General features: G+C 42.7%; 1 long non-coding RNA gene across 1 annotated transcript; it reads right to left on the bottom strand.

Annotated features, from left to right (window-relative positions):
* Window positions 1-179,066: 179,066 nt before the first annotated feature.
* LOC118386456 (uncharacterized) lies at window positions 179,067-182,531 on the bottom strand. The gene is made up of 3 exons (XR_004826212.1): window positions 182,393-182,531; window positions 182,044-182,258; window positions 179,067-179,330 (listed from the first exon to the last, which is right to left on the bottom strand). It is a non-coding gene; the product is annotated as an uncharacterized LOC118386456 (long non-coding RNA).
* Window positions 182,532-288,358: the final 105,827 nt, after the last annotated feature.

The raw sequence follows: 288,358 nt of genomic DNA, 5'->3' as shown, positions 1-288,358 counted from the left end.
ACTCTCTCCTCTTCCATCCTATCATCTCTTCCCTCTGCTCATACCTTCTCCAACCTATCTCCTGATTCTGCCTCCTCAACCCTCCTCTCCTCCCTTTCTGCATCCTTTGACTCTCTATGTCCCCTATCCTCCAGGCCGGCTCGGTCCTCCCCTCCCGCCCCGTGGCTCGACGACTCATTGCGAGCTCACAGAACAGGGCTCCGGGCAGCTGAGCGGAAATGGAGGAAAACTCGCCTCCCTGCGGACCTGGCATCCTTTCACTCCCTCCTCTCTACATTTTCCTCCTCTGTCTCTGCTGCTAAAGCCATTTTCTACCACTCTAAATTCCAAGCATCTGCCTCTAACCCTAGGAAGCTCTTTGCCACCTTCTCCTCCCTCCTGAATCCTTCTCCCCCCCCCTCCTCCTCTCTGCAGATGACTTCGTCAACCATTTTGAAAAGAAGGTCGACGACATCCGATCCTCGTTTGCTAAGTCAAACGGCACTGCTGGTTCTGCTCACACTGCCCTGTGCTCTGACCTCTTTCTCCCCTCTCTCTCCAGATGAAATCTCGCGTCTTGTGACGGCCGGCCGCCCAACAACCTGCCCGCTTGACCCTATCCCCTCCTCTCTTCTCCAGACCATTTCCGGAAACCTTCTCCCTTACCTCACCTCGCTCATCAACTCATCCCTGACCGCTGGCCACGTCCCTTCCGTCCTCAAGAGAGCGAGAGTTGCACCCCTTATGAATAAACCTACACTCAATCCCTCCGATGTCAACAACTACAGACCAGTATCCCTTCTTTCTTTTCTCTCCAAAACTCTTGAACGTTCCGTCCTTGGCCAGCTCTCCCGCTATCTCTCTCTGAATGACCTTCTTGATCCAAATCAGTCAGGTTTCAAGACTAGTCATTCAACTGAGACTGCTCTTCTCTGTATCACGGAGGCGCTCCGCACCGCTAAAGCTAACTCTCTCTCCTCTGCTCTCATCCTTCTAGACCTATCGGCTGCCTTCGATACTGTGAACCATCAGATCCTCCTCTCCACCCTCTCCGAGTTGGGCATCTCCGGCGCGGCCCACGCTTGGATTGCGTCCTACCTGACAGGTCGCTCCTACCAGGTGGCGTGGCGAGAATCTGTCTCCTCACCACGCGCTCTCACCACTGGTGTCCCCCAGGGCTCTGTTCTAGGCCCTCTCCTATTCTGGCTATACACCAAGTCACTTGGCTCTGTCATAACCTCACATGGTCTCTCCTATCATTGCTATGCAGACGACACACAATTAATCTTCTCCTTTCCCCCTTCTGATGACCAGGTGGCGAATCGCATCTCTGCATGTCTGGCAGACATATCAGTGTGGATGACGGATCACCACCTCAAGCTGAACCTCGGCAAGACGGAGCTGCTCTTCCTCCCGGGGAAGGACTGCCTGTTCCATGATCTCGCCATCACGGTTGACAACTCCATTGTGTCCTCCTCCCAGAGCGCTAAGAACCTTGGCGTGATCCTGGACAACACCCTGTCGTTCTCAACTAACATCAAGGCGGTGGCCCGTTCCTGTAGGTTCATGCTCTACAACATCCGCAGAGTACGACCCTGCCTCACACAGGAAGCGGCGCAGGTCCTAATCCAGGCACTTGTCATCTCCCGTCTGGATTACTGCAACTCGCTGTTGGCTGGGCTCCCTGCCTGTGCCATTAAACCCCTACAACTCATCCAGAACGCCGCAGCCCGTCTGGTGTTCAACCTTCCCAAGTTCTCTCACGTCACCCCGCTCCTCCGCTCTCTCCACTGGCTTCCAGTTGAAGCTCACATCCGCTACAAGACCATGGTGCTTGCCTACGGAGCTGTGAGGGGAACGGCACCTCAGTACCTCCAGGCTCTGATCAGGCCCTACACCCAAACAAGGGCACTGCCTTCATCCACCTCTGGCCTGCTCGCCTCCCTACCACTGAGGAAGTACAGTTCCCGCTCAGCCCAGTCAAAACTGTTCGCTGCTCTGGCCCCCCAATGGTGGAACAAACTCCCTCACGATGCCAGGACAGCGGAGTCAATCACCACCTTCCGGAGACACCTGAAACCCCACCTCTTTAAGGAATACCTAGGATAGGATAAGTAATCCTTCTCACCCCCCTTTAAGATTTAGATGCACTATTGTAAAGTGACTATTCTACTGGATGTCATAAGGTGAATGCATCAATTTGTAAGTCGCTCTGGATAAGAGCGTCTGCTAAATGACTTAAATGTAAATGTAAATGCAAAAGGTTTTTACCAGGCGCGAGCCCTCCAAGCGTGAGTCCCGTGCGAAAAATAACACATAACAAGCTTAAGAAGTGTACAGTATACTGAAGAAAAGTTTGACCCACTTTTTTGTCATGTTAACCATCCATCCTAATAAAAACAATCCATATGTCTGTCTTTTATCTTTATAAACTTTTCATAGACTATTCCATTATATACAATGAGCAACACTGCAGCTGTTAATTGCAGTGATCATTATTCATCACATATGATATGCAGTGGGGCAAAAAAGTATTTAGTCAGCCACCAATTGTGAAGACTTACAGAAAACGTTTGAACAAAGTATTGAGATAAACTTTTGTTTCTGACCAAATTCTTTTCCACCATAATTTGCAAATAAATTCATTAAAAATCCCACAATGTGATTTTCTGGACTTTTTTTCTCATTTTGTCTGTCATAGTTGAAGTGTACCTATGATGAAAATTACAGGCCTCTCATCTTTTTATTCTGAGGCACAGAATCAGAAGAATAATCATCAGAGATGCCATGATTAATATATTCCCCACCATCCAAGTGATTTTCGTTCATATTTTTTAGCAACGCTGACGCAGAATCTGCATATGCTTTCACTGTGTACTCCAAGTAGTCCAGAGTAGACTCATAAGACTGCTTGAATTTGGTGGACTGATATACAAAGAGTATAACAAACATCAGGACCGCCTTCCCATTACTGAGTTGCACCCCAAATTGTCGGAGCATGTACTCTACAAGGTGTCAAAAGCATTCCACAGGGATGCCATGTTGACGCCAATGCTTCAAGTTGGATGCCTTTTGGGTGGTGGACCATTCTTGACACAAATCGGTGCGCCTGGCACCTCGTTCAAAGGCACTTACATTTTTTGTCTTGCCCATTCACCCTTTGAACGGCACACAATCCAAGTCTCAATTGTATCGAGGATTAAAAATCCTTCTTGAGCCTGTCTCCTCCCCTTTATCTATACTGATTTAAGTGGATTTGACAAGTGACATCAATAAGGGATCACAGCTTTCACCTGGATTCACCTGATGAGTATTTGTCATGGAAAGAGCAGGTGTCCTCAGTGTACAGTGCCTTCAGAAAGTATTCACACCCCTGGATTTTTTTCTACATTTTGTTGTGTTACAGCCTGAAATGGAAATATATTAAATTGAGATTTTTTGTCACTGTCCTACACACAATACCTGATAATGTCATTGGGGAATTACATTTTTTTTTATGTTTACAAATTAATAAAAGTGAAAAGCTGAAATGTCTTGAGTCAATAAGTATTCAAGTGTGTTATGGCAAACCTAAATAAGTTCAGGAGTAAAAATATGTTGAACAAGTCACGTAATAAGTTGCATGGACAAATGTTTTTATGACCACCTCATCTATGTACAGTACCCCACACATACAACTGTCTGTAAGGTCCCTCAGTTGAGCAGTGAATTTCAAACACAGATTCAACCACAAAGACCAGGGAGGTTTTCCAATAAAATGTAAATGTCATGTATCACAATCGATTGGGCTTCCCTAATGGAGTATTTTTGCTGTGATGGAACATACATTTTTTCCATAGATTTGCATTATTCCACAAAGTTCTATCTAGCACTGCAGTGAGTGGGGGCCTGCATAACCTGGTGATTTTGCTCTCGCACTAGCTCAACGTCGTTCTCCCCGAGTGAGAGGGAGGTGAGCAATTTGACAGATAGTTCAACAATGAGTCAGAGGGGTTTATGAACTCAATTTAGAAATGTGCTTTTATTTTACATTTTCAGCACAATCTGGGAAAACAGAACTGACAAACTTCATTAAGTGATGCATGGCCTTTCACGTTGGCAAATGTCAGTATACCGATGTTGCTAGCGTTGATGTGAAAGATTTAAGTTAAAACGCTTTCACAGCAATGGATAGTAAGTGGGAAGACAACTCAGTTAAATGTAGTCTGTTTGAAGTAATGTTGTCCAATGAAACTCAAATTGTATCCATCGGATTGAATCCCAGCCTATTTGGCCCTATTTGGCCCTGTTTGGCCCTATTTGGCCCAGTTTGGCCCTATAGACTGCAGACCCAAGCAGCCTGTTCTGCTGTCATGGTTACCCACGGGTCAAAGTAATTAACAAGAGGTTGTACTCGTACATAGGATTGACCTGTTGTCCAGTCACTCCAATAATGTCCCATGTACCTCTTGCCTGGATTTTAGATCAAAGTCTTTTATAATATAATTATTTTTAATGCAAGCAGACAAAATCATTCTGTAATTTTGAGATATGACTCGTCATTATACATCAACCTACTTTTAGGGGGGGGGATCAGTGAAGTAGGAAGACTCAGATGTGCTCATTTTGACAAGAGCTCAGGGACCCCAAAAAGAGTCAAGCATCAACTTTACTTTCCCTTTCTGCACCTTAACTGGGCAGTAAAATGGAGGAATTACAACTAGAATTGGCTTCCCACTGGGCAAAAACTGGTTGAATCAATGTTGCTTCCGCGTCGTTTCAACAAAAAATTAAATGTGATGACGTTGAATCAATGTGGAAAACTGATTGGATTTTTTAAAAGTAATCAACGTGGGAATTTGGTATTTTCTAACCTAAATCCAATGACATGGTGACATTTTTTGATGATTTCACATGAGTTGACAGCTCAACCAAATGTCTGTGCCCAGTGGGTAAAAGGGTTCAGCCATTGTCTGTAGACAGGAACTTTTGTGTACGTGTGTTCCCTGTCTCCACAAAGGTTGTCTCGGGAGACTAGACTACAACAAAATATTCTCTTCCAAGAATGGCTTGTTCTGGAGAACCCTAGAATGGCTTGAGTTTACCACAAAGGTATTCAAAACGTAATGAAAGATCTTGGAAGGGTAGCACGAAGGAAGTGAGAGTGTTGGGGAAAACACACACTTTCATCAAATCAATTCTCCCTGACTGCGAGAACTGGTTGACATTTGAACGGTGAGCCAATTCTAAGTAAGTGAATAGAACCCCGCATTAGGCCTAGACTGCTTGAGTGCCCGGGGATTTGTCAGAATCGGTCATACACAGGATAATGGTACCAGAGGAGATGGCTGCCGTTTACGGTCCCCTAACCAATTATGCCGTTGTGTGTGTTTTTTTGCGTTATTTGTAACTTATTTTGTACATAATGTTTCTGCCACCATCTCTTATGACCGAAATGAGCTTCTAGATATCAGGACAGCGATTACTCACCTCGTACGGGAAGAAGATTTTTGCTTTAATGAGTCGGACGCGAAGGATTTACATCAGACACCCGAAGAGGCCCTCATCACCGTCATTTGCAGGAGAAAGAGACAGAGATATTTGGAACGTATGTTGGGGTTCCTTGTAAGGATCTGACGGGGAGTGGGTAATCTGCCTTTACCATCGGTCCTATTTACCAACGTACAATCATTGTCTAATAAAATAGACGAACTACGATCACGTATACAGTGGTTCGCATGAAAAGTGTGCCCAAAGTAAACTGCCTGTTACGCAGAAGCTAGGATATGCATATAATTTGTGTATTTGGATAGAAAACACTCTGAAAGTTTCCATCACTGTTACAATAATTTCTTTGAGTATAATAGAACTGATATTGCAGGCGAAAACCTGAGAAAAATCCAACCAGGAAGTGGGAATTCTGAGGTTTGTAGTTTTCAAGTGAATTCCTATCCAATATGCAGTGCCTGTGGGGTCAGATTGCACTTCCTAAGGCTTCCAGTAGATGTCAACCATCTTTAGAAGTAGTTTCAGGCTTCTATTGTGAAAGGGGAGAGAATAAGACCACTCAGAGTAAGTGGCTCAGCTGAAAGCCATGAGTTGTTTATCGCACGTGGCTGGTTAGCTTTCTTTTCGATTGTCAACGCTGTTGTCCGGTTGAAATAATATTGAATATGTATGATAAAAAGATCCTAAGGATTGTTTATAGACATCGTTTGACATGTTTCTACGAACTTTAATGGAAATATCTTGACTTTTCGTCTGGATGTCGTGCCCGCGCTTTGTGCATATGGATTACTGAACTAAACGCACAAACAAAAAGGAGGTTTTTGGACATAAAGATTAACTTTATCGAACAAAACAAACATTTATTGTGTAACATTGAGTCCTGCGAGTTCCACCAGATGAAGATCATCAAAGGTAAGTGATTAATTTTAACGCTATTTCTGACTTTTGTGACACCTCTCCTTGGCTGGAAAATGTCTGTGTGGTTTTTGTGACTAGGCACTGTCCTAAAATAATTGCATGGTATGCTTTTGCCGCAAAGCCTTTTTGAAAACTGACACAGCAGCTGGATTAACAAGTAGTTTATCTTTAAAATGGTGTATAATACTTGTATGTTTGAGGAATTTTAATTATGAGATTTCTGTTGTTTGAATTTTGTGACCTGCAATTTCACTGGCTGTAGGCCAGGTGTTCCGCTAGCGGAAATCCCTTCCCAGAAAGGTTAAAAGTTGAGTCATAATGCGGCACACCTTGCGCGCTTCCGTAGCATTCTGTGGCAGGTCATTTAATTCTCTACAATTGTTCTGTTACTGCAAGTTATTACTAGTTTGACCACCAGAGGGCATCTTTGAGAAGCAAATGATAGTCTTCCATATTGCAGACCGGTGTTCAATCCTCAATGGGGAGGAAGGAGCAGGCTGTCCTTGTAAATAAGAATTAGTTCTTAACTTCTTGACGCACCCATCCTGTTAGCTGGATCATTTTCATCAACACCCGCTGAATTGCAGAGCTCCAAATTAAATTACTAAAAATATTTAATTTCCATGAAATCACAAGTGCAATATAGCAAAACACAGCTTAGCTTGTTGTTAATATCCTGTCTAGGACACACGTTCCGCTAACGGAACCCCCGCCAACATTCAGCTGAAAAGGTGGCGTGGGAAATTCAAAAGTATTTGTTTGAAATATTTAACTTTCACACATAAACAAGTCCAATACAGCAAATCAAAGATAAACATCTTGTTAATCTACCAATCATGTCCAATTTTTTTAAATGTTTTACATCGAAAACACAACATTAATTATGTTAGATCACCACCAAATCCAAAAAAACTTGCCAAAACTATTTTTAACAAGAAATGTGTGGAGTGGTTGAAAAACCAGTTTTAATGATTCCAACCTAAGTGTATGTAAACTTCCAACTTCAACTGTATATGATGAGCACCCATATAGTGCTACTGCGAATAATACCAGACAGAGACAAGTTGGCCTAGGGGAACAATTAAGGCGAGCAGCCCCCTCGTTGAAACATATCAACGAACTCCTTGTTCGTTGATACGTTTCAATATTGTCAGAGCAACCTTGTTGATACAATGTTTCAATATTCGCAGAATTGCAAAAATGAGCTGGCTGCACACATTATGAGGAACATCTCTGAATGCAGCGCAATCAGAGACATTTTGACATCCTGATATACACAAGTTTGACAAGGCGAACCTTGAGCAATTAGGGTTAAGTACCGTGCTCAAGGATACATCGACAGATTCTTCACTTTGTCGGCTCAGTGATTCGAACTAGCAACCTTTCAGTTACTGCCCATCACTAACTGCTAGGCTTCCGGCCGCAAATCAGCACAAAAAATAATCAGAATGGAAAAAGCTACATTGAAATCCCCTAGAATGTACTGTATGTTTTGCCACCCGAGTGCCATGCACTAATTATAAAGCACATTTTTACATTTTATTATTCAAAAACATTAAATACAGTCAATTATCTTATTGCGATAGGATATTTTGGCTATATCGCCCAGGCTTTTTTAAATCCCCTTCCCCCCCAATTTTGTGATATCCAATTGGTAGTTACGATCTTGTCTCATCGCTTCAACTCCCCAATTGGCTCTGAAGAGGCGAAGGTCGAGTCATGCGTCTTCCGAAACATGACCAAGCAAGCTTCTTAATACCTGCTCGCTTAACCCATCAAACGCACCAATGTGTCAGAGGAAACATCATGCAACTGATGACTGAAATCAGCTTGAAGGCGCCCGGCCCGCCACAAGGAGTTGATAGAGCACGATGAGTCAAGGAAAGCCACACAGCCAAACCCTCCCTTAAACCCAGATGTTGCTGAGCCATTTGTGTGCTGCCCTATGGGACTCCCGGTCACAGATCAAACCTCAGGCTGTAGTGATACCTCAGCAGCTCCCCATATCGCCCAGTCTTAAAATAAATAAGGGACAATGATTCAGATTTCCAATAATAATACAATTTAACAGCCGAAGCAGGTTTCCGCAAGCATGTTGCAATCTCTACATCTCTTCCTTCCTGTGGACCGAATGGTCTCATAGCCATTACCTGTAGGAACCAAAGCATCTATCACCAGGAGAGAAGTGTTTGTAATTCATCCCCCTGGCTGTGACCCCAAGTGTGTGTGTGTGTGTATGTGTGCAAGCATCCGTGTGTGTGCCCAAGTCTGTGTGTGTGTTGTACATTAATTCTTGCACAAATGGCCATCACGTCTGACTATGCACTACATTGAAACCTTTTGCAGCATGAATAAAACATATTAGTTACTCTCACTTCACCAAACCAGCCCCTGCAACAAATCTGTGTTGGCTGTGAAGCAATGTTTTTAGCCCCAAATGCGTGGTCTTTCATGGTTTAGTATTAACACACTGTCTGCTACACTATGGGATGCAACCTTATCTTGTAAGGACTACCTCAAGTTGTACACGGTCAATATGGCTATGATGTACATTATGAGTTAGCTGAACATGCCAACATTAAATAAGGCATTACATTATTTAACAACAACTATGTTGTTTTATAATAGCCCAATCCAACACACAAGTACACAATTTGCCTTTGGAAAATCATTAAATACGGGAATAGAAATAATTATGGTTAAAAAAGGACAAACAGTGCGTGTGTGTTTGTGCATAAGATGTGTATGTATATGTAGGGGGGTGGGGGATACGAACTTGGATTAAGTCCAGGCCCAAAATGTTCTGTCTGTAGCTCATCATTGGCCGTTGGCCTTAATGGATGAGGCACATTCCAACCCTAAGTGCTTTGACATCTTGCTTCCATAAATAAACACTAACAGGGCTGCTCGATTAGGCTAAACAAGGCTCTGTGTGTCCCTCACAAGCCAGGAAGTGCCCCCCTAATGGTACACTAATGCCTTTATTGGATTACTGGTAGCTTCTCCTATTCCAATGCATGAAAACGATGGGAAGTTGTATCAGTAGGATTTGATGGAATGGGCCATCTGCACCACCGGAGTATACACATTTATATCGCCCAGGCCCCAAGATTACTGCAATTAAGATTATTTTGAGATGACGATAATACTCATCTCTGATGGTAAATGCTTTTCGCCAATTGAATCGAGGATGGAGGATGGCTGTGAGCAGGGGGCCAGATGGATACAGAAGATGGGAGGGCATGACAGCACTCTACTGATAGATAACATGATAGACTATGATATAAAAGTGGTGAGCATATGCCTGTGAAAGTGCGAATGACATGGCACTGTGTGTGTGTTTCATGAAAAACATTACGTTTTCTGGATTACAATCATTGAGCCTTAAATAGTTGTACATTTTGGGGCTGGCATCTTGGTACTGTTAAAAAGCCAGCTCCTTGGGAGAAGAGCGCTCTCACAGGGTTGTTTGGAACTAAAAGAGATGCTCTGAAACTTTGGCGGCTACTAAGTATTTTTTAAACCTCATGCTTTGGGCTGGATGTGTCAGTGTTTTCTCCATCTCCAGAATTACTGCCTCAATTAGCGACGGAATCCCTAGTTTGAAAGCGACAGTTTTTTGGGAAGATGTGCTGCACCATTTTCTATACATTTTCCCCCCCGTGGGCCATCCCCCTAGCAATTCGTGTTCAAGCCAATGAGCTTCTCTCTCTCGTTCCCTTGCTATTTGAGTGAGTGAGTGAGTGAGTGAGTGAGTGAGTGAGTGCCTAGACTGACTTGCCTAGTTAAATAAAGATTACATTTCTGTCCTACCAACAGCAGCGAAGCACTTAAGGTAACTGACTAACGTTGGCTAGCTTGCTAGCTACTTCGAGACACAAAAGAGAGAACAGCTCCCTGACAGAACTAGTTTGGGCTTCTAGGTCATCAGGCTGCTGATTATCCTGCACACCTGTTACCATCATCAAGCGCACCAGCGCCTCATGACACTCACCTGGACTCCATCACCTACTTGATTACCTTCCCTATATCTGCCACTCCCCTTGGTTCTTTCCTCAGGTGTAATTTACTCTGTTTCATGTTGGTACTTTGTTTGTGTTTCGTGTTTATTTGGTCTATTTATTAAAACACTAACAAATCAAATCCAATTTTATTTATATAGCCCTTCGTACATCAGCTGATATCTCAAAGTGCTGTACAGAAACCCAGCCTAAAACCCCAAACAGCAAGCAATGCAGGTGTAGAAGCACCTCCCTGTACTAACTCCCTGTACTTGCTTCCCGACTCGCAGTGCACTCGTTACACTGTTTTTATGTTATCCAGAGCATTGGTGACTGCAACAATTTACGCTTTTTTGCCAGTGTTTACTGGCACGGGTTATATTCAACGGGTGTTGAATATAACTAAAAAAATGGCTACCAAAACTCAAACCAGCCACACAAATCATTCAAGTCAATAGAACACCTATCATCACACACATTGTATTGAATTGATAAATTAATCAGTTATTCAGACGAGAGTGCTCTGAAATCGAAGTAGATAGCCCGAGCAAATTTACTAGCTACTCTACCGGTCAACAGATTTAGAACACCTTATTCAAGGGTTTTTCTTAATTTCTTTTACTATTTACTACATTGTAGAATAAGAGTGAAGACATCAAAACTATGAAATACATGTAGTAGCCAAAAAAGTGTTAACCTCTCTAGGGTAGGGGGCAAAATTTTGAATTTTGGATGAAAAGCATGCCCAAATTAAATGGCCTGCTACTCGGGCCCAGAAGATATGATATGCATATAACTGGTATATTTGGATAGAAAATACTCTAAAGTTTCCAAAACGGTTAAAATAGTGTCTGAGAATAACAGAACTGATTTAGCAGGCGAAAACCTGAGAAAAATCCATTCAGGAAGTAGTTTTCTTTCTGTTTTGTAGTTTTCTATTCAATGCCATTACAGTATCCATTGACTTAGGACTCCATTTGCAGTTCCTATGCCTTCCACTAGATGTCAACAGTCTTTAGAAATCGTTTCAGGCTTGTATTCTTATAAATGAGGGAGTAAGACCAGTCTGAACGAGTGGACCCTAACGTGACGCAGAGTTTTTTCAGGTGCATGTGCATTTCTTGTTTACCTTTTATATTGACAACGTTATTGTCCAGTTGAAATATTATAGATCATTTAGACTAAAAAACAACCTGAGGATTGAATATAAACATCGTTTGACATGTTTCTATGAACTTTATGGATACAATTTGTATTTTTTGTCTGTTTTGACTGAGTTTGAGCCTGTGTATTACTGAAGAAAACGCATTAACAAAAGAGGTTTTTGGATATAAAGAGACTTCATCGAACAAAAGGAACATTTATTGAGTAATTGAATGTCTTCTGATTGCCACCATATGAAGATCATCAAAGGTAAGGGATTCATTTTATCTCCATTTCAAAAAATCCTTTTCAGCAAAAGCACAATATTCAATCATCTGAGAACAGCGTTCAGCCACAAAAGCAAGCCATACAGTTACCCGCCAAGTTGTGGAGTCAACAAAAGTCATAAATAGCATAATAAATCTTCACCTACTCTTAAGAGAATTATGTTCTCAATGTCCATAAACTGAACTTCAATGAACTACTCAGTCTGCAACCCAGAATTTGTAAGATACTGGTTGAAATGAAAACAGACAGAGGCCCAGCCTACAATAGTCAAATGTTTATTCACAAGAATGTTCTAGTCCGTTGTACAAAATTCTCTATTTTATACTGGCTCCTTACGCACATACCTTCACACACAAACAGCAGGTATCCTACGCACATACTGTATCACTACCCAGCCGACAGAGATTATTGAGACTGTGAGAAGCACTCCTGTCCTCCTCCAAGATTAGGGAGACCGTGAGAAGTACTCCCTGCCCTCTCGCAAATCTCTCAGAGGCCCCTAGCCAGGTCGGCACCGAAATTCGCTCAGACAGTCTGTGTTTAAGATACTATAAAGACATATTGTACAGATATATTGTTTTTCCGTAATTCTGACTAAAACTAGAGACATCATTAATAATAATTGTATGATTCTAATCAATTTCATACAATTACATGGTTTCAGGGTGGACTATTCTAATCATTAATTTAAACATATAAATTCCATTATCACATAACTTGATTGATCTTCGTCGTAATGCACTCCCAGGACTCCCACTTCCACAAGAAATGTTTGTTTTCTTCGATTATGTCCATATTTATGTCCAAATACCTTTTCTTCAAGCGTTTAGTTCACTATTCCAAAAGGCACAATGCGCGAGCGCAAAATCCAGACAAAGTCAAAAGAGTTCCATTACAGTTTGTAGAAACATGTCAAACGATGTTAACAATCAATCCTTAGGTTCTTTTTATAATAAATCTTCAATAATATTCCAACAGGACAATAGTGTATTCATCCTTCTTGTGACCGTGCAGTAAACAACTGATTGGCCACAGCCTTGTCCAGTTGTTGAAACAGCTCTTATTCGACCCCCTTCCACAATAGAAGCCTCAAAAAACTTTTCTAAAGACTGTTGACATCTGCTGGAAGCCTTGGGAAGTGCAATCTGCCCCCATAGACACAGCCTATTGGATAGGCAATCACTTAAATGAAACTACAAACCTCAGATTTCCCACTTCCTGGTTGGATTTGTCTCAGGATTTCACCTGCCATATGAGTTCTGTTATACTCACAGACATCATTCAAACAGTTTTAGAACCTTCAGATTGTCTTCTGTCCAATACTACTAATAACATGCATATATTAGCATCTGGGACAGAGTAGCAGGCAGTTCACTCTGGGCACCTTATTCATCCAAGCGACTCAATACTGCCCCCCTGTCACCAAAATAAATAAATAAAATACCTTGTATGTCTACTGATTTGCTTTCCACAACAAGTCATAATGGATTTAACAATGGTGGAAACGCCATCTAGCTCTAGCCAATGATTACACCAATCTATTGTTTTTAAATCCATGCCTTGAAGAGTACAAGTGCACGCTTTGGGCTAAGGGTGGAGAATCAGGACGCAGCCATCAAGTCTGTCTAACTCAATTGTATGAAAAGAATACTCTTGTCCTTCACTTTGGACAACTGGTCTAGGACACAGCCTTCATTTCATTGCGCTTGTGCACTCCAACATAAGCCTATCATCATCATCGTCATCATCACCATGCATCTTTACTTGTCCCTAGAGGTGGTAATCCAACCTGCAGACTACCGAAGCAATTACTGTGCAAACGATGCAGCTGGTGCAACAAATAAAGTACTTAAAGAAAATGTTTTTCCCATTAGCCAGTCACTTTGTTCTGCATAAGGACCTTGGGTGTGCGTCACCTCATCCGAAGGGAGTGTGTGTGTGAGAGATCGAGAGTGAGAGTGTGTGTGTGTAGGGGAAAGGCCATTAGTGACCCAGTCTAAGCCTTAGCAGTTCCTTAAAGTGGGGTCTGGAGTAACTCTTCGCCAGTTTTTAAGGGCTAGCCAGGGTGATGACTGAATTAAACATAATGTGTGTATAACTGTGTCTATGTGCACTTTTGTGCACCTGTTTTGTTATTGATATTTCCGTATGTGAGTGGGAGTGCACAGGTCCCCATGTGTTTGAGTGTCTCTCGACTTGCATTTCTAATGTGGTCAGTACTGGTAATGGATCCGTCGAGTGCACCATCAGGGAGGTCTCTCACACCCCAAGTTGGCTAGTTGCAGTAATGAGAACGCTGACAGGGGCAGTTGCCCTCCATTTTACCATCACCTAAATCCAGTAACCCCCCCAACCACTCCATTTTAAGACTACTGTTTTAATCAGGAGGATTATATATCATCTCCCGCTGCTGACTTCTCTTTCTCCTTTTGCACTAGTCGCTGCCTCTGAACTCTCCAGAGAGTGTTTTAGAGCCACTTGACCAGATGCTCATGTATTTTTCCTACTTTTTCTTCGGCTCTAATAGCAGGGGAGATGTCACTTTGCTCTATCCTGTTGGTAACTTATAGAGGCAATTACCTCACAGCTAGGCTACGGTGCAGTAGGTGCCCTAAGTACTGCCTTGCTTGGCATGCATTATTACTGTAGTAACTCTCATGAAAAGCTATTAAAAAGGTAAATTATAGGGGCAAGAAGTGCCACCATGCTCAGACCGTTGTGTTGTTTGAGGTCAGCATGTACTGTCACAATGAATAAAACGTTTTGACCTCATGGAAACGGTTCAGACGCGACTGTCAATTTTGGCTCGTAATGGAGCAAGAGTGCAGTCAAATGAACATAAAATGTGCAGCCTCAATAAGCAGCCATTGTCCCTTAATAACCTTTTACTGCAGTGGGCTAAATCAGGGTCAAACAGAGTGTTTCTTGGTTGTCTTAAACAAGTCTACTTTGAAACAAAGGTTTACACCTCACACACATGGTTATGAGCTTAGCTTATAGAAAGATGTCAGATATAGAGTTGAAATGTATTACATTTTTAGTTTGCATCCCAATATTGCACTTTATATACATCACAGAAGACTGCATTTTTTTTAACGTATCACCGAATATCTGCTGTTTTTTTTTTCAATAATTGTTTATTAATTATGAAATTATGAACAATTATGAACAATATTAATAGCATTCTACCTCTGTCATTTGACTGCTGGGAAGGTGCATGGACATTTGAGGCATTGTCTAGATAAATGTCTTATCTACTGTGTTTAAAATCTCCATGTTATTTGTGAAAGATGAGGTTGGAGGGTGAGGAGGATGAGAGGGCTACTGTAGAGAATTGAGACATTTTGTGACTTAATTTGTGACTTAAGAAAATAAGAAATTATATTACCAAATTAATTCATCTCCATCGTCCATTGAAGTTGATGGGTCATTTATAACAAAACCTTTTGATATAGCCAATCATTTCAATGACTATTTAACTGGTAAAGTAGACAATCTGAGGAGTGGAATGTCAATATTGAACAGTGAACCATCATATGTATGTACTGAAGATTTAATAATGAAAGAGAAGGACTGATGTTTTGAATTTGGTCAAGTTTGTGTGGAAGAGGTAGAAAAACTATTGTTATGCATCAATAATGATGAGCCACCAGTTATAGACAACCTAGATGGGAAATTATTGAGAATGGTAGCAAAGTATATTGCCACCCCTATTTGCATAAAGGAGGGTGTGTCCACAAGTGTGGAAGGAAGTTCAAGTAATTCCACCACTTAAAAATAGTAAAGCTCTAACAGCCGCCCAATCAGTTTGTGGCATGTTCTTACAACATTATTTTTCAAAGAACAAGTTAACTACTGACTTTCAACATGCATACAGGGAAGGAAACTCAACTTACTGCACTGACTCAGATGACTGATGATTGTCTAAATGAAATGCATAATATGAGGATAGGTGGAGCTGTATTGTAATATTTCATTGCAGACTTTGATGTTATTGACTATAATTTGTTATTGAAAAAAATGTGCTTGTTATGGCTTTACATCACCTGCCATTACATGGTTGGAGAATTACTTATTCATCAGAATTCAGAGACTATTCTTCAATGGACGCTTCTCTAACATCAGATATGTACAGTGTGGTATCCCTTATGGCAGTTGCCTTGGGCCGTTACTCTTCTCTATTTTCGCAAAGGATTTGACAGTTGTCTTACTAGAATAACAAAATACTATGTAAAACGATTAGCTCCTGGGAGCAACATGATGGACAGATATCTTGGTATAAAAATATGTTCTGTGACAAAAACATCAACTATACTAGTTGATCAGGGTCTGATGTTGTCCCATATTGATTCCTGTTCGGTAATATGGTCAGTGGCAGGAAACAAAGTCATAGCAAAGCTGCAGCTGGCTCAAAACAAAGCAACACACCTTGTCCTTAACTGCAGATATAGAACCAACATCAACAACATGCATGATAGTCTTTCATTGTTGAGGGTGGAGGACAAAATTGACTACTTGTCTTTTAGTCTCTTTAAGAAACATTTGTGTGTTGAAAATGCCTACTGTATTAACCAGTTGTATAAGTATGTGGACATCCAAAATCTCATTCCAAAATCATGGGGCATTAAAATGGAGTTGGACCACGCTTTGCTGCTATAACAGTCTCCACTCTTCTGGGAAGGTTTTCGGACTAGGTATTGGAACATTGCTGCAGGGACTTGATACCATTCAGCCACAAGAGCATTAGTGAGGTCAGGCACTGATGTTGAGTGATTAGGCCTGGCTTGCAGTCAGTGTTCCAATTCACCTCAAAGGTATTTGATGGGTTAGAGGTCAGGACTTTGTTCAGGCCAGTCAAGTTCTTCCTCACCGATCTCGACAAACCATTCCTGTATGGACCTCACCTTGTGCATGGGGGGCCTTCTTATGCTGAAACAGGAAAGGACTCACCAAACTGTTGCCACAAAGTTGGAAGCACAGAATCGTGTAAAATGGCACTGTATGCTGTAGAGTTAAGATTTCCCTTCACTGGAACTAAGGGGCCTAGCCCGAACCATGAAAAACAGTTGGCACTATGCATTGGGGCAGGTCGTGTTCTCCTGGCATCCGCCAAACCCAGATTCGTCTGTGGGACTGCCAGATGGTGAAGAGTGACTATTCCCTCTAAAGAACGCATTTCCACTGCTCCAGAGTGGCTTTACACCACTTCAGCCGACACTTGGCATTGCACATGGTGATCTTAGGCTTGTGTGCGGCTGGTCGGCCATGGAAACCCATTTCATGAAGCTCCCGACGAACAGTTTGTGTGCTGATGTTGTTTCCAGAGGCAGTTAGGAAGTCGGTAGTGAGTGTTGCAACTGAGGACAGATACTTTATGTGCCACATGCTTTAGCACTCGGCGGTCCCGTTCTGTGAACTTGTGTGACCTAACACTTTGCGGGTGAACCATTGTTACTAGTATACGTTTTCACTTCCCAATAACAGCACTTAGTCAACCAGGGCAGCTCAAGCAGGGCAGAAATTTGACGAACTGATTTGTTGGAAAGGTGACATCGTATGATGGCTGCCACTTTGAAAGTCACTTCAGTAAGGCCATTCTACTGCTAATGTTTGTGCATGGCTGTGTAATCAATTTTATACACGTCAGCAACGTCTGTGGCTGAAATAGCCGAATCCAGCAACGTACACTATGTAACCAAAAGTATGTGACACACCCTATTTGTTTCTTCACGGTATCCAAACCAAAAACAGAATTAATACGTCACTCAGTTATGCATAGAGCCATGTCATCGTGGAATTTACAAGCAAGTTTCGGTTTAAAAAAGTGATTAAAAAAAACGTATTGTATCACAGCGCATCTCTTTCTGAAGATCAAATTTAACTCTAGTGTATAAAATAATATAAACAGTGACATTCAAAAGTTTAGACACCTACTCATTCCAGGATTTTTCTTTATTTTTTACTATTTTCTATAGAATAATAGTGAAGACAACAAAACAATGAAATAACCCATATGGAATCATGTAGTAACCAAAAAACTGTTAAACAAATCAAAATATATTTTTGATTTTAGATTCTTCAATGTAGCCACCCTTTGCCTTGATGACAGCTTTGCACACTCTTGGCATTCTCTCAACCAGCTTCTCCTGGAATGCGTTTGCAACAGTCTTGAAGGAGTTCCCACATATGCTGATAACTAGTTGGCTGCTTTTCCTTCATTCTGCCGTCCAACTCATCCCAAACCATCTCAATTGGGTTGAGGTTGTGTGATTTGTGGAGGCCAGGTCTTCTGATGCAGCACTACATCATTCTCTATATCTTGGTCAAATAGCCCATACAAAACCTGGATTTGGGCTGCAATTTCTGAGGCTTGTAACTCTCATGAACTTATCTCTGAGTCTTCCTTTGCTGTGGTGGTCTTCATGAGAGCCAGTTTTATCACAGCGCTTGATGGGTTTTGCGACTGCCCTTGAAGAAACTTTAAAGGTTCTTGAAATTTTCCAGATTGACTGAACTTCATATCTTACTACTTAAAGTAATGATGGACTGTCATCTCTCTTTGCTTATTTGAGCTGTGACGTTACAGCCTTATTAAAAATGTATTAATAAAAAGAATCTACACACAATAGCCCATAACGACAAAGCAAAGTAAGGTTTAGACATTTTTGCTCATTTATTAAAAATGTCAAAAACTTTGAGACTCGGAATTGAGCTCAGGTGCATCCTGTTTCTATTGATAGTTCTTGAAATGTTTACACAACTTGATTGGAATCCACGTGTGGTAAGTTCAATTGATTAGAATTTATTTGGAATGGCACACACCTAGTGACATAAGGTCTCAATTGACTGTGCCTATCAAAGGTGAATCCAAGCCATGAGGTCAAAGAAAACGTCCTTAGAGCAGTATTGTGTCGGGGCACAGATCTGAGTACCAAAACATTACTGCAGCATTGAAGGTCCCCAAGAATACAGTGGCCTCCATCATTCTTAAATGGAAGAAGATTGGAACCACCAAGACTCTTCCTAGAGCTGGCCGTCCGGCCAACCTGAGAAATCGGTGGAGAAGTGCCTTGGTCAGGGAGGCGATCAAGAAACCGATGGTCACTCTGACAGAGCTTTAGAGTTCCTCTGTGGAGATGGGAGAACCTTCCAGAATGACAATCATCTCTGCAGCACTTCACCAATCAGGCCTTTATGGTTGAGTAGCCAGACGGAAGCCACTCCTCAGTAAAAGGCATATGACAGCCCACTTGGAGTTTGCCAAAAGGCAACTAAAGCCTCTCAGACCATGATAAACAAGATTATCTGGTCTGATGAAACCAAGATTGAACTCTTTGAACTGAATGCCAAGCATCACGTCTGGACGAAACTTGGCAGCATCCCTAAGGTAAAGCATGGTGGGGGCAGCAACATGCTGTGGGGAAGTTTTTCAGCGGCAGGGACTGGGTGGCTAGTCATGGATGAGCAATAATTGATGAAAACCTTCTCCAGAGCACTCCGGACCTCAGACTGTGGTGAAGGTGCACCTTCCAACAGGACAACAACCCTAAGCACACAACACAGGAGTGGATTCGGGACAAGTCTCTGAATGTTCTTGAGCGGCCCAGCCAGAGCCTGGACTTGAACCCGATAAAACATCTCTGGAGAGACCTGAAAATAGCTGTGCATCCAATCTGACAGAGCTTGAAAGGATCTGCAGAGAAGCATTTGAGAAACTCCCCAAATACTGCTGTGCCAAGCTTGTCGTGTCATACACAAGAAGACTCAAGACTGTTATCACTGCCCAAGGTGCTTCAACAAAATACTGAGTAAAGGGTCTGAATACTTATGTAAATTAGCAAAAAAATACAGTTTTTGCTTTGTCATTATGGGGTATTGTGTGTAGTTCTGAATACTTTCAGAAGTTAATGTATATATGAATAATGTTTAAATAGTATCTTTGTCTCTTGGGGTCTTTCCAATATACACATAAGAACACCTGCTCTTTCCATGACATCGACTGACAAGGTAAATCCAGGGAAACCTATGATCCTTTATGGATATCACTTGTTAAATCCACTTACATCAGTGTAATGTAGAAGAAGGGGAGGAGACAGGTGAAAGAAGGATTTTTAAGCCTTGAGACAATTGAGACATTAATTTTCAGCCATTTAGAGGGTGAATGCAAGACAAAAATGTAAGTGGCTTTGAACGGAATAGGGTAGTAGGTGCCAGGCGTACCGGTTTGTGTCAAGAACTGCAAACGTCCAGGGTTTGTCATGCTCAACAGTCTCCCGTGTGTATCAAGAATGGTCCACCACCCAAAGGACATCCAGCCAACTTGACACAACTGTGGGAAGCATTGGAGTTAACACGGGCTAGCATTCCTTTGGAACACTTTCGACACCTTGTAGAGTCCATTCCCCGACGAATTGAGAACGTTTTGAGGGCAAAATTGGGGAGGGGGGCTGGGGAAACTCAATATTAGGAAAGTGTTGGTAATATTTGGTATACTCAGTGTATAACAGTGTATTTGTAATATCGTATGTTGTTCTGTACTTTGTCATACATTTGTACATGTTATGTAGACCCCAGGAATAGTAGCTGCTGCATGTGCAGTAGCGAATGAGGATCCTAATAAACTAAAATAAACCCTAAGATCTTCATGGGACTTCTGTTTAGAGTTGTCCTAAATACTGTAGCTTACAGCAGACTGATGGATGTAGAGCTGGCAAAAAATGGACACAAGGTGACTTTGAGGCTATTTTCTCAGTCTTATTGGACGATTCTCATAACTGGTGCATCAAATGAACCGATGAGATGAGACCTTGGAGAGGACCCCATAAGTGGCTAAAATTAGAGATTAGAATGCCAGTCAGTAAATATTCATTCTATCAGAAGATAACCTTCCCCACAGTGAAAAAGTGATGTACTCTATACATACCCAAGATCAGTCTTTTCTAGGGCATTGATGTGACATTGACATTATAATACTTGTACTTGGATTCATAACTACATTTGGGTTGCTGTTTCTCTAGGGCTACACTGGCTAGGCATGTATGATAGATGAGTATCTCTAGCCAAGGAAGTGCCTTTTTAAATATGAATGGACCCTGAGAGAAGGTACTGCTAATCTCAGATAATCCTAAAATATAAAATGTCTAAATATAGTCTAAAATAATTATCTGTTGCCAAACAGTAGTGTGAGAGCAGTGCATGACAAATCTATAGGGTGGAAAATCCAACTGATGGCATGATTTTTAATGCATGACGGTAAATCTACAATTCTGATAACTCTGCTTGGACTGTCAGGTATTTTTTCAACCCTGTAGTACTCCTTATTTCGGTGAGGCAAGTATTGCCCAGAATTTAAGGTCACTTGCCTAACCCCGGTTCTCTGATATTATTAGTAAGATATATCACATGTGGGGGTTCGCTAAGTACCGCCTACTCTCAGATGTTCCCATCAAAATGTCTGTTGAAGACAGAGTGGCGAATGAGATGAGACCCTCACTTCCATGAAAGGAGCCACTTTCCCACCCTCTGGTTGTTCTCAAGCACATTTCTCTTCCTTACGCTCTTGCAAGCAGGGACATATCCAAAAAGCTCTGTCTCAATGCAGATTTGACGTTTATCCACATTTGGCCTTCCAGGCCCCTCCGAAGGCCATCACCCTATAAATCAATAAAATGGTCCACATTATCCGGCAGGGTACAGTTGAAAAGAGAAAAACCCACTCTTCTGAGGGTGGTGGCCCAATGTGCGAAGAGCATGACACCTATGCTCGAGTTCTCCTATTAGCCAAGTGGATGTGAACCGCACACGCTGGACAATGACTGCTCTCAGGGAAGGGGAAAGGGGATATCAAAGGCAAAAAAAACATAGGCTCCAGGGTGTGACAATGGGAAAACAATTGACCTTCCTCTAACACCACGTCATCAGACAGTGAGGAGAGGGAGTCGAGGCTATCCACGACCTCGCCCCAACTGGGCTCGATTGCGGGGAGCTGAGCCTCAGCTGTCGCTGTTGGCTTGGAGGCAATAGTGGCTAGCCAGTTAGAAGCCCTGTGGCTGGTGGTTAGCAAAATAGTAGCTTGTGTAAACAGTGCATCAGGAGCCTTGCACCTAACAGCTAGAACTATTGATTACTGTGTAACGCTATAGCCACGAGGCTAGTGGGGCTAGCTAGTTAGGAGCCTTGCGGCTAACATCTAGCAATATTGAGCTCCGTATATCAAACCAAATCAAATCAAATCAAATTTATTTATATAGCCCTTCGTACATCAGCTTATATCTCAAAGTGCTGTACAGAAACCCAGCCTAAAACCCCAAACAGCAAACAATGCAGGTGTAAAAGCACGGTGGCTAGGAAAAACTCCCTAGAAAGGCCAAAACCTAGGAAGAAACCTAGAGAGGAACCGGGCTATGTGGGGTGGCCAGTCCTCTTCTGGCTGTGCCGGGTAGAGATTATAACAGAACATGACCAAGATGTTCAAATGTTCATAAATGACCAGCATGGTCGAATAATAATAAGGCAGAACAGTTGAAACTGGAGCAGCAGCACAGTCAGGTGGACTGGGGACAGCAAGGAGCCATCATGTCAGGTAGTCCTGGGGCACGGTCCTAGGGCTCAGGTCCTCCGAGAGAGAGAAAGAAAGAGAGAATTAGAGAGAGCATATGTGGGGTGGCCAGTCCTCTTCTGGCTGTGCCGGGTGGAGATTATATATTATATATTATATATCACTATAGCCGTGAGGCTAGTGGCATGCTAGCTAGTTAGCTGCTACCTCTTGGTGTGCCGTGGCTTGCTCAATGCTGGCTGAAGGAAACCGAGTGACCGAGTTTACCTTCAGAAATAAATTATTGCGCGACGGTGCAATGAAGGCAGAGTGGGTCGGTCTAGCTAACACAACAGGTGAATTTAGGTTATCTAGACTAGAGAAGGGAGCTAGAAAAGCTACCGTGTTGCCGGTACCAAGCTAGCCAAGTTAGCCTTGCATAATGGGCTGACAGTCTCATGGAAATTCTACTCGAAAACAAAAAACCTAAAGGTCAGTACTCTACCTCTCAACAGGCTCTGAAGACCTACGCAATATCCTTCATGGTTTGCTTGTGAGCAGGCAACAAGTAGCCAGTCAATATGAGGAGAGCTAGAGTAGTGACACTTCTGGTGAGGAAGAGAAGCAAGAATTAACAGAGGGTGTAAGAGTGGCTCCTTTTAAGGAAGTGAGGGTCTCACCTTAAATGTTGACTGGCATTCATCAGGCTGCCCACTCAAGAGAAAGCTTCAAACTGTAACTAGTGCCTGCAACCTGGTTCAGGTTCTCGAATCAACCTACCAGGGTAGTTACAAACAGTAAAGGAATGAAATCGTCAACATGAAATGGTCATATATTCACTAATGCTGCAGAAATTTGTTTGAAAGCAGTATCCAAATCCATTGGATGTAGTGATCACAAAATAGCATCCATGTCTAGGAAAACCAAAATTCCAAAGACTGGGCCTAATACTGTGTATAAGAGGTCATACAATACAGTGGCTTGCGAAAGTATTCACCTCCTTGGCATTTTTCCTATTTTGCTGCCTTACAACCTGGAATTAAAATAATGTTTTGGGGATTTGTATAATTTGAATTACACAAAATGCCTACCACTTTGAAGATGCAAAATATTTGTTCTTGTGTAACAAACAAGAAGACAAAAAAAACAGAACTTGAGTGTGCATAACTATTCACCCCCCTTGGGGTTTTTCCCTATAAGCTTGGCACATCTAGCCACTGGGGTTGTTGCCCATTCTTTAAGGCAAAACTGCTTCAGCTCCTTCAAGTTGGATGGGTTCTGCTGGTGTTCAGCAATCTTTTACTCATACCAGTCTTTTGACTCAGGGGCTGAGTCACTGGCTTACTTACTGGGGCTCTCTCATACCGTCCCTGGGAGGGGTGCGTCACCTGAGTGGGTTGATTCACTGATGTGGTCATCCTGTCTGGGTTGGCGCCCCCCTTGGGTTGTGCCGTGGCGGAGATCTTTGTGGGCTATACTCAGCCTTGTCTCAGGACGGTAAGTTGGTGGTTGAAGATATCCCTCTAGTGGTGTGAGGGCTGTGCTTTGGCAAAGTGGGTGGAGTTATATCCTTCCTGTTTAGCCCTGTCCCGGGGTGTCCTCAGATGGGGCCACAGTGTCTCCTGACCCCTCCTGTCTCAGCCTCCAGTATTTATGCTGCAGTAGTTTGTGTCAGGGGGCTAGGGTCAGTTTGTTATATCTGGAGTACTTCTCCTGTCCTATTCGGTGTCCTGTGTGAATTTGTGTGCTTTCTCTAATTCTCTCTTTCTCTCTTTCTTTCTCTCTCTCGGGGGACCTGAGCCCTAGGACCATGCCTCAGGACTACCTGACATGATGACTCCTTGCTGTCCCCAGTCCACCTGGCCGTGCTGCTGCTCCAGGTCATTTATGAACATTTGAACATCTTGGCCATGTTCTGTTATAATCTCCACCCGGCACAGCCAGAAGAGGACTGGCCACCCCACATAGCCTGGTTCCTCTCTAGGTTTCTTCCTAGGTTTTGGCCTTTCTAGGGAGTTTATCCTAGCCACCGTGCTTCTACACCTGCATTGCTTGCTGTTTGGGGTTTTAGGCTGGGTTTCTGTGCAGCACTTTGAGATATCAGCTGATGTACGAAGGGCTATAATAAATACATTTGATTTGATTTGATACCACAGATTCTCAATTGGATTGAGGTCTGGGCTTTTACTAGGCCATTCCAAGACATTTAAATGTTTCCCCTTATTAAACAACTCAAGTGTTGCTTTAGCAGTATGTTTAGGGTCATTGTCCTGCTGGAAGGTGAACCTCCGTCCCAGTCTCACATCTCTGGAAGACTGAAACAGGTTTCTCTCAAGAACTTCCCTATATTTAGAGCCATCCATCACTTCTTCAATTCTGACCAGTTTCCCAGTCTCTTCCAATGAAAAACAGCATGATTCTGCCACCACCATGCTTCACTGTGGGGATGTTGTTCTCAGGGTGATGAGAGGTGTTGGGTTTGCGCCAGACGTAGCATGTTCCTTGATGGCCAAAAAGCTCAATTTTAGTTTCATCTGACCAGATTACCTTCTTCAATATATTTTGGGTGTATTCAACATGCCTTTTGGCAAACACCAAACATGTTTGCTTATTTTTTTCCTTAATTAAGCAATGGCTTTTTTTCTGGCCACTCTTCCATTTAGCCCAACTCTGTGAAGTTTACAACTTAAAGTGGTCCTATGGACAGATACTCCATTTTCTGCTGTGGAGCTCCTTCAGGGTTAATTTTGGTCTCTTTATTAACTCTCTGATTAATCCCCTCCTTGCCTAGTCAGTACGTTTTGGTGGGTGGTCCTCTCTTGGCAGGTTTGTTGTGCCATAGTCTTTCAATTGTGTAATAATGGATTTAATGGTGGTCCGTGGGATGTTCAACGTTTCTGATAATTTTTTATAACCCAAACCTGATCTGTACTTCTCCACCGCTTTGTCCCTGACCTGTTTGGAGAGCTCCGATTCATGGTGCCGCTTGCTTGGTGGTGCCCCTTGTTCAGTGGTGTTGCAGACTCTGGGGCCTTTCAGAACAGGTGTATATATTGAGATCATGTGACAGATCATGTGACACTTATAGCGCACAGGTGGAATTTATTTAACTAATTATGTTACTTCTGAAGGTAATTGGTTGCACTAGGTCTTATTTATGGCCTGTATGTGACTAAACTGAATAAAAAATATAAAAAATATACACTATGAAACTAAGATAAATTACACAAAGAATGATAATAAAAAGCTTTGAACCACCTTAAATGAAAATTAGAGCAAAAAGGCAAACTCCGTTCCATCATTCATTGAATCAGATGGCTCATTCTTCACAAAACCCACTGATATTGCTAACTACGTTAGAGATAGGGGGCAGTATTTCCACTTTGGATGAATTGCGTGCCCATAGTGAACTGCATCAAAATCTGTTCTAAATTGCTAATATATGCATATTATTATTAATATTGGATAGAAAACACTCTGGAGTTTCTAAAACCGTTTGAATTATGTCTGTGAGTATAACAGATCTCACGGGGCAGGCAATCTTCCAAACAAGTTTTGAAATCCTGAAAGTTGGGGCAACTTTGACGTCATCGCCCCCTCCCTACCCAACAAGTTATGGATCTGGAAAGCTGTCTAGGCCTCTTACTTTTTTCAATCAAACTAACGACATGCCACTGGCTTTCATGCGGATGACTCAACATTATACACGTCAGCTACCACAGCGACTGAAATGACAGCAACACTTAACAAAGAGCTGCAGTTAGTTTTAGAATGGGTGGCAAGGAATAAGTTGGTCTTAAATAATTCTAAAACTAAAAGCATTGTATTTGGGACAAATAATTCACTGAACCCTAAACTTGAACTAAATCCTGTATTGAATAATGTGGAAATTCAGCAAGTGTAGGAGACTAAACTGCTTGGAATAACCCTGGATTGTAAACTGTCATGGTCAAAACATATTGAAACAACAGTAGCTAGGATGGGGTGAAGTCTGTCAATACTAAAGCGCTGCTCATCATTCTTAACTGCACTATCAACAAGGCAGGTCCTACAGGCCCTAGTTTTGTCGCACCTGGACGGACTACTGTTCAGTCTTGGACTACTGTTCAGTGGTCAGGTGCTACAAAGAGACCTTAGGAAAATTGCAATTTGCTTAGAAAAGGGCAGCATGGCTGGCCCTTAGATCTATACAGACAGCTAACATTAATAATATACATGTCAATCTCTCCTGGCTCAAAGAGGAGGAGTGATTGAGTTCATCACTGCTTGTATTTGTGAGGTATTGACATGTTGAATATACCCAGCTATCTGTTTGAAATACTGGCACACAACTCAGACACCCATGCATACCCCATAAGACAAGCCACCAGAGGTCTCGTCACAGTCCCCAAGTCCAGAACAGACTAATATAAGAATACTAACATAAAGTAAACGGCTCAGTAGGATAGAATAAAGATTTTTAGCATAAGTATAATAAAGGAAGACAACATGTATAGTCCAATATTGGGGAAGGGGGGGAAGTGTTTAAAATGTGCAGTATTTAGCACAAATAAAAAGAGTCTAGTAGGAGCAATTGTGATGTGTATGTAGCATGAATGTATATTTATCTATATAGGTGTGAGTGTGAGTGAATGCATGTGTGCTAAAGTGCGGAGAATCGGAGCAGGTGGTCAGTCCAGTTAAAGTGTTCTGCAATCTGATGGTTTAATCCATTTCGCCTCATTATCCCAGTGTATGAACTTTCCCCTTTAGTACACGTGTGATTAATGTCATCTACTAATGCCCAAAATTTCAACTTCTATTTGCTTTCATCCAAACACTCAGAAATAAAGAAAAGAGAGGGAATGAGCAGAGGGAGAGATGGAGAATAATGCCATTTCAGGATAGGGCCTTATTTAATTTACTGCAGGTCGATGGAGGTTCTCCAATTGCCTTTCTCAGATTAATAAGTAACCCACACGCGCTGTCCATCACTGTCCATCTCCCATTAGGCCTCTGAAATAGGGGTCCAAATTGCCTGGCAGGGTTGACTCTGATGGAAAAACGCACTCTCGCTCTCATTCTCTCCCACTCTCGCCATCCATTTCTTCCCCGTAACTTTTTCATATATGTACTACAGTCAGTGACGGACGTGTAGTACCTCTGTGTTGCATTTTCAAGCATATTTATTTACAAGAAGCCTGTCATGTCACAGTTTCGTCAACAATTACCCTACACTGCAGGGTGCCTTCAGAACCCTTGAGGTAACTATAAATGATCCAAATATGGAGTAAAAAAAGCTGTGCATGCTTGCAAGTATATACGTGTGTATGTATGAGGGGAGTAGGTATCAATTAAAACCGACAGCAAGCAAGCATAGGTTTTAATGGAAGCTTGTCGAGCCGATGGCAAAATCAGCCAGCTCTGTGGTCATGAATAATACCCTCCTTTGTTGAATGTCATTAGTCAGTGAGTGCATCATTGAGCATTTATTTTTTTCGCTGTAGCACTCAAACAATCACATTACCAAACATGCTAGGCCTTTCTAGGCTTCCACCCCCGGCGATTCAAAGTCATTAACCAATAAGGCAACAATGTGAGAGGTCTCAGGGACACATGTAATTACTTACAGTAGCTGTCTCTAATTACTAGGCGTCCTTCCCTTCACAAGCGAACAGCTGCTTTTCCTTGAAAAGAGAAAATACATTTCTCTGTTATCTGAGCCTAAGCTCAGAGTTAACTTTTTTGGGACCAAAAATAGGTTCCCATGGCTAATTCTTAAAATCAATTTGAGATTTGTAAACCATGAGACTCCGGCTGCGTTCACATCTCTTTGTTTTGTAAGACTCTCATATTGGCCGTTGGGGATGGTGTGTGTTCTACCAGAGTCTGATACGGTAGCTGAGGGGATTTAATCAACAGAAGAAAAGTAATTTCCACTCTTTGCCCCTGAAGAGAATCAACTAAATTATTCCAAGAATGTGCTTTCACAATATAGCACAAGATGCATACATAAAGTAGGTCCCACAAACATTGGAATGCAGATTGGAGAGCAGCAAATATGTTTGAACAATGTTCTCATTGAACAATAGATGGGTTATCTGACAATGTCACAAAAATGGACACACTTCTATTGGACAGAGGGCAGTGTGGTGTTATGATTCTAAATGGTCAGATAACTAGCAATAATGACAAGAAGTTGCCATGTGAGGAATTTTAGGTGGCTAGTTTAAGCTCGTTGTATCTTGTTATTGATACCATGTCTTGTTTTGAGGTGTTTTGACTGTCACGTCTATGCCAATATGGCTCAAATTAGATAGCTAATTAATAACTGTAACAATGTATTTGAGAGACAACAAGTGCTCATTGTGCAAATGTATTTATGTTTTCAAAAAATATTTGGAGAGGAAATAAAGTTCACTTGTTGTCAAAACGCTGAGCCATCTGTATTCCACTTGTCACGCTCTGACCATAGAGAGCCTTTTTATTCTCTATTTTGGTTATGTCAGGGTGTGACTAGGGTAGGTAATCTAGGTTGTTTTTTTCTATGTTGGCCTGTTGTGGTTCCCAATCAGAGGCAGCTGTTTAGCGTTGTCTCTGATTGGGGATTATATTTAGGCAGATATTTCCCCACTGGTTGTTTGTTTGATCTTGTTTTATGTGTAGATGCCTGTGAGCACTCCATAGCTTCATTTCGTTTTTTAATTTTTATTGTTTTGTGCGTTTCACGAAATAAAAGACGTGGAACCCATATCACGCTGAGCCTTGGTCCGAATGTAATTTCGACGATCGTGACAGCACCATAGTTGTGCACACGTCGGTTTTATGCTAAACAACCAACCAGTCTACGAAATGGAAATTATGGTTTTGTAAAGGACCAAAATGAAACACGGTGGTCCATTATTGAATATGGATGAGATTTTAACCACACTGAAAACTGTACAATATTGTATGTGTGAATGATTATTTTGATTAAGGGCCTTACTACCTGTGTGACAGTCCTTAAAACAATTTGTTGTGATTTATAAATGCACTCAGGAAAGTTCATCCACACCGGCTACAAATCATTGACATTTTAAGAACTTTTGCATAGCTTTTACAAGACAAGCTGAAATATCGACCTTTTGTCAATTGTTCTATGTAAAACCAGTTTTCATCGGTACCTACAGTGCCTTAGGAAAGCATTCAGACCCCTTGACCTTTTCCATATCTTGGTACGTTACAGCATTACTCAAATGTATTTTCTTTTTAAAAATCACCATCAATCTACACACTATCATATAAAGACAAAGCAAAAACAGGTTTTTAGAAATGTTTGCTAATAAAAATATAAAAACTGAAATATCATATTTACATAAGTATTCAGACCCTTTACTCAGTACTTTGTTGAAGCACTTTTGGCAGAGATTACAGCATCAAGTCTTCTTGGGTATGACGCTACAAGATTGGCACACCTGTATTTGGGGAGTTTATCCCATTCTTCTCTGCAGATCCTCTCAAGCTCTGCCAGTTTGGATGTGGAGCATTGCTGCACAGCTATAGCAGGTCTCTCCAGAGACGTTCGATTGGGTTTGTGTCCGGGCTCTGGCTGGGCCACCCAAGGACATTCAGAGACTTGTCCCGAAGCGACTCCTGTGTTGTCTTGGCTGTGTTCTTAGGGTTGTTGTCCTGTTGGAAGGTGAACCTTCAACCCAGTCTGAAGTCCTGAGCACTATGGAGCAGGTTTTCATCAAGGATCTCTCTGTACTTTGCTCCGTTCATCTTTGCCTCAATCCTGACTAGTCTCCCAATCCCTACAGCTGAAAAACATCCCCACAGCATGATGCTGCCACCACCATGCTTCACCATAGGGATGGTGCCAGATTTCCTCCAGACATGACCCTGGCATTCTGTGGGCTGTCATGTGCCTTTTACTGAGGAGTGGCCACTCTAGCTTAAAGGCCTGATTGGTGGAGTGCTGCAGAGATGGTTGTCCTTCTGGAAGGTTCTCCCATCTCCACAGATGAATTCTAGAGCTCTGTCAGAGTGACCATCGGGTTCTTGGTCACCTCCCTGACCAAGGACCTTCTCCCCCGATTGCTCAGTTTGGCCGGGCGACCAGCTCTAGGAAGACTCTTGGTGGTTCCAAACTTCTTTCATATAAGAATGACAGAGGCCACTGTGTTCTTGGTGACCTTCAATGCTGCAGACATTTTGTGGTACCCTTTCCGAGATATGTGCCTCGGTACAATCCTGTCTCGAAGCTCTATGGACAATCCCTTCAACCTCATGGCTTGGTTTTTGCTCTGACATGCCCTGTCAACTGTGAGACCTTATATAGACAGTTGTGTGCCTTTCCAAATCAATTCCAATCAATTGAATTTACCACAGGTGGCTCTAATCAAGTTGTTGAAACATCTGAAGGATGATCAATGGGAACAGGATGCACCTGAGCTCAATCTAGAGTCTCATAGGATAGGGTCTGAATACTTATTCTGTTTTTTGTTTTTAATACATTTGCAGCAAAAATAAAAATACACTTTTTGCTTTGTCATTATAGGGTATTGTGTGTAGATTGCTGAGGAATTTTTTCATTTAATCCATTTTAGAATAAGGTTGTAACGTAATAAGGTTGTAGCTCCCAGTGATGAACCAGACTTGTGGAGGTCTACAACTTTTGGTTTTCCCATGATGTCAAGCAAAGAGGCATTGAGTTTGAAGGTAGGCCTTGAAATACATCCACAGGTACACCTCCAATTGACTCAAAATATCAATTAGCCTGTCAGAAGCCATGACATAATTTTCTTGAATTTTCCAAGCTGTTTAAAGGCACAGTCATCTTAGTGTATGTTAACTTCTGACCCACTGGAATTGTGATACAGTGAATTATAAGTGAAATAATCGGGCTAATAATCTGTCTGCAAACAATTGTTAAAAAATTACTTGTGTCATGCACAAAGTAGATGTCCTAATCGTTTTGTCAAAACTATAGTTTGTTAACAATACATTTGTGGAGTGGTTGAAAAACGAGTTTTAATGACTCCAACCTATGTGTATGTAAACTTCCGAATTCAACTTTATGTAATATAAATGCGTAGGGGGGTGCACAGTGTGCACTCAATGAAAATGTGTTATTTTTCATATTCTTCACAGAAAAGGCCAATGAATCTCAGGTTGAGAATGGGTCCCACTGACCTGAACACGAACCAAAGGTTAAACAACACCTATCAGCTGTGATCTAACAAATGTATTAATTTTATGATTCTCTCAGCAAGCATCAAATACATTTAACTAAACAGAGTTATGGACCAACGTGTTTCTCATATTAAAGGTAAATATTGTTCTTGATGTTTTCATTATATGCATGGTCACTTCACAGAGGCATGAGAGTTGTTTCTATTGGTCACCTGGAAGTTTCTCACTCGCAGCCATGATAAAATTCAACATGAGTAATAAACAAAGGATGATGTACTGTATGTGGTGTCCTTTTGCTAAGGATGCATATCTGTGTCTTTTGGAGATTTGCACCAGACAGTAGATTGTCATTGTGGTGCTTTCCAAATAAAGGCTACCCTGCACTCTTCAAAAAAAGGTGCTATCTCAAACCTAAATGGGTTCTTCAGCTGTCCCAATGAGAGAAACATTTGAAGAATACAGCATACCACACTGCATCCCACAAGTAGGGTTGGTCATGGTCGGTCCTTGGATGGGAGACCAGATGCTGCTGAAGGTGGTGTTGGAGGGGGCAGGTTGCCTACTGGTTAGAGAGTTGGGCCAGTAACCGAAAGGTTGCTAGATTGAATCCCCGAGCTAAAAATCTGTTGTTCTGCCCCTGAACAAGGCAGCTAACCTACTGTTTCTAGGCCGTCATTGTAAATAAGAATTTGTTCTTAACTGATTTGCCTAGTTATTAAATAAAGGTAAAAAAACTGTCAACTGGTGAACTGGTCAACTGAAACAGTTGTTTTCACAGAAACATTTTGCACAAACACAGTCCTTACAACGTTATATCCTAAATGTGACCAGTTTATTTTTGGATGCAATGTTTAGACATTCACAGAAGTAGCGACAGTGTAACACAATTATCCAAACCGGAAAATGTAGGCTACATTAGTCCTAGAGCTAATTATACTAAAGATTGACGTAACACAAGCGGTCATATTTAGCTAACTCTCGGCTGACAGAAACCATAGTATGAATTAGCTAATAGCAATACTATTTACAATTTATCACATCACGGGTGAGCTCACCATTGATCTAAATAATTGAGTATAACACTTTCTAAAAATCTAAAGTAATCTGACAATGGGTAGTTTGTGCGCGCAGGCATTTTTTTTCAGTCAACCAAAGATATATGAGAAGACAAGATCAGTTTGGTCTGTTTGCATTATGCTTATTGAAGTAGGTGTGTTGTCTTCCATCATTCACATCACATCATTCACTTCCGGGAAGTTTACTCGAAAGATGAGTGAACCCTCCCTTCAACTCATTTTGTTATAACATCTTTGGTCTGACAGACGTTTACCTGACACCCAGAATACATTGTATGTCAACAAACATGGCTCCACACATAGCTGGAATCTGCTTAGCTCATCATAATCAGTACAACCTTCAAAAAAGTATTTTACACACATCATATATGTCCATTACAATCTATGCAAGAATCGGAATGGATGATTTGTTACCAGTACTTGAAAACATGTGAACAAAACAGTAAATTAATAATTACCACATACATTTTGGATAGAGATTTCTTGATACAAGTGGTGCATTCTGGCAGTCAATCACATAACCTCTGACCCATTCAGGTTTGTTGTTTATGTATGCAGCTAGTGGGCTAAGCTGTAGCATTAGCAATGTCTTTCAAAAAGAGACAACTCACAAATGCGCAAATTCTGGAGATTTTTGTCAATTCTGACAATGAGTCTGAGTATGGAAGTCAGGAATCAGATTCTGACAGTGACAGTGAGGAGCTGCCCCCCCAACATTGATAACCATGCATCTGAGGACCCCTTGCCCACTGATGAAATCCCAGGTCCCTTTGAAGATGCTGGTGGTGATGGAGGCAGACCGACAGTGGATGAAGTACAGGAGGCCTGTGGTAGCTGGAAGGCCGCCAGCCATTTCATCCCTCCTGGCCCTGCTGTTTTCTTTGATGAGTCGTAGTCTGGAGTGCAAAGCCCCTTGCCATTTTCCTCAGAGGCAGAGTGCTTCAAGCTGTTTCTGACAGGGGAGACATAGTGGAGGAGACCAATTGCTCTGCTTTGGAGCTACAGGAGAAGAGCGAGCCAGGAGTGAGGGGGTACCTTGCTAAATGGGTGACAACCACAATTAGTGAAATGTACAACTTCCTGGTGACAGTCCACCTCATGGGAATAGTTAAGAAGACCTCCCTAAGAGAAAACTGGAGCGCAGATCCTATGTTTGCAACTCCCCTCTTTGCCACCCTCTTTTTCCAAGACCTCTTCCTAGTTCTGCTGCGATGCCTGCATTTCGTCAACAATGCTACTGCCAATTTAAATGACCCATTACACTAAATAAGAAATGTTCTTACCAGCCTGACATCAGCATTTGGTTGGGTCTTTGTGCCATACTAGGACCTATGTATTGATGAATCCCTGATGTTATGGAAGGGTAGGCTGACGTTTCATAAATATATTCCATTTAAAAGGCCCAGGTTTGGTGTCAAGTTCTTTGCTATGTGCAAGACGACAGATTTATTCAGGAAATAATAGTCTACACAGTGTCCACCACTGACATCCAATATTATGAGGGTCTTGGGGTGTCCGGGTACAGCAGTCCCACACTCTTCCAGCATCTGCTGTCCAACAGCACAGGGCATGTCTAACAGGAAGGGGATGGTCTAACAGGAAGGGGATGCCGGCATTTGGATGCAGGAAGATGCAGATGGGGAGGTGGAGTTCAAGGAGAATGGTTAACAGCTGACAGTAAAGTGGCATGACAAACAAGACTTCCATGTCCTCTCCACTGTCCATACAGCAACCATGTCGGCCACAGGGAAGGTGGACCAACTGACAGGAGAGAGAAAGATCAAACCAGACTGTGTGCTTGACTATAACCTCAAAATTGGGGCAGTGGATAAGGCGCACATACCAAGTGGTATAAGAATATATTTTTCCATCTGATCAACACTGCTGCTGTCAATGGTCACATAGTTCACCGCCAACTAACAGGTGAGACGATTACTGAACAAGGTCTTTTTTGTAATTGGATGTATAGTTCACATACAGTTCCATTATGCACATACCCACTTCCTCATCATCCTCTCTCCTCCCTCTCCCCATAGGTAAAGTAATAACCTGCCAAAAGTACAGAGAGAACCTCATGAGAGAATTGCTGGAGGAGCACCACACCCCTCGGCGTCCATCTACTGGTGGCCTTCCTGCTGTAGACAATCCCCTACGCCTCATTGCAGGGCATTTTCCCTGCAAAGTTCCTCAAACTGCTGCTCAAGGCATTCGCACATGGAAGCACTGCAAAGTCTGCCTGTCTGGCACCAGGAGAAGGAAGCAGAGGAGGTTGACAAGGTACATGTGTTTAGCTTGTGACACACCTCTGTATTTCACCATGCTTTTGGGAGTACCATATGCTCAAGCACTATTGAGCACATCTGCAACAATTACTGACTGACTGACTTGACAGGTGACCTGCCATGATGCTGTCTTTAGAGGTGGGGGTGGGAATGCAGTTGCAATATTGGTTGTCAGTCATTTCAAGTTTTTTTTCCTCTAGTAAAACATGTTTTTGCTATTGTTATTCAACCAACACCAATATTTCAATAATATAGACAACTATTACATATAGGTCTATGTGTTATTTGCTGTGTTTTTATCTAGTAAAACTGTTAATGAGTGTACATTCAAACAGTATCTTGCTAGCATGCAAAAGCTGGCCTCAATCTTCAGCAAGAAAGATGTCCAGTACCAGTTCTGATATTGGCAAACAATTGTACTGTTTGTGTGTGTGGTTTCTGAAAGTATAGAATAAAGAGGAATTATTACTAATAACAATAACATTTCTTGATATAGCAATATTACAAAGAAGTAACATAATAACACTGATTTAAAATAATAAATTTCATTGACAAAATCACAAATATGAGATATATAACAGCAAGAAACAGTAACTGTTGAGCTCCACATGAGGGGTAGGGCAGAACAGAGCAATGCTAAACAGGCCAAATGAAAACAAACAGACCATGGTCATAACACCAGGGCAGCTTCAAAAGACAACAAAAACGAATACTTCTCTGACGCAATTAGCATTGTTTTACAGAGATAACATAAGAATGTAGCTAGTTAGCTAGTTACACAATTGAGTATAACCCCATCAAGGTTATGACATTAGTACCTTGCTGTTATAAGGAATACACACAAATATACACTGCTCACAAAAATAAAGGGAACACTAAAATAACACATCCTAGATCTGAATTAAATATTTTTATTAAATACTTTTTTCTTTACATAGTTGAATGTGCTGACAACAAAATCACGCAAAAATGATCAATTATCAAAATTATCAATTTATCAACCCATGGAGGTCTGGATTTGGAGTCACACTTAAAATTAAAGTGGAAAACCACACTACAGGCTGATCCATCTTTGATGTAATGTTCTTAAAACAAGTCCAAATGAAGCTCAGTAGTGTGTGTGGCCTACATGTGCCTGTATGACCTCCCTACAGCGCCTGGGCATGCTCCTGATGAGGTGGAGGATGGTCTCCTGAGGGATCTCCTCCCAGACCTGGACTAAAGCATCCACCAACTCCTGGACAGTCTGTGGTGCAACGTGGCATTGGTGGGTGGAGCGAGACATGATGTCCCAGATGTGTTCAATTGGATTCAGGTCTGGGGAACGGGCGGGCCAGTCCATAGCATCAATGCCTTCCTCTTGCAGGAACTGCTGACACACTCCAGCCACATGAGGTTTAGCATAGTCTTGCATTAGGAGGAACCCAGGGCCAACCGCAACAGCATATGGTCTCATAAGGAGTCTGAGGATCTCATCTTGGTACCTAATGGCAGTCGGGCTACCTCTGGCGAGCACATGGAGGGCTCTGCAGCCCCCCAAAGAAATGGTACCCCACACCATGACTGACCCACCTCCAAACCGGTCATGCTGGAGGATGTTGCAGGCAGCAGAACGTTCTCCACGGCGTCTCCAGACTCTGTCACACGTCTGTCACATGTGCTCAGTGTGAACCTGCTTTCAACTGTGAAGAGCACAGGGCGCCAGTGGCGAATTTGCCAATCTTGGTGTTCTCTGGCAAATGCCAAACTTCCTGCACAGTGTTGGGCTGTAAGCACAACCCCCACCTGTGGACGTCGGGCCCTCATACCACCCTCATGGAGTCTGTTTCTGACCGTTTGAGCAGACACATGCACATTTGTGGCCTGCTGGAGGTCATTTTTCAGGGCTCTGGCAGTTTCCACCTGTTTTCTAATCCATTTGCACAACAGCATGTGACATTTATTGTCAATCAGTGTTGCGTCCTAAGTGGACAGTTTGATTGACTTGGAGTTACATTGTGTTGTTTAAGTGTTCCCTTTATTTTTTTGAGCAGTGTATTATGCTCAATAAATACAGTGTGCTACAGTAGTAATGACATTACACAATGTACAAATCAAATCAAATCGAATTTTATTTGTCACATACACATGGTTAGCAGATGCGAGTGTAGCGAAATGCTTGTGCTTCTAGTTCCGACAATGCAGTAATAACCAACAAGTAATCTAGCTAACAATTCCAAAACTACTACCTTATAGACACAGGTGTAAGGGGATAAAGAATATGTACATAAAGATATATGAATGAGTGATGGTACAGAGCGGCATAGGCAAGATGCAGTAGATGGTATCGAGTACAGTATATACATATGAGATGAGTATGTAAACAAAGTGGCATAGTTAAAGTGGCTAGTGATACATGTATTAAATAAAGATGCAGTAGATGATATAGAGTACAGTATATATGTATACATATGAGATGAATAATGGGTATACATATGAGATGAATAATGGGTATGTAAACATTTTATTAGGTAGCATTGTTTAAAGTGGCTAGTGATAATATTTTACATCATTTCCCATCAATTCCCGTTATTAAAGTGGCTGGAGTTGAGTCAGTGTGTTGGCAGCAGCCACTCAATGTTAGTGGTGGCTGTTTAACAGTCTCTCGGTCCCAGCTTTGATGCACCTGTACTGACCTCGCCTTCTGGATGATAGCGGGGTGAACCGGCAGTGGCTCGTTGTTGTCCTTGATGATCTTTATGACCTTCCTGTGACATCGGGTGGTGTAGGTGTCCTGGAGGGCAGGTAGTTTTCCCCCGGTGATGCGTTGTGCAGACCTCACTACCCTCTGGAGAGCCTTACGGTTGTGGGCGGAGCAGTTGCCGTACCAGGCGGTGATACAGCCCGACAGGATGCTCTCGATTGTGCATCTGTAGAAGTTTGTGAGTGCTTTTGGTGACAAGCCGAATTTCTTCAGCATCCTGAGGTTGAAGAGGCGCTGCTGCACCTTCTTCACGATGCTGTCTGTGTGGGTGGACCAATTCAGTTTGTCTGTGATGTGTACGCTGAGGAACTTAAAACTTACTACCCTCTCCACTACTGTTCCATCGATGTGGATAGGGGGGTGTTCCCTCTGCTGTTTCCTGAAGTCCACAATCATCTCCTTAGTTTTGTTGACGTTGAGTGTGAGGTTATTTTCCTGACACCACACTCCGAGGGCCCTCACCTCCTCCCTGTAGGCCGTCTCGTCGTTGTTGGTAATCAAGCCTACCACTGTTGTGTCGTCCGCAAACTTGATGATTGAGTTGGAGGCGTGCGTGGCCACGCAGTCGTGGGTGAACAGGGAGTACAGTAGAGGGCTCAGAACGCACCCTTGTAGGGCCCCAGTGTTGAGGATCAGTGGGGTGGAGATGTTGTTGCCTACCCTCACCACCTGGGGGCGGCCCGTCAGGAAGTCCAGTACCCAGTTGCACAGGGCGGGGTCGAGACCCAGGGTCTCGAGCTTGATGACGAGCTTGGAGGGCACTATGGTGTTGAATGCCGAGCTGTAGTCGTTGAACAGCATTCTCACATAGGTATTCCTCTTGTCCAGATGGGTTAGGGGAGTGTGCAGTGTGGTTGAGATTGCATCATCTGTGGTCCTATTTGGGCGGTAAGCAAATTTGAGTGGGTCTAGGGTGTCAGGTAGGGTGGAGGTGATATGGACCTTGACTAGTCTCTCAAAGCACTTCATGATGACGGAAGTGAGTGCTACGGGGCGGTAGTCGTTTAGCTCAGTTACCTTAGCTTTCTTGGAACAATGGTGGCCCTCTTGAAGCATGTGGGGACAACAGACTGGGATAGGGATTGATTGAATATGTCCGTAAACACACCAGCCAGCTGGTCTGCGCATGCTCTGAGGGCGCGGTTGGGGATGCCGTCTGGGCCTGCAGCCCTGCGAGGGTTGACACGTTTAAATGTTTTCCTCAAGTCGGCTGCAGTGAAGGAGAGTCTGCATGTTTTGGTTGCGGGCCGTGTCCGTGGCACTGTATTGTCCTCAAAACGGGCAAAAAAGTTATTTAGTCTGCCTGGGAGCAAGACATCCTGGTCCGTGACGGGGCTGGTTTTCTTTTTGTAATCCGTGATTGACTGTAGGCCCTGCCACATACCTCATGTGTCTGAGCCGTTGAATTGAGATTCAACTTTGTCTCTATACTGACGCTTAGCTTGTTTTATTGTTTCAGTCATGTTTCCGGTCACCTTGCCCTGATTAAAAGCAGTGGTGTGTGCTTTCAGTTTCACGAGAATGCTGCCATCAATCCACGGTTTCTGGTTTGGGAATGTTTTAATCGTTGCTATGGGAACGACATCTTCAACGCACGTTCTAATGAACTCGCACACCGAATCAGCGTATTCATCAATGTTGTTGTTTGATGCAATACGAAACATATCCCAGTCCACGTGATGGAAACAGTCTTGGAGTGTGGAATCATCTTGGTCGGACCAGCGTTGAACAGACCTCAGCACGGGAGCTTCTTGTTTTACTTTCTGTCTGTAGGCAGGGATCAACAGAAACTAATATAACATTACAAGGCACTTACTTTGATAGAAACACACACATGTCCAAAGTTAGTAGCACTTGGGCTCTCCTCCAAAGAGAGAAGTTTCACCATCTCAGTAAAGCCAAAAAATATTGTCCGCAAAAGTAAAATGGACTACATTTATGGGAATAAAAAAGGAGGCGGAACACACCTCAATTCAAACTGTTGTTAGAAAATCAATTGAAATTGACAAGTTGAAACAGCCTAGAAATAAAAGCAGGCTCTTGGTTTGAGGACAGAGTGGGTTAGCTGTCCTGCTGCGTAAGAATCACATTTTGGAACAGTGAGTGCATCATGTGCATAAAAAACTCATGCTGGGGCGGCCATTAGAGATATTTGGAACTCATGCGTGAAAAGGTTAAAGCTTGACTTTAGGCAAAAACATCTAAAATAACGGCTTTAAACTGTATAATTGATCAATGTAACATATCAGGTCATCTAATTCTTAAAAAAAATATTTGATGAATAAGATATTTGGCTACAGAAGTGCCATTTCTTACTGATCTCTACAACCTCCTTACAAAAACAAATTCTGTGAAATGACGTGCACATATACTGGAGGACTTACTGGCTAGCTACAAGTCGCTTGCTTAGCTAACCAACTAGCTACATCGGTCGCGGCGCACATGACCAGGATGACACATTGATGAACCACCAAAGTCACACCCCATTTCTGTTTGTAAATTGAGAAAGAGGAGTTGGACCATTTTTTTGTGGCCAAAGTTGAAGGCTAAAGCTAATTTCCTCCAATTCTACACATTTTGACATTGCTAATGACTTGTGCATATGCTACCTGGGGGGCATCCGACACACACTTCTTTTGATATATATTTTTTTTTTGGGGGGGTGAATCGACCTGTTCTGATTATTGCCCCTGTGGAAACTTCGCCTGTGCAATGTAGAACACTTTCTGCAGAGAGTTCTACCTGAAACCATAAAGGGTTCTCCTTTTGTGTAGGGATATCAAATGATAACTTAAATGATATACATCGATTTATTACAGAAATATTAATAATTCACATTGCTGATAATATGATGTAATTTGAGGGGAAAAAGACTAATTGCACAACGTTGATTTGGTTTTTTTATAACCCATGCATGCACAAGCCAAGAACAGCGAAGAGTCCATCAAGAGTATATTTTAAGATGACAGAGGCTCTATGTCAGCTTGAACTCACAGCGCATTTGTCAAGATCCATTGTGAAGGTCACAGATTTGGCTTAAAGATTGGAAAGTGAGTCTGTTTACTTCCAAACCCTGTTACACAAAGAAAATATCCATTAACAGCTTTGATTCAAAACAAGTATGGCCCCAATAATCCCAATAAGGTCATGTATCATGTTTACAGAGCATATTGTCAAAAGGTAGCCTTTACGACTCGTCGAGATATTCTACCATTGACACAAAGCCCTATCCATGTCACGTCCGGGCAATATCGAACAGTTAATAAAACACACCAGCTAAGCTCAAATGTCACTGTCCTAAGCAGAGGCTGTCGATACTTCCTTCCTGACCTTTCTCTGTGTTTACCATTGCAGGACATTGGGGGTGGGTAAAACTGAAGGCATACTGTGAAGTCACACCGTGCAGACTGGGAGGGGTGGGGGGCTTCAGGGCAGCAAGTCAATGTAAAGGCACAGCTCAGTTGTGAAAAGAGATGGTCAATAGTTCTGGCTAGGCAGGCTCTCTGTCACAGTCTGTGGTGGGTAAACCTGTTTGAAGATGGAAATTAAATTCACTCTCCAAGAGTAGACACACTTCAGTCTTCCCTCCGTTTATGTTTAGCAAAATCAAAGAATGATAGCCATTACAAAAATGTCTTTGTTGCGGAAAAGTTCCCTCAAGTTTGTGGCAAATTTGCACATTTCCAAACATTCAATAGTATGCCACAAAATTTTGCCAGCAGTTTTCCAAAGTTTGCCACTAGTGATTAATCTACGGTAAACCTTTAGAAACAATCATATTTACTGGAACTAGTGGCAAACAGGTCACAGAGTTTTCTTTCTGGATTTTATTTATTTATTTTTTATTTGTGGCAACAATATTTTTTTACCACTAGTGGCAAACAGTTTACCGGAAGCAGTTTCTTGTAAATACATGAGCTCCAAGACCAGTAACCATTGCCGACCTGTCAGGGGGAGAAGAAAAATCCATTGGAAAATGGAAACCAAGCTAACTACTGAAGTTCTCCAGTGAGTGTCTAACTTATGAAATAAATTCACGTAGAAATGTAAGTTGTAGATCAGTCCTTCTCATTGAAAGCATGTACAGTTGAAGTCGGATGTTTACATACACTTAGGTTGGAGTAATTAAAACTTGTTTTTCAACTACTCTACAAATTTCTTGTTAATTAACAAACTATAGTTTTGGCAAGTCAGTTAGGACATCTACTTTGTGCATGACAAGTAATTTTTCCAACAACTGTTTGCAGACAGATTATTTCACGTATGTGTGTCAGTTTACATACACTAAGTTGACTGTGTCTTTAAACAGCTTGGAAAAATCCAGAAAATGATGTCATGGCTTTAGAAGCTTCTGAAAGGCTAATTGACATTATTTGAGTCAATTGGAGTTGTGCATGTGGATGTTTTTCAAGGCCTACCTTCAAAGTCAGTGCCTCTTTAAATGACATCATGGTAAAATCCAAAGAAATCATCCAAGACCTCAGAAAGAAATTGTAGACCTCCACAAGTCTGGTTCATCATTGGGAGCAATTTTCAAATGCCTGAAGGTAACACGTTCATCTGTAGAAACAATAGTATGCAAGTATAAACACCATGGGACCACACAGCCATCATACCGCTCAGGAAAGAGACGTGTCTCCTAGAGAAGAATGTACTATGGTGCAAAAAGTGTGAATCAATCCCAGAACAACAGCAAAGGACCTTGTGAAGATGCTGGAGGAAACAGGTACAAAAGTATCTATATCCACAGTAAAACGAGTCGTTTATCGACATAACCTGAAAGGTAGCTCAGCAAGGAAGAAGCCACTGCTCCAAAACCACCATAAAAAAGCCAGACTACGGTTTGCAACTGCACATGGAGATCGTATATTTTGGAGAAATGTCCTCTGGTCTGGTGAAACAAAAATATAAATGTTTCGCCATAACGACCATCGTTATGTTTGGAGAAAAAAGGGGGGACTTGCAAGCCGAAGAACACCATCCCAACCATGAGGCATGTGGGTGGCAGCATCATGTTGTGGGGGTATTTTTCTGCAGGAAAATTTCTAGCAAATTTGCAACCATCAGTAGATTTTTTGCCACAAGTTTCCAAGCAAATTTGCCACACCACTTTGCCACAAAAGTAATATACATGTGAAATTTGAGCTTGCCACCAATTTGCGACAAATTGCCCAAAGATTTTCCAGAACTGTTTGCCAGAAGCCTGTTTTTTTCAGTTAGGAAGAACGACATTAGTGAACTCCCAAGTGGGTCCCTGAGTGGCGCAGTGGTCTAAGGCATTGCATCTCAGCGCAAAAGGTGTCAGTACAGTCCCTGGTTTGAATCCAGGCTCTCCACATCTGGCCATGATTGGCCCAGCGTCGTCTGGGAGAGGCCGTCATTTTAATTAAATAAGAATTTATTCTTAACTGACTTGCCTAGTTAAATAAAGGTTAAATAAAAAAATACTCTGCAATAGCGGGATATGAGCGGCTTGTAGATTTGGCTGCTTAACTGTGGTTACACCTCCCATACATAAACATTCTACACGTCAAGTCAGTGCGATAGTCGGTCACCTGTTTTTTTAAACCCTGGCATGAGTTGAAATTGTTTTTCTACATTTTTATTCTCAGTAGTCCAAATATTGCCTATTTTTCACCTGGCTTGTTTTTATGGTATGCCTGATACCAGTTTCCTGTCAACCGGCATCTAGATTTCTCGAGGGTAAACTTTTTTTAAATCCTAATTTCTCCAGGATAAAATCGCTTCAGTTTGACATTTACAAAGCAGTCTATTTTTTTGTTAAATGTCCCAGTATTAACTGTGCATTTAAAGTCTGTTATTTTCTATGCCTGTTATTCTTGAACATGCAGATATATCTGTCATAGATGACATTATTATGATGAGGAGCTTGCTTGCCCTTTTCCCAAACACTGATAAACCTCATGAATAGTGCTTACGTTTCTTTAACAGCCCTGTCTGAAGTGGATGTCTCCTTTTCATTCTGATTACATCCTCATTGAGACTCAAGGCTAATTCGTCATTATGAATTCATTATCAACTACAATACAAGGAACTTTCTTGAAACCATGTCTGTGTTCCAACCCTACTCCATATATAGTGCACTGGGTGCCCTATTCCCTATAACATGCATTAATTTTGACCAGAGCCCTATGGGACAGTTCAGGGAAAAGATAAAATAAAATAAAATGTAGTCAATTAGGGAACAAAGATTCAAACCTAATGAATATATTTGTCTCATACTGCCCCTTACACAGTGCCCACTGGATACAAACTTGTTCAATCAATAATGTTTCAACGTAATTTCTCATCATATTGTGACATGCACGTTGAAAATAAAGTAATCAATGTAAACTGTTGGTTGAGGGTAAAATTTCAACCACAGGATTATGTCATCATGGTAAACACATTTAAACAAAGACAAACCTTGTATAAAATATGTTGAATTTGTACCTTTTAAAACAACGTCATATCCACTATCAGACAAAAGCTATAGGCTGGACAGCAGCTCCTACTGGAGAATTGTTCTATCTTAAGCTACCCTTTGGTCTCCCAATCAGGGTTTTAAACAAACCTGCCCTGCTTAGCTATGATATTTGTCACTGTCTTACTAATGTCCTATCATTAGAACAACTGTTGAGAGATCTCCATTGTTGCTATCAAGTCGAAGTTATTCCAAAGGGTAAGTTTAACAGAGCATATGAAATGTGACCATATTATTACTCATACATCATCAATGATAATTTTAGGCCTATATAGCATTTGCAGTCATCAAAAGCTATATATAAGTTACATTGCTTGGCTGGGGACTTAGTCAACTAGATGATGAAGCCACCTGTGTCATCAGGGCAGTAACCCGGATCACTATCAGAGGCCTCATGATGGCGTGTCCTTTTCATAAGGGAGACTCGAGGGAGACTCTGACGACAACAACAGAGGAGGTGTCATAAGGGTACTAGTGTTGCATGACACACTTAAATGTTGAGGTCTTACCTGACAAGCTGTGAAAATAGCAAGTGAATAGTGAATAAAATGAACCATTCTCAGTTTTCTCCTATCATAGCCTTTAAGCTCTATAACTGTTTTAAAGTCACCATTGGCCTCATTGGGGAAATCCATGAGCGGTTTCTTTCCTCTCATGCAACTGAGTTAGGAAGGACGACTGTACCTTTGTAGTGACTGGGTGTATTGATACACCATCCAAAGTGTGATTAATGACTTCACCATGCTCAAAGGGATATTCAATGTTAAATGTGCAATATGCAGAAAACACTCCTCCATTTCCTGGATGCAAAAATAGTAATAGTTCACCTGATTTCAGTTTATGTCACAAAACAAACCGTGTTTATTGTATTTTCAGCTGTTTGATGCTGGTGAACAAAACCAAAAGTAAAAAACGGAAAAAAGATGTACATGTCATCCAACCAGACACAACTCAAGTTAAGGCTATCTTACAAAATAATGTAACATTCAACTTTAAAATTAGTAATTTTGAGGTTACTGTAACTATACATTAATCACTCCAGAGAATGCGTTTCCACTGCTCCAGAGTCCAATGGCGGCGAGCTTTACACCACTCCAGCCGACGTTTGGCATTGCGCATGGTGATCTTAGGCTTGGAAACCCATTTCATGAAACCCATTTCATGAATCAAATCACATTTTATTGGTCACATACACAAGGTTAGCAGATGTTATTGCGAGTGTAGCGAAAAGCTTGTGCTTCTAGTTCTGACAGTGCAGCAATATCTAACAATTCCACAACAAATACCTAATCCACACAAATCTAAGTAAAGGATGGAGTAAGAATATATAAAAATATGGATGAACAATGACAGAGTGGCATAGGCTAAGATGCAGTTGATAGTATAGAATACAGTATACACAGATGAGATGAGTAATGCAAGATACAGTTGAAGTCGGAAGTTGACATACACTTAGGCTGGAGTCATTAAAACTCATTTTTCAACCACTCCACACATTTCTTGTTAACAAACTATAGTTTTGGCAAGTCGGTCAGGACATCTACTTTGTGCATGACACAAGTCATTTTTCTAACAATTGTTTACAGACAGATTATTTCACTTATAATTCACTGTATCACAATTCCAGTGGGTCAGAAGTTTAAACAGCTTGGAAAATTCCAGAAAATGATGTCATGGCTTTAGAAGCTTCTGATTGACATCATTTGAGTCAATTGTAGACCTCCACGAGTCTGATTCATCCTTGGGAGCAATTTCCAAATGCCTGAAGGTACCACGTTCATCTGTACAAACAATAGTACGTAAGTATAAAGCTTGCATGCCGAAGAACACCATGGTGCACTTCACAAAATAGATGGCTTCATGAGGGAGGAAAATTATGTGGATATATTGAAGCAACATGTCAGGGAATTAAAGCTTGGTTGCAAATAGGTCTCCAAATGGACAATGACCCCAAGCATACTTCAAATGTTGTGGCAAAATGGCTTAAGGACAACAAAGTCAAGGTATTGGAGTGGCCATCACAAAGCCCTGACCTCAATCCTATAGACAATTTGTGGGCAGAACTGAAAAGGGTGTGTGCGAGCAAGGAGACCTACAAACCTGACCCAGTTACACCAGCTCTGTCAGGAGGAATGGGCCGAAATTCACCCAACTTATTGTGGGAAGCTTGTGGAAGGATCCCGGAAACATTTGACCCAAGTTAAACAATTTAAAGACAATGCTACCAAATAATAATTGAGTGCATGTAAACTTCTAACCCACTGGGAATGGGATGAAAGAAAAAAAGCTGAAATAAATCATTCTCTCTGCTATTATTCTGAAATGTCACATTCTTAAAAGAAATTGGTAATCCTAACTGACCTAAAACAGGTAATTTTTACTAGGATTAAATGTCAGGTATTGTGAAGAACTGACTTAAAATGTATTTGGCCAAGGTGTATATAAACTTCAGACTTCAACTGTATGTAAACAATATTAAAGTGGAATTATTAAAGTGACTAGTGTTCCATTTTTTAAATTGCCCAGTGATTTCAAATCTGTATGTAGGCAGCAGTTTCTCTGTGCGAGTAATGGCTGTGTAAATGTCTGATGGCCTTGAGATAGAAACTGATTTTCAGTCACTCTGTCCCAGCTTTGATGCACCTGTATTGACCTCGCCTTTTGGATGGTAGTGGGGTGAACATGCAGTGTCTCAGGTGATTGTTGTCCTTGATGATCTTTTTGGCCGTCCTTTGACATTGGGTGCTGTAGTTGTCTTGGAGAGCAGGTAGTTTGCCCCCAGTGATAAGTTGTGCAGACCACAATCCTCTGGAGAGCCCTGCTGTTGTGGATGGGGAGTTGCCATACCAGGCAGTGATACAACCCGACAGGATCCTCTCAATTGTGCATCTGTAAACGTTTGTGAGGGTTTTAGATGACAAGCCAAATTTATTCAGCCCCCTTAGGTTGAAGAGGCGCTGTTGTGCCTTCTTTACCACAATGTCTGTGTGGGTGGACCATTTCAGTTTGTCAGTGATGTGTACGCCGAGGAACTTAAAACTTTCCACCTTCTCCACTGTGGTCCCAACAATTTGGATAGGGGGGTGCTCCTTCTGCTGTTTCTTGGAGTCCACGATCATCTCCTTTATTTTTTTGACATTCAGTAAAAGGTTATTTTCCTGATACCACAATCAGAGAGCCCTCACCTCCTCCCTGTAGGCTGTCTCATTATTGTTGGTAATCAAACCTACTACTGTTGTGTCGTCTGCAAAATTGATGATTGCATGGCCACGCAGTCATGGGTGAACACAGGAGGGGGCTGAGCACGCACCCTTGTGGGGCCCCAGTGTTTAGGATCAGCGGAGATGTTGTTTCTTACCTTCACCACCTGGGGGCGGCCCGTCAGGAAGTCCAGGACCCAATTGCACAGGGCAGGGTTGAGACCCAGGGCCTCAAGCTAAACGATGATCTTGGAGGGTACTGTGGTGTTGAATGCTGAGCTATAGTCAATGAACAGCATTCTTACATAGGTTCCTCTTGTCCAGATGGGTTAGGGCAGTGTGCAGTGTGATCTGTGGACCTATTGGGGAGGTAAGAAAATGGAAGTGGGTCTAGGATGTGACAGGTAAGGTGGAGGTGAAATGTCCTTGACTAGTCTCTCAAAACACTTCATTATGGCAAAAGTGAGTGCTATGGGACGATAGTCAATTAGTTCAGTTACCTTTGCATTCTTTGGTACAGGAATAATGGTGGCTTTCTTGAAGCATGTGGGGACAGCAGACTGGGATAGGGAGAGTTTGAATATATCCGTAAACACACCAGGCAGCTGGTCTGGTATGCTCTGAGGACGCGGCTAGGGATCCCGTCTAGGCCGGCAGCCTTGCGAGGGTTTACATGTTTAAATGTCTTACTCACGTCGGCCAAGGAGAAGGAGAGCCTCCAGTCTTTGGTAGCGGGCTGGGTCGGTGGCACTGTATTATCCTCAAAGCGGGCAAAGAAGGTGTTTAGTTAGTCGGGAAGCAAGACTTTGGTGTTGGTGACGTGACTGGTTTTCCTTTTGTAGTCCATGGTTGTAGATTCTGCGACATACGTCTCGTGTCTGAGCCATTGAATTGTGAATCCACTATGTTTCTATACTGACATTTTGCTTGTTTGATTGCATTGCGGAGAGAATAACCACACTGTTTGTATTTGGCAATATTCCCAGTCACCTTTCTATGGTTAAATGCGGTGGTTTGCGCTTTCAGATTTGTGCGAATGCCGCCATCTATCCACGGTTTCTGGTTAGGGTAGATTTTAAAAGTCAGTGGGTACAACATCTCCTATACACTTCCTTATAAACTGACTCACCGAATCAGCGTATATTATTCTCCATATTATTCTCTTAGCCTATCCGGGAACATATACCAGTCCACGTGATCAAAACTATCTTGAAGTGTGGATTCCAATTGGTCAGACCAGCATTGAGTAGTCCCTAGCACGGGTACTTCCTGTTTGAGTTTCTGCCTATAGGAAGGGAGGAACAAAATGGAGTCGTAGTCAGATTTGCCGAAAGGAGTGCTGGGCAGGGCCTTGTATACATCACGGAAGTTGGAGTTACAGTGGACCAGTGTTTTTCCGGCATGAGTGCTACAGTCGATATGCTGATAGAACTTAGGTCACCTTGTTCTCAAATTTGCTTTGTTAAAATCCCTAGCTACAATAAATGCAGCAGTCATTTTACCGGCTTTAGGGGAGATATACACGGCTGTGACAATAACCGAAGACAATTGTCTTGGTAGATAATATGGTCGGCATTTGATTGTGAGGAATTCTAGATCAGGTGAACCAAAGGACTTGAGTTTCTGTATGTTGTTACAATTACACCATGAGTTGTTAATCATGAAACATACACTCCCCGCCCTTCTTCTTTTCAGAGATATGTTTATTTCTATCGATGTGATGCACTGAGAATCTAGGTTGATGTACCGACTCCGATAGCATATCCCGAGAGAGTCATGTCTCCGTGAAACAGGAGTACAGTGCCTTGTAAAAGTATTCATCCCTCCTGTCACATTCTGACCTTAGTTCCTTTATTATGTCTTTGTTTTAGGTTGGTTGGAGTGGGTAGTCTATGTTCTTTTTCTATGTGTTTGGCCTAGTATGGTTCTCAAATCAGAGGCAGGTGTGGTTCGTTGTATCTGATTGAGAATCATACTTAGGTAGCCTGTTTTCCCCATTTTGGTGGTGGGTGTTTATTTTCTGTTTAGTGTTTTCTGCACCTTGTATTTCAGTGTTCAGTAATAAAACATCATGAACAAATACCACGCTGCGCATTGGTCCGATAGTTCATCCTTGTTGTTAGATGACGAAGACAACCGTTACACCCCCCTTGGAGTTTTTCCTATTTTATTGCATTAGAAACTGTAATTTAAATGGATTTTAATTTGGATTTCATGTAATGGACATACACAAAATAGTCCAAATTGGTGAAGTGATATGAAAAAAATTATTGTTTAAATTATTTATTTATTTTTCAACGGAGAGGTGGTGCGTGCATATGTATTCACCCCCTTTCACCCCCTTTGAAGCCCCTAAATAAGATCTGGTGCAACCAATTACCTTCAGAAGTCACATAATTTATTAAATAAAGTCCACCTGTCACATGATCTGTTACATGATCTCAGTATATGTACACCTGTTCTGAAAGGCCACAGAATCTGCAATACCACTAAGCAAGGGGCACCACCAAGCAATAAGTACCAGGAAGACCAAGGAGCTCTCTAAACAGGTCACGGACAAAATTGTGGAGAAGTACAGGTCAGGGTTGGGATATAAAAATATATCAAAATCTTTGAACATCCCACCGAGCACCATTAAATCCATTATTAGACAACAAACCTGCCAAGAGAGGGCTGCCCCCAAAACTTGCGGACCAGGCAAGGAGGGCATTAATCAGAGGCAACAAAGAGTCCAAAGATAACTCTGAAGGAGCTGCAAAGCTCCACAGCGGAAATCGGAGTATCTGTCCATAGGACCACTTTAAGCCATACACTTCACAGAGCTGGGCTAAATGGACGAGTGGCCAGAAAAAAAACATGGCGTAGCAAAACAAAAGGCATGTGGGAGACTCCCCAAACATATGGAAGAAGGTACTCTGGTCAGATGAGGCTAATGTTGAGATTATTGGCCATCGAGGAAAACTCTGCCTGGCGCAAACCCAACACCTCTCATCACCAAGAGAACTCCATCGGCAGGGACTGGGAAACTGGTCAGAATTGAAGGAATGATGGATGGCGCAAAAATACAGGGAAATTATTGAGGGAAACCTGTTTCAGTCTTCCAGAGATTTGAGACTGGGACGTAGGTACACCTTCCAGCAGGACAATGACCCTAAGCATACTGCTAAAAAACCACTTGAGTGGTTTAAGGGGAAACATTTACATGTCTTAGAATGGCCTAGTCAAAGCCCAGAACTTAATCCAATTGAGAATCTGTGGTATGACTTAAAGATTGCTATACACCAGCAGAACCCATCCAACTTGAAGGAGCTGAAGCAGTTTTGCCTTGAAGAATGGACACAAATCCCAGTGGCTAGATGTGCCAAGAGACTTGCAGCTGCAAAAGGTGGCTCTAGGAAGTATTGACTTTGGGGGGGGTGAATAGCTATGCATGCTCAAGTTCAGTTTTTTGGTCTTATTTCTTGTTTGTTTCAATTGATGCAATAATCTGAGCTGAATCTCGAATGGCATTGATCACTCTTGCACTGTGCACTTTTATTGTAATCGCAACTGCAATCCAGGTCATTTGGTTATGCTATTAGATGAAGCACAGTGATAACACAATCTATTGTGTAAATAAATAAAGCATATCTGACATTGTATACACATTTGAACTTTGCTGTGCTTTTAAAAGCGCAGCGATAGACATTAGGGGGACAACCAAAAATCAGACATGGTTTTTCCATTGGAATTTGGTTGTGGTTTTATATGGTTGAAAGCAACACAGAGGCAGATGTTGTCTGCTTGTGTTGTGCTTTTCCCCCGAGTTGTAAAAGCAAGCAGTGCAAAAGCTAACTACTCAGTATATGACTGATGTAGCGGGCAAGGTACTTGTTGTTTGACTTAAAAGAAAAAAAATATGTATTCCCAGAGCTGAGCTTGTAGTGTAACTGACATGTAATGTTAGCTAATGTTCCATTCCCACTCGACTGAAGTTCAATCTGAAGTGAATGCTTCCACAGCCAGTTCAGCTCTAGCTTCTAGCTATCTGTTAGGTAGTTGTGTGTATGGGAATGTTTTGTAGTCTTTGTGTTGTCCCGTTTCTGAAGTACTGAAGTAAATTAACTTGGCTCCTTTTCACCAGTTGATGTACCATTAGAGATAGTCAAAAGTTAGTTAATTCAAATGTCATTTTTGCGCCAGTCAAGCAATGTAACGTTATTTATCTGTCAGTTTCCCTAGCTAATTCCATATTTTTCACACTGACATGGTATAAACAGCTCTACAGGCTTCACTGTCATGATGGACAGTCAGTACACAACACTATGCTCATCATATCTTAGCAAGAGCTTATGGTGACAGGTGTCACAGCATGGTCAGACAGCGAGGGAAGACCAGTCTACGGAGCTCAGGTGAATTTTTCAGTATATTATAACAATCAGTGAATTGTTACAAAATTCCACTGAGTTGATTAGTGTCTGAGATCTGGGAATAATGGTACTTTCAATTATTGAACCATTGATTCTATTCTTGGATAATATAATGTGTAAATGTACACCAAGGTAATTCTTTGTCATGCCTCATATGAGCAGGATCAGATGGTGAAAAGGGTCTCAGCAGGGTCAGGCAACCAGGGAAGACCAGTCTGAGTTGACCTTTTGCTGAATAGTTTATTTTCTCTGTGCAGCAAACACTGGACAAGCCAGAAGCTTCAAAGATTGAAACTATTTTAAGGCAGTCTGACAAACCACAAGTTGATTTCCAAACTCTATCAAGGGTTGATAGAGGCTTTTCCAGATGACACAAAACATGTAAAACTAAAATGTGAGGGAGACCTGGGAGACACTACTGATGATGATGAATGGATACAGATATGTTTGAATGTCCAGTCATGTTCATATAATCTCTTTTAAGACCATCCATAGAACATATTACATGCCAGTGAAACTGAATATCATGCACTCAGAAATGTAATTCCTCTGCTGGAGGTGTAAAACACTAAAGGGGACATGTTTCAATATGTTATGCCTTTGTGAAGGCCTGCTAAATTCTGGCAAAGAGTATGTTCTTTTATCTCAGAAATGTCTACAGATTCTCCCTTTTCCCTGTTTTTGTTTGCTTGGAAATGTTGATACTGGAAACTGTTACCAGAAGAAATATTGCACTGTACTACCAAAGGAGTCTGTATTAGGTCAGGAGAGATACCTATTATGGCAATCTTTAGCTGCTGAGCTGCTCAGTACTGGCCCTGGGGGTCTGCCGTACTGTTGGTTGTCACCCTGGCCTTGGCCTAACACACCTGAAACCAATAATGAATGTTTCACTAAGATCCTAAAGCTGAGTAGGGTGTGTTGAGTTGGGGCGCTGGGCAGGACAGGGCTTATCCAGCTATATTGTTTGCAAGTAAAATGAGCGCTACAGAACTATTAAGCCTATGGTATGATTTACAGTGCCCTCCGTAATTATTGGGACAGGCTCTATACTCCAAAGTTTTGGCTTTGAAATCAAACAATGACTGTGAAGTTAAAGTCCAGAATGTCAGCTTTCATTTGAGGGTATTGTCATTGTCATTTAGAAATGACTATTGTTGTACGTTGTCTCCCCATTTTAGGGGAGCAAAAGTATTGGGACAAAGTAGTAAAAAGATAAGTATTTGGTCCCACATTCAAAGCACGCAATGACTACATCAAGCTTGTGACTACAAATTTGTTGGATACATTTGCTGTTTGTTTTGGTTGTGTTTCAGATTATTTTGTGCCCTATATACGTCAATTGTAAATAATGCCTTGTGTCACTTTTATTGTAAATAAGATCATAAAATGCTTCTAAACACTTCTACATTAATGTGTATGCTACCATGATTATGGATAATCCTGAATGAATAATGAAAAATGATGAGTGAGAAAGTTATATACGCTCAAATATCATACCCCTAAAACATGCTAATCTCTCACCATTAATCTGCAGGCGAAATAAACACACACCTGTTTAGGCGAGGTGTTGGCTAGTGGAGTAGAACACTTGAAAAACAAAAGGAGAGCCTTAAACTCTAGGAGCTCAGATGCAATAATTGAATAACCTAATTATCCAACGTTTCGACAGATTACAATAACAGGGGAGGTTAGCATTTTTGGGGGGTTATGATATTTGTGCCTCTAACTTTCTCACTCATCATTATTCACAATTCATTCAGGATTATCCATAATCATGGTAGCATCCACATTCATGTAGAAGTGTTTAGAAACAAATATAAAGTGACTCCAAAATGGTCATATTAGATTGTGTAGAAATGCAGGAAATGTGCTTTAGATGGCCCAAAAATTCTGAGGGAGGACGACCCCCTGCCAGGTTGTGTCCCGCCAGGTTATGTCCCCCCCACTTCAAAAACCAAAGTTGCTCCCATGCCAGTGGATATTTTCTGGAATGTACACTACTTTTCAAAAGTTTGGGGTCACTTAGACACTCTAATGTACTTATTCTCTTGCTCAGTTGTGCACCAGGGCCTCCCACTCCTCTTTCTATTCTGGTTAGGGCCAGTTTGCGCTGTTCTGTAAAAGGGAGTACTACAAAGCGTTCTATGAGATCTTCAGTTAGCCTTTATTTCAGAAGAAAGTAATTGATTCTGGCCATTTTGATCCTGTAATCAAACCCACAAATGCTGATGCTCTAGATACTCAACTAGTCTAACGGAGGCCAGTTTTAATGCTTATTTTTAATCAACACAACAGTTTTCAGCTGTGCTAATGTAAGAGATGTAAATCGTACTCTCCTTGAATTATGTTTTGTCCAAATAAATCATATCAGCCAGTGGTCCCAGTTGATTATCATTTATTTCTGTTGCTGTTGTTAAATAGGAAACAGCACGTTAGTTGTGCAGGGCTTAACTGTATTGATGGCTGTCGATGGCAAAATCCCTTGCATCACATTTTCATACTGGGCGAACAAAATACAAAAATACAATACAAAATATACCTGTTGTTAAATAGGAAACAGCACCTTAGTTGTGCAGGGCTTAACGATATTGATGGCTGTCGATGGCAAAAGCTGAAGCATGAAGACAACTGTGTTAGCAGTGGGCTTATGTTTTTTAATGTATCTGTTATTTTACCAGGTAAGTGGACTGAGAACACGTTCTCATTTGCAGCAACGACCTGGGGAATAGTTACAGTGGAGAGGGATGAATGAGCCAATTGTAAACTGGAGATTATTAGGTGACCGTGATGTTTGAGGGCCAGATTAGGAATTTAGCCAGGACACCGAGGTTAACACCCCTACCTACTCTTACGATATGTGCCATGGGATCTTTAATGACCTCAGAGAATCAGGACACCATCCTACACGGGGCAGTGTCCCCGATCACTGCCCTGGGGCATTGCAATATTGTTTAGAACAGAGGAAAGAGTGCCTCCTACTGGCCCTCCATCACCACTTCTAGCAGCATCTGGTCTCCCATCCAGGAACAACCCTCCCACCCAGGAACAACCCTGCTTAGCTTCAGAAGCAAGCCAGCAGTGGTATGCAGGGTGGTATGCTGCTGGCCATGTAATATGACCATTACATCGGTGTATGCTAGCTAACACACAGCAATCAAATGCCAAAGCATATCCCAAAGGTACCATATACCCACACATGTATAAATCAGTAACGTACAGCAAACTTGTACACATTGTAAAATAGAAAACAGTATTCAGAACGTGACCTACGCCTTGCATCACATTTTCCTCCTGGGAAGACCTGACGTTCGCGATCTCTCCCTATCTGCAAGCGGGGCCAATCACAACACGCCTTATTGTCATCAGAGTTGAACCAACCATTAAGAATGCTTGAACATTAAATACACCTTTCTTTAGAGGCAAGTGGAAACATAACCAACCCTGTTACACTAACATAATTGCAATAGGGTTTTCTAATGATTAATTAGCCTTTTAAAATTACAAACTTGGATTAGCCTACACAACGTGCCATTGGAACACTGGAGTGATGGTTGCTGATAATGGGCCTCTGTATTGACATTAGGCCACTCTTGGCCATGATTACAGACACCTGTGTCTTTTGACACTACATAAACGAGTCATCCCGCAGTGTTTGTGACTATACCCAGATGAAGACAGCTTGGCTGTCGAAACGTTGGTAATTACATTTCTGCATCTGAGCTCCTAGAGTGTGCGGCTCTGTTTAATTTTCAAATGGGCCTCTGTATGCCTTGTAGATATTCCATAAAACATCTGCCGTTTCCAGCTACAATAGTAATTTACAACATTAACTATGTCTACACTGTATTTCTGATCAATTTGATGTTATTTCAAAAACAAGGACATTTCTATGTGACCCCAAACTTTTGAACGGTAGTGTATAACATTTAAGTGATAATGCCAGAGATGCCAGTGTTTGGAGGATATATTGGCAAGGTTGTTGTTAGGCCCGAGACAAAGTATTCAAATAATGATTAACATATTTTCATTAAACATGATTTTGATTCATTTATTCATACTATTCCACCCTTCCACAAGATATAGTAGCGACACAAATCTAGGCTTGCTAGAGACACGACCCAGTCGTTCAGTCTTTTTGTTCTGTACCAGTCGTTCGTTCCATTGCCATACTGGCTGGCAACATTCTTATCCCCTGCTTGCTAGCTAGCATACTATGGTTAACTTACAATATTGTCAAAAAGTGCAGCCAGAATAACAGCAAGTAGCTGCATTTGCATTTGTTTAAGGTGTTTTCTAGTGACGTAGAGATTTATTTGAGATTTATTTGGATGCATTCATGAGCCAATGAGGCATGATTTCGCCTGGCATAGAAAATGTGCTCACTCATAAGGAAACTGTTGTTCAGAGGAGCTAGTCAACAACATAGCTACAGTAACACAATCACTTCAAACTGAAGCTGGAAAGACTGCAAATTTGTTTCATTTTACCTCTTTTTAATATATATTTTTTTGTATATATCCATAAAAATGATGCCATCTGATTCATGATTTCGACTGGCTGAGAAACACTGCCTGCCTCTCTTGTCCCGACTTCCGACTTGTTCCTTACTATGGGACAGCAGGAGGTTGAATTTGAACATTTAAACAATGTTATAATATTTAAGTGCTTTTGAACAGGGTATGGTGGTAGATGCCAGGTGTCAAGTAAAAAGCTCACAGTGTGTAATAGGCCACAATCAATGATTGACTATGAGCTTTTTTACGGTTATAACATGTCATAAATATCCTCACAGCATGTAAGTGATCACGGGTGAATTGCTCGCACTCCTGCTCAAATGTAGCTTACCGGTTATCAGTGTTTCTTGGGTGGAACCTGATTGAAATTGACACTGTAAATGTATATATATGATCAATTGTTTTGTGCTTCCGACGGGGCTAGCTCGTGTTGGGTAAATTTAGCAACTGGGTGGAATGGCAAGGCTTAGCTGTTTATGTATTAGGATAGCAATCGCTGCATTACCCGCAAACCTGATAGCTAGTTATGAACACTCCTGTGTAGATGACTGCACTCGTGCGGATGTCTCTCGTCTCACCTTCCCTCAGCCTTGAATTAGCTAGTTAGCTTATTATGCTATCAGCTGGTTGAGATGGCTTATTCTTAGAGGTGTGAAGTTTTAGCTTGGTTGTACAGCTAAATGAATAAATTTAAAAACTTGCTTTTATACAAAGTATAAACAACTTTAACCTAACTTGCACGCTAGCTAGTTGGCTAACAAATGCTTATTTTATTAATTCAATGTTAGCTAAGCTAACAAGATAACAACCCTAAGCACACCGACAAGACAATGCAGGAGTGGCTCAGCCAGAGCCCAGACTTGAACCCGATCGAACATCTCTGGAGAGACCTGAAGATAGCTGTGCAGTTACGCTCCCCGTCCAACCTGACAGAGATTGAGAGGATCTGCAGAGAAGAATGGGAGAAACTCCCCTAATACAGGTGTGCCAAGATTGTAGCGTCATACCCAAGAAGACTCAAGGCTGTATTCAGTGCCGAAGGTCCTTCAACAAAGTACTGAGTAAAGAGTCTGAATACTTATGTAAATGCAGATTTCAGTTTAATTTAAATTTTATACATTTGCAAAAAAAGGTGTGTTTTTGATTTGTCATTGTGGGGTATTGTGTGTAGATTGAGAGGGGACTTTTTTTTAAATACATTTTAAAATAATGCTGTAACGTAACAAAATATGGAAAAGTCGAGGGGTCTGAATACTTTCCGAATGCACTATATATAAAGTACCAATCAAAAGTTTGGACACCTGCTCATTCAAGGGTTTTTCTTTATTTTCCACATTGTAGAATAATAGTGAAGACATCAAAACTATGAAATTACACCTATGGAATCATGTAGCAGTCTTGAAGGAGTTAACACATATTCTTGGCTGCTTTTCATTCACTCTGTGGTCTTACTCATCACAAACCATCTCAATTGGCTTGAGGTCTAGTGAATGTGGAAGCCAGGTCATCATTCAGCACTCCATCACTCTCGTTCTTTGTCAAATAGCCCTTACACAGCCTGGAGGTGTGTTGGCCATTTGTCCTTTTGAAAAACAAATGTATTTGGCTAAGGTGTATGTAAACTTCCGACTTCAACTGTAGATAGATAATGCAAAACATGCCAATTTGGAGGACATTGACTTGCAGTGGTTTTTGGACAGGTACGCTAAATTAAGTATATTTGGAAAGCCAGGCAAACAAAACAGAAGCATGTATTGCTGTCTCTCCTTGGCTGAAGACTGTTTATTTCAGGGTAAGGCAACAAATAAGTAATTTTCTTTAATCATAGGACAAAACTTTATCCAATGGCAAAGCTTTTTACTTCGAGTGGCCATACTGTAACACTTCATCCTCCACAATAAGTCAACATGACATTTGATTTTTGTCTCTGCTTCCTTAGAGGTTAATGGAACCATAAGCCTTATTAAACAGAAATATGATTAGTCTCGGCTAATCTTAAAACATGCAGAGAATAAATATTCTTCTCAGGTGAGTAGAGGAAGGAGGTTTGGTAGCAGTAGAGGGCATCCACAAGTCACATCATCCGACTGGAATGAATTAAAGAACTACCTAATTAAAGATCATATAAAGAAGCGGGTGGTGGGGTGGAGGAAGAGACAGGGCACATGTAGCTACAGTCTGCAGAGCAGGAGACACCTGACAGACTGTTTTGGTGGAATGAGCTCAAAGGGGATGAATCGTGACCGAGATGGGTGACACATAATTGCATCTGAGTCAGAGGCTATGAGGCTGTGACCTCACCCTGTCGTCACCTGATGTATACAGGTACAATTGACAGTAAAAAAAAAAGCAACATATGGCAGCAAACATTTCACAGGCCAGTGACTCTCCGATCTCTATCCAGCCTGTGATGTGATATGTTGTCCTATGTACAATGGCTTTCCGTGTTAATGCAGGTATTTTTTGATAGGGTCTTTATTAGGATGGTCTAAATGAAGGTGCACCTAGCTTTTTTAGGTGTGTTGAAGAATGTTAGATTTTCTATTTACAATTAGGATTACTATGTGATTTGTCCACAGTGCGAATTTCATTGAATCTGTGCCCTAGAAACATGCTGTCCAGGGACCAATTTGGCCCTGACATTTATAGATATTCCTTATGGTAAATTGTCTATTTCATAGAGCATTTGGACTGACCGGAATGCAAGTATGGACGTCGATGTAATGTTAATGTCATCTCAATATTAACCAAACAGTTCTTCGATTATTTTCTGAGTGGTTATTAAGGCTGCTTGAGCTGAACTTAAATTGGATTTGGAAATATTCTGACGGGGTAGCACTGTTTTACGGAGAGAGCAAACATAATTTCTGCAGGTATTATTTACATTCACTATGAATTTAAAAGCACTTTTCTCATTGCCTCTGATTAAATCATCTCCAAAAGACAGCTTTTACAAGTCCCGGCTGGATGTGCACAGATGAATACAGGCAGATACCAACAACCAAGCATGATACGCTGGGATTAAGGATTCAATTTTGAATCTGAAATACTTTTTGTCTAATTACCATCTCACATTCTCCTGATTATTCTCCTACCATACTTTTCAGATGGAAATGAGCGGAAATGAAAGTCAAAGTCCTGTATCTGTATTCCAGATGGTACAATTGATATTTAAACTACCATCCAAGACACCATCCATGACACATCCTTATCATAATTTTTTTAATTAAATATACATATTTAAACAGGTGCAAACAACTCAGGGTTCTGAGAAAATAGTATTGGTCTGGACAAAATTGTATTGGACTGAGGCCCCAGATGTGCATAAGTAAATATCAAGTGAGAAATAAACATAATACATTAGTTACAGCATGGTGAGGGGTGAAAGCCGTGTACTCCTTTTATGGAAAGACCCAGGCTCTTTCCTTGAGTAATATAAGTATATTGAAATTATTTTGGAACTGTGCACACTTTGCAGAGGTGTGTGGCCAAACCAGTTAGACCTCTCACTCAAACCCTTACAATATTTTTCTTATTTTGTATCTATTCCAAATGCAGCATGAATATTCATATTGTGTAAATTAATGTGTATTTTCAGATTTCATTATTGACAAATGCTGTGAAAAGTACATTAAATGCACATAAAATGCTCAGTGTAATGTTTGGATTCTGTCTAGTGAACTGTTGTCCTCAACTTGATATGATATTTTCTCCACAATCTCCAAAGTTTTCCCTTTACATTGCTACCATGCATATATGTGACTCGTTTCAGGAAACAAGGTGTATGTCGCACTACTTTAGATCAGTGCCATTTGAACGTGAACTTTTTGTTATTTGATCAAAATGCGTGGTTTGGACATGCCAAAAGATGACTCTTGATTTGTCTGCTATGCAGCACGCATATGTCTATACAGTGCCTTCGGAAAGCATTCAGACCCCTTGACTGTTTCCAAATTTTTGTACAGCCTTATTCTAAAATATTTCCTCAACAATCTACACACAAAACGACAAAATGTATATACGACCAAACGAAATAACTTATTTACATAATTATTCATAACCTTTGATTAGAGACTGGAAATTGAGCTCAGGTGTATTCTGTTAACATTGATAATCATTGAGATGTTTCTACAACTTGATTGGAGTCCACTGTGGTAAATTCAAAATTCCCACAATTAGGCCTCCTGAGTGGCACAGTGGTCTAAGGCGCTGCATCACAGTGCTAGCTGTGCCACTAGAGATTCTGAGGTCGAGTCCAGGCTCTGTTGCAGAACACACGACTGGGAGACCTATGGGGTGGCGCACAATTGGCCCAGAATCGTCCGGGTTAGGGGAGGGTTTGGTCTGCAGGGATGTCCTTGTCCCCTCGTGCACTATCGACTCAGGTGGCGGGCAGGGAGCAGTGCATGCTGACACAGTCCCCAGGTGTACCGACACTTTGTTGCGGCTGGCTTCTGGGTTAAGTGGGCATCGTGTCAAGAAGCAGTGCGGCTTGTTTGGGTTGTGTTTCAGAGGACGCACGGCTCTCGACTTTGCCTCTCCCGAGTCCACATAGGAGTTGCAGCAATGAGACAAGACTGTAACTACCAAACATATATGATCTGTGTAGTAATATTATTCATATCTCAGAGCCATTTGCATTGCTTGTTATAGCCTAATGTTATCTAGTTAACATTGAACCTGGTTGGTTAACTAACTGTCACGTTGTGACCTTAGTTATTTTATTATGTCTTTGTTTTAGTATGGTCAGGGCGTGAGTTGGGTGGGTCTAAGTTCCTTTTTCTATGTTTTGGGATTTCTATCTTTGGCCTGGTATGGTTCTCAATCAGAGGCAGCTGTTTATCGTTGTCCCTGATTGAGAACCATATTTAGGTAGCCTGGTTTCACTTTTGAGTTGTGGGTGATTATTTTCCGTGTTAGTTTGTTACCACACGGGACCGTTTTGTTTGTTTCACTTTGTTATTTTGTATTTGTGTAGTGTTCCGTTTGTCTTATTAAAATGGACACATACCACAAATGCAAATTCATTCCGACCTCTCTTACTCCTCATCAGAGGAACGTTACAGAATCACCCACCACCAAATGACCAAGCAGCGTGGTAACGGGCAGCAGCAGCAGGAGATCCTGGAGGGCAAGGGACCCTGGGCACAGGCTGGAGAATATCGCCGTCCCAAGGCTGAGCTGGAGGCAGCGAAAGCCGAGAGGTGGTGGTATGAGGAGGCAGCACGGCAGCGCGGTTGGAAGCCTGAGAGACAGCCCCAAAAATGTATTGGTTGGAGGCACACAGGGAGTGTGGCTAAGACCGGTACGAGACCTGAGCCAACTCCCCGTGCTTACCGTGGAGAGAGAGGCACCGTGTTATGCCGTGAGGCGCACTGTGTCCCTGGTGCGCAGGCATTGCCCGGTGCAATACATAGCAGCGCCTCGTATCGGCGGGGCAAGAGTGGGCATCGAGCCAGGTGCCATGAAGCCGGCTCAGCGCATCTAGTCTCCAGTGCATCTCCTCGGCCCGGGGTACATGACATCAGCCTTACGCATGGTGTCCACGGTTCGCCAGCACAGCCCAGTGCGGGCTATTCCACCTTGCCGCAATGGCCTGGCTACAGGGAGCATTCAACCAGGTAAGGTTGGGCAGGCTCGGTGCTCGAGAGCTCCAGTGCGTCTTCACGGTCCGGTCTATCCAGTGCCACCTCCTCGCACCAGCCCTCCAGTGGCAGCCCCCCGCATCAGGCTGTCTCTCCATCTCCTTCCTACAGGTGCTCCCTCCAGTCCAGTGCTGCCAGAGTCTCCAGTCTGTCCCGAGCTGCCAGAGTCTCCAGTCTGTCCCGAGCTTGCCAGAGTCGCCCGTCTGTCCTGAGCTGCCAGAGTCGCCCGTCTGTCCCGAGCTGCCAGAGTCGCCCGTCTGTCCCGAGCTGCCAGAGTCGCCCGTCTGTCCCGAGCTGCCAGAGTCGCCCGTCTGTCCCGAGCTGCCAGAGTCTCCAGTCTGTCCCGAGCTGCCAGAGTCTCCCGTCTGTCCCGAGCTGCCAGAGTCTCCCGTCTGTCCCGAGCTGCCAGAGACGCCCGTCTGTCCCGAGCTGCCAGAGTCGCCCGTCTGTCCCGAGCTGCCAGAGTCGCCCGTCTGTCCCGAGCTGCCAGAGTCGCCCGTCTGTCCCGAGCTGCCAGAGTCGCCCGTCTGTCCCGAGCTGCCAGAGCCCGTCCCGTCTGTCTGTCCTGAGCTGCCAGAGTCGCCCGTCTGTCCTGAGCTGCCAGAGTCACCCGTCTGTCCCGAGCTGCCAGAGACGCCCGTCTGTCCTGAGCTGCCAGAGTCGCCCGTCTGTCCTGAGCTGCCAGAGTCGCCCGTCTGTCCTGAGCTGCCAGAGTCGCCCGTCTGTCCTGAGCTGCCAGAGTCGCCCGTCTGTCCTGAGCTGCCGTCCCGTCTGTCCTGAGCTGCCAGAGTCGCCCGTCTGTCCTGAGCTGCCAGAGTCGCCCGTCTGTCCTGAGCTGCCAGAGTCGCCCGTCTGTCCTGAGCTGCCAGAGTCGCCCGTCTGTCCTGAGCTGCCAGAGTCGCCCGTCTGTCCTGAGCTGCCAGAGTCGCCCGTCTGTCCTGAGCTGCCAGAGTCGCCCGTCTGTCCTGAGCTGCCAGAGTCGCCCGTCTGTCCTGAGCTGCCAGAGTCGCCCGTCTGTCCTGAGCTGCCAGAGTCGCCCGTCTGTCCTGAGCTGCCAGAGTCGCCCGTCTGTCCTGAGCTGCCAGAGTCGCCCATCCAGTTAGGAGCTGCCAGAGCCACCCGCCTGTCAGGAGCTGCCAGAGCCGCCCATCCAGTCAGGAACTGCCAGAGCCGCCCGCTTGACAGGAGCTGCCAGAGCCGCCCGCTTGTCCTGAGCTGCCAGAACGGCCCGTCTGTACTAAGCTGCCAGAGTCGCCGTCTGTCCTGAGCTGCCAGAGCCGCCCATCCAGTCAGGAGCTGCCAAAGCCGCCTGCTTGTCAGGAGCTGCCAGAGCCGCCCATCCAGTCAGGAACTGCCAGAGCCGCCCGCTTGTCAGGAGCTGCCAGAGTCGCCCGTCTGTCCTGAGCTGCCAGAATGGCCCGTCTGTCCTGAGCTGCCAGAGTCGCCGTCTGTCCTGAGCTGCCAGAGCCGCCCATCCAGTCAGGAGCTGCCAAAGCCGCCTGCTTGTCAGGAGCTGCCAGAGCCGCCCGCTTGTCAGGAGCTGCCAGAGCCGCCCGCCTGTCAGGAGCTGCCAGAGCCGCCCATCCAGTCAGGAACTGCCAGAGCCGCCCGCTTGTCAGGAGCTGCCAGAGCCGCCCGCTTGTCCTGAGCTGCCAGAGTCGCCCGTCTGTCCTGAGCTGCCAGAGTCGCCCGTCTGTCCTGAGCTGCCAGAGTCGCCCGTCTGTCCTGAGCTGCCAGAGTCGCCCGTCTGTCCTGAGCTGCCAGAGTCGCCCGTCTGTCCTGAGCTGCCAGAGTCGCCCGTCTGTCCTGAGCTGCCAGAGTCGCCCGTCTGTCCTGAGCTGCCAGAGTCGCCCGTCTGTCCTGAGCTGCCAGAGTCGCCCGTCTGTCCTGAGCTGCCAGAGTCGCCCATCCAGTTAGGAGCTGCCAGAGCCACCCGCCTGTCAGGAGCTGCCAGAGCCGCCCATCCAGTCAGGAACTGCCAGAGCCGCCCGCTTGTCAGGAGCTGCCAGAGCCGCCCGCTTGTCCTGAGCTGCCAGAACGGCCCGTCTGTACTAAGCTGCCAGAGTCGCCGTCTGTCCTGAGCTGCCAGAGCCGCCCATCCAGTCAGGAGCTGCCAAAGCCGCCTGCTTGTCAGGAGCTGCCAGAGCCGCCCATCCAGTCAGGAACTGCCAGAGCCGCCCGCTTGTCAGGAGCTGCCAGAGCCGCCCGCTTGTCAGGAGCTGCTAGAGCCGCCGGTCAGACAGGAGCTGCCATAGCATCCAATCAGCCAGGAGCTGCCAGAGCCGACAGGAGCTACCAGAGCCGCCAGTCAGCCAGGAGCTGCCAGAGCCGCCAGTCAGCCAGGTGCTGCCAGAGCCGTCAGTCAGCCAGGAGCTGCTAGAATCTCCTGTCACGCTGGCACTGCCAGAATCGCCCTTCACTCCGGATCTGCCGGAATCTCCCTTCTGTCCAGTGCTGCCGTAATCTCCCGTCCATTCGGGACCCGTGGGTCCCCAGTCCGAGGTCGGTGGCGAGGGTCACCGCGTTAAAGAGACCACAGAGGCGGGTAAAGAGGCAGAGAGGGCTCCAGTAGGTACCAAAAGTATTCAAGGGGCATTTTCTCAAAAGTGAGGTTACAAGTTTATTAACCTCTTCGGGATAAGTGAGACGTCTGCGTCCCCCCTAGCCAACAGGAAATGGAAATGCGCAACGCCAAATCCTAATAGTACTCGCCAAAATTCAAACTTTCATTAAAACACACATGCAAGGTACTGAATTAAAGCTACACTCGTTGTGAATCTAGCCAACAAGTCAGATTTTTAAAATGCTTTTCAGCGAAAGCATGAGAAGCTATTATCTGATAGCATGCAACACCCCGAAATACCTGAAGGGGACGTAAACAAAATCATTAGCATAGCCGGCGCTACACAAGAGAAATAAATAAAATATAAAACATTCATTACCTTTGACGAGCTTCTTTGTTGGCACTCCTATATGTCCCATAAACATCACAATTGGGTCTTTTTCCCGATGAAATCCGTCCATGTATATCCAAAATGTCAATTTATGTAGCCCCTCTGATCCAGGAAAAAACTTCTTTACATAACGCAACGTCATTTTTTTAAATGAACAAAGTTGCCTATAAACTTTGACAAAACACTTCAAAATACATTTGTAATCCAACTTTACATTTACATTTACATTTAAGTCATTTAGCAGACGCTCTTATCCAGAGTGACTTACAAATTGGTGCATTCACCTTATGACATCCAGTGGAACAGCCACTTTACAATAGTGCATCTAAATCTTTTAAGGGGGGGGGGTGAGAAGGATTACTTTATCCTATCCTAGGTATTCCTTAAAGAGGTGGGGTTTCAGGTGTCTCCGGAAGGTGGTGATTGACTCCGCTGTCCTGGCGTCGTGAGGGAGTTTGTTCCACCATTGGGGAGCCAGAGCAGCGAACAGTTTTGACTGGGCTGAGCGGGAACTGTACTTCCTCAGTGGTAGGGAGGCGAGCAGGCCAGAGGTGGATGAACGCAGTGCCCTTGTTTGGGTGTAGGGCCTGATCAGAGCCTGGAGGTACTGAGGTGCCGTTCCCCTCACAGCTCCGTAGGCAAGCACCATGGTCTTGTAGCAGATGCGAGCTTCAACTGGAAGCCAGTGGAGAGAGCGGAGGAGCGGGGTGACGTGAGAGAACTTGGGAAGGTTGAACACCAGACGGGCTGCGGCGTTCTGGATGAGTTGTAGGGTTTAATGGCACAGGCAGGGAGCCCAGCCAACAGCGAGTTGCAGTAATCCAGACGGGAGATGACAAGTGCCTGGATTAGGACCTGCGCCGCTTCCTGTGTGAGGCAGGGTCGTACTCTGCGGATGTTGTAGAGCATGAACCTACAGGAACGGGCCACCGCCTTGATGTTAGTTGAGAACGACAGGGTGTTGTCCAGGATCACGCCAAGGTTCTTAGCGCTCTGGGAGGAGGACACAATGGAGTTGTCAACCGTGATGGCGAGATCATGGAGCGGGCAGTCCTTCCCCGGAAGGAAGAGCAGCTCCGTCTTGCCGAGGTTCAGCTTGAGGTGGTGATCCGTCATCCACACTGATATGTCTGCCAGACATGCAGAGATGCGATTCGCCACCTGGTCATCAGAAGGGGGAAAGGAGAAGATTAATTGTGTGTCGTCTGCATAGCAATGATAGGAGAGACCATGTGAGGTTATGACAGAGCCAAGTGACTTGGTGTATAGCGAGAATAGGAGAGGGCCTAGAACAGAGCCCTGGGGGACACCAGTGGTGAGAGCGCGTGGTGAGGAGACAGATTCTCGCCACGCCACCTGGTAGGAGCGACCTGTCAGGTAGGACGCAATCCAAGCGTGGGCCGCGCCGGGAGATGCCCAACTCGGATAGGGTGGAGAGGAGGATCTGATGGTTCACAGTATTGAAGGCAGCCGATAGGTCTAGAAGGATGAGAGCAGAGGAGAGAGTTAGCTTTAGCAGTGCGGAGCGCCTCCGTGATACAGAGAAGAGCAGTCTCAGTTGAATGACTAGTCTTGAAACCTGACTGATTTGGATCAAGAAGGTCATTCTGAGAGAGATAGCGGGAGAGCTGGCCAAGGACGGCACGTTCAAGAGTTTTGGAGAGAAAAGAAAGAAGGGATACTGGTCTGTAGTTGTTGACATCGGAGGGATCGAGTGTAGGTTTTTTCAGAAGGGGTGCAACTCTCGCTCTCTTGAAGACGGAAGGGACATAGCCAGCGGTCAGGGATGAGTTGATGAGCGAGGTGAGGTAAGGAGAAGGTCTCCGGAAATGGTCTGGAGAAGAGAGGAGGGGATAGGGTCGAGCGGGCAGGTTGTTGGGCGGCCGGCCGTCACAAGACGCAAGATTTCATCTGGAGAGAGAGGGGAGAAAGAGGTCAGAGCACAGGGTAGGGCAGTGTGAGCAGAACCAGCGGTGTCGTTTGACTTAGCAAACGAGGATCGGATGTCGTCGACCTTCTTTTCAAAATGGTTGACGAAGTCATCTGCAGAGAGGGAGGAGGGGGGAGGGGGAGGAGGATTCAGGAGGGAGGAGAAGGTGGCAAAGAGCTTCCTAGGGTTAGAGGCAGATGCTTGGAATTTAGAGTGGTAGAAAGTGGCTTTAGCAGCAGAGACAGAGGAGGAAAATGTAGAGAGGAGGGAGTGAAAGGATGCTAGTCTTTAGGTATTAGTAAACGTTAATAATCAATCAAATTGATCGCGGGGCGATGTGTATTCAATAGCTCCACGTCTTGAAATGAGGGTTGATAATTGTCTCTTCCAAAACTTCCTGTCGTGGACCGGATGAAATCAAGTGTCTCTTCTTCGTTTGACCAAGGAACAACGCCAAGGAAATTGCCAAGACTGGTGACATCATGTGGAAGCTGTAGGACTTGTAAACTGAGAGGTATATATTTTCGCAGGCCACAGATCTTCATTGTAAAGGGTTTATACACTGTTTCCCATGCTTGTTCAATGAACCATAAACAATTAATGAACATGCACCTGTGGAACACCTGTGGAACAACTTACAGACAGTAGGCAATTAAGGTCACAGTTATGAAAACTTAGGACACTAAAGAGTCCTTTCTACTGACTGAAAAATACTGAAAGAAAGATGCCCAGGGTCCCTGATCATCTGCGTGAATGTGCCTTTGGCATGCTGCAAGGAGGCATGAGGATTGCAGATGTGGCCAGGGCAGTAAATTGCCAGGGCAGTAAATTGCAATGTCCATACTGTGAGACGCCTAAGATAGTGCTACAAGGAGCCATGACGGACAGCTGATCGTCCTCGCAGTGGCAGTGTTACAACACCTGCACGGGATCGGTACATCCGAACATCACACCCGCGGGACAGGCACAAGATGGCAACAAGGAACGCACAATGCCTCCCTCAGTGCTCAGACTGTCCGCAATGGGCTGAGAGAGGCTGGACTGAGGGCTTGTAGGCCTGTTGTAGGCAGGTCCTCACCACACATCACCGGCAACAACGTTGCCTATGGGCACAAGCCCACCGTTGCTGGACCAGACAGGACTGGCAAAAAGTGCACTTCACTGACGAGTCACGGTTTTGTCTCACCAGGGGTAATGGTCGGATTCGGGGGTAATGGTCGGATTCGCGTTTATCGTCGAATGAATGAGCATTATGCCGAGACCTGTACTCTGGAGAGGGATCGATTTGGAGGTGGAGGGGCCGTCATTGTCTGTGGCGGTGTGTCACAGCATCATCGGACTGAGCTTGTTGTCATTTCAGGCAATCTCAACGCTGTGCGTTACAGGTAAAACATCCTCCTCCCTCATGTGGTACCCTTCCTGCAGGCTCATCCTGACATGACCCTCAAGCATGACAATGCCACCAGCCATACTGCTCGTTCTGTGGGCGATTTCCTGAATTCAGAAATGCCAATGTTCTGCCATGGCCAGCGAAGTGCCCGGATCTCAATCCCATTGAGCACTTTGGGGACATATTTGATTGGAGGCTGAGGGCTAGGACCATTCGCCCCAGAAATGTCCGGGAACTTGCAGGTGCTTTGGTGGGAGAGTGGGGTTACATCTCACAGCAAGAACTCGCAAATCTGGTACAGTCCATGAGGAGGATATGCACTGCAGTACTTAATGCAGCTGGTGGCCACACCAAATACTGACTGTTACTTTTGATTTTGACCCCCCTTTGTTCAGGGACACATTATTCCATTTCTGTTTGTCACATGTCTGTGGAACTTGCTCAGTTTATGTTCATACAAATATTTACACATGTTAATTAAGTTTGCTGAAAATGAACGCAGTTGACAGTGAGAGGACATTTCTTTTTTTGCTGAGTTCATAAGGGTCTATAGCTCTGACTATGAAGTTCAGAACTGTTATATTTATTCAGTCCCATCTCACAGCTGTTTATCAACAATGTAATGCTCATCTGAAGAAGAGGTAGTGGACCTAAGCACAGCGTGGTACCTGTGCCTAATGTTTATTCAAATCTGAACACTAGAACAAAATAACAAATAGCGACAACGAACAGTTCTGTCAGATGCAGAAACACAAAACAACTACCCACAAACCCAGGTGGGAAAAAGGCTACCTAAGTATGATTCTCAGAGACAACAATAGACAGCTGCCTCTGATTGAGAACCACACCCGGCCAAACACAAAGAAATAGAAAACATAGAAATAAAGAAACTATAATGCCCACCCTAGTCACACCCTGGCCTAACCAAAATAGAGAATAAAAGCTTCTCTATGGCCAGGGCGTGACAAACACAAGTGGCGGGGTGTCTGATTAATTTATTTTTGAGTCTCAGATTGCACCTGTAAAAGGTCATAAGACTTCATTGTTATTTGCCTCAGGTGTTAACATTAATGTATGACTATCAATGTTACTCAAGCACCACAATGCAATCATTTGAACTATTATTGCATGGAAAAAGCAGAGCTTGAAACGCAAACTACAATCAACTAAATACACTTCTTGTAATTATGATGAATTGTGATGGAGAAAAGTGCAACAAAAGTAAAACATGATCTAATGTGGAAAAGTATGCACTTAACCATAAGTCAATTAAGTAAATTTGCACCGAGTCTTGTTCTGCATTGAATATGGGTAATTTTTGATTTGTGAAAAGTCATAGTGAAAGGACCCATGTTTTGGAGACATTTAATAAGCACAATGTCTTTCTTTCATTCCAATAAAGAGTCTTAAAATCTCAGAGGAAGTGGAGAGTTGTCCTGGGATGAGTTTTCCGAAGCTGTTGTAGCTTTAAGTGTATCGTTATATCCTCTTACAGTCCATCGCTAGTAAGTCCAGTTATAGTATATAGTCATCATCATGCAAGTAAGGTTTTGAACTGAAGTTTGGACATAGCAACATATAAGATGATGATCTAACTTACAAAATGAAAGCACGAAAGTGGTAAACTGGGTTTATACGTCTCTATCTCAGACAGCAAGGATCAAGTCAAATAACCATCCTCTCAAGGAAGTTGAACGTCATTGATGAAAATGCCAATTTGGCATATAGCTCAAGACACAAATATATTAAAGGAAATGGCACTCAAAATAGAAATCCATTTTGGGATGGCTAAATCAACTTCAACCAGCATTAGCCAAACAATGTAATTGCATTTTTTTTATTGGTATTTACATTCAATGCTGACTAATTACCTACACACACGACTCCCCTGCATTTACCCATGGCAGTGATTTGTTTTCTTGGACAGTTTTATGTATTATGTTATTCCTACATTTACATTAATTCAAATTACAACAGGCATTGAATGGCAATTTGTTATTTGCTTAAAGGTCAGTTAATAGGTTTAGGCTGCCCCTGAAAGTTGGCATCCACCTAAATTTTAACACAATTGTATTTTATAATTGAATGCACAGTATAAAGGAAATACTGTATAAGCAATCATCTATATGATATACCAATAATCTATATGATGTGTGCACCGGTTCACTAGGCATTGGCTTGGAAGGGGTTTCCATATACCAGTATTTTTTTTTTCTTTTTTTTTCTTCTTCCAAATCTATGAAGGGAATTGAACAAGTGCAATACGTCTCGTCGTGAAGTATGCTAACCCTGCAACCCTCAAACTGTTCAAAGAGCTAGTCCCTTCTGTAGTTCATGGCCAATTACACCTAATTTCCCTTGAGTTTAGCAAATCGGATTATCCCCCGGACACAGGATGTGCCAGCTTCATTAGTGAAACATCACATGCTGTTGTTTAACATCACACATCACAGACAGCAAACATAACAGCCAACTTGTCTTAGCCATTAGTTGTCTACATGAGGGAAGTCACTTATTTAATCTGTCTTTGTTTGCCCGTAGAGGAAGTGTGATCATATGCTTCTCAATTCATATACTGTAAATCTTTTCAGATGGTGATAGACAGATTAGAAGTGGTAGCTCTGGGTAGGGTTCAGTGCACTGGTTTTCCATAATAACCGATTCACCAGTCAGTTATCAATAAAGCTGTTAATTAGTATAATTAGGTAATAGTCATTATCTGACATTGGCATCCATTGTTTTTTTTTTCTCCACATCCTTCAGAAGGGTTGCTGTTTTTTGGCAGTTTTTGAATCGATGGCTCGTCTACTTACGGCCATATACAGTGCCTTCAGAAAGTATTCATACCCCTTGACTTATTGCACATTTTGTTCTGTTACAGCCTGAATTCTAAATGGATTAAATTGTTTGTTTTTTCTCACCCATCTACACAAAATACCCCATAATGACAAAGTGAAAACATGTATTTCGACAATTTTGCTAATTTATTGAAAATGAAATGCAGACATATATAATTTACATTTTTATTCACACCCCTTTGCTATGACAATCCGAATTGAACTCAGGTGCATCCTTGACATGTCACTGAAACTTGATTGGAGTCCAGCTGTGGCCAATTAAATTGTTTTGACATGATTTTGAAGGAAACACACAGTTGACAGTGCATACCAGTGCACAAACTATACCATGAAGGAACTCTAGATATCCAATATAGAATTGTGATGAGGCATATGACTGTGGAAGTGTAACGGCCGTTGTTGGTGGAAGAAGGTGAGGACCAATGTGCGGCGTGGTAAGTGTCCATATTTTTAATAAAGAAATTGAACACTGAACAAAGTGAACGAAACCGAAACAGTTCTATCTGGTGCAGAATACAAACACTCAACAGAAAATAATCACCCACAACTCAAAGGTGAAACCAGGCTACCTAAGTATGGTTCTCAATCAGGGACAATGATTGATAGCTGCCTCTGATTGAGAACCATACCAGGCCAAACACAGAAATCCCAAATTATAGAAAAAAGAACAGACTGCCCACCCCAACTCACGCCCTGACCATACTAAAACTAAGACAAAACAAAGGAACTACGGTCAGAACGTGACAGGAAGGGTATAAAGTAATATCTATAGTGTTGAAAGTTTCCAAAAGCACAGGGGTGTCAATCATTGGAAAATTGAAAAAATATGGAATTTACCGAAACTCTTGGAGATGACAAGGTGAAAAGTCTGCCGCTGTGCCCTTGAGCAAAGCATTGAACCCTAATTGCTTCATGGGTGCTATACTATGGTGACCCTGGCAGGGACCCCAGTCCCTGCTGGTGTGTCAGGTGGAGTTGATATATCCTGGGCAATATACAGCATTCCTGACTGAGTTGATGATATCATATCATCAAATTTGATCATATTACTCTAGTGCTGGACTCTCACCACTGGCTTCCATTTCCATTAAACAGTTGTTTGTAACAGGACAAATATAAGAACCCCCAAACTGAGCAATTGGGAAAGAAGGACATTGGTCAGGGAGGTGACCAAGAACCCCCATGACCATTCTAACAGAACTACAGAGTTCTGTTAGCATGTGAAAGAAAGACTCTGAGATCATGAGGCAAAACATTATGTGGTCGACAGAAATTGAACTATTTGGCCTGAATGTAAAGTGATATGTCTGGGGAAAACCAGGCACAGCTCATCACCCGTCTAACACCATCCCTACCCTGAAGCATAGTGGTGGTAGCATCATGCTAAGGGGATGCTTTTCGGTGGCAGGGACTGGGAGACTGGTAAGGATAGAGGGAACAATGAATGGAGCCAAATACATGCACATCATTGATGAGAACCTGTTTCAGAGTGCAAATGACCTTAGACTGGGGGTGAAGATTTACATTCCAACAGGACAATGACCCCAAGCATATAGCCAAATAAATGCTGAAATGGCTTCAGAACAAGAATGTGAAAGTCCTTGAGTGGCCCAGCCAAAGCCCAGACTTGAAGATTGCTGTTCACCGCCACTCCCCATCTAACTTTACAGAGTTTGAGAAGAATGGGAGAAAATCCACAAATCCAGATGTGCAAAGCTGATACAGACCTACCCATGATGACTCAAAGCAGTAATTGCCGTCAAACGTGCTTCTACAAAGTATTGACTCGGGTGTGAGAGAGTTCTGTATTTCATTTTCAATAATTGTGCAAAAAAAATTCTAAACATGTTTTCACTTTGTCATTATGGGGTATTGTGTGTAGTGGGTGAGACAAAACATTGATTTAATCCAATTTGAATTCAGACTATAACACAACAAAATGTGGAATAAATGTGAGAATTTCTTTTGTGAACTCCTCTATGCCCTTCAAGCTTGAAAAGAGAAAGGTACATGTTAAGTCATGATCATGTAGTCAAGTACAGCTCATTCCACCGAGAGTTCCCTCACTCTACTTTAAACGGTGTTAATGCAAATCAAGCAGGAGGAGGACTAAGTGCAAATGCATGAGATGAATATCAAATCCGGCATTTTTTAACTCCTATGCTGATAACTGCCAGTGGCAATTTCAGTCTCTAATTTCAGTTATTCCATTCAACGTAATCCCTAGGCGATGGCCACAATGTTCCCAGCCATTAAAAGGCTAGACTCAGCATAAGGGATTTATGTGATTAAGGTAGCCTAATTGCTGTAATTTCGATAGATTTTATGATGGGGTGGTGCATTGTTTGATGATGCAACCTTTTTAGTCTAGGAAAACAACATAGAATTTGAAATTATAATACAATAGACAGTGTGGGCTAAAAGATGTGAGACGTGTGTTTATTGAGCACAATGTTTAATGTAACATTGCATAATCTTCCTTTAGTTGGAATAAACAAAAAGCCATGGGAGACAATTTATTGCATTTACTGCAAATAACGCAGGAGTTAACGCTAGCCGTGGTTACACCATGCATGAACATGTGATTGTCATCATCCGATCAAGATGATCTAGATTTGTTGCGTAAACACACTGTAAGAAAATGTGTCTCTTATCTGCCCTCTGCGTCCGCATTGTGACCAGATTCTCTGGTCCTTCCCTGTATGCAAATTATTTCAACCTGATCGGACCTCCCCTTATGACACAAAGCAATATAAATCGACAGAAAACAGCACACTTTTCTAGTCAATAGTTGTAGGGTGTCATCAATACAGTATACTTTTCTAATCCAACGATTTAAGTTAGAGAAGTGCTCCCGCTGTGGGAACATCAATCAGCGGAAATTTCAAGTGCGCCACGTATAGTTTTTTATAAAACTCAAACTTTCATTAAAATGCACATACAATGTACTGAATTAAAGCTACACTCGTTGTGAATCTATCCACCAAGTCAGATTTGTAAAATGCTTTTCGGCGAAAGCATGAGAAGCTATTATCTGATAGCATGTATCCCCCAAAATACTTCAACGTCACCTAACGACAGATTTTGCGATAGCCGGGGGCTACTCAAAACGCAGAAATAAAATATAAAACATTCATTACCTTTGACGAGCTTCTTTCTTGGCACTCCTAGATAGACATCATTTTGGGTATTTTTTCGATTAAATCGTTCCATATATAGCCTAGATATCGATCTATGAACACTGTGTGAACAACGGAAAAAAAATAGCGTTTTCTAACGTAACGTCATTTTTATTTAATTAAAAAAGTCGACGATAAACTTTCACAAAACACGTCGAAATACTTTTGTAATGCAACTTTAGGTTTAGTACACGTTAATAGGCGATAAAATTGATCACGAGGCGATGTCAATTCTATAGGTGTCCGTCTGGAAATGCTGTCCGAATAAATCTCAACCAAAATATCCGGTCGGAGACCGGAAGAAATGCGCTGCCTTGCGTCTGTTTGACCAAGAAATAAATACTAGGCAAATGACAAGACTCTAGACAACGTGTGGAAGCTGTAGGTATTGCAACCTCGACCTCATTTAATCCGGTTCACCTTTAACAATCCTTGGAAGTGGCGCATGGATATTTTTTTCCATTTTCAGTGATCAGATTTTCCTGCACTTTTCGATGAAATGCACGTTCTGTTATAGTCACAGCCGTGATTTAACCAGTTTTAGAAACGTCTGAGTGTTTTATATCCACACATACTAATCATATGCATATACTATATTCCTGGCATGAATAGCAGGGCGCTGAAATGTTGGGCGATTTTTAACAAAAAGCTGTGAATTTTCGCAGCTTCCCTAAGAGTTAAGACTGGGCATAATACTTTCCCGATAACCTCGACCTGTCCACAGCAGTACAAATACATATGCAGAGAATCTCTTATCCCTCACAAACAAGCTGAGTATCTGGATGTGTGTACAAAATACAAGTAATGCACAGTGCAAATACAAATAACACATAGACCCTAATTCTCCCGAGTGGCACAGCGGTCTAAGGCACTGTATCTCAGTGCAAGATGCTTCACTCCAGTCCCTGGTTCAAATCTGGCTGTATCACAGCTGGCCGTGATTAGGAGTCCCATAGGGCGGCGCACAATTGTCTGGGTTTGGCCGGGGTAGGCCCTTAAATAAGAATTGTTCTTAACTGACTTGCCTAGTTAAAAAAATAATAATAATACAAAATTAAAATGCACAGAGGAGAAACAGATTCAGGCTACAAAGTGCAACTCTGAATGGAGCAACACATTTATACAAACAGGTTTGTGGACAGGGTTGTTCTTTACGCATGGATGTGTACATACACTGTCTTTATATTATTGTAATCTTGTACTGAAAATAACCACCTCTATTTTAACGCCATGCTAGCTCCCACCTTAAATTATATTTAATCGCGTAAGCCTTTACTCATCAGTTTGGACATCTTCTGCACTTTATTGCTAGCGAATTTGTCTGGAAAATGCTCAAAGAATCACGAAATATAATAGAATGGAATAGAATAAAATCTAAAAGAATTGCATTGTATTCCAGGGGTCAGATTCTTATTTAGTAGGCCTATAGGCATAAACAGTTTTACCAAAGCAACAAAAATGTGACATGCTGGGAGAATGGCCATGTTTTGTTTCTTCCAAATCCTTGATCAATGATAATTCAGTAACAGAGTCTCTTTCACTCATCAAAGGGTTGATAGACTGATATGTACTAGCATGACAGAATTTAAACTTAACTACAAATGTATTGGGGATGCATGGGATGGACTATGATGGAGTCGCAGCAGAAGAGTGCAGTGCATGACAAGTGTATGGCAAGGTATAATGTGCCTAATTTTCCATCTGCACCTTTGGATCTAGCCAGAGTCGACTTTTATTATATTTCCATAGACAGGCCTATTATTTTCATATCAGATATAGCTACTTAATTAAATAATTCACATGGCAAAAATGTGTACAAAGCGCTCAGCAGCTCAATATCTCCATCATCCACAGTGCTGTCCAGAACGAACGGTGGGTGGGTGGTGGAATGGTCCCCCAATAGGTTGCTATCAATAAAATGTCACAATAAGGAGCAGAGCGTTTGATTTGCCTCCGCTAAAACCACTACTGCTTGCCATTTTCATAAAGGTGAACTATTTGGTTGTAATATCATCACCTTTTGAAAAGCATAGTCTGTACTACAAATGGTTGATTATTCTGTGCAAAACAGTTATACAGCAAGTAACTAAGTAGACTTCTCCAACCAACGTATGCCTACCTAGCAAATTTAGCTAACATTATCCCCTTTTCAACATTGTTTTTAAGTGTTTAATCATTATTGCTGCTGACAGAGAAGATAACATGCATTGATTGATGGACCACGTCAAATTTTCGGGGATCAGGGGAACTAGATGGGTTATATTTGCTTGTCATCTACAGTGGTGATGACACTAAGCCGACTGATAACTTTACCTGGACGAGGACTGGTATTTCCAAAAGCCTACTGTCTGATGAAACAAGCATCTGTTCCTGACTCTAGATAGTGGTCACACATCACGTTGTCTCCGTGCTGCTTTGCTGTTTGTTGCTACTTGGCTACCTGACAAACTCTTTGTTATTTTACTTTTATTAACCGTTTATCAAAACTTTGCATTTAACACGTTTAGTTTTTTCCTCACTTGACATTGTTCATTCAAAATGTTCACCCCAGGCACTTTATCTGGACATGGTTCTACAGGACCTCCACCAGCCAAAAAAAGCTAAGTAGTAACATTAACACTATGCCATCTAATTGCAGTCGCTGTACTCATAATATACTGGAGAACTATCGCCTTATGGTGAGTATATCCGAGTTACAAGCCCAGCTTCAGATGCAATTGTTAGGCAAGGGAAATTTAAGTGTAGGAAAGGATGAAACAGCATCCATGCCAGCAGTAAGTACAGATAGTAGTATACATCTCACACACTGCACAGTCCCTGCAGCCGGACAATTTTCTCAAGGCTTCGAGAAAGAAATGCTGTCAGCATGCTCAACCGGCATTGCTTATTCAGCCAACAGAACATTTCAACTGATTCTCCCCATTAAGCAGCGAGTCAGTCAGAGCCTTCTCAGGTCTCTCCTCCACCCATTACAGGGTCTGAGCCGCTGAAGACTCCTACCATAAACTCTGACAAATTGAAAACCCTAGTCATTGGCGACTCCATTCCCTGCAATATTAGACTTACTTATTAATCATCCAGCGATCATACTGTTTACTATCAGGCAGGGCTACCAACATAAAGGCTAATCTGAAGAGGGTGTTGGCTAAGGCTAAAACTGACGAGTGTAGAGAGTATAGGGATATTGTTTTCCAAGTCGGCAGAGTTTCACAACTCTACAGCAGAGTCTCTCAACTCAATCGCTGGTGGTTGAAAACTGTTTTCTGCTCCTCCCAAAACATAGAATTTGCAGATAATTGGCCATCTTTCTGGGATTCACCCACAAACAAGACCATGCCTGGCCTGCTGAGAAGTGACAGACTCCATCCTAGCTGGAGGGGTGTTCTCATCTTATCTATCAACATAGAGAGGGCTCTAACTCCTCCAGCTACACAATGAGATAGGGTGCAGGCTGTTAGCCAGCCTGACAGCTTAGTGGAGTGTACAACTAACACCGTCAGTGTAGTCAGCTCAGCTATCCCCATTGAGACCGTCTCTGTGCCTCAATCTAGGTTGGGCAAAACTAAACATGGTGTGTTCGCCTTAGCAATCTCACTGGGATAAAAAACTATTCCATTCCCGTCATTATTAAATGAGATTTTGATATCTCACATCTAAATATAGGGATACTTAATGTTAGATCCCTCACTTCCAAAGCAGTCATAGTCAATAAACGAATCATTGATCATAACCGTGATGTGATTGGCCTGACTGAAACATGGCTCAAGCCTGATGAATTTACTGTGTTAAATGAGGTCTCTCCTCCTGGTTCCACTAGTGACCATATCCCCCACGCATCCCGCAAAGGCGCAGGTGTTGATAACATTCACAACAGCAAATTTCAATAAAAAGACCTTAAAAGGACTGTGTTTTTGTCTTTTGAGCTTCTAGTCATGAAATGCAGCTGACTCAATCACTTTTCATAGCTACTGTTTACAGGCCTCCTGGGGCATATACAGAGTTCCTGACTGAGTTGATCATATCATCAAATTTGATCATATTACTCTAGTGCTAGCCTCTCTACACTGGCTTCCGGTTAAGGCTAGGGCTGATATCGAGGTTTTTACTGCTGTCATGACTGGCCTGTTCGAGTCAGGTTTACCGTGGACCACAATCCTACAGAGACATCTCTCACACCCACCAGTGGGGGAGAGATCGAGAGGTATGGAGGTGGGGGGTTTTATGACGCCTCCCGTCTATTGTAAATGTTAAGGCAGCAGACAAAATCCCTTTGTCCTCTCAGTATGGACGAATGAAATGTATGATGGGCCTATGGAGAACCTACCTCAGAACAGAAACATGCAATAAATGGACTTTGGGACAATATATTTCGTCAGCCAAAATAGTGGTAATGGCGATAGATGGAATATGAAAATGAATGTAATTTTTGTTATGTTATTAAAAGTTAAATGACGACGTTATAACGAAAACATTGTAACTTGAAGAGTAAGTTGTAACTCCAAAACACAACACGAGGTTGAAGAAGACAAAGGAGCCTTATAACAATCTATGCTACGGATGAGTAGCTGCAGGACCACCCGTTTACCACTCTACAAGGAATCGTGTGTCTACACAGCTTTCATTCCTACGATGGAGCCCTGACCGTACCCTGACCGTACCCAGAAGACACCCTTTCAGAAAAAGGGTGAGGAAACAGACTACTAAGAGAAAGGACACTTTCCATTGTGTGAACAATCAGAGAGTTACAACCGGTAACAGCAGAGGTGCCGCCATCAGAGGAGGAACTCTGTCCATGAGGAGATACCCCATCGGAGACCTTCAAAACGTAATTACATCATTATATTCTGACCCATAAGAGCAGCAGTTTGGGGCAAGGTTGGGGCTAAACTAAGTATAGTTTACAAATGTACCCAAGTGTGCTTTTCTCTCTTTCTCTTTTAAATCCCCATTTTGTGTAACACGTGTCATATTGTGTTGGCCCACTAGGGACCTGTTTCATTGTACTAAGTTCTAATCATTAGAAAGCAAATTACGGACTCCTCTTTGAATCTGGGTATTTTTCCAAAACTCAGTTGTCCTGAGTCTGCACAGAACTGCCAGGATCTAGGATCAATGGAGACACTCAAGTTTTTTTATCCTGTATCTCTTGACACATTCACGAACAATAGTCATGGCCTCTAAACCTTCCGGCTGCATACTGGACCCTATTCCTTCTAAACTACAGAAAGAGCTAATGTCACGGTCGTCCTCCTCTTCATCTGAAGAGGAGAGGCGAGAAGGATCGGAGGACCAAAATGCAGCGTGATATGTGTTCATGTTGAATGTTTAATTAAAGAAAGAACTGAACACTGAAACACTATACAAAAACAGTAAACAAAATAACAACCGTGAAGCTAATGCGAGCTGCGCTGAAACAAGCCATCAACATAGACAATCACCCACAAACAAACAGTGCAACCCAGGCTACCCAGGCTACCTAAGTATGATTCTCAATCAGAGACAACTAATGACACCTGCCTCTGATTGAGAACCATACTAGGCCGAAACATAGAAATACCCAAATCATAGAAAAACAAATATAGACTGCCCACCCAACTCACGCCCTGACCATACTAAATAAATACAAAACAAAGGAAATAAAGGTCCGAACGTGACAGCTAATCCCTGTGTGTCCCTCCTATGTTGAACATAATAAATGGCTCCCTATCCTTGAGTCACAGACGTGATCTTCCTGTCTGGTTTTGCGCCCCCTCTGGCTTGTGCGGTGGAGGAGATCTTTGTGGGCTATACTCAGCTTTGTCTCAGGGTAGTAAGTTTGTGGTCTGTTGGGGGTATTGTCAGACGGGGCCACAGTGTCCCCCGACCACCCCTGTCTCAGCTTCCAGTATCTATGCTGCAATAGTCTATGTGCCGGGGTCTAGGGTCAGTCTGTTATACCTGGTGTAATTCTCCTGTCTTATCTGGTGTCCTGTGTCAATTTAAGTCTGTTCCCTCTAATTCTCTCTCTATCCCTCCCCTCCCGGAGGACCTGAGCCCTAGGACCATGCCTGTTTCAACTGTTCTGCCTGCGGCTATGGTCACTCTCTCTCTCTCTCTCTCTCTCTCTCTCTCTCTCTCTCTCTCTCTCTCTCTCTCTCTCTCTCTCTCTCTCTCTCTCTCTCTCTCTCTCTCTCTCTCTCTCTCTCTCTCTCTCTCTCTCTCTCTCTCTCTCTCTCTCTCTCTCTCTCTCTCTCTCTCTCTCTCTCTCTCTCTCTCTCTGTCTCTCTGTCTCTCTGTCTCTCTGTCTCTCTGTCTGCTGTACTCTTATCTCCAGCCAGACGAGGACTGGCCACCCCTCAGAGCCTGGTTCCTCTATAGGTTTCTTCCTTGGTTCCAGCCTTTCAAGCAAGTTTTTGCCCCAAAACATCACTGCTCTAGAGGAGATCTGCATGGAGGAATTGGCCAAAATACCAGCAACAGTGTGTGAAAACCTTGTGAAGACTTACAGAAAACCCTCTCTCTCTCTCTCTCTCTCTCTCTCTCTCTCTCTCTCTCTGTCTCTCTGTCTCTCTCTGTCTCTCTCTCTCTCTCTCTGTCTCCAGCCAGAAGAGGACTGGCCACCCTCAGAGCCTGGTTCCTCTATAGGTTTCTTCTCGTTTGACCTGTGAAGACTTACAGAAAACGTTTGACCTCTGTCATTGCCAACAAAGGGTATATAACAAAGTATTGAGATAAACTTTTGTTATTGACCAAATCCTTATTTTCCACCATAATTTGCAAATAAATTCATTAAAAATCCTACAATGTGATTTTCTGGATTGTCATAGTTGAAGTGTACCTATGATGAAAATTACAGGCCTCTCTCATCTTTTTAAGTGGGAGAACTTGCACAATTGGTGGCTGATACTTTTTTGCCCCAATGTATCTGTTGATGTAAAACGGGCTTTTGATTACATTTGATTAAAATTACATGTTGTTTGCTTAGCTAGCTAGATAGACTACCCTCATGTATCTGAAAATACATTATGATGAAAAGCATGCAGTTACTTGCTGTATACCTCTGATTATAGAGCTAAATGTGGAATAATCGGACATGTGTAGTTCTGACTATGTTCTACAAGAGGTGAAACATATTCAAATCAAATATTTGTAACATTTATTTAATAATCCCTTGAAAACTGCATGTAGTTGTCAATGGTTTTAGTGTTCTCCTTGCCCCCCAGCAGCCAAATCAAACGCTGTGCACCGTATTATGACGTTTTATTGACCTATACCGCATCCAGCTCCAAATAAAATAGGCATTCTATTCCCACTCCTGCTATTGCAATCCTTGGCCTTTATGTACATTTTCAAATACTGTATTTGATTTTGCGTTGGAATTGGAAGTGGGAATGGGAAAACCCCTTTTCTCTCATTCCCTTTTCTCTCAGTTCCCTTTTCTCTCATTCGGGACAATCTCTCTTCATCAATATCTTTATTTCTATATGCGTTATCTAATTTTGATTGGACTGTGGCATCCGACCACAGCGCCAGTAGGCACTTGGTTTCTAATGAAGACCACAAACTTAATTCTGGAGGAATTAAAGAGGTGTCTTTGTCCATCTTTTAGAGAGCGGGACAACTGTAACGTTGGCCAAATGTATACGCTTTCGTTGTCAGGATCAATTTACACTTCAAGGATATCCATACAAGATGAGTCTTCGACTACGTCAGGAGGTGGTCATGAAGATCTAATCACAATCAGTTCACAATGCGTCTTTTGTCTACACCTGTCCTTCCTGTAACACAGATCTCAAACCGAAGGACCACGAGCTGATTTCTTGTGGCTCCACTGATATAATGCTGGAAACATCCCACATGCATAATCAGGTTTATTATTATGTCATTATACAGACCATATATATTTTAGGTAAATGCAGAACATCTAAACTGGCACAACAATCAGCAACTTTAACTACAAACAGAGAATACTGGGAAATATGTTAATTAATGAACCCCTGACACCACAGTTATAATGACTTGCAACAATGTTGGCGATACTTGAAATAGCCCCTCATGAGAACAATACAACTGACGTCGCCTCAAGGTAATTTGAGTTTGACACCCTTGTTATATAATTTAATAATTTCTAAGTTATGTAGGTTGCCCTGCATGTCCACAGGCAGGCAACAGATCAGACCAAGACCTTCAGATTCACCTATAGTGTTCATAAATTACCTGCGATCCTTAAAAAAACATTAACAAAACATCCAAAAAGGTTAATGAGGTGAAGACTAAGAGATTAAGAACTTGAGAAAACAAATAAACCACTTTTCAGCACACAGTGCCTTTACCAGGGTCAATTGAGACTCGTTTCAGGAAACTAGGCATATGTCGCGCATCACATCTTCACAGGAGAGGCATTTGAATGTATGTGTTTTTGGGTGGAATTAGAGTATGATTTCTAAGGAGATGGAGAAAACTCTGGCGTTTGATTGTACATATGCTGAGGGAGTCGAAAAGAGCACATACAGAAGGCTGATCTCAGTCTCCGGATCTTCAAACTAAGGGCAACCATGGCATCCGTGACAGAGAGGGAGAAGCATCCATCCGTGCATAAGAGTAAGATAGTCTCGCTAGCTTCATTTTTAGATATTATACGTTTCTAATTTGTCAGAAAGTTGTTTTCATTTCAAGTTAAAGCGTACTGTTAGCTAGCTAGCTAATATTAGGTGGCTGGCTCACCAGCTAACATTGTGTATCATCTGTGTAGTAATAATATTTGTATCTCCGAGACATTTGCGTTGCTAGTTATAGCTTAATACTGAACCTGGTTGGTAAGCTTCCTGCATATTCATTCGTGTAACGTTATGAGTTGGGATTACGGTTCATTGTTTAGCTAGCTAGCTACATGTAAAAACAAAAAACTCCACTATGCAAGTAACCATTTCACAACACCTTCTGTATCCTGTGCATGTGACAAATATACTTTTATTTTATTTCATATAGTATGTGTTTACCAGAGACAGTAATGTGAAGAACATGACATGCACCAATGTCAAATTAGGATATAATGTAAGGCCAAGGAGACAGTGTCTAAGTAAAACAATGATCTGCCCTGCTTTTATTTCATCACACTCACAACCGTAAGCTATTTTCTGCAATTGGCTTGCCATTAACGAAGACAAATGAGCTAAATATGGTCATTGTTTGAACTGGCTATCCAGCTAACTTAACATTAGCTAGCTAGCTAACAAGCTAGAAACTAACCAAAACATTGTTTAGAAAGTTGCTTTTAATTGCATGGTTTGCTAGATTGACATATACTAAATTCATTTTTAAAATGGTGGGTTTATTGGTGTTAAAATACACTAGTTATGCTATTTTGTCATGCAGCCTGTAGTTTTTGTGTTTATAATTTTTCATAAGGACAACGACAAGTTTGATGTCGGACAACAATAGGATGTTCATGATGTCACTGCGACAAGTGTCAATAGACGTAGTATAAACCAGCCTTTAGTCTTGAAATCTTTGGTAATTTGGTACATGGCCTCACATGTGAATCTGTAAAGAGATGGGTGGGGCTAAGGCTTAAGAAGGTGTGAATGATGCTGAATGGGTGTAGATAAAGAAGAGCTCTCCAGTAGGTTTACCAAAACATTCAAGGGCCATTTTCTCAAAAGTGAGGTTACTAGTTTATCAACTTTCAAAGCAGAATTACTTTCACATTGTTCCTCAAGTGTATTATATGATATACCATTTAGCTCTGAGTCTCTACTTTTATCCAATGTAAAAAAAAAAGACAATTTCAAATTTTGCTACATATGACCGATCAAGCCGGTCGGTCGTCATGACAATCTGTCGTCATGACAATCTGTGAAGTAGAGGGTCTTCTCTGAGGTACACAGTAATAGTCTTCTCTGAAGTGCAAGGTCATAGTCAGCTTCACACTCAAAGTTACAAAGAGTCAAAGATCATACCCCCAAGCCAATGGGCTGAACTCTCACCATTGCCAATAACAGGGGAGGTTAGCATGTGTTATGGGTGTGATCTTTGACACTCTGTAACTGCCTCATCATTATGCACAATTCATTCAGGATTGTACAATCATGGTAGTGTTTAGAAACATATTCTATTCGTATTGATACTAAACAAACATACAAATGCATCATGCAACAATTTAAAGTATTTACAATTCATATAAGGAAATCAATCAATTTACAAAAATCAATTAGGCCCTAATCTATAGATTTCACTTGACTGTGAATACAGATATGCATCTGAAGGTCACAGATACCTCAACAACAAAAAATGAGGGGTGTGGATAAGAAAACCAGTCAGTATCTGGTGTGACCACCATTTGACTCATGCAGGGCGACTCATCTCCTTCGCATAGAGTTGATCAAGCTGTTGATTGTGGCCTGTGGAATATTGTCCCTATCCGCTTCAATGGCTGTGCGAAGTTGCCTGATATTGGCGGGAATTGGAACACGCTGTCGTACGCGTTGATACAGAGCATCCCAAATAGGCTCAATTGGTGAGACATCTGGTGAGTACGCAGGCCAGCTTCCAGGAATTGTGTACAGATCATTGCGAACAGATAATTGCGACACGAAGCCGTGTATTTTCATGCTGAAACATGTAATGATGGCAGCGGATGAATGGCACGACAATGGGCCTCAGGATCGAGTCATGGTAGTGGATCTCTGTGCATTTAAATTGCCATTTGATAAAATGCAACTGTGTTCATTGTCCATAGCTTATGCCGGCCCATACCATAGCCCCACCGCCACAATGAGGCACTCTGTTCACAATGTTAACATCAGCAAACTGCTTGCCCATACGATGCCATATACAGTACATGGTGTTTAGGCAGGTTACCTTAGTATACTTGGGCACAGGGACTTTGGTGGTCTGCTTGAAACATGTTGGTATTACAGACTCAGGCAGAGAGAGGTTGAAAATGTCAATGAAGACACTTGCCAGTTGGTCAGCGCATGCTCGGAGTACACGTCCTGGTAATCCGTCTGGCCCAGCAGCCTTGTGAATATTGACCTTTTTAAAGCTCTTACTCACATCGGCTGCAGAGAGCGTGATCACACAGTCATCTGGAACAGCTGATGCTCTCAGTCATGTTTCAGTGTTACTTGCCTCGAAGAGAGCATCGAGTTATTTAGCTCGTCTGGTAGACTCGTGTCACTTGGCAGCTCTCGGTTATGATTGCCTTTGTAGTCTTTAATATTGCACACTCCCTCAAAACTTGAGACATTTATGGCATTGTGTTGTGTGGCAAAACTGCATATTTTAGAGTGGCCTTTTATTGTTCAAATCACAAGGTACACCTGTGTCATGATCATGCTGTTTAATCAGCTCCTTGATATGCCACACCTGTCAGGTGGATGGATTATCTTGGCAAAGGAGAAATGCTCACTAGCAGGGATGTAAATTAATTTGTGCTCAAAATTTGTGAGAAATACGGTTTTTGTGCTTATGGAAATTGTCAGGGATATTTTATTTCAGCTCATGAAACATGGGACCAACACTTTACATGTTGCGTTTATATTTTGTTCAGTGTACAATAAAATGGACTCCAAAATGACACAATACATTATTTACCATTCATTTTTATTGGGCACAAAATAATCGAAAAACAAAATCAAAATGAACGGCAAATGCATCCAACGAGTTCGTAGAGTCACAAGCTTGATGTTGTCTTTGTGTGCTATAAATATGGGACCAAATTTTGACTACTTTATTTCTATAAATCTTTTTGCATACAATATAGCTCAGTGTGTGAATAAATTATTTTACAATGTCTTTATTGCTCATCTATGTCAATGGTGTCAATAATTTCACACCCACTGGAAGTATCATTAACATGTTGATTTTCACCATCTGTAGTATAGTTAGTGGGGAAGCTGTCACGTTCTGACCTTTATTTCCTTTGTTTTGTATTTATTTAGTATGGTCAGGGCGTGAGTTGGGTGGGCAGTCTATGTTTGTTTTTCTAGGTTTTGGGTATTTCTATGTTTCGGCCTAGTATGGTTCTCAATCAGAGGCAAGTGTCATTAGTTGTCTCTCATTGAGAATCATACTTGGGTAGCCTGAGTTTCACTCTGTGTTTGTGGGTGATTGTTCATGTCTCTGTGTTTGCACCAGATAGGACTGTTTAGGTTTTCACACATTTATTGTTTTGTTAGTTATTTCATGTCTAGTTCCTTTATTAAAGAACATGACGCCACCACGCTGCATTTTGGTCCGCTTCTCCTTCACCACAGGAAAACCCTTACAGAAGCGCTTTCATCAGAGAAACCCTTTTTCATTGTTTCTGTTGGTGAATTTTAAGACCCCTTGAAGTATCAAACAAATATATAAAAAATGTTTTGATAAAAAAATGTATTTGGCCTTACTGCTATTAGCCTACACAAATGCATTGAATAACAGATTCACTACATGGAACAACAGAAAGTCCCCTCCAAAAAATCTAATGGAAGATTGTTTTGAAGTGTCTATCCTATATCTGAGAAATATAAGAAAGGTCATTCATTTAACAGTCTCCATACCTCCATAATTTGTTTTTACTGATACTGGTGGACCTTCAGATGAGTGTTGTGAGGCCTGTGGACATCCTAGAGCAAAACAACTGACATGTACAGTACATGTTCTTGGGAGGGAGGGTTCATATTAGTGTGTAGCCCAAACTGTTTGGACAGAACATACAGAAATTGGCAGATCGGCTGTACCGACTTCAGATAAATCCCAATACTATTGTGGGGGTTGTAGAGTAGATGCGCAAGTGTTACATAGGCTGGATTGAGACGCATCCAATGCAAAACAATAGATATCTCTATTTTAAACTGACTATTTTTATGAGGATTTTTTTATTATGCTAATTCGATTTCCGCAGGGACGCGTACATCGAACCCTAGGGTTAAAAGGCGATGTTGCTAGACACATAATACCATAATTGACAAAAGACAGAAACGATGACGAGATGATGTTACGGAGATGGCAAAAATCCTCAAGCTATCTGTTGTGCACAATAGTACCACACAGAAGTGTCCTGGAAGGTTGGAGGTCATAACATACACATGCTTTTTAATCAGCTGATGGTGGCCTAGGAGGCAACACAGACTGGCTCTGCATTTCAACACTCAGACTGGCTTCAGGTGACGGAGTTTGACTTCAGTCAAGATGGAAACAAGACCTGTCTGCCCTCCTGGTGTGGGTGTGTTTATGTGTGTGTGTGTGTGTGTGTGTGTGTGTAAGAGAGAGAGCATCTATACGTGTGTGTGGTTGGTGTGTGTTTACGTTCGTTTACATGTGCACTCAGCCACCCTTGAGTTTTATTTAGAGGAAAATTAATGAAGAACAGAATGAAGAAGAGTGATGGATGCATGAATGAATGACTCATTCCTATTTGATAGCAATGTTCTGTACAGTACACAACTCATAATAAATCCCATTTCACAATACTGTGAAATCTCTCCATAGTTACCATGCTCTCTTCCAGCTTCCTCTCCACGTAAATCGGGAGCGTCTGTTGTTATTCGTCTCGTTGGTCAACACCAGATGTGTTTCTCTGCTCTACCCTCAGGACATGGCTAAAGTGCAAACAGAGAGAGGCTGCTGCGGCAGCCATTTTCTCCCCCACGCACTCTTTCCGCTGGTAGCCATTAGTAATAGTTAGAACATTTTGATGTAAATCACCACCATCTGCTTTCTTTGGAAATTTGTCCTGACTGAATAACGCTGAGGGATGTTTTGTTATACCAGGTCAAGGGCTGTGAGTACTTCTGCCATGGTTTCCTGGACTTTTGAGAGGAAACTTTTATGCAGGTGTGATAGAGAGAACTTTGCCAAACCCATCCTCATAATTAAGAATAGGATATCCTGCTAGAATGTCGCTGGTGTGATTTCAGACAGATTTCCTCAGACAGTACGGTTATGTGCATTTGCAGTTGACTCATTCTCAGTTGCGTGTTATTTATTTAGTGCTTAAGGCATTGTGCCAGCAGCCATCTTTGTCAAATTTCAGTAACTCTAAAGAGCTCTTGCTGACACACAAACATGCACACACAACATATTGGTGTGAGAACTAATACACACACAAACTCATTCACTCACAAAGTTGCTGTTCATAAGAGCAAGCACTGACTAGAACTTTGACATTTAACACAGTATGAAATACAACCCAAACCAACATAGAGTTTCTTAATTTTGTGTTTAATGATGTCTTTAGGCTGCTTATTCTTTCATCAGAACTGCCAAAGCCATAAAGCTACAGCACAGTTATACATTCTCTAGCCTCATGAATAGCCCGCTGTTGGCATGACACAAGTTGCTATTGATGTCTCTCGTTAAATGAAGATGGATTATGTACTGATGTACTGTTGTTGATATATGAAGCTGTTTGAAGGTCATAATTGTCAAAGTTCATGAAAATGGCAAAAAACCTGTATCTAGTATGTGTTTGTGTTGTACATATCTGTTATTGACATCTGTATGAGTGTGGACTGGGCTTTGTATTTGGAGCCATGTACTGTATGTAGTGTACTTGGAGCCATATACTCTATGTAGTGTACTTGGAGCCATATATGGTGTGTAGTGTACTTGGAGCCATGTACTGTGTGTAGTGTACTTGGAGCCATTGTACCTATTGTGTATTTGTTTGTACTCTGTTTGCATTCTCTGTATGCGCATTGTCTGCTATTCTGTCTTTCTGCGTGTTTGAGCCTGTGTGCATGCGTTATCTGTCTAATTGTGTGCATCCCAGCCCACGCTTAAACCTACATTCTACAGTCTCATTTAAAGAACATGATGCAATTGGATCAAATTTGGAAAAGTAGCCACAGTAGCCCCCCATAAAAGACCCAACTATACCTCTAGCATGTGCATTTGGCACGCATTCTGCTGAGCTTGTGTAACCACATCAATTGAGGGGCAATTCAACCCCATGCTGCAGGACAATTTAATCCCTATTTTTCAGGGGTAGTAGAGAGCTTCCTCCTGCAAAATCTAATAAGCCATGAATTGCTCCCAAAGAGCTGCCCCTAGAGCGGTGGGCTTAGACACAAAACCGTAAAAGGATCAAAGACTAGGGCTGTTTTAAGGCTTTGTGTGGAATGAACGAGCACTGGACCTGAACTTCTGGCCGAAGTAGAAGGCCTCTGGCCATTTTGTGTTGGCGAACAACACTTCTACATGAAGCTTGATGTAAAAGCAGAGATTGTAAACAAGGCACTGGTCAAGAGGTCATAACAACGCTTTACCCTATTACAACTCCTCCTTTGTCAGAGCTGTTGTTCACTCTCTCCCTCCCATCTGCCCCTTCACTGTACCTACATCTGTATCAATCCATTAGTTTCCTCATTGGACTGTTCCCCATTATGCTACATGTGTCTCGAAGAAAAATCGCTGCCTGTTCGAATCGTTCAACGTGATCGTGGTTGGATGCTTTATTCCCTTTTTTTCTTGACCATACTTCTCATAGTCATCCTTAGTGAGCTGGCTGCTTTTCAACGGTTCGCCGGCTCTCTGTTTCCTCTCATGTGCCTCTGCCCGGACTTGTTTTGACCATTTCTGTATTGATTAGTGGCTCCCTCTTGGGTGTAAGCCTCCTTGTGTCTGATCTAATGGAAGGAAGATTTGTTCATAAATTATTTTTCACAGGCCCTGCTGTGGCTCTTTCTTCAAACGCTTCAGCACACCTGATGTCAAGTTTCCTCTGGTTTCTATCTTTATAGACTGGAAGCATCTGTTTGTTCTCAATCAGAATGGTTTGCGTTTGCTTTGACTGATTGAATTACGTTGTGTTGTTGGTCTGTGTAAGGCAAAGTGCATGCTATTATGTTTGGGGTAAAGATGTGTGTATAGAGACACAGTGCTTATGTTCCTTTCTAACTTAACATGTATTGGCGATCAGGCAAAATGGTTAAATTATTTTGTGAGTGTGTGTGTGTGTGTGCCTCTCACTTCAATGACAATGTCTCCCCACAGCATGACTGAAAATGGATAGATTACAGAAGAGAGGATCCTTTTAACCCCTTACACACGTGGGAATTGGCCTATATCGATAGGGCTAAATTGAAACGTTTCTTACAGAAGAAATATAGAAAGCATATGCATTGTCTGCTATTGGAGATTATTGGAAAAGGATTAGACTAAAGGTGAGGACACAATAGTTCACCTGACACAAGACTGAATCCAAACATTATACTGTTGATGTTATGTGTATTTTACATTTACTGTACTTTCGATGCATTTCTTAATAATGAAATCTGAAAATACTCTGAATACATTCAGTAACTGTACATCAAACATAGTGATCATAAACCTTGACACTGTATATTACATGGGTTTCATGATATTGAAATTTGAAGTGCACATTTGGAGTCAAGGGTGTTTGGCTTGCTTGTATGACACCAAAGCAGCAATTATTATAATCCTAAACATCTCATCGTTCAAAATACTTTGAGTCCTCGTAATTTAAAGCATTTCCCTCACTCAGACAACAAAACATTTGCAAAAGTTGCCCAATTACCAGGAGGGATGGGGGAAGCTTCTTGTCATGAGCGGTGCTCATGTTCAGAACTGATGTCATTCAAAACCCATAAAGAGACGTGAAGTGGAGACCCCAATTTAGGAGCTTATCAGTGTCCAAATGTACCAGTATACTGGTACATTTGGTATACTGGTACAAGTGTAATGGGTTAATAGCATTAAAAATGTAAAGCTTTGTGTGGGATGGGAGCTGTGATAGCTCACAACGCAGCACATAATAAGACAAATATATTCTTATTTTGCATTTAAAAATATGTGTTCCCCTCCCTGCCATTATGCCTCTAATGACTTTGTAACTGAATTGCAAGGTTATTTTGCAAAGATGCTCTCTCTGGGGAATATGGTAATTCCCCCAAAAACTTCAGATGAAAAATAAGTTATGAGTGTTATGGAGCCCGGGAGGATGGAGGGAGAATAACTTAAGTGGGGTTATTTAAAAGAATGCCAAGGTTACCGTCTGACAAATCAATACTTAACCTTGTGATGCATGGATCTCATTTTGAATTACTGTAAGTGATTCATTTAAATTTTATTGTTAGAGGCTGTCACTCGTTTGAAAGATGTTCTTTTGAAAAAACAACTGTGATTGTGTGTGTGTGATGGGGGGTGTGTGTGCATGAGTCAGGCTAACCAAACATGGAGCCACACAGTTCAGATTTCTTCACCTTTTGAAATACGTTGTTTTTATTCTTCTTACATTCCAAAAAAATTACATTTCATTTTTTTTTATTGAATATCAAAAACATACCATATACTTGCAGTGAAGCTGCTCAACAACTACACCACACCAGTCATCCAACAGACAACAATGCAAGAGAACAAAGGATATGAATTAATGACAACTAAAATCATAACAGCATCACCAACTGTATATGTTTGACTGCATGTGTCCGTGTATGTGTGCATTTCAATGAGAGTGTGTATACATGTACTGTATGTGTACAAACACCTGCACGGCATCAGCCTCGGGCAAACCGGCATTAGCTGTAAAAACACTGCCCCTCAGTGTCATTCAAACATACTTTTTATTATGTTTAATTTTGACTTTATTTTGTATGCTTTTATCTTTGCCATCATTCTATCCCCCGCCCAGCAACTCCACTCCGACTTGTCTCCAATTCCACATCCCAACACTCAGCTTCCCTCAGCCCATCCCACCAATCTCTTCTGGCAAACCTCTTTGGATTTCTACGCAACAAACACATACTACTGTTCAAAAGTTTGAGGTCACTTAGAAATGTCCTTGTTTTTGAAAGAAAATTCAAATTAATCTTCTGAAAATTCTGAATCTCGTCAGTCTATTATTGTTCTGAGAAATAAAGGCTATTCCATGAGAGAAATTGCCAAGAAACTGAAGATCTCGTACAACGCTTTGTACTACTCCCTTTTAGAGAACAGCGCAAACTGCCTCTAACCAGAATAGAAAGAGGAGTGGGAGACCTCGGTGCACAACTGAGCAAGAGGACAAGTACATTAGTTTCTAGTTCGAGAAACAGATGCCTCACAAGTCCTCATCTGGCAGCTTCATTAAAACACCAGTCTCAACGTCAACATTGAAGAGGTGACTCCGGGATGCTGGCCTTCTAGGCAGAGTTCCACTGGTCCAGTGTCTGTGTTCTTTTACCCTTTTTTTCTTGGCCAGTCTGAGACATGGCTTTTTCTTTGCAACTCTGCCTAGAAGGCCAGCATACCGGAGTCACCTCTTCACTGTTTATGTTGATGAAGCTGAGGACTTGTGAGGCGTCTGTTTACAACATTATAGTCATTTACAACATGAACAATGTCTACACCTTATTTCTGATCAATTTGATGCTATTTTAATGGCCAAAAACATTTCTAAGTGACCCCAAACTTTTGAAAGTCTGTCGTCTACGCCGTGATGTTTAAAGTAGAATTTATATTTTACATCTGGGGTTGCTATACATTATTACCTTTGCCCATTTTATAAGAGAATCACCAAAATTGAAAAAATCCAGGCATTTATGAATAAAAATCTAGTCTTACCTTTTCAAAATCCTTTAAAAATATCGGGCCTGGCTTCTTAGATGTTTCATGATGTTATATTATTTCTAGTCGTTTTAGTATATAATCTTCAATATATTGTCCATGTAAAACTCCTGTCTGATCAGGATACCTGGTAAAACCTTTTTAATTGTGCTATGCATTTTACTTGTATTTTTGCATCACAACATTGAAGTGTTTGGGGCCTCCAGTTCTTTTTTGATATACTGGATATTTGCCATCTGGGTCCTATTTTAATAATAGTGAAATCAGACCTTCCTGCTGAGTACCTGACAGATGACTATTTCTATATGAGTAGTTAAAACAATCTAACAATGGAGCTTTTAGTATATCAAAAAATGCTTGAGGCTTTTCCAGACTGAAAGGATTTAATTGCCTCAAAACGTTATTCCTCTGTAATTTGGCCTTTGCACTGATCTTTCTGTACATTTGTTTATTATTTGGAAAGGATTCCTTACCATAATCATTCAGTGGGTGAGGATGAGACAGAAAAGACAACATCTGCTTAAAATATTTAGCTTTAAAAAATTTCCTTTGGAGAATCATAGGTGACTCTGTCTTCAGTGACGAGTTTCTACAAATTATTATTATTATTTTTGGTCACGTTCATGTGTTGGAGATTCAGGAAGAATTGTGTGCATTTGTCTACTTATTTCATCCAGTTTGCTTTATTTTTTGTCATAGATTACATTAGATAATTATTGAATAAGTTTCTCAAGTTCTTTTTGTTTTTCCTCTAACATATTTTGTATCTTTGTAGTATTGTTTTTATTGCAATCCTGTACTATTAGTTTGTGTATTTCACTTGTTAGTCTTATTTCTTTAGCCAGAAACGGCTTTTTAATTTAATATTGAACTGAATGACCTCTGGAGGTACATTTAAAGGAATCCCAAACAATAAGGGGATTTGCTGAACCTGTATTATACTGGAAAAAATTCAGTTAGAAATGATTTTGTCTTAGTTAAAAATAAGTTGTCCTCCAGTAAAACCTTTATAAAATGTCCAATATCCCCGTCCACGTGGAAATTCTATAAGAGTAATGTAAAGGTCAATTGGATGACGATCCGATCGCATTCTGTCTCTGTCACACCCCGATCTGTTTCTGCTGTCCTTGTGATTGTCTCCACCCACTCCAGGTGTCGCTTATTTTCCCTGGTGTATTTATCCCTGTGTTTCCTGTCTCTCTGTGCCAATTCGTCTTGTATGTCTTTCAAGTCAACCAGTGTCTATTCTCTCTATTCTCTTTTTGTTAGTCCTCCAGGTTTTGACCCTTGCCTGTTTTCTGAACTCCGTACCCACCTGCCCTGACCTCGAGCCTGCCTCCCACTCTATTTCCTGGACTCTGAACTGGTTTTCACCTTTTGCCTGTCAATGACCATTCTCTTTCCTACCCCTTTCGGATTGATCAATAAATATCAAAGACTCAAACCATCTGCCTCCCGTGTCTGCATCTGGGTCTCGCCTTGTGCCCTTATAGTATGAACTGGCCATGACAGACCCAGCAGACTTGGACCAGCTCCGCCACGCTGTCTCCCTGCAGGGAGCCACCATTGGGAGGCATTAGGAGCTACAAGAGGACCTGTTGGAAAGGATTCATTCCCTGACGGAACGCCACGACCAAGGGTTTAAGGCTATTATGGAGCAAATCAGAGAGTTAACACACAGGCAGCCTGCCATCTTTGAGAACCCCCAACCACCCAGTAACTTTTTTCCTATTAGTGTTGACTTGGTACAGCCTACCCCGGCTCCCTGAGAACCCCGCTTACCTCCTCCGGAGCGATATTCTGGGGATCCTGGTACCTGCCGGGGTTTTCTTTCTCAGTGCTCTCTAATTTTTGAGCTACAGCCATCTTCATTTTCCTTCTGACCGATCGAAGACAGCGTGTATTATTACGCAATGTCGGGAAGGGCCCTCTCCTGGACTACAGCAGTTTGGGAGTAACAATTTGTGATTTGTCATCATATGGAGGATTTCATGGCAGAGATGAGGAAGGTGTTCAATTCTCCAGTATCCGGGGAGAGAGGCGGCCCGACAACTTCTTGAATTACGTCAACTCCTGTAGTGTGGCAGAATATACTGTTTATTTTTGCACGTTGGCCGCTGAGATTGCTTGGAATCCAGAGTCTCATTTCGATACCTTTCTTCACAGATTATCTGAGGTGGTAAAAGATGAGCTAGCTGCTCAGGAATTACCGCTGGATCTCAATTCCCTCATCGCCCTCACCATTAGAATTTATGGACGTCTAAGTGAACGCATGAGGCCACTAGAGGGTGCTTCGGGTTATTTTGACTACAGGAAAGTGATCTACGTACAGTAGCTGAACATATCATTACTACGATCTCAACTTTGTATCAAAGGAGTGCCTTTGTTTTGATGGCATGCACATGCACAGTTTGCCCCAACACAACCATTAGAACCGATGGCATATTTCTGCACTTGAGCTTAGCTAGCTATTGTCGTCATGACATCACCTACAGGCGTGATCAGGGATCTCTATTTGAGAAGCAGTTTCTACATATCTTCATACTAAACCATACTTTATTATATCCTCCAATGTCACAATCCTTTCTGCTGGGTCTTGTTCCCTGAATCCTACAACCAACAACACCAGTGCAGCTCAGCCACTGTTTATGGAGTTTTAAAACAGACCTCTGTTTATTTCTACTTCTCAACTATATTGGCGGAGATGGTCATACGACACTGCAGAGTGAAGTGGGCCAAGGTGTTTGTCAAAGTGAAAGGGTTGAGTTTGGAAAGTGAGAGAGTATAAATTGGGACAAGCTTGGGCACAAAGAGTAGTCTTCAGTCAACGGCCTCACTTATGGACCCACAGCTCACACCTGCCATCCCTTAGTGATGGGGCAGTCACACACACTGAACCACAGACACACACACACACTCTCTCCCTCACACACACAGTCTCCTACACACACACACAGACACTTTCTAAGCCCTAGCTGCCGGGCCCTCCCACGCTTTGTTGAACTCCCATGATTAAAGCGGTCAGCCTATGGGTGTCGTTGGTATCTGGGTCTCCTATCCCTCTTCACTCTCTGCTGCTAAAAAAGCTGTGTGCAGAGAATGGAGAAGGGAACAGCTCTACCATTTTTTCTCCCAGCACCTTTTCACCAGATAGTAGGTGTCAGTGTGGGTGTATGTCACCAAGTGATGGCGGGTGTGAGATATAGGGCACAAATGATGCCGGTCACTGAAGGCTACTCCGTTTGTGTGATGGAACAGAAGCTGTCAGATAAGGACAAGTTCAGATATCTTGGCAGCACGATGTCCAGAGCAGTTCCTATACAACAATGGTCGATTGCGAATGTCGATCGCGAATGACTGGTTGATCTTCAAGGCATTCCTAGTCGATCAGCAAACATTTTTATAGAAAAATGCACTCCTATTGCACTACTTGCACTCCTATTTTATTTGTCTACACACCAGTGGCCCTATGCAATGGGTCAATCCGAGCGAATTCGGAATTGTCTAATACATTTTTTTGTCCACATTTCATATCCCTCATCCAACAATTACAAGTAATCAACAGCAGACAACCCCATAGTAGAATAATGTACCTATTCAATTGGTCAGCTTGTAGCATTCTATGCGAGAAAATACTACTGTGAAAAAATATATATAAATCAAATTGTGAGTGGCACATTCTTAATGCAGTTGCAGAAAAACACCGTAGAAAGCCATGTAATGGCCAGTGTTCAAAGAGGAGGATTACAACTTTCTATTCCACCTACATTTATTTCTAAACTCCTAAAAATGAGTCAGCTGGACGTAGCATAGCGCTCGCCGATGGCATTGAATGCATGGTGGAGATTGGGGCTGAAGTTAACATGGGTCATGTGTACAGTAACAGCTAGGCCTACATTATATTCACAGAGGTTTATACATCCTTGGCTGAGTGCCAGTGGAACGTTTTAGGGGCACATCTATGTCATCAATATGTTGCAGAAACAAGATCATGTTTAGAGTTTGATCTAATGATTAGCGCAATGGGGTAAATGCAGATGGGCAACCCTTTGCTTTAGCCTATTTATTTATTACCACTATGCTACAACTATTGAGCTAAATGAAATAATGGTTATTGCTAAATAGCACACCTGTCTGATAATATGGACCAACATGTTATTGGGCTCATTTCTGGAGGAAGAAATTATACTTTAGATGGTGTCAGCATCATTTTATTTTCATACATTTGGAGTATAATGATAATTTGGAGTAAAAGGTTCCCACAACTGACCTTCACAGTCGTTCTAATGGGCCAGAACCTACCTGCCCTATTCCATAACACTACAACTCAGCTACCGTTTTCACCACTGCTAAATACAAAATCCAGAGTAAACACTGATCAACCATTGATGTTTTAGATCCTTAAGATGTTAACGCATGGACTAAATCACGTGCTATTTGTTTGTGAAGAAATGTGGTAAACAGCTGACAATTACAGCAGTTTATAATTAAGAGCCTGATTTATGTTCTCGTGCTGCTTTTGTCAGTATATTAGAACATTATATATAATATGCCATTTATATCTTTCACACCCATTATATACAGTGCCTTTGGAAAGTATGCAGACCCCTAGACTTTCTCCACATTTTGTTACATTACAGCCTTATTCTAAAATATATCAAATTGTTTTAAAAGACAAAGAAAAAACTGGTTCTTAAAAAACGTTAAAGCTCTGTCAGTGACCATCGGGTTCTTGTTCACCTCTATGACCAAGGTCCTTCTCCCCCGATTATGCAGTTTGGCCGGGCGGCCAGCTCTAGGAAGAGTCTTGGTGGTTCCTAATTTCTTCTTGATGGAGGCCACTGTGTTCTTGGGGATTTTCAATGGTACCCTTTTCTCAGATCTGTGCCTCGTCTCTGATCTCTACGGACAATTCCTTCCACCTCATGGCTTGGTTTTTGCTCTGACATGCACTGTCAACTGCGGGACCTTATATAGACAGGTGTGTGCCTTCCAAATCATGTCCAACCAATTGAATTTACCACAAGTGGAGTCCAATCAAGTTGTAGAAACATCACAAGGAAAATCAATGGAAACACAATCTCAATTTCGAGTCTCATAGCAAATGGTTTGAATACTTATGTAAAGAAAGTATTTCTGTATTATATTTGTAATAAATTTGCTAAATAAAATAAAACGGTTTTCGCTTTGTCATTGTGGGGTATTTGTGTAGATTGAGGAGGATTTTTATTAATTTAATCAATTTTAGAATAAGGCTGTAACGTAACAAAGTGTGGAAAAAGTCTAGGTGTCTAAATACTTTCTGAAGGCACTGACTATCTACCATGTACTATATATATTATATATACCCCCCCCCCCCACTTGCACGCCCCCAAAATAGGGACCCCCCCAGCTACCAAATCTCAATTCAACCACTGGTCCTATACACCAGTGGTCACCAACTTGTCAATCGCATTCATAGTTGATCGCCAAACATTTCTGTTGAAAAGCCAACGATAAAGCCTACTATTTATTTAAATGTGTCTTTCGCTGTAGGTGATAGGTGCACTTGTTTCATCTGCTATGCTCGCCGGGTGTTCCCATTTTGAAACGTTTCATTTGTCTGAGAAACAAACTCTGCCCCCTTTCGATACATTAACGTACAATGTGTAATGGTCAACATAAATGTATGATGCATGAACATGTGTGTGTTTATTTGTGTGTTTCCTTTTTATTCCTTTGTTACACTACACAATTGTCTATACTTGCTGAAACAGTGACCTCAGACAGTGGTTGGTGGAACTATCATGGGCTAACATATCTCAGAGCGGAGTATATATTTTCATGATGGATGAAACAGCAATCAGAGCTGATTTTTAGCAGTACCTTGGGGCATAAAATAGGTTTCCATATATTTATTAAAATGAACCACACCAAAATATCTTCTGACTATTCACAGCAATCATTCTACTTCCTCTCCTTGTGCAGGAGGAAGGAAACTATGAATGCATGATTTATCATTCCTGAGCATTGATTCTCTGCATGCATTGACATTCATGCATAAATGATCTGGGATGTGAAATCACAACCCGGCCGACAGGGAGGTTGCTGTTGTTCTGATGGCTTTAAAGGTTGACTTTGGAAAAAACACAACAATTATGGCTCTAAACTGTATAAGTGATCAACACATCATCGTACCAGGTCATTTAATGCTTAAAACATAAGTTAAAATAAATTATTTATAGAAGTGTCATTTTTACCGATTTCTACAGCTTCCTTACAAAAACAAATCCTGTGAAATGACGACAACACACACTGGAAGAGTTACTGGCTAGCTACAGGGGCAAGCTTAGCTAATGACACATGGATGAACCACCAAAAGGCACAATCCATTTCTGTTTGAAAATTGAGAAAGAGGCTAGACCGTTTTTTCGTGCTCAATGTCGATCTTTAAAATGGCACCCGTGTGGGCTGGAGGAAAAGAAGAAGGCAGGTCTGTAACAAACTGCAGCAGGATCCACCACCCGGCATCGACTGCTACACCACATTCATCCACTGTTATTGTGTTTTTATTGAGACATCCCTCCCCTCTCCTTATCTGCGTCTGTCTCTTCCTCTTTCTGTGTGTGTGTGTGTGTGTGTGTGTGTGTGTGTGTGTGTGTGTGTGTGTGTGTGTGTGTGTGTGTGTGTGTGTGTGTGTGTGTGTGTGTGTGTGTGTGTGTGTGTGTGTGTGTGTGTGTGTGTGTGTGTGTATGTGTGTATGTGAGTGATGCCCAAAGGGTGATAACATCCTACTGCCCCTATCCAGATAATCGCCTATTGATCCCCTCTTTGTGATCTGGGTTATAAATTCCCACAGTATGAACATAAGCTGTCACATCAGTGGGGGCTATCTCCATACCGCAGAGTTTAGACTCCGTAGAGTTCCATAGAAACCAGTTTTCACTTGCCTTACTATACACAGCCTGACTGTATATTCATAAACAAACAGTTTCAGTTTCATTTACCGATTAGTTCATAAAGGAAAGTGGCAGGCTACTTTTGTTATTGATCAGTGATTGAATCTTGCCCTTTGATTACATTCCAACGGCAGGATCTGTTCTCAACTTGGAGATCAGAAAAATATATTTTGATAAAGTGTCCCACCCAATTCTACCGCTTCCAATAATTCGTAATAAAGAAGTTGGAGACTTTTATTTGTATTCAGTAAATAAAGTAATAGTGGTTAGGGTCAAGTACGTTACTATCAGTCTTCCCTCGAGACCAAATTTTGTCCTCTCAATCTAAGAATGCTCTGACTGCTAGCGCCTTCGCCAATTTCCTACCAGAAACAAGCCACATAAATCCAGTTGAGAAACATACACACACTTGATTTATTGTTCCAGTTCACCAAACATATGCATCACAGAATTTCATTTTATAGACATGCTGACCCATGGAGGGAGATGACTGATTTATTCCAGGCAACTCTGACTACTTTTAATATAATTTCACGCTATAGCTCAAATATCCTCACTAATTTCATTTACATTACAGGTCTGCCTTTGCTTATTGGTTTTGTTTTGTAAGTAATACACAATGTGGTGCATGCATTAGAGCCATAATGCATTCAAGCAGTTTGACATTTGTGAGGTCATAAACATTGATTAACTTGGCAAAAATATGCATAGGAGAAAGGGTCGGAATGCAAATGATAATGCATGTTAAATCAAAATGCACGAATGGAATGTTGAGCGTTGAAAAGAAGTATGATCTTTCATTCTGTGACCACATAATAGCATAGGCCAATCAAACAGAGTTGTCTAGACTCACTGCATCCAGCAACATGGCTGATGGCAACATCATAATCCTTGACTTGCTGAATTGCATGGCTCCTATTCAAATACTTTGAAAGCGTAGTTCAATAGGTACCGCCTACTTTTAAAGTTCATGACAATGAGAAGTGATCTGTGGGTCTACAAGCCCCTTAGAGCTTGAATAAAAAATATTACATATCAAATCGCCATTAGTTCCAAAGGTAGCACTTTCAATCTAAACCTTTCAATGCATGGTTATATAAACACGTGTTTCCACAAACTATTGTTAATGCACCTTGCTAATGTAATCACTGCTGCCATCGCTATGCAAATTACCCATCTGTTTTGTGTGTCCCCGCGAGTCTCCATTGTGAATGAAGCTGATTGGCTCCATTGTCTGTCTTATCTTATGTGTTCATTGCAGATTGGAGTGGATTGTTCCTCTGCACAGAGTTGGGTATTCACACACTGGTATGAGTTGACAAGCAGTAAGCATCTTTGACAGATGCCATTTTGTTATTGTCAAAGTCTGAAAGCATGCGGCAGACATAAACTCCATGGTGGATTGTTGTTTTTCTATCAAAGCTGAAGAAAGAAATGTTTGCAGATCATTCTAATATCAGTTTACTACTGAAATGAATGAATACCTCATTTGAATAATAGATTGTGTTGATGGTGTTAATTGTGTTTGAACATCCTTTGGCTCCGTAGCCCCATAGATACCCCCTTGATGGCCAGAGGACAAAGTAGCTTTTACTAATCCTACGACATTGACTAAAATGTGTATGTCAGATAAAACATTTTTTTAAATCCTTCTGAGCATTACAATTTCACTGAAATTAAGATCTTCCTGGTTTTATATTCTTGGTACCACAAGCCTTTTCCAATTTGATATTGGAAAATTTGTGCTCCCTGTGGGCAATTCTGGTAATACAGTAAACCGCAGTATGGCACATGAATGGTATAAAGGTATGAAAATATGGATTTTGCCCAACTCTAGCAGCCACCAGATTTCCAGCAACATGTTGTGGCCACACCCACACACATATGCATGCATGCATGCATGCAAATACATTCACATACATATGATGACTGGTGCAATGTTGTGTGCAGGCCCAGACTGAACAGGTAAATGGAAGGTCAGTGTGATACTGAGTGCTGGCTCTATTGCTTCAGACCTCATAATGTTTATGGGATTTTCCAGGACCAGCTATCCATCAGTGTCAGCTCATTTATGTCTATTTCTCTGGAAAGCTGAGTCAGACCTACACACACACACACACACACACACACACACACACACACACACACACACACACACACACACACACACACACACACACACACACACACACACACACACACACACAGTCCCTTGCTTTGACCACAATCATGCATGAAACTGCCTGCCTCTTGAAGCAAGTGTTGGTCAGAAGCTTGAATCATAGGGAGAATTTGGCTACAGTGTGAGATGCTTTCTTCATTCAGCGGTGAGCACATCGGCATTCGATAGCCGCTTGATTCTGCATCCATCAGGCATCAGCAGAAAACTGCATCAGATACAGTGTGCAGTCAATGCTCGGCTGGAAACCCAGCCTGAATGTCAGACACCAGATAACCTGTGGGTTTTTTGTCTGAAAATGTCCTCCCTGTTCAGATTGGTGCTGTAGAAATGCTATGAATAGCCTGTTTCTGTGCTAGATACTAGGTAGTAGCACACATGCAGAGAGACAGACAGACAGGGAAGACTGCTTTGAATGGATCATATCGTCAAACCTCCTTTGTTAGTGTTTTTCAACCTACCTTTCACCCCGGAGCAGTGGGAGGTAACCAATGAGCAGCCAGCCATGTGCAGTACAGGCCCAGGTTGGACTGGAGGATGATGTGCTTTGATGAATTAAACATGCAGCACCCACTGGAAATGCAATCTTAGCTTAATCGCAGCACATTTATATTAATTAGAGCAAACAGCCCAGAGTATGGAGGCATTTTAGAGTGCTTTTAAACTCCCCCGTTACACGGACTTACATAACATTTTCCATCAAATATCCAGCACTTTTATGATGGACGATTTTCTCATTCCAACATGTGTATCCAGCATGAATCTGCTTCATCAGATTTTCAAATAGACACTGTCAATATGTAAAATATACAGGCATGTTGGAGGTCAAGTGTGGTATGTAAACACTTGTTTGTTAGCACTTAGCACTTAGGTTAATACTTCGAAGACTTGGAAGTCATTATATGATTGTAATGGATTGAAATGACATAACACTTGATAATGATAGATAATGACTTCCAATAGCACCAATATTGATAGTATACCTTTAGTTACAGTATTTAGATACTTAAATGTGACGGAAAAATTAACACAATAAATGTTTACCTCGACATGTACAAACCCTTTAAAAAGCTTTCAAAGATTGATGCATCTGGAAATACAACTTTACTGCCAAATAGTCTCACATTTCTATGTCTATTTTATGTCAGTTTAATTTTCCTATAAAACCTGATCTTACATCTTTGGTGAAAAGCTACCTGAGAACAAACCCTTTCTGCAAGCTGAATAAAACAGTTTGGATTCAAACTTGGCATATACAAAGCATTAGGCTTCTTCCACACTGGAATACAACCACACACTTGCTACCTTATTCTCTCTGCTGTCGAACCACACTCTGAGGCAAAATAAAATACACAATTCCATGGACCAGGACAATAGAGTTGCCCACCATCAATATGTTTGGGGAAATCTAGCTTTTGTTTGGGTCCACACCTGAGACACAACGCTTGAAGACACAGAGCTTATAACAGATGTTCTATAGTGGGGATGCACATCCGCAACACTCCCTTCCCTTTCTCTGTTGATGTGCTGTCCCTAGGCTTTCCTCAGCCTGTTCCAAATGCACAAACAATGTCCTTGTAACTTCTTTCTCCCCAAACTCTCTTCCACCATCTGTTTCTGTGTAGGTCATGCACCGAGCTGAATGGAAGGCTGCGGGGAATGGACTTTTGATGGGTCCGTGGTTCACTCAAAGGCACTAGGGTAGCGTTCAACAAGAGGTGGTGTTCCATGTCATGTAACAACAATCAAATAAAATCATAATGGCTTGACAGACCTGTCACTCGAGCCCGTTTATTGGGCAACAAGGCATATCCACTGGCATTAATTAATTCAGAGCAGATACAGTTGGAGGCTTGCTAGAGTAATTCAATGTCATTTTTTATATGGCACTGAGCCATGACTGTGATTGAAGAGCAATTTAAAGATAACATGGAGAATGTGTGACATAAGGTTTCAACCATTTTGCAGGGATACCATTTACTCACCAGTACAAAATCATTTTCTAAACAATAAAGACAGAACTAAACTGATCTGTATGTACTCTCTCACACATTTCCTAAAGCAGCCAGACCCATCTTTACCCACTTCTGCTTCCCCACTCAAATGTCTCAATTTCCCTCACTTTCACCCTTCCACCCACCCTCTTGCCACAGATCTCCCTTCCTCCTACCCTCTCCTGTTCCATCACTCTCCCCTTTTCTTGCTCAGTAGGGTGAAGCTGTCAGATGCCTGCTGGCTGTCTCTCTATGATTATGCTATCATATTGCCCTGCCGATGCAGTTATCTCCCACTCCGACCAGGGGATCCAGTTTCATATTGGCCATTAAAGTTTAATGAGACAGGAGTTTGGAGGCAGGCATGGGCTGCCATGGGCTGCCCACCCTGGGGGCATTCCAGCCGGGTGGCTATGGAGGCATGCTGGCATGGTGGCACACACATATGCACACACATACTATGTAGTACTACATAAAATGTGTATACATACAAGTGCAAGCACACGCTCATGTGGATGGATGCACACACAAAATGAAGGTGAAACATAAAGAAGTGATCAGTTGTCTGTACCTAGGTGCAGTTTCCGTCTGGTATTCACAGCTCGCACTCTCAATTAGGCCTCCAAGGCTACCTTCCATTTACCTCCACTACCACCATCAATTCCCACCCCACATTCATTACTAAGGGATCATAGACCCATCAGCCGGTAGCTATCTGGCTGCAAGCCAAACTGAAGTCATTAACAGTACATTGATGGAGGACAAATGCATGAAAAAAAGAGAGATGGGTTGCTATTCATATCTGTGGCATATGCATTGCACTTTTGATGTCTCATGTTCAAACGTATTGATTGTTTTTAAGCGCACATAAAGCTTTTAGTGGAGAACGGGTCGGTATTCAATCAAAACTCATAACAAGGAGTTTCTGGAGTGAGACACTGAAGTTGTGGCAAAATCACAAGACGTAAGGTTTTCATATCTATTCAACTTCACCGTAGAACAGCGATTCAAACAGAAATCGGGTTTTCTGTAAAAAAATTAAAAAAAATAAAATGCACATTGGGGGATAATGAGAAATGAAAGATGTTTTGAGACAGTGCCCAACCTTTGACACTTCAGAAAACTGCATAGTGTGATATTAAAATGCCTCTCCCTATGAACAGAAAGAATGCTGTTGTTGAACGTTGACTTACCCCATAAATTAAACCTGAGCCCCAGGCATTCTTTCCAGTGGGTCCTTCTAGTTAATTTACGGATCAAACCAGGTTACTGTAACTCTGCTTTCAGAACATCTTTAAGTAGGAATGACTAAACAGAAAGGAAAGAAAAAAAAACCTAGGACTCGATTCAATCAGATCAAGCTTTAATCTGCGTTGGCAGACATCTGCTTAGTGAGTGTTTTGGTGGTATTGGAGGTGTAACTGCGGTACGAGCTGACAAATAGATGAGTGGTTGTTCTTGTGTCACAAACCCCTCTTCGCCTTATTATGCCTACTGTGTTAGAAGTTCAAACAGCGGTAGAAAGGCTGTATGTATGTTTTCATGTTAATTTGGATGGGGGATTTATAGCCTATCAATCTAATCATGGTGTAGACAATAGAACATCACGCATTCAAAACTTCTAACTCAACTGCATAGGATTTGTCAGATATAAAATCGTGTGGTTTCGTTGCATCCAATGGCAGTGTCCGCTACAAGCTAACGAAAGGAGCAAGGTGCCGATTTGACAGCTCTAATGCAGTTACACCTCCACGAAAACAACCGCTAAGCAGGTGTCAGCTAGCGTAGGTCTGATCGAATCCATCCCCTAATGATGTTACATGTTCTAAGTACAATTGAAGTGAATTTGAAAAATGTCATCCCGCCACTAACTGAAGCATTTGCATAAGCAATTATGTTGCTACATTAACCGGAAAACACAATGAATGTTTTCAATGACTCATCTAAGCACATTGTTGCTAAACATTGTGTCGCATTACATTAGCGTAGGGTGGAGGAATTCACCCCTTTTAGTGAGTTACTGTGCTAATTTAGACGTGCAGGATGGTTCAATGTTTTTCTAATGACTACCAGTACACAAGCATGTATGATCTAACTTGTTCAGGTGAGGGAGCATACATGAGCATGTCTGTTCATTGTCATATGATACTGCGATATATCAAGGTCCAAAGCAAGAAACCCATTACTGGCGCAGTTGTGTTCCAGGCAGCCCCTGCCCGGAAACTCTTGGTTCTTTTGACATGTGTCTCCACACGTATGCCGTGCCAGGATTCGAGAGCTCCTCCAGCTAATGGCGTTGATGCTCGGCAGCCAAAAACCAATCCATCACACGGGCGACTGGGAAAAAAAACAACGGCGGCACAGTACTTCATAGTTTTAAAAGGCTATTCATCACAATAGCCTCCCATGTCAGATTTCCTTCTCATATTTCCAAGGGGGGAATCAAGCCCAAGCCAAACTCGTTTACGGCTCTGGTTGCAGCAAAATGGCACATCATGAAGTTGCTAGGAGAGGGGACAGTCGTAGACACACATGGATAGGCCTCGGTGACACACATGGATAGACACACATACGCACACACACTGGACGGGGCCCTATGTTTAAGGTATGGGTATTTGGGATGTGCAAGTGTTGTGCAAAGCAAGAGACCTGGTGGCATTCTTTTGATGGTGTATCGTTTTGCTCATATGGGTATGACGCATCCCAAATAGACTGTGGTGATCTATAGGAATCTATAATAATCTCTGTCATTTCTCAGCCCTATGCTGGACACAAGTATTTAAAAAAAAGGTGGTGTACAAGTATGTTACTATATCTAGTACCAGATAACATGTACCTAGGTAGTAACTAGTACTTACTACTGCTTTAGCTATCGAATACAAAATAAATATGCACAACATAATGAAGCACACCATAACTACATCTACTTACTCGTCTATTACAGGTTATATCACAGCATTGTTGAATACTCGTTTTTGATTGGTTAGAAGGGCATTCTAGAATGGACATTAAAACCTGATAACGGGACAGTTGGAAAAGATATTGGGACATCTACACATGCAAACTGTATTAGTTACAAAGTTTCAGAAAGCCAAACCAACAACCACACAAACTGAAATTGGATATATTGTAAACACAGGTCCAACGAAGAAAACAATTAGCTAGCTAGCTAGCAATGAGTTGTTTTAGCAGAAACATTTTTTGGGGAGCAACTGATGACCTCACGTGGTAAGTGATGAACAAGAATTTTGCTGGTCCCTACTATTGCAGTCATGACGCAAGTGGTGCTATGCTGTCAAATACATTTCTAGTTTTACAAGCTGTTTTCAGCAACTGATATTTTTGAATTCTATTTAGATCATTTCTAGCTTAGTGTTTGATATACAATGCAATCTCCTCGTATTGAACAGTGTCCAGTGTCCTGACGAGAAGGCAAACTTTTCTAGCTATGCCAGGCAAAATCGTCCATTATCAGCTCATTGTAATGGATGTATCCAACTGAATGTAAATAGAAAACAGCTACATTGCTGTTATTCTGACTGCAGATGTCGTGACTGTGTTAGCCGTAAGCAAGGGATAAGATCGTTGCCAGCGAGCATGGCAACGGAACATAAAGAATGAACGACAAGGTCTCGTTCATAAATATCAAACTGAATGCATGCTTATATAAATGAAAATATTAACAAAAATGTTTTATTTCTAGAATTAAATGTGTGCTTATAGTATTGTTTTCATTGGCAACTGTGGTATAAGCGGAATAAACAACTTAAACAAACGCAACTGAATAAACGTTATTCTGGCTGCAAGGGTTGTGAATGTGTAGCCATATCTATTTGGCTAGCTAGCAGCAAGCAAGGAATAGAAACATTGCCACTGAGCATGGCAACGGAACATAAAGAACAAATGTCTGGGTCGCGACCATGAATGTCGAACTAATCGAATGAACGACTGGTTCACGTTTCTAGCAACCAAAAGATGATTAAATATGAATTTGGTTATACATTCAAAAATGTCAACAACAAAAAAATATATTGATAAATGTGTGCTTTGATATTGATTTCTTTGGAAACTGTGGTAAAGGGGTGTAAATGCCTCCGTTCTGTACATTACCTTGGAAAAATGAACTCAGCTCCTCCTTCTCCCACTCCGTCGTCCATTATTTCCAAGGTAATGTACAGAACGTTGGCGTTTATCCCTTACGTAATTATATTGGTTAATGATTATTTCACTGGTATAAGGCCTCGGTCATCTTAAGTGTGGTCAAAGGTGAAAACTACACAATTTCTGTGATGTAGCTGAGCAGCGGTTATATCACAGTTCGTCTTGGCGAGTCTAATGGCATTTGCTGTGCATGCTGTGCATGCTACACATGACAGGGCAGCCACAGAGTCAGTGAACGGCCTCAGCTCTCATGTGTGCCTCTCCAGGCGATCAATGGTAAGTAGCTCACTAAGGGAGCAAGCAGCACGTCTGCTTGTTGGACGAATATGTAATTCGATTTCTACCAGGTGTGGATTTGAGCATTAATATCCCATTAATATCCCAAAAACTTGAATTGCACTACAGTGACCTCACTGTGTTGTTCTGTGGGCAGATCGTTACATTTGGATACATTTTTTTTAACTAACTACACTTTGGCTGGTTCCCAAATATATATTAAAAAATATATTTACAGTTGAAGTCGGAAGTTTACATTCACTTAGGTTGGAGTCATTAAAACTTGTTTTTCAAACACTCCACAAATTTCTTGTCAACAAACTATAGTTTTGGTAAGTCGATTAGGACATCTGCTTTGTGCATGACACAAGTACTTTTTCCAACAATTGTTTACAGACAGATCATTTCACTTATAATTCACTGTATCACAATTCCAGTGGGTCAGAAGTTTACATACACTAAGCTGACTGTGCCTGTAAACAGCTTGGAAAATTCCAGAAAATTATATCATAGGATAATTGACATCATTTGAGTCAATTGGAGGTGTACCTGTGGATGTATTTCAAGGCCTACCTTCAAACTCAGTGCCTCTTTGTTTGACATAATTGGAAAATCAAAATAAATCAGCCAAGACCTCAGAAAAAAACTATAGACCTCCAGAAGTCTATTTCATTCTTGGGAGCAATTTCCAAAAACCTGAAGGTACCACGTTCATCTGTACAAACAATAGTACGCAAGTATAAACACCATAGCACCACGCAGCCGCCATTCCGCTCAGGAAGGAGACTCTTTCTGTCTCCTAGAGATGAAGGAACTTTGGTGCAAAAAGTTAAAATCAGTCCAGGAACAAAAGCAAAGTACCTTGTGAAGATGCTGGAGGAAACAGAAATGATCTATATCCACAGTAAAACGAGTCCTACATTGACATAACCTGAAAGGCTGCTCAACAAGGAAGAAGCCACTGCTCCAAAACCGCCATTAAAAAAAAATACGATTTGCAACTGCACATCGGGACAAAGATCGTACTTTTTGGTGAAATGTCCTCTGGTTTGATGAAACAAAATAGAACTGTTTGGCCATAATGACCATCGTTATGTTTGGAGGAAAAAGGGGGAGGCTTGCAAGCCGAAGAATACCATCCCAACCGTGAAACACGGGGGTGGCATCATCATGTTGTGGGATGTTTTGCTGCAGGAGGGGCTGGTGCACTTCACAAAATAGATGGCATCACGAGGAAAGAAAATGATGTGGATATATTGAAGCAACATTTCAAGACATCAGTCAGGAAGTTAAAGCGTGTTCGCAAATGGGTCTTCCAAATGGACAATGACCCCCAAGCATACTTCCAAAGTTGTGGCAAAATGGTTTAAGCACATCAAAGTCAAGGTATTGGAATGGACATCACAAAGCCCTGACCTCAATCCCATAGAACATTTGTGGGCAGAACTGAAAAAGCGTGTGCGAGCAAGGAGGCCTACAAACCTGACTCAGTTATACCATCTCTGTCAGGAGGAATGGGCCAAAATTCACCCAACATACACTGTGGGAAGCTTGTGGAAGGCTACCCGAAATGTTTGCCCCAAGTTAAACAACTTAAAGGCAATGTTACCAAATACTAATTGAGTGTATGTAAACTTCTGACCCACTGGGAATGTGATGAAAGAAATACAAGCTGAAATAAATCATTGTCTCTACTATTATTCTGACATTTCACATTCTTAAAATAAAGTGGTGATCCTAACTAACCTAAAACAGGGAATTTTTACTAGGATTAAATGTCAGGAATTGTGAAAAACTGTGTTTAAATGTATTTGGCTAAGGTTTATGTCATCTTCCGACTTCAACTGTAAATATATATATATATATATATATATATATATTCCCTATGGGTCCTGTTCAAAAGTGGTGCAATATATAGGGAATGGGGTACCATTTGGGATGCATTCTTAATCCAGTTATGTCTACCCCCTCACCCAGCTGCTGTTGAAGGGGAAATGTGTGTGCGCTTTACTCATGCCTAAAGAAGACAATCTCCTTCCTTCTCTCTTCCCTCCTTCCTTCCATACTTCCTTTCCAAGCTCTATTTCTTTCCTTCGCCCTTTCGCTCTGCCAAAGTTATGTTCCATGTTCAGTTAAATGTGTATGTGTTAAGTTTCCAGATAAATAAGGTGTTGTCAGTGTTCTCAGGCTCACATACATTCCCCTTTAATACTCAGGTGTCAGGACAATGTGCAATGTGCCAGACCGATGCTGATTGAACGGAGGCGTGTGGAGCGTGAGTGAACCGAGCGTGCCCACTCGTCCCCCGTCGCCAGACCCTTGCACTTTTCACAGGGACGGCGAGGATCTAAGCGTTCTCCCCTCATGCCTCGCCAATTTCATCACGCAGCGGGGTCTTTCACAAGCCCTGTCCCCCTCTGCCGCTGCCATCAATATGCTGACCACCCCTATACAGCCCAGCCGCACAGGGGAACTCCACGGATAGCCATACTTGTTTCGTAGCCAGGGGATATCAGGGCTGTATATTGGAGGGGCAAGTGAGATATGAAATAGGGGTTTGGAGTGAATTGCACCCTCTCAATTTGAACATTGACTTGGAAGTGGATTTAGAGGACTGTGGTGTAGTGTCTTTGTACAAGAAATGCTGATAATTTTGGAATGACTGCTGAGCAAAATCAATGATTTTGGTAAGATTTATTTGACTGAAAATGAGAAGTGTGAAGGGAGGAAGTGAAGAAGCATTCAGATATGTGTATTTTCAACACAGCAACATAGCTACTGTATTAACCATTTCCTTTTATCAATACCCAATGGACCAGTTATTTTGTCTCAAAACAAAGAAATCTGAAAGAAAGCAATGGATCCAATCTGTCAATGTTTGCTGAGGTGACAAGATAGTAATGAGAGTATCTCACTCTGTGCAGAATGTAACTGAGTGACAAAAAGCCCTTCTTAAAGATGTACTCCAGTGATTTTCTTAACTTTTCCTGCTGAAAAGCAATATCTCATATCAAATAAATCAAAGTACACACAAAGATATTTTCAGAATGTTTTTTTTTTGTTTACTTTCTGTGCGTTCTCAAAATACCTCCCCCAGACCGAAGGTTCCACCGGCCTTAACCTCTCCTGTAGGTTAGGTTACCTGGACATGCTGGCAGCCTATCAATTCTTGGAAGCAGAGTTTTCTACCACAGCGGTTCTCATTCCTAACCCTGGGGACCCAAAGGGGTGCACATTTTTGTTTTTGCCTTAAGCACTACGCAGCTGATTGAAATCATCAAAGCCTTCATTGACAACCACAATAGCATTGCCTAGCAAATGGGCTTGCTATACACACAACGACCTGCTAAGTGTTTGTATGGCATGTTTAAAATGTATTTAACTAGGCAAGTCAAGAACAAATTCTTATGTACAATGACGGCCTACCCCAGCCAAACCCTCTCCTACACCGGAAGACGCTGAACCAATTGTGCGCTGCTCTATAGGACTCCCGATCATGGCTGGTTGTGACACAGCTTGGGATGGAACCCGGGTCTGTATTCAGTGCCTTAGACTGCTGCGCCACTCAGGATTCCTACTAGCTACAAGAGGTTTCGTCAAATATTATGCTAACTAACTCCATTTACCTGGGATATCATGATGCCTGATCACATGATGTGTAGTAGACCTGGACCTACTAGCAAGCCTATATGTTTATGGAGCTAAAAGCATTGTTTCAGGTCATCCCCACTCCCTTTGTACTTGGCTAATAAGTACAGTGAGGGAAACAAGTATTTGATACCCTGCTGATTCTGTATGTTCGCCCACTGACAAAGAAATGATCAGTCTATAATTTTAATGGTAGGTTTATTTGAACAGTGAGAGACAGAATAACAACAACAAAAATCCAGAAAAACACATGAAAAATTTTATAAATTCATTTGCATTTTAATGAGGGAAATAAGTATTTGACCCCTCTGCAAAACATGACTTACTACTTGGTGGCAAAACCCTTGTTGGCAATCACAGAGGTCAAACGTTTCTTGTAGTTGGCCACCAGGTTTGCACACATCTCAGGAGGGATTTTGACCCACTCCTCTTTGCAGATCTTCTCCAAGTCATTAAGGTTTCGAGGCTGACGTTTGGAAACTCGAACCTTCAGCTCCCTCCACAGATATTCTATGGGATTAAGGTCTGGAGAATGGCTAGGCCACTCCAGGACCTTAATGTGCTTCTTCTTGAGCCACTCCTTTGTTGCCTTGGCCGTGTGTTTTGGGTCATTGTCATGATGGAATACACATCCACAACCCATTTTCAATGCCCTGGTTGAGGGAAGGAGGTTCTCACACAAGATTTGACAGTACATGGCCCTGTCCATCGTCCCTTTGATGCAGAGAAGTTGTCCTGTCCCCTTAGCAGAAAAACACCCCCAAAGCATAATGTTTCCTCCTCCATCTTTGATGGTGAGGATGGTGTTCTTGGGGTCATAGGCAGCATTCCTCCTCCTCCAAACACGGCGAGTTGAGTTGATGCCAAAGAGCTCCATTTTGGTCTCATCTGACCACAACACTTTCACCCAGTTGTCCACTGAATCATTCAGATGTTCATTGGCAAACTTCATAATATGTACTTTCTTGAGCAGGGGGACCTTGCGGGCGCTGCAGGGGGACCTTGCGTGCACTGCAGGATTTCAGTCCTTCACAGCGTAGTTTGTTACCAATTGTTTTCTTGGTGACTATGGTCCCAGCTGCCTTGAGATCATTGACAAGATCCTCCAGTGTAGTTCTGGGCTAATTCCTCACCGTTCTCATGATCATTGCAACTCCACAAGGTGAGATCTTGTATGGAGCCCCAGGCCGAGGGAGATTGATAGTTATTTTGTGTTTCTTCCATTTGTGAATAATAGCACCAACTGTTGTCACCATCTCACCAAGCTGCTTGGCGATGGTCTTGTAGCCCATTCCAGCCTTGTGTAGGTCTACAATCTTGTCCCTGACATCTTTGGAGAGCTCTTTGGTCTTGGCCATGGTGGAGAGTTTGGAATCTGATTGATTGATTGCTTCTGTGGACAGGTGTCTTTTATACAGGTAACAAACTGAGATTAGGAGCACTCCCTTTAAGAGTGTGCTCCTAATCTCAGCACGTTACCTGTATAAAAGACACCTGGGAGCCAGAAATCTTTCTGATTGAGAGGGGGTCAAATACTTATTTCCCTCATTAAAATACAAATCAATTCATAACATTTTTGACATGCGTTTTTATGGATTTTTTTGTTGTTATCCGGTCTCTCACTGTTCAAATAAACCTACCATTAAAATTATAGACTCATCATTTCTTTGTCAATGGGCAAACGTACAAAATCAGCAGGGGATCAAATACTTTTTTCCTTCACTGTACATCATCTATAAAGACTATCTCCTGAAGTTATTCTGGTCCTGCCTTTGTATGCTCAAGCACCTGTAGCCTTGATAAAACCACCGTCGGCACCTTACTCATTGTGACTTTGAGCTGCCCTCATTGTGAACACAAAAAGCAATGGAGAAGTCAACCTTACATTATCAACACCAACCTCCCAGCTGTAAATCGGTATGTGTCAGCAGCCACAGAACTCATTGGGGGATACTTTGCCAAAATCAATAAAGTACGTCATTACTCGCTTAACAATACTCAGCATGGTGTTTATGGTCTACATTTCAGTGGTTTCTAATGGCCTGCCCTTTTCCAGTTCTTCTCAGCAATAATGGTGAAGACTATCTGCAAGTCAACGGACTACAACCATCTCAGCAAACTGCTTGAAATAGTTTCACTCTTTCTTTTTTTTGTTCAATATTTTATTTTTAACTCTACATTGTTGGAAAAAGACCCATTAGTATGCATTACACTGTTAGTCTACACCTGTTGTTTAAAAAGCATGTGACAAATATCAAAAGTACTGCCACAGCAGCATAACATTTGATTAACACTGGATAACACTTGATGCCGGAGTAGAAGGCAGACGTTTTACGTGCCCCCAACCGATTGAGTTTTTTTGTGTTTGTTTATCTGCGTTGTTTGTAACTCTTTTTGTACATAATGTTGCCGCTACCGTCTCTTATGACCGAAAATAACTTTGAGACATCAAGACTGCGATTACTCACAATGGACTCGCAGAATCCCTTTTCTTCTTTCACGACTCTTACAAGCCCGAGGTGGAGGATATTACGGCTCCCTCAGGAACAGGCCCTGACCCCAGTGATCTGCGTGAAGAGGAGGCGAAGAAAGAGAGGATTCTGAGGAGTAGGCGGCGATCTAATAAATCCTCACTCCCCTCAATTCTGCTCAAAAACATGCAATCTTTGGACAATAAAATGGACGAGTTATTGGGATGAATAAACTACCAACGGGACATTAAAAACTATAACATCTTATGCTTTACGGAGTCGTGTTTGAACGACAACAATATCAACATACAGCTGGCTGGTTATACAATGTACCGGCAGGATAGAACAGCGGCGTCTCGTAAGACAATGGGCAGGGGTCTATGTATTTTTGTAAACAACAACTGGTACAGGATATCTAAGGAAGTCTCGAGCCATTGCTCGCCTGAGGTAGAGTTTCTCATGATAAGTTGCAGACCACATTACCTACCGAGAGATTCCTCACCTATGTTCTTTGTAGCTGTTTACATACCACCACAGTCAGAGGCTGGCACCAAGATAGCATTGAATGAGATGTATTCCGCCATAAGCAAACAAGAAAACGCTCACCCAGAGGCGGCGCTCCTAGTAAAGGGGGACTTTAATGCAGGGAAACTTAAATCAGTTTGACCTAATTTCTATCAACATGGTAAATGTGCAACCAGAGGGAAAATAATTTTGGACCACCTATACTCCACACACAGAGATGCATACAAAGCTCTCCCTCCATTTGGCAAATATGACCATAATTCTATATTCTGGATTCCTGCTTACAAGCAAGAATTAAAGCAGGAAGCACCAGTGACCAGGCCAATAAAAAACTGGTCAAATGAAGCAGATGCTAAGCTACAGAACTGTTTGCTAGCACAGACTGGAATATGTTCCGGGATTCCTCCAATGGCATTGATGAGTACACCACATCTGCCATTGGCTTTATCAGTAAGTGCATCGATGACGTCTTTCCAACAGTGACCGTAGGTACATATCCCAACCAGAAACCATGGATTACAGGCAGCATCTGCACTGAGATAAAGGCTAGAGATGCCGCTTTCAAGGAGTGGGACGCTTATAAGAAATCCCGCTATGCCTTCTGACGAACCATCAAACAGGAAAAGCATCAATACAGGACTAAGATTGTCTTACTACACCGGCTCTGACAGGGCCTGCAAACCATTACAGACTGCAAAGGGAATCACAGCCGAAAGCTGCCCAGTGACACGAGCCTTCCGGACAAGCTAAACTACTTCTATGCTCGCTTCGAGGCAAATAACACTGAAACATGCATGAGAGCACCAGCTGTACCGGAAGACTGTGTGATCATGCTCTCCGCAACCGATGTGAGTAAAACCTTTAGACAGGTGAACATTCACAAGGCCGAATGGCCAGACGGATTACCACGATGTGTAATGCGAGCATGCGCTGACCAACTAGCACTGACCAAGTGTCTTCACTGACATTTTCAACTTCTCCCTGTCCGAGTCTCTAATAGCAACATGTTTTAAGCAGACTACCATAGTGCCTGTGCCCAAGAACACTAAGATAACCTGCCTAAATAACTACCGACCCGTAGCACTCACGTCTGTAGCCATGAAGTGCTTTATAAGGCTGGTCATGTTTCACATCAACACAATCATCCCAGAAACCCTAGACTCACTCCAATATGCAAACTGCCCCAACAGATTCACAGATGCTGCAGTCTCCACACTGCCCTTTCCCACCTGGACAAAAGGACACCTTTGTGTGAATGCTCGCACAGTATATGCCGGGGCCCCCTCGATGTCCAGAGGGGGAGGAGGAACCTCCTGCACCTCACTGCTGGAGCGGACCAACCACCACTGGCCTGAAGAGAGACACATGGAACGAGGTGTTAATACAATAATCAGGGGGCGTGGGACCTAGCGTCCCACCTGGCCAACATCCAGTGAGATTGTAGAGCGCCAAATTCAAATACAGAAATACTCATTATAAAAATTCTGAAAATAAAACATATTTTACATAGGCTTAAAGACTAACTTCTTGTGAATCCAACCACGGTGTCAGATTTATAAAATGCTTTACGGCGAAAGCATACCTACAGATTATTTGAGAACATAGCCCAGCAGACAAATCATTACAAACAGTAACCAGCCAAGTAGAAGAGTTACACAAGTCAGAAATAGAGATAAAATGAATCCCTTACCTTTGATGATCTTCATACGGTGGCACTCAGAAGACATTCATTTACTCAATAAATGTTCCTTTTGTTCGATAAAGTCTCTTTATGTCCAAAAAACATTTTGTTCGCGCGTTTTCTTCAGTAATCCACAGGCTCAAACGCAGTCAAAACAGGCAGACAAAAATCCTAATTGTATCCGTAATGTTCATAGAAACATATCAAACGATGTTTATATTCAATCCTCAGGTTGTTTTTAGCCTAAATGATCTATAATATTTCAACCGGACAATAACGTCGTCAATATAAAAGGTAAACAAGAAAGGCGCGCTCTCGGGATTGCGCATGAAAAAGCTCTGTGACACGGTAGGGTCCACTCATTCAGACTGGTCTTACTCCGTCATTTATAAGAATACTAGCCTGAAAAGATTTCTAAAGACTATTGGCATCTAGTGGAAGGCATAGGAACTGCAAGAGTCCTAAGTCGGTGGATACTGTAATGGCATTGAATAGAAAACTACAAAAAAAAAAAAAAACTACTTCCTGAATGGATTTTTCTCAGGTTTTCGCCTGCTAAATCAGTTCTGTTATACTCACAGACACTATTTTAACAGTTGTAGAAAATGTAGAGTGCTTTCTATCCAAATCTAGCAGTGATATGCATATCATATCTTCTGGGCCTGAGTAGCAGGCTGTTATTTGGGCATGCTTTTCATCCAAAATTCCGAATGCTGCCCCCTGCCATAGAGAAGATAACATACCTCGTTCAGTCTCCTCAGGACTTTAAATGGCCCCACAAATCACGGACCCGGACGGCAGGGCAGGCGAAGGGGCAGGTTTCGGGTCGAGAGCCAGACCAGAACTCCTGGTGCAAACACCGGGGCCTCACTGCGGTGGCGGTCGGCGCTCACTTTCTGTCGCCTGATGGCCCGTTGCAGGCGTACATGAGCAGCGTCCCAGGTCTCCTCCGAGCACCGAAACCATTCATCCACCGCAGATGCCTCGATCTGGCTCTGATGCAGGACTTAGAAAAGCGATCCATAACAACCAGAATCATGGTGTTTCCTTGTGACTGAGGAAGATCCGTCACAAAATCCACCGATAGGTCTGACCACGGCCGTTGTGGAATGGTTAGGGGTTGTAATTTCCCTCTGGGCAGGTGTCCAGGTGCCTTGCACTGGGAGAACACCGAGCAGGAGGAAACATACACCCTCACATCCTTAGCTAAAGTGGGCCACCAGTACTTCCCACTAAGACAGCGCACTGTTCGACCGATGCCAGGATGACCAGAGGAGGGTGACGTGTGAGCCCAACAGATCAATCGATCACGAACATCAGACGGAACGTACTTACGTCCAACTGGACGCTGGGTGGGAGTGGGCTCCGCACGTAACGCCCGCTCTATGTCCGCATCAACCTCCCATATACCACCGGTGCCACCAGGCAAGAAGCCGGAAGTATGGGAGTGGGATCTGTGGACCGCTCCTCTGTGTCATACATCCAGGACAGTGCGTCTGCCTTAGCGTTCTGGGAACCTGGTCTGTAGGAAAGAGTGAACACAAAACGGGTGAAAAACATGGCCCACCTTGCCTGGCGAGGATTCAATCTCCTAGCCACCCGGATGTACTCCAGATTTCAGTGGTCAGTCCAAATGAGAAAAGGTGTTTAGCCCCCTCAAGTCAATGCCTCCACCCTTTTAGAGCCCCGGCAACAGCCAACAGCTCCCAGTCCCCCACATCATAGTTTCACTCCGCCGGGCTGAGCTTCTTCGGAAAGTACGCACAAGGGCGGAGCTTTGGTGGCGTACCCGAGCGCTGAGACATGAATGAAAATGACATATGTTGCCCAAAAAATTATTGGTAAATGAATTAATATGGAAATGACTAAAAGTAACTCTTCTACATGTAACTGGAGATGTTTTGGTGCGTGATTCTGTCAAGTGTCAGTGTGCAGAGGTGAGGACGGAGTCAGGCGCAGGACACAGAACTGAGTAAAATAACGTACTTTACTCGCAAAATAAACAACCATAAATTCCACGCAGGGAAAACACACCATAACACAGAAGACTAACACTAAACAATAAACAATCACGCACAAAACATCATGGGAACCAGAGGGTTAAATAGGGAAAATAATTATAACGTAATGGGAACCAGGTGTGTACAAGGACAAGGAGAGGCACCAACTTCGGCGGAAGTCCTGACAATACTCAAACAGAAAATACTTAAATATGCATGTATTTGAACCCAGGTCTGGACATTACCACTTGATATGGACACACAATCAACTGTACATTTTTTGTGAACCCTATATGTGGTTTGCCTGAAGTTGATATGGATAATGAAATGGGTTCTGAGTTTTGGAGATCAGACAATGGCAGCTTCAAAAGCCCTTCAGATTGAAAGCCTCATTCATTTGGATAGGGACCATGAGTGATAGGGACTTTTCTCTGGACGCATTTTTCCATGGTCCCACCACTGTAGGGCCTAAATCACATGTGCTTCCCTGATTATGTTTATTAGCCTATAATGTCACCGGTACATTCATCTGCATTGAAATATTAGGCATCCATGACATGGGTTCATGGGTTTTATGCCATCACAATGGCAAAATGAGATTGGTTCATAATGGTAATGAAAGGCCTTCTATTGCAATCACACACACTGTGAAATGCATTCAATTTTTTTATAGAGTGCTACATCACTTTTACAATCAACAACACAGTAAGATATAAAAATAACACCTCTATTACCCACACTGTAAGCGCCATCATTATGTATGTTTGTATACCCTCTAGAGAGAGGTCTCTATTAAAACTGTGTCGAGGAAGTTCAACGTTACAGTATGATTGACATTTAAAGGCAATGTTCCAGCGTTAGCGGAGACATCATTCATAGTTTCACTCCGCCGGGCTGAGCTTCTTCGAATAGTACGCACAAGGGCGGAGCTTTGGTGGCGTACCCGAGCGCTGAGACATGAATGAAAATGATATATATATATGTATGTCGGCTCAATCGGAAATTTGCTTTTGCATTTATTTCGTGCAATCTAAAATGCTTCAGCGGTACAGATTGAATAGAGCCCTTAAAGGAGAGAAGGGACGAACTGGAGTGAACATAAACGTATAAATGTCAGTGCTGCCTTGAATTGTTTAAAAAGCCCAACAGTAAATTATCGGGATGTATTTCAACTGATTGCTGTGTCAAATAGGGCTTAATGTCACGTTCTGACCATAGTTTTGTTATTCTTTATTTTTTTTAGTAATGTCAGGGCGTGAGTTGGGGTGGGCAGTCTATGTTTGCTTTTCTATGTTTGGTTTCTGTGGTTTCTGTGTTCGGCCTAGTATGGTTCTCAATCAGAGGCAGGTGTCGATAGTTGTCTCTGATTGAGAATCATACTTAGGTAGCCTGGGTTTCACTTTTGGTTTGTGGGTGTTTGTTTCCGTGTGAGTGTTTGGGCCGCACGGTACTGTTTCGGTTTTGTAAATTCACGTCATCGTTTATTGTTTTGATTCAGTGTTCAGTGCTTTCTTTATTAAAATCATCATAAAAACTTACCACGCTGCGCTTTGGTCCGATCCTTACTCCTGCTCAGACGAAGAGGAGGAAATCCGTTACACTTAAACTTGAAAGTAAAAGGAAATGTAAATTGTTATGCTTAACCCATACTTGGGTTATTTCAGTATTCTTCATTTACTGAGGGAAATTAACAAATCCATTGCTCTACTAGTTCATATTTAGCATTTCCTTCTCTCTTGAGTGTGCCAGTAGGTTTGAAAGAAAAAAAAGCAATGATAGTGAAACTGTATGTAATTGGTCTTCAGAATTAAATGTAAGTTTGGGGCAACGTGTGTCCAGGGAAATCAATTTAGGGTGCTTCAAATGAAACTGATTTTGAAATTAACTGAAGTCCCAGTGGCTAAAGACAGTTAAAGTAAGTAAGCTCCCTGCGTAGGGCATGATCAAGTATAACTAGATGTAGGGTGTCTATCACGCCATCATGTTTTATTTGTGTCGGAGGCTTTTAATGATTGTCTCATTAGGAAAGATTATACCCCATGATTCGCTCCCACTGCTTTTTAAGAATTCATAACAAATGCTTTTTCTTACTGTCATTATTACACATTTAAGCTATACCGTGTCTTCCAAAGAGTTATAATTTCTATAGATTGTTACTGAACTACTGAGGGGAAGAGAAAGAAGTCAATTTGCATGTGAATAAAATACATACCCTTGTTATTGCCAGCAAGCGAAAATTAATTCTGTCCATATGTTAAGTGCATGGGGATTTTGCTGTCATACCATCGCTATAGAGATGCTATAGACAATAAGCAATACATTGTTGACTGAATGCTAATTTGATACACTGGCTCACCATGGATCATGGATCACCAAGACTTTATTGTGCAATAGGAGAGAGAGAGAGAGAGAGAGAGAGAGAGAGAGAGATGGCATATTTTGTGCAATAAAACAAATATACAGTTCCTTAAAGAAGGCAATCACCTCACATTAAAGACTACTCCTGTCAAATGAATCTGCTTGTCATGTGTAAATGTCAGCTACTCAGCTTCGTACCCCATGTTTGCTTTTTCTGCCATCAGCCTTTCCTCTTATTTTGTCTTCTTGTGCACTCCAATAAACAATTAATCCCAAACTTAGATTTGCTGTGCATCCAGAGAGCAAAGGTAAACAACCTTGAACCATGACTACAATATCAACTGTAAATCACTGTGTGTATCAAAACCCAGAGTCATAACATTTATTGTCCATTTGTCCACAGCATTTACTGTTTTTCTTAAAGTATTTTTACAGTCCACTTACTCTATAAAATATTTTAAGATTAGTTAGTATAGTTTGATAACCAGCATCTCATGAACTCACGTACTCAAATAAAATTACATATTATTTATTGTGAATCAAGGCAACTCCAATCACCAATATTTTACCTACTATTCCTGTTTATGAAATGCATTTACTGCAAATACTTCCGAATTGTTCATGCAATTCCACATGTGAATACATTGAAAGTCAGTGTCACACTTAATGTATGCCCACAATCATTAGGATTAACTTTGTGTATCTCTAGGTGGTTAATGTTAGAGCCTGTGTGTTCATTCAATAGGGCTGTGGCTGCATATAGAGCAACTATCTCTACCCATTGCCTAATCCCAAGGAATATGAAACACGTTGCCGTTGTCATGGTTACTCTGCGCCTCTTCTGGTGCCAATTTGTTCTACCTCAGAACAAACCGTTCCGACATTGAAGGAAAAGTGTTCATGTCGCTGTTCAAAAGAGTTCCCTGAAAATGAAGATATCATTGTCATATACATGGTTGAAATGGTTGTATGTCGGACAGTGGATGGTGAGTGGGAGAAAAGTACATTTCCCTTCCAATTTACCCCTGGTCAAAAATGCTATCCAACTCCACTTTTCCTGGAACCTCCGCAGTTTGTACAAACAGCATACTGCTGTGTTTGTATGTGCTATATATAGCCCTTACCTTATGTAACACTAGTGAGTGCTATAGACATTGTGTGGTGGTGTCACCTGCTCTGAGACCTGTAGTAATGTCACCCCAGCCTATCGCAGCCATAGTTTCAGTAGGCTAGTTAGCATACTTTGGGAGTGTTGTTTTGAATGTGATACCGATTCCCTGGTTGGCTGTACAGGGATGTCTCAGTTTAATTCACACTTACTCGCAGATGCAAAATACTAAAAACCCTCCACAGTATTAAGATGCAAATTAAGCATAAGAAGAACAGATCCAGCAGATCTCAAGCAATGTCAAGCTGACTAAAATAGCAATCTGCTAATCATGCTCAATAAATAGGGACCCCCTGCCAACTCATCTACATATAATCACTGGCCCTCCAGGAGATAACAAGCTTGCGCTATAAGCTATTTAGCATGGCTAGCCTGAAGAGAGGGAGGGGTCTAGTTTAGCTTAGCCTGGCACGACTGGGGATGACCTGAAATGACTGGCCTGGCAACGATTCAGCTATATAGCAAAATGCTACGTTCTCTCTCCCTCCCTGTGGACTTATTAACAGGAATCCATTTTAACATTTGGCGAAGAGCAAGTCAGATAGCGTTGCTCATTTGAGAGAGCCCTCGGCGTGATAGAAATCTGAGTATCAAGCGCTTATGTGATTGAAAGGCTGATAGCACCCTTGCTAATGCGTTGGAGTGACTCGGGTTACTCAAGAGGGAATATGTGTCTATTGGCAGGAGAATCAAGCAGACTCAAGCATGGCTTTGTCTTGTTTTTTATGTTTTGTATCATTCTTGAATTGCTGTGGCATTTACATCCCTCGCCTTTGCAAACATGAAAACACTTTAAAATGACATAGTTACGATAAAACATATTGCAAGTTATTTATACTGCAACAGCTTTATGTTTGTGAAATCTTTAAAGTACTTAGGGAAAGCAAATTGGTAGTGATTGTAGTGACATGTTTTGGGGATTTAGAGAAATCTATTATTTTGAACACTAGAAAGTAAACAAAACTATTTCATATACGGTATAGATTAGTAAAAACAAATAATGTTATTAAAATACCCACATTATACAAATATAATATGTTTCCCTAAGTGTTATGTCATTGGTGTTCCTGCCTTGAAAATCGGTTCTATATTAAATACAAGTATTAGCTAATCACACCCTTTTAATTTTAATTTTACCTTTATTTAACCAGGCAAGTCAGTTAAGAACATATTCTTATTTTCAATCACGGCCTGGGAACAGTGGGTTAACTGCCTGTTCAGGGGAAGAACGACAGATTTGTACCTTGTCAGCTCGGGGGTTTGAACTCGCAACCTTCCGTTGGACTAGTAACCTTCCGGTTGCTAGTCCAACGCTCTAACCACTAGGCTAGTCCAACGCTCTAACCACTAGGCTATCATAAATTTGAAGATTCCATTGATAATTTGGTGTGTCTAAATACAAAATTTCATTGGTGTTACTCAATTTAAATTAAAGGAATTTCAATTGTGAGGAATCATAATCATATCACTATTATATTTAAAGGTTTAATGACCTTAGATTTGAGCATCTGTGGCCTCCATTCAAGAAAGTTCTCAATTACCTAAAATGTTTCATTAATGTGTTAACGTTATTGGTGCTACTACTATGCTGGTGGCACAATGTTATCATAATGGTAAAATATTATTTTAAGTAATTATGCTGCCATATTAGTGGATTTAATAAAAATAAAATAATGCCATACCCAAATGCCACCGCCATTCAAGAATGACCCTTCTGGTAAGACTTTATTAGGACTTCAACCTATGTGATAAATCAATGATGGCTCTACAGCTTTATATTAATATGTCACATGAATTCTAGCTTGGTGGAGGAATGTTGACGAAAACTTGACAGGGTTGAGATTCCGTCACATGTCGAATCATTGCATATCAAGGCCAGAAAAGAGAAAAGGAGAGGACGATACTTAAGACTATTGAGATGGACCCCATCGGAGTAGTATCAGGAGTTGCTTGTTCCCCAACACGGGCAATACATTACAGTACTTATTTTTACACCCTAACACGTGTAGATTGTTTGGTGCTCTAGCGCCCCTCATGGATCACCAAATGGTACATTTCGCCATCTACTCGGAGCACCGTGTGACGGAGTACCCCGAATTCCGAGAAGTGCGTGTTTACATGCTGCTGCTGTGACAGCGCTTCATAAATCACCGTTATCTCCCGCCGATGGCACATGCCGCTTTTGTCCTTCACACAATGGGGGCCGCCTTCAGTCGGATGGGCTGCCAGGAGGCTGGCACTCCCCTCCACCACCCGCTCACCAACCACCCACCCACCCAATCTCAACCTCTGAAAGGCTGTCAGCAACACCCGCCAGACAAAACCAACCCTCCTACAACTCACCATCCAACCCCTTTCTCAACAACTCCAAACTTTTCCCCAAAATATGCCTCTCTCCGTAACTGTCACCGGGGGCTAGCTCACCTTCAATGCGACAGATGACCCTGCAGCACTTATGTAAAGTCCTCAGTTCCACTGTCTGAGTATATATGAATCAGTGTCTGGCAAAAAGCTGTTTATTTTAACAGCCCATGGGACCTCATTGTGTGCCCTCGTTTTGATAATGCCAAATTACATAATTATCATTACATTGCAAAGCTTAGAGGCCTTTGTTAGGATGTGTGAAAACGTGTGGGTTTAAATTGGTGGATTTGGAAAATCAAAGTATACACACACACACACAAGTGCACATACGTACACAGACACACGCATGCACGCACAGGCAAAGACAAACACACACACACACACACATTGACATGGCACCAACCAGGGCACTACAATAGCTCTCTATGATTTGACGCAGCTGGAAAATACATATTAGGATTATAAATGACACGCCAAACCAAACACAGCTATAATTACTGTATTTCATACACAATACAAATTGCAAATAACTTTACAGTACAACGCAGATGATAGAATTCTAGTGTGATGTATGTTGAAAGTGGAATTTCCATGGAAACATATATTTCATCAATGCCCCTCCATTAGTATATGTAATGTTGTCACTGTATTATCTGTATCTCACAGGCTGGGGGCCTATTAATACATACAGGTAACTGCCAAAACAATGGAAACACTTGAGTAAATGAGGGATACAAAGTATACTGAAAGTAGGTGTTTCCACAGTGTAGTTCCGGAATTAACTAAGCAATTAACATGCCATTATGCTTTGGGTCATGTATAAAACTGCTGGGCAGGCCATTATTTTGGCCATTATTTTGGATACCATGACAATGCCGCCATCCACAGGGCATTAGGGGTTGCCATGGCCATCTCAGTCATCAGATCTCAATCTCTTATGCACTCCACACTGCCCTCTCCCACCTGGACAAGAGAAACACCTATGTGAGAATGCTGTTCTTTGTCTATAGCTCAGCATTCAACACCATAGTGCCCTCCAAGCTCATCACTAAGCTCAGCACCCTGGGACTGAACACCTCCATCTGGACATCCTGATGGGCCACCCTCCAATTGTGAGGGTAGGCAACAATACACCACTACGCAGACCCTCAGGGGTGCATGCTTAGTCCCCTCCTGTACTCCACTCCCTGTTCACCCAAGACTGCATTACCGTGTACCACTCCAACACCAGCATTAAGTTTGCTGACGACACAACTCTGGTTGGACTGATCTCCAACGACGGTGAGACAGCCTGTAGGGAAGAGGTCAGTGACCTGGCAGTGTGGTGCCAAGGCAACAATCTCCCACTCAACGTCAGAAAATATAAAGGAGCTGATCGTGGACCACAGGAAGCAGAGGGCCGAGCACGCCCCCATCCAAATCAATGGGGCTGTAGTGGAGTGGGCCGGTGACCAAGTTCCTCTGATTCCACACCACTAAGGAATTATCACACAGTCGAGAAGAAAGCATGACAACACCTCTTGCCTCTCGGGGGGCTGAAAATATTTGTCATGGGCCCTCAAAAAGTTTTACAGCTGCACTACTGAGAGCATCTTGACTGGCTGCATCACCACTTGGTATGGCAACTGCTTGGCATCTGACCCACAAGGTGCTACAGAGAGTAGTATGTACAACAAAGTACATCACCAGGGCCAAGTTCCCTGCCATCCAGGACTTCTATATCAGGCTGTTTTTTTGTTTTGTTTTTACCTTTATTTAACTAGGCAAGTCAGTTAAGAACAAATTCTTATTTTCAATGAAGGCCTAGGAACAGTGGGTTAACTGCCTGTTGAGGGGCAGAACAACAGATCTGTACTTTGTCAGCTGGGGGGGTTGAACATGCAACCTTCCGGTTACTAGTCCAACGCTCTAACCACTAGGCTACCCCGCCTCCCCTTCCTCTATGTCAGAGGAAGACCTTAAAAACTGTCAGACATCAGCTACCCAAGTCATAGACTGTTCTTTATGCTACTGCAATGCACCAAGTCTGGAACCATCTACTTCCAATCCATAAAACTGCTAAATATACTAAATATAAATATAAACGCAACATGCAATAATTTCAGAGTTTACTGAGTTACAGTTCATATAAGTAAATCATTCAATTGAAATACTGTCAATTCATTAGGCCCTAATCTATGGATTTCACATGACTGGGCAGAGATGCAGCCATGGGTGGGCCTGGGAGGGCTGGTGTGGTTGCACGTGGTCTGTGGTTGTGAGGCCGGTTGGGCGTACTGCCAAATTCTCTAAAACAATGTTGGAGGCGGCTCATGGTAGAGAAATGAACATGACATTTTCTGGCATCAGCTCCAGTCGACATTCCTGCAGCTTGCCAATTGCACACTCCCTCAAAACTTGAGATATCTGTTGTGTGACAAAACTACACTTTTTAAAGTGGCCTTTTATTGTGCCCTGCACAAGGTGCATGTAAATGTAAATAAGTATAAACACATTTGTGCACAAACAATTAGAGAAATAAGCTTTTTGTGAGTATGGAACATTTCTGGGATCTTTTATTTCAGCTCATGAAAAATGGGACCAACACTTTACATGTTGCGTATATATTTTTGTTCAGTGTAGTTCATTAAATAGTTAAAGAATTGCTACCCAGACTATTTGCATTGACCCTTTTTGCACTAACTCTTTAGACTCAGCACATACGCTGCTGCTACTGTTGATTATATATCTCGTTGCCTAGTCACTTTATCCCTACATATATGTACATATCTACCTCAATTACCTCATACCTCTGCACATCGACTTGATACTGGTACCCCGTCTATATAGCCAAGTTACAGTTACCAATTGTGTATTTATTCCTTGTGTTATTATGTTGTCTTTTTTTTCTCTCTGCATTGTTGGGAAGGGCCCCATAAGTAAGCATTTCATTGTTAGTGTACACACGTTGTTTACAAAGCATCTGACAAATACAGTTTGATTTTATTCATTTGGACCCAATTGAACACTTATGGGAGATCCTTGAGCGGTGTCTGAGATGGCGTATTCCACCACCATCAACAAAACACCAAATTATGGAATTTGTTGTGGAATAATGATGTCTCATTCCTTCAATAGAGTTCCAGACACTTGTAGAATCTAGGTGCATTAAAGCTGTTCTGGATTGTGGAGGACCAGCACCCTATTAAGACACTTATTTGGTGTTTCCTTTATTTTGGCAGTTACCTGTGCATTCAGCTCACATGTCAAATTAAAACCATAACTCTCGAAGTGGTGTACAGTAACGCAGCTCCCCGTATTAAGCCGGGGCAGATTGACAGTTTTATTGCGGTGCAGAGGCGCGGCGAGCAAATATGTTTGCCTTTATCGGGTAGGAATGTGGGTAATTTGGAATGTAATAATGAGGAAGATTTCCTTTTGCCTGTGGAAGTCAATGGAGTGTATTTACAGCCTTGTGTGGTGTAATGAAAGGTGTAAAATGTACTTGCTGAGAATGTCTGGCTGGTGAGATTTATTGGTGATTTTCTCTGTGTCTTCAGGGTTGTGTGCATTTAATATGAGTATGATGACCATCCTTTTCTAACGAATAACATTTGTATATTTTCTACAATTAAGTACAGTTGCCTTTAAAAAAAAAACATCTCATTGCATTTCTGAGTACTGAACGCTAATCCGTTTCACATCTAATCAGACAAAGTGGTATGAACCGAATCATGGATTTAGTGAACTGTTACACCATTAGCTAGATGATTTGTTGAGTTGTTGAATCAAGTGTGCTAGCCCTGGACTGGAACAAAAAAGTGCATCCTTCAGGGGGACCTGAGGACAGGACATTTCATCTCATTTTACCAGTAACACAATGGACATATCACACAACAAACAATGTTTCCCCAATTACTGTTACATTACATTTACATTTAAGTCATTTAGCAGACGCTCTTATCCAGAGCGACTTACAAATTGGTGCATTCACCTTATGACATCCAGTGGAACAGCCACTTTACAATAGTGCATCTAAATCTTTTAAGGGGGGGTGAGAAGGATTACTTTATCCTATCCTAGGTATTCCTTAAAGAGGACTATTGGAGACTATTGCTGAGGAAGGTTGGAGAAATAGACAGGAGAGTGAGTCTGGAGGAGAGAAGAGGAGCGGAGAGGACTGTAGTTCCATAGAGTGATAGATGCAAGAGGGTGGGATATACTGTAAAGTGGAGAGACAGACCATGGGTGAGAGATGGAAAAACAGGGAGGGGAGAAAGAGGGGGAAAAAGTGAATGAGAAAGACATTAACTGAGCAACAGATAGGGAGAGAAGACGATAGGGGGGGTTGCTCATGAATTTATCTAGGCGTTGTGGCGTGACAAACTTTAATCTTGTTAAAAGAACATAAGGACAACATGAGGAGAAAACATAATATTTATAGATACTCGAATCGTGATTAAATATGAGTTATGGGGAAGGAGGGACGCTGGGACGCTTTGTTAACTGTGCGAAGCTAACAAAGGCAACACACACTGTTTGCTGTAGCTAGACAACACAGCAATGCTCTTCGGTTTCTAGCAACCATATAAGTGCTTTAACCCTTATATGCAATGTCCCCTATTTAGGGGACTTTAAGCAGTTCTGGACCGGTTCTGACCATTTTTTGTGTACAGTGCGCTCTGGGAAAAGCGCAACATCAATTGCATAGCGAGCAAAATGTGAAATGTTTTGGCCTATCCAGACAAATAATTGATTTCCTCTGGCTGTGAACCTCGCAGCTCCGCTTGCAATACTGCATATCAAATGTGGGAGCCTATCGATTGCAGCAAATGCAGTCTCATTTCGCCGAGATGTTCTCAGATGGATTTAGAGCTCAAAACATGAATAAATACAACATTCTTTTGTAGAATTGAAACAAGACTGCTTTCTCCTGGTCGCAGAGGGACGAAATCACTTTGTGATTAAAGCTGAAGTTGTAACAAGTCAGCAGGCATTGCTGAATGGTGTCTCTGCATCGCTCAGAAGACACTGGGCAGAAATGTTTCTGTTGTCAGTGATATGAAATTATGCTAATTTTGTACTGTCACTAAGTATGATCATAGTTATTGAACAGTTACACGAAAGGTAAATATTATTAAATATTATGAGTTGTTTATGATTGGATTGTTACTATATTTATAGTATATTTTATTATATTTAGAAAGTATTTCAACAATTTCATGCCCTGTTTCCCCACATTTGTTGAATAGGGGAAAAATATAAAAGATTATCATCATGTTTTTTCATCATATACTGTGTACTTAAGCTTGTGTCCTCAAAAGTGACTACACATCAGCAATGTATAACAACACTTTTTCTTACCAGAAAGGTGATATTGTAATCTTTTAGGCAGAATAAGAATTACTATAGTATACTATAATGTAATATGGCCCTCTCATAATAAATAACTATGAGCATGACTATTTAAACGGAAATCAAAATTTTGACATTACATTTTACAATTGCTAGAATGGTTCTCAATGACCACTCAGTATGAATTGAAGCTTAGTCACATAGTAATTGATTTGTCGTTTAATAATAATAATATTTGAGAGGGTTTCATTATTATTATTACATTTTCTATTTAACTAGGCAAGCCAGTTGAGAACAAATTCTTATTTACAATGACGGCCCACACCGGACAAACCCGGACGATGCTCGGCCAACTGTGCGCCGCTCTATAGGACTCCCAATCACAGCCAGTTGTGATACAGCCTGGATTCAAACCAGGCTGTCTGTGGTGACAGTGCAGTGCCTTAGACCGCTCCGCCACTCGGGATCCCAGAGTGGAACACGGACAGCCCTATATATCACTATGCTGAATGTTACTCATGAGGTGGGTAAATTAAAAAAGTCTTAATCAAACAAATGTTAAAATGGGAAATATCCCTCATTTGTGTTGGTCATTTGCAAATTTGGTCCCTGAACTGCCTTTACTAACCTAAAGTACAAATGAGCTACCATCCCCAATATTGCAAAGCAGTTCTCAATTAAGTCATTGGCTGTTGATTGGCCATTCAGTGACTTTGGTATGCAAACCCTCAGCCAATCCCATGACCAAGCTCTTTTTTCTATTAATCTGTCAGCTCATGAAACCAACATGAAACAAGAAGAAACATCACTTCACTGTAATGCAAAGGGGAGTAGAGAGGCAGGAGTCAAAGAGTTTCTTTTCACTTCAGATGGCAGATGTGTGTGTATCTGTTTCTGTATGTGTGCATGCATGTCTTGTTGTGTGTGCCACAGCGCCTGTGTGTGTGCATGTCTGTGTGTATGCAGCCATACACGTGCTTGGAAGGGCGTGTGTGTGTGAATTTGGCAGTGCATCAGCGTGGGCTTCAAACACATCCCAGCTTCATCGCTGAGCCCACGTTCCCCTCCGCCTTGGAACCTAGGAGGCAGCTCCAGTTGAGTAGATTAGGATTAGAGTGATTAGACAAGGCTGTCACGGGAGACACAATGCTAGGGTGTATGTGTGTGTATGTGTGTGTGTGTGTGTGTGTGTGTGTGTGTGTGTGTGTGTGTGTGTGTGTGTGTGTGTGTGTGTGTGTGTGTGTGTGTGTGTGTGTGTGTGTGTGTGTGTGTGTGTGTGTAACACATCCACAAAGCCACTGAGCAGTTACGTCACCATAAAGAAAAAAAATAGCAAAATCCACAAGGAATATGAATACTAAGTGATTTTGTAATCGTGTCACACGTAGACTAAATTGAGGCGTATCGATAGTGTGCTGATATAACTCTTTCATTAAATAGTATAAGCAGAATGGTAATTCCTGTCAGAACAGTGGATTATATACTGGTAACTGACTAAATAAACTGACAGGCATGACTGTTAAATGCTCCCATTTTGGGAGGAAGTTGCTTACTATCCTTAGAGCAATTGCTAACTAGCGTTAGTGCAATGACTGGAAATCTATGGTCACAGCTATCTGTATCGCTAACTTCCTTAATACTGGATACAGAGATATAAAATGGTATCCCTGAGTTAATCTGACTCCGGGGAAGTAGATACATGCCAAAATCCCAAAGTATCCCTTTACTTCTGTGGGAATCAAACTAGCAATGTTTAAGGGAATGAACATCCTTAAAAAGCTTTGGGCTCACTTTGATTAGCTTCATCTGGTTGCAGTCACAATAGTCCCTGGTCACAACATGCAGTGGCTGGTCACAACATGCAGACGAATACATCCTAATAGTACTGGTAAAGTTTGTTGAAACATGTCAAACGATGTTTAAAATTTATCCTCAGGTTGTCTATTGTCTAAATAATCGATAATATTTCAACCGGACAATAGCGTATTCAATAGAAAGGAAAAAGAAGAAGGCTGCGCAATTGGTCACTCGCGGAAAGGAGCTCTGCTTCATTCTGCATGCCACTTACAAAATGGTCTCAGTCTTCCTAATTTTTCAGAAAACAAGCCTGAAACAATGTCTAAAGATTTTTGACATCTAGTGGAAGCCATAGGAACTGCAATCTGGGTCCTAACCGTTTAGATACTCTTCAGGCATTCAATTGAAAACTACACACATCAAAAATATCCCACTGCCTGGATGGATTTTCTTCAGGTTTTCGCCTGCCATATCAGTTATGTTATCCTCACAGACATTATGTTAACAGTTTTGGAAACTTCAGAGTGTGTTCTATCCAAATCTACCAAATACATGCATATCCTAGCTTCTGGGCCTGAGTAACAGGCAGTTTACTTTTGGCACGCTTCTCATTCAGATGTCGAAATACTAACCCCAAGCCATAACAGGTTTTAAGGAGAGTTGGGTTGAAACATTAGATTGCTTAGAGAAAAGTTATTTTGACCATGAGCAAAAGCTATAGGTTTTTGAAAAAGTTGTGATCCATTTAATAAACACAAGAGACCAGCAAATGGATAAAACGGTGTAGTGGCAGTAGCAAGAACAGCAACATCTAGTGGGCAAAACATGGTACTTTCACACTAATTAATTATAGAAGTGACTTAAATGGCTAATTTCTCTGAGCGGGAAAAAAACTGATCGACAGGGAATACATTACATAGGATTAAGAAGCAATACTCCAAGCATCAGCTCCATACTACTTGTCAGACATAGAGAACTGATATTGGTTGCTGGGGTGGGATTGGTGTGGGGTTTGGGGAGTCTGTGGGTGGCTATTGATCATTTTATTGGATTCCTCATATCTTGCTCATTGTTAGGAAGAATTATGGTCCAAATCAGATGTTTGGTATTATATTTATTGAAAATTATATGAATCCTATAAATTAAAATGGCCAATTTGTGTGTAATCAATTAGCTTAATTTCTCAGAGATCAAATTATATTTGATCAAAATGATGTTTTCAGGAATGATAATCTTATCTGTTTCAATCAACATAAACGATTTCAGAACAATTTGAGATGGTGAGTGTCGAAATACTGTTTCTTGTGCTTTTTCAGGTGAAATGACTATCTCCTTCCACTGTCTGGAAGTAACTTTCTCAGACAGCGTTGCCCTTGCCCCATACTGCAGCAGTCTCTCCTCTGACAGTTGACCCCGTGGCATGGCGGTTCTGGATGACTGGCTGCAGCGCCGCAGATGTGTCCCCTCCTCGTCCTTTTCTGTCCCCCACCCCGTGACGCGACCCCTCTCTGTCTACCTGATGTCCCCCCATGGGGTGCCACCACCACCTCTCCTCCTTTCTCCTTTCTCCTCCTCTGTCCTCTCCTCCCCACATGGCTTAACTCTCCTTTTTATTTTTCTATCCATCCCCTCCTTTTTGCTGGCATGTCGTATAGTAGGTTGCTTTTTACTGTTCCTCTCATCTCATTTATTTTCATTTTCCTCCCACTCAGTGCTCCCTCCATCTTTCTTCCCATTCCATCTCATCTTTTCTTCTCCTAGCTTCTGTCATCTATGTCTGTCCTGTTTCTGCCTTCTTCATTCCCTCTGTTCTTTCCTTTTCTTCATAACTTCCTCTGGTAATGCTTTTTTTGCCCCTATTACTATGTAACTACACAGTAATAACTGTAGTAGCTACATAGGTGTGACTATGTAATAACGCCTTACATGGTAATTAGGTTGAAGCACTATCAATTATTCCTGAATTTCAACAAGGAATGTTTAATTAGATATCCACTTGCTGAAGGTTATTCCAGATGTGTAATTACTGATGTAATTCCACATTTTCTTGTTCCACTATGTAACTAATGTTTTGTAATTACACGTTTGAAAATCACCTGTGTATTACCATGTTAATAACGCAAACCCAAATTATCTTGTTACATGTAGCTACAAAGTGCCACTGCCATTGAATACAACCTTACTACCATTAAATGCTTAATAATGACAAATAACACTGTGGTAAATATAATTCACGTAAGGGAAGAAAGGTAGTGTTATGTCACACAATCTGTGAATACTCCAAGCTTGAATCATGGACAAATCATGAACTAGGGTGATAAACATGTTTTGATTCAACATGTATTATATTGAAGGCTACTTGTTCTGTGTTTATTTATGTGTGTAAAATTGCCTCGGGTGAGTGGGCAGGCTACAGGCAGTGGTGTAGGCCCAGTGGAGGGTTTACCCCTCATTTACCAACTTTTTTTTCTCAGCAAAATGCATTGTATAGCAAGTGTTATATATTTTGTTTTTACTGATACCGGCAATCAGTGTTTACCCACCTATTTGTTTAGCACTACATCACTGGCTACTAGTAAGCCTATTTGAAGTTCATGGTAATACACATTGTAGCCAATGTACCCTCTAAGCTGCACAGGTGCGCGCAGTAGCACTGAGACTGCCGCCCACAGAGAGAAGCAGGACATTTAACTTTTCTAGAGCAGTGCTCACCAACTGGTCAATCCAATTGGTCGATTTCCAAGGCATTCCTAGTCGATTTTCCCAAAATGTGTGTAAACAACACAGCTGCCCTGCACCAGGTAAACGAACTGTTGCCATTTTGAACCATTTCACGTGTCTGAAGGTACAAACTCTGCCTTCACGGCAGGACCAGAGAGCAAATCAAGTGCACTATAGGCCTACCACTGGCCAATCGGATGGCTAAGATGACTATGTCTGTAGTAAGTAGTAACAATCAGAGCTGCAGTAAGCCTAGATGCAAATAGACCATTGCCATAAACGGATCTGTGCCATTTACTTTGAACTGGACTGTGTTTACAGCATGACTGGTAGTGAGTAGATGCGCTTGTTTTGAGATCAAAGCGAGATCTGCATGTAGCCACGTGTGTACATTTTATTCATATCCTTTGCGAGTTAGTGAGTTATTAGCCCAGTTATAGAATTGTAGTCAGCAATGGGGGGGGTGTTTGCTTCCTACAAGAGCACAAAACATGTATATTTCTAGACATCTTTGAAAAGCATGTCAGGTAAAGAGCTTTTTTTGTCTTAAAGGGGCAGTGTTGTATTTTGAGACAGTCTTGAATTAGCTAAGTAGCCAATAGGCAGAGAATAGACCTGAATTTTGCTCAGTGCCAAAAAAGATTTGAGGGAACGTTGATTGTAGCCTAGTTCAGTAAGTTGACCGTGTGTGTTAGGGTGACCAAATTAACCAAAAAAGACATATTAGGTACACTTTTGTGTTTTGTAAAATATGTCTATTTCCATATATCAAATGGCGCGAGTGTAGATGCAGTTTGGATACTGGAATTATTGGACGAACATGCAGAGGTAGCCTACTTTTTGAACTGATTTGTTTGACAATCAGATGAAAATATTACGACTGGTTGTGTTCATGACACATTAAAAGGTCATTTGTTTTTACCGTTGAAATTACTTCTTTATTAATAACATTTTGGAGACCCCCCCCTCCGCTCGCTATCGTTGATTGGTCATCATCGGCATGTCAATAAACTTGCAGCCAGCCAACTTGCAGCCAGCTATCCATACAGTAAGCCTGCCCTTGAGAAAGCTTGCTATCTCTGTTTAGAAATGGAACATCGACAAGTTTAATCTTTGACATTGCACACAGTAGTCTACACAACCGCAATGAAATGTCATCAATTTAAAATGTTCAGAACATTTTTTTATTTTTTTTATTTTATTTTACTAGGCAAGTCAGTTAAGAACAAATTCTTATTTTCAATGACAGCCTAGGAACAGTGGGTTAACTGCCTGAATGACAGATTCGTACCTTGTCAGCTCGGGGATTCGAACTTGCAGCCTTTCGGTTACTTTCGGTTACTAGTCCAACGCTTTAACCACTAGGCTACCCTGCCGCCCCATTAAATGTTTATTGACCGATTTCACATTGTGCCAGGGCTTAGCAAGCTACATTAGTATTTTTTTTGTTACCAATTAGTTGGTACATTTGACTGATAGTTATTGCTTTGAGTCTGAAATGTGGAATTTAATTTGAATGGTCTGATATGAATATTTTGCTAAATATAGCTATTTATCCTGGTTAGCCTTTTGTCTGTAAAGGTTGTTACATTGTAACTACAAAGTAATTAAACATTTAACTTAACTTTACATTACATTAAGTTGCTTGCTCTTGGGTAGGTAAGTACATTGTATATCCCTTGTAACAACATTGTCATTACAGAGTTGGTTGTGAAAGATGATTACTTTGTAAGTACAATGGAACAAAAGGTTATACCTCATGTTCTCCTGTCTCCTAATTTCTCCTGGTTCGCCTATTGTCTGCAAAGGTTGTTAACTATATAGTAACTATAACGGTAATACCCTACTGGGTTTCACTTTACATGAAGTTGCTTGGTCCTGGGTAGGTACATGATATTAACAAGTATATCCTATGTAACTATGTTGTTCCTACATTACACTTGAATCAGTTCGAGCTAGGTCATAACATGGAAATAAACAAATTGAAAATGACGGATAGTTAATTACAAGGTGTGCCTTGTTTTCAATCAAATGTATTTTACAAAGCCTTTTTTACATAAAAAAAAGGTGTTACAATTGTTGATATCATATCCTAGCCTTTTTATCAATCCTGGTATCACATGTGGATTCGATGGTAGTGGCACTTTATATGTAACAAGGTTAAGTTTGGTTCAAATTATTAACATGGTGATTAACAGGTGACTTACAAACATGTAATTACAAAACATTAGTTACACAGTGGAATAAGCAAATGTGGAATAACATCAGTAATTACACATGTGGAATAATCTTCAGCAAGTGGATGTGTAAGTACGGAGCGCAATAACCTTATTACCATGTAATTACAACGTTACACTTGTGTAACTACTGTTGTTACTACAGTTATTACTGTGTAGTTACATGGTAAGAGGCAACATACCCTTCCTCTTTTCTCCTATTTCCACACTGCTCTTTCCCTGTCCCAACCTTCCTCTTATCCTCCTCCGTTCCTCTCATATCTTCCCTCCTTCCTCTACAACCCATCTGTTTACCTTCTGTTTAGCCACTGCCTGACCCTAAGAGGATACGTATTTGCGGAGGAAACCCAACTGAAACCGCTCTTGTAAACCAACTTAAGCCATCGCCCCTAATAAACACTTGTGCCGTGTGCTCAAAACTTTTCTGATGATTACTACAAGTCACCTTTAATGGGAAGGAATGAAAAGTTGAATACGGACAAACCTTGAGGATTTGAGTTCAAGACCCAGGAGGCAAGAGGATTTTAATAACCTGTGAGCCACTGTCAGTCTTACCGGACTCGCTGAGAGCCCAGGGTAGTAATCGGAGGGCTTTGTTCCTGTATCAACCTTTGAAGCTAAAGAAGCCAAAACCCAGTGCATTTTCAAGACAGATGAGGTATAATTCTGGTGTGACAACAATGGGCAATAAATGTTGCATCTGCATAAAGACATATACACACACACACACACACACACACACACACACACACACACACACACACACACACACACACACACACACACACACACTATTCAACCCAAAACATTTCTTTATAATTAATGCTTTGGTGCCGTGCCGGTTATAGCAATTGCCTCTGGTAGACGGGAAGCCTAATCTGATAAACAAAGGAAGAAACAGGCTTAAGAACTTAACCTCATCTGCTCTAGTAAACAACCAGTGGCATAAACACACTGTACAAAAAAAATTCAAGCTAAATATATACAAAAAAACATTTTGTATGTACCTTCAGGCATTAATTGCAGTTTGCATCCCACTATACATACATTAATAAAAACTGTTTCTCTGTTACTGTTTACAACCTGGTATAATTATCCATTCACATCTGAAGACACGAGCATGTTCAATGCCAGTCTGAAGAACTTAAAGGTCCTGAACAGTCATTCTGAAAAGTACTTTTTCTCTCATGGCTAACTACCTGTAAGTTTGAAAAGACAGGCTGAGTGGGCGGGGAGCTTATATTCATGCACTTGGCTTGACTGACAGCTCTTTGAAACACCTATGTTAACCTTTTACTGCAGTGGGTCACACAGAGTGTGATATACTTTTGTTTCAAATATACTTTGAAACAAAAGTATACACCTCACACACATCGGTATTGGCTTAAATAAAAGAAGACACCTGTACCATGTCACACCCTGTCACACCCTGACCTAACCAAAATAATAAAGAAAACAAAGATAACTAAGGCCAGGGCGTGACACTCAGTGACGTGGGTCGATCAGGATCCAGACTTTGATAAACTGTGACAGTAGAACAGGAACATCATTTAACATATTTGACTAAACCTGCTAATAATAAGTCAATTTTTTTATGAAACAAAATAATTTTTTAAAACCTCACAGTAATGTCAATTGCAATAGCTAGACTATATGTTTCCATGTTTAAGATCACCAAAACTAAATAGATTTCAAGACCTGACAAAATCGTATGAATAGACCCAATAACTTTATGGTCTATTATTCTTATTGAGATTTGCCACTGACAGATAGATGGGTCTACCACACATGATTTGAGGACAATGGATAAGGTGTTGGAGCTATTAGTATGTGTAAACATTCATGACCTTTCAGAGCCGACTAATCAAGACTGGTCAAACACTGTTTGTACCATGACTTCTCAATACAAAGCTTCTTATCATTCATTCTGACTTGCATGTACACAATCGGAAACAGGCAATGCTACACAGTGTTAAAGGGGCCTGTATTGTCTGGAGATGAGCAAAAGGGCCACAACATGCAGCAGGTGTAAGCGCTAGTAGAGGTGACCTTTTAAAATCAAGCACTTGGCCAGAAGAAAAAAATTGAAATTAAATTGCCCACAGGAGCTCTCTCCTCTTGTGTTTTCTTTTTCGCCTTTTTCTGGAGCCAGCCAGCCGGCAAGTGAACCAGCCAGCAGTAGTGCAAGGTAACCTTTCTCTAATTGATGTTTGTGTGTGCCCGGTGCTCCAGGTGGCCAATATTATTGCGTGGGAGAAAGGAGTAGTCCTCTCCTCAGCACAGGGGGTTTAATGCAGCATTACAGTTTGAGTTATGGGGACAGCTCCTCTGAGCGAGCTGAAACATAGATATACACAGCCCCCCAGCCCATCCCCACTCCGAACCCCCCAAACATCGCTATTTGGAGTCCATTGAAAGTCCTGCAATTAGATATCACGAATTAACAAACTCCTTCAGTCTATTAAGTAGAACCTGTGTACAAGGCCTTTAAAGGCCCTGAGCGTGATGTGGTTAGGGGGCTCCCCACCTCACGGCAAACATTTGAGTGGCTGTGAAGAGAGAATTGTACGTTTTAAAGTTGATTTCCTTCAATTCTACACATTTTGCCACAGGGAGTAGAGGAGATGTTGCAGTTTTAAAGCAAATTTCCTGCAGTTCTACACATATTGTAATGACATCTGAGTGAAAATGACTAACAGAATCAATGGGGGTACCATGGCGCTCAGGGCCCCTGGGCATGAGCCCTGCGTGCCCAGTCGGTATTCAGCCATGATTACTATAAGTTTAAATAGCTGGCTAGACTAACTACCATAAGCAACCGCTCATGTCACTTTTGCCTGGTCCCTGCCAGTGGACAACCCAATAAACACACTACAACACTTCAAAGTGTTGGATGAAGTACCCAACTGAAGTACACAATACTCCAACCATGCATCTTACACCACTACGAGGCAGAAGTGTCTTCATTAAGAAAATGGAGAGACTAACCTGACTTAACAAACGCTCACTTACCTTTTCCGTTACAAAATGCTGAGTATCAATTCTCTGAACAATAGAATGTTACAGTCAAAGGGTAATTTGAAAGATTGAAAGATAACGTTGGCAGTGTTTTGTGAAGGAACGTAAACATGATTACCATGTATCATATTAATTGCAAATTAGTTTAGAAATAGTATGATTTGTTAATAGATACAATTCACATATTTTCTGAGGCATCTTTTCTTCATTTACTACTTGAGGATAGAATATGCAAGTACAGTAGAGTTCAGATCATAAAATAATTCATTATCAAATATTGACTGATTTGCAATTAGTTCATTGTTTTTAATTAGCAACCACTTATCAGCAGTATACACTGAATGTGAGGTGCATGTGTGATTGTGTCTGAATGCCTATGGTGGAATTTTGTTGCTGTCCATGGTGCTGGTCAAAGCTCAGAGGCTGTGGTGCTGAAACCAAAATCCCACCTCCATATAAAAAAATTGCCATTGTTCCTGATTGGACTTTCATTTGCCTCTGCCATTTCCTAGCTTCCCTGCTTCCTCTTAATATGAAATGTTTTCCTCATTTGCTCAACTTTGTTTGAAATGCAATCTGACCATGCATATCCATTTTATTCTAAAGGGGGACAAACAAATTACTCCTGGTTAAAACCAAACATGGAATGTGTTTATTCTTGCACTCAATCATACTGGTGTAAAACCAAATGGGGAAGCCCAGTATCCTGTGTAAACACTCCGACTAATTGCTTGGCGCATGTGAGGTAAAGGTCATTAAACCTATAAATCAGTAATCAATCTTTTTACAATAATGTTTTGTAGCGCTCCCAGACGATCAGTAAGATCTGTGTGTGTGTGTGTGTGTGTGTGTCTTACACACAATGCGGTCTGCTCCCTAAGGCCAGATGTTTGCAGTTGCAATCAAGAGCAAATCAAGGAAAGAGGCTTTTGAGATGCAGCCCCCGGTGTACCACGTGTGTGGTATTTATCTGTGTGTGTGTGTGTGTGTGTGTGTGTGTGTGTGTGTGTGTGTGTGTGTGTGTGTGTGTGTGTGTGTGTGTGTGTGTGTGTGTGTGTGTGTGTGTGTGTGTGTGTGTGTGTGTGTGTGTGTGTGTGTGCGCGCACAGTGGGAGGCTGAGACATTTGGTTATGTGTGTTGGGTAATGCTTTTTGAGGTGAACCTTGTGTGAAGTGTTGGTGTGGGTTTGACATGGGGGGGGGGTGATAATTTTTGCTGTGTATATGGGTGAGTGGAGATGGGGGGAGTAGACTGAGCAGGCTTTGCAATCAATGTAACAGTATGGAGGGTTATTATCTACACACCACAGGGTGCTGCCAAGGGGAGAACAGCTCATAATAGTGGCCGGAATGGAATGGAAACCATGTATTTGATACCATTCCACCTATTCCACTCCAGCCATTACCACGAGCCCATCCTCCCCAATTAAGGTGCCACCAACCTCCTGTGCTACACACCACATACGGTATGTGAGTGTACGAGTCTGTGTACACATACATGTGTATGTAGTGGTGTACTCTTCTGTACATATGTATGTAGCCTGTGTGTGTATGTGTGAGTGTGCATAAATGCGGACTCAGCAGGCCTTCCAGATCTGTTACACAATGCCCATGACCACCCAGTCCAGCAAGCAGAGGCAATGCATGGCCTGCACCTGTGGAGCAATGTGTGTGTTTAGAGGGAGTAGATGTAGCCACCAGCAACCACAGGGAAGAAGGCCTCCCTCCCCGGGTGTGGTTAAATTGTCTGTAATGGCTCCCTCTTAACAGCAAAACATCCCCCATAAGCCCCTGCTGTTGGGCTACTGTTGTTTGGATGGTAATTTACCGTTAAGAACCAACACCATCCTACCCCCTCCCTCCGCCCAGTTGAGGCTGCTCTGCTTTTTTGGCTCGCCTAGCAAGCACAAGGTTATTGATATGTGGAAACAAACATGCAGGGAGCCCAGGAAATGCTTTGACCCTACATCATTTACCAAGTTGGAACAAAACAGCTGCATGGTTGTTTTCAGTCAAGAGTGACCATCAAGAAACGTAACTACAAACCTGCCGCTTCACAGTCGGCCTGACAACAGGAAGGGTATTTCTACCCACCTCTTGATTTTCAAATTATTACCTCTTGTTTTTCAAACTATTCAAATTATTCTTCAGTACTGTACGCATATCTTCAACAGATATACTACACTTAGAGGCGTTACGGCATTCTGAAAATGACCTTGTTATTTTTTAAACCTCCCGTTTTGGACTTGTGTCAATGTATTGTCCATATGCATTATAAACCATCTGTAACGGTGGAGGTTCCTCATAGGAGGAAAGGGAGAACCATCCTAATCAGAATGTTTTTTAAAGCAAAAAATGAAAGGTTTTCCTTTTTATATAAAATTATACTAAATATATTCACGACACCAAATACCTGATTAAAGCACACTGTTTTGCAATGAATGTCTACAGTAGTCTCAATAATACCCTGTAGGGTAGCATCATAGTGTAGACGGAGGACAGCTATTTTCTGTCCTCTTCTGGATAGATTGACTTCAATACAAAACCAAGGAGGTTCATTCTTCTCACCCCATCCATATATCTACATGTTAATTATGACGACTTCCGGAGGACTTCCTCCAATCATTCAAAGCTTTTGCAGTATGAACTAAAATGTTGTCCATCCAATCAAAGGATCAAATAATTAACCTAGTACTAAGAATGTGTGATTTAGAAGCTTGGTTATTTAGATTGAGATAGTGATAGGTGAGCGTTTTTATGATATTATTCAATTCAACTTTAATTTATAAAAATGTCCCTTGCTAACATCAGTAGAAGTAGCTATCAAGCTAACAGAGTACAGTTTTCTCTGCCAGAATGGTTAACACTAATGACAATGTAGTGATTTTTTCATTACCCACATCAGATTCAAGCTTTGTAAAAAATAATGTAATGAATGAAGGTCTGCATATTCAAACTACGCAACATGTCACGTTCTGACCCTAGTTCTTGTGTTATTTCTTTGTTTTAGTTGGTCAGGACGTGAGTTGGGTGGGTATTCTATGGTTTGTGTTTCTAGGTTGGGTTTCTTGTTTGGCCTGATATGGTTCTCAATCAGAGGCAGGTGTTAGTCATTGTCCCTGATTGGGAACCATATTTAGGTAGCCTGTTTTCTGTTGGGGTTTGTGGGTGGTTATTTTCAGTCTTTGTGTGTCTGCACCAGATATAACTTTTTATGTTATCACTTTGTTGTTTTGTGTTTTTGAAGTGTTCAGTTTTCCATTAAAGATGACACTAACCACGCTGTGCTTTGGTCCTCTCTATCTCCAGGTGACAACCAATGACAAGATAAGAATAAACAGGTTTTTTTTCAAGCAGCTTATCAACACTACTAGATTTTTGGGCATACAAAAGTTGTATTTTTCTTAGGGGCACCATGAGGGAAAGTTCCGATACTACAAGGACTTTGCAGAGGTAATTGCATGTTACCATGCTTTACTTGCTGAGCATATGGATGTTCCTACTGTCTTCTCTGGGATGGCAAAATAAATTCAGAATTATTTGATAGCTTCCATCTAATCATCCATTAAAAATTAGTGATCTGACATGCTGTTTGGGATGAAAACGAGATGATTTTTCAGTCTGATTAACTGAAGGCTATTAACAACAGCAGCTGCATATAGCCTGCAAGCCAACTAATTGGTAACGTTATGTATGTATAGTCCATTTGTTTGTGTCAGGAGAGAATGTGATCAAATCTGGTTTATATTCCTACTTGGGCTGGCTATACTGCCTAGAACTTTTCAATACAACATTAACTGGAAGGAATCCATCTACACAATAGTCATGACATAAGAATGTGAATTCATTTTTAATTAGGCCTACAGCTGCAGAAAATGCATAAAGCAAGATCAGCCCTGAGTTCTATTGTTCATCAGTTGATGTCTCTGTGGCGTCAGTTCACCTAAACCTAGGGTATGGCAAAGTGGGGTGGAGGGGGAGCAATGCTATTTGGATAACAGCAACAACAACAAAACATGTCATAATTATCACTGCAATATTAGGTTTAAATGTCTGTGGAACGGTGTGCACAATGTCAACTACTGCTCAACCTCATCATTTACTTGTGGAACAGAGCATACAGTGCAACATGAAATAAAGTGAACAAAAACATAAACGCAACAGGTAAAGTGTTGGTCACATGTTTCCTAGTCTGAAATGTTCCATACGCACAAGAACAAAAAAAATCTCAAATGTTGTGTACACATTTGTTTACATCCCTGTTTGTGAAAAATTATCCTTTGCCAAGATAATCCATCCACCTGACAGGTGTGGCATATCATGAAGCTGATTAAACAGCATGATCACAGGTGCACCAGTAAAAGGCTACTCTAAAATGTGCAGTTTTTTCAAACAACACATTGCCACAGATGTCTCATGTTTTGAGGGAGAGTGCAATTGACATGCTGACTGCAGCAACGTCCACCAGAGCTGTTGCCAGCTCTTACCACTTCCGGCTTCTTCACCTGCGGGATCGTCTGAGACCAGCCTCCTGGACAGCTGATAATGCTGTGTGTTTGCACAACCAAAGAATTTCTGCAAAATCTGTCAGAAACCATCTCAGGGAAGCTCAACAGCCTGCTCGTCATCCTCACCAAGGTCTTGACCTGACTGCAATTCAGTGGGTAAATGCTCACCTTTGATGGCCGCTGGAGAAGTGTGCTCATTCATAAACTAATCCTGGTTTCAAACTGTACCGGCCAGATGGCAGACATTGTGTATGGCGTCATGTGGGTGAGCGGTTTGCTGATGTCAACTTTGTGAACAGAGTGCCCCATGTTGGCGGTGGAGTTATGGTATGTGCTATAAGCTACGGACAACGAACAAAATAGAATTTTATCAATGGCAATTTGAATGCACAGAGATACTGTGATGAGATCCTGAGGCCCATTGTCGTGACATTCATCCGCCACCATCACCTAATTTTTCAGCATGATGTCTCAAGGATCTGGACACAATTTCTGGAATCTGAAAATGTCCCAGTTATTCGATGGCCTGCATTCTCACGAGACATGTCACCCATTGAGCATGTTTGGGATGCTCTGGATTGATGTGTACAACAGCATGTTCCAGTTCCCGCCAATATCCTGCAACTTCACACAGCCATTAAAGAGGAATTGGACAACATTCCATAGGCCACAATCAACAGCCTAATCAACTCTATCCGAAGGAGATGTGTTGCGCTGCATGAGGCAAATGCTGGTCACACCAGATATTGACTGGTTTTCTGATCCCCACCCCTACTTTTTTTTAAAGGTATCTGTGACCAACAGATGCGTATCTGTATTCCCAGTCGTATGAAATCCATAGATTAGGGACTAATGAATGTATTTCAATTGACTGATTTCTAAGTAAAATCTTAAATTGTTTTTTGTTGTGTTTATATTTTGTTCAGTGTAGATGTATAATACACGCTATCAAGTCACAACAAGGCCAACTTCAAATTCTGACATCAATGTGAAAGTAACCAATGCATAAAACAGCTGAACTCGAATTCAAACTATGCCAAATAAATCATACACATGCGTTGAAATAATAGGCATAGGCCTACATTAAAGGACTACAATCAGATGAAGACAAACAAGCTCGACCAAAATCATGAAACACAAAAGGAAAATCTACATGCCTTCTTGAAGGGAGTCTAGGCCCCTTTACATGTCACCTTGTCAAACCTATGTATTTGGGTAGTCATATTTTCTCTGATTGCGCTGTTTCAGCGGCATTCCTCATAATGTGTTTGCCCAGCTCATTTTAGCATTTGCCTGTCTGCATTATTTGCCAGGGAAGGGAAGCATTCTGTGAATATTGACGCATTGTATCAACAAGGTGGCTCTGAGAATATTGAAACATTGTATCAATGAAAAAGGCGGCTCTGAGAATATTGATAAAGCAACAAAATAGCCAACGTGGGGCGGAGGCAGCTCAAGAAAATGTTTCAGTGCTTCAGTTTATCTCTGTCTGATATTATTGTGTTGCCTATGCAGCAGTTGCACTATCTGGCTGCTCATTGTATAAAAAAACAGGCCTTATTCCCACTATAACTAAATAAGTTATTTAATGAAGTGTTGACAGCAAGATTGATCTGTTAGAATATCTAGGAATTCAAGCAGGACTGATAGAGTGAAAGGTGGAAGTGCATTATACCAGATGCAGGTAGGCTACAGGTAGGGATTATGGATGCAGGCAGAGGATGATGATGAAGTAGGCGACACAGCAAGAAGTAAAAAAAAAAAATGTTAGCCCAACTAAGCATTATCGCAGATATCAGTGTCACTGCTTTCAAGGCCTGGTTCAAATGTCGACATCACATTCAAAGCAATCGGCACACTGCCTAACAGGTGAGAGAAGTGAGAGAAAAGGCCGCAGGCTGGCAGCAGCTCTCAGAACCATATGCACGTATGGTCCTAAAGCCAGCATTTCAATATGCTAAACAGCCTTTGCATTTTAATTGGGTTGTAATGATTTTAGTTTACTTCTTTTAAGCCTACTTAAAAAGGTTGGTCTTGAGCTACGGTATGGCGACTGCTAGGGATTTCATCCTCCCTAGGCCAGGAGTTTTTATTTTAACTATTTGACCTGATTAGAACAACTGGTTCTCCTGGCATCCGCCAAACCTAGATTTGTTTGTCGGACTGCTAGATGGTGAAGTGTGATTCATCACTCCAGAGAACGCATTTCCTCTGCCCCAGTGTCCAATGGCGGTGAGCTTTACACCACTCTAGCTGACGCTTGGCATTGTGCATGGTGATCTTCAGCTTGTGAATGTCACGGTCTGTCCATGTGTCACTGTCTGTCACATCATATTCTTCTCTCAACCTGTGTGCACCTATGTTGTAACCTCATGATTGGTATATGGAAAATGTTAGTATTATGTTGTAGCCTAAACCTATCGCTGTTAAAATGAACTGGGTGAATGGAATATGAACGTCATCCAATATGCTGTAATAGAAAAAAGGCCATGCTCATGAAAAGAAATGTGTCCTCCCTCAGAAACGGCACTGAATGCCACTGGTCATCAGGGATCGGAGTGGTGAGAGATGATGGATCGGAGTGGTGAGAGATGATGCACAACAAAAGTTCCTGCACCCAACCCACACAAAGCTTCACGTAACAAGTGCAACAATGGGTTCAATGACGATCATAACGTAAACCGATGCTTTCTAGAAATTCTGCTAAGAGAAGTACAAAAGCGCCAAAAATTTGAACTGCGCCAAAAACTGAACAGATGCTACCTGGAGCAGACTTGATGGATTGGAAAAACAACCAACTATGGTCACAAGTAACCGTGCCGTCTCCACTGACCACACTGTCTTCTAACGCTGGCTGCAACACAGTCATCCCAAGGAATATCTGTCGACAGGACCCCGTGGGAAAATGACGTTTCGTTACCTCTTGGTGCAGAATCTGACTCCAGCAGATATTATGATATCCCGGCACACACAGTCAGCAAACCTGATAGACTATTCTTTTCATGATTTCGAACCAGCAGTCTCTGTGGCTAATTTGTCCTGGTATATAAACATTGAGTTGTTATTTTACCTGAAATGCACAAGGTCCTCTACTCGGCCAATTAATTCACACATAAAACGGTGACCGAATCATTTCTAGTCATCTCTCCTCCTTCCAGGATTTTTCTTCTCTTGACTTTATATTGCGATTGGCAACTTTCATAAATTAGGTGCATTACCGCCACTGACCTATTTCGTGTTTCAGTCACCCACGTGGGTACAACCAATGAAGGAGATGTCATGTAGGTACCTGCTTCTATAAACCAATGAGGATATGGGAGAGGCAGGACTTGCAGTGCGATCTATGTCACAAATAGAACTGACTTCTATTTTAGCAGTTGGCAACACAGACACTCATTGGCGCACGCGAGCAGTGTGGGTGCAATAATTGAATAACATGTATGTCTAAATGTATTTTGCAACGCTCGCGCTCGCGAAGCAGACGGTTTAGTCAGCCTGTTAGTAAAGTTGAAAATAGACCCTGAAGCCCCTTTGACTCTACAGCTACAGTGGGGCAAAAAAATATTTAGTCAGCCACCAATTGTGCAAGTTCTCCCACTTAAAAAGATGAGAGAGGCCTGTAATTTTCATCATAGGTACACTTCAACTATTAGAAAAAAAATCCAGCAAATCACATTGTAGGATTTTTAATTCTGTGTATGTGAGCATAACCTCTGTCGCGAACATGGCTTTTCAAAAGAATGAGAAATCTGCTAATAATTCAATTTTTATGTGGTCGGCGGAGCCGAAGAGTGAGCCAGAGCCAGTCTGGGAGAAGAGTGAGAAACTGAAGGAATGTGAACAGAGGGAGTCAGAGACTGTCAGTGAATTGATGGAGAAATTGGAGGAGAGAAAAATGAGAGAGTTGTTGTATGATGCACGACATTCGCCCTGAGTCAGCTCTCTGTACTCATCCTGAGGAGCTCTCCGCACTCGCCTTGAGCAGCATGTCATTTTTTCCGCTATCATGTGTGCCGGCTCTACGCACCAAGTCTCCAGTACGCCTTCACAGCCCAATGCAACCTGTGCCAGCTCTCCACACTCGCAGTGCGAAGTGTGTCATAGTTCCTGTACAATTTGTGCCGGCTATACGTACCAGGTCTCCAGTACGCCTCCACAGCCCAGTATGTCCTGTGCCAGCTCCTCGCACTTGCCCTGAAGTGAGTGTCACCAGTCCGGTGCAACCTGTGCCGGTCCCACGCATCAGACCTCCAGTGCGCCTCCCCAGTCCGGTATGTCCTGTGCCTGCTCCCTGCACTCGCCCTGAAGTGCGTGTCACCAGTCCAGAGCTTCCGGCGACGGTCCAAAACCTCCAGCTCCATGGCATGAGCCTTCCTCTGTGCCGGTGCCCAGTCCAGGCACGGCGTCCAGTCCTGCTCCATGGCAGGAGTCTTCCTCTGCGCCGATGTCCAGTCCAGGCACGGCGTCCAGTCCCGGTCCAAGGTCGGAGCCTTCCTCTTCGCCGGTGCCCAGTCCAGGCATGACATCCAACTCAGCTTCATGGCCGGAGCCTTCTTCGGTGCCGTTTCCCAGTACGGGTGCGGCGTTCAACCCAGCTCCATGGCCGGGGCCCTCCTCTACGCCGAGGCTTCATGGCCGGACCTGTGGTCTGGGCGGGGGCAAAGACCCGCACCAGAGCCGCCACCGATGCTGGCGGATCCGCGAGCGGACTGGGTACTTTACCCCGCACCGGAGCGCCACCGACGCTAGACGCCCACCCAGACCCTCCCCTATAGAGTCAGGTTTTGCGGTCGGAGTCCGCACCTTTGGGGGGGTATTGTCACGCTCTGACCATAGAGAGCCTTTTTATTCTCTATTTTGGTTAGTTCGGCGTGTGACTAGGGTTGGTCTGAATGTTCCTATGATGATCGTGACATCAAGGTTGCGTACTTTCACCAATACTGTATACAAACAATTGTCAAGACTCTGCTGTTCTGGGTTTCCCACACACAGACCAAGCATCTCTTCAAGGTTTTGACCGTGAAACAGTCAAATTTATCCAGTGGTGTGCAGATAACTGTCTTGAAATAAACGTTAAGAAAACAAAAGAGATGGAAATTGATTTCAGAAAGAACAAAACTGCACTACCCCTACGAAGATCAATGGGGAATCAGCCGATAGAATGACCACATGACCTGGGAATCAAAGTAGACAAACTGAAATTCAATGACTGTGCCTGTCACGTTCTGACCTTTATTTCCTTTGTTTTGTCTTTATTTAGTATGGTCAGGGCGTGAGTTGGGGTGGGCAGTCTGTTTGTTTTTCTATGTTTGATTTCTGTTTCGGTCTAGTATGGTTCTAAATCAGAGGCAGGTGTCGTTAGTTGTCTCTGATTGAGAATCATACTTAGGTAGCCTGGGTTCCACTGTTGGTTTGTGGGTGTTTGTTTCCATGTCAGTGTTTGTCGCCACACGGTACTGTTTCGGTTTCGTTCCTTCGATTAAAGTTATGGACACTTACCACGCTGCATCTTGGTCCGATCCTTACTCCTCTTCAGACGAAGAGGAGATCTGCCGTTACAGTGTCTTTACAAAGATAACCCTAACAAATAATGTTTTTCTAATGCAAACTGAATCATTTTAATGCAACAACCATATCTTACAAATGTTCTATAAATCTGTCCTGCAGAATATGCTGTCCTTTGGTCTGATATGTGTGTTTGGAAACATGCTGTAGTATCTGGGATCTGCATCTGTTCATATTAGTTACTGTGCTGTTACCAAGCAGTAATGCATTACGGCAGTGTTACGTTACTACACCTAATAGGAAATGCACATGCGCACTGGGATGCCGGGAACTGTGGAGCACGACGGGTTTTGACTAAACTAAAACTAACTGTACTCCCGTCTCCTGCCTGGTCATTTCTCCACAACACAAATATTACAGTGGCGACGAGGTGATTAAATTACATAAACGGACATTGCTTGAAGGGAAGAATGTTGCGTGAGTAATGAAACTCAAAATAATTATGTAATTTGTCAGTTATTTTGTATTTTCTTTCGCCAGTAGAGAAGGCTAAGCACTGCTAGCACTGCTAGTACAGTATTCAGGAGCTGCCAAGTAGCAAGACTATTGGAGTCCAGAATAGCGACACTGCCCTCTGGTGGTTAAATAAAAGAAACTGTCATTGAACCCATTGGAATTAGGCGATCTCAGTGGAGAAATATTGTCCCAAAAAAGGAAGAAGGAATGTAACACGGTGTGTACATTATTACAAATGAGTGCAGTGAATGAAGTAATTGCAGAAACTTCTGAAATGAAGAATTAGATGAAAATTCAGAAAATTAAGTAATATAAGGAAACGGAACAATTAACTGTGAAAATGGCAACCATGAGTACCAGAGTTTGAGGCTACAAAAGAGGATTTTGATTCCTATTTGGAGCGTTTTGAGCATTGGCTGGCTGCAAATGAAATCAAAGATGGAAAGAAAGCAGACGTATTTCTCAGTGTTTTGGGTCCAACTGAGTATGGGATTGCTGAAAGGTCTCATTGAACCAATGAAAGCAGTGGAGTTGAACTATGCAGAACTGACTGAAACTCTTTCAAGGTATTTCAAGCCTAAGCCAATTCTCATTGCAGAACGTTTCAGATTTGACCAACGTCACCAGAGTCAAGGGGAAACCGTGGCTGACTACATCCTTGCTTTGAAAAGGCTGGCAAGTACATGTGAGTTTGCACGATTTCTTGATGATGCTCTCCGAGACAAGTTTGTATGTGGTCTCACAGGTGAAGCATATCACAGAAGGCTCCTGTCAGAGAAGGACCTGACCTTTAAGAAGGCCTGTGATATAGCACTTGGACTCGAGCTTGAGCTATCGGGACATGCAGAACGTCAAAAAGGTGTTCACAAGGTCAGTGATGCACGTGGTGAAAAAAGCTCACAAAAGTCACACTTTTTTCAGTCCCGTCCTCAAGGTTACACAAGAACAAAGCAGCCCACATCTCAAAGGTCTAAGCCAAGTTGCTACAGATGTGGGGGAGATAATCATCAGCACAGTGAATGTCGATTCCAAAATGAGAAGTACCACAATTGTGGAAAGGTTGGACATTTACAGAGTGTGTAAGGCCTCAAAACGCACAGCAAGAGCGCACAAAGTGTCAGACGCAGCACAAGAAGAGGAAGGTACAACTGAAACAGTAGTGGAACTGTTCACAGTGTACACAGCTCAACAACTAAAATATGGAATCTATCTCAACATGGAGTTAGCGGGAAAACCAGTAAAAATGCAGCTGGACACCGGAGCATCTGTATCTCTGGTTCCAGAGAGACTCTACAAAGAAAAACTGAAAGAGTGCCCTCTTCAGCCCGCGTCCATCCGCCTTTCTTCATACACTGGTGACACTATTCCTGTGTTAGGGCAGATCCAGGTACCAGTCCGGTATGAGGGGAAGGAGTGGATGCTACCGCTTGTCATTGTTAACTTGTTACTCCTACCCCCTACTTTTTCGAACATTCTGTTAAAAATTGCGCAACATTTCAGTGCCCTGCTGCTCATGCCAGGAATATAGTATATGCATATGATTAGTATGTGTGGATAGAAAACACTCAGACGTTTATAAAACTGGTTAAATCACTGCTGTGACTATAACAGAACGTGCGTTTCATCGAAAAGTGCAGGAAAATCTGATCACTGAAAATGGAAATAAATATCCATGCGCCACTTCCAGGAATTGTTAAAGGTGAACCGAATTAAATGAGGCCGAGGTTGCAGTACCTACAGCTTCCACACGATGTCTAGAGTCTTGTCATTTGCTTTGGCTTTGAGTCTTGGTCAAACCGAATCAAGGGAACCGATTCCCTCCGGTCTCCGACCGGATGTTTTGGTTGAGATTTCTCCTGACATTTTTTCCAGACGCACACCTATAGAATTTACATCGCCTCCTGATGAATTTTATCGCTTATTAACGTGTACTAATACCTAAAGTTGCATTACAAAAGTATTTCGAAGGGTTTTGTGAAAGTTTATCGTCGACTTTTTTAATTTTAAAAAATGACGTTACGTTATGAAACGCTATTTTTTTTCGTTTATCACACAAAGACCCAATAGTGATTATGGGACATCTAGGAGTGCCAACAAAGAAGATGGTCAAAGGTAATGCATGTTTTATATTTTATTGTGCGGTTTGTGTAGCGCCGACTATGCTAATTATTTTGTTTATGTCCCCTGCGGGTCTTTTGGGGTGTTAAATGCTATCAGATAATAGCTTCTCATGCTTCCGCCGAAAAGCATTTTAAAAATCTGACTTGTTGCCTGGATTCACAACGAGTGTAGCTTTAATTCAATACCCTGCATGTGTATTTTAATGAACGTTTGAGTTTTAACTAATACTATTAGCATTTAGCGTAGCGCATTTGCATTTCCAGATCTCTAGATGGGACGCCTGCGTGCCAGGTAGGAGCAAGAGGTTAAAGGAGAAAGATCAGCCTTGCTAGGCAGAAACTGGCTACAAAAGATCAAGTTGAACTGGGGAGAAATCTTCAGTCTCAGAAATGACAAACCAGTGAGTCAGGCTACACTCACTAACATGCTGGAGACGCACAAAGATCTTTTCAAAGATGGCTTCGGTGAAATACAAGACTTCACAGCAAAAGTCAGAGTGGAAGAAGGAACCAAGCCTATCTTTCACAAACCACGTCCGGTTCCCTATGCTCTTAAGGAAGCAGTAGAGAAGGAACTGGAAAGCCTACAGAAGAATAACATAATCACGAAAGTAGTGAGGAGCGACTGGGCCGCTCCGATTGTTGTAGTCCCAAAGAAAGACAAGACCGTCAGAATGTGCGGTGACTACAAGGTCACAGTAAATCGCTGCATACTACCAGAGGAATATCCACTACCAAACGCTGAAGATCTGTTTGCCACTTTAGCTGGTGGGAAGGTTTTCAGTAAGCTGGACCTGGCATTCGCTTATCAGCAACTGAAGCTGGATCCGGAGTCAGAACAGTATCTGACCATCAATACACACAAGGGGCTATTCAGATTCAATCGCTTGGCCTATGGAATCTCGACAGCTCCAGCGATATTCCAACAAACAATGGATCAGATCTTGGACGGTATAGACCGTGCTTCATGGACGACATCCTCGTGTCAGCACCAACCATTGGAGAGCACCTTGTAGTGCTGGACAAAGTGATGTCAAGACTGGAGAAATACGGAGTGAGAATGAAACGCAGCAAGTGTGAGTTCCTCCAGGACTCAGTGGAGTATCTCGGATACAAGATTGATGCACAAGGCCTGCACCCAACCAACAGCAAGGTGGAAGCAATCGTAAACGCACTAGAACCCACAAATATCTCAGAGCTGAGGTCATTTTTGGGGCTCCTGAACTATTACGGAAAGGTTGAGGCAAACTTGTCCACATTGTTGCATCTGCTTCACCAACTGCTGCAGGCCGATACAAAGTGGAATTGGTCCCCACAATGCGAAGAAGCATTCAAGACTTGCAAACAGCGTCTGCTAAAGAGCAAGTGGCTTGCTCACTACAACACAGAGATGAAGCTGAGACTTGCGTGTGATGCATCTCCATACGGAGTAGGAGCCGTCATCTCACATGTTCTACCGTCAGGTGAAGAACACCCTATTGCATTTGCATCAAGGACTCTGTCACCAAGTGAGAAAAATTATGCTCAAATTGAGAAGGGCACTGTTTTCATTTTTGGGAGAAAAAAACGTTCCCAAAGTAAATGGGCTATTTTCTCAGGTCAAGATGCTAGAATATGCATATAATTGACACCTTAGGATAGAAAACACTCTAAAGTTTCCAAAACTGTAAAAATATTGTCTGTGAGTATAACAGAACTGATATTTTAGGCGAAAGCCTGAGAAAAATCCAATAAGGAATGGACTCTTATTTAGAAAGCTCTGCGGTCCTATGCGTCCCTATTGAGCAGTGAAAGGGATATCAACCAGATTCCCTTTTCTATGGCTTCCCTAATGTGTCTAGTGTCACAATACATAGTTTCAGGCTTTTATTTTGAAAAATTAGCCTGAACGACAACATTGCGTCAGTGGTCAGCTGGTGGCTCTCAGAGTGATTTGTGCGTAATAGACAAATGCGGCCATTGTTTCTCTTTCCTACTAAGAAGCCGTTGATATATTATCGAATAGATATTTGAAAAACACGTTGAGGATTGATTATAAAAAATGTTTGCCATGTTTCTGTCGATATTATGGATCTAATTTTGAATATTTTTCGGTGTTGTCGTGACCGCAGTTTCCGGTGGATTTCTCAACCAAACGTGAAATACAAACGGACGTATTTCGGCTATAAAAATCATCTTAATGGGACAAAATGAACATTTACTGTCTAACTGGGAGTCTCGTGAGTGAAAACATCCGAAGCTCATCAAAGGTAAACGATTTCATTTGATTGCTTTTCTGATTTTCGTGACCAAGTTGCCTACTGCTAGCTGGACATAATGCTATCGATAAACTTACACAAATGCTTGTCTTGCTTTGGCTGTAAGGCATAATTAAAAAATCTGAGATGACAGGGTGATTAACAAAAGTCTGTGTTTCACTATATTTCCCTTGTGATTTCATGAATATGAATATTTTCTAGTAATATTTTTGTCCGTTGCGTTATGCTAATTAGTGTCAGTTGATGACAATTCTCCCAGTTCCGGGAGGGGTAGTTCTAAGATGAACGTTTTAGGGATAGGGGGCAGCATTTTCACTTTGGATGGATTGCGTGCCCATAGTAAACTGCCTCCTACTCTGTCCTAGATGCTAATATATGCATGTTATTATTACTATTGGATAGAAAACACTGAAGTTTCTAAAACGGTTTGAATTATGTCTGTGAGTATAACAGAAGTCATAGGGCAGGCAAACTTCCAAACAGGAAATGGAAATTCTAGGGCTGGTTGGTTTTCAACTCATCACCTATTCACATCCCAAAAATATATGGATCTGATATCGCCTGCGTTCCATACTCTGTAGACAAAATGTAATGCTCCGGTTGGAACGCTTTATTGGATATATATGATAATAACATCCTGAAGATTGATTCTCTACTTAGTTTGACCAGTTTATTCGACCTGGAATATAACTTTTTGAATTTTTCGTCTGAGTACGCCTGGACCAGTGCCAGCTTTTGGACATGCAAGCTAAACGTGCTAGCAAAAGCAGCTAATTGGACACTAGTAATGGACATTATGGAACAAAACAACGATTTATTGCGGAACTAGTATTCCTTGCACTACATTCTGATGAAAGATAATCAAAAGTAAGGGAATATTTACAGTGCCTTGCGAAAGTATTCGGCCCCCTTGAACTTTGCGACCTTTTGCCACATTTCAGGCTTCAAACATAAAGATATAAAACTATTTTTTTGTGAAGAATCATCAACAAGTGGGACACAATCATGAAGTGGAACGACATTTATTGGATATTTCAAACTTTTTTAACAAATCAAAAACTGAAAAATTGGGCGTGCAAAATCATTCAGCCCCCTTAAGTTAATACTTTGTAGCGCCACCTATTGCTGCGATTACAGCTGTAAGTCGCTTGGGGTATGTCTCTATCAGTTTTGCACATCGAGAGACACATTTTTTCCCATTCCTCCTTGCAAAACAGCTCGAGCTCAGTGAGGTTGGATGGAGAGTATTTGTGAACAGCAGTTTTCAGTTCTTTCCACAGATTCTCGATTGGATTCAGGTCTGGACTTTGACTTGGCCATTCTAACACCTGGATATGTTTATTTTTGAACCATTCCATTGTAGATTTTGCTTTATGTTTTGGATCATTGTCTTGTTGGAAGACAAATCTCCATCCCAGTCTCAGGTCTTTTGCAGACTCCATCAGGTTTTCTTCCAGAATGGTCCTGTATTTGTCTCCATCCATCTTCCCATCAATTTTAACCATCTTCCCTGTCCCTGCTGAAGAAAAGCAGGCCCAAACCATGATGCTGCCACCACCATGTTTGACAGGGGGGATGATGTGTTCATCAGGGTGATGAGCTGTGTTGCTTTTACAACAAACATAACGTTTTGCATTGTTGCCAAAAAGATACATTTTGGTTTCATCTGACCAGAGCACCTTCTTCCACATGTTTGGTGTGTCTCCCAGGTGGCTTGTGGCAAACTTTAAATTACACTTTTTATGGATATCTTTAAGAAATGGCTTTCTTCTTGCCACTCTTCCATAAAGGCCAGATTTGTGCAATATACGACTGATTGTTGTCCTATGGACAGAGTCTCCCACCTCACCTGTAGATCTCTGCAGTTCATCCAGAGTGATCATGGGCCTCTTGGCTGCATCTCTGATCAGACTTCTCCTTGTATGAGCTGAAAGTTTAGAGGGACGGCCAGGTCTTGGTAGATTTGCAGTGGTCTGATACTCCTTCCATTTCAATATTATCGCTTGCACAGTGCTCCTTGGGATGTTTAAAGCTTGGGAAATCTTTTTGTATCCAAATCCGGCTTTAAACTTCTTCGCAACAGTATCTCGGACCTGCCTGGTGTGTTCCTTGTTCTTCATGATGCTCTCTGCGCTTTTAACGGACCTCTGAGACTATCACAGTGCAGGTGCATTTATACGGAGACTTGATTACACACAGGTGGATTGTATTTATCATCATTAGTCATTTAGGTCAACATTGAATCATTCAGAGATCCTCACTGAACTTCTGGAGAGAGTTTGCTGCACTGAAAGTAAAGGGGCTGAATAATTTTGCACGCCCAATTTTTCCGTTTTTGATTTGTTAAAAAAGTTTGAAATATCCAATAAATGTTATTCCACTTCATGATTGTGTCCCACTTGTTCTTGATTCTTCACAAAGCCTGAAATGTGGCAAAAGGTTGCAAAGTTCAAGGGGGCCGAATACTTTCGCAAGGCACTGTATGATGAAATTTCATATTTCTGTTGACTCCAACATGGCGGAGAAATATTGTGTACCTCTGAGCGCCGTCTCAGATTATTGCATGGTATGCTTTTTTTCATAATGTTTAAAAAATATCTGACACAGCGGTTGCATCAATGAATGGGAAAATTGTCATCAGCAACCGCTGAATAGCATAGCGCCTCAGTCAAATAATATTACTAAAAATATTAATATTCATGAAATCACAAGTGCAATATTGCAAAACACAGTTTAGCCTTTTGTTAATCTACCTGTCGCGGTCATGACAACGCAGACAAATTCCAAATAATATCCGTGTCCACAGAAACATGTCAAACGTTTTTTAGAATCAATCCTCAGGTTGTTTTTAAAATATATAATCGATAATATAGCAATCAAAAATGTCTTTCACAGTAGGAGAGGGAAAAGCAATACCTATTCAAACTCTGTTGTGCGAGCAAAACTCTTGTGACCACTTGACGCGATGTTATCGTTCTGGCTCATTTTTCAAAATAAAAGCCTGAAACTATGTCTGAAGACTGTTGACACCTTGAGGAAGCGATAGGAAAAGGAATCTGGTTGATATCCCTTTATTAAATGGAGCAATGGGAGGCTATAGAACATGGAGTTTTAAAAAATAAGCCACTTCCTGGTTTGATTTTTCTCAGGGTTTTGCCTGCAATATCAGTTCTGTTATACTCACAGTCAATATTTTGACAGTTTTGGAAACTTTAGAGTTTTCTATCCAATATGATTAATAATATGCGTATATTAGCATATGCGACTGAGAAATAGGCTGTTTACTTTGGGAGTGTTATTTTTCCAAACATAAAAATAGTGCCTCCTAATTTCAAGAGGTTAAGGCTCTAACCAATAGTGCAAAAAAATATATTAGGTGAACAATAGGCAAGTAAAGAAATAAAGCAGGCTTTACACAGTAGCGAGGCTATAAAAGTAGCAAGGCTACATACACAGGTTAGTCAGGCTGATTGAGGTAGTATGTACATATAGATATGGTTTAAGTGACTATGCATATATGATGAACAGAGTAGCATTAGCGTAAAACAGGGGTTGGCGGGTGGCGGGTGGCGGGACACAATGCAGAGAGCCCGGTTAGACAATGTGCGGGTGCACTGGTTGGTTGGCCCAATTGAGGTAGTATGTACATGAATATATAGTTAAAGTGACTATGCATATATGATAAACCGAGAGTAGCAGCAGCATGAAAAGAGGGGTTGGGGGACACACATTGCAAACAATCCCGGGTAGCCATTTGATTTACCTGTTCAGGAGTCGAATGGCTTAGGGGTAAAAACTGTTGAGAAGCCTTTTTGTCCTAGACTTGGCACTCCAGTACCGCTTGCCATGTGGTAGTAGAGATAAGTCTATGACTGGGATGGCTGGGGCCTTTGAAAATTGTTAGGGCCTTCCTCTAACACCGCCTGGAGTAGAGGTCCTGGATGGCAGGCAGCTTAGCCCCAGTGATGTATTGGGCCGTACGCACTACCCTCTGTAGTGCCTTGCGGTCAAAGGCCGAGCAATCGCCATACCAGGCAGTGATGCAACCAGTCACGATGCTCTCAATGATGCAGCTGTAGAACCTTTTGAGGATCTCAGGACCCATGCCAAATCTTTTTAGTTTCCTGAGGGGGAATAGGCTTTGTTGTGCCCTATTCACGACTGTCTTGGTGTGTTTGGACCATTCTAATTTGTTGTTGATGTGGACACCAAGAAACTAGAAGCTCTCAACCTGCTCCAATACAGCCCCATCGACGAGAATGGGGGCGTGCTCGGTCCTCCTTTTCCTGTAGACCACAATCATCTCCTTAGTCTTGGTTACGTTGAGGGATATTGTTGTTATTCTGGCACCAGCCGGCCAGGTCTCTGACCTCCTCCCTATAGGCTGTCTCGTCGTTGTCGGTGATCAGGCCTACCACTGTTGTGTCGTCAGCAAACTTAATGATGGTGTTGGAGTCGTGCCTGGCCATGCAGTCGTGGGTGAACAGGGAGTGCAGGAGGGGACTGAGCACGCATCCCTGGGGAGCTCTAGTGTTGACAATCAGCATGTGTTGCTACCTACCCTCACCACCTTGGGGTGGCCCGTCAGGAAGTCCAGGATCCAGTTGCAGAGGGGGGTGTTTAGTCCCAGGATCCTTAGGTTAGTGATGAGCATTGAGGGTACGATGGTGTTGAACGCTGAGCTGTAGTCAATGAATATGATTCTCACGTAAATATTCCTTTTGTCCAGGTGGGAAAGGGCAATGTGGAGTGCAATAGAGATTGGATCATCTGTGGATCATTGTCACTTCAGAGCTGTGTGTGTGTTTTACAGATGGCTGAGAAAAGCAGAGCACCAGTGTGGGACAATGACATGGAATTGGCACCAGGGAAAGCAAGGTGTCTTATTTGTGATAATACCACCAACCTGTGGAATCACCTTAAGAACACCCATCCAAAAGCCCATATGTATTATATTAAGTTAAAATAAAAAGTGTTCATTCTTTATTCAGTATTGTTGCAATTGTCATTATTACAAAAATGTATATATATATATTTAAAATAAAATCGTCAGATTGATCGATATCGGCTTTTTTGTCCTCCAATAATCGGTATCAGTGTTGAAAAATCATAATCGGTCGACCTCTAATGTAGATCTGTTTAAAGATCTTATTCACGTCGGCTGCAGAGAGTGTGATCACACAGTCGTCCGGAACAGCTGATTCTCTCATGCATGCCTCAGTGTTGCTTGCCTCGAAGAGAGCATAGAAGTGACTTAGCTTGTCTGGTAGGCTCGTGTCACTGGGCAGCTTGTGGCTGTGCTTCCGTTTGTAGTCTGTAATAGTTCGCAAGCCCTGTCACATAAGACGAGCATCGGAGCCGGTGTAGTATGATTCAATCTTAGCCCTGTATTGACGCTTTGCCTGTTTGCTGGTTCGTTGCAGGACATAGCAGGATATCTTGTATGCTTCCGGGTTAGAAGCGGCAGCTCAGTGCGAATGTTGCCTATAATCTATGTCTTCTGGTTGGGGTATGTACATAGTTACTGTGGGGACGACGTCCTCGATGCACTTATTGATAAAGTCAGTGACTGATGTGGTGTACTCAATGCCATTGGAAGAATCCCGGAACATGTTCCAGTCTGTGATAGCAACACAGTCCTGTAGTTTATAATCTGCTTCATCTGACCACTTTTTTATAGCCCGAGTCACTCGTGCTTCCTGCTTTAATTGTTGCTTGTAATCAGGAATCAGGAGGATAGAGTTGTGGTCGGATTTACCAAATGGAGGGCGAGGGAACGCTTTATACACGTCTCTGTGTGTGGAATACAGGTGATCTAGAATTGTTTTCCCTCTGGTTGCACATTTAAAATTTGGTAGAACAGATTTAAGTTTCCCTGCATTAAAGTCTCCGGCCACTAGGAGCGCCGCCTCTGGGTGAGTGGTGTCCTGTTAGCTTATTTCCTTATACAGCTGACTGAGTGTGGTCTTAGTTCCAGCATCTGTCGGTGGTGGTAAATAAACAGCCACACATCTGTTTCAAGATGCCTGACTGAATACTGGGGCCTTCAGTGTTACCTTCCCTTTGATTACAGCAAGAGTCTCCTTATCTCTGTTTCGTAGCCATTTAACATGTACTTTATGTAACCTCTCAAATTCATACAAACTGCTACGAACACAAGAACTGTCCCTGGCTAAGTTTAAACATTAACCTCTAGTGACACCCCATCCCGTGAACGGGACCGTTGTCATCATCTGACACTAATTAGCATAACGCAACAGACATAAATATTACTAGAAAATATTCCTATTCATGAAAATCACAAGTGAAATATATTGAGACACAGCTTCGCTGTCACGTTCTGACCTTTATTTCCTGTGTTTTGTATTTAGTTAGTATGGTCAGGGCGTGAGTTGGGTGGGCAGTCTATGTTTGTTTTTCTAGGTTTTGGGAATTTCTATGTTTCGGCCTAGTATGGTTCTCAATCAGTGGCAGGTGTCATTGGTTGTCTCTGATTGAGAATCATACTTAGGTAGCCTGGGTTTCACTGTGTGTTTGTGGGTGATTGTTCCTGTCTCTGTGTGTGCACCAGATAGGACTGTTTTGAGTTTTCACATTTCTTGTTTTGTTAGTTTGTTCATGTGTAGTGATTTATTAAAGCATGAATCAAAACAACCACGCTGCGCTTTGGTCCGCCTCTCGTTCAGATGAAGAAAACCATTACAGAATCACCCACCCAACTCGGACCAAGCGGCGTGGTAAACAGCAGCGACGGCAGCAGCAGCAGCAGCAACAACAGCGGCCAGCATCACAGGAGGAATGGACATGGGAGGATGTATTGGACGGCAAGGGTTGCTACACCTGGGAGGAGATCCTGGCGGGAAAGGATCGCCTTCCATGGGAACATGTGGAGGCAGCTAGGAGAGCAGAGGCATCCGGAGAGAGGAGCTGGCAATGTGAGGAGGCAGCACGGCAGCGCGACAGGTACGAGGGGCAGCCCCAAATTTTTTTGGGGGGGGGGCACACGAGGTGTGGTACTAAGCCAGGTAGCAGACCTGAGCTCACGCCTCGTGCTTATGATAAGCAGCGCATTACTGGTCAGGCACCGTGTTATGCGGTTAAGCGCACGGTGTCGCCAGTGCGTGTCCATAGCCCGGTGCGCTATAGGGCAGCCCCCCGAAAGTGCCATGCGAGTGTGGGCATTGAGCCAGGGCGTATGGTGCCTGCTCAGCGGGTCTGGTCGCCGGTACGCAGTCTTGGTCCAGGTTATCCTGCGCCGGCTCTGCGTGCTGTGTCTCCGGGGCACTGGGAGGGTGCAGTGCGTCCTCTGCCTGCGCTCCGCTCGTACCGGGCAACTGTGGGAGTGGAGCCTAGGGGAGAGGTGCGTGTAGTAAGCACTAGATCTCCCGTGCTTACCCACAGCCCGGTTCAACCTGTGCCTGCACTCTGGAGGGTCCGGGCTAGAGTAGTTGTCCAGCCTGGGGAAGTGGTGCCAAGGTTGCGCACCAGAGCTCCAGTGCTCCCCCACAGCCCGGTCTTTCAGGCTCCTCCTAACACCAAGCCTCCTGAAGGTCTCCCCAGCCTGGTGGTTCCTGTGGCAGCCCCACGCACCAGGCTGTCTCTCAGTCTCCTCCCTGCAGGTACTCCCGCCTGTCCGGCGCCACTGCCGGAGCGTCCCGCCTGTCCGGCGCCGCTGCCGGAGCCTCCCGCCTGTCCGGCGCCGCTGCCGGAGCGTCCCGCCTGTCCGGCGCCGCTGCCGGAGCGTCCCGCCTGCCCGGCGCCGCTGCCGGAGCCTCCCGCCTGTCCGGCGCCGCTGCCGGAGCCTCCCGCCTGTCCGGCGCCGCTGCCGGAGCGTCCCGCCTGTCCGGCGCCGCTGCCTCCTGTGGCAGCTCCACGCACGAGGCTGTCTCTCTGTCTCCTCCCTGCAGGTGCTCCCGCCTGTCCGGCGCCGCTGCCGGAGCGTCCCGCCTGTCCGGCGCCGCTGCCTGCCTCCCGCCTGTCCGCCGCTGCCGGAGCCTCCCGCCTGTCCGGCGCCGCTGCCGGAGCCTCCCGCCTGTCCGGCGCCGCTGCCGGAGCGTCCCGCCAGAGTGTCCAGAGGCGCCGTCCCTGCCGGAGGCCCCTCAGCCCAGGCGCGGAGTCCCTCAGCCCAGAGCGCCCTCAGCCCAGAGGCGCGCCAGAGTCCCTCAGCCCAGAGGCGCGCCAGAGTCCCTCAGCCCAGAGGCGCGCCAGAGCCCCTCAGCCCAGAGGCGCCAGAGTCCCTCAGCCCAGAGGCGCCAGAGTCCCTCAGCCCAGAGGCGCCAGAGTCCCTCAGCCCAGAGGCGCCAGAGTCCCTCAGCCCAGAGGCGCGCCAGAGTCCCTCAGCCCAGAGGCGCGCCAGAGTCCCTCAGCCCAGAGGCGCGCCAGAGTCCCTCAGCCCAGAGGCGCGCCAGAGTCCCTCAGCCCAGAGGCGCGCCAGAGTCCCTCAGCCCAGAGGCGCGCCAGAGTCCCTCAGCCCAGAGGCGCGTCCCTCAGCCCAGAGCGCGCCAGAGTCCCTCAGCCCAGAGGCGCGCCAGAGTCCCTCAGCCCAGAGGCGCGCCAGAGTCCCTCAGCCCAGAGGCGCGCCAGAGTCCCTCAGCCCAGAGGCGCGCCAGAGTCCCTCAGCCCAGAGGCGCGCCAGAGTCCCTCAGCCCAGAGGCGCGCCAGAGTCCCTCAGCCCAGAGGCGCGCCAGAGTCCCCCTCAGCCCAGAGGCGCGCCAGAGTCCCTCAGCCCAGAGGCGCGCCAGAGTCCCTCAGCCCAGAGGCGCTCAGCCAGAGGCGCGCCAGAGTCCCTCAGCCCAGAGGCGCGCCAGAGTCCCTCAGCCCAGAGGCGCGCCAGAGTCCCTCAGCCCAGAGGCGCGCCAGAGTCCCTCAGCCCAGAGGCGCGCCAGAGTCCCTCAGCCCAGAGGCGCGCCAGAGTCCCTCAGCCCAGAGGCGCGCCAGAGTCCCTCAGCCCAGAGGCGCGCCAGAGTCCCTCAGCCCAGAGGCGCGCCAGAGTCCCTCAGCCCAGAGGCGCGCCAGAGTCCCTCAGCCCAGAGGCGCGCCAGAGTCCCTCAGCCCAGAGGCGCGCCAGAGTCCCTCAGCCCAGAGGCGCGCCAGAGTCCCTCAGCCCAGAGGCGCGCCAGAGTCCCTCAGCCCAGAGGCGCGCCAGAGCCCCTCAGCCCAGAGGCGCGCCAGAGCCCCTCAGCCCAGAGGCGCGCCAGAGCCCCTCAGCCCAGAGGCGCGCCAGAGCCCCTCAGCCCAGAGGCGCGCCAGAGCCCCTCAGCCCAGAGGCGCGCCAGAGCCCCTCAGCCCAGAGGCGCGCCAGAGCCCCTCAGCCCAGAGGCGCGCCAGAGCCCCTCAGCCCAGAGGCGCGCCAGAGCCCCTCAGCCCAGAGGCGCGCCAGAGCCCCTCAGCCCAGAGGCGCGCCAGAGCCCCTCAGCCCAGAGGCGCGCCAGAGCCCCTCAGCCCAGAGGCGCGCCAGAGCCCCTCAGCCCAGAGGCGCGCCAGAGCCCCTCAGCCCAGAGGCGCGCCAGAGCCCCTCAGCCCAGAGGCGCAGAGCCCCTCAGCCCAGAGGCGCGCCAGAGCCCCTCAGCCCAGAGGCGCGCCAGAGCCCCTCAGCCCAGAGGCGCGCCAGAGCCCTCAGCCCAGAGGCGCGCCAGAGCCCCTCAGCCCAGAGGCGCGCCAGAGCCCCTCAGCCCAGAGGCGCGCCAGAGCCCCTCAGCCCAGAGGCGCGCCAGAGCCCCTCAGCCCAGAGGCGCGCCAGAGCCCCTCAGCCCAGAGGCGCGCCAGAGCCCCTCAGCCCAGAGGCGCGCCAGAGCCCCTCAGCCCAGAGGCGCGCCAGTCCCCCTCAGCCCAGAGGCGCGCCAGAGCCCCTCAGCCCAGAGGCGCGCCAGAGCCCCTCAGCCCAGAGGCGCGCCAGACCCCCTCAGCCCAGAGGCGCGCCAGTCCCCCTCAGCCCAGAGGCGCGCCAGTCCCCCTCTGCCCAGAGGCGCGCCAGTCCCCCTCTGTCCAGTGGGGTCATTGATAAGGGTGGCCATGGTGAGAAAGCCACGGAGGCGGACAATAAGGCGGACTAAGACAAATGTGAAGTGGGGTCCGCGTCCCGCGCCAGAACCGCCACCGCGGACAGACGCCCACCCAGACCCTCCCCTATAGGTCAAGGTTTTGCGGCCGGAGTCTGCACCTTTGGGGGTACTGTCACGTTCTGACCTTTATTTCCTGTGTTTTGTATTTAGTTAGTATGGTCAGGGCGTGAGTTGGGTGGGCAGTCTATGTTTGTTTTTCTAGGTTTTGGGAATTTCTATGTTTCGGCCTAGTATGGTTCTCAATCAGAGGCAGGTGTCAGTGGTTGTCTCTGATTGAGAATCATACTTAGGTAGCCTGGGTTTCACTGTGTGTTTGTGGGTGATTGTTCCTGTCTCTGTGTGTGCACCAGATAGGACTGTTTTGAGTTTTCACATTTCTTGTTTTTGTTAGTTTGTTCATGTGTAGTGATTTATTAAAGCATGAGTCAAAACAACCACGCTGTGCTTTGGTCCGCCTCTCGTTCAGATGAAGAAAACCATTACATTCGCCTTTTGTTAATCACCTGTCATCTCAGATTTTCAAAATATGCTTTACAGCCAAAGCTAGACAAGCATTTGTGTAAGTTTATCGATAGCCTAGCATAGCATTTTGTCCAGCTAGCAGCAGGTAACTTGGTCACGGAAATCAGAAAAGCAATCAAATTAAATCGTTTACCTTTGATGAGCTTCGGATGAGACTCCCAGTTAGACAGCAAATGTTCCTTTTTGTAGGCGAAAAAGCTCCGTTTGTTCTTCACGTTTGGCTGAGAAATCGCCCGGAAATTCCAGTCACGAAAACGGCGAAAAATATTCCAAAATATTCCATAATATTGACTGAAACATGGCAAATGTTGTTTATAATCAATCCTCAAGGTGTTTTTCAAATATCTATTCGATAATATATCCATCGGGACAATTCGTTTTTCAGTAGGACCGATTGGAGTAATGGCTACCTCTGTATTTTACGCAAGAATCTCTCTGGGAGCATCAGGTGACCACTTGCGCAATGTAGCCGCCTACGGGTATTCTTCAACATAAATGCGTAAAACTACGTCACAATGCTGTAGATACCATCGGGAATACGGAGAAAGAGTAATCTGGTTAATAGCCCATTCACTGCTCAATAGGGACACATTGGAACACAACGCTTTAAAAACACGAGGCACTTCCGGATTGGATTTTTCTCAGGCTTTCGCCTGCAACATTAGTTCTGTTATACTCACAGACAATATTTTTACAGTTTTGGAAGCTTTAGAGTGTTTTCTATCCTAAAACGGTCAATTATATGCATATTCTAGCATTTTGTCCTGACAAAATATGCTGTTTACTACGGGAACGTTTTTTTTTTTTACAAAATTGAAAATACTGCCCCCTCGTCACAAAAGGTAAAACAGGCAGCCCAATTCTGATATTTTTTTTAAACTTATTGGTCTTTTGAACTATCACATCAAGTCATTTCAAATCAGAGCTTTTTCATAGCGGTCAAAAGACCAATTAGTGAAAACCGATCAGACTAAAGATCTAAACACAGCCTATTTGTCCTATTCTTCAGTCTTGTCTGTGATATGTTTTAGTTGGCACATGTGTGATGTCTTATATGCATGAATAAATAGTTATTCACCCTGGATATGAGACATTGATTTTAGGTCGTTTTTATTAATAAGCTCTACATGTTGTCTTGATGGAGGAAGTCTGACATATTGTCAGATGTTTAACAAGAAGTTAAGCTTTAATTTGGTGTATTGGACTTGTGAATGTATGAAAGTTAAATATTTCAAAAAAAAAACTTTAATTTCGCGGTCTGCCATTTCAGCGGATGTTGTCGAGGGGTTCCGCTTTTATTGTTTTGTAGAATCTAAATTAGTAACATTGTAACAAGTATTATTACAAAAAAAAACGTTCTTATAACTGATGTCCCGCGTCATTATTTTGTAGATAGAAAGCCGACCATTATAGAATAACTAACTCACGGAACTGTCTGCTGATAGCTGACAACAGGGTGGCAGGTGTTTTGATGTGCTGCTCTAGAGATCCATGGTCCAGCAGACTCCCCCGGTAATAGGGGGATGGACATGTCCATTTTTATAAAAGTCTGGGAGACTTTTAGAGGGAGGAGAGAGTATGCGTTTGAGTGGATACAGTAAATCCAATCCAACCAGTGGCCCTGGAAAATACTATGTGTGGTGTGCTGTCTGAAATTTTTTAAAGACTGTCCCAATTTTCTTCTTTAAAGTAAAACAGTGTTTATTCACCCACCAAACAGCAGAGATAGACATGCGTTTCATACATTTCAGGAACAATGGGAAAGTAATGCTGCGTAGAAAGTTGATCAATTTGTAAACTTCGCTTTTTAGAAATTGGCCCTTGAATGTTTTGGTAAACCTATTGGAGAGCTCAGTCTTTACATGCATTAGAGCATCACCTGTTCTGGACGACTGTGTGATCACGCTCTCCACAGCCGATGTGAGTAAGACCTTTAAACAGGTCAACATTCACCAGGCCGCAGGGCCAGACGGATTACTAGGACATGTACTCCGAGCATGCGCTGACCAACTCTCAAGTGTCTGCACTGACATTTTCAAACTCTCCCTGTCTGAGTCTGTAACACCAACATGTTTCATGCAGACCACCATAGTGCCTTTGCCCAAGAACACTAAGGTAACGTACCTAAATGACTACCGACCCGTAACACTCACATCTGTAGCCATGAAATGCATTGAAAGGCTGGTCATGAATCACATCAACACCATCATCCCATAAAACCTAGACCCACTCCAATTTGCATAGCACCCAAACAGATCCACAGATTTTGCAATCTCTATTGCACTCCAAACTGCCCTTTCACACCTGGACAAAAGGAACACCTATGTGAGAATGCTATTCACTGACTACAGCTCAAAGTTTTACACCATAGTGCCCTCAAAGCTCATCACTAAGCTAAGGACTCTGGGACTAAACACCTCCCTCTGCAACTGGATCCTGGACTTCCTGACGAGCCGCCCCCAGGTGGTAAGGGTAGGCAACAAAATTACATTAATTATTAAACAACAAACCTGTCAAGTGAGGGCCGCCCACCAAAACTCATGGACCAGAGAGGCAACAAAGAGACCAAAGATAACCCTGAAGAAGCTACAAAGCTCGACAACGGAAATTGGAGTATCTGTCCATTACACCACTTTAAGCCGTACACTCCACAGACCTGGGCTTTACGGAAGAGTAGACAGAAAAAAAGTAATTGCTTAAAGACAAAAATAAGCAAACATGTTTGGTGTTTGCCAAAAGGCATTTGGGAGACTCCCCAAACATTTGGAACAAGGTACTCTGGTCAGATGAGACTAAAATTAAGATGTTTGGCCATCAAGGAAAACGCTATGTCTGGCGCAAACCCAACAGCTCTCAGCACTCTGAGAACCCTATCCCCACAGTGAAGCATGGTGGTGGCAATATCATGCTGTGCGTGTGTTTTTCATCAGCAGGGGCAGGGAACCTGGTCAGAATTGATGGAATGATGGATGGTGCTAAATACAAGGAAATTATTGAGGGAAACCTGTTTCAGAGATTTGAGACTGGAACGGAGGTTCACCTTCCAGCAGGACAATGACCCTAAAGCATATTGCTAAAGCAACACTCGAGTGGTTTAAGGGGAAACATTTACATGTCTTGGAATGGCCAAGTCAAAGCCCAGACCTCAATCCACTTGAGAATCTCTGTTATGACTTAAAGATTGCGGAACCCATCCAACTTGAAGGAGCTGAAGCAGTTTGGCTTGAAGAATGGGCAAAAATCCCAGTGGCTGGGATGTGCCAAGCTTTTAGAGACATACCCCACGATACTTGCAGCTGTAATTGTTGCAAAGGTGGCTCTACAAAGTATTGACTTTTGGGGGGTGAATAGTTATGCACTCTTAAGTTGTTTTTTGTCTAATTTCTTGTTTGTATATATAATGTTTTGCATCTTCAAAATGGTAGCCATGTTGTGAAAATCAAATAATACAAACTCCCCCCAAAAGATAAATGTTAACCCTTTCACAAATACCATCACACGGGTTTGATCATTCTACAGTGGTCCCTGAAGCGTACGATCACACCCATGTGACTAGAACGCTTATTTATAATGCTTATTTAGAACAGCCAGTTTCGAATGACGCAACAATCAGCATTTGATCTGGCCACACTTTTTTCAGAAACTATTTACACAAAACAGTCCTTACAAAGTTATGTCCAGAATGTGGTCAGTTTATTTTTGGATGCAATGTTCAGATATTCACAGAAGTATCTATAGCATTTCACAATCATCCAAACTGGAAAAATGTATGCTACATTTTTCCTAGAGCTAACTGAGGAAAGATTGACGCAACCCAAGGAGTCATATTGGTTTAACACTCGGCTGATAAACTACAATATCAATTAGCTAATAGCAATTGCTATTTATAATTAATCACATCACGGGTGAGCTCACCATTGATAAAAATATTAGTTTGAGCGCGCAGCAGCCATGCTTTTTTCCCCTCACAGAAACCAAAGATAAGAGAAGATGAGTTTGGTCTGTGTATAGTTTGCATTTTGAAAGGGTGTCATTTACCACCGTTCACTTCCAGAATTCTCAAAAGGAGTGAACCCTTACAGTGAAACCCATAATGCATTGTATGTCAACAAACATGGCTCCACACATAGCTGGAATTAGCTTAGCTCATCATAATCAGTACAACCTTCAAAAAAGTATTTTACACACATACTATGTGCCGATTACAATCTATTCAAGAATCGGAATGCATGATTTATCATGTGAATAACACAGGAGACAACTCAAACGCGGAAATTCAGGATTTAAAAAGAAAATTCGGACAATGAGTCTGAGTATGACAGTCAGGAAGCAGATTCTGAGAGTGACAGGAGCTGCCCCCCAGCCATTGAGAAACCTGAATCTGAGGACCCCTTGTCGACTGACTAAGTCCCAGCTCCCTTTGAAGATGCTGGTGGTGATGTAGGCAGACCGACAGTGGATGAAGTACAGGAGTTCTGTGGTAGCTGGAACGCTGACAGCCATTTCACCTCTCCTGGCCCTGATGTTTGCTTTGATGAGTCCCAGTCTGGGGCAGAGTCCCATCTGAGGCAGAGTGCTTCTGACAGAGGAGCTGGTGAGAGACATAGTAGAGACCATTCGCTATGCCTTGGAGCTACAGGAGAAGAGAGAGCCAGGAGGGACAGGGACAACCACAATTGGTGAAATGTATACCTTCCTGGTGACAGTCTTCACGGGGATAGTAAACAACCCCGTCAGAGAATACCGGAGCACAGATCCTATGTTTGCAACTCCCTCCTTTGCCACCCTCTTTTCCCAAGAACGCTTCCAAGTTGTGCTGCGATGACTGCATTTCATCAACAATGCTACTGCCATCCTAAATGACCCGTTATACAAAATAAGAAATGTCAACAGCTGGCAGTAAAGTGGCACGACAAACGAGACATCCATGACCTCTCCACTGTCAATACAGCAACCACTACGGCCACAGGGAAGGTGGACCACCTGAGGAGAGAAAGAGAAATCAAACCAGACTGCGTTCTTGACTATAACCTCAAAATGGGGGCAGTGGATAAGGCGGACATGATAAACAGCTTTGTGGAATCCACTCAGAAAACAACCAAGTGGTACAAGAAGATATTTTTCCAGAGTAGCTTCAAATTACAACAAGCCAATACTTTTGACGCAATAAGCATTGTTTTACAGAGCTAATAGAAGAATGTAGCTAGCTACATAAGCACGATTGAATATAGCACTATAAAGGTTATGAAATTAGTAACAGTGTCTTGTGTCCGCGGTTATAAGGAATATACAGAAAAATATGATGTTCCATACACAGTGATCTACAGTAGAAATAGTATAACACTCAGCAAACTGGATGCAGTCTATCAGAGTGCCATCCGTTTTGTAACCAAAGCCCCATATACCACCCACCACTGCAACCTGTATGCTCTAATCTGCTGGCCCTCGCTACATATTCATCGCCAGACCCACTGGCTCCAGGTCATCTAGAAGTCTTTGCTAGGTAAAGCTCCGCCTTATCTCAGCTCACTGGTCACGATAACAGACCCACCCGTAGCATGTGCTCCAGCAGGTATATCTCACTGGTCATCCCCAAAGCCAACACCTACTTTGGCCGCATTTCCTTCCAGTTCTCTGCTGTCAATGACTGGAACGAATTGCGGAAAAAAAAAGAAAAGAAGTGAAACTGGAGACTTATATTTCCCTCACTAACTTTAAACATCAGCTATCTGAGCAGCTAACCGATCGCTGCACATAGTAGAGGTCGACCGATTATGATTTTTCAACACCGATACCGATTATTGGAGGACCCCAAAAAAAAAGCCGATACCGATTAATCGGCAGATATTTCTCTTTTTATTTGTAATAATGACAATTACAACAATTCTGAATGAACACTTATTTTAACTTAATATAATACATCAATAAAAATCTATTTAGCCTCAAATAAATAATGAAACATGTTCAATTTGGTTTAAATAATGCAAAAACAAAGTGTTGGAGAAGAAAGTAAAAGTGCAATATGTGCCATGTAAGAAAGCTAACGTTTAAGTTCTTGACTCAGAACATGAGAACATATGAAAGCTGGTGGTTCATTTAACATGAGTCTTCGATATTCCAAGGTAAGAAGTTTTAGGTTGTAGTTAGTATTAGTATTTCTCTCTATTCCATTTGTATTTCATATACCTTTGACTATTGGATGTTCTTATAGGCACTTTAGTATTGCCAGTGTAAACAGTGGTAAACAGCCTTTGTTCATTAATATGGTAGAATCTGGAAACGATAATTTCGAAAACAAAACCGTTCGGTACTTTATCTAGCGGGTGGCATCCCTAAGTCTAAATATTCTTGTTACATTGCACAACCTTGAATGTTATGTCATAATTACGTAAAATTCTGGAAAATTAGTTTGCAATGACCCTGACTCTGCGTGCAATGAACGTAAGAGAAGTTACACAATTTCACCTGGTTAATATTGCCTGATAGAAAATAAAAGAGAGCCGCACACTCTAGGAGCTCAGATGCAAACATTAAATTGCCAAGCTGTCTTCATCAGGGTAATATTGCCTGCCAACCTGGATTTATTTTAACTAAATATGCAGGTTTAAAAATATCTAGTTCTGTGTATTGATTTTAAGAAAGGCATTGGTGTCTATGGTTAGGTACAGTCGTCCAACGATTGTGCTTTTTTCGCAAACGCGCTTTTGTTAAATCATCCCCCTGCGTTGCATCGATTATATGCAACACAGGACACGTAGTAGTAATAGTAGTAATATCATCAACCGTGTGTAGTTATAACTAGTGATTATGATTGATTGATTTTTATAAGATAAGTTTAATGCTAGCTAGCAACTTACCTTGACTTCTACTGCATTTGCGTAACAGGCAGGCTCCTCGTGGAGTGCAATGAGAGGCAGGTGGTTAGAGCGTTGGACAAGTTAATTAACTGAAAGGTTGCAAGATTGGATCCCCCGAGCTGACAATCTGTTATTCTGCCCCTGAACAAGGCAGTTACCCCACCGTTCCTAGGCCGTCATTGAAAATAACAATGTGTTCTTAACTGACTTGCCTAGTTAAAAAAAGGTTACAAAAACAAAAAGACCGATTTCCGATTTATGAAAACTTGAAATCGGCCCTAATTTAATCAGCCATTTCGATTAATTGGTCGACCTCTTGTACATATCCCATCTGTAAATAGCCAATCAAAGCCTCATCCCCATATTGTTTTTAATTACTTTTCTGCTCTTTTGCATACCAGTATTTCTGCTTGCACATCTATCACACCAGTGTTAATTTGCTAAATTGTAATTACTTGCTACTATGGCCTATTTGTTGCCTTACCACGTCACGCCATCTGCACACACTGTATATAAACTTAATTTTTTTCCATTGTGTAATTGACTGTATGCTTGTTTTATTCCATGTGTAACTCTGTGTTGTTTGTGTCGCACTGCTTTGCTTTATCTTGGCCAGGTCGCAGTTGTGAATGAGAACTAGTTCTCAACTAGCCTACCTGTTTAAATAAAAGGTGACACTCTAAAGTTTATAAAACTGTTTGAATTATGTCTGTGAGTATAACAGAACTCATAGGGCAGGCAATCTTCCAACCAGGAAGTGAACTTCTGAATGCGTGTCTAATTTTAAGTCATCGCCTCATCCCTTCCAAATAAGATATGGATCTGTTAGCACTTCCTACGCCTTCCACTAGATGTCCTCATTCAGTAGAACGTGGAATGGAGCCTCTGGTGTGAACTTTGACCAAATGGGAGGGGAAATAGTCACTGTCCTGGCAGAATGCAATTTCCCTGTGGCGCATTTGTCTGTGGATGTCACCATCGTTCCATCTGGCTGCAGATGAAAACGTGTCTGAGTACTGTCTCAGATTATTGCAAGGTAGGCTTTTTTTGTAACGTTATTAAAAAATCTGACACAGTGGCTGCATTGTGTATTTTTAACATTGTGCATATTTAACATTGTATGAAAGCAGAGACTCAGAGCTAAAAAAATGGTCTATCATACATTGCATTTGAGGAGCAATGGGCAAGTAATTCTTGTAAACTCACTTTTGCGTAAATGGCCTTTGAATGTTTTGATATCTAGTGAAGAGCTCTTTGTCTACACCAATAAAGCATCATTCACACTTTCTTAAGCTTTTGCCCCACCAAACTTGTTTCGCTCTCAGAGCGCAAACTCAACGCTCTGGCCGATGATTTGTTTACCTATGGATAACATAAAAACAGCCTAACCAGCTCTGCTTGACAGAATTTCATTAAGCTTTTTTGCAGACATTTACTGAAACCGGCCATATTCAACAGGTGTTGTACACACGTCACGTAATGTTAGCTAACGAGTCAGCCAATTAATGTTAGCTAGTTAACCTTTTATAACTAGGGGGCGCTATTTTAATTTTTGGATGAAAAACGTTCCCGTTTTAAACAATATATTTTGTCACGAAAAGATGCTCGACTATGCATATAATTGACAGCTTTGAAAAAAAAACACACTGACGTTTCCTAAACTGCAAAGATATTGTCTGTGAGTGCCACAGAACTGATGTTACAGAAAAAACCCAGATAAAAATACAATCAGGAAGTGCCGCATTTTTTTAAACCGCCTCATGGCAATGACTCCTTATATGGCTGTGGTGGAGCTAGGAGTCAGCTTACCTTTTCCACGTTTTCCCCAAGGTGTCTGCAGCATTGTGACGTATTTGTAGGCATATCATTGGAAGATTGACCATAAGAGAATACATCTACCAGGTGGTCACTTGGTGTCCTCCGTCGCAATTATTGCGTAATCTCCAGCTGCAGTATTTTTCCGTTTGACTCTGATGAGAAACCAACTGCCAGGAATGCTTTTTCATCGAATAGAATTGTGAAAAACACCTTGAGGATTGATTCCAAACAATGTTTGCCATGTTTCTGTCGATATTATAGAGCTAATTTGGAAAAAAGTTTGGCGTTGTAAGTGACTGCATTTTCGTTTTTTTTTCTTAGCCAAACGTGATGAACAAAACGGAGCTTTTTCTCTTACACAAATAATCTTTTTGGAAAAAATGAACATCTGCTGTCTAACAGAGTCTCCTCATTGAAAACATCGGAAGTTCTTCAAAGGTAAATTATTTTATTTGAATGCTTTTCTTGTTTTTGTGAAAATGTTGCCTGCTGAATGCTTGGCTTAATGCTATGCTAGGCTATCAATACTCTTGCACAAATGCTTGTGTAGCTTTGGTTGAAAAGCATATTTTGAAAATCTGAGATGACAGTGTTGTTAACAAAAGGCTAAGCTTGTGTTTGAATATATTTATTTCATTTCATTTGCGATTTTCATGAATAGGAAACGTTGCGTTATGGTAATGAGCTTGAGGCTATGATTACGCTCCCGGATACGGGTTTGGAGTCGCAAGAAGTTAAACAACAATAAACACAGTGCCAACAATGGCACAGTGCTGTGAGCTAACCAACCAGGTTAAATGTTAGCTACCTAAACTTAGGCTAACTAGACAGGAACACGGCTCTGGGGTACAAATAATAACGTCAGCTAGGGAGCCAGCCAGCTAACGTTAGCAAGCTAACAGTACCCTTTATCTTGAGATTAAATCATTTTGCCAAAATTAGAAACAGGTGATATCTGAAAATGTAGCTTGCTGACGCTACACTATCTTACCTGTATACATTATCATGCACGATGGATGCGTCTTCCGGTCAGGAATGCCATACCACGTTGCCCTTAGTTTGAAGATGTAATCCGGAAACAGGTGATTTCTCCATCTCTTTAGGTATCACACTCTAATTTCAAAACTTCATTCTCCAGAAAGTGGAGTGCAACAGCTCCACTACACAATATATTTTAGAAAAGCTGCATTCGACAGGATCACCAAGACCGACGAGCTCAAATAGACAGAAGTCTCTATATGGCAGACCAATCTAAACTCATCTCTTGGCATGTCCAGCCCACTCATTATCTCAGCCGATAACGTCTAGATGGAAGATTTCTAACTTTTTCTATGGCTTAACCTCTAGTGACACCCCATCCCGTGAACGGGACAGTTGTCATCATCTGAAACTAATTAGCATAACGCAACGGACATAAATATTACTAGAAAATATTCCTATTCATGAAAATCACAAGTGAATTATATTGAGACACAGCTTAGCCTTTTGTTAATCACCCTGTCATCTCAGATTTTCAAAATATGCTTTACAGCCAAATTTTTTGTAGGCGTTCACGTTTGGCTGAGAAATCGCCCGGAAATTGCAGTCACAAAAACGGTGAAAAATATTCCAAATTAGCTCCATAATATCGACAGAAACATGGCAAACGTAGTTTATAATCAATCCTCAAGGTGTTTTTCAAATATCTACTCGATAATATATCCATCGGGACAATTCGTTTTTCAGTAGGACCGATTGGGGTAATGGCTACCTCTGTATTTTACGCCAGAATCTCTCTGGGAGCATCAGGTGACCACTTGTGCAATGCTTCGGGAATACAGAGAAAGAGTAATCTGGTTGATAGCACATTCATTGCTCAATAGGGACACATTGGAATGCAGCGCTTTCAAAACATGAGGCACTTCCGGATTGGATTTTTCTCAGGCTTTCGCCTGCAACATCAGTTCTGTTATACTCACAGACAATATTTGTACAGTTTTGGAAACTTTAGAGTGTTTTCGATCCGAAACTGTCAATTATATATATATTCTAGCATCTTGTCCTGACAAAATATCCCGTTTACTACGGGAACGTTTTTTTTCTCCAAAAATGAAAATACTGCCCCCTAGTAACAAAAGGTTAACCAACAATCCAAATTTAACCAACAATCCAAATTTACAATTGAATTCGTATTTACAGATGGCATACAGGTTTTTTATTAAGGCACATGAGAGTTCACATGTTCGAGAAGGCATTTCTGCCCCTCAAAAAATTGTACGTTCAAATGGCTCTCCTGTGAAGTTGTGATTTGCGCCATTCGCTTAGTTTCCTGAGTTGGGTCACATTTATGCTTGCCACAAGAAAGGGGTTGAATACTTACTGACTCAAGACATTTCAGCTTTTCATTTTTTATTAATTTGTAAAAAAAAGAAAAAAGACAATTCCAAAAAACTATCTAAATGTAATACATTTTTAATTCAGGCATTAACAACGAAATGTGCAAAAAGTCAAAGGGTGTGAACTTTCTGAAGGCACGTCATTAGAGGTGTGCCGAGTACTCCGACAAAACAAGTATCGTAACGGATATGGGCAATTTTCTGGATACAATTGAGTATTTTTTTGTAATTTTTCATGATTCAATCCCTTTACTCAGAACTTGGTTGAAGCATTTTTGGCAGTGATTACAGCCTTGAGTCTTCTTGGGTATGATGCTACAAGCTTGGCACAGCTGTATTTGGGGAGTTTATCCCATTCTTCTCTGCAGATCCTCTCAAGCTCAGGCAGGTTGGATGGGGAGCGTCGCTGCACAATATTTTCAGGTCTCTCCAGAGATGTTTGATCAGGTTCCAGTTCGTGCTCTGGCTGGGCCACTCAAGGGCATTCAGAGACTTGTCCCGAAGCCACTCCTGCATTGTCTTGGCTGTGTGTTTTGAGTTGTTGTCCTATTGGAAAGTGAATCTTCACCCAGTCTGAGATCCTGAGCATCCAAGAGCAGGTACTTTGCTCAGTTCATCTTCGATCCTTACTAGTCTCCCATCCCTGTCACTGAAAAACATCCACACGCTTCACCGTAGGGATGGTGCCAGGTTTCCTCCAAATGTGATGCTTGGCATTTATGGGGTATTTTGTGTAGATTGATGAGGGGAGAAAAAAAAGATTTAATCCATTTTAGAATAAGGCTGTAACGTAACAAAATGTGGAAAAAGTAAAGGGGTCTGAATACTTACCAAATGTACTGTATGTGTGTGGCCGTATGTAGTGTGTGTTGGGTGTCAGTAAGTATGTGTCAATTTGTGGGCAGAGTCCACAGTGTGTGAATAGAGTTGGTGAAATAAATGGTCACATCAGGTAGTCCAGATAGCCATTTGATTTAGCTATTTAGTATTTTATGGCTTGGGGGTAAAAGCTTGTTCAGGGTCCTGTTGGTTCCAGACTTGGTGCACTGGTACTTCTTGCTGCGCGGTAACCTATAGGGTTACAGCCTATGGCTTGGGTGGCAGGAAGATAATGATTTTTTTGGGCCTTCCTCTGACACCACCTGGTACAAAGGTCCTGGATGGCAGGGAGCTCAGCCACAGCGATGTACTGGGCCGTACTCTGTAGGGCCTGGGGCCCCGTGCCAAATTAGCCTCCTGAGGGGGAAGAGGCACTGTCATGCCCTCTTCACAACTGTGTGGGTGTGTGGACCATGTTAATTCCTTAGTGATGTGGACACCAAGGAACTTGAAGCTCTCGACCCGCTCCACTACAGCCACATCGATGTGGATGCGACATGCTCGCCCTTCAGTTTTCTGTAGTACGTGATCAGTTCCTTTGTCTTGCTGACTTCGAGGGAGAGGTTGTTATCCTGGCACCACACTGCCAGGTCTCTGACCTTCTCCCTATAGGCTGCCTCATTGTCGTCTGCGATCAGTCCTACCACCGCGGTGTCGTCAGCAACCTGATGGTGATGGAGGACCCCGTCTGGAAGGTGAACATGGCAGATGTGTTGTTACCTACGATCATGACGTGACTTTCATTGTGATGACTTATTTATCTTATCAACTAACTATGTTTAATTGGAACTCAACTCAATAAATCATGTAACAAGTAACTCATTAGGATTTTTTTGTGTCCCTTTTTCTCCCCAATGTCATGGTATCCAATTGGTAGTCCCATCGCTGCAACTCCGATACGGACTTGGGAGAGGCAAAGGTCGGAGGCCGTGCGTCCTCCGAAATACAACCCAGCCAAGCCGCAATGCTTCTTGACACAATGTTGCTGAACCCAGAAGCCAGCCGCAACAAAGTTTCAGAGGAAACACTTTACACCTGGCGACCGTGTCAGCGTGCATCACAGGAGTCGCTAGAGCTGATGAGACAAGGATATCCCGGCCAGCCAAACTCTCCCCTAACCCGGACGATGCTGGGCCAATTGACCGATGCCCCATGGGTCTCCCGGTTGCGGCCGGCTGCGACAGAGCCTGGACTAGCACTGCCTTCAACCATTGCACCACTCGGGAAGCAAGAGTGAGTAATCTGAACAGTGGGTGGCAACCCCTTCCCTTCTCCCCCAGCAAAGGGGAAGCGTCAGGAGGAAGATGAGTGAGAGCAGAGCCTATACTATGTACCTGGATAAAGGCTGCTTGTGTATTGCACACTAAAGACAGCATTATCAATATGTACTAAAATAAAGATGGCACTTCTAAAAGCCAATTTCACACGTAGCCTGCTGAATTTGCAAGATAACTTTTCTTTCGTTTTGATTTTGGCACAAATTTAAATGTGGCACTGACGTGCCCGTGGATTGATGTTCCAGCATTCTCTCAATGAAGAGTTTGGCGTTTGACTAGCCAAGTGACACATGCAGTTACAAGCCTGCAAGTTAACGGCATACGGACTAACAATATTCACCGTCGTAATACAGATGAAGCCTGAGCCGGAATGTAATGGTAACCAAAGCAGTCCATCTTTAGAGACCTCAGAGTAGATCTACCTTCCGTGGTAGTATATCCCTCTGGATGTTCCCCAAAGCCCCTCTGGACGTTCCCCAAGGCATAAGCCAATTGCGGAAAAAAAGCATTTGTTGTTAATCTAAGGCAGCCAAAACGTGACGAAATTCAGACAAACTTCTCACATCCCTTCAGCTAAAACTGAAAATGATTCAAAAGAAGAATCTCAAGTTACAACAGCAACAACAAGAGGAGAGGAAAGTTGAACAAAAGACGGTTGAAGAAGAAAAACAAAAGAATGATGAATCACATTTCTTAATATATTAACATGTGCTTGGATAAATTAGCTTTGATAGAACCTGTGTCCTTATGAGAATCAGAAATGACTCATTCCTTTCCTCTCAAATAGCAGAATCATTTTTATTGCAGGGGGTTTCCAATACTGAGAAAGAAATTAAAAGCTTGCAGAGTTAATAAAAAAAAATCAAAGTTCTAACACATGGTTAGATTTCCAAACATCTGGGGCATGAATATAATGCAGTAGGACATCCATTTCAACTCCAACACCCTGGGCACCAAAGGGGATAACAATTAATTGATATGCAGAGGGCCATGGAGAGAATATGAAGACATTCCTCAATGGTGATGCCTTCATTATGACTTCCACCCAGACTGGGAGATGAGACCTTGGGAGGAGAGTAAGGGAGGGAGAGGGAGGAGAAAAAGGATGAGCAAGCCTGAAATCGAGAGTCATCTCTGACTAGAATAACAAACAGCCTAAGTGAAGAAGGGATGTCAAACGTGAAGGACGCTGCAAATTAGTGTTAGGATAAAGACATCAGGGACCTGGCCCACAATCCCGCTGCTGTTTTCAATCTTAGTGGGGAAGGCAGAGGGAGGAAGGAGGGGTGCATCTTATCCGTCAGGGCGTGGGTGACATTTCTGAATGTGACAGGAGTGAGGTAACACAGGCAGATGGGCAGTGTCGGGCAAGAAACAGAGCGCATGCAACATGGTGGCCCTTGTAACCCTACAGACGGCTAACCCAGATGCTTAACTAGATCCCAACACAGGTGCCAGCTCAAGAAGATGTCAAAATGACTTGGTTCTGCAACCTCAGATCTCTCTATCTGGGGTTAGTTTACGATCCTTCAAAGTGAGTTTGTAGCCAGTAGGCTATGCACTGGTTATGTCTGAATACCCATACTTGAGTCCTAAATAGTAGGCTCTTTAAGTATGAGGGGGGGGGAAACATTGTATGAAGTGACATTTCGAAAATCTAGTGAACTTTAAATGCTCGGATGTCATACTATTTGGCGGTGATGTGTTTCAGCGGCAGGTCCTTCTGTAGCTCAGTTGGTAGAGCATGGCGCTTGTAACGCCAGGGTAGAGGGTTCGATCCCCGGGACCACCCATACGTAGAATGTATGCACACATGACTGTAAGTCGCTTTGGATAAAAGCGTCTGCTAAATGGCATATATTATTATTATTATTATTATTATTATTAGGTACTAGGAGACGTGTCATGATCGAGGCGAAGAAAGATCTTAGACGAAAATCTGCTCCAGAGCTCAGGACCTCAGGCTGGATGAAGGTTCACCTTCCAACAGGACAATGACCCTAAGCACACAGCCAAGACAACGCAGGAGTGGCATTGGGACAAGTCTCTGAATATCCTTGAGTGTCCCAGCTAGAGCCCGAACTTGAAACTGATCGAACATCTCTGGAGAGACGGGAAAATATCTGTGCAGCATTGCTCCCCATCCAACCTGACAGAGCTGAAGAGGATCTGCAGAGAAGAATGGGAGAATCTTGCAAAATACAGGTGTGTCAAGCTTGTAGCGTCATACCCAAGAAGACTTGAGGCTGTAATCGCTGCCAAAGGTGCTTCAACAAAGTACTAAGTAAAGGGTCTGAATACTTATGTAAATGTGATATTTCAGTTTGTTTTTATGAAAAACCTGTTTTTGATTTGACATTATGGGGTATTACGTGGAGATTGATGGTTTCATCCATTTTAGAATAAGGCTGTAAAAAGTCAAGGGGTCTGAATACTTTGAAGGCACTGTATTTTTGGGTTAAATTCAATACAATGCATTACTGAGTACCACTCCCCATATTTTTAAGCATAGTAGTGGGTGAATCATGTTATGGGTATGCTTGTAATCGTTAAGGACTGGGGAGTTTTTCAAGATTAAAAATAAATGGAAAGCCTGGCTCAGTCTGCTTTCCACCAGATACTGTGAAATTAATTCACCTTTCAACAGGACAATAAGTTAAAACACACAGCAAAATCTACACTGGAGTTGCTTACCAAAAAGACAGTGAATGTCCCTGAGTGGCTGAGTTACAGAGTTTAGTTAAATCTGAAAATGGTTCTCTAGCAACGATCAACAACCAATTTGACAGCGCTTGAAGAATTTCAAAAGATTAATGGGCAAAATGTTGCACAATCCAGGATTTGAAAGCTCTTAGAGCCTTACCCAGAAAGTTTCACAGCTGTAAATCACTGCCAAAGGTGCTTCTACAAAGTATTGACTCTGGGCTATGAATGCTTCTGTAGATTACATGTTTCAGATTTATATTATATGTCCAAACCATGTTTTCACTTTATCATTATGGGGTAGTGTGTATGAAAACTTTCTGCAAGCACTGAAGCTAATTATTTTGGTAGATTACCAACCAAATAATTATTGAATCAAAGTATAACAACATTTCATAGCATTTTTTCTCTTTTGGTGTTGATTTTTCCACAACCTTGGGGCGGCAGGGTAGCCTAGTGGTTAGAGCGTTGGACTAGTAGCTGGAAGGTTGCAAGTTCAAACCCCCGAGCTGACAAGGTACAAATCTGTCGTTCTGCCCCTGAAAAGGCAGTTAACCCACTGTTCCTAGGCCGTCATTGAAAATAAGTATTTGCTCTTAACTGACTTGCCTCGTTAAATAAAGTTAAAATAAAAACAACAAAAATAAAAAACCTGAAGGTTCCCTCAAAATCAAACTGTCTCAATGAGTGTCTCCCTGAGAAATATACATTGTGTGCTGTTACTGTACCACATTTTCTAGCTAGATACATGTTTTGGGGTGGTCCTGGGAAAAAAATATTTGACTACAGCAAGCTACCATTATCATCTACAAACCAAACACTATCATGTCAACGATCTGCATATATAGCTTTAGCTAGCTAGCTAACGTTGAAATAAAGGCATTGGGCATCTTGTGGGGTTTATGCAGTGTTGCTACATGATTTAGCCATCATTAGATTCCTTTGAGTACAAAACAGTCAGAATACAGAAGAGTTTAGCTAGCTAAGTAGTCGTGTTAACTAGCTTTAACGGTGAACCCACTAAGGTTATCAGCTAATGTACCTAGCAGGCTAAAAACGCAACCCAAGAATTACCTACAAATCCATGGGAACGGGGGCCATTTCGGCGGCGCTATTCCACATTTTAAAATGAACTCCATTGTTTATCTGTTTTCTGGATTGGTCATGAGCAGTCTTTCTCGCTTCTTTTCATCTTTTGGGGTCGAGTTGATTCAGATCCAATAACCCAGAATGATGCTTGTTTTTGTCGACATTTACATTCCCCAGCAAGACAACTAAATACTGTTGCTCTAAAAGAAGGGGGAAATACCAGTCACTGACAACACAAAACAGGTGGGGTTTTAGGACGGGTTATGAAAGACACTCATTGGGGTGTCCACTGAATTTTGACTAGCAACAATAACAAGAACATAAAGACACCCACCGGGAGCTGAACAAAAGAAAAACCCATTACAAACTTAGACATGGAGCGGATCAAAAATAAATAATGGAAATCAGACAAAGGAATGTTTTTTTTTACTTCTGGAAATCAAATAGGGAGAGCCAACTAAAAGGTATTGACCCTCCATATCTATCTACACAACTGGAGGACTGGGCCAGCCACTCTTAAATAGCACCTGGGCCAGCACAGTTGAAACACCTTTCCACTAGCGAGATTGCAACCAGCACAGGTGAAACACATACTGACTAACAAGGTGACACCAATCGGTGTGCCATACGTGCTATACGTGCTAAAGTTCAACCTCAATACATGAATAAAAAAAACTCATATCTTGGACATAAGTGTTTTTGAAAGGTTTTCAAAAATGTCCAAGATGGAGGAAAATCTATCCTGATAGACTTTGAGGCAAATGCACGAGAAAATATGAAACGTGGCGGCGGATATGAGGGTTTATGTTTAACTGCTTAAATCTGCACCCCCTATGCGCCCACATTTTTGTTCTAATAATAAAAATAAAGAATTACAGTTCAGAAAAAAACAAATCCCCTCCGAATCGTCCTTCTGTAGTAATAATTACATAACCAACATTCTCTCGTAATACTAGTCCCTTGCGAACAGGTCTTTGTTCACGTGCATGCGATGCATGCATATGTCATGTAAAAAGAGCAAGGGTTGAGAGAATATGGAATGTTTTTCCTAAACAAGTGAAGGATTTCGGTAACAGAACTTTTCAGTCAGAAATGGCTGTAATTATGTTGCAGCTTCAGCAACACAGACAGCGTGGTGGTCGCTGCAGCAGGGAGGAGAGAGAGACAACGGGTGCTAGTCACTGTCACGCACTGTTTTTTTTTATCACAGTGCACCAAGTCAGAGCCGGCCCAGTACAATCAAATCAATTACTGGTCCCTCTAGTTATTCAATCAAACCGGGTGCTTAAAGCATCAGACAAGCTCACTGAATATAGTTGATTTGATTAAAACACAAAGGATGTGTCAATATATGGAAAAATACACGTTTAAAAATACACGTTTAAAAATGTTTACCAATCAATTATACATACGGCCTCCTCCACAACTCCTGATGTACTGTCCTGTCTCCTGGTAGCGCCTCCATGCTCTGGACACTACGCTGACAGACACAGCAAAGATTCTTGCCACAGCTCGCATTGATGTGTCATCCTGGATGAGCTGCACTACCTGAGCCCCTTGTGTGGGTTGTAGACTCCGTCTCATGCTACCACTAGAGTGAAAGCACCACCAGCATTCAAAAGTGACCAAAACATCAGCCACGAAGCATAGGAACTAAGAAGTGGTCTGTGGTTGTCACCTGCAGAACCACTCTGTTATTGGGGGTGTCTTGCTAATTGCCTATAATTTCCACCTGTTGTCTATTCCATTTGCACAACAGCATGTGAAATTGATTGTCAATCAGTGTTGCTTCCTAAGTGGACAGTTTGTTTTCACAGAAGTGTGATTGACTTGGCGTTACATTGCGTTGTTTAACCTCATAGTCCGCCCCATCCCGCATGCGGTCGCGTTACTACAGCCTCAAGCTCATTACCATAACGCAACGTTAGCGATTTCTAAAAATCGCAAATGAAATGAAATAAATATGCCTGCTCTCAAGCTTATCCTTTTCTTAACAATCCTGTCGTCTCAGATTTTCAAAATATGCTTTAGAACCAGAGAAAATCAATAATTTGTGTAAGAGTGGTGATAGCTAGCTTAGCATTTAGCGTTAGCATTTAGCACGCAACATATTCACAAAAACCAGCAAAGGGATCAAATAAAATAATTTACCTTTGAAGAACTTCAGATGTTTCAATGAGGAGACTCTCAGTTACATAGCAGATGTCCAGTTTTTCCTGAAAGATTCTTGTGTAGGACACAACGTTCCGTTTTGTTACTATGCATTTGGCTACCGAAACTAACCGAAAATTCAGTCACCTACACGTCAAACTTTTTTCCGAATTAACTCCATAATATCGACTGAAACATGGAAAACGTTGTTTGAATCGATCCTCAAGGTGTTTTGTCATATATCTCTTCAATGAAATGCCGTCCCTGGAAGCCTGCATTCTTCTCTGATTCGGATGGAAAAATACTGGTAGCTGACTTTTGCGCACCAATTTCCACGCAGACACCGTGCGGGACACTTGGCAATTGTAGTCTCTTATAGTCAATCTTCCAATGATATGCCTACAAATACGTCACAATGCTGCAGACACCTTGGGGAAACAAGAGAAAGTGTCCGTTCATTCCTGCCGCATTCACAGCCATATAAGGCGATCATGGAAAACGTAGCCTCAGAAATCCTGTTCATTTCCTGGTCGGTCAAACATCTTGGTTTTGCCTGAAGCATTTGTTCTAGGGCACTCACAGTGAAAATCTTTGCAGTTCTGGAAACGTAAGAGTGTCTTCTTTCCAAAACTATCAATTCCAAGCATAGTCGAGCATCTTTTCGTGACAAAATATTGCGCTTAAAACGGGCACGTCTTTTTATCCAAAAATGAAATACTGCCCCTATAGGACTAACAGGTTAAGTGTTCCCTTTATTTTTTTGAGCAGTGTATTTTACTGGTGCACAAAATGAACCGTGCATCAACATCACTGTGTTCAAAGAACAAAATCATCAAAACATGATTTTCACACAAAAACTAAAACATAATAATGAATATTTACTGCAAATCAGTGTGACTTCTGCTGTTGCCTTTCAGAGACCAGTTCAGAAATGTGTGGCTTCCCCTTGGCAAGTGCCACTCATGTCATTTTCGCAAAACAAAGTCTGTTCCTTTTCTTCGTTTTTATGTCCAGCATCCTCGAAAAGGATTGCTCGTAAAGATATGTTGTAACAAACGGTATGAAAATCTCCAGAGCTTTCTTAGCAATAACAGGGTACGTTACCATTTGTTGACACCAAAACGTTGAATGCGTTGTTGTTCTGAAGAGTTGCTGTGTAACCTGGCTCTGATGAATTTCAATGATTTCACCGAGGTATTCATCATTGACATCTGTTGTCTCAACACTAAACGTGAACGGCTGTCTCACCCATGCTGGATATGACTTGTAGGGAAGTATCCGTTGAGAGACTTTGCAAGCTCATCTAAGTGTGTGGCAATTGCTTGCTTCAGTTCCGCTGGTACAGAAATGTCTCCGATTCCAGATACATCTTCGATATTACTTACACAGTCGTCCAGCAGGGGAAAGTTTGCGAAGTTATCGTTCTCTGTTCGTCGTTTCCATAACGGTAGCTTTTTTTGAAAAGCCTTCAGGTCTTCCTCCGCTTCGATGATGTTGACTCCACCGCCCTGCAACTTTTGATTGAGAGCTGCGAAGATATCAGCCATCTACGCTAAAATGAGAATGAATTTTTGAAGCAATCTGCATGACAATGTTGGTGCTCTTGCAAAAACAGGGCTAATTCCACACGCACGGCAAAAACACGATTCAGCACCTGTCCCCGGGATAACCACCGAACGTTAGAATGGTACAGAAGTACCTTGAATTCAGAGCCCATTTCTTTACACAGCTCACTGAAGATGTGGTGCCTCAGAGCAGTAGTTTGCGCACAGTTCACGCATTCTACTACAATTTTCAATACTTCTGCCAGTTTTGGAGGCAAAGTTTTTGTTGCCAATGCATGCCTGTGCAGAATACAATGCGTAACAATGATGTGTGGTCATCGGCTTTCACTAGCATACCAAAACCAGACTTTCTTCCCAGCATGACTGGAGCTCCGACCGAACAAACTGCAGAAACCATATCCCGCGAAATATTGTTGTCTTTGAAGAAGTAATCCACAAGTTTCTTCACATTGGCTGCCTTAGTTGTTGTTGTAAGAGGCTTACAAAATAAAAAATCTTCCTTTATCATGTTGTCTTTCACATAGTGCACGAATACAGCAAGCTGACTTAGATTGGAAACGTCTGTGGTCTCGTCGAGTTGAAGGCTGAATTTTGCCGGGCTTGAAATCAGATCTGCAACTACTTTGCTCATGTCCTCTATTCTGTCACTGATGGTGTCATTTGAAAGAGGAATTTGGGATAACTTAACTTCAGCCTCTTTTCCCAGCATGATATTCGCCATCTTCAACACAGCTGGTTTTATGAGTGTTTCAACAATGGTGTGTGGTTTGCACTGCTTTGCGATCAGGTAAGCAACTTCGTACGATGTAGTGAAGATCGGTTTGTTGATGGGTACAAAGCCGAGAACAAGCAGAGTAGCCTTTTCATCGAATTCAGCGAGCGTTGTGTTCTTGTATTTTCCATCTCCATGCAGCTTAAGGAAGTGTTCTCTATGTTTTGCCCAGTGCTAGACTAGAATTGCTCAACTTGGCATTGCAAATCATGCAGTTAGGACGCTGACTTCCATCACGTTCCGTTATACATGTGAATCCATATTGTACATATTCGTCCGATCACTTTCTTTTTTTGCTCGACATAGTAAGTATGAAGGGATTAAAATATTAAGAAAGAAATCACAAGACGTACCATCACGACAGTCACAAGTCGACTACTGAGTGCACCAAATTCCCTGCAGCACAGATGGGCCAAGCGATGAAGCGCGATCACCTGCAGCCAATGATGGCCAAGCGGGGCGTGTCATCACGAATCATATAAGTCGAATGTGTGTCTTGACCTCTGCCGAACCCCTGAGACTGACTCACCGAACCCCTGGGGTTCGATCGAACCCAGGTTAAGAACCACTGGTTTATAACATCTTGAAGATTGATTCTGCACTTAGTTTGACCAGTTTCGTCGACCTGTAATTTGGAATTTTTGAAGCAAAATTATCCTGGACCAGAAGTCATTTTTTGGGCATTTGAGCTGAAAGTGGTAGCAGATGCTGCTACATGGACACTAGAATTGAACATTATGAAACAAAACGATTTATTGTTGAAGTAGGACTCCTTGCACTACATTCTGATCGAAGACCATCAAAGGTAAGGGAATATTTATGTTGTAATTTTGTATTTCTGACTCCAACATAGCGGAGAAGTATTGTTACGTCTGAGCGCTGACTCAGATTATTGCAATGTTAGGCTTTTTCCGTAACGTTAAAAAAAATGTGACACAGCAGTTGCATTAAGAAACAGTGTATCTTTTTAATTATATGTAGAAAATGTATCTTTAGTCAAAGTTTATGATGAGTATTTCTGTTATCTGGCGTAGCTTTCTATTATTCCTCCGGACATTTTGGAGAATTTTCTGAGCATGGCGTCAATGTAAACCGAGATTTATGGATATAAAATGCATATGCATATAAATGTCATATGACTGTCATCTGATTTTCAAGAGGTTAGTGAATGATTTAAAAAAAAATCCTGCTTTTTGTCATTTTATCTTTTGTGATACAAAATGGCTACGTTTTCCCTTTGTTTTGGTGGTGGTCTAACATAAATATATGCTGTGTTTTCGCCGTAAAACATTTGAAAAATCTGACACGCTGGGTAGATGAACAAGGTGTTTATCTTTCATTTGAGGTATTGGACTTGTTAATGTGTGGAGGTTAATTCTTCAAATATTTTTGCATTCCCTGCGCCACCGTTTCAGCTGAGGTGTAGTTCCTGTAGGGGAACCCATAGGCTTAACAAGTTCAATAGCCTATATACAAATCTTAATGTCCCAGTGCTGCTGCATGGGCTCATTCGTTGTCTTGCTATCAATTACACTTGCTTTTCTGGGTCGACTTCTATTATCTGTGCAAAATAAACACAACAGAATATGCCGCATTAAAAGAACAGCAAAATGAAGGAAATTAAAAATGCTGAACAGAGCATGTCCAAAGCTCATGGCTGAGCGGTACCAGAGTGAAATTGGAGCATTTTCCCCAAAAATGTTATCTGCTCCAGCCAAATTATCCATGCTCTCCTCCTTGCTCCACTCCAGATCCACTGCGGTCACATTCTCTGGCACACAGAAATCAACTTCTCTGTAAATAGCTTTGCTCCCTTGTATCCGTTTCCCACTCTTTATCAAATTAGCCACGCCCATTGGGTGAGTGATTGGTTCGTCAGCAGGTCTCTAAGGGCCTTTTTAACAAGAATATGTTTTATTAAACACACGTCTCGGCCCCCAATTTGAGATTGAACGCTTTTATGGGCCCCGGGCACTATTACTTCCGATAATGTAGATATTTGACAACATTTTTGCTTTCATTTGTCAAGTGTGAGTTGTGCTCCAAGGATATGTGAGGCTTGTCCCAGATGAATCTGGTGTCAGCCAATCAGATACTCAGAACTACAGTAAAATGTCCATTCTCTTTTACAAATAATGTGTAACTTGTGTAGCGACTTACAAATTGGTGCATTCACCTTATGACATCCAGTGGAACAGCCACTTTACAATAGTGCATCTAAATCTTTTAGGGGGGGGGGTGAGAAGGATTACTTATCCTATCCTAGGTATTCCTTAAAGAGGTGGGGTTTCAGGTGTCTCCGGAAGGTGGTGATTGACTCCGCTGTCCTGGCGTCGTGAGGGAGTTTGTTCCACCATTGGGGGGCCAGAGCAGCGAACAGTTTTGACTGGGCTGAGCGGGAACTGTACTTCCTCAGTGGTAGGGAGGCGAGCAGGCCAGAGATGGATGAACGCAGTGCCCTTGTTTGGGTGTAGGGCCTGATCAGAGCCTGGAGGTACTGAAGTGCCGTTCCCCTCACAGCTAGCACCATGGTCTTGTAGCGGATGCGAGCTTCAACTGGAAGCCAGTGGAGAGAGCGGAGGAGCGGGGTGACGTGAGAGAACTTGGGAAGGTTGAACACCAGACGGGCTGCGGCGTTCTGGATGAGTTGTAGGGGTTTAATGGCACAGGCAGGGAGCCCAGCCAACAGTGAGTTGCAGTAATCCAGACGGGAGATGACAAGTGCCTGGATTAGGACCTGCGCCGCTTCCTGTGTGAGGCAGGGTCGTACTCTGCGGATGTTGTAGAGCATGAACCTACAGGAACGGGCCACCGCCTTGATGTTAGTTGAGAACGACAGGGTGTTGTCCAGGATCACGCCAAGGTTCTTAGCGCTCTGGGAGGAGGACACAATGGAGTTGTCAACCGTGATGGCGAGATCATGGAACGGGCAGTCCTTCCTCGGGAGGAAGAGGAGCTCCGTTTTGCCGAGGTTCAGCTTGAGGTGGTGATCCGTCATCCACATTTAAATGTCTGCCAGACATGCAGATATGCGATTCGCCACCTGGTCATCAGAAGGGGGAAAGGAGAAGATTAATTGTGTGTCGTCTGCATAGCAATGATAGGAGAGACCATGTGAGGTTATGACAGAGCCAAGTGACTTGGTGTATAGCGAGAATATGAGAGGGCCTAGAACAGAGCCCTGGGGGACACCAGTGGTGAGAGCGCGTGGTGAGGAGACAGATTCTCGCCACGCCACCTGGTAGGAGCGACCTGTCAGGTAGGACGCAATCCAAGCGTGGGCCGCGCCGGAGATGCCCAACTCGGAGAGGGTGGAGAGGAGGATCTGATGGTTCACAGTATCGAAGGCAGCCGATAGGTCTAGAAGGATGAGAGCAGAGGAGAGAGAGTTAGCTTTAGCAGTGCGGAGCGCCTCCGTGATGCAGAGAAGAGCAGTCTCAGTTGAATGACTAGTCTTGAAACCTGACTGATTTGGATCAAGAAGGTCATTCTGAGAGAGATGGCGGTAGAGCTGGCCAAGGACGGCACGCTCAAGAGTTTTGGAGAGAAAAGAAAGAAGGGATACTGGTCTGTAGTTGTTGACATCGGAGGGATCGAGTGTAGGTTTTTTCAGAAGGGGTGCAACTCTCGCTCTCTTGAAGACGGAAGGGACGTAGCCAGCGGTCAGGGATGAGTTGATGAGCGAGGTGAGGTAAGGGAGAAGGTCTCCGGAAATGGTCTGGAGAAGAGAGGAGGGGATAGGGTCAAGCGGGCAGGTTGTTGGGCGGCCGGCCGTCACAAGACGCGAGATTTCATCTGGAGAGAGAGGGGAGAAAGAGGTCAGAGCACAGGGTAGGGCAGTGTGAGCAGAACCAGCGGTGTCGTTTGACTTAGCAAACGAGGATCGGATGTCGTCGACCTTCTTTTCTACCTTCTTTTCGACCTTTCTTTTCTGCAGATGACTTCGTCAACCGAAGTCATCTGCAGAGAGGGAGGAGGGGGGGAGGGGGAGGAGGATTCAGGAGGGAGGAGAAGGTGGCAAAGAGCTTCCTAGGGTTAGAGGCAGATGCTTGGAATTTAGAGTGGTAGAAAGTGGCTTTAGCAGCAGAGACAGAGGAGGAAAATGTAGAGAGGAGGGAGTGAAAGGATGCCAGGTCCGCAGGGAGGCGAGTTTTCCTCCATTTCCGCTCGGCTGCCCGGAGCCCTGTTCTGTGAGCTCGCAATGACTCGTCGAGCCACGGAGCGGGAGGGGAGGACCGAGCCGGCCTGGAGGATAGGGGACATAGAGAGTCAAAGGATGCAGAAAGGGAGGAGAGGAGGGTTGAGGAGGCAGAATCAGGAGATAGGTTGGAGAAGGTTTGAGCAGAGGGAAGAGATGATAGTATGGAAGAGGAGAGAGTAGCGGGGGAGAGAGAGCGAAGGTTGGGACGGCGCGATACCATCCGAGTAGGGGCAGTGTGGGAAGTGTTGGATGAGAGCGAGAGGGAAAAGGATACAAGGTAGTGGTCGGAGACTTGGAGGGGAGTTGCAATGAGGTTAGTGGAAGAACAGCATCTAGTAAAGATGAGGTCGAGCGTATTGCCAGCCTTGTGAGTAGGGGGAAGGTGAGAGGGTGAGGTCAAAAGAGGAGAGGAGTGGAAAGAAGGAGGCAGAGAGGAATGAGTCAAAGGTAGACGTGGGGAGGTTAAAGTCGCCCAGAACTGTGAGAGGTGAGCCGTCCTCAGGAAAGGAGCTTATCAAGGCATCAAGCTCATTGATGAACTCTCCGAGGGAACCTGGAGGGCGATAAATGATAAGGATGTTAAGCTTGAAAGGGCTGGTAACTGTGACAGCATGGAATTCAAAGGAGGCGATAGACAGATGGGTAAGGGGAGAAAGAGAGAATGACCACTTGGGAGAGATGAGGATCCCGGTGCCACCACCCCGCTGACCAGAAGCTCTCGGGGTGTGCGAGAACACGTGGGCGGACGAGGAGAGAGCAGTAGGAGTAGCAGTGTTATCTGTGGTGATCCATGTTTCCGTCAGTGCCAAGAAGTCGAGGGACTGGAGGGAGGCATAGGCTGAGATGAACTCTGCCTTGTTGGCCGCAGATCGGCAGTTCCAGAGGCTACCGGAGACCTGGAACTCCACGTGGGTCGTGCGCGCTGGGACCACCAGATTAGGGTGGCCGCGGCCACGCGGTGTGGGGCGTTTGTATGGTCTGTGCAGAGAGGAGAGAACAGGGATAGACAGACACATAGTTGACAGGCTGCAGAAGAGGCTACGCTAATGCAAGGAGATTGGAATGACAAGTGGACTACACGTCTCGAATGTTCAGAAAGTTAAGCTTACGTAGCAAGAATCTTATTGACTAAAATGATTAAAATGATACAGTACTTCTGAAGTAGGCTAGCTGGCAGTGGCTGCGTTGTTGACACTACACTAATCAAGTCGTTCCATTGAGTGTAATAGTTTCTACAGTGCAGATATTCGGGGGCTAGCTGGCTAGCTAGCAGTGTTGATTACGTTACGTTGCGTTAAAAGAACGACAATAGCTGGCTAGCTAACCTAGAAAATCGCTCTAGACTACACAATTATCTTTGATACAAAGACGGCTATGTAGCTAGCTATGTAGCTAGCTACGATCAAGCAAATCAAACCGTTGTGCTGTAATGAAATGAAATGAAATGAAAATGTGATACTACCTGTGCCGGTTTTCAGTGGAATCTAACAGCATTTTTATCTCATGATGAATGATCAGTTTCATGCCATTTCAAAACGCTATTAACCTCTTTGTGCACGGAACCCGCTAGCAGGCTGAAATTCCACAACATACGGTGATCGCTACATAAATAGTCATATTAAACATTCATGAAAATACAAGTGTCTCACATATATCAAGCTTAGAATCTTGCTAATCCAACTGCGTTGTCAGATTTAAAAAAGGATTTACTGCGAAAGAATACGATGTGATTATTTGAGCATAGAGCCCCATAAAAACAAAACAATTTTAACCAGCACAGGCGTAACATAATCACAAATTTGCATTAAAATAAATAGTTCACCTTTGACGATCATCATCTGTTTGCAATTCCAATGCTCATTGTTACACAATGAATGATCTTTTGTTTGATAAAATCAGTTTTTATAGTCTAACACAAAACATTTTGTGAACCGCTTGTGTCGTGAATTCCGTCTCATTCCATTTTCGGCGACACATTCCAGGTAAATAACCCACACAGAACGTGACTTTTCCAGTCATGTTAGGTTTCACTGCAATCAACTGGTTTGCTTGTAACACAATCAAACCTGATGGGCCATTTCGCGGGACGTATTGACTGAAAGAAACCAATTTGAAGACAACAAGTCATGACATCATTGTGCACCAATGATTTGCACGCTGTTTCGTTGATTGACTGTCTTTTAATTCAATGACCACTGATCGTCTTGAAATCTAGCTGGGTAGATTGCCAATGAGCTGAGCTAAACGGCAATACGCCATGTTTATGTGTTGCAAGACAAACCCATGTAGTAAGCTTCAGCGTAAAGTGAGTCATTCGCTATTGAAGTTTCATACCGGAAGGAGTTACGCATATTACACACGCATTGTTTGGTGAATGCGCAGATTCAGCTGTTTATATATCAATCATTATGGCGACTAAGTCAGGGAAAGCTAAATCTAAATATACAGATGTACACACAATTTTAGAATAAATTGATTGGGAAGGTGAGACAGAGATTGTTGTAGGACGCTTCATATAGCGATTGTGGAGGAATATTTTTTGAACGGGAGAGGACATTGTTTTGGACTGGTAAGTTCTTATCATGCTAATGCCCTTGTTTGAAATGAATAATATAAAATATTATGTGATTTTTTATTTTATTTAGAAGCAATATATAAACATGTAATGTCATGAAATGTGAGATGCGCGTGTCTGCCGCCCCACATGAAATAGCCTATTTGAGGCTGTTGAGGAGAGGGCAGGACCACATCAATGGCCAAAATTAAATGGAGACAGTAGAAACAGCTGGTCTGTTGTAATATAATAAAGACAGTAGATCTAGCTGGTCTGTCATAATACTGTGTAATAGAGACAGTAGATCTAGCTGAAATGTCATAATATAATAGAGACAGTAGCTCTAGCTGAAATGTCATAATATAAAAGAGACAGTAGATCTAGCAGGTAATAATAATATAATAATATATTCAACCTTCAACTCTCTCTCTATATATATATATGTTTATTATACCTGTTGATACAGGGCTCATATGTGAAACTATTCTAACTGAACATTTTCTTTCACAGTGACGCTGACTCCGAATGGGAGTCTTATCCGGTATACTTTGTGCAATTTCCGCCTGAAGACATACCCAAATCTAACAGGCTGTAGCTCAGGCACAGAACCAAAGATATGCATAATCTAGGTACCATTTGAAAGGAAACACTCTGAAGTTTGTGTAAATGTGAATTGAATGTAGGAGAAGAACACACAATAGATCTGATTTAGATAAAACAATGAAAAAAAACATAAGTGTTTTATTTTTAGATCATCATCTTTAAAATGAACTAGATAAAACAAACATTCAGATAGGATGATGGGGACAATTTCAGTGAAAAATATATGAGGGCAGCAGTACTTGTGCAAAGTTTCAGAATGATAACTTCCAAAATGAGTGTGCTACATGACATTTATCATGAAGTCACCCAAGTGTCCCACACAGGTAGCCCAAATGTACCCAAGTGGACAAATTGGTGAAGGTATACATTTTGAAACAAATAACTATATACAAAATGCCAAAATGGTATTCTAACACACACACCCAAAAAACTGAGAAAATATATATATATATTGAGAAAAAAAAAGAAAAAAATATATATACATTTACAAAATAACATGGGTAACTATTTACACACTTTCAATATTTGGAAATATCCTATCATATCAAATCTATTTATATAGCCCCAGCCTAAAACCCCAAACAGCAAGCAATGCAGGTGTAGAAGCACGGTGGCTAGGAAAAACTCCCTAGAAAGGCAAAAACCTAGGAAGAAACCTAGAGAGGAACCAGGCTATGAGGGGTGGCCAGTCCTCTTCTGGCTGTGCCGGGTGAAGATCACAGTGGTTGTAGAGGGTGCAACAGGACAGCACCTCAAGAGTAAAAATGAACAGTTTAGGGTTCCATAGCCGAAGGCAGAACAGTTGAAACTGGAACAGCGGCAAGGCCAGGTGAACTGGGGACAGCAAGGAGTCATCCAGCCAGGTAGTCCTGACGCATGGTCCTAGGGCTCAGGTCCTCCGAGAGAGAGAAAGAGAGAATTAGAGAGAGCATACTTAAAGTACACGGTTCAACCATCCAGTGATGCAAAATGCACAGTAAATTACATCATAATATTTGGGCGGGAACTCTATAAATATTTTATCATAACTATAATAAAAAAGATCATGTTTGATACGCATTTATTTTTCTTTATGGTCGGCATTCATTCTAATGTGTTAAAATGTATGATGAATTCCTACCAAATGATATTATTTTCTTGCTGTTCGGCACCAGGCAGTGGCAGTCAGACACTGAGCAGCATAGACTCGTGTTGATTCACATGGGGCTCAGCTATTGCATAATGAACCTGGACAGAGAAAAATCACAGATGCCATTTTCAGTCAGTGCCAGTGACTGGTAGAAGCATGGTGTTTCAATATGACACTTCAGTGTGTGTGGGTTTGTGGGTTTGTGTTTGTGTTGAGCATGTGTGTGGAAGGCAGGTGGACTAACTGGCATATTCCCACAGACACAATTGAACATTTTAGAAGTGGCATGAACATGTCACAACCACCCATTTGTGTAGTTACTAGTTACTCCATCTGCCCATCGTTTCACCATTAACCCCTAATCTGTCTGAGACGATCGTGACAGTTTATTATGCAACCAATTCCCATCCAGTCTCACAGCTCCGCTCTTATTTATCAATGACTCAATCTCATGCACCTATTAAAACCTCTTAAGACTCTAGGGGCAGTATTGCATTTTTGGATAAAAAGACGTGCCCGTTTTAAGCGCGATATTTTGTCACGAAAAGATGCTCGACTATGCATGGAATTGATAGCTTTGGAAAGAAAACACTCTGACGTTTCCAGAACTGCAAAGATTTTCACTGTGAGTGCCCTTGAACACAAGCTTTAGGCAAAACCAAGATGTTACTGCAACCAGGAAATGAACAGGATTTCTGAAGCTACGTTTTGCATTGTCTCCTTATATGGCTGTGAATGCCCCAGGAATGAGCCTACCCTTTCTATCGTTTCCCCAAGGGGTCTGCAGCATTGTGACGTATTTGCATGCATATCATTGGAAGATTGACCATAAGAGACTACATTTGCCAAGAGTCCGCACGGTGTCCTGCGTGGAAATTGGTTCGCAAAACTCAGCTGCTGGTATTTTTCCATGGGATTCAGAGAAAAACCATGCTTCCACGAACGGCATATCAATGAAAAGATATTTGACAAAACACCTTGAGGATTGATTCAAACAACGTTTGCCATTGTTTCGGTCGATATTATGGGGTTAATTCGGAAAAAAGTTTGACGTGTAGGTGACTGAATTTTCGGTTCGTTTCGGTAGCCAAATGTGATGTACAAAACGGAGCGATTTGTCCGACACAAAGAATCTTTCAGGAAAAACTGGACATCTGCTATGTAACTGAGAGTCTCCTCATTGAAACATCTGAAGTTCTTCAAAAGTAAATTATTTTATTTGATTGCTTTGCTGGTTTTTGTGAATATGTTGCGTGCTAAATGGTACACTAAATGCTAAGCTAGCTATCAACACTCTTACACAAATTATTGATTTTCTATGGTTCAAAAGCATATTTTGAAAATCTGAGATGACAGTGTTGTTAAGAAAAGGCTAAGCTTGAGAACAGGCATATTTATTTCATTTCATTTGCGATTTTCAGAAATCGTTAACGTTGCGTTCTGGTAATGAGCTTGAGCAGTAGTCACGATCCCGGATCCGGGATGAGGGGTTCATTTACATTTAACATTTACATTTAAGTCATTTAGCAGACGCTCTTATCCAGAGCGACTTACAAATTGGTGCATTCACCTTATGACATCCAGTGGAACAGCCACTTTACAATAGTGCATCTAAATCTTTTAAGGGGGGGGGGGTGAGAAGGATTACTTTATCCTATCCTAGGTATTCCTTAAAGAGGTGGGGTTTCAGGTGTCTCCGGAAGGTGGTGATTGACTCCGCTGTCCTGGCGTCGTGAGGGAGTTTGTTCCACCATTGGGGGGCCAGAGCAGCGAACAGTTTTGACTGGGCTGAGCGGGAACTGTACTTCCTCAGTGGTAGGGAGGCGATCAGGCCAGAGGTGGATGAACGCAGTGCCCTTGTTTGGGTGTAGGGCCTGATCAGAGCCTGGAGGTACTGAGGTGCCTTTCCCCTCACAGCTCCATAGGCAAGCAACATGGTCTTGTAGCGGATGCGAGCTTCAACTGGAAGCCAGTGGAGAGAGCGGAGGAGCGGGGTGACGTGAGAGAACTTGGGAAGGTTGAACACCAGACGGGCTGCGGCGTTCTGGATGAGTTGTAGGGGTTTAATGGCACAGGCAGGGAGCCCAGCCAACAGCGAGTTGCAGTAATCCAGACGGGAGATGACAAGTGCCTGGATTAGGACCTGCGCCGCTTCCTGTGTGGGGCAGGGTCGTACTCTGCGGATGTTGTAGAGCATGAACCTACAGGAACGGGCCACCGCCTTGATGTTAGTTGAGAACGACAGGGTGTTGTCCAGGATCACGCCAAGGTTCTTAGCGCTCTGGGAGGAGGACACAATGGAGTTGTCAACCGTGATGGCGAGATCATGGAACGGGCAGTCCTTCCCCGGGAGGAAGAGCAGCTCCGTCTTGCCGAGGTTCAGCTTGAGGTGGTGATCCGTCATCCACACTGATATGTCTGCCAGACATGCAGAGATGCGATTCGCCACCTGGTCATCAGAAGGGGGAAAGGAGAAGATGAATTGTGTGTCGTCTGCATAGCAATGATAGGAGAGGACATGTGAGGTTATGACAGAGCCAAGTGACTTGGTGTATAGCGAGAATAGGAGAGGGCCTAGAACAGAGCCCTGGGGGACACCAGTGGTGAGAGCGCGTGGTGAGGAGACAGATTCTCGCCACGCCACCTGGTAGGAGCGACCTGTCAGGTAGGACGCAATCCAAGCGTGGGCCGCGCCGGAGATGCCCAACTCGGAGAGGGAGGAGAGGAGGATCTGATGGTTCACAGTATCGAAGGCAGCCGATAGGTCTAGAATGATGAGAGCAGAGGAGAGAGAGTTAGCTTTAGCAGTGCGGAGCGCCTCCGTGATACAGAGAAGAGCAGTCTCAGTTGAATGACTAGTCTTGAAACCTGACTGATTTGGATCAAGAAGGTCATTCTGAGAGAGATAACGGGAGAGCTGGCCAAGGACGGCACGTTCAAGAGTTTTGGAGAGAAAAGAAAGAAGGGATACTGGTCTGTAGTTGTTGACATCGGAGGGATCGAGTGTAGGTTTTTTCAGAAGGGGTGCAACTCTCGCTCTCTTGAAGACGGAAGGGACGTAGCCAGCGATCAGGGATGAGTTGATGAGTGAGGTGAGGTAAGGGAGAAGGTCTCTGGAAATGGTCTGGAGAAGAGAGGAGGAGATAGGGTCAAGCGGGCAGGTTGTTGGGCGGCCGGCCGTCACAAGACGCGAGATTTCATCTGGAGAGAGAGGGGAGAAAGAGTTCAGAGCACAGGGTAGGGCAGTGTGAGCAGAACCAGCGGTGTCGTTTGACTCAGCAAACGAGGATCGGATGTCGTCGACCTTCTTTTCAAAATGGTTGACGAAGTCATCTGCAGAGAGGGAGGGGGGAGGAGGATTCAGGAGGGAGGAGGAGGTGGCAAAGAGCTTCCTAGGGTTAGAGGCAGATGCTTGGAATTTAGAGTGGTAGAAAGTGGCTTTAGCAGCAGAGACAGAGGAGGAAAATGTAGAGAGGAGGGAGTGAAAGGATGCCAGGTCCGCAGGGAGGCGAGTTTTCCTCCATTTCCGCTCGGCTGCCCGGAGGCCTGTTCTGTGAGCTCGCAATGAGTCGTCGAGCCACGGAGCGGGGAGGGGAGGACCGAGCCGGCCTGGAGGATAGGGGACATAGAGAGTCAAAGGATGCAGAAAGGGAGGAGAGGAGGGTTGAGGAGGCAGAATCAGGAGATAGGTTGGAGAAGGTTTGAGCAGAGGGAAGAGATGATAGGATGGAAGAGGAGAGAGTAGCGGGGGAGAGAGAGCGAAGGTTGGGACGGCGCGATACCATCCGAGTAGGGGCAGTGTGGGAAGTGTTGGATGAGAGCGAGAGGGAAAAGGATACAAGGTAGTGGTCGGAGACTTGGAGGGAGTTGCAATGAGGTTAGTGGAAGAACAGCATCTAGTAAAGATGAGGTCGAGCGTATTGCCAGCCTTGTGAGTAGGGGGGGAAGGTGAGAGGGTGAGGTCAAAAGAGGAGAGGAGTGGAAAGAAGGAGGCAGAGAGGAATGAGTCAAAGGTAGACGTGGGGAGGTTAAAGTCGCCCAGAACTGTGAGAGGTGAGCCGTCCTCAGGAAAGGAGCTCATCAAGGTATCAAGCTCATTGATGAACTCTCCGAGGGAACCTGGAGGGCGATAAATGATAAGGATGTTAAGCTTGAAAGGGCTGGTAACTGTGACAGCATGGAATTCAAAGGAGGCGATAGACAGATGGGTAAGGGAAGAAAGAGAGAATGACCACTTGGGAGAGATGAGGATCCCGGTGCCATCATCCCGCTGACCAGAAGCTCTCGGGGTGTGCGAGAACACGTGGGCGGACGAAGAGAGAGCAGTAGGAGTAATAATATAATAATAATAATATATGCCATTTAGCAGACGCTTTTATCCAAAGCGACTTACAGTCATGTGTGCATACATTCTACGTATGGGTGGTCCCGGGAGTCGAACCCACTACCCTGGCGTTACAAGCGCCATGCTCTACCAACTGAGCTACAGAAGGACATCTGTGGTGATCCATGTTTCCGTCAGTGCCAAGAAGTCGAGGGACTGGAGGGAGGCATAGGCTGAGATGAACTCTGCCTTGTTGGCCGCAGATCGGCAGTTCCAGAGGCTACCGGAGACCTGGAACTCCACGTGGGTCGTGCGCGCTGGGACCACCAGATTAGGGTGGCCGCGGCCACGCGGTGTGGAGCGTTTGTATGGTCTGTGCAGAGAGGAGAGAACAGGGATAGACAGACACATAGTTGACAGGCTACAGAAGAGGCTACGCTAATGCAAGGAGGTTGGAATGACAAGTGGACTACACGTCTCGAATGTTCAGAAAGTTAAGCTTACGTAGCAAGAATCTTATTGACTAAAATGATTAAAATGATACAGTACTGCTGAAGTAGGCTAGCTGGCAGTGGCTGCGTTGTTGACTTTGTAGGCTAGCTGGCAGTGGCTGCGTTGTTGACACTACACTAATCAAGTCGTTCCGTTGAGTGTAATAGTTTCTACAGTGCTGCTATTCGGGGGCTAGCTGGCTAGCTAGCAGTGTTGATTACATTACATTGCGTTAAAAGAACGACAATAGCTGGCTGGCTAACCTAGAAAATCGCTCTAGACTACACAATTATCTTTGATACAAAGACGGCTATGTAGCTAGCTATGTAGCTAGCTACGATCAAACAAATCAAACCGTTGTGCTGTCATGAAATGAAATGAAAATGTGATACTACCTGTGGAGCGAAGCGGAATGGGACCGGGTTGCGACCGGGTTGTTGAGTTTTCTGACAACACAACAGTGGTAAGCCTGCTTACCAATAACGGCAAGAGTACAGGGACGAGGTGAGCGCCCTGGCAGAGTGGTTCTATGTTAATATCTCGTAAAACACACCACTATTCTATCATGGCATTGTGTGGCCATTTGTAATCTAATATACTGTATTTTCAACTCTTTACCTGCACTCTACTGAGCTGAACCTTACGGACTTTAGATAGAAGTTAAGTGTGCAACTGCATCCCAGAAAAGGGGAAAGTATTCCCCATGCAGTCTAGTGGAGTGGCTCCTCGCCAAAACAATTGAAATACTTGAGATTTTTTCAAACCTTATTGACAGATAGCAATTTTGATCAAAAGACTACTCAACAATCTGAAACTCAATTTAAAGGCTTACTATATAATAATAATAATATATGCCATTTAGCAGACGCTTTTATCCAAAGCAACTTACAGTCATGTGTGCATACATTCTACGTATGGGTGGTCCCGGGGATCAAACCCACTACCCTGGCGTTACAAGCACCATGCTCTACCAACTGAGCTACTTGCTTACTGTCAACGTGGGACGTGGGACGATAGCGTCCCACCTCTTCAACAGCCAGTGAAACTGCAGGGTGCCATAATTAAATCCCATAATTAAAATTCCTCAAACATTCATGTATTTTACACCATTTTAAACATACAATGTTGTAAATCCAGCCACTATGTCCGATTTCAAAAAGGCTTTACGACTAAAGCAAACCAAAGGATTATGTTTGGTGAGTGCTTATTCACAGAATAACACAGCCATTTTTTCAGACAAAGAGATGATTCACAAAAAACAGAAATATAGATAAAATGAATCACTATCCTTTGATGATCTTCATCAGATGACGCTCATAGGACTTCATGTTACACAATATATGTGTGTTTTGTTCGGTAAAGTCTATATTTATATCCAAAAATCTGAGTTTACACTGGCGCGTTACGTTCAGAAGTTTCAGAACATCCGGTGATTTAGCAGAGAGCCACATCAATAAATGATAATAAACATTGCTAAAAGATACAACTGTTATGCATGGAATCTAGATGCACTTCTCCTTAACCTTTTGTGACTAGGGGGCAGTATTTTCATTTTTGGAAAAATAAGGTTCCCGTAGTAAACGGGATATTTTGTCAAGACAAGATGCTAGAATATGCATATAATTGACAGCTTAGGATAACACTCTAAAGTTTCCAAAACTGTAAAAATATTTTCTGTGAGTATAACAGAACTGATATTGCAGGCGAAAGCCTGAGAAAAATCCAATCCGGAAGTGACTCATCTTCTGAAAGCTCTGCGTTCCAATGCGTCCCTATTGAGCAGTGAATGGGCTATCAACCAGATTACTTTTTCTCCGTATTCCCCAAGGTGTCTACAGCATTGTGACGTAGTTTTACGCATTTATGTTGAAGTATACCTGTAAGCGGCTACATTGCGCAAGTGGTCACCTGATGGCTCTGAGTGATTCCCGCGTAAAATACAGAGGTAGTAATATCCATAATATTGACAGAAACATGGCAAATGTTGTTTATAATAAATCCTCAAGGTGTTTTTCAAATATCTATTCGATAATACATCCACCGGGACAATTGGTTTTTCAGTAGGAGCGAGAGGAATAATGGCTACCTCTGTATTTTACACAAGAATCACTCAGAGCCATCAGGTGACCACTTGCGCAATGTAGCCGCTTACGGGTATGCTTCAACATAAAGGCGTGAAACTACATCACGAAATACCTTGGGGAATACGTAGAAAAGCTCATTCGTAGCTCATTCACAGCCATATAAGGAGTCATTGGCATGAGGTGGTTTAAAAAAATGCGTCACTTCCTCATTGGATTTTTATCTTGGTTTCGCCTGTAACATCAGTTCTGTTGCACTCACAGACAATATCTTTGCAGTTTTGGAAACGCCAGAGTGTTTTCTATTCAAAGCTGTCAATTATATGCATAGTCGAGCATCTTTTCGTGACAAAATATCTTGTTTAAAACAGGAACGTTTTTCATCCAAAAATTTTAATATCGCCCCCTAGTCACAAGAAGTAAAAGGAGTAGGCAAGAGAATAGTCGTGGACAGGCAAAAAGTCAAAACCAGATCAGAGTCCAGGAGGTTCAGAGTGGCAGACAGGCTTGTGGTCAAGGCAGGCAGAATGGTCAGGCAGTTGGGTACAGAGTCCAGAACAGGCAAGGGTGAAAACCGGCAGGACTAATTGCTGACTAAACCCTCATTTGTGCTAGCATTCTATAAGGGGATTGTAAGGTTTGTAAGGATTATAGATCACAGGTGCGTAAATTACAAATGGGCTTCTTAGAACCTGTGTAAGCAAGGTTATGGATGCTCAGTATCTTTTATGAATCCAATGTATGTACACTGTTGGAAATGATCTTACGACTAAGTTAAAGTATACATCTAAGATTGTTTTTATAAATGAGGACCCAGGTGTGCAAAGCTCTTAGAGACTTACCCAGAGAGACTCACAGCTGTAATAGCTGCCAAAGGTAATTCTAACATGTACGGACTCAGGAGTGTGAATACTTAATTTTCAATAGGTTTGCTAAACAAAAATAACATGTTCACTTTGTCAATATGGGGTATTGTGTGTAGAGGGAAAAAAATCTATGTAATCCATTTTGAATAAGGGATATGAATAATTTCTGAATGCACTGTATCCCAACCAGAAGCCATGGATTAGAGGTCAAATCTGCGCTGAGCTAAAGGCTAGAGCAGCCGCTTTCAAGGTGTACGCCCTCCGACAAACCATCAAACAGGCAAAGCTCGAAACTTACTACACTGGTTCTGACGCTCGTCAGATGTGGCAGGTCTTGCAAACTTTCATGGATTACAAAGCGGAACCCCCCTAAGAGCTGCCCAGTGACATGAGCCTACCAGATAAGCTAATACCTCTTATGCTCGCTTTGAGGCAAGCAACACTGAACCATGCGTGAGAGCACCAGCTGTTCCGCATGATTGTATGATCATGCGCTCCATAGCTGGTGTGAGAAAGACCTTTTAAACATTTTAATTAATAACATTCACAAGGCCGCAGGGCCAGATGGATTACCAGGACACATACTCAGAGCATGCGCTGACCAATTGGCAAGTGTCTTCACTGACATTTTCAACCTCTCCCTGACCCAGTCCGTGAAAACCTACGTTTCAAGCTAGTCACCATAGTCCCTGTGCCCAAGAATGCCAAGGTAACCTATCTGAATGACTACCGCCCCATGTCACTCACATCTGTAGCCATAAAATTCTTTGAAAGGTTGTTCATGGCCCACGTCAACACCATCATAATAGAAACTCTGGACCCAATTTGCATACCGTCCAAACCGATCCACAGACGACGCAATCTCTTCTGCACTCCACACTGCCCTTTCCCACCTGGACGAAAGGAACACCTACATGAGAATACTGTTCATTGACTACAGCTCAGCGTTCAACACCATACTGCTCTCCAAGCTCATCACTAAGCTAAGGAGCCAGGGACTGAACACTTCTCTCTGCAACTGGATCCTGGACTTCCTGACTGGTCTCCCCCCGGTGGTGAGGGTAGGCAACAACACATCCACCATGCTGACCCCCAACACGGGGGCCCCTCAGGGGTGCGTACTCAGTCCCCTCCTCTACTCCCTTTTCACCCATATCAGCGTGAATATCAATTAGTTTGCCAACTGCATGACTGTGGTAGGTCTGATCACCGATGACGATGAGACAGCCTATAGGGAGGAGGAGGTGTGGTGCCAGAACAACAACCTCTCCCTCAACGTGGGCAAGACAAATTAGCTTATTGTGGACCACAGGAAACGCAGGGCCGAACACTCCCCATTCACATCTATGGGGCTGTAGTGGAGCGGGTCGAGAGCTTCCTCAGTGTGCACATCACGAAGGATCGATCATGGTCCAAACACACCAACGTAGTCATGAAGAGTGCACGACAGAAGGCTGAAAAGATTTGACAGCTGCACCATTTAGAGCATCTTGACTGGCTGCATCTCTGCTTTGTATGGCAACTGCTTGGCATCTGACCACAAGGCGCTAAAGAGGGTAGTGCGTAGGGCTGTTGCGCTCATTGTATTACCACCACACCGGCGGTCACGAGTAATGAAGGCTGTCAAAGACCATTTAGTCACGGTAATTAGGCTTCTCCGAAGCTACGATGCTGCTGCTGGTAATTAGTAACCTACCAAACTTGCTAACTTCCTGCTACTCAGCACTCTGTTGTCCCTCTAATCACACTGACATCAATGCAAATGTATTTGAAAATCTAATCAAACACTTCATGAGAGCCATGAGCTCATGTTGTGCAACATTTCTAAAGGCAATGCAATTGCGGGAAAAAACAGAGTGATGGCCGCTAATAAAGAGGAGAATCCCATCGGCTTTCTACGGGCTAAGCCTATTATTTATTCCTCAACTTTCTTAAAATATTAATCATATTGCTTATATTTACAACAGGAGTATAGCCAACCTGGCTGGCATGAAAATAAACCACATGGAAAAACGTCCTCCATTTGCTATTTCAATCAATAAATCAAAGTTATTTAAGAAGCCCTTTTTACATCAGCCAATGTCACAAAGTGCTATACAGAAACCCAGCCTAAAACCCCAAACAGCCAGCAATGCAGATGTAGAAGCATGGTGGCGAGGAAGAAACCTAGAGAGGAACCAGGCTTTGAGGTGTGACCAGTGCTCTTCTGTCTGTGCCGGATGGAGATTATTAGATGACCAGCAGGGTCAAATAATAATAATAATCACAGTGGTTGTAGAGGGTGCAACAGGTCATCACCCCAGGAGTAAATATCAGTTGGCTTTTCAGAGAGTCGAACACAGCAGGTTCGGGACAAGGTAGCACGTCCAGTAAACAGGTCAGGGTTCCAAAGCCGAAAGCAGAACAGTTGAAACTGGAGCAGCAGCACGACCAGGTGGACTGGGGACAGCAAGGAGTCATCAGACCAGGTAGTCCTGAGGCATGGTCTCAGAGAGGAGAGGAGGGAGAGGGAGAGAGAGCGAGTTAGAGGAAGCATACTTAAATTCACACAGGACACCGAATAAGACAGGAGAAATACTCCAGACATAACAGACTGACCCTAGCCCCCCGACACAAACTATTGCAGCGTAAATCCTGGGGGCTGAGATAGGAGGGGTCGGGAGACACTGTTCCCCCGTCCGACGATACCCCCGGACAGGGCCAATCAGGCAGGATATAACCCCACCCACTTTGACAAGGCACAGCCCCCACACCACCAGAGGGGTATCTCCAAATCACCAATTTACTACCAAAAAATCTAATCAAATGTTATTTTTACAAACCCATGGTTAGCAGATGTCAATGAGAGTGAAGTGAAATGCTTGTGCTTCTAGTTCCGACAGTGCAGCAATATCTAACAAGTAATCAAAAAATTCCCCAACAACTACCAAATACACACAAACTAAAGTGGTGAATGAGAAAATGTACGTCAAATCACATTTTATTGGTCACATACACATGGTTAGCAGATGTTAATGCGAGTGTAGCGAAATGCTTGTGCTTCTAGTTCCGACAATGCAGTAATAACCAACGAGTAATCTAACCTAACAATTCCACAACTACTACCTTACACACAAGTGTAAAGGGATAAGGAATATGTACATAAAGATATATGAATGAGTGATGGTACAGAACGGCATAGGCCAGATGCAGTAGATGGTATAGAGTACAGTATATACATATGAGATGAGTAATGTAGGGTATATAAACAAAGTGGCTAGTGATACATGTATTACATAAAGATGGCAAGATGCAGTAGATGATATAGAGTACAGTATATACATATGAGATGAGTTGTCACGCCCTGGCCTTAGTTATCTTTGTTTTCTTTATTATTTTGGTTAGGCCAGGGTGTGATATGGGTGATTTATGTGTTTTTCCCTTGTCTAGGGTTTTTTGTAGATTTTTGGGGTTGTGTTCAGTTTAGTTATCTAGGTATGTCTATGGTTGCCTAGATTGAGAACCAATCAGAGGCAGGTGTTTATTGTTGTCTCTGATTGGGAACCATATTTAGGCAGCCATATTCTTTGGGTATTTGTGGGTGATTGTTTCCTGTCTTTTATGCACTAGTTAGGACTGTTACGGTTTTCACGTTTATTGTTTTGTTGTTTGTACATGTTAAGTGTTTCTTATTAAAAAAAACATGAACTATAACCACGCTGTGTTTTGGTCCGCCTCTCCTTCCCAGGAAGAAATTTTTTTGCATCAATTTTTCCATTATTAAAGTGGCTGGAGTTTAGTCAGTGTGGTGGCTGTTTAACAGTTTGATAGAAGCTGTTTTTCAGTCTCTCGGGCTCTTTGATGCAAATCAAATTTTATTTGTCACATACACATGGTTAGCAGATGTTAATGCGAGTGTAGCGAAATGCTTGTGCTTCTAGTTCCGACAATGCCGTAATAACCAACAAGTAATCTAGCTAACAATTCCAAAACTACTACCTTATAGACACAAGTGTAAGGGGATAAGAATATGTACATAAAGATATGAGTGAGTGATGGTACAGAGCGGCATAGGCAAGATACAGTAGATGGTATTGAGTGCAGTGTATACATATGAAAAGAGTATGTAAACAAAGTGGAATAGTTAAAGTGGCTAGTGATACATGTATTACATAAAGATGCAGTAGATGATATAGAGTACAGTATATACATATGAGATTAATAATGTAGCGTATATAAACATTATATTAGGTAGCATTGTTTAAAATGGCTAGTGATATATTTTACATCATTTCCCATCAATTCCCACCTGTACTGACCTCGCCTTCTGGCTGATAGCGGGGTGAACAGGCAGTGGCTTGGGTGGTTGTTGTCCTTGATGATCTTTTTGGCCTTCCTGTGACATCGGGTGGTGTAGGTGTCCTGGAGGGCAGGTAGTTTGCCCCCGGTGATGCGTTGTGCAGACCTCACTACCCTCTGGAGAGCAATACGGTTGTGGGTGGAGCAGTTGCCATACCAGGCGGTGATACAGCCCGACAGGAAGCTCTCAATTGTGCATCTGTGGAAGTTTGAGTGCTTTTGGTGACAAGCCAAATTTCTTCAGCCTCCTGAGGTTGAAGAGGCGCTGCTGCGCTTTCTTCACCACGTTGTCTGTGTGGGTGGACGATTTCAGCTTGTCCGTGATGTGTACGCCGAGGAACTTAACTTACTACCCTCTCCACTACTGTCCCGTCGATGTGGATTGGGGGGTGCCCACTCTGCTGTTTCCTGAAGTCCACAATCGTCTCCTTTGTTTTGTTAAGTGTGAGGTTATTTTCCTGACACCACACTCTGAGGGCCCTCACCTCCTCCCTGTAGGCCGTCTCGTCGTTGTTGGAAATCAAGCCTACCACTGTAGTGTCGTCCGCAAACTTGGTGATTGAGTTGGAGGTGTGCATGGCCACGCAGTTGTGGGTGGACAGGGAGAACAGGAGAGGGCTCAGAACGCACCCTTGTGGGGCCCCAGTGTTGAGGATCAGCGGGGTGGATATGTTGTTACCTACCCTTACCACCTGGGGGCGGCCCGTCAGGAAGTCCAGTACCCAGTTGCACAGGGGAGGGGTTGAGACCCAGGGTATCGAGCTTGATGACGAGTTTGGAGGGTACTACGGTGTTAAATGCTGAGCTGTAGTCGACGAACAGCATTCTCACATAGGTATTTCTCTTGTGCAGATAGGTTAGGGCAGTGTGGTTGCGATTGCATCGTCTGTGGACCTATTGGGGCAGTAAGCAAATTGGAGAGGGTCTAGTGTGTCAGGTAGGGTGGAAGTGATGTCCTTGACTAGTCTCTCAAAGCACTTCATGATGACGGAAGTGAGTGCTACGGTCGGTAGTCGTTTAGCTCAGTAAGCTTATCTTTCTTGGGAACAGGAACAATGGTGGCCCTCTTGAAGCATGTGGGAACAGCAGACTGGGATAAGGATTGATTGAATATGTCTGTAAACACACCAGCCAGTTGGTCTGCGCATGCTCTGAGATCGCAGCTGGGGATGCCGTCTAGGCCTGCAGGCCCTTTGAGGGTTAGGCCGCCCCATCCCGCATGCGGGATCGTGACTACAGCCTCAAGCTCATTACCATAACGCAACATTAGCGATTTCTGAAAATTGCAAATGAAATGAAATAAATATGCCTGCCCTCAAGCTTATCATTTTCTTAACAATCCTGTCGTCTCAGATTTTCAAAATATGCTTTAGAACCAGAGAAAATCAATAATTTGTGTAAGAGTGGTGATAGCTAGCTTAGCATTTAGCGTTAGCATTTAGCACGCAACATTCACAAAAACCAGCAAAGGGATCAAATAAAATAATTTACCTTTGAAGAACTTCAGATGTTTTAATGAAGAGACTCTCAGTTACATAGCAGATGTCCAGTTTTTCCTGAAAGATGCTTGTGTAGGACACAACGTTCCGTTTTGTTACTATGCATTTGGCTACCGAAACTAACCGAAAATTCAGTCACCTAAACGTCGAACTTTTTTACGAATTAACTCCATAATATCGACTGAAACATGGAAAACGTTGTTTGAATCAATCCTCAAGGTGTTTGGTCATATATCTCTTCATTGAAATGCCAGTCCTAGACACGTGCATTCTTCTCTGATTCGGATGGAAAAATACTGGGACCTGACTTTTGCGCACCAATTTCCACGCAGACACCATGCGGGACACTTGGTAATTGTAGGCTCTTATGGCCAATCTTCCAATGATATGCCTACAAATACGTCACAATGCTGCAGACACCTGGGGAAACGATAGGAAGTGTCCGTTGATTCCTGTGCCATTCACAGCCATATAAGGAGATCATTGAAAACGTGCCTTCAAAAATCCTGTTGATTTCCTGGTCACTCAAACATCTTGGTTTTGCCTGTAGATATTGTTCTATGGCACTCACAGTGAAAATCTTTACAGTTCTGGAAACGTCAGAGTGTCTTCTTTCCAAAACTATCAATTCCAAGCATAGTCGAGCATCTTTTCGTGACAAAATATCGCGCTAAAAACGGGCACGTCTTTTTATCCAAAAATGAAATACTGCCCCTAGAGTTCTAACAGGTTAACTCCATAATATCGACTGAAACATGGAAAACGTTGTTTGAATCAATCCTCAAGGTGTTTTGTCATATATCTCTTCATTGAAATGCCTTCCTGGAAGCGTGCATTCTTCTCTGATTCGGATGGAAAAATACTGGTACCTGACTTTTGCGCACCAATTTCCACGCAGACACCGTGCGGGACACTTGGTAATTGTAGGCTCTTATGGTCAATCTTCCAATGATATGCCTACAAATACGTCACAATGCTGCAGACACCTGGGGGAAACGATAGGAAGTGTCCGTTCATTCCTGTCGCATTCACAGCCATATAAGGCGATCATGGAAAACGTGCCTCCAGAAATCCTGTTGATTTCCTGGTCACTCAAACATCTTGGTTTTGCCTGTAGATTTTGTTCTATGGCACTCACAGTGAAAATCTTTGCAGTTCTGGAAACGTCAGAGTGTCTTCTTTCCAAAACTATCAATTCCAAGCATAGTCGAGCATCTTTTCGTGACAAAATATTGCGCTTAAAACGGGCACGTCTTTTTATCCAAAAATGAAATACTGCCCCTATAGGACTAACAGGTTAACTGTTTTACTCACATCGGCTGCAGTGAAGGAGAGTCCGCAGGTTTTGGTAGCGGACCATGTCAGTGGCACTGTATTGTCCTCAAAGCGGGCAAAAAAAGTTATTTAGTCTGTCTGGGAGCAAGACATCCTGGTCCGCGACGGGGCTGGTTTTCTTTTTGTAATCCGTGATTGACTGTAGACCCTGACACATACTTCTTGTGTCTGAGCCGTTGAATTGCGACTCTATTTTGTCTCGATACTGACACTTAGCTAGTTTGATTGCCTTGTGGAGTGAATAGCTACACTGTATTTGGTCATGTTTCCGGTCACCTTGCCCTGGTTAAAAGCAGTGGTTCGCGCTTTCAGTTTCGCACGAATGCTGCCATCAATCCACGGTTTCTGGTTTGGGAATGTTTTAATCGTTGCTGTGGGTATAACATCGTCAATGCACTTTCTAATGAACTCGATCACCAAATCAGCGTATTCGTCAATGTTGTTGTTGGACGCAATGCGGAAAATATCCCAATCCATGTAATCCAAGCAGTCTTGAAGCGTGGAATCAGATTGGTCGGACCAGCTTTGAGCAGACCTGAGCGCCGGAGCTTCTTGTTTTAGTCTGTCTGTAGGCTGGAAGCAACAAAATGGAGTCGTGGTCAGCTTTTCCGAAAGGAGGGCTGGGGAGGGCCTTATATGCGTCGCGGAAGTTAGAATAACTATGATCCAGGGTTTTACCAGCCCTGTTGCACGATCAATATGCTTATATAATTATGGAGTCTTGTTTTCAGATTAGCCTTGTTAAAATCCCCATCTACAATGAATGCAGCCTCAGGATATGTGGTTTCCAGTTTACATAGAGTCAAATAAAGTTTGTTCAGGGCTTGGGGGGAATATATATATATGGCTGTGATTATAATCGAAGAGAATTCCCTTGGTAGGTAATGCAGTCAACCTTTGATTGTGAGGAATTCTAAGTCAGGTGAACAGAAGGACTTGAGTTCCTGTATATATGTTATGTATGTTATGTATGTTATGATCACACCACATCTCATTAATCATAAGGCATACCCCAAAAGTTTGAGTGTTTTGGGTGAAGAGACACATTTCTTCAGCCTCCTGAGGTTGTGTGGATGGACCATTTCAGTTTGTCTGTGTGTACACGCAGGAACCTTCCACCTTCTCCACTGCTGTCCCGTCGATGTGCTGTTTCCTGCCCTCCGCTCGGCCTACAAACCCACTACTGTTGCGTCGTCTGCAAACTTGATGATTGAGTTGGAGGTGTGGATGGCCACGCATTCGTGGGTGAACAGGGAGTACAGCAGGGGGCTGAGCACACCCTTGAGGGGCCCCAGTGTTGAGGGTCAGCGACGTTGAGATGTTGTTTCTTACCTTCACCACCTGGGGGCTCTGGATATATGGTTTCCAGTTTGCATATAGTCCAGTGAAGTTCCTTGATGGCCGTCTTGGTGTCTGCTTGAGGGGGAATGTACAAAGCTGTGACTAAAACAGACAAAAATTTGCTTGGTAGGTAATATGGCCGACATTTGATTGTAAGGAATTCTGGGTGAGCAGAAGGACTTGAGTTCCTGTATGTTGTTATGATTACACCCTGACACAAGGCTGAGTATAGCCCACGGCACAAAACTGAGGGGGGCGCCAAACCCGGACAGGAAGATCACGTCAGTGACTCAACCCACTCAAGGGATGCACCCCTCCTAGGGACAGGGTGGACGAGTCAGTGACTCAGCCCCGTAATAGGGTGACTCAGCCCCGTAATAGGGTGACTCAGCCCCGTAATAGGGTTAGAGGCAGAGAATCCCGGTGGAGTGATGGGAACCGGAAAGGCAGAGACGGCAAGGGTGATTCGTTGCTCCAGTATCTTTCCATTCAAATTCACACCCCTGGGCCAGACTGCACTCAATCATAGGACCTACTGAAGAGATTCATCTTCAATAAAGATTTAAGGTCGAGACCAAGTCTGCGTCTTTCACATGGATAGGCAGACCATTCCGTACAAATTCAGCTCTATAGGAGAAAGTCCTTCCTCCAGCTGTTTGCTTAGAAATTCTAGGGACAATAAGGAGGCCTGTGTCTTGTGACCGTAGCGTACGTGTAGGTATGTACGGCAGTAAATTGGAGAGATAGGTAGGAGCAAGACCATGTACAGCTTTGTAGGTTAGTAGTAAAACCTTGAAATCAGCCCTAGCTTTTACAGGAAGCCAGTGTAGAGAGGCTAGAACTGGAATAATATGATAAAATGTTTTGGTTCCCGTCAAGATTCTAACTGAAGTTTATTTAGTGCTTTATCCGGTAGCCAAAAAGTAGAGCATTGCGGTCGTCTAATCTAGAAGGGACAAAAGCCTTCCTCTGTGCCGTCCAGTCCAGGCACGGCGTCCAGTCCCGCCCCAGGCAGGAGCCTTCTTCCCTGCCAGTGCCCAGTCCAGGTGCGGCGTTCAACCCAGCTCCATGGCCGGGGCCCTCCTCTGCGCCGAGGCCCAGTCCGGGTACGGCGTTCTATCCAGCTTCATGGCCGGACCTGTGGTCTGGGCGGGGGCAATGTCCCGCACCATGGCCACCCCTGATGCTGGCGGATCTGCGAGCTGAGTGGCTACTTCGCCCCGCACCGGAACCGATGCTAGATGCCCATCCGGACCGTCGCCTATAGAATCAGGTTTTGCGGCCGGAGTCTGCACCTTTGGGGGAGGGGGGGGGAGACTGTCATGCCCTGACCATAGAAAGTATTTTATTCTCTGTTGGTTAGAGTCAGGGTGTGACTAGGGTGGGTAATCAAGGTTATTTATTTGCCTGTTTATCGCTGTCATCTGATTCACGATCATATTTAGGCAGCCATTTCCCCACTGTGTTTTGTGGGATCTTGTTTATGTGTAGTTGCCTGTGAGCACGCCATAGCTTCACATATCATTTATTCTTTATTGTTTTTTGTGCGGTTCACTTATAATAAAATTGTCAAACCGATTTCACCCTGCGCTTTGGTCCGAATGTTCTTACGACGATCGTGACATGATCGATGGTGTCAAAAGCAGCGCAAAGGTCTTGGAGCATGAGAACAGATGCAAAGCCTTGGTCTGACACCATTAAAAGGTAATTTACCACCTTCACCAGTACAGTCTCAGTGTTATGATGGGGTATAAAACCAGACTGAAACGTTTCGTATTCATTGTTTGTCTTCAGGAAGGCAGTGAGTTGCTTTTTCAATTTTTTGGGAGAGGAATGGGAGATTTGAAATAGGCCGATAGTTGCATCCCTGTTGTGTCTGTCTTAACTTGTAGCCTGTGAGAAAGACCCGATCACTTGAGGGAGATCTTTGTGAGTGAGAGATGTTTTGGATTGCACAGCACATTCAGGGAGAAGGGCACAACGCAACACACTGGGCAGCAAAGGGCATGTTTTTTAAGGTGCATTACGACCACAAATGGGATGCCACGGTGAAGTTTGAGAAATGTTCAAGTGCTTGTCAAATTGTGAATAACATACTATTGAGGTGTGTACAGCCTGCGCAAAAAAAAACAAAGCAGAGCTCATGCCTTTCCATCAACTTTTTTCAAATCATTATTAGTCTCACGTAGCCTTACAATGTGTGTATATGGCACAACATTTGTAGATCAGCTAAAGTTAATTGATTCCACCAAATTATGGTGGAAAACTTTTGTTATTGACCAAATACTTATTTTCCACCATAATTTGCAAATAAATTCATTAAAAATCCTACAATGTGATTTTCTGGATTTTTTTTCTCATTTTTTCTGTCAGAGTTTAAGTGTACCTATGATAAATTAGAGGCCCCTCATCTTTTTAAGTGGGAGAACTTGCACAATTGGTGGCTGACTAAATACCTTTTTGCACTTTTTTGCCCCACTGTATATCCTGATTGCCTAGTTAATTTTACCCCTACCTACATATACGTATTACCTCAACTACCTCATACCCCTCCCTACACATTGACTTGGCACTGGTACTCCCTGTACATAGCCTCGTTATTGTTATTTTATTGTGTTACTATTTACTTTTTATTTAGCAAATATTTGTTCTTACTTTTTAACTCTGCATTGTTTGGAATGTTCTTGTAAGTAAGCATTTCACAGTAAAGTCTACACCTGTTGTATTTGGCGCGTGTGACCAATACAAATTCATTTGACAGACAGTGTGACTTTTCACTAACTCTACCTTTCTGTCTGTTTCATGAGTCAACAGACAACAACAATTCAGCTTCACTGCAGTTTGTCCAGGAAATCGGTATGTACACATTCACTTTAGGAGCTTACAGGTGGGCTTCTGTCACTGTACATAAAATCATAACTCAAACGAGTTCAGAAAACTGAGCGGATTCTCTCTCTTCCAAAAAATGCATATCAGGTCACCGTCAATGATTGTCCAACCCTGCTAAAATCCCTATACCACCTAGGTGAGGTAGAGTGGAGTGGGAACTCCCACAAGGCTGGACAATCATGGGTGGTTTGACCCAGGTGTTGATGTACACCGTGTATTGACTGTACAGAGAGAGAGGGAGAATTCCTTGGCCTGATTCTCAGTTCTCTTGGCTAAACTGAGAACAGCAAAATGGTCATGTTTGGACCAATCCATGACAGATTAAGAGAATTCAACAACCAACAGTGCCTTGCAAAAGTAGTCATCCCCCTTGGTGTTTTTCCTATTTTGTTGCATTACAACCTGTAATTTAAATTGATTTATATATTAATTTCAAGTAATGGACATACCAAAAGAGTCAATTGATGAAGTGAAATTTAAAAAATGAATTGGTTAAAAAAAAAAAAAAATGGAAAAGTGGTGCGTGCATATGTGTTCAACCCCTTTGCTATGAATCCCCTAAAGATCTGGTGCAACCAATTACCTTCAGAAGTCACAATTTGTTAAATAAAGTCCAGCTGTATGCAATCTAAGAATCACATGATCTGTCACATGATCTCAGTATACATACACCTGTTTTGAAAGGCCACAGTTTGCAACACCACAAAGCAAGCGGCATCATGAAGACCATGGAGCTCTCCAAACAGGTCAGGGACAAAGTTGTTGTCACACCCTGGCCATAGAGGCTTTTATTTTCTATTTTGGTTAGGCCAGGGTGTGACTAGGGTGGGCATTCTATGTTTTGTATTTCTTTGTTGTTTGGCCGGGTGTGGTTCTCAGAGGCAGCTGTCTGTCGTTGTCTCTGAGAACCATACTTAGGTAGCTTTTTCCCACATGGGTTTTGTGGGTAGTTTGTTTTCCGTATCAGTGTTTGTACCTTATGGGACTGTTTCGGTTTCCTTTATTCTCCTGTTATTTTTGTATTTAGTATTCAGTTCAATAAATAAATATGAACACTTACGACGCTGCGCTTTGGTCCACACCTTTTGTCCTGTCTTTGGCTGTGCCGGATTAAGTGATATGACATGCAAGTTGATAAAATAATTTCGCTGTAATTAATATCACCTGGTTGAGCTAATCATGTAAATGTAATTAACTAGAGTCGGGCACCACAAAATAATATTTATAGAGCTGTTATCTTCCGAATAAACCTTGTAATATTTTACATCCATAGCAGTCAACATTAATCTTCATTTTACTTCGGTCTCAACCAAGAATTTATAACTTTCAGATATCTGTAAGAAACCTGGCTAACAATTTGAATCAGAAATACAAAATTGAGTTTAATCATTTAACTAAATACCTAGCTAATCACCCATACACATAATTAAATTATAACTTGATTGCAAATTACGTCAAAGAAAAACGTACCTAGTGGGTGGAACAGATATGACAGCTTGTTACACAAAGGAAAAGGGTCTGGGTTGAGTGAAAGTGGGAGACTGAAGAACAATGGGAAAAAGCTGCGCTATCGTAAATTCAGGATCTTATGCATTCTAAATTACCGCCGATTTGGAAAAAATGCAATAAATATTTACTCCAAGCTGCGCTTCAGTAGGTTGGTGGTAGATGGAAGACCTTGTTGCCAAACCGAGTCCTTTGTCCTTTGAAGAATGTCTCTGGTGGTCAATTGGATACGTTGTGGTAAAGTCGTTGTGTGGTAGATGGGATACTTTGTCGGTTCCTTCCTAACCTGCGTTTGCAGCTGCGGTCGCAAACTCAACGGCTAGGAGGTATTACTTCTGCCGTGAATAAGAGTTCAAAAGTTCATACCATTCGCAACCAAAGCTCATGCTGATGTTGGCTTTGTTCTGTAGTTATTATCTGAACCATTCTGCCATAGGACCGTCATCCTACCTCATCAGAACAGGAAGTTATGTTGTCGTCAAGGCTTTATATAGGAAGGGAGAAAAGGGGTGTTTCATAGTTTACAACCTCTCTCTTCACGTGGGCGGGCCACTGAGTGAGCAGCAATATCTTATGAAAACTCACATTTTAGAAGCTAAAATCACATTTCATCCCATCACAAATCATTTTATATTCAAAAATTTTAAATTTAACAACAATTCCATGTAAATCTGATAACTCTGTGTAGACTTTCCACTGTCGAGTTTGTCATCTTATCATTGAGAATGTCTCTGATGACAACCGAACTGACATCATATTCATTAAGTACCACCGCATGCATATGTTCAATTGGTCGTATTACCAGAATATAGTTCATTTCCCCCACATTCTGACGTTCCCAGAATCTCTGTTAACCAAGGGTTTTGAAAATGTAACCTCAGTAGGGTAGAGAGGAAAAAGGGGGGAAGAGGTATTTATGACTGTCATAAACCTACCCCCCAGGCCAAAATCATGAAACCTTCTTCCACCAACAGCTGTTATAGTTGTAGAGAAGTACAGATCAGGGTTGAGTTATAAAACATATCTGAATCGTTGAACATTCCACGGAGCACCATTAAATCCATTATTAAATAACAAACCTACCTAGAGGGCTGCCCACCAAAACTCACAGACCAGGCAAGGAGTGCATTAACCTGTTGACGGGTTAGGGTTCCCATTTGGGAACGACCCCCCACGTTCAGCTGGAAGGTGGCGTATGGAACGCAAAAATATTCTTAGAAATATTTAACCTCCACACATTAACAAGTCCAATAGCTCAAATGAAGGATAAACACCTTGTTCATCTACCCAGTAAGTCAGATTTCTAAAATGTTTTAAGGCGAAAACATAGCACATATTTATGTCAAACCACCACCGAAGACACAGCTAATTTGCATAGCCAAGTTGAACAAAATATGCAATCAACAAACGCAGGATTAAAAGAAAAATAATGCACTAACCTTTTGGAAATCTTCATCAGATGACAGTAATAGAACATGTTACACATTTGTTTTTTTCAATAATATGCTATATATATCCATAAATCTCTGTTTACAATGACGCATTGTTCAAAAAATGCTACTCAAATGTCCTGAGAAATGACGATAGCTCCGGCAGATAACGTCAGATAACAAGCAATACACACATCATAAACCTTGACTAAATATACATGTTCTACATATATATAGAAAGATACACTTCTTCTAAATGTAATCGCTGTGTTACATTTATTTTTAACGTTACAGAATTCGTTCACTAGGCTATAACATGAGACGGCGCTCAGAAATTAGCATTATGTCTCCTCTATCTTGGAGTCCACAGAAACCCAAATTTACCACATAAATAATCCCTTACCTTTGATGTTCTTCCATCAGAAGACCTGGAAGGAATTATACTTACCAAGTATCTTTGTGTCTGTGTCTTTTAGGTTATCAAACGCGACATATTTAGGTTGAAATGCAGCCAAAATTCAAGTGGATGCGCACCAAAACGTCAAAATTACATGTTATATGTCGACTAAACTGGTCAAACTTAGTTCAGAATCAAGCTTTAGCATGTTATAAAGGTGGACAACAATCCTAAGCACGAACAGAAACACACACATCCTTTAGTCAATCCTGGAAGAAAGAGAGCACTGGAGCCGAGGCGCGCTTGAGAGTAACCTGTTTTTTCGCGTGACCGGAAGGTTTCAGCCGCCGCCAAAAGTCTCGTGAGCGCGCGATTCTCACAATGAGAAGCCCCATTGAAAGCAGACATCGCGCTGAAGACAGAGAAACTGTTCCTGGGTCTGTAGCTGCTTGAGAAGGGTGGGGACGATGACGTCAAAGTTGGGCCAACTTTTCGGATGACGAGAGAGTTTGGGAGAATGGCTGCCCTGAGAGTTCTGCTTTACATACAGACATCATTTAAACGGTTTTAGAAGCTTTAGAGTGTTTTCTATTCAATAATAATTATTATATGCATATATTAGCAATTTTTGACCGTTTTTTTTCTGTTTACTATGGGCACGCAATTCCTCCAAAGGGGGCAGTAGTCAGCCCTATCTTTAACAGGTTCAGAGAGGCAACAAAGATAACCCTTATGAGCTGCAAAGCTCCACAGCGGAGATTGGAGTATCTTTCCATGTAACCACTTTAAGCTGTACACACCACGGAGCTGGGTTTTACAGAGGAGAGTCCAGAAAAAAGCCATTGCTTAAAGAAAAAATAAGCAAACATGTTTGGTGTTTGCCAAAAGTCATGTGGGAGACTTTTGGCCATCAAGGAAAACGCTATGTCTGACAAACACCTCTCATCACTCTGAGAAGACCATCCCCACAGTGAAGCATGGTGGTGGCGTTTTTCATCGGCAGGGACTGGGAAACTGTTCAGAATTGAGGGAATGACGGATGGCACTAAATACAGGGAAATTCTTGAGGGAAAGCTGTTTGTCTTCCAGAGTTTTGAGACTGGGACGGAGGTTCACCTTCCAGCAAGACAATGACCCTAAGCATACAGCTGAAACAACATTCTAGTGGTTTAAGGGGAAACATTTAAATGCCTTGGAATGGCCTAGTCAAATTCAGACCTCAATCCAATTGAGCATTTGTTGTTTGACTTAAAGATTGCTGTACACCAGCGGAACCCACCCAACTTGAAGGAGCTGAAGCAGTTTTGCCTTGGAGAATGGGCAAAAATCCCAGTGGCTAGATGTGCATTAGATTTGATTTGCCAAGCTTAGAAAAACACCCCAAGAGACTTGCAGCTGTAATTGCTGCAAAAGGTGGCTCTATAAAGAATTGACTCTGAGGGGGTGAATAGTTACGCACGCTCAAGTTCTGTTTTTTTGTCTTATTTGTTTGTTTCACAAAAAATATTGTGCATCTTAAAAGTGGTAGGTATGTTGTGTAAATCAAATGATGCAACCCCCCCCCAAAATATATATATATATTACAGTATACACATTCTGGTGTTATTAGTCAGAATACACACTAGTAATTTTGTACTCAATATACACTGAGTGTACGTTAGGAATATTGAGTTGCACCCCTTTTGCCTTCAGAACAGTGGGGCATTGCCCTCAATTCATTGGGGCATGGACTCTACAAGTTGTCGAAAGAGTTCCGCAGGGATGCTGGCACATCTTTACTCCAACGATTCCCACAGTTGTGGCTGGATGTCCTTTGGATGGTGGACCATTCTTGATACACATTGGAAACTGCTGAGTGTGAAAAACCCAGCAGCGTTGCAGTTGACACACTCAGACCTTTGCGTCTGGCACCTACTACCATACCCTGTTCAAATTTACATTTTTTGTCTTGCCAGTCACTGTCACATCTGCCCCCCCGCCCACCTGGACTCACTCATCACCTGTTTATTACCTCTCCTATATTTGTCAGTTCCCTTGCTCTTTTCCCTGCTGCTACATTAATTGTTTTTGTCTGTTACCTGTTTGCTGATGCTATTACTGTCTCGTTCCATGTCTGTTCTATATTAAATGTTTTACTCCCCTTACCTGCTTTGTCTCTAGCGGCATCCCATTTGACATTCACGCTCTGAATGGCACACATACACAACTCATGTCTCAATTGTCTCAATGCTTAAAAATCCTTCTTTAACCCTCCTGTGTTTGTTTCATGTTAATGAATTCCCAGTCCCAGTGTTCCCAGTCCAAAATGTCCATCATTATAGCTGGTTATAAATCCATAATATATATATTTTCACCCAATGTTGTGTTAGATGTTTTCATCAACTTAAGATTTTGTGAACATTACACATTTTGAACTTCTATTGCTATTTATGGCCTGTAGGCCACGTTGACCTGAGCTCATATAACTAGTTTTTGAGTAAAAAAAGCATAATGTATACCAGAGCTGCGAGGAAAGTTTTATAAATTATTGAAACAATGTTGAGATTTTTTGTGAGAATGCCATGGGGGAAAGATTCTGTTGGGGAAAGGTTCCTGTTGTCATGGATGCCAAGAAGGGGAGTGAGGGGTGTGTGTGTTTTCAAACACATGCGTGTGGGGGTCTGGTAAAGGAAGTGTGTCCATCTGATGAATGGGCCTGAACTAAATTTTATACACTAATTGTATTCCCTCCCATTTAATTTCTAATGACTGGTCATTTTTAGCCGGGAACACCACAGGTGTAAAAAAGTTAAATCAAACATCCAAAATGTAATGAAAATCCTTAATGTATATTGTGTGTTCAGATGCCCAGTGTGGACAAAGTCATAGAACCTTATGACAATCAGAGAGAGAATGTGTAAATTGGTCCAATTCGACAGGACACAGCAGGAGGGTGAACCTGTATCCTACCTTCATCAACACTGATTGAAGTGGATTTGACAAGGGACATCAATAAGGGATCATGGCTTTTACCTGGATTCACTTGGTCAGTCTTTCATGGAAAGGGCAGCTGTTCCTAATGTTTTGTATATTCAGTGTACATCAACAGTGTAATAACATCTGGATTAAGTTTTCTAATAATAAGAAACATACAGTAGAATTACATGATACAGGTAACTGCCAAAATAAAGTGTCATAATTGGATGTTAGGCCACCACTCGCCAGAACAGTTTCCAATGCACCTTGGCTTAGATTCTACCACTATCTGGAGCTCTATTGGAGGGATGTGACACCATTCTTCCATTCAAAATTCCATAATTGTGTGTTTTGTTGATGGTGGTGGAAAATGCCAGAATCTCACATGTTCAAATGGGTTGAGATGTGATGACTTAGACTGCCATGATTTACATCGTTTTCATGGTCATCAAACCATACAGTGACCACTCGTGCCCTGTGGATGGGAGCATCCTATGGGGGCATAGCCATGGTAGCAAAACTAATGGACCAAATTATGGCATGACCATAAGCATCAGGAACCACACCTGTGTGGAAGCACCTGCTTTAATATACTTTGTATCCCTCATTGGCTCAAGTTTTTCCATTTATTTTGGCACTTCTGTATGTAAACCTATACATTGCAAGATGTTAACTTGTTATGGCTGCAATAGGGATAAGTGTCATCAACATCTGCTGAATAGCATCACGCTACATTCAATAAATATTACTAAAAATAGTTATATTCATGAAATCACAAGTGCAATATAGGAAAACACAGTTTTGCCTTTTGTTAATCCACCAGTCGTGTCAGATTTTGAAATTATGCTTTACCGGAATAGCAATCCAAGCGTTTGTGTAAATTTATCGATCGCACGACAAAACATTAAGTACACTTAGCATCAGGTAGCTTGGTCACGAAAATCAGAAAAGCAATCAAATTAATCGTTTACCTTTTGATCTTCGGATGTTTTCACTCACGAGACTCCAATTACACAACAAATGTTCCTTTTGTTCCAAAAAGATGATTTTTATATCCAAAATACCTACGTTTGTTTGGCACGTTATGTTCAGAAACCACAGGAAAGAGCAGTCATGACAACGCAGACAAGTTCGAAATAGTTTCCATAATGTCCACAGAAACATGTCAAAAGTTTTTTATAATCAATCCTCAGGTTGTTTTTAAAATATATAATCGATAATATATCAACCGCAAATGTCTTTCACAGTAGGAGAGGGAAAAGCAATACCTATCCAAACTCTGTTGCGTGAGCAAAACTCATGTGACCACTTGACGCGATGTTATCGTTCTGGCTAATTTTTCAAAATAAAAGCCTGAAACTATGTCTGAAGACTGTTGACACCTTGAGGAAGCTATAGGAAAAGGAATCTGGTTCATATCCATTTAAATCCAGCAAAGGGAGGCTATGGAACATGGAGTTTTCAAAATAGAAGCCACTTCCTGGTTTTGATTTTCTTCCGGGTTTCGCCTCTAATATCAGATCTGTTATACTCACAGACAATATTTTGACAGTTTTGTCAAAATCTTTAGTGTTTTCTATCCAATACTATTCATAATATGCATATATTAGCAACTGAGACTGAGGAGCTGGCCATTTACAATGGGCACTTTTTCATCCAAGCTACTCAATACTGCCCCTGAAGCTGTAACGATCTGAGTGTAATGGGTGAGGAGTCAAGCGCAGGAAGCAGAGAGTTCAGGTGAGTGCTATTTTAATGCACCGACAAACGGCGAACATAAGCCAACCCTCACGAACACACAGGGCGTAATGAACACACAAATGCCCCCAAACAGGGGCACTTAAACGGTCTAGGGAAAACCCACAAAATGGGAAAAACACAAAACCCAACCCATAAAACAGATGGTCACAATAATTAATCCCACACAAGGAACTCTGCGGGCCTACTACCTAATTCAAAACAGGTGCACTCAATCAACACATAAGGAGGGGGAGGAAATAATCAGTAGCAGCTAGTAGGCCGGCGACGACGACCGCCGAGCGCCACCCGAATGGGAAGGGGAGTGTCCTTCGGTCGTGAGTCGTGAGTCGTGACAGCAGCCATATAAAGTTAAATCACTTGTTACAAAGTATGTTTTATGATTTGACCAAGTGACAGCCTTATTCTAACCATCTCATCAAAACAATGTGCAAGAAATTGGGCTATTGTATTTGTAGCTAGCTACATTTCTATAAAAATATTGGTCTGTATTATAGCTAAAGTCCATCACTGATACAGGCAAGAGTTGATTTCCTTTACTCCCTATAAAATGTTTTAGGGCCAATTGTTATATTGGTCATCTAGTAACCAGCTAGTGGGAATACATGTAAACATACAGCTAACTAGGTCGTTCCAGCTGTTGTTCAGTTACAAGCTAGCTAAGTATGTTTACACAACTCCGTGTGTGCTTGTCCAGAGACCGTATGTGCTGTGCACATGGAGGAAGGTGGAGAAGTGCACACCCGATTTATCAATATTTATAAGGAGCCATCCGTCTGTGTTCGGAGGGTGAAACTAAATGAGCATCTCCACACAAGAGCAGGAATTGCATCGAAATAGTGGTGCAACTTCCTCTGGAGGGTGCTTTAAAGGTGTTACACAGGATTTCGGGGGAATTTTTGCATTGTAATTTCGGACAATGTCATAATATGTGGTGCTGATAGTGGAATGATCGTTTTTCACAACGGTGTGTATATAACGATGCATGCCACTGAAATTATTGACCAAGGAAAAAATAAAATACATATAAAATAATTTGTCTTGTCTCCCTGTGCTTCATAATCTTCCATCAGTTCACAAGAAGTTGAATGTTTTTTTAAAACATTTTTTATTTCACCTTTTATTTAACCAGGTAGGACAGTTGAGAAGAAGTTCTCATTTACAACCGTGACCTGGCCAAGATAAAGCAAAGCTGTTCGACAAAAACAATAGAGTTACACATGGGATAAACAAACATACAGTCAATAACACAATATAAAAATCTATATACAGTGTGTGAAAATATAGTAAGATTAGGGATGTAAGGCAATAAATAGGCCACAGTGGAGAAATAATTACAAATTAGTGTTAATACTGGATTGATAGATGTGCAGATGATGATGTGCAAGTAGGGATATTGAGGTGCAAAAGAGCAAAAATAAATAACAATATGGGGATGAAGTAGTTGGGTGGGATATTTACAGATGGTCTGTGTACAGGTGCAGTGATCGGTAAGCTACTCTGACAGCTGATGCTCGAAGTTAGAGGGAGATATAAGTCTCCAGCTTCAGTGATTTTTTTTTGTTGCAATTTGTTCCAGTCATTGGCAGCAGAGAACTGGAAGGAAAAGCGGCCAACGTAGGTGTTGGCTTTGTGGATGACCAGTGAAATGTACCTGCTGGAGCAGTGCTGTGCTGTGGGTGTTGCTATGGTGACCAGTGAGCTGAGTGAAGGTGGGGCTTTACCTAGCAAAGACTTACATATGACCTGGAGCGGGTTTGTCAACGAATATGAAGTGAGGGCCAGCCAACGAGAGCATATAGGTCGCAGTGGTGGGTAGTATATGGGGCTTTGGTGACAAAACGGATGGCACGGATGGACAGTTTACAGTCTAACCAGACACCTCGGTATTTGTAGTTGTCCACAAGTCAGAACCGTCCTGAGTAGTGATGCTAGTCGGGCGGGCTGGTGCGGGCAGCGATCAGTTGAAGAGCATGCATTTTGTTTTACTAGGATAAAGAGCCGTTGGAGGCCACGGAAGGAGTGTTGTATGGCATTGAAGCTCGTTTGGAGGTTTGTTAATACAGTGTCCAAAGAAGGGCCAGAAGTATAACAAAATGTGTCGTCTGCGTAGAGGTGGATCAGAGAATCACTAGCAGCAAGAGCGACATCATTGATATATACAGAGAAAAGACTCAGCCCAAGAATTGAACCCTGTGGCACACCCATAGAGACTGCCAGAGGTCCGGACAACAGGCCCTCCGATTTGACACACTGAACTCTATCTGAGAAGTAGTTGGTGAACCAGGCGAAGCAGTCATTTGAGAAACCAAGGCTGTTGAGTCTGAAAGAGGTTGAACAGGCTAGTAATAGGAGTAGCAACAATTGCTGCGGATAATTTTAGAAAGAGAGGATCTAGATTGTTTAGCCCAGCTGATTTGTAGGGGTGCAGATTTTGCAGCTCTTTCAGAACATCAGCTCTCTGGATATGGGTAAAGGAGAAGCGGGGGAGTTGTTGCTGGACAAGTTGCTGCGAGGGGTGCAGAGCTGTTGGCCTGGGAAGGGGTAGCCAGGTGGAAAGCATGGCCAGCCATAGAGAAATGCTTATTGAATTTGTCGATAATCGTAGCTTTATCGGTGGTGACAGTGTTTCCTAGCCTCAGTGCAGTGGGCAGCTGGGAGGAGGTGCTCTTATTCTCAATGTATCTCACTGGAGAAAGCATCGGAGTGAGTGAAACGGCGGCATTCTGTCTCAGATGGCCTACACATACAATATGATGCTGTCTTGTAAAAAAGAGTATGACATTGTTGCCGCCCGTAACATTGAATACAAGAGAAGCCAGCAAGCATTTGGCCTCCCTCGATAATATATATATTTTTAGAATAATAGCCATTCAGCATTGAGCTAAACTGAGTGAGCTGTGAATGGTCCTGGCACACCAATAAAGGGTCAAGGGAAACCAGTTTGGATTTTGCTTCACCCCAATCACCCCAAAAACCAAATGTCAGTTAGAGAAACAAATTGATATGTTGCATCTCTTTGTATTGTTGTCTTCTGGTGGTTAGCTAGCTAGATAAAATTGTCCCTTTCCTAAATTAGCCATGGATGGAGATAGGGATTTGGACTTGTGATTTTACTTCATTCTCTGTACTGGTCAATGATTATAGTGACAATTCTGATCCAACCACGAATTCATCCAGTACATTGTGCCCCTTGCCTAAGAGGATGGAAGTTCAATATGTAGCTAGATGTAGTAGGCTAATGCTAACTAGCTAAGTCATCGTTGCCCATGAAAGGAAGTTAGGCTAGAGAGCAAGAATATTAGACAGGTAGCCTAAGACAACAAAAACTATTGTAAAAGCGTGTACTGTATAACAGAGTAATACAACATTTTGTCAACATGAAAGAGGAGGATGGCATTGGTGTTTCTCTACAATTAGGGTAAGTAAACATATTTTTCTACTTGTAAGCACGCACACACACATACTTAAAATTCAGTACCATGGACAGCCACATCATATTTAGCTTTCTTATTTTGGTATCTTTTTAGTTATCACTGTATTAGACTAAGTGTAACAGTATACTTTTAAACCGTCCCCTCGCCCATACCCGGGCGCGAACCAGGGACCTTCTGCGCACAACGACAACAGTCACCCTCGAAGCATCGTTACCCATCGCTCCACAAAAGCCGCGGCCCTTGCAGAGCAAGGGGAATTACTACTTCAAGGTCTCAGAGCAAGTGACGTAACCGATTGAAACGCTATTTAGCGCACACCGCTAACTAAGCTAGCCGTTTCACATCCGTTACACTCACCCCCCTTTTGACCTTCCTCCTTTTTCCGCAGCAACCAGTAATCCGGGTCAACAGCATCAATGTAACAGTATACTTTTAAACCGTCCCCTCGCCCATACCCGGGCGCGAACCAGGGACCTTCTGCGCACAACGACAACAGTCACCCTCGAAGCATCGTTACCCATCGCTCCACAAAAGCCGCGGCCCTTGCAGAGCAAGGGGAATTACTACTTCAAAGTCTCAGAGCAAGTGACGTAACCGATTGAAACGCTATTTAGCGCACACCGCTAACTAAGCTAGCCGTTTCACATCCGTTACATAAGCATAGGTGATTTAATGATGTTGAAAGGTTAAAGTTGAAATGGTGCTTGAATAGTGGAGGCAGCTCCATTTACATGCAGTAACTCTCTGTGTTTCTAAATAAATAGTGGTTTAGTTTCCGAAAATGTCAGAAATGACCATGCAACTGTTTGTTATATGCAATAGGCTTTGTGGACTTTTTTAAATTTTTAATTTTACCTTTATTTAACCAGGCAAGTCGGTTAAGAACAAATTCTTATTTTCAATGATGGCCTAGGTGGGTTAAATGCCTGTTCAGGGGCAGAATGACAGATTTGAACTTGCAACCTTTCGGTTACTAGTCCAACACTCTAACCACTAGGCTACCCTGCCGCGCCAACCGGACAGAGTTTACTCTTAGTTTTTTTGATGAAACACAGGTGTGGTTGAATTTATTCTGCCCCTGTATCTTCTTATTGTCTTAGCCTTAGGCTTTTTATCATGGTGGCAAGGCATACACTACATATACAAAAGTATGTGGACATCCCTTCAAATTAGTGGATTCTGATATTTCAGCCAGGAAAACTCAACCTGCCCAAATGCATAGTGCTATCTGTAAAGGAGGAAAAGTGTTCTGGTGCTATTTTTCATGATTCGGGCTAGGCCCGAAGGGAGACAGCATTCAATGACATTCTGACTTTGTGGCTACAGTTTGGGGAAGACCCTTTCCTGTTTCAGCATGACAATACTCCCATGCACAAAGTGAGGTCCATACAGAAATGGTTTGTCTAGATCAGTGTGGAAGAACTTGACTGGCCTGCACAGAGCCCTGACCTCAACCCCATCGAACACCTTTGGTATGAATTGGAAAGCCGACTGCGAGCCAGGCCTAATCGCCCAACATCAGTGCCTGACCTCATTACTGCTCTTGTCGCTGAATGGAAGCAAGTCCCTGCAGCAATGTTCCAACATCTAGTGGAAAGCCTTCCCAGACGAGTGGAGAGTTATAGCATATTAATGCCCATAATTCTAGAATGAGATGTTCGATGAGCAGGTGTTAACATACTTTTGGTCATGTAGTGTATGAACAAACAGGTTATAGCGCAAACAATGCAATTATCACAACACATAAGCTGTAATATGGCAGTTTTCTCCTGGCTTGACTTTCCCAGTGATTTTACCCACGCACCGCCACTGGTGTTTCACAGTATTACTTAGTCACTGTTGTGATTGGCTGTGATATTTGTCCATTGTTTTCTTCCGCCAGAGAGTTATCTGTTGTTAAACTGAGAAAGTTGTTCTGACTTTGTTGGAAATTGCTCAGTAATTTCCTGGAAATTACTATGCAACACCATTATTTATATATTATGTGTATAGTGCAAAGTGAGCGTTAACATGCACAAATAATACATCATTTTCGACTGTGCGGTTCGCGGTGTGGCCTTCACAAAATGCTATTTCACAATGCAAATCTACATCTAATTCATGCTAATGCCCGTTAAAGGGCGAATCAATCAGATGTGGTCATTTGGGTCATGTTAACTGTCATCAACTAGGCACAAAGGCCATACCACAGATTGAAGAGATGGTCATCATTGATGTTGTAAATGTCAATACGTTTGGTTGATTTAGGCTTCCAAGGCTTTGCATAGTCTGATGTTCCTGACCTGTTGGCCCAAGGGACATGTGATCATTCAGAGTAATCTTTGGTCAGCTCTTAGAAGGAAGATGAAAGACCCATGGAAGCTTCTCCAAAATACCACATGTAAATGTCATTGGTGAGAGACACCTGAAAGAGAAATAGTGCAGCAGACCATGTATTAATAAGGAGATGGAACACCATTGTTATAGCATTATGAGTACAGTAGTATGTCATGATTACAGCCCAGAGACATCTGTCATTTGTGGAGGTCAGTGTTACACTTGCCAGGAGATATTGTTGTTGTTAAAGCTGGAATCCGTAACGGTGAAACTGCCAAATCCATTTGCGATAATTAGAACAACAAAGCCGTTACTTCAGACAGCAAACACTGTATTTTTCCCTCGGACATCATTGCACATCAGCAGAGTTTGTAATGACATTTTTTTTTTACCATGATCCTCTACTCCATTTCATAAACCAAACAATAAGAATAACCAATGTGTCTGGGGGCCTCCAGTGTCGTTGTTCCACCATTTAATGTTTGAAGAAATGGTTGCATCTCATTTGAAGGAACAGTGAGGTCATGTTCAACTCTACACTTGTTAGAATCAGATGCGCTAGATTAGGGTTGGAGCGAAAACCTACAGGTCAGTAGCTCTCCAGAAACGGGTATGGAGAGCCCTGCTGTAGGGGGACCCTTTTTGGGCTTTGGATAACCATTTTATATAAAGTCTCTGATTAACCCTTTGTATAACCATTTGTTATGTCATGGCATAGTTAAATACTCATTTCTGATTGTCTTGAATGGCTTGTGCACTATTTCCCTATAACCCACGGTATATCAGCACGTTAGAATTCAATTACTATAGTTAATCCTTACATTTTCTGTTTGAGCTGCTTTTGAAAGCAAAAGTTGAATTTAAAACATTATTGGTATTGTTGAATTCGATTTGGTTGGTTTGGTTAGCTAAACTTGCAAGTATTTTTGTTTGGTTACCACTGAAACAACTGTAGCTATCTAGTAAACGCGGGAGATACTTCAGTGGATGTTGAACACATTTCTACAGGAAAATTAACACATTTATAGATGCAAATGTGTTAAATTATACCCATGGTATAAAAGGGATAATCAACTCGGAGCTCTTCTCTGGAAAATATTGCAAATCCGTGGAAGATCAGTTCCACTCCGCTACCACGTTGTGGAATACACCTTCCACATCGTTTATAATTTTTTCATAGAAAGCATAGCCCGTCATTAATTATCCCATTATGTGTGGATCTTAATTACACTGTTAGAACCAGATGGTTCACTATTACACTTTAAAAAAAATCCCAGCTAATGGTTGCAGTGAAAATACGGTAAATATACAAAGTTATTGTATATTTAGAGCTGTATTAAGGTATTATGGCTGTAAGGGATAGTATGCTACTGTATTCTGATTACTTGGGAGTCAACCTCACTTTGGAATTGAACTCACAACCTCTCGGTTGCCAGTGAACTGAACCCACTCATGAAGAACCTTCTGCGTTAAACACTGTTAATCAATCATTTGAAGATAATTCATTTTTGAATGTTCAAAATGTTGTGTGAAAGAAATATCTCTTGAGGAGAAAAAAAACTATCTATGGCACTGTGAAATACAATAGGAAAAAGCTGTTCTATAACCGCATGATATTAACATGACACCATAAAAGTATTCAGTTGCTGACAGTAGTACAAAATCGACAAGACTGCTTCTCTATCATCTCTTTCGGTTTACATTTTGAGTGCACTCTGATTCCCAATGGTGTTACATCTAGGATTAATCCACCCAGCTAGCCACCACATCTTCTATGGAGACTCATCAGTCTGGAGAGAGGGACTTCATCCGAGTGAAAAAGAAGCAGGCAACTCCAGATACAGAAGAAGCAGCACTGCTTGCTTGGCACAGCACATGAATGTAACATTGTGTTGTTGTTGCCGGAAATGTTTTCCTTGGCCAATATTCCTAGGCGGTTAAGCAACAGATAAATATTTCAACTGAAGGATTTCGATTTGGCTGGTGGCCATGTTGAGACAGAGTGGGCTCCGGACTGGCAGTTTACTGGCATGGCACACACTGCATCGAGGCTTTTGACATGTGCATGTAAATACATGCAATGACTTCGGAAAGTATTCAGATCCCTTGACTTTTTCTACATTTTGTTACGTTACAGCCTTATTTATTTTTTCTAATGAATCTACACACAATACCCCATAATGACCAAGCGAAAAGTATTTTTAATTTTTTGCAAATGTATAACAAAACAGATACCTTATTTACATAAGTATTCAGAACTTTTGCTATGAGACTCAAAATTAGGCTCAGGTGCATCCTGTTTCCATTGATCATCCTTGAGATGTTTCAATAATTTCATTGGAGTCCACCTGTGGTAAATTCAATTCATTGGACATGATTTGGAAAGGCACACACCTGTCTATGTCACACAGTTGACAGTGCATGTTAGAGCAAAAACCAAGCCATGAGGTTGAAGGAACTGTCTGAAGAACCCAGAGACAGGATTTTGTCGAGGCATACATCTGGGGAAGGGTACCAAAACATTTCTGCTGCAGTGAAGGTCCCCACGAACACAATGGCCTCCATTATTCTTGAATGGATGAAGATTAGAACCACCAAAACCCTTCTTAGATCTGGCTGCCTGGCCAAACTGAGCAATCGGGGGAGAAGTGCCTTGGTCAGGGAGGCGACCAAGAACCCGATGGCCACTCTGACAGAGCTCTAGAGTTCTTCTGTGGAGATGGGAGAACCTTCCAGAAGGACAAACATCTCTGTAGCACTCCACCAATAAGGCCATTATGGTAGAGTGACCAGATGGAAGCCACTCCTCCATAAGAGGCACATGACAACCAACTTGGAGTTTGCCAAAAAGGCACCTAAAGACTCTCAGACCATGAGAAACAAGATGCTCTGGTCTGGTGAAACCAAGACTGAACTCTTTGGCCTGAATGCCAAGCGTCATGTCTGGAGGAAATCTGGCACCATGCCTACGGTGAAGAATGGTGGTGGCAGCATAATGCTTTCGGGATGTTTTTCAGCGGTAGGGACTGGGAGACTAATTCGGGATCAAGGCAAAGATGAACGGAGCAAAGTACAGGATCCTTGATGAAAACCTGATCCAGAGCGCTCAGGACCTCAGATTAGGGCGACGATGTATAAAACTTATTTTCCACCATAATTTGCAAATTCATTAAAAATCCTACAATGTGATTTTCTGGATTTTTTTTTCTCAATTTGTCTGTCATAGTTGAAGTGTACCTATGATAAATTACAGGCCTCTCATCTTTTTAAGTGGGAGAACATGCACAATTGGTGGCTGACTAAATACTTTTTTGCCCCACTGTATATATATATATTAGAGTAAGGCTGTAACCTAACAACATTTGGAAAAAGTCAAGGGGTCTGAATACTTTCCGAATGCACTGTATGTGAAACATCACATCAAAGTTGAAAAATATATAGCAAATGGAAATCATAAGAGAGATCGGTGGGATGGATTGGTGGATAAAATGGTTTATAAAATATGAAAATGCAATGTATAATGTATAAGCACTATCTATCCAGATACAATGTATTATATATAAAAATCTCAAATTACTTTATTATTGCTATGTAACTACAACAACAAAAAGCCATGTATGTCAAATGTTTGTAGAATGTACTTGTAACAACAAAAGAAAAAGCTGTAAAAACATGTGTTTTTGTCCTCTGAAGAGTGGGGTGGTGGGTGCAAAATAGTGCAATAAAATATTGCAATTTTGGTGCAACATCGATGGTAAGGATTAGCTCAAAGCCTCTTTTTAATTGCATAACTGTACATTTAAACAAGTGTTTATTTGAATGAAGTGCCGGGCTGTATCACAACCGGCCGTGATTGGGAGTCCCATAGGGCGGTGCACAATTGGCCCAGCGTAATCCAGGTTTGGCCGGTGTGGGCCGTCATTGTAAATAAGAATTTCAAATCATCAAATACATTTTTTGGGGTCAGATACACATGGTTAGCAGTTAATTTAATGCGAGTGTAAAGAAATGCTTGTGCTTCTAGTTCCAACAATGCAGTAATATCTAACAAATAATCGAACAATTCCCAACAACTACCTAATACACAAAAATCTAACAAGTAATCTAAAAATTCCCCAAAAATGACCTAATACACACAAATCTAAAGGGAATATGAGAATATGTACAAATAAGTATATAGATGAGCGCTGGCCGAGCATTCAACTAATGTAAGATATGTAAACATTATTAAAGTGGCATTATTTAAAGTGGCATTGTTTAAAATGACTAGTGACGCATTTATTATAGTGTCCAGTGATTGGGTCTCAATACTGTATATACAGTACATGTGATATGAGTAATGTAAGCCATGTAGACATTATTAAAGTGGCATTATTTAAAGTGGCATTGTATTAAGTGACTAGTGATCCATTTGTTAAAGTGGCCAATGATTGGGTCTCAATGTGGGCAGCAGCTTCTCTGAGTTAGTGATTGATGTTTAGCAGTCTGATGGCCTAGAAACAGTCTGATGAAACTGTTTCTCAATCTCTCGGCCCCAACTTTGATGCACCTGTACTGACATCACCTTCTGGATGATAACGGTGTGAACAGGCAGTGGCTAGGGTGGTTGTTGTCCTTGATTATCTTTTTGGCCTTCCTTTGACATCGGGTGCTGTAGGTGTCATTGAGGGAAGGTAGTTTGCCCCCGGTGATGCATTGTGCAGACCTCACTACCCTCTGGAGAGCCTTACGGTTTTGGGTGGAGCAGTTGCCTTACAAGGCTGTGATACAGCCTGACAGAATGCTCTCGATTGTGCATCTGTAAAAGTTTGTCAGGGTTTTGGGTGACAAGCCAAATTTCTTCAGCCTCCTGAGGTTGAACAGGCGCTGTTGCCCCTTCTTTACCACACTGTCTGTGTGGGTGGACCATTTCAGTTTGTCTGTGTGTACGCGCAGGAACTTAAAACATTCCACCTTCTCCACTGCTGTCCCTTCGATGTGGATTAGGTTTGAAATTTGTCCCTCTGCTGTTTCCTGAAGTCCACGATCATCTCCTTTGTTTTATTGACGTTGAGTGAGGTTCTTTTCCTGACCCCACACTCCGAGTGCCCTCACCTCCTCCCTGTAGGCTGTCTCGTCGTTGATGGTGATCAAGCCCACTACTGTTGTTGTCTACAAACTTGATGATTGAGTAGGAGGCGTGCATGGCCATGCAGTTGTGGGTGAACAAGGATTACATGAGAGGGCTGAGCACACACCCTTGTGGGGCCCCACCCTTGAGGGTTAGTGAAGTGGAGATGTTGTTTCCTACCTTCACCACCTGGGGGCGGCGCGTCAAAATCCAGGACCCAGTTGCACAGGGAGGGGTTGAGACAGGGCCTACAGCTTGATGATGAGCTTGGAGGGTACTATGGTGTTGAATACTGAGCTTTAGTCAATGAACGGAATTCTTACATAGGTATTATTTTCATCTAGATGGGATAGGGCAGTGTGCAGTGTGATGGCGAATGCATCATCTGTGGACCTGTTGGGGCAGTATGCAAACTGAAGTGGGTTTAGGGTGGCCGGTAAGCTGAAGGTGATATGATCCTTGACTAGCCTCTCAAAGCACTTTGTGATGACAGAAGTCAGTGCTACTGGGCGGTATTCATTTAGTTCAGTTATCTTTGTTCCTGTACCCAAGAAGGTAATGGTACTTATCTTGAAGCATATGGGGACAACTGACTGGGATAGGGAGTGATTAAATATGTCCATAAACACACCAGCCAGCTGGTCTGTGCATGCTCTGAGGATGCAGCTAGGGATGCTGTCAGCCTTGCGAGGGTTAACATGTTTAAATGTTTTACTTGCATCAGCCACTGAGTAGGAAGGGGGGGGGCCTTCAGTCTTTGTTAGCGAGCCGCGGCGGTGGCACTGTATTATCCTGAAAGCGGGCAAAGAAGGTGTTTATGTCGGTATCCATGATTTCCTGTACACCCTCGTCTCGTGTCTGAGCCGTTGAATTGTGAATCCACCTTGTCCCTATACCAGTATTTGACTTGTTTGATTGCCTTGAGGAGGGAATAACTAGACTGTTTATATTCAACCATATCACCAGACCTCTTTCCAAGGTTAAATGCAGTGGATCGCACTTTCAATTTTTCACAAATGCCGCCATCCATCCACCGTTTCTGGTTAGGGTAGTTTTTAACAGTCATAGTGGGTACGACATCTCCAATGCACTTATTTTACGAACGCACTCACCGAGTAAGTGTATAGATCAATGTCGTTCTCTGAGGCTGACTGGAACATATTCCACTCCGAGTGTTTAAAACAATCTTGGAGCGTGGCTTCCGATTGGTCAGACGAGCTTTAAATGTTTCTCGTCACTGGTACATCCTGTTTCAGTGTCTGCCTATAAGCCGGGACTAGCAAAATGGTGTCGTGGTCGGATTTGCCAAAGGAAGGGCGGGGGAGGGCTTTGTATGCATCGCGGAAGTTCGCGTAGCTATGGTCGAGACTATTAGCCCTTCGTGTCGTGCAATCAATTTGCTGATAAAATTAAGGTAACATTGATCTCAAATTTGCTTTGTTAAAATCCCCAGCTACAATAAATGTATCCTCCTGGTATATAGTTTCCAATTTACATAGAGTCGAGTGAAGTTCCTTGAGGGCCGTCTTGGTGTTCGCTTGAGGGGGGTGGGGGGTGTACACAGCTGTGACTACAACTGACCAGAATTCTCTTGGTAGACAGAATGGCCGGCATTTGGTTGTAAGGAATTCTAGGTAGGGTGAGCAGAAGGATTTGAGTTCCTGTGTGTTGTTATGATCACGCGATGAGATGTTAATCATAAAGCATGCACACCCACCCTTCCTCTTCCCAAAGAGGTGTTTATCTCTGTCGGCACCATTTATGGAGAAGCCCGGTGGCTGGACCAATTCCAACAACATATCCTGAGAGAGCCATGTTTCTGTGAAACAGAGAATGTTACAAAATCTGATGTCTCTCTGGAAGGCAAACCTTACTTGAATTTTGTCTACCTTGTTGTCAAGAGACTTGACATTGGTTAGTGGTATACTCGGAGCGTTGAGCGGTGTGTCCATTTACAAAGACTGACCAGAAGACCGCTCTGCCTGCCCCTTCTGCATCGCAGTTGTTTTCAGTCAGCTGCTGGGATTAGATCTATGTCCTGGGTGGTGGTCCAAAGAGAGGATCTGCTTCGGGAAAGTCGTATTCCTGGTTGTAATGTTGGTAAGTTGACATTGCTCTTTTATCCAATAGTTCTTCCCGGCTGTATGTAATAAGACTTAAGATTTCCTGGGGTTACAATGTTAGAAATAATACATAAAACAACAAAATACTGCATAGTTTCCAAATTTCTTCTTAATAAACTGACTTGCTTAGTTATATAAAGGTTACATAAAAATGTTTATAGCAAGAACAGCTCAAATAAGCAAAGAGAAACAACAGTCCATCATTACTTGAATACATGAAGGTCAGTCAATCTGGAAAATGTAAAGAACTTTTAAAATTTGTTCAAGTGCATTGCAAAAACCACCAACCACTATGTAGAAAATATAAAAAATGTGCATGTGTAGGTGTGTCAACATTTGTCTGATACTGTAGGTCACAGTATGCAATAGGTGCTTTTCTTTGGGAGGCATTGGAAATCCTCCCTGGTCATTGTGGTTGAAACTGTTTGAAATTCTATGATCAACTGATTGACATAAAATTGTATGTGTGGGGTACATATATGAGGTTGTCATGCACACAGAGTGAGTCCATGCAACATATTATGTGACTTTTTAAGCACAATTTTACTCCTGAACATTTAGGGTTGTCATAAAAAAGTGGTTTGAATACTTATTGATTTAAAACATTTTAGCTTTTCATTTTGTATTCATTTGTAAACATTTTGAAAAACATAATTCCATTTTAAAATCAGGCTGTAGCACAACAAAATGTGGAAAAAGTCAAGGGGTGTGAATACTTTCTGAAGGGATTATAAATGTGAATATAAATGACAAAATATATTTGCTTGTAGTGAGGGTGTTCTTTGCTTTGAATGCTTCAGTCTAATTTTCTTTCATCGGTCCACAGAACATTTCGCCCAGGATTTTTTTTGTGCTTATTTAAGGTGGGTTGCTGCTAAGTTCAAACAGAGTTTATTGTGGATCTTTCAGCAGTGGGGTCTTCCTGTGTTTACCAATGACCGAATGAAGCATTAAAAGAAAAGATGGGGGAGGTTTGCTCACTCTTTATATTTCACAGTATTATTTCAATCTCAAAGGGGTAATACCATATAAAACACAGAAAAAATTGAATCTGACTCCAATAAATATATATTTTTAAATGTAACCTTTATTTAATCACCCTGTCATCATCTCAGATTTTCAAAATATGCTTTACAGCCAAAGCTAGACGAGCATTTGTGTAAGTTTATCGATAGCCTAGCATAGCATTATGCCTTGCTAGCAGCAGCCAACCTTGTCACGAAAATAAGAAAAGCAATCAAATTAAATCGTTTACCTTTGTTGAACTTTGGATGTTTTCATTCACGAGACTCCCAGGTAGATAGCCAAAGTTCATTTTTTCCCAAAAGATAGGCGAAATTGCTCCGTTTGTTCTTCACGTTTGGCTGAGAAATCGACCGGAATTGCGGTCACGACAACACCATTTTTTTTTCAAAATTAGCTCCATAATATCGACAGAAACATGGCAAACATTGTTTATAATCAATCCAAGGTGTTTTTCAAATATCTATTCGATAATATATCAACCGGGACACTTGGTTTCTCAGAAGCGATTGGAATAATGGCCACCTCTGTATTTTACACGAGAATTTCTCCGGGAGCATCTGGCGCAATGAAGCCGCCTACGGGTATTCTCCAACATAAATGTGTAAAACTACGTCACGATGCTGTAGACACCCTGGGGAATACGTAGAAAGTGTAATCTGGTTGATAGGGCATTCACAGCTCAATAGGGACATATCGGAAAGCAGGGCTTTCAAAAGATGAGTCACTTCCGGATTGGATTTTTCTCATGCTTCAGTTCTGTTATACACACAGACAATATTTTTACAGTTTTGGAAACTTTAGATTGTTTTCTATCCTAAGCTGTCAATTATATGCATATTCTAGCATCTTGTCCTGACAAAATATCCTGTTTAATTTGGGAACGTTATTTTTCCAAAAATGAAAATACCAGTACCAACAGGTAGTTGGCGAAACTGTGTTTCGCTGTATTTCACTTGTGATTTCATGAAAATGACCTCCAGCAGGCCACAAAAGTGCATGGGTCTCCATGACTCCATGAGGGTGGTATGAGGGCCCGACGTCCACAGGTGGGGGTTGTGCTTGCACCGTACAGGACGTTTGGCATTTGCCAGAGAACACCAAGATTGGCAAATTCGCCACTGGCGCCCTGTGCTCTTCACAGATGAAAGCAGGTTCACACTGAGCACATGTGACAGACGTGACAGAGTCTGGAGACGCAGTGGAGAACGTTCTGCTGCCTGCAACATCCTCCAGCATGACCAGTTTGGCGGTGGGTCAGTCATGGTGTGGAGTGGCATTTGTTTGGGGGGCCGCACAGCCCTCCATGTGCTCGCCAGAGGTAGCCTGACTGCCATTAGGTACCGAGATGAGATCCTCAGACCCCTTGTGAGACCATATGCTGGTGCGGTTGGCCCTGGGTTCCTCCTAATGCAAGACAATGCTAGACCTCATGTGGCTGGAGTGTGTCAGCAGTTCCTGCAAGAGGAAGGCATTGTTGCTATGGACTGGCCCGCCGTTCCCCAGACCTGAATCCAATTGAGCACATCTGAGACATCATGTCTCGCGCCATCCACCAATGTCACGTTGCACCACAGACTGTCCAGGAGTTGGCGGATGCTTTAGTCCAGGTCTGGGAGGAGATCCCTCAGGAGACCATCCGCCACCTCATCAGGAGCATGCCCATGCATTGTAGGGAGGTCATACAGGCACGTGGAGGCCACACACACTACTGAGCCTCATTTGGACTTGTTTTAAGGACATTACATCAAAGTTGGCTCAGCCTGTAGTGTGGTTTTCCATTTTAAATTTCGAGTGCGACTCCAAATCCAGACCTCCATGGGTTGATAAATTTGATTTCCATTGATCATTTTGTGTGATTTTGTTGTCAGCACATTCAACTATGTAAAGAAAAAAGTATTTAATAAGAATATTTCATTCATTCAGATCTAGGATGTGTTACTTTAGTGTTCCCTTTATTTTTTTTAGTAGTCTATATTCGATAATATGTCAATCGGGTGTGTAGGTTTTTCAGTAACACCGGGAGAAACAATGGCCGCTGTACTCTAGCGCAAAACTCACTCTGAGAAAACCCACCTATCCACTTACGCAATGTGATCTTTCACGCTAATTTTTCAAAATAAAAGCCTGAAACTGTCTAAAGACTGTTGACACCTTAGGGAGCCATAGAAAAAGGAATCTGGTTGATATCCCTTTAAATGGAGGATAGGCATGCATAGGAACAGAGAGGTTTCAAAATAAGAGGCACTTCCCGATTGGATTTTACTCAGGTTTTCGCCTGCAATAAAATTGTGTTTTCTATCCTAATCTGACAATTATATGCATATTCTAGTTTCTGGGGATGAGAAATAGGCAGTTTCAAATGGGTACGTTTTTTTGCCAAAAACATAAATACTGCCCCCTACACGCAAAAGGTTAACTGACTTGCCTAGTTAGGGGGTCGACTTAACAGGTTAACAAAAGGCTAAGCTGTGCTCCAATATATTTCACTTGTGATTTTCATGAATAGGAAGATTTTCTAGGAAGATTTATGTCCGTTGTGTTATGCTAATTAGTGTCAGATGTTGACACCGGTCCCGTTCACAGTTTTGGAAACTTTAGTGTTTTCTATCCTAAGCTGTCAATTATATGCATATTCAAGCATCTGGTCCTGAGAAATAGGCAGTTTACTTTCGGAAGGTTATTTATTATTATTATTTTTTTAAATAGTGCCCCCTAGCTTCAAGAGGTTAATGAATATGACGTCAGTTCGGTTGTCAGTTCGGTTGTCATCTGAGACATTCTCATCAATGATAAGATGACAAACTCTACAGTGGAAAGTCTACACATCAGAGTTATCGGATTCACATGGAATTGTTGTTCAATTTAATTGTTTGAATATGAAATTATTTGTGATGGGATGAAATGTGAATTTGGCTTCTAAAATGTGAGATTTGGGTTTTCATAAGGTTAGGGCCCTGCTCAATCAGTGACCGCACCTGTGAAGGGACATGGGCTATAAAACTTTGCAAACACGCCCTCCTCTCCCTTCCTATATAAAGCCTTGACAACAATATAACCTCCTGTTCCGAGGATGTGAGGATGACGGTCCGATGTCAGACTGGTTCAAATAATAACTACAGAACGAAGCCAACATAAGCGTGATGTTGAGTTGAGTTAGCACTGTTGAGTTAGCAACAGCAGATGCAAACGAGGGTTAGGAAGGAACAGACAGAGTATCCCGTCTATCACCCAACGACGTTACTACAACTTATCCAATTGACCACCAGAGACATTCTTCAAAGGACTAGGTTGGGCAACACGGCCTTCCATCTACCACCAACCTACTGAAGCGCAGCTCAGAGTAAATATTTATTGAATTTTCCTTTTCCAAATGGGCGGTAATTCAGAATGCATAAGATACTGTATTTACAATAGCACAGCTTCACCCATTGTTCCTCAGTCTTCCCTCTCTTTCACTCAAACCCAGCCACTTTTCTTTTGTGTAGTAACAAGCTGTCATATCTGTTCCACCCGTTTTCCTTTATGACGTCATTTGTAATCAAGTTATGATTTAAATATGTGTATGTGTAATTCTGTGTGATTAGTTAGGTATTTAGTAAATAAATAATAAATAATTCAATCCAATTTTGTATTGCTGATTCAACCAGGGTTCGTGAAGATAACCAAGAATTTACAACATTCAGATGAGACTGAATTAATATTGACTGCTATTGATGTAAAATATTACTGGGTCTTTAAGAGTTTTTTCGGAAGATAACAGCTCTATAAATATTATTTTGTGGTGCCCCGACTCTCTAGTTAATTACATTTACATGATTAGCTCAATCAGGTAATATTAATTACGGAGAAATTATTTTATAGAATAGCATGTCATATCACTTAATCCGGCATGGCCAAAGACGCGACACTGGGCCAATTGTGCGCCACCCTGTGGAACTCCCAATCACGGCCGGCTGTGATGCAGTTTGTATTCAAACCAGGTTGTCTGTAGTGATGCCTCTAGCACTGAGATGCAGCGTCTTAGACCACTGCCCCACTATGGAGCCCCATTGTATAAACTTAGTATTTTACCAAATAGAGCTATCTTCTGTATACCACTCCTTCCTTGTCGTAACACAACTGATTGGCTCAAACGCATTAAGAAGGAAAGAAATTCCACAAATGAACGTTTTAACAAGACACAACTGTTAATTGAAATGCATTCCAGGTGACTACCTCATGAAGCTGGTTGAGATAATGCCATTAAGGCAAAGGGTGGCTACTTCGAAGAATATAAAATATACTTGAATTTGTTTAACACTTTTTTGGTTACTACATGATTCCATGTGTTATTTCACAGTTTTGATGTCTTCACTATTATTCTACAATGTAGAAAATAGAAAAAAACTAAGAAAAACCCTGGTGTGTCCAAACTTTTGACTGGTACTGTATTTAATTTGCCTCTCGGGCCCAGCCCTTATAAAACCATGCATTAAACCGGCTCTGTCTCTGTCGTCAGCAGGTGTCAAAGGTCTCGTTCACAAGAAGTTGACTGATGGCAGGCTCTCAAGAGAGAAATCATGCAGGGTGTTGAGGACCAAATGAAGGGGCTCAAATGGGAAATTATCCAGGAGCTGAAACCCCATCGAGGTATTGACCCCCCTGCGGGAAGAACGAAGAAAGCCATCGTCTAGTATTCAAATTCATTGCGAGGTAAACCATGTTGCTACTACTGCAACCAGGCTTGGACACAATATCTTCAAGAGGACTCTCAGAATATGGGCCAGCTTAATCTAGCCCTCCTGCTGAGGTTCAAGTGGTATGGCTAGCTGGTAGTGCTAGTTGCTTGTTGAACACCAATGAGTTACTCTGCTAATAGAGTGGGGCTCGAATGCGGAAAAAAGGTGAAATTGTGTGCGATTCAGCAGCGCAAGCCTTGCCTCACTGACATGCTGCTTCTATGACAGTTGTAGCATGGCTCATTGATTTAAAGTGGCTAACAGGAGTAAGAAAAACAGACAAGTGACCCTCGGTATAGTTTGAGGATGATGCTATTTTCTTATGGCTGTGCCTATCCATACCCACAGACTATGTTCAAGGTAAATGATTGTGTTATCTAATATGGGTGAACTCCCTTTTAAGTGTTGATTTTCATATGGGTTGCAATCACTGAATGATTGACATTGCTTGGCTAGCATGAGGTCTGCTTTATACTGAATAAACAAAACATTAAGAACACCTGCTCTCATGACATACTGACCAGGTGACTTGGTAAATCCACTTCAATCAGTGTAGATAAAGGGGAGGGGACAGGTTAAAAATATGTTTTTAAGCCTTGAGACATGCATTGTGTATGTGTGCCATTCAGAGGGTGAATGGGCAAGACAAAAAAATGTAAGTGCCTTTGAACAGGGTATGGTAGTCTATGCCAGACGCAACGATTTGTGTCAAGAACTGAGACACTGCTGGGGTTTTAACGCTCAACATTTTCCCGATGTTCCTAATGTTTGGTGTACTCAGTGTATATCATAGAAAATGCCAAACAAACACTCTTGACTCATTAGCTGCGACAGCCAACTCTGCTTTATTGTATGATAATGCATTCGTGGAAATTCCATGCAACTGTTTCCCAGGATTATGCAATTTATGATATATTTCAAGCATCAGAGATTAAATACCTTGTTGTTTTAGCTTAATAGGTTCCTGCCACCTGCTTGTTCTGGCTCTGACCCTGTATAATCCACACCCAGTAGAATGAGCTCCAGGTCATTTAGGTAATTGTATAGGAGAGTAATGCATTAAGGAAACATTGAGTTTAGATAGATAGGGATAAGTCCCTTTAAATCAAGAGCTATATGCCAATAAATAGTCTAAGAGGCATATTGACCATATGGCCCCAGGTTCACAACAGTTTATAATTGAACATCAAATTATAGTTCTCTTTAAGAGTTAGTCTTGAGACATTTAATGACCGTGGCCCCCAAAAATGTTGAGGTCATGAATCAATTCCAAAGGGTTGTTGGTTGAACACTAAACGCCAATCATTATGGTCAAGTCTCCATGGTAGCGCACTGTTCCAGATGGTTTTACCATTGAGACATCTACTCCCACAAAACAGCAGAACATGAGTTTTAAGTTTGCAACATTTCTCCCTGGAAGTGGAAGAAGTTTTAATGAGGGGAAAAAATATGTTTCAGTCACCTTGTGACATGTAAACACTGTTGGAGATTCAGTCTCTTTAAAAGCAGCTTCTTTTTTCCCCCTCACTTTCATCTGTCTCATACTGTGGAAAGCCGTCCTGGTTGCATCGAGCCACCTCTTTCAACCCTACACCCTTCTCGTCTGGGAGAGAGCGCTCCAGTGTTTATCCCTGATCCGAGGAGCACAGAAGGTCTGGGTAAGTGATGGTAGACACACAGGAACAGACGAGGAGACGGGCAGATCAGAGGACAGCCTCGCCAGACAAGGGCCCAGCTGCCTATCTGTTACATAAAGGATTAGCGGTGGAGAGACAATGTTCTGTCTGCACGAGGCTACACTTGTTAATCTCTCTCCCCCAACCTCACTTGCTCTTTTTTTCATGCCATTTCACATTCTCTTCAGGTCTGACTTTTAGTCACAACTTTAATTAGTTTTTGGATTGAGGAAAAGTTGGGTGGTTTTGTCAGGTGATAAAATGGGAGTCTCATGCCAAGTTGGTTTTAGGGTTAAAACTGTTTTTTTATCAGTTTGAGGAGAATGAGGGCCAGGATAAAGGTGAAGGATAGAGAGGTGGAGACATTAGTTAACAGAATAGAAAGAGGAAGAAAAATGGGTCTTTCACTTATTTATTTTCTATTAGCTAGACCACAATTCTAAATACGCTACATGACCAAAAGTATGTGGACACCTGCTCGTCAAACATTTCATTCCAAAATCATGGGCATTAATATGTAGTTGCTATAACAGCCTCCACTCTTCTGGGTAGGTTTTCCACTAGATGTTGGAACATTGCTGCGGGGACTTGCTTCCATTCTGCCACGAGCACTGATGTTGGGCAATTAGGCCTGGCTCGCAGTCGGTATTACAATTCATCCCAAAGGTGTTCGATGGGGTTGAGGTCAGGGCTCTGTGCAGGCCAGTCAAGTTCTTCCACACCCATTTTGACAAACCATTTCTGTATGGACCTCACTTTTAGCATGGGGGCATTGTTATGCTGAAACAGGAAAGGGCTTTCCCCAAACTGTTGCCACAAATCACAGAATAGTCTGGAATGTCAATGTATGCTGCAGCATTAAGATTTCCCTTCACAGGAACTAAGGGGCCTAGCATGAAAAACAGCCCCAGATCTTTATTCCTCCTCCACCAAACTTTACAGTTGGCACTATGCCAAACCCAGATGCGTCCGTCAGCCTGCCAGATGATGAAGCGTGATTCATCACTCCAGAGAACGAATTTCCACTGCTCCAGAGCCCAATGGTGGCGATCTTTACACCACTCCAGTCGATGCTTGGTATTGTGCATGATCTTAGGCTTGTGCTTCTGCTCGGCCATGAAAACCCATTTCATGAAGCTCCCGATGAACAGTTCTTGTTGCTCCTAGAGGCAGGTTGAAACTCGGTAGTGAGTGTTGCAACTGAGGACAGATTATTTTTACGCACTTCAGCACTTGGCAGTCCCGTTCTGTGAGTTTGTGTGGCCTACCACAACTTGGCGGCTGAGCCATTGTTGCTCCTAGATGTTTCCACTTCACAATAACAGTGCTTCCAGTTGATCAGGACAGCTCTAGCATGGAAGAAATTTGACAAACTGACTTGTTGGAAAAGTGGCATCCTATGACAGTGCCACGTTGAAAGTCATTAAGCTCTTCAGTAAGGCCATTCTACTGCCAATGTTTGTCTATGGAGATTGCATGGCTGTGTGCACGATTTTATATACCTGTCAACAATGGTTGAGATGAAATTGCTGAATCCACTAATTTGAAGGGCTGTCCACATACTTTTGTGTGTATATATAGTGTGTCTTGTGGACTGATGGATCGGTTTTAATGTTTTGGTTAAACAAAAAACTTAAATTGTCTCCAAATGTACCCTCAACGGGATGAATAATAGTTTAAGACAGGGTTCCCCAACTGGCGGCCAGTGGGATTTTGGCCCACTTGTGATTTCATTTGGCCCCCCAATTTTTATGAGCAAAAAATAAATATATAATGTAAACAAGGTTTGAAATTATTATGTTTTAGTAAAATATATTTGCTTCTTGTGGTCAATTTGCAGCCCCTGACCATCTGCTCAAGAAAATAATTGTCCCGCAGCTGAATCTAGTTGACGATCCCTGGTTTAAGATGACCACACGCCCATCCTGCCATGGTCCTCCATTCATGATTTAGACATAACAGCACTAATTAGGAAAAATTACATTGTTAATCACTACCTCAAACATCAAAGCAAAACCAGGTGAGCAACAACATCTCAGCACCTGGACATCTTACAACACACAGGCTTTGTGCCAAATGGCTCCCGATTTTCCTATATAGTGCACTTTTTTCGTACAGAGCCCTATGGGTACACCAACCATTCTGTACTGGCCTTCTTGTCTGTGCTGACTTCATTTGGGTACTGATCCTCGCAGCGGTGCAAGCATTCAATTCTGTAAGCGTGGGTGTATATTTGAAAGGATGTTCCCCATTTTTTGCACATGGCAATTGAAATTGGATTTCAGTACACGTCATGTTTGCTTTCGCTCTACTCCAAAATGCCACAACACTGTGGGAGGTCACAGAGGGACTTTGATGAAGATCATTGCATATGTGTTCTCCCCACCAAAGAGACAAGGACCATCACCCCCGGAGAGCACTGCAAAAGGCAATACAAAACTCAAAATATTGATGTGAAATATAATGGTGAGAAACTGACCTAATCAGGAAGAAGAATGCAAAAAGGAAAGCATCCGAACAGGTTCCTCATTATCTAGTCATGTGCTCTCTTTGTGTGTCCTTCAATTTCACCTCACAAGTGTTTTTAACCTCTTGAACCTCTGGGGGCAGTATTTGATTTTTGGATGAAAAACGTTCCCGTTTTAAACAAGATATTTTGTCACGAAAAGATGCTCGACGATGCATATAATTGACAGCTTTGGAAAGAAAACACTCTGATGTTTCCAAAACTGCAAAGATATTGTCTGTGAGTGCCACAGAACTAATGCTACAGGCGAAACTAAGATGACATTTCATACAGGAAGTGAGCCAGATTTTGAATGCGCTGTGTTCCAATGTCTCCTTATATGGCTGTGAATGCGCAAGGAATGAGCCTACACTTTCTGTCGTTTCCCCAAGGTGTCTGCAGCATTGTGACGTATTTGTAGGCATATCATTGGAAAATTGACCATAAGAGACTACATTTACCAGGTGTCCGCTCTGTGTCCTCCGTCGAAACTATTGCGTAATCTCCAGGTGCGTGCATTTTTCCATTTTGTTCAGAGGAGAAATCAAACTGCCACAAGTGATTTATCATCGAATTGATATGTGAAAAACACCTTGAGGATTGATTCTAAACTACGTTTGCCATGTTTCTGTCGATATTATGGAGCTAATTTGGAAAAAAGTTTGCCGTTGTAATGACTGAATTTCGGGTTTTTTTCTTAGCCAAACGTGATGAACAAAACGGAGCGATTTCTCCTACACAAATAATATTTTTGGAAAAACTGAACACTCTTACACAAATGCTTGTGTAGCTATGGTTGAAAAGCATTTTTTGAAAATCTGAGATGACAGTGTTGTTAACAAAAGGCTAAGCTTGTGAGCCAATATATTTATTTACGTCAAGGACCAACAGAAATACGTCAAGGACCAACAGAAATATTCTCAAAACATGGATACAAATATCTTCCCTTTTTCTTTTGACATCACAAGAGCTGTCTGGTTTTGGTTGAGAAATGACTACAAAGCACTAGCGGACCTATTTATTAATAATATTATTTCAAAATGATGCTGGAAGACTTTGCATCATATCAGGAGACTAATGTAAATCAATATAGTACCTGCTTAGCCGATCAATCAGTCAGTCACTGGGGAAAAAACTAAATAGATTCACTGTTGCTATCGAGTCATTCCAAAGGGTGGTTGGTACTAGGGGGCATTATTTTCATTTTTGGAAAAAAAACGTTCCTGTTTTAAACGGGATATTTTGTCAGGACAAGATGCGAGAATATGCATATAATTGACGGCTTTGGATAGAAAACAGTCTAACGTTTCCAAAACTGTAAAGATATTGTCTGTGAGTATAACAGAACTGATGTTGCAGGCGAAAGCCTGAGAAAAATTCCATCCGGAAGTGCCCCAGGTTTTGAAAGCGCTGCGTTCCAATGAGTCCCTATTCAGCTGTGAATGTGCCATCAACGAGCTTACGCTTTCTACGTATTCCCCAAGGTGTCTACAGCATTGTGACGAAGGTTTACGCATTTCTGTTGAAGAATAGCTGTTGGCGGACGGACATATTGCGTAAGTGGTCACATGGTGGCTCCGAGAGAGATTCTCGCATAAAATACAGAGGTAGCCATTACTCCAATCGGTCCTCCTGAAAAACGAATTGTCCCGACTGATATGTTGTCGAATAGATATTAGAACAACACCTTGGAGGACTGATTATGAAACAACATTTGCCATGTTTCTGTCGATATTATGGAGCTAATTTGGAATATTTTTTGGCGTTGTAGTGTGCGTAATTTCCGGTCGATTTCTCAGCCAAACGTGAAGAACAAACTGAGCTATTTTGCCTACAAAAATATTATTTCGGAAAAAAGGGACATTGGCTATCTAACTGTGAGTCTCGTGAGTGAAAACATCCGAAGCTCATCAAAGGTAAACAATTTAATTTGATTGCTTTTCTGATTTCCGTGACCAAGTTACCTGCTGCTAGCTGGTCAAAATGCTATGCTAGGCTATCGATAAACTTACACAAATGCTTGTCTAGCTTTGGTTGTAAAGGATATTTTGAACATCTGAGATGACAGGGTGATTAACAAAAGGCTAAGCTGTGTCTCAATATATTTCACTTGTGATTTTCATGAATAGGAATATTTCCTAGGAATATTTTTTGTCCGTTGCGTTATGCTAATTAGTGTCAGTCGATGATTACGCTCCCTCATGTGGGATGGGGAGCATAATCAATGGGCTTTTTCAGTCAGAGTGGGAAAGGCAATGGCAGCCCAAACTCTGTTACGCATACAAAACACTGCTGGCACCCGGCCATACAATGACGCAATGTTATCTTTCTCGCTAATAAAAAAAAAAAAAAGCTTGAAGCTATGTCTAAAGACTGTTGACACCTTGAGGAAGCGATAGGAAAATGAATCGTGTTGATATGCCTTTAAATGGAGCAAAGGCAGGCTATGGAACATGGATTTTTCAAAATAGAAGCCACTTCCTGGTTTGATTTTCCTCACGTTTTCGCCTGCAATATCACAGACAATATTTTTGACAGTTTTGGAAACTTTAGAGTTTTCTATCCAATACTAATAATAATATGCATATATTAGCAACTGAGACTGAGGAGCAAGCCGTTTAGTTTGGGCAACTTATTCTTCCAAGCTACTTAATACTGCCCCCCCAGCCATAAGAAGTTAACAGTGAGGACTTTAAACTCAGGATTCTGTAAAAGCCTACCCAATGAGGATATGTGTTTACTTTTAGCTTCCTGTGCCAACCGGAAGTGCCTTAAATTGGGGTCATATGGGCTGTTTCGAAGGGTTAAAAAAGTCAGATCTTACCAAAACTTCAGATGTGCGATTAGGCAACCCTCATGAACTGTAAATCTGTCATGTCTCCCATCAGATTTCCAAGAAAAACTCACACACACAACAAGCATGGAGTGACACAGTGTGGGGCTTACAGACACACACAGTGGGGAGAACAAGTATTTGATTCATTGCCAATTTTGCAGGTTTTCCCACTTACAACGCATGTAGAGGTCTCTAATTTTTACCATAGGGGCACTTCAACTGTGAGAGACTGTAATCTAAAAGAAAAATCCAGAAAATCACATTGTATGATTTTTAAGTAATTTATTTGCATTTTATTGCATGACATAAGTAAGTACATAAGTAATACATCCGAAAAGCAGAACTCAATATTTGGTACAGAAAACTTTGCTTGCAATTACAGAGATCATGTTTCCTGTAGTTCTTGACCAGGTTTGAACACACCGCAGCAGGGATTTTGGCCGACTCCTCCATACAGAACTTCTCCATATCCTTCAGGTTTCGGGGCTGTCGCTGAGCAATACGGACTTTCAGCTCCCTCAAGATTTTCTATTGGGTTCAGGTCTGGAGACTGGCTGGGCCACTCCATAATAATTGGATAATTGTCATCAGCAACCGCTGAATAGCATAGCGCCACAGTCAAATAATATTACAAAAAAATATTAATATTCATGAAATCAATTATATAATCAATTATATGTCAATTATATGCATATTCTAGCATCTGGACCTGAGAAATAGGCCCGTTTACTTTGGGAACGTTATTTTTCCAAAAGTGCCCCCTAGCTTCAAGAGGTTAAAGGAATTTTTTTAAATTTGTCATACGGTTAGTGAGAAAGTCCAAATTGCAAATGTACGGTCCTTTACTAGACGTCCGACAACGTTTCTAAATTCCGCAGACGGCGGCGGGCAGGAAGTCATCAAACGAAGTCTCTCGGACATTCGGTTTCCGATGTATAAAATTTTCAAATTTTGGTCATTTTTTCCGCTGTCCCGGTAAATCCCACAAGAGGGCGAGTGGAATCATATTGCAAATGTACAAAACATCACCAATCACGACATGGCCTTATCTCCTAAACGGAAAATACTCTCTTGATGAGCATAGGTTTGGCATAATGGGCAGTTGGCCCCGAACAAGATGGCGTCCAGGCCTCAAAGGTTTTGAATTATGGCCATTTTTCTGGAATTAAAGGTCAATGATTAAAATAGAGCATTAATTTTTCCGCTTCACGTCAAAGTAAATGAACCTATGGTGTCAATAAAAAAAGAACCAACCATTTGTCTATCGTAAGTTAAGATAAATCGTACAATGTCAATGTTTTTTTTTTAAGTTACAGATCACGTTACAGCGTGTTCAGACAAATCTACCCCCTACTTTTTCAAACATTCTGTTAAAAATCGCGCAACATTTCAGCGTCCTGCTACTCATGCCAGGAATATAGTATATGCATATGATTAGTATGTGTGGATAGAAAACACTCTGACGTTTCTAAACTGGTTAAATCACGGCTGTGACTATAACAAAACGTGCGTTTCATCGAAAAGCGCAAGAAAAACTGATCACTGAAAACTGGAAAATATATCAATGCGCCACTTGCATGTATTGTCTATTAGAAAGCAAATTAAATGGGGCTGAGATTGCAAGTCCTACAGCTTCCACACGATGTCGCCAGTCTTGTCAATTGCCTGCGCTTTGTTTCTTGGTCAAACGGGTAAGAGAGATCCCATTCCTTCCGGTCTCCGACAGGATGTTTTGGATGAGAAATTTCCGGACATGATTTCAAGACGTGGAGCTATTGAATACACATCGCCCCGTGATCAATTTGATAGATTATTAACGTTTACTAATACCTAAAGTTGGATTACAAAAGTATTTCGAAGTGTTTTGTGAAAGTTTATCGTCGACTTTTTTCGTTTTAAAAAGCTGTTTTTTCCTTGATCACACACTTTCCATAGATCGATATTTAGGGTATATATGGACCGATTTAATCCAAACAAAGACCCAATAGTGAAGTTTATGGGACATCTAGGAGTGCCAACAAAGAAGATTGTCAAAGGTAATGAATGTTTTATATTTTATTTCTGCGTTTTGTGTAGCGCCGGCTATGCTAATTATTTTGTTTACGTCCCTTTCGGGTATTTCGGGGTGTTGCATGATATCAGATAATAGCTTCTCATGCTTTCGCCGAAAAGCATTTTAAAAATCTGACTTGTTGGCTGGATTCACAACGAGTGTAGCTTTAATTCAGTACCCTGCATGTGTGTTTTAATGAACGTTTGAGTTTTAACGAGTGCTATTAGCATTTAGCGTAGAGCATTTGCATTTCCAGATGGCTAGATGGGACGCATGCCTGTCGGGTCGACGTAAGAGGTTAAAAGCTTGGTCGCAAATGGGTCTTTCAAATGGACAATGACCCCAAGCATACTTCCAAAGTTGTGGAAAAATGGCTTAACTTCTTGGATATAGGGGGCGCTATTTAAATTTTGGGATGAAAAACGTTCCCGTTTTAAACAAGATATTTTGTGACGAAAAGATGCTCGACTGCCGCATTTTTTGAAACAGCCTCATGCCAATGACTCCTTATATGGCTGTGAAGGAGCTCGGAGTAAGCTTACATTTTCCACGTTTTCCCCAAGGTGTCTGCAGCATTGTGTCGTCTTTTTAGGCATTTCCATTGGAGAATGGCTGTAAGAGAAAATATAGGGCGGGTGGACGCATGGTGTCTCCTGGAGAAAACGTTGCGTAAAATACTGAGGTAGCCATTTTTCCAATAGTTTCTTATGAGAAACCAACTGCCTCCACGGATATATTATTGAATACATATGTTAAAAACACTTTGAGGATGGATCCTAAACAGCGTTTGCCGTGTTTCTGTCTATATTATGGAGCAAATTTTGAAAAAAGATTGGCGTTATAGTTGAAGTATTTTCGGTCGATTTCTCAGCCAAGCACGATGAACAAACGTGACGTTTTCGCCTCCAAAAATAATATTTTGGGAAAAAAGGAACATTTGCTATCTAACTGGGAGTCTCCTGAGTGAAAGCATCTGAAGTTCTTCAAAGGTAAATAATTTAATTTGGTTGCTTTTCTTATTTTTGTGAAAATGTTGCCTGCTGCCAGCACAGCCTAGCATAGCATTATGCCATGCTAAACTTACACAAATGCTTGTCTAGCGTTGGATGTATAACGCATATTTTGAAAATCTGAGATGACAGTGTTGTTAACAAAAGGCTAAGCTTGTGTTTGAATATATTTATTTCATTTGTGATTTTTTTGGCGTATTTATGTCCGCTGCGTTATGCTAATGCATTTGAGGCTAAGACACATTGACGTATAGTAAAACTACTAAAGGTCCCCTTAATATGTCTTGAGGTCGACATCAATTCTTACTGACCTCCAGGCAGTGACCTTGAAAGTATCTGATGATGTCAGACTCACTCTGAACAGGTTGCAGCTTACCCAGATACTTGGTTTCTTTCCCTTGGTATGCGCACTTGGTATGTGCACCAGCCTTAGTAAAGTTGAACATTTACAGCTACAGCACAGCACTCACCAGTTCATAGGTCATCCCTGTAGACTGCCCAAAACTGTTGCCTTACAGCTGTAGACTTATCATGTTGTTATCAACTTAGGATAGTGCCCTAAGCAACAGGCAGGCATTAGGACTGCCTGAGATATGACATTAGACAATGCCATGGTAGGGTATTTTGCCAAGACCTTGGACGTATACAGAATACAGTCCAAATAGATGATTAACGTATGATAACAATATTTTGTATATCTTTTGTTTATGCTTTCAATACTTTTTGTTTCATTTCCTGTGACACTTAGGAAGTGAGAGCCATAAACAAGTTCCCCATACAACCATCACTTAGTGCTACAATGCCGCTCTTTTGGGAAGAAATGTAATTATGTATTTCGTGAGTGTGTGTGCGTTGTTAACATCTGCCTATGTTAATGCCTAGATCCACCTGCCTGGACGACCAGACGACAGGTCTGGAACGGTGATCCCAATCCGGACATCCGCTGCCCATCCTTGTGGTGGCCTGCTCTATTTGCAGAAGGCCTACCGGGGTAAACCACCAGAGGGGGACTGCAACGGCAAACACCAACCAGGACATCCCTTGGTACATTACATTGGATTGGCTTGGGCTTGGGCTAGTATAAGAGTGGGGGTGGGCCTGTTTGCCCGCTCACGGCATGTGTGACTTCCATGTTGAGGCCCTCTTTGCGGGAACGGGGTTGGCAGGAGAGGCATAGGTCTGATCTGAGGGTGCCTAAATGGGGTGTGGGCATGGTTGACTTGGGGGGTGTTGATTGGGTGTGGTGGGGTGTGGATGTGGCTGGTGGTGTTGTGGTCTGGATGTAGGTCCTCTTGGCATGAGTCCTCTGTGTATGTCCGGGGGTCCAACAGGTCTGGGATAGTATCTCACTGGTCTGGGCGGGGTGTCTATTGATCTGTTGCTCCTGTGTGAAGTGATGGGGCTGCGTTTGAGAGCGATGTCCTTTAGGTTCCGGGCGAAGATGGGCACTGCTGCCTTGTATAGGTGGACCTGGTCGTAAAGGCTGTTCAAGTCCAGGGTGGAGTGGTGATTTACTTGGTTTTGAGGCACAGTCAAAGGAAATACTTGCGTTTACCCGCTGTATGGTAGCAGGTGGAGTCTTTTCGTGGTAGCAGGGTGGAGATAACCACTTGTGCATTGGGGAAAGTAGAAGAAGCTTTTCAAACTTTTCCCTTGCGGGCTGTGGTCATCCTTTCCTGCTGTGCTCTCAGGTCGTTTGTGCCTGTGTATATTATTATGTGGCTGAGTGACCCTAGTTGGTCCTCACACAGAAGGTCTAGAGCGCGCTGGGTGTTTGGACACCAGAGTTGAGACACTGTTTTTTTTTTATATTTCCCTGTGTCCTGTGTATGTTCTCAGTGGGTATGTGTGTGTGTGTGTGTGTGGGGGGGGTGTATCAGGAGGGCTATAAGGATGGCTGACAGGGGGGTTCTTCATTTGTCTGTCCGCTGTGATTTCGACGCTATGGTCAGTGTCTGGGGTAGACTGTTCTGCTGTGGTGTCGAGACTTTTGTCGGGAGCTGAAGTGGGCTGTTCTGCTGGCTTCTTTGTGGGGGTGGCCACCTCTCTGGTAGGTTGTTCTCTCTCACACGCCATCCCCTCACCCTTTCCTCCAGTGTTCTGTTCTGCTGCTCTTTCTCCTGTATAGGTTGTCTCACTACTACAGTCCAGATATATCTCGCTCCACCTCCAGCTCTCCAGGTCTAGTTATGTTGGACTGTTGTCTGGGTCTGTGCTGACTGGAGTGTATCCACCTGCCTTTCCTCCAGCTGGGTGAATTCATCCATAATTTCAATGAGGGAGTAGTACTCTGTGCTGGGAGGTTGACTTTCCGATTGGGGTTGCTCCTCTGTTGGGTTATATAATGAATAGGTCTGTTCTGACCCGCTCGGGGTGGGGGTATCTTTCTCAAGGGAGAGCTTCTCCTGCTGAGCTAATTATTTGATTAGGTCCAGCTGAAACTGTTTGGGGTTGCCCTGTACGAATACTGTTCCAGACTTATAGAGAATTATATTGGCTGAGTCCTCATTGTCTAAAATCCTGAGTTTCCACCCATCGCTAATACCCCATCCCCCTCGTAACAGAGGGGTAGTTTGCTAATATAGCACTGTGCCATGCCAGGGCAGGGTCTGTGTGGAAGATTAAGTTGCTTGTGTTCCCATTTTTAAAACAGTCAGCAAAAAGTGTCTCTTGATAAGGAGCTTCATTTTGTACTTTTTTCTTGCCTTATAATTTTTTACATACAGAGGGTACTGTATTTTAATTACCTCTGAACAGCGGGATGCAGCTTCAAAGCTTTCTGCATTTGGTTGGGTAGCCTGTTTGATTCTCCTGCCATTATTGAGATAAAGTGCTTTGACGCCTCAAAAGCACAGACATTAAACCCAAACGTCATGGAACGCCAAATACATGCACTCTCAAATACATGCACTCTATTGCGCGCGGTCGATTTGGGGCACTTTCTTTTCCAAGAAACACCAATTGAAGGCGGTTTGTCTGTTCGCGCTGATCATTGTTTTACATGTTAAAAACATCATAAAGCTCGATTCTGCACATAGTTTGACCAGTTTAGTCGACATATAATATGTAATTTTGAAGTTTTGATGCGCAAGAGTGTGGGACCAGAAGTAATTTTGGGTGTATTTCAGCTGAAGCTGTTAGCATACGCTAATACAGAGACACACAACTTGAAACCAAACGATGTATTGGGTAAGTATGACTCCTTCTACGTCTTCTGATTCGAAGAACATCAAAGGTAAGGGAATATTTATGTGGTTATTTTGGGTTTCTGTGGACTCCAAATGTACAGACATACTGCTAATATCTGAGCGCCGTCTCATTGTATAGCCAGTGAACGAATTCTGTAACGTTAAAAATAAATGTAATACAGCGGTTGCATTAAGAAGAAGTGTATCTTTGTAACTATATGTAGGACATGTATATTTAGTCATGTTTATTGCTTGTTATCTGACGTTATCTGTCGGAGCTATCCTCATTTCTCCGGACATTTGAGTAGCATTTTTTAAAATGTCGTCATTGTAAACAGAGATTTATGGATATAAATGGCATATTATTGAAAAAAACATAAATGTACTGTGTAACATGTCATATTACTGTCATCTGATGAAGATTTTCAAAAGGTTAGTGAATTATTTATTTTTTAATCCTACTTTTAAATTTTATATTTTCTGGGACAAAATGGCTGCCTCTTGTCTTTTGTTTCGGTGGTGATCTAATATAAATATGTGCTATGTTTTCGCCATAAAACATTTTAGAAATCTGACTTGCTGGGTAGATGAACAAGGTGTTTATCTTTCATTTGAGCTATTGGACTTGTTAATGTGTGGAGGTTAAATATTTCTAAGAATATTTTTTTTGCATTTTGCGTTATGAGCTTGAGCCGTAGTCACGATCCCGGATCCGGGATGGGTCGCATCAAGAGGTTAATGCAAGTGTAGCGAAATGCTTGTGCTTCTAGTTTCGACAATGCGGGAATAACCAACGAGTAATCTAACCTAACAATTCCACAACTACTACCTTATACACACAAGTGTAAAGGGATACAGAATATGTACATAAAGAAATATGAATGTGTGATGGTACAGAACGGCATAGGCAAGATGCAGTAGATGGTATAGAGTATAGTATATACATAAAGTGTCATAGTTTAAAGTGGCTAGTGATACATGTATTACATAAAGATGGCAAGATGCAGTAGATGATATAGAGTACAGTATAAACATATACATATGAGATGAGTAATGTAGGGTTTGTAAACGTTATATTAAGTGGCATTGCTTAAAGTGGCTATCAATTCCCATCAATTTCCATTATTAAAGTGGCTGGAGTTGAGTCAGTATGTTGGCAGCAGCCACTCAATGTTAATGGTGGCTGTTTAACAGTCTGATGGCCTTGAGATTTTCAGGCTCTCGGTCCCTGCTTTGATGCACCTGTTCTGACCTCGCCTTCTGGATGATAGCGAGGTGAACAGGCAGTGGCTCGGGTGGTTGTTGTCCTTTATGGCCTTCCTGTGACATTGGGTGGTGTAGGTGTCCTGGAGGGCAGGTAGTTTGCCCCCAGTGATGCGTTGTGCAGACCTCACTACCCTTGGGAGAGCCTTACGGTAGGAAGCTCTCGATTGTGCATCTGTAGAAGTTTGTGAGTGCTTTTGGTGACAAGCCAAATTTCTTCAGCCTCCTGAGGTTGACGAGGCGCTGCTGCGCTTTCTTCACGATGCTGTCTGTGTGGGTGGACCAATTCAGTTTGTCCGTGATGTGTACGCTGAGGAACTTAGAACTTACTACCCTCTCCACTACTGTCCCGTCGATGTGGATAAGGGGGTGCTCCCTCTGCTGTTTCCTGAAGTCCACAATCATCTCCTTTGTTTTGTTGACGTTGATTTTGAAGTTATTTTCCTGACACCACACTCCGAGGGCCCTCACCTCCTCCCTGTAGGCCGTAATCAAGCCTACCACTGTAGTGTCGTCCGCAAACTTGATGATTTGTGTTGGAGGCGTGCATGGCCATGCAGTCGTGGGTGAACAGGGAGTACAGGAGAGGGCTCAGAACCCACCCTTGTGGGGCCCCATTGTTGAGGATCAGCGGGGTGGAGAAGTTGTTACCTACCCTCACCACCTGGGGGTGGACCATCAGGAAGTCCAGTACCCAGTTGCACAGGGCGGGGTCGAGACCCAGGGTGTTAAAACTTCTTGTGACTAGCAATCCCGGATCCGGGAGCGTAATCATAGCCTCAAATGAATTAGCGTAACGCAGCGGACATAAATATCCCTAGAAAATGTTCCTATTCATGAAAATCACAAATGAAATATATTGAGACACGGCTTAGCCTTTTGTTAATCACATTGTCATCTCAGATGTTTTAAATATGCTTTACAGGCAACGCTAGACAAGCATTTGTGTAAGTTTATCATGGCATAATGCCATGCTAGGCTCTGCTGGCAGCATGCAACATTTTCACGAAAATAAGAAAAGCAATCAAATTAAATCATTTACCTATGAAGAACTTCATATGTTTTCACTCAGGAGACTCCCAGTTTGATAGCAAATTTTCCTTTTTTCCAAAAATATTATTTTTGTAGGCGAAATAGCTCCTGTTTGTTCATCATGCTTGCCTAATAAATCGACCGGAAAATGCTATCACTACAACGCCAAACTTTTTTCCAAATTAGCTCCATAATATCAACAGAAACGCTGTTTAGAATCAATCCTCAAGGTGTTTTTAACATATCTATTCGATAATATATCCGTCGAGAAAATTGGTTTCTCATAAGAAGCGATTGGAAAAATGGCTACCTCAGTATTTTACGCAAGATTTTCTGCGGGAGACATCATGTGACCACTTGCTGAATGTGGTCCCATACGGCTATTCTTCAACAGAAATGCGTAAAAAGACGTCACAATGCTGTAGACACCTTGGGGAATACGTAGAAAACGTAAGCTCATTCGTAGCTCATTCACAGCCATATAAGGAGTCATTGGCATCAGGCAGTTTAAAAAAATGTGGCATTTCCTGATTGGATCTTTATCTGGGTTTCGCTTGTAACATCAGTTCTGTTGCACTCACAGACAATATCTTTGCCGTTTTGGAAACATCAGAGTGTCTTCTATCAGCGACGGGGCTGGTTTTACTTTTTGTCATCCGTAATTTACTGTAGACCCTGACACATACTTCTTGTGTCTGAGCCGTTGAATTGCGATTCTACTTTATGTCTATACTGACACTTAGCTTGTTTGATTGCCTTGCGGAGGGAATAGCTTCACTGTTTGTATTCAGTCATGTTTCCGGTCACCTTGCCCTGGTTAAAAGCAGCGGTTCCCACTTTTCGTTTCACGCGAATGCTGCCATCAATCCACGGTTTCTGGTTTGGGAATTTTTAATCGTTGCTGTGGGTATAACATCGTCAATGCACTTTCTAATGAACTCGCTCTCCGAATCAGCGCATTCGTCGATGTTGTTGTTGGATGCAATGCGGAACATATCCCAATCCACGTGATCGAAGCAGTCTTGAAGCATGGAATCAGATTGGTCAGACCAGCGTTGAACAGACCTGAGTACGGGAGCTTCTTGTATTAGTCTCAACAAAATGGAGGAGGGCCTTCTATGTGGGGGAGGGCCTTCAATGCGTCGCGGAAGTTAGAATAACAATGATCCAGTCAAAACTGTTCGCTGCTCTGGCCCCCCAATGGTGGAACAAACTCCCTCACGACGCCAGGACAGCGGAGTCAATCACCACCTTCCGGAGACACCTGAAACCCCACCTCTTCAAGGAATACCTAGGATAGGGTAAGTAAGGGTAAGTAATCCTTCTCACCCCCCTTCTCCCCCAACAAGATTTAGATGCAAGTGGCTGTTCCACTGGTTGTCATAGGTGTTTGCACCAATTTGTAAGTCGCTCTGGATAAGAGCGTCTGCTAAATGACTTAAATGTAAATGTAAATGTGTTTAATAAGGAGTGGACAACAAAATACTTCTTCACTGAAGTCCGATCAACGGCTGTATGTCTGATATGCCAAGAAGCTGTTGCGGTTTTCAAAGAGTACAATATCAGCCGTCACTTTGCCACGAAGCATGCAAACTATGCTAGCAAACAGTCAACACAAGAACGGGCGGCTACTGCTCAGAGGTTGGCAGCTAATTTACAGAGTCAACAGAACTTGACTCAACAAAAGCCCATCACAGATCCAAGTTAACTGACCAACACCTCAGATCTGTCCTGAGAATTGCCACAACAAAACTAACTCCAGACTTTGATGCACTGGCAAAAAAGGGAGACCAACAACACTGTTCCCACTGAAATGGTGAGTTTTTCTGCTGTGTTATGAAAAAATGCATATGGAAAGTTTGGAAGTGCGTCTTTTAATTAAGAGCAATGCGCATTTACGCACAGCAGCGGTACAGTAGCTTAATTAACACGCCGCACATCGCTCTTAATTTAAATTTAAATTTTCAGCTGCAGGTAGGATATTTAATACAGCCTATGTCTGTGTGCTTGGCAACGATACATGTGTACTGTTTGCGCGTGAAGGGGAGGGCGTCCGTGGCGAGTTTGTAGAGCGCGCGGTCAGGACAATCCATCCATGATTTTGCGGAGTTTAACACAAGTAGATATTATTGAGCTTGAGTATTTCGTTGTGTAATAATATGTTTTGAATGTTGAAAGTGATTCCATTTTTCAATAAATGTTGATTTCTTTAACTGTGCACCTTCGATTGAAACTTATTAAAAACAGACGCAATCTTGATAAATCACAGTGCGTATGTTATTTTAATCTATTTACATTTCCTCCTCCCAGTATCTGCGAAATAGTATGTAAATGCCATATCTTGCATATTCCTTGAGACAAATTTATTAACTGATAAGGGCTATTTTTCACATTTGAAAGACAGTTAATAAATTGGGTTGTAGTGTTCTTACTGTGCTATGAGGTTTGCACACACTACATTTAATGCTTTAGTATATCCGGCCCAAACACTCCCTCCAAATGCTCCTGGCCCGGCCCCTCTGTCAAATTTTAGAACCCATTGTGGCCCGCGAGTCAAAAAGTTTGCCCACCTCTGTTCTAGACCTATCGGCTGCCTTCGATACTGTGAACCATCAGATCCTCCTCTCCACCCTCTCCGAGTTGGGCATCTCCGGCGCGGCCCACGCTTGGATTGCGTCCTACCTGACAGGTCGCTCCTACCAGGTGGCGTGGCGAGAATCTGTCTCCTCACCACGCGCTCTCACCACTGGTGTCCCCCAGGGCTCTGTTCTAGGCCCTCTCCTATTCTCGCTATACACCAAGTCACTTGGCTCTGTCATAACCTCACATGGTCTCTCCTATCATTGCTATGCAGACGACACACAATTAATCTTCTCCTTTCCCCTTCTGATGACCAGGTGGCGAATCGCATCTCTGCATGTCTGGCAGACATATCAGTGTGGATGACGGATCACCACCTCAAGCTGAACCTCGGCAAGACGGAGCTGCTCTTCCTCCCGGGGAAGGACTGCCCGTTCCATGATCTCGCCATCACGGTTGACAACTCCATTGTGTCCTCCTCCCAGAGCGCTAAGAACCTTGGCGTGATCCTGGACAACACCCTGTCGTTCTCAACTAACATCAAGGAGGTGGCCCGTTCCTGTAGGTTCATGCTCTACAACATCCGCAGAGTTCGACCCTGCCTCACACAGGAAGCGGCGCAGGTCCTAATCCAGGCACTTGTCATCTCCCGTCTGGATTACTGCAACTCGCTGTTGGCTGGGCTCCCTGCCTGTGCCATTAAACCCCTACAACTCATCCAGAACGCCGCAGCCCGTCTGGTGTTCAACCTTCCCAAGTTCTCTCACGTCACCCCGCTCCTCCGCTCTCTCCACTGGCTTCCAGTTGAAGCTCGCATCCGCTACAAGACCATGGTGCTTGCCTACGGAGCTGTGAGGGGAACGGCACCTCAGTACCTCCAGGCTCTGATCAGGCCCTACACCCAAACAAGGGCACTGCGTTCATCCACCTCTGGCCTGCTCGCCTCCCTACCACTGAGGAAGTACAGTTCCCGCTCAGCCCAGTCAAAACTGTTCACTGCTCTGGCCCCCCAATGGTGGAACAAACTCCCTCATGACGCCAGGACAGCGGAGTCAATCACCACCTTCCACCTGAAACCCCACCTCTTTAAGGAATACCTAGGATAGGATAAGTAATCCTTCTCACCCCCCCCCCTTTAAGATTTAGATGCACTATTGTAAAGTGACTGTTCCACTGGATGTCATAAGGTGAATGCACCAATTTGTAAGTCGCTCTGGATAAGAGCGTCTGCTAAATGACTTAAATGTAAATGTAAAATGAGTGGTGCGCGATGTGCCCGTGTCCGGAGCCTGACCAGAAGACCGCTTCGTTTGCCCTTTTACGGTGTCGTTGTTTAGGGTCACCGGCTGGGATCCGATCCATTGTCCTGGGTGGAAGGAAAAACACAGGATCCACTTCGGGAGAGTCATATTCCTGGTCGTAATGATGGTGAGTTGACGAGTATTGTGAAGTATTGTGAATTATTATCGGCCAGACAAGGGTAGACTGGCGTACAGTCTGAGCTAAAGGTTCAAGAGAGAGGGTGAAAAGCAGAGGGGAGAGTGGTCATCTCTGGTGATTTTTTTTCCTGTCGAAACCATTGCTGTTGGATTGGCATAGAGCACCTTTATCATTAAAATGAATCCGTTACCGAAGCCCATAGCCACAAAAATAGACTATAGTTATGTCCATTCAAGATGGTCAAACGCCTTCATTGCATCCAGTGAAATATAACAACAGTATAAAAGTATTCCCATTAAGGATGTATTTTGTATGTGAGGTGTCTCTAATTTTAATAAGTAGTGAGTAGGCAGGGTGGTCTCTCCCCGTGAGCATCTCGTTTTCCTATTATTAACAACAAAAATGTATTTGACTTAGTGTCCAAAACTGAGCCTGAGGGAAACTCTGGACCTTGTAATTTGTTTGTGAGTGACTGACGGTGATAGATTAAATTAGCTGTCATGTAGGCAAAAAGACAGCACCTGCAATATGACTCCCTTGGAGTCTGATGCCTGAATCTGGATGGAATTGATATGATCTTTCCTCTTTCTAAACTATACATTTTAATTTGGAGAGTGGTCTGCCAGCTCCCCCACTTGGTCACTGAGCCACAGGAGCCAGTAATATCTGTATGTGTGTGTGTGTGTCTCACAATGTATAGTCTATGCAGGGAGCATTGGTGGTGTACAGTATGCCTTAATTTGGGAGAGAGGGTGCTGTGCACTGTGCCTACCATCAAGAGTTGATGGTGGCCAGCAGGGACGGGGTGTTTGTGTGGATCTCAAATGGTTCATTGCACTATGGGTCTTATGAGGACATGGGGGAAGTGTTGTCATGTCTAGCCTCCAGCATGGATCTTTTACCTCTCAAGGTGTGTGTGTGGTTGCGGGTGGGTGTGATAGCAATTGGAGCAATGTTTGGCTCTCTCAAGCAATGGCAGCTTCCTCAAGGCTGTCTTCAGAGGGAAAGACTCCTTAATTTATTCAAACACAGGTACGCACTAACTCAATCACAGAGTACACAAATACTTTTATTTTCCACTTGCACAGTGCAGGTGTTAGAAGTTCATACTGCACATTTTGAATCCCTTTATTAACCGTTTGTAATTGTATTATATTTTTGTCTGAAAAATATATATTTGAGTATTTTTTTGTACTCTGACATTCTTGGGTAGGTGGAGGTTGTCTGGAATGGCATCTAGGAATCTTTGGGTTGTCCAAAATGTATAGGGCGACTTTTGATGATCCTTGGTTGGGGTGTAAGCAGATTGTTTGTTGCAATTGCAAACATAATTAAATGGTGGTCCGATAGTCTAGGATTATGTGGAAAAACATTTAGATCCACAATATTAATTCCATGGGACAAAACCAGATCCAGGGTATGACTGTGGCAATGCTTAGGTACATCGACATGTTGGACAAAACCCCCTGAGTCTGATGGCCCCGAATACCTTTTGGAGTGAGGATGTGGACTTTTCTATGTGAATATTGAAGTCACCAAAATGTAAATATTATCTGCCATGACTTACAAGGGCCGATAGGAATTCAGGGAACTCAGTGAGGAACGCCATATATGGCCCAGGAGACCTGTGAAACAGTAGCTATAAAAGTGATTGAGTAGGTGCTTAGATTTTATGAATAAAACGAAAACACAGTCATTTTGGGGGGGATACATTTTAATGCATTTGAATGAAATTCCAAATAGTCTTCATAATGTCCATAGAAACATGTGAAACGTTTTTTATAATCATTCCTCAGGTAGTTTTTAAAATATATATTCGATAATATATCAACCGAGTGTGTAGGTTTTTCAATAACAGCGGGAGGAACCATGGCGGCTTTACTCTGTAGCGCAAAAACTCACTCTGAGAGCCTGCACCTATCCACTTACGCAATGTGATCTTTCACGCTCATTTTTCAAAATAAAAACCCGAAACTATGTCTAAAGACTGACACCTTAGGGAAGCAAGAGAAAAAGGATTCTGGTTGATATCCCTTTCAATGGAGGATAGGCATGCAAAGGAACAGAAGGGTTTCAAAATAAGTGGCACTTCCTGACTGGATTTTCCTCAAGGTTTCGCCTGCAATATAATTTATGTTTTACTCACAGACAATATTTTTGCAGTTTTGGAAACTTTAGAGTGTTTCTATCCTGATCTGTCAATTATATGCATATTCTAGCATCTGGTTCTCAGAAATAGGAGGTTTACTTTGGGGACGTTATTTTTCCAAACATAAAAATAGTGCCCCCTAGCTTCAAGAGGTTAACCACCTAAATGAGGATCTAAACTTAACTTTGCATAATACCCTAGATGCAATTGAACCCATAATATATATATTTTAAATTTTCTTTACATTTGTCACAAGAAATTAGCTCCCTGGTATACAGAAAATATCAGAGCCCTGAAAATTGGAACTCAACCGGTGCGCCACCAAACTGGAAGTCTTCTGAATAGCTTGGAAAGACAGTAACGTGCAATATCGAAGAGCCATCACTGCTGCTCGATCAGCCTATTTGTCCAACCTAATTGAGGAGAATAAGAACAATCCCCCCCCAAAATGTTGATACTGTCGCAAAGCTAAAAAGCTGAATTCTCCAAGAGTGGATGGCTTTCACTTCAGCAGTGATTAATTCATGAACTTCTTAGATGAAAAGATCATGATCATTAGAAAAAAAATGATGGACTCCTCTTTGAATCTGCATATTTCTCCAAAGCTCAATTGTCCCGAGTCTGCACAGAACTGCCAGGACCTAGGATCAATAGAGACACTCAAGTTTTAGAATCATGCATCTCTTGACCCATTCAAGAAAATGTTCACGGCCTCTAAAACTTCCAGCTGCATACTGGACCCTTTTCCAATTTAAACTACAGAAAGAGCTACTTCTTGTGCTTGGCCCTCCTATGTTGAACATAATAAACAGCTCCCTATAGTCCGGATGTATTCCAAACTCACTAAAAGTATAACGACACAAGGCGAGACCCAGATGCAGGAACGGGAGGCAGATGGTTTAAAACCTGTTAAAGATAGGGCTGTCTGCTGCCCCCTTTGGAGGAATTGCGTGCCCATAGTAAACAGAAAACAAATCTGTCAAAAATTGCTAATATATGCATATAAAAAATATTATTGAATAGAAAACACTCTAAAGCTTCTAAAACCGTAAAACCATTATGTCTGTATGTAAAGCAGAACTCTCAGGGCAGTCATTCTCCCAAACTCTCTCTTGTCATCATAAAAGTTGGCCCAACTTTGACGTCATCGCTCCCACCCTTCCCAAGCACCTACAGACCCAGGTACAGTTTCTATGTCTTCAGCGCGATGTCTGCTTTCAACGGGGCTTCTCATTGTGAGAATTGCACGCTCACGAGAGTTTGGGCTGGCCGAAACCTTTCGGTCACGCGAAAAAACAGGTTACACTCATGCGCGCTCTCTCTTTCTTTCAAGATTGATTAAACGGTGCCTGTGTTTCTGTTCGTCCTCAGGATTGTTGTGGACCTTTATAACATGCTAAAGCTTGATTCTGAACATAGTTTGACAAGTTTAGTCAACATATAATATGTAATTTCGACGTTTTGGTGCGCATCCAGTTGACTTTTGGCTGCATTTCAACCGAAATATGTCGTGTTTGATAACCGAAAGACACAGACTTCAAAACGAAATGCTGTTTTTGGTAAGTATAATTCCTTCCAGGTCTTCTGATGGAAGAACAGCAAAGGTAAGGGAATATTTATGTGGTAAATTTGGGTTTCTGTGGACTCCAAGATAGAGGAGCCATAATGCTAATTTCTGAGCGCCGACTCATATTATAGCCTAGTGAACGAATTTTGTAATGTTAAAAATAAATGTAACACAGCGATTACATTTAGAAGAAGTGTATCTTTCTATATATATGTAGAACATGCATATTTAGTCAAAGTTTATGATGTGTATTGCTTGTTTTCTGCCGGAGCTATCGTCATTTCTCAGGACATTTGAGTAGCATTTTTTGAACAATGCGTCATTGTAAACAGAGATTTATGGATATATATAGCATATTATTGAAAAAAACATCAATGTACTGTGTAACATGTTATATTACTGTCATCTGATGAAGATTTCAAAAGGTTAGTGAATTATTTTCTTTTAATCCTGCGTTTGTTGATTGCATATTTTCTTCAACTTGGCTATGCAAATTAGCTGTGTATTCGGTGGTGGTTTGACATAAATATGTGCTAAGTTTTCGCCGTAAAACATTTCAGAAATCTGACTGCTGGGTAGATGAACAAGGTGTTTATCTTTCATTTGAGCTATTGGACTTGTTAATGTGTGGAGGTTAAATATTTGTACGAATATTTTTGCGTTCCATGCGCCACCTTCCAGCTGAACGTGGGAGGGGCTCGTTCCCAAATGGGAACACAGAACCTCATCAGGTCTTAATTAAGCTCTGATATTTATTATTGTCCAAGGGGTTGGCAAAAGGCAAGTTGGGGACAGGCAAGAGTTCATAACCAGATCAGAGTCCAAAGCGATACAGGGCAGCAGGCAGGCTCGAGGTCAGGGGCAGGCAGAATGGTCAGGCAGGTGGGCACAGAGTCAGGACAGGCAAGGGTCAGAACCAGGAGGATGAGAAAAACAGAGACTGGGAAAAACAAGAGCTAGGAGAAAAACGCTGGTTGACTTGGCAAACAAGACCAACTGGCACAGACAGACAGAAAACACAGGTATAAATACAAAGGGGATAATCAAATCAAATCAAATTTATTTATATAGCCCTTCGTACATCAGCTGATATCTCAAAGTGCTGTACAGAAACCCAGCCTAAAACCCCAAACAGCAAACAATGCAGGTGTAAAAGCACGGTGGCTAGGAAAAACTCCCTAGAAAGGCCAAAACCTAGGAAGAAACCTAGAGAGGAACCGGGCTATGTGGGGTGGCCAGTCCTCTTCTGGCTGTGCCGGGTAGAGATTATAACAGAACATGACCAAGATGTTCAAATGTTCATAAATGACCAGCATGGTCGAATAATAATAAGGCAGAACAGTTGAAACTGGAGCAGCAGCACAGTCAGGTGGACTGGGGACAGCAAGAAGCCATCATGTCAGGTAGTCCTGGGGCACGGTCCTAGGGCTCAGGTCCTCCGAGAGAGAGAAAGAAAGAGAGAATTAGAGAGAGCATATGTGGGGTGGCCAGTCCTCTTCTGGCTGTGCCGGGTGGAGATTATAACAGAACGTGGCCAAGATGTTCAAATGTTCATAAATGACCAGCATGGTTGAATAATAGTAAGGCAGAACAGTTGAAACTGGAGCAGGAGCATGGCCAGGTGGACTGGGGACAGCAAGGAGTCCTCATGTCAGGTAGTCCTGGGACATGGTCCTAGGGCCCAGGCCAGTTGAAACTGGAGCAGCAGCATGGCCAGGTGGACTGGGGACAGCAAGGAGTCATCATGTCAGTGGTGTGGGGGATGTGCTTTGGCAAAGTGGGTGGGGTTATATCCTTCCTGTTTGGCCCTGTCCGGGGGTGTCCTCGGATGGGGCCACAGTGTCTCCTGACCCCTCCTGTCTCAGCCTCCAGTATTTATGCTGCAGTAGTTTATGTGTCGGGGGGCTAGGGTCAGTTTGTTATATCTGGAGTACTTCTCCTGTCCTGTGTGTCCTGTGTGAATCTAAGTGTGCGTTCTCTAATTCTCTCCTTCTCTCTTTCTTTCTCTCTCTCGGAGGACCTGAGCCCTAGGACCATGTCCCAGGACTACCTGACATGAGGACTCCTTGCTGTCCCCAGTCCACCTGGCCATGCTCCTGCTCCAGTTTCAACTGACCTGAGCCCTAGGACCGTGCCCCAGGACTACCTGACATGAAGGCTCCTTGCTGTCCCCAGTCCACCTGACTGTGCTGCTGCTCCAGTTTCAACTGTTCTGCCTTATTATTATTCGACCATGCTGGTCATTTATGAACATTTGAACATCTTGGTCATGTTCTGTTATAATCTCTACCCGGCACAGCCAGAAGAGGACTGGCCACCCCACATAGCCCGGTTCCTCTCTAGGTTTCTTCCTAGGTTTTGGCCTTTCTAGGGAGTTTTTCCTAGCCACCGTGCTTTTACACCTGCATTGTTTGCTGTTTGGGGTTTTAGGCTGGGTTTCTGTACAGCACTTTGAGATATCAGCTGATGTACGAAGGGCTATATAAATAAATTTGATTTGGTTTGATTTGATGTCAGGTAGTCCTGGGGCATGGTCCTAGGGCTCAGGTCCTCCGAGAGAGAGAAAGAAAGAGAGAAGGAGAGAATTAGAGAACGCACACTTAGATTCACACAGGACACCGAATAGGACAGGAGAAGTACTCCAGATATAACAAACTGACCCTAGCCCCCCGACACATAAACTACTGCAGCATAAATACTGGAGGCTGAGACAGGAGGGGTCAGGAGACACTGTGGCCCCATCCGAGGACACCCCGGACAGGGCCAAACAGGAAGGATATAACCCCACCCACTTTGCCAAAGCACAGCCCCCACACCACTAGAGGGATATCTTCAACCACCAACTTACCATCCTGAGACAAGGCCGAGTATAGCCCACAAAGATCTCCGCCACGGTACAACCCAAGGGGGGGCAACCCAGACAGGCCGACCACAACAGTGAATCAACCCACCCAGGTGACGCACCCCCCCAGGGACGGCACGAGAGAGCCCCAGCAAGCCAGTGACTCAGCCCCGTAACAGGGTTAGAGGCAGAGAATCCCAGTGGAAAGAGGGGAACCGGCCAGGCAGAGACAGCAAGGGCGGTTCGTTGCTCCAGAGCCTTTCCGTTCACCTTCCCACTCCTGGGCCAGACTACACTCAATCATATGACCCACTGAAGAGATGAGTCTTCAGTAAAGACTTAAAGGTTGAGACCGAGTTTGCGTCTCTGACATGGGTAGGCAGACCGTTCCATAAAAATGGAGCTCTATAGGAGAAAGCCCTGCCTCCAGCTGTTTGCTTAGAAATTCTAGGGACAATTAGGAGGCCTGCGTCTTGTGATAATGGGGAAGATGGGGGACATGTGAAGGACAGGTGAAACAGATCAGGGTGTGACAAAAAGTAGGTAATAAAGCCTGTCATGAAAAAGCATAACCTTGACCTGGAAAATTTAAAAACAACGATCAGCCTATATCAAATCTCCTTTTCCTCCAAAATATTTGAAAAAGCTGTTGCATAGCAACACATTGCCTTCGTGAAGACAAATAATAAATACAAAACACTTCAGTCTGGTTTTAGACCCCATCATAGTACTGAGACTGCACTCGAGAAGGTGGTAAATGACCTTTTAATGGAGTCAGACCAAGGCTCTGCAGCTGTGCTTGTGCTCCTAAAATCAAACGTATTGGTCACATGCACGGGTGTGCTTCAAGCTCCAACAGTGCAGTAATATCTAACAAGTAATATCTAACAGTTTCACAACATATACCCAAAATACATGTAAATCTAAGTAAGGAATGGATTAAGACTATATACTTACATGTCAGAGCTGCATTGAACTAAGATACAGTGGCATAGTATAGAATACAGTGTATACATATGAGATGAGTAATGCAAGATATGGAGACATTATTAAAGTGGCTAGTGTTTCATTTCCTTAAAGTGGCCAGTGATTCTGGTCGCAATTGTAAATGAGAACTTGTTCTCAACTTGCCTACCTGGTTAAATAAAGGTGAAATAAAAATACAAATACAATTCTTTATCTACGTATGTCTATAGGCAGCTGCCTCTGAAGTTCTGGAGATGGCTGTTTAACAGTCAGTGGTGTAGTATAAAATGCAATACAGTATATACATATGAGATGGGTGATGCAATATGTAAACACAATTTGACTAAGATACAGAGTGACTAAGTCACAAAGTGAAAAAAAGTCACAAAGTGACTAAGATATAGTGTGGAGTGCAGTTTATACATATGATATGTGTAATGCTAGATACGGAAACATTATTCAAGTGGCTAGTGGTCCATTTCTAAAAGTCGCCAAAGATTCCTAATCGATGTCTATAGGCAGTCATTGATGTGCTATTGATGGCTGTTTAGCAGTCTGATGGCCTTGAGATAGAAGCTGTTTTTTAGTCTCTCGGTCCTAGCTTTGATGCACCTCTACTGACCTTGCCTTCTGGATGATAGCGGGGTGAACAAGCAGCCTTCCTGTGGAATCTGGTGCTGTAGGTGTCCAGGAGGGCGGGAAGTTTACCCCCGGGAATGTGTTGGGCAGACTTCACCACCCTCTGGAGAGCTTTGTGGTTGTGGGCAGTGCAGTTGCCGTACCAGGCTCTCCAGCCCGACAGGATGCTCTCGATTGTGCAAAAGTGTGAGGGTTTTAGGTTTAAAGCCAAATCTTTTTAGCCTCCTGAGGTTGAAGAGGCGCTGTTGCGCCTTCTACACCATACTGTCTGTGTGGGAGGACCATTTCAGTTTGTCAGTGATGTGTACGCCGAGGAACTTGAAGCTTTCCACCTTCTCCACTGCTGTCCCCTCGATGTGGATAGGGTGGTGCTCCCTCTGCTATTTCCTGAAGTCCACAATCATCTATTCAGTTTGACATTGAGTGAGAGGTTATTTTTCTGGCACCACACTCCCAAGAGCCCTCACCTCCTCCCTGTATATCATCGTTGTTGGTAATCAAGCCTACTACTGTTGTGTCATCTGCAAACTTGATGTTTGGGTTGGATGAGTGCATGGCTACGCAGTCATGGGTGAACAGGGAGTACAGGAGGGGGCTGAGCACACACCCTTGTGGGGCCCCAGTGTTGAGGATCAGTGAAGAGGAGGTTTTGTTTCCTACCTCCACCACCTGGGGGCGACCCGTCAGGAAGTCCAGGACCCTGTTGCACAGGGCGGGGTTCAAACCCAGGGCCTCGAGCTTGATGATGATCTTGGAGTTTACTATGGTGTTGAGTGCTGAGCTATAGTCAATGAACAACATTCTTACATAGGTATGCCTGTTGTCCAGATGGGACCTAGCCCTAATATGCTGACCAGACCGCACGTGACATTGCGCATGTTGATTTTGTCCCGCTACACCAAACACGATCAGGACATGCAGGTGAATTATATTAACTCTGAAATATATTATTTTGGGGGACAGGTCAAAAAGAATGAAACATTTATGGCAATTTAGCTAGCGACGCGAGCAGTGTCATGTCAGTGTCATTTTTGAAAGCATCGATCAGCATATTATTTTGGAGAGATTGGAAACCCTAATTGGTCTGCACAGACAAGTTCTTGCCTGGTTTAGATCTTATCTGTCAAAAAGATATCATGACACGCCCTGACCTTAGAGATCCATTTTATGTCTCTATTTTGGTTTGGTCAGGGCGTGAGTATTCTATGTTCTATGTTGTGTAGTTCTATGTTTTGGCCAGGTAGGGTTCTCAATCAGGGACTGCTGTCTATCATTGTCTCTGATTGAGAACCATACTTAGGTTGCCCTTTTTCGCACCTGTGTTTGTGGGAAGTTGACTTCACATAGCCTTTAGCCTCACGGTTTGTTTGTGTAGTGTTTATTGTTTTGTTCTGCGTCATTTTCCAAATAAAGAGAAAATGTACGCTCACCACGCGCTACCTTGGTCCTCTTCTTTTAACTTCTTGACGCTACCCATCCCTTAAGCGGGATAATTATCATCAGCAACCACTAAATAGCATAGCACCACAGTCAAATAATATGACAAAAAATATTCATATTCATGAAATCACAAGTGCAATATTGCAAAACACAGCTTAGCCTGTTGTTAATCCCCCTGTCATCTCAGATTTTGAAATTATGCTTTTCAAGCAATCCAAGCTTTGGGGAAGTTTATCGATCGCATGATAAAACATTAAGTACACTTAGCATCAGGTAGCTTGGTCACAAATCAGAAAAGCCATCAAATTAATCGTCTACTTTTGATGATTTTCGGATGTTTTCACTCACGAGACTCCCAGTTACACAACAAATGTTCCTTTTGTTCCAAAAGATTATTTTTATATCCAAAATACCTCAGTTAGTTTGGAGCATTATGTTCAGAAATCCACAGGAAAAGAGTGGTCACGACAACGCAGACAAATTCCAAATAATATCATTAATGTCCACAGAAACATGTCAAACAGTTTTAATATCAATCCTCAGGTTGTTTTTATAATATATAATCGATAATATATCAACCGCAAATGTCTTTCACAGTAGGAGAGGGGAAAACAATATCTGTACTAACTCTGTTGCGTGAGCAAAACTCATGTGACCACCTGACGCAATGTTATCTTTTTGGCTAATTTTTTCAAAACAAAAACCTGAAACTATGTCTGAAGACTGTTGACACCTTGAGGAAGCGATAGGAAAAATAATCTGGTTGATATACCTTTAAATGGAGTAATGGGAGACTATGGAACATGGAGTTTTAAAAATAGAAGCCACTTCCTGGTTTGATTTTTCTCAGGGTTTCGCCTGCAATATCAGTTCTGTTATACTCACAGACAATATTTTGACCGTTTTGGAAACTTTAGAGTGTTTTCTATCATAATCTGTCAATTATATATTCTAGCATCTGGTCCTGAGAAATAGACCATTTACTTTGGGAACATTATTTTTCCAAACATAAAAATAGTGCCCTCTAGCTTCAAGAGGTTAACGGCCGTGGCATATCAGTTTGTCTCTGAGGATGGTTTGTCATTTGACAAATCAATTGTACATTTCGGTGTTCCTCAAGGTTCCATTTTAGGACCACTATTTTTTTCACTATATATTATACCTCTTGGTAGATTCCGAAACACAATGTAAACTTTCACTGATATGCAGACCCAGCTGTACATTTTGATGAAACATGGTGAAGCCCCAAAATTGCCTGCCCTGGAAGAATGTTTCAGACATGATGAGGTAGTTGGCGGAAAATGTTTAACTTTTTAACTCTGCTAGTTCTAGGTCCCAAAAAACAAAGAGATTTGCTTTTGGATCTGACAATTTACATGGTTGTACATTCGTCTCAAATTAAATTGCAAAGGACCTCTGCGTTACTCTTGACCCTGATCTCTCTTCTGGCGAACATATCAAGAATATTTAAAGGGCAGCTTTTTTCCATCTTAACATTGCAAAAAATCGAACTTTTTGTCAAAAAATCATGCAGAATTGCTGATCCATGCCTTTTCCACTTCTTGATTAGACTCCTGCAATGCTCTACTCTCCGGCTACCCGGATAATGCACTAAATAAACTTGAGTTAGTGCTAAACACGGCTCTAGAATCTTGACTAGAACACCCAAATTGTAACATATTTCTTCAGTGCTAGCCTCTCTACACTAGCCTCCTGTTATGGCTAGAACTGATTTCAAGGTTTCACTGCTAACCTATAAAGCATTACATGGGCGTGCTCCTACCTATCTCTCTAATTTGGCCCTGCCATACATACCTACAAGTACTCTACGGTCACAAGGCGCAGGCCTCTTTATTGTGCCTAGAATTTCAAAACAAACAGCTGAAGGCAGGGCTTTCTCCTATAGAGCAACATTTTTATGGTATGGTCAGCCATGTGAGAGACGCAAACTTGTTCTCGAACTTTAAGTCTTTACTGAAGACTCATCTCTTCAGTAGGTCATACAATTGAGTCTAGTCTGGCCCAGGGGTGCAAAAGTGCCTGACTGCTCTCCACTGGGATCCACTGCCTCTGACCCTATTACGGGGGCTGAGTCACTGGCTTACTATTGCTCTTCCATAACGTCCCTAGGAGGGGTGCATCACTTGAGTGGGATGAGTCACTGACGTGATCTTCCTGTCCTGTTTTACGCCCCCTGGGGCTCGTGCAGTGGAGGAGATCTTCGTTGGCTATATTCAGCCTTGTCTCAGGGTAGTAAGTTTGTGGTCTATTGATATCTCTCAAGTAGTGTGGGGGCTGTGCTTTGGAAAAGTGGATGGGGTTATATCCGGGGGTATCGTCGGACAGTGTCCCGTGACCCCCCTGTCTCAGCCTACAGTATCTATGCTGCAATAGTCTGTGTCGGGGGCTAGGGTCAGTCGGTTATATATGTTTTCATTCTGGTGTGAATTTAAGTATGCTCCTTCCAATTCTCTCTCTCTCCCTCTCTTCCTCCCCTCGCAGAGGACCTGAGCCGTAGGACCATGCCTCAGGACTACCTGGCCTAATGACTCCTGCCTGTCCCCAGTCCACCTGGTCGTGCTGACCTGTTCACCGGAAGTGCTACCTTGTCCCGGAACTGCTGTTTTCAACTCTCTCTCTGTCTCTCACTCTACTGCACATGCTGTCTTGAACTCTGAATTTCTAATTACAATTCACAGAGTGACAGACAGGCTAATTGGTGACCCTTCTGAAAAGCCCTGTAATGGCTGTAGAAACTCATTACATGCAACTGGACATGTTTTGAAAAGGGGTTCCTGATCTCTATAATACTACAAGCCATTTAGCAGTTTTACCAAGTCATCTTTTAGCTTGCCCAGATTGGGAATCTCTCTCCCAACCTCATAACTAGCTACCAAGAAGACATTTAAAACTATAGATCAAATTAGAGAAGCTAGCTTATCTAATTATCTTAGCTGGCATGCCTGCGGAAGATGTTTTTTTCCTTTGCTCATACAGAAGTAATAAAGGCTTAGTTCACAAATTTTGTGAATTGCTTTTTAAAATAAAAAATATATGCAGTACCAGTCAAAAGTTTGACACACCTACTCATTACAGGCTTTTTAATTTTTTTTTTTTTTTTTACTATTTTCTACATTGTAGAATAACAGTGAAGACAAACTATGAAATAACACATAACGAATCATGTAGTAACCAAAAAAGTGTTTTATATTTTATTTATTTTATATTAGAGATTATTCAAGTAGTCACCCTATGCCCTGATGACAGCTTTGCACACTCTTGGCAGTCTCTCAACCAAATTCATGATGTAGTCACCTGGAATGCATGTGATTTAAGACATGAAGGTCAGTCAATGTAGAAAATTTCAAGAACTTTGAAAGTTTCTTCAAGTGCAGTCGCAAAACCCTTCAAGCACTTTGATGAAACAGGCTCTCATGAGGACCGCCACAGGAAAGTAAGACCCAGAGTTACCTCTGCTGCAGAGGATAAGTTCATTAGAGTTCACTGCACCTCACATTGCAGCCCAAATAAATGCTTCACAGAGTTCAAGTAACAGACACATAAACTGTTCAGAATCAGGCCTTCATGGTCAAATTGCTGCAAAGAAAAAACTACTAATGGACACCAATAAAAATAACAGACTTGCTTTGGCCAAGAAACACGAGCAATGGACATTAGACCGGTGGAAATCTGTCCTGTGGTCTGATGAGTTTCGCTTCCAACCACTGTGTCTTTGGAAGACGGATGAGTAGGTGAATGGATGAATTAAAAGTAGCCAGCATATTTGAGAACTTCTTCAAGACTGTTGGAAAAGCATTCCTCATTAAGCTGGTTGAGAGAATGCAAAGAGTGTGCAAGCTTTCATCATGGCAAAGGGTGGCTACTTGAAGAATCTAAAATATATTTGGATTTGTTTAACACTTCTTTGGTTACAACATGATTCCGTATGTGTTATTTCATAGTTTTGATGTCTTCACTATTATTCTACAATTTAGAAAATCGTAAAAATAAAGAAAACACCTTTGAATGAGTAGGTGTGTCCAAACCTTTGACTGGTACGGTAAATATTCTTCAGGGGGTGCTGCAGCACCCTCAGCACCCCTACTTCCCGCGACTATGCCTACTGGCTAGGTTGGTAGACTTTAGAAAAGCAAGTAATAACTAAATGTACTGAATTAGACTCATAATTCGTTCTGTACCGGTGGTTCTTTGTGTACAGTCTACCTAAAGTGTCAACTGCCCATGCAGGTGTACTAATGTACTAAATTAGGGCCCACCCCAGGTACACATTTTTGCCATAGCACTACACAGCTGATTCAAATAAACAAAGCTTGATGATGAGTTAGTTATTTTAATCAGCTGTGTAGTGGTAGGGCACAAACTAAAACTTTCATCCGGGGGGCAGGACCAAGTTTGCGAAACTCTGTACTAAATACATAGGTAATACCCTCGACCAATAAACACTTGTACTTTCTCCAAACACATACATGAAGCTGCATAAGCTTGAGTCCCCTCCACACTTTCTCTTGAGCACACTCTCACACGCTCTTATATCGCAGAGAAAAATACATTACTGTTGTGTGTTTGATGGTTAAGCATATCAGCTGGCAGAATTCACCACGGCACTTGTTAACCGTGACTTCGACATGAACTTTGACAAAACGAGTCAATTTGCATTTTCAAATGAGTCATTCGTTGGGTTCGGTTTTGAACAATATTAAATCCCTTGAAAATGGATCACACGTGTTTGTTTAGAGCTTGTTCGAGGATGTTGGTTGCATTGCAAAGTGCTTCTGAGAGATGCCAACCTTGAGGCAAAGTTAAGTATGCCCCTGTACCTTGACTGCAACCCAAATGGCACCTCATTCCCTTTATAGTGCAATACATCTGACCAGAGCCCATTGGTGCTCTCGTCAAAAGTATTGTACTTTATAGGTCAAATTTGTTCAACAATCCAAATTTGAGTTTGATTTCTGGTAGGTAATAGGTAATATATTAAGGAACCACCGCTCAGAGCTACATTTTCATGAGGTTTCTACTATAAATACCCCTGGGATGGGTGGGCCTGCCAAGAACTGCACAGGAGACTAAAGGAGGACGCATGATTCCCAGTCAAAACAGTTCAGTAGGGTTCATATATTGTGATGACATTTAGTGATGTTTTTGTTCGTTTTGGAATTCAGTGAGAGTTTTTCGACTGTTAGGGCAAGCCGATATTTGCAACCAAAGTACACGGCCCCTACATCGGTGATTGGTCTAAGAATTCTTCAGTAAAGTTTTTGTCATTCAACGAGAGGCGACGATTTTTCATGAACATTTTTTCATTGAAAAGTAGTGCTGCAAACATTTTAGATGTTGATGTAAAATTGCAAAAACATACAAATTAAAGGCAGACTATTTTGAAGAAGTGTTTACTGGCAACTCAAAATGGACAAACTACTCTCGATGCATTTTTCTAGTTTCTCAAGCGAAGGTCTTTTAAGGGAGTATGCAAGTACACGCGTTTGGTTCGGCTATCCGAGTTCGGCTAGGCACCAGCCAACTGTTATTGCAAGTTCCAATGAAACAAAGGGATGAGCATTATAGGCTGTGTTCTCAAATATATTCTACACTGAGCAAAAATGTAAACGCAACTTGCAATAATTTCAAAGATTTTACTGAGTTACAGTTCATATCGAAATCACTACATTGAAATAAATTATTTAGGCCCTAATCTATGGATTTCACATGACTGGGAATACAGATATGCCACAGATCACAGATAACTTTTTAAAGTTACGTTGTGTACAGAGCTTTGCGACATGGGGGTATACACTATCATGCTGAAACATGACAATGGGCCTCAGGATCTCGTCATTGTATCTCTATGCATTCAAATTGGCATCTATGAAATGCAATAGTGTTTGTTGTCCATAGCTTATGTCTGCCCATACCAAAACCCCACAATAGGGCACTCTGTTCACAACGTTGACATCTGTAAACCGCTCGACCCAAAAGACGCCATACACACTCTCTGCCATTTGAAACCGGGATTCAGTCGCGAAGAGTACATTTCTCCAGCATGCCAGTGGCCAATGAAGGTGAACAAGTCAGTTATGACACCAAACTGCAGTCAGGTCAAGACCCTGGAGAGGATGACGAGCATGCAGATGAGCTTCCTAAGACAGTTTCTGACAGTTTGTGCAGAAATTTGTCAGTTTTGTATTTGTATTTTTTATGGATTCCCATTAGCTTTGTACATATTGTTGCTGTTACCATGTCTTAGGACCTCAAATAACTTCTGGACTTCAGAACAGCAATTACTCACCTCAAATTGGACAAATATTTCCTATAGTACGACGCGAGGGATATACTTCTTTCTCTGGAACATGCCCAAATCTCCGTCATTTGCGTGAAGAAAAGATGGGGGAAAAAGTGCGGCAGTCAGGCTGCCTTCTGAGACTTCGTAGGCGAGTGAGTAAACCTCCACAACCATCCATTCTAATGGCCAACGTGCAATCTTTGGAAAATAAAATGTATGATATACAAGCAAGACTATCCTACCAACGGGAAATTAAAACCTGTAATATCTTTTGCTGTTTCACAGATTAGTGGCTGAATGACGACATGGATAATATAGAGCTGGCGTGATTTCCCATGCATCGGTCCTCCGAGATAGAGAGAATTAGAGAGAGCATACTTAAATTCACACAGGACATTGGATAGGACAGGAGAAGTACTCCAGATATAACAAACTGACCCTAGCCCCCCGACACATAAACTGCAGCATAAATACTGGAGGCAGACCATTCCATAAAAATGGAGCTCTATAGGAGAAAGCCCTGCCTCCAGCTGTTTGCTCAGAAATTCTAGGGACAATTAGGAGACCTGCGTCTTGTGACCGTAGCGTACGTGTAGGTATGTACGGTAGGACCAAATCAGAGAGATAGGTAGGAGCAAGCCCATGTAAGGCTTTGTAGGTTGGACACTAATCCGGACACTTATAAGAAATCCTGCTACGCCCTCAGACGAACCATCAAACAGGCAATGCGCCAATATAGGATAAAGATTGAATCCTACCACACTGGCTCTGACGCTCGTCCGATGTGGCAGGGCTTACAAACTATTACGGACTACAAAGGGAAACCCAGGCGCGAGCTGCCCAGTGATGAGAGCCTACCAGACGAGCTAAATGCCATTTATGCTTGCTTTGAGGCAAGCAACACTGAAGCATGTATAAGAGCACCAGTTTTTCCGGATGACTGTGTGATTACGCTTTCTGTGGCCGATGTGAGCAAGACCTTTAAGCAGGTCAATATTCACAAAGACGAGGGGCCAGATGGATTACCAGGACATGTACTCAAAGCATGCGCGGACCAACTGGCAAGTGTTTTCACTGACATTTTCAACCTCTGTTGAGGAAGAAATGTTTCAAGCATGGTCTCTGCGCCCAACAACATTACGGTAACCTGCCTAAATGACTACGTAGCACTGTAGCCATGAAGTGCTTTGAAATGCTGGTAATGGCTCACAACAAAACCATTATCCCAGAAACCCCAACCCCCTCCAATTTGCATACCGCCCCAACAGATCCATAGATGATGGAATCTCTATTGTAATCAACATTGCCCTTTCCCACCTGGACAAAAGGAACACCTATGTGAGAACACTATTAATTGACTACAGCTCAGCGTTCAACATCATAGTGCCCTCAAAGCGCATCACTAAGCTAAGGACCCTGGGACTAAACATCCTGGACTTCCTGACGGGCTGCCCCCAGGTGGTAAGGGTAGGCAACAACATGTCTGCCACACTGATCCTCAACACGGGGGCCCCTCAGGGGTGTGTGCTCAGTCCCCTCCTGTACTCTTTGTTCACCCACAACTGCGTGGCCAAACACAACTCCAACACCATCATTAAGTTTGCTGACGACACATTAGTGGTAGGCCTGATGACAGACAATGATGAGACAGCCTATAGGGATGACGTCAGAGAACTGGCATTGTTGTGCTTGGACAACAACCTGTACCTGTAACGCGATTCGTCTTCCTCTGACGGGGAGTATGAAAAATCGGACCAATGTGCAGCGTGGTAAGTGTTCATCATTTTTTATGAAAAGACACTGAACACGAAAATACAAAATAACAAAGTGAAAGACAGAAACGAAAAAGAAACAGACACAAAAAACAATCACCCACAACTTAAGTGGGTGAAACAGGCTGCCTAAGTATGGTTCTCAATCAGAGACAACGATGACAGCTGCCTCTGATTGAGAACCATACCAGGCCAAACACATAGAAAACCAAAACTAGAACAACACATAGAATGCCCACCCCATACAACCTAAAATAGAAACAAAAACAAGGAACTAAGATCAGTACGTGACAGTCCCTCAATGTGAGCAAGACAAAGGAGCTGATCGTGGACTACAAGAAAAGGCGGGCCGAACAGGCCCACATTAACATGGACGGGGCTGTAGTGGAGCGGGTCGAGAGTTTCAAGTTCCTTGGTGTTCACATCACCAATGAACTATCATGGTTCAAACACACCAAGACAGTAATGAAGGAGGCACGAAAACAGCTTTTCCCCCTCAGAAGACCAAAAAGACATGGCATGGGTCCCCAGATCCTCAAAAATGTGTACAGCTACATCCTACATCTACATCCTGACCGGATGCATCACCACCTGGTATGGCAACTGTTCGGCATCTGACCGACCGTAAGGCGCTACAGAGGGTAGTGCGTACGGGCCAGTACATCACTGGGGCCAAGCTTCCTGCCATCAAGGACCTATATACTAGGCGGTGTCCGAGGAAAGCTAAAAAAAATTGTCAAAAACGTCAAAAGGTTCATTAACAGCTTCTACTGTTAATGAACAGCTTCTACCCCCAAGCCATAAAACTGCTGAACAATTAATCAAATCGCCACATTATAGTACACTACAAGCTATTTAGTCATTGTTAGTTTTTTTTTTAAACCTGTTAACACTCGCCAGCCCAGCTTCCCTGCCCATCCACCGCTGCCCCCTGGACACTGATCTCTTGGCTACATAGCTGACGCACGCTGGACTGTCCATTAATCACGGTACTCCATTCTGCTTGTTTGTTTTATCTGTCGACCCAGTTGCCTAGTCAACGCCATTTTACCTGCTGTTTGTTGTGCTAGCTGATTAGCCTCGCCTACTGTTTTTAGCTAGCTTTCCCAATTCAACACCTGTGATTACTGTATGCCTCGCTGTATGTCTCTCCCAAATGTCAATTTGCCTTGTATACTGTTGTTCAGGTTAGTTATCATTGTTTTAGTTCACAATGGAGCCCCTAGATCCACTCTGCATACCCCTGTTACCTCCTTTGTCCCACCCCCCACATGCGGTGACCTCACCCATTACAACCAGCATGTCCAGAGATACAACCTCTCTCATCATCACCCAGTGCCTGGGCTTACCTCCGCTGTACCCGCACCCCACCATACCCCTGTCTGCGCATTATGCCCTGAATATATTCTACCATGCCCAGAAACCTGCTCCTCTTATCCTCTGCCCCCAACGCTCTAGGCGACCAGTTTTGATAGCCTTTAGCCGCACCCTCATACTACTCCTTCTCTGTTCCGCGGGTGATGTGGAGGTAAACCCAGGGCCTGCATGTCCCCAGGTACCCTCATTTGTTGACTTCTGTGATCGAAAAAGTCTTGGTTTTATGCATGTCAACATCAGAAGCCTCCTCCCTAAGTTTGTTTTACTCACTGCTTTAGCACACTCTGCTAACCCTGATGTCCTTGCCGTGTCTGAATCCTGGCTCAGGAAGGCCACCAAAAATTCAGAGATTTCCATACCCAACTATAACATCTTCCGTCAAGATAGAACTGCCAAAGGGGCGGAGTCGCAGTCTACTGCAGAGATAGCCTGCAAAGTAATGTCATACTTTCCAGGTCCATACCCAAACAGTTTGAACTACTAATTTTGAAAATTACTCTCTCCAGAAACAAGTCTCTCACTGTTGCCGCCTGCTACCGACCCCCGTCAGCTCCCAGCTGTGCCCTGGACACCATTTGTGAATTGATCGCCCCCATCTAGCTTCAGAGTTTGTCCTGTTAGGTGACCTAAACTGGGATATGCTTAACACCCCGGCAGTCCTACAATCTAAGCTAGATGCCCTCAATCTCACGCAAATCATCAAGGAACCCACCAGGTACAACCTAACTCTGTAAACAAGGGCACCCTCATAGACGTCATCCTGACCAACTGGCCCTCCAAATATACCTCCGCTGTCTTCAACCAGGATCTCAGCGATCACTGCCTCATCGCCTGTATCCGCCGGAGCCGCAGTCAAACGACCACCCCTCATCACTGTCAAACGCTCCCTAAAACACTTCTGTGAGCAGGCCTTTCTAATCGACCTGGCCCGTGTATCCTGGAAGGACATTGACCTCATCCCGTCAGTTGAGGATGCCTGGTCATTCTTTAAAAGTAACTTCCTCACCATTTTGGATAAGCATGCTCCGTTCAAAAAATGCAGAACCAAGAACAGATACAGCCCTTGGTTCACCCCAGAACTGCCCTCGACCAGCACAAAACATCCTGTGGCGGACTGCAATAGCATCGAATAGCCCCGTGATATGCAACTGTTCAGGGAAGTCAGGAACCAAACGCAGTCAGTCAGGAAAGCTAAGGCCAGCTTCTTCAGGCAAAAGTTTGCATCCTGTAGCTCCAACTCCAAAAGTTCTGGGACACTGTGAAGTCCATGGAGAACAAGAGCACCTCCTCCCAGCTGCCCACTGCACTGAGGCTAGGAAACACGGTCTCCACCGATAAATCCATGATTATCGAAAACTTCAATAAGCACTTCTCAACGGCTGGCCATGCCTTCCGCCTGGCTACTCCAACCTCGGCCAACAGCTCCGCCCCCCCGTAGTTCCTCACCCAAGCCTCTCCAGGTTCTCCTTTACCCAAATCCAGATAGCAGATGTTCTGAAAGAGCTGCAAAACCTGGACCCGTACAAATCAGCTGGGCTTGACAATCTGGACCCGCTATTTCTGAAACTATCTGCCGCCATTGTCGCAACCCCTATCACCAGCCTGTTCAACCTCTCTTTCATATCGTCTGAGATCCCCAAGGATTGGAAAGCTGCCGCAGTCATCCCCTCTTCAAAGGAGGAGACACCCTGGACCCAAACTGCTATAGACCTATATCCATCCTGCCCTGCCTATCTAAGGTCTTCGAAAGCCAAGTCAACAAACAGGTCACTGACCATCTCGAATCCCACCGTACCTTCTCCGCTGTGCAATCTGGTTTCCGAGCCGGTCACGGGTGCACCTCAGCCACACTCAAGGTACTAAATGATATCATAACCGCCATCGATAAAAGACAGTACTGTGCAGCCGTCTTCATCGACCTCGCCAAGGCTTTCGACTCTGTCAATCACCAAATTCTTATCGGCAGACTCAACAGCCTCGGTTTTCGGATGACTGCCTTGCCTGGTTCACCAATTACTTTGCAGACAGAGTTCAGTGTGTCAAATCAGAGGGCATGCTGTCCGGTCCTCTGGCAGTCTCTATGGGGTGCCACAGGGTTCAATTCTCGGGCCGACTCTTTTCTCTGTATATATCAATGATGTTGCTCTTGCTGCGGGCGATTCCCTGATCCACCTCTACGCAGACGACACCATTCTATATACTTTCGGCCCGTCATTGGACACTGTGCTATCAAACCTCCAAACGAGCTTCAATGCCATACAGCACTCCTTCCGTGGCCTCCAACTGCTCTTAAACGCGAGTAAAACCAAATGCATGCTTTTCAACCGATCGCTGCCTGCACCCGCATGCCCGACTAGCATCACCACCCTGGATGGTTCCAACCTTGAATATGTGGACATCTATAAGTACCTAGGTGTCTGGCTAGACTGCAAACTCTCCTTCCAGACTCACATCAAACATCTCCAATCAAAAATCAAATCCAGAGTCGGCTTTCTATTCCGCAACAAAGCCTCCTTCACTCACGCTGCCAAGCTTACCCTAGTAAAACTGACTATCCTACCGATCCTCGACTTCGGCGATGTCATCTACAAAATGGCTTCCAACACTCTACTCAGCAAACTGGATGCAGTCTATCACAGTGCCATCCGTTTTGTCACTAAAGCACCTTATACCACCCACCACTGCGACTTGTATGCTCTAGTCGGCTGGCCCTCACTACATATTCGTCGCCAGACCCACTGGCTCCAGGTCATTTACAAGTCCATGCTAGGTAAAGCTCCGCCTTATCTCAGTTCACTGGTCACGATGGCAACACCCATCCGTAGCACGCGCTCCAGCAGGTGTATCTCACTGATCATCCCTAAAGCCAACACCTCATTTGGCCGCCTTTCGTTCCAGTACTCTGCTGCCTGTGACTGGAACGAATTGCAAAAATCGCTGAAGTTGGAGACTTTTATCTCCCTCACCAACTTCAAACATCAGCTATCCGAGCAGCTAACCGATCGCTGCAGCTGTACATAGTCTATAGGTAAATAGCTCACCCTTTTTCACCTGCCTCATTCCCATACTGTTTTTATACTGTTTTTATTTATTTACTTTTCTGCTCTTTTGCACACCAATATCACCAATATCTCTACCTGTACATGCCCATCTGATCATTTATCACTCCAGTGTTAATCTGCAAAATTGTATTATTCGCCTACCTCCTCATGCCTTTTGCACACATTGTATATAGATTGCCCATTTTTTTCTACTGTGTTATTGACTTGCTAATTGTTTACTCCATGTGTAACTCTGTTGTCTGTTCACACTGCTATGCTTTATCTTGGCCAGGTCGCAGTTGCAAATGAGAACTTGTTCTCAACTAGCCTACCTGGTTAAATAAAGGTGAAATAAAAAAAAAAAATAATAAAATAGTCACTTTATAGTCACTTTATAGCCACATTATAGTCACTTTACCCCTCCCTAAATGTACGTATTACCTCGACTAACCTGTATCCCCCGCACATTGACACAGTACCGGCACCCCTTGTTCATAACCTTGTTATTGTTATTTTATTGTGTTACTTGTAGTATTTTTTACTTTAATTTATTTGGTAAATCTTTTCTTAACTCTTGAACTGCATTGTTCCTTTCTAGGGAGTTTTTCCTAGCCACCGTGCTTTTACACCTGCATTGTTTGCTGTTTGGGGTTTTAGGCTGGGTTTCTGTACAGCACTTTGAGATATCAGCTGATGTACGAAGGGCTATATAAATAAATTTGATTTGATTTGATTTGATTGTTGGTTAGGTAAGTAAGCATTTCACGGTCAAGTCTACACTTGTGTAGCACATATGACAGATACATTTTGATTTGATCTGACAAGCGTCAGAGCCATTGTGTAGTAGGATTCTTAGTCATGTATTGACACTTTGCCTTTTTAATGGTTCATTGGCGGGCGTAGCGGGAATTCTTATAAGCGTCCGGGTTAGTGTCTCCTTGAAAGCTGCACTCTTGCCTTTTGCTCAATTGCGGATGTTGCCTGTAATGCTCCTTGCAGGGAGATTAGCAGTCAGTGCCTTACAGACTAATGCATATGATCCAGAATGTGTGAGCTATATTCCTGGCAGGCTGGAATATAGACTCAGAGGCTGTAGGGTAGCCTAGTGGTTAGAGCGTTGGACTAGTAACCGAAAGGTTGCAAGTTCAAATCCCCATGCTGACAAGGTACAAATCTGTCGTTCTGCCCCTGAACAGGCAGTTAACCCACTGTTCCTAGGCCGTCATTGAAAATAAGAATTTGTTCTTAACTTGCCTAGTTAAATAAAGGTAAAATACAAAGAAATATTAGTCAGGATGCCTTGTAGGCTTTCTGCACTCTCTCTCTATAAGGCACTGACAGCTAATCTGCCTTCAAGGAGCTTGACCTATGAAACAGCCTACAAGGCACCATCAGCCTCTGAGGCTGCTATTGAATCTGATCAGCCTGCCAGGATCAGCTTATCCACTCTGGATAATTTGTATCATCATTTAATGCACTAACTGTCAATATGCCTGCATGGAGCTTTACCTACTGAATCTTATCAAGGTCTGAGACTGAAATTTAATCTGATCAAGCTGTTAGAAGTGGAGCTCACCCACTCTGTAATTTTAAACATTATCCTAAAAACATGAAGTGCCCCTTACAATTATACACATAAAGTTGAAGTCGGAAGTTGCCGTACACCTTAGCCAAATACATTTAAACTGAGGTTTTCACAGTTCCTGACATTTAATCCTAGTAACAATACCCTGTTTTAGGTCAGTTAGAATCACCACTTACTTTGAAGGATGTGAAATGTCAGAATAACATTAGAGAGAATTATTTATTTCAGCTTTTATTTCTTTCATCACATTCACAGAGGGTCAGAAGTTTACATACACTCAATTAGTATTTGGTGTTCAACTTGGGTCAAATGTTTAGCCTTCCTCAAGCTTCCCACATCAATTTGGGTGGATTTTGGCCCTGTCCTCCTGACAGAGCTGGTGTAACTGAGTCAGGTTTGTAGGCCTCCTTGCTCGTACACACTTTTTCAGTTCTGCCAACAAATGTTCTATAGGATTGAGGTCAGGGCTTTGTGATGGCCACTCCAATACCTTGACTTGGTTGTCCTTAAGCCATTTTGCCACAACTTTGGAAGAATGCCTGGGGTCATTGTCCATTTGGAAGACCCATTTGCGACCAAGCTTTAAAACTTCCTGAATAATGTCTTGAGATGTTGCTTCAATAAATCCACGTAATTTTCCCTCCTCATGATTCCATATATTTTGTGAAGTGCACCAGTCACTCCTGCAGCAAAGCACCCCCACAACATGATGCTGCCACCCCTTGCTTCACGTTTAGGATCGTGTTCTTCGGCTTGCAAGCGTCCCCCTTTTTCCTCCAAACATAACGATGATCATTATGGCCAAACAAGTTCTATTTTTGTTTCATCAGACCAATGGACATTTCTCCAAAAAGTACGATCTTTGTCCCCATGTGCAGATGCAAACTGTTGTCTGGCTTTTTTGTGGCGGTTATGGAACAGTGGCTTCTTCCTTGCTGAGCGGCCTGTCAGGTTATGTTGATATAGGACTCGTTTTACTGTGGATATAGATACTTTGTACCTTTTCCCTCCAGCATCTTCACAAGGTCTTTTGCTGTTGTTCTGGGATTGATTTGCACTTTTCACACCAAAGTACATTCATCTCTAGGAGACAAAACACGTCTCCTTCCTGAGCGGTATGACGGCTGCGTGGTCCCATGGTGTTTATACTTGCGTATTATTGTTTGTACAGATGATAGTGGTACCTTTAGGTGTTTGAACATTTCTCCCAAGGATGAACCGGACTTGTGGAGGTCTACAAAAAAAAATCTGAGGTCTTGGCTGATTGCTTTTGATTTTCCCATGATGTCATTTAAAGAGGCACTGAGTTTGAAGGTAGGTCTTGAAATACATCCACAGGTACACCTCCAATTGACTCTAAGTATGTCAATTAGCCTATCAGGAGCCAAGCTGTTTAAAGGCACAGTCAATGTAGTGTTTGTAAACTGACCTACTGGAATTGTGATACAGTGAATTATTGTCACATTCTGACCTTAGTTCCTTTGTTTTGTCTTTGTTTTAGTATGGTCCGGGCATGAGTTGGGGTGGGCAGTCTGTTTGTTTTTCTATGTTGGTTTCTGTGTTCGGTTTTTCTTAAAAATCATTATCATTAATCATTCAAATCATTAATCATTACCACGCTGCGCATTGGTCCTCCGATCCTTCTCGCTACTCCTCCTCAGAAGAGGAGGACGAGAACCCTTACAATTATAAATGAAATAATCTGTCTGTAAACAACTGCTGGAAAAATTACTTGCGTCATGCACAAAGTAGATGTCCTAACCGACTTGCCAAAACTATAGTTTGTCAACAAGAAATGTGTGGAGTGGTTGAAAAACAAGTTTTAATGACTCCAACCTAAGTGTATGTAAACTTCCGACTTCAACTGTATCAGTTATGCAAGCTAACAACCAGCATAGGTTACATGCTAGCTTGCTAGCTAACTATGTCACAAGACTAGCCAAGTTAGCTGCCTTGTTCCTTGCATGCGATCAGCTGAGGTTTTGGAGACGGTATGCGGCCTGGGAGACAGTGTTGTCTGTCAGGCATCGTTCAAATATTAAATATCCCCACAAGCGATAAATCAGCTTATTAACATGAAAGTAACCGGACAAACGTAATCAAACCCAGAGCACATTAAACACCAGTAAAATACTGAATATCAACCTTTCACACTAGTTTGTATTTAAGTCTTCATGGTGAGTGGCCATATTTGAGTGTACTGTATGGGTGTATACGTGTGTGCAGTGTACACATGTTTATTCATGTGTGTGTGTGAATGTGTGTTAGGCAGATTGCAATGTTGTACTGGAAGTAGAAAATAGATAGAAAGTGTGTGTGTGCGTGCCTCTTTGTGTTGTGGTTGGTTAATCTTTGGCTTGATGAATAAGTGATGCTAATGCCTTTAGGTGTGAGAGTGAGTGGAGCACACCAACGTGATATGAATATGACTTCCTCTCTCTGACTTCAACAGGAAGTCAACAGGAAGAAGGTTACGCACACTAAGTAGGCATATTCCCTTAATTGAAAAGTGGCATTTGTGACTCATCTCATGGGCTTTAATTCATTATGGTAATGTGTGTGTGTGTGTGTATGTTTGTGTGTGAGTGTATATATAGTAGTAGTGTTAGCAGGCTCCATTCACTATTTAGCCTACAATATAAGCAGATATAACATAGAATATGTAATGATTGCCAATGCCAATCTCTAATTAATTCACTTTTTATCCAGTCCACTCTATTTTTTACCTGGTTTTTCATTCACCCAGCTTTTAAACTGCTAACTAGGAGGCTCGATATCCTCATTTTCAAAACTCATTGGACATTTATGAGAGACACTTTATTTTATGAAAAAATGGAGCGAGTTGGATTTGGTCACAGTGTTTCATGATGTGCCAGGAGTGTGCTGTGGGCAATAAGATGGGAGACCATTCGCTGTAAATGCACACTAGTCCCACCCAACTGGTTTTGTGTGCATGCATGTGTGTTCAGAGTCATGCTGTGCCTCCTTCTACCACATGTCAACGTTCTTAGCTCTGTTCAGCAGCAATTCTGTGACAGTGGATGAAGGCTCGTGGTCCTATTGAAATCTATTTTATTGTGATTATGGCTTGGGGGTGAAACTTGGTTGTGCTCATCTTATTTCCTCTTAAGTTATCTGGTTCAAAACATTGGCAGTAATCAGCACTATTCTAGTGTGATCGCACCTCGTATTTTATATAATAATATAATAATAATATATGCCATTTAGCAGACGCTTTTATCCAAAGCGACTTACAGTCATGTGTGCATACATTCTACGTATGGGTGGTCCCAGGAATCGAACCCACTACCCTGGCGTTACAAGCGCCATGCTCTACCAACTGAGCTACAGAAGGACCATTTTTATTTATATTCAAATATTTGGGTTGGAAGTCATGGTCAGTATTCAAAGTGTAAGAATTTCCAAATAGCAATATCAATTATCAAAAGGAATAGGCCCTCTAAAACACAAACCCGACAAACACAAATCCCTCACTTGCAAATTAACGTTGCCAACTACGGTACATATAGTGCATACGGAAAGTATTCAGACCCATCACTTTTTCCACATTTTGTTCCGTTACAGACTTCTTCAAAAACAGATTAAATAAAAATATTTCCTCATCAATCTTATTATTATTATATTATTTTAGAAATGTTTGATAATTTATTAAAAAGAAAAAACATATCTTACAACACATTCAGAAAGTATTCAGACCTCTTCACTCTTTCCACAAACTCAGCAATCTACACACAATAGCCCAAAATAAGAAAGTGAAAACAGGTTATTAGACATTTTTACAAAATAAATACATGTATTCAGACCTTTTGCTATGAGACTCGACATTGAGTTCAGGTGTATCCTTTTTCCATTGATCATCCTTGAGATGTTTCTACAACTAGATTGGAGTCCACCTATGGTAAATTACATTGATACAATTGAGCACACACCTATCTATAGTTCCAGTCAAAAGAATGGACACACCTACATTTTCAAGGGTTTTTCTTACTATTTTATACATTGTAGAATAATGACGTGACACATAAGGAATCATGTAGTAACCAAAAAAGTGTGAAACAAATCAACATATATTTTATTTTTGAGATTCTTCAAAGTAGCCA

This window comes from Oncorhynchus keta, chromosome 7 (assembly GCF_023373465.1).
Source record: "Oncorhynchus keta strain PuntledgeMale-10-30-2019 chromosome 7, Oket_V2, whole genome shotgun sequence".
Classification (NCBI taxonomy): domain Eukaryota; kingdom Metazoa; phylum Chordata; class Actinopteri; order Salmoniformes; family Salmonidae; genus Oncorhynchus; species Oncorhynchus keta.
Note: the sequence above shows the minus strand (reverse complement) of the source record. Positions and strands in the feature narration are given on the sequence as shown.